The sequence below is a fragment of the Anas acuta genome, chromosome 9, assembly GCF_963932015.1.
Source record: "Anas acuta chromosome 9, bAnaAcu1.1, whole genome shotgun sequence".
Classification (NCBI taxonomy): Eukaryota; Metazoa; Chordata; class Aves; order Anseriformes; family Anatidae; genus Anas; species Anas acuta.
In genome coordinates this window covers 12515401-12794159 of record NC_088987.1, presented here as the reverse complement: position 1 = coordinate 12794159, position 278759 = coordinate 12515401, and the positions used below count along the sequence as shown (strand labels likewise).

The window sequence follows — 278759 nt, the reverse complement described above, 5'->3', positions numbered from 1 at the left end:
AAAAGAAATCACTAAAATATTTCTCAGTCTTGTATTTGTAAGATACTGAATCGTTGGCTGTAGACTGTCTAGTTTTGAGACTGCTGTATGTGAAAGATTTTTTTCCAGGTTTGCCAGTATTACTGTTAGGTTTGGCATTGTGAGCCAGGGTGGATTAATCCTGGATGTCCTCTGGGCGAGTGCAGGGAGCACAAAGGCACCTGGTAGGAGCATCTCCCATCTGTCACATCTCCTCTGCGACCAAGCCCCGTCCCTGCAGCATACATGCCATTGTCTGACTGCTGTGGCTGGTAAAAAATCCGAGGCACTCGATATGTAACCATATGATCATCTTATGTTTGTCGTACATGGACTCTAGGCAGGTGTTTAGCTGATGTTTAACTGGTCATTTTAAGGATCTTAAATAGGTAGGTTTGAGTTGCTGGCGTTCCTGGACTAGGGCTCTTGCTTTGTCATCACGAAGCTCCTGACTCCCCACCCTGCTGGAGCAGGCAATCTGACTCATGCTTTGTCTGCTCAGATTGCAATCTTGGTGTTGCAGCTGGGACAAAGTGACAAATAGATAGGAAACTTCACATAAGACCTGGTTAGTATATGCTAAGGTGATTAAGCTTATTGGTATGCAGTTCTAGAGCACAAGTTCGTGGCGTGTAGGGTTCAGCATCAGCTCCTCCACTTTTATACTTTTTTCTCTCTTAGTTTTTCTTCCCTTGTATTATGCAGAGCTTTCCATGAAGGGTAAATTTAGTTTGTACTTGGACTTTTGCATAATCAGTTTTGTTTTGCAGGTGGTATGCTGTCTAAAAGCAGTTATTTTATTGCACCTGAATATATATTTTAAATCTTGTAATTTATTATTGGAACAGTCTGCACTTAAATAAGAGTAACTAAACTAAATTCTTTCAGCCAATTGCCGACCCCACCCCTGGAATAAAACACAAACCTAACATTTGCTTCCCTAAATAATAATTGTCCAACACTTCACAAATACCTTAATGCATAAAGAAATATTAAACAGTGGGATTATTTTGCTGTTCTAACGTTACATTTCTTGACTTAGTCTAAGGGAAAGACCGCCTCCTGTGGTGCTTGCACTAGCATTTTAGAGAAAATGTGGAACCTGCTAGGTGCTGTTGACTAAACCTTTCAGTCACTTCCAGATAGCAGAGTTGTGGCTGTTCCTCTGCCCACAAGGCAGCTGCTTTCCTTCTGGCCTATACACTGTCACTCTGGGTAGGCTTTTATTTCTGCAAATGTATATGAAGTGGAACGTTCTCTGATTAACTGAGGAAATTCTACATCATCTACCATCACTGGTGCCTAACTATGAGAAGCATGAAACCCTTGTGGCTTAGTTACACCAGTGAATCAGTACAGTTTTGAGATTCCAGTTTAGAGGGACAAAAGCAGTATTAATTACCAGCTTGTTCAGTCCAATCTGTTTTACTGCAGGAAGTTATTTGTTGCTTTGTAGTGTTTGTGCACCAGTTTTGCTTGTAATTGTAGCAGCTCACTGAGCAGAGGCGAGGTGGAAGTTCCATGGCTTTTTGCAGCAAGCACTGTGGGTTGTAATAAGAGGAAGAATGATTTTAGGTTAACTTGTAATGAGAGCAGGCAGTGATTGAAAGAGTGCTGGTCTCCTGAAGATGTGCACAATGTATTTGTACAGCATCGAGTTTGTTTAACTCCTGTGACTTGTTAAGGAAAGTCAAGTCATGATGGTAATTTGTTGTGACTTAACAGAAGTATGTACGGGGCAGTGTTTAATAACCATGTTTATACTTTGAACATGCCTGCGTGTCATAACAGTGTACTTTTGGCTAGTATATAGGAAAGGCTCAAAGACATTCTCAGTGTTTGTTTTCTGCGGCCAGACAGAACAGATTGTTTTTAGAAGATTCAAAGCATTGACTTCTCTTTCTTATTTCAGAAAAAAATCCCAGAAGTGGGATGAAATGAACATCATAGCTACGTACCACCCAGCAGGCAAAGACTATGGCTTGATGAAAATAGATGAACCTAGTACTCCGTATCACAGGTAGGTTTGCTGAATTGCTGTCCTAAATAATAGCAGGTGACAGTTCTGCTGCAGAACTGCGTTATGGATGATTGTCTGACAGACTGTGCAGTCCTACTGGATATATACAATGGATGTGCATTTACAGAGCTTCTAAATAACGGGTTATAGCTATCAAGATGTACTGCCAAAGTAAATTTTTGGGGTGTCTATATGTATCAGGTTTTAGTCTTTCAATGGAGTTAGTAAGTCTGGCTTGTATTGACATTTTTCGTTAACATCTGTGTGCTAGAATAACAGCTTTCCAAATTTAAATTAAGTATTGATATAAATGACAATTTATGAAGTACTACAGGAGTCTTTTAATTGAGCATTGCAATGTCTTGAATATTTTATGAATGAATTTTTAAGCAGCAAATTATTGATAAAGGCTGCTTTTCTTCTTTGCCTTCCAAGCATGGTAGGAGATGACGATGAAGATGCAGTGAGTGATTCAGAATCAAACGAGCCCTTAAAAGCAGATGTGTTGAGTAAAAAGTAAGTATTTTAATAGAGAACTGACTAAATATCACTTCGCTTTTCCTAGAGTGGTTTGCTTTTTGGAAAGGCATCACTGTGTATTCTAGATGCTGAATTTTTGCTATTTTCAGAGTAGTTTTCTGCATTGATTGTTCCACTGGTACTTAACATTTCTTGGATCTTGGTAGTATACATAAATCATATTCATTATTTTGCTATATTTGTACGTGTGTTATAGAATTTCATGTATTTCATATAGTGAAAATCTTAATGCTCAGAATCTTGTATTGTATGCTTTATGTAGACTGGCAGCTGCAGCTGAAGGTAGGGGACCTAAGATTATAGCAAGGCTAGAGGAAAGCAGTGAGGAGGAGGATGAGGATGAAGAATTAACACCTGAAGAACGAGGTAGGCATAAGTTGGTGGTTTCTATACATATACATACACATAAGTAGTTTCATTTTTTCAGTACTTTATCTTCCCAAGTATTTCTTACTATCTGACCAAGCCTTTGTCATTTGAAAATGGAGATACAAAGTCTTTGAAGGGAAAGTAAAAGATCAGAAATGAACAGATCAGTTGTTCAGTCAGGACTGTTTGGTTTGGGATCTACATATACAGAGGAGTTTGCTGGTACTGGCAGCCCACTTGTACAGAAGCTTAATTCCTCTTACGAAACCTAGACTTCTCAAATGAGCAGCTCTTCCATTTTGGGGGTAGGTAAGTACTTAATTTGAACGTATTTCAGGTAGATATAACAATTTAATGAGAACTGCTGTGATTAAGACTCTACTACTTGCTTGCAATAATACAGCTGTTTATTTCTCAAAGTAGTTGGTAGATGGGTCCAGACAGAAATCTACAATTATTCAGAAGAAAATTACCTCATGGATCTTCAACAGAGATGTTACTTTACATTAGCTTGGGATAGAACATTTTGAGGAAACAGACATTCAGTAATACTTCTGAAGTTTCAGGATTGTGTTAGAAAAGTAGTGTTGGGGCTGCCAATAAACCAAGTTTAACTATGAGACCTGCTTTGGAAATGTTGGGTGTATGAAGCAAAGATAAGTTTCAAGCCACAGGGAAAGATGAAAATGCTTTCTTCAACATGTGGTAAACATCTCTCTTATAACTAGCCTTTGGTAGCTGGCCAGTAGTCAAGTTGAACATCTGTAGAAGTTCGTCTACTGTCCCACTAGTACATCCTGGCTTGTCCATAAGTCTGCTTAGAAACCAGAGTTGTGAAACTGTGGAAAACTTACATTACTGGATGTTTCTCTTCATTCAGACTTCATTTTACTTGCGGACAGGTTCTTTGAAAAGCCCTTCAGCCATTCCAGTTCATTAATTACTACCCTTTTCATAAGTCAGACTTGTTTAAAAAAAAAAACAAGGATTGTTTGGTCATAAAAACGATGTACTGTCGTGGTAGGAATTAACCTGACCTAGGAAGTGGTTGGTGCTCATGCCTCTCTGGAGAGGAAGTAAGTGATTTTATTTATTTATTTTAAAATATCAAATCTTTGCACTTTTTGTCCACAGAAAAAAAGAAGCAGTTTGAAATGAAGAGAAAAATGCATTACAATGAAGGACGAAACATCAAACTGGCAAGACAGCTCATCGCAAAAGAACTACCTGCTGAAGATGATGAAGAGATGTGTGATGCTGCAGATGTAGAAACGATGAATACAGAAGCTACTGAACATGGTGAGGTGCTGCTTAATCAAAAGCTGTATTTAACTTGTGATCCTTTCAGCTGTTGGGGTGAATATGCTCAAGTGTGAGAATAGAGAGGGCATGGTATCGATGTAATGCTCAACGTGCAGTACTGTGTGCTGTTGTGATAGGTAGATTTGCGGTGTGGTAACAAAGCAATCATCACTGTTTATTAAACACATGGGCTTCTGTTAGAGCACAACAGAAAAACAAACACCTCTGCTTCAGGCCAATAGTATCTCCACAGCATGCCTGACTCTTGGTAGTGAAGTTGCCAGCATCTTTTTTTGTAGGGGAGTTTTCCTGTGCAGGACATTTAAAGCTGTGGCCACAAGGGAGAGCCTGGCCCTATGTTGTGGCATGCTTCCCATTCCACTCCCAAACCATCCTGTAGTCAGCAGTAGGCAGCTAGCTTGAAGGCTTCTTCCCTGTAGTGCATCTAACAAACTTCCGCCTGTCTCTTGGTAACTTAAAACTGTGCTGTTAGGAGTTCAGTATCACTTGTCCTTAGGCATTAATGTTCAGTCTTATAGTATGGGATGAGAACCTCAGCCTCCCCTTTTAACACAGCTGCTTAAAGAAAGTCTAGGACTCCTAGCTGGGAGCTGTTTCGGGAGCTTGCTGCAGAGCCGTCTCTTGATAGCAATCTCTTAGAACTACAGAGGGTGACACCTTCTCTGCCATCTTTAGCTCCTCTCTGGGACTATGTAACAAAGTCTTTGATTTTTATGTATTCACCAGGCCTTCTGGTGAATAACTACAGCTGTTCAGTACCTACCTCTGTGTGGAACAGCACATTGAACAAGTTTCTGGCATTAAAAAAAATAGCCATCTCTTGCTAATGAGACTAGTGGTGATGAATCTAAGTCTGTAAGCCTCCTTCATCTGTTGCTTGGCAAAACTAGAGACATTAAAACAGCCTGCAGACTTGGGAAGATGCTGCATGGGTTTAAATTGGTTCACATTTGCTTTGCACAACCACATGAACTAAACTCTTCTAAATATAGTTTAAATTCCACTACATAAAAAGGTGATTTGCCGAGTTGCATTTAAAAAAAAAAAAAAAAGTTTTGTGGATTGCACTTTTGTCTTCCATTATTTCTTATGGAAGGGCTAATGCCTTCATACTTGCTTTGAGAGGGTCACTTGTTACATGTCTGAGACCCATTAATGGCCTGGATTTCTACAGTAACTTGTCGTACGCCTTATAATGGCTATTTACTAGAACTTCACTCCCCAGGGGAAAGGAGGGCTCCAATAGGCAACATTAGGACCTTTCTCCATGGCTTGAAGCTGCCATCTCTCTGCACTCTGCTGTAAGACAGAGGCAACTCCGCTCCCCAGCTGCATTCTCCAGTGGACTGAAGCACACCTTTGCAGCATTTTTCCATCTTTATTGTTGAAGTCCATTCCACCTTGCCTCATAACCAACTTCTGAACCACAACTGGTAATTATCTATTTCAGACTGCTCATGGCCAATAGGTTCCATAAATGTAACTGTTTGGCAGGTTATCAGTCCATTAACTAACTGGTTCACCTCTGCCATGGCTTATAGAAATACTTTCCATTAACTCGATGTGGTTCTCAGTTCTTCACTTCTGTTTTTGTATTATTCTGCTTAACAAGCCCTGGCATTTCAGTATCTCCTAATCTCTACATCAGCTATCCCAGTTTGTGTTCTCTGTACTTGATCAGTTCTTCTGAGGTTCAATACTGGTCTCACTCTTGTAGCGGCTAGTGAATTGAATGATAGCATGCAGGATTGGTCAAAGGACAAGGATATCTGGTCAAAGCTGTCAGTAAGCAACTGTCTTCTGTCACTGCCCATGTTTTAAGCAATTTCTACGTTGAGATGATAAGTGTTCAGTAATGCAGCTGTGTTAATGCCAAAGTTTTATTGGAATAACATTTTGGAGATGACATCTTGTGGTTACTCTCTCACCTTTATTCAGGGGCACAAAAGAATCTCATAAATGTGAATTATAGATTTTTGAGCTACAGAACATTTCTGGAGTAGCTAGTTCTAAAACTTGCTGCTTGGATTCATTTCTAATCTGTGCTTTTGGTTGTGCTAGGCAATTGGATATTTAAACAGTATTTTAATTTGTTCGTTTCCTTCAAGGAAGTGGATCAAAACGCTAATAATTTTGTTTCTAAAATTTCCTCCTTAGAACTTTAAGTGTGTTAGGATGCTCTTGGATCTTTCTGAAGCTGTGTGGAAAGTCTGTAATTCATCTGGATAGCTTTCAAAGAGCTCTTCAACTTCAAATCATTGTATTTTAAAGTGCTTTCGTAGCAGAGAAGGAGAGTTTTCTTCAGTGCATTGGGTGATGCAGGCAATGACTCCGGCTTATTTTGTCTTCAGTCTGTGAAACTAACAGCTCTGTGTTTAAGTGCAGAGGAAATATCTTTTACTGCATGTTGTATTAGCTACATTTTTATAATTTCTTCAAATTGACTTAAATTCTTCTGAAGTTAGAGATCATCTAGTGATGTAGCTGCCACTCACCTTATGTCTGATAGTGTAAATCCATGTAAGTGAGAGCTGCTATGCAGTGTCTGTTTATTCCAGTGGAGCAGCATGACTTCCATAGCACTGATGATCGCTTCAGGTGCAGATGTGGCATGCGGTATCTCGCAGTGGTCTGTTGTGACGCCAGGGCTCCTCTGGCTCCTTGTTTTTTCTGGGGGCAATGTGAAACCCTCTTGTCAGTTGGAAGCTTTTGGTCCATGAAGATCCCTTCGAGGTTCTTTGCTTCTCTTATCCAATGCTTCTTTCTACCCTCTAATCCCACCTGTTTTGTTTTTCAATAAAGCTAGCAGTGTTCTCCTGATCTCTGCAAACTCTCCTTTTTGTTATGTCTGGGCTGAAGAAGGGGCTAAGGATTTGAGACAAGTTTTTTTAAGAAGGCTTCTGTCACTTACCACTGAGTCCACTAATGTAAGTTGCGCTTCTTGGTTACAGAATGAGATTTCTTGCTGATTGAAATGAAGATGACCAGTCCAGTCAGTAATGGTGAGAACTATTTGTGTATTTCTGCCCCTGTTTTCATCCTGGGCTACCAAGTATTTTATATGGATGGGTTGTTCCTTCCTTGCCTTATTCCTGTACCTTATTCCCATGCATGTGGGTTACACCAGTCAAGCCTTTGGGAGGAAAAGGAAGTTGAAGTTGTAGCAGTCTGCATTAAGGTTGATTCAGCATTTCAGCTCCCCTGGAATTTCTCTGGCTATTCCCTTTTTATGACTCCATGAACAATGCAATAGGCTTGTGCAACATAATGACCTTTGCTCCTCTCTGCAAACACCTTTCCTTTACAAATTCTATTTGAAATCACTGAAGGAAAAGTTCTTCATTTAAGTTGATTTAAGCATAATGATTGACATGCAGGCCTGTCTTCTGCTACACAGAAGTATCTTTCCTCAGGAGAGACAAGGGTGTGATCTGTAGTAATTCACCTGACAGGCAGTAAAACTATTGTTCTCTGCTTGTGGCTCATTTAGCATTATTGCAGCCATGATAAACTTACTCAGGTACTGCTGATCAGCTTAGCTGTCAGCTGACTGGGTGTGCTCTTTTGGACTTTGATTGATACAGAATACATTGTGTTTTCTTAACCATGGTGAGCAGCGCCCTGAAGATGACTTACCTGGAAAGACTGGGGTCATGCCTAAATTGTTCCTGCTTGTTGGGACCGAGTATAACTCCTGCACAAGCCTAACTGGCTTGCTTTAAGCTTATCGTGTGGACGTGGCCTTCTCTGATCTTTGCGTTATGCAGCTGAGTTTTCAAGCATATAGATGTGTGTGTGTGTGTAATTATATGCACATATTCACATAGACACGTGTATAAATAGCCTTTGTCAGTGGGTTTTTTCATGTGAAGTAACTGATGAGAAGGAACCTCTTCTCTGATTTATTACTGTTCTTTAGTTCAAAACCGTTAGTTGAAGACTTGGTGAACAACTCATCAGGCTGTGCTACTTCCTTTATTAGCTTATTTTGTTTTTAGAGTGTCTCATCTGGAATTGAAATTTGACCAGAATAGCGCTATGCTAAGTGGCATTTCAGGAACCTCATTTGTTCTGCAAATTGCTCTCTTAAGTCTTGGGTTAAATACTCCTGATTCCAGGATTGTCAAGAATTCAGTGCATGATGTGCTGAATGGCTTTGGCTCTCTCTTCAAAACATGAGGGTGAAATAATTATTTTGGAGGCTTCAGCACTCTGAAACTAAAAGCATACAGGCTGCTAAGATGGGTTGCAAACACTGCCTTTGGGGAAGCAAAGATGATTTTAGGAGTATATTTGTGTGGTGTTTTGTTTTTTGTTGTTTTATATATTCAATGAGTGTTACCTGTAGTTACCTATTTTTGTAATCTTTCTTTGCAGCACATGCTACTCAAGACCAGCTGGAAGGTAGAACACGCAGCATAGAAGAAATCTGTCCAGAACTGTAACTGCTTGTCAAAGACACAAATATAAACACTGCTTCATGATTTTTGCTATTAAGGCTCTTAAATATTTGAGAAGCATATCAGTTACAATGTTGTATTGCCAAGAATGTTAATTTTAGACTTGTCCATTAGGCAGAAAAAAAATCTGTCTAATTGATTTATTCTTGTGCCTAGTATTTCATGGAGAATACTGCTTTATTATCTGTTCAACCAGAATGGCATTCCCTGTATGTATAATGCTGATTATCTTGCGTAATGTACTGTTACTCTTCATGCTTCGAAACACAGACACTATCTCTGTTTTTTCACTATTTATTTGACAGTGCTCTAGGTGTGGTATCCCTTATGGAAGGGTTTGGGATTCAAGAGCTAAATGGTACAGCATATATCAGACTGACACGCAAGCTATTTATCAGATGTATTAAGCAGTATAAAAAGGGATTATAGAAGTTTTAGAACTTTTTAAAAACAATTTTGACCTCCTAATCTAGATTTCAGTGTATTATTACCCGTACTTCCTCAATCTCTAGAAGAGCTATATTTTTCAGACCAGTATTTGGAATCAGTTATTTGCTTCTGACTAAGGCAGTGCTAACATCTGGTGGAGGGAGTGTTTTACACTGGAAGCGTGCTAACTTGAACTTTGAATTTAACTCATTTTCTCTTCCACTGGATGTTTTTTTTTTTTTTTTTTTGGAGCTCTCTTGGTTTATCTCGAGAACATGAAAGTTCCCTCTGACTTTTCTCTTAAAGCCACATCAGCTGTTATTCTTACGGCTCTTGCTTCAAGCTTTTGATCCTTTCCGGTTGCGCGATGAGTTGTGCTACTAGCACCTGAAGAAAAACACCCATCCATAAGGAAAATCCACATCAGGACTTGAAGATGGGCTGAGTTTAGGCTCTGTCTGTTCTTTATGTGAAGGTAACTGCTGGTGATCTGCTTGTTTGGGGTTTGTAACCTGCATACTGAAAACCACTGGTCTAAATCTTTCTGCATCCAAGTCAGTTACTTACAGCAGCTGCTTTTGCAAAATGAAAGCTGTTTGGGAGATTAGAAGGGAAACTGCCTAATTCAGATGGGTTGTTTATGATGTGGTTGTGTAGCCCTTGTAAGGAGGGTTCTGAGCCTCCACACGCTGTAACCAACTCCCCGCTCGGTGGCATCTGCCTGGGGAATGTTCCGCTGTCCAGAATAGTGCCCGGGTTTTCTTACACCAACCAAGTACACACTGCAGCTTCAGCTTGACTATGGAATCCAGTGTATATCTTAATTTGGGTCTGAATTTGGTATGTTGCAAAAATCCATAATTCTATGGATCTATTTTAAAACGTCTTTGTCCACTGTGTGTGTGAGGTTTGAATAAAGCCATGGGAGTTATTTTACAGTTACCGGCATCCGGTGTGAGCTTTCATGAAACCCAGAGGGGGAGTAAAGCAGGTTTATACAGGATTATATGTGATATATTATATATATATATATATGATATATTTTATATATAACACTGGGGGCTCGGTGCCGGTACGTGGCTGCTGCTGATGTGTGGTGAAGGCCCCGGGCCGCCCGCCATGGCAGCCTCCCGCCGCCGCCGTGACCGACAGGCGGCCCGGCCTATCGCAGCGCGGGGGCGGGCCCCTTCCCCGCCTAAAAGCACCGCCATTGGGCTTTCGGGTCGCCGTGGCAACGCGGTTGGCCAATGGGTGAGCGGCTTACGGCGGTCTCCCCGTTGGCTTGCCCGGCTGTTACTCTTTTACTGCCCGACGCGGAAGCGATCCCTGAGCCGCCCGGCGGTTGGCTGCCTCCTGCGAGAGGCATCCTTATTGGCCAGCCTCCCTGTTAGACCCTCCCCTCTCGCTTTGCGATTGGCCAGTCCTTCCCCCTCCTTTCCCCTTGGCCCGGCCACCACCCCCCCTCCCTCCTCCTCTCCAGCTAAGCCCCGCCCACCCTCCCACCCCATTGGCCCACCCCCCCGTTCCCTACCCCCTATTGGCCCGCGGGGCCGTCAGTCGCGGCGGGGCGCGGGAGGAGGGCAGAGGGGCGCTCGGTGTCGGCGTCCCCTCAGCAGCCGCCGGGCCCCGCCCGGCCTCGCCCCGCGCCCGCTGCCCGGTGCCGGCAGCATGAGGGTGGCCGTGGACTTCGAGGAGTGCCTCAAGGACTCGCCGCGCTTCAGGTGCCGGGGCTGGGGGGGGCCCTCAGGGGGTGCCGGGGCCTCGGGGAGGGCCCGGGGGAAGGCGCCGGCGGCTCCTGAGGCGGCGGGCCCGGGGCTCGGGGCTCGGGGCTGACCCCCCCCCCCCCCCAAGGCCCCTCATAGCTTCCAAGGCGCCGTTCCAGGCTCCGAGGGCTAGGGAGTGGTTCCAGGCGTGCAGCCTGGTTGTAGCGAGGGTCGCACACAGGATGCAGAGCGAGGCTTTGATGGGGCTGTGTTACCGGAGGGAGCAGCGCCCTTGTGCTGTATCCCCCGGCTCACAGCAAGGCAGAGCCGCGGCTGCCTCCTGACCTCGCCGAGCAGGTGGGTGTAGTCGCGTCCGTCCCATCGGTGTACCTGTTGGAGCGGTTAAATGAACCTGTCAGGAGGCGCGCACTGCGTGGAAGTGTCATAGTTTGCTTACACGGTGCTTACAGCCACGGAGAGGACAAGGAGGAAGTAGATGAATCAGAGTTTCTGAGTCACCAAATCCCTTTTTTCACAGGGAACAACTTAAACCTTTCAAAACACGGCTACGTACGGCTTCACAGACATGGCTTTCCTGCTTGTCTGCCTCTCACGAAGGTCACGTCAATCACTTCTTGGTCTTGACGTGAAATCGGGAATACGCTGAATCCAAGAAGGGGTTGTTAGTTGATGTACAAAGCGGGTGAAGGTAGCATGATAGAGTTGCTGATACAACGATAGATAATGGCCACAGAGATTCCATCAGACGAGCGGTGTGTTATTTCGTAGTAAGGTATCTTTTTTCCCAGCAGATAAAGAAATCTTTGGATTAGAAAACCTGAGGCAAGGGCGGCCTTCTTGCGTCTCTGTGCTTGTGAACTTAGGTCAGATCAGATTGGCTCACGTCTGGAAACCTGACATTTAGGAGCTTATTTCTGAAAGGGCAATGGGAACAGCTGTGAATTTGAGCCCAGTTTTGTAAACTTGCAATCATGTTTTGCTGTGTGTGATTTTTTTTCCCTAATTGTGCTCTTCCTTTGAAGCTTTGAAAATAATCTCTCAGCAGTCATGTGGTTCGTGACTCCCGTTCTTGAAGCGTGGACAAACCGACGAGCTAGCGAGGAAGTGCGTCCGCAGTTCTCCTGCGGTGTGTTGCTGTCATCCCTCGAATGAAGAAGTTGCTTAGGGAGGGGCCTCGGAGCAGTCCCTGGGTAGCAAAAACGGAGTTGTGCTGACAAGTTCTTTTTGTGTAATCAGGAATTCCTGGAGTGTCTTTTAATATCCAGATAGCGTTGTGAAATAATACTTTCTCCTTATCTTTAAACACTGTGCATTTCAGTTTCAGAGGTTATTGGAACAGGCTTTTTTTTTTTTTTTCTTCTTGTAACTGAAGAATCATTTCTTGTAATAGATGAAGTATGCGCTGTAGCAGCCCCTTTGATCACTTTAAAGATATATCGTTAGAAAGGACAGGTACGTTTAAGTGATGTGGAAACGTACCTGCTGTGACAGTGATCTTGATAAATAACAGAACAAAATTCTGTTGCTTGTGATGTGAGCAATTAATTGGAAGAACTCTCTAGGGGAAAAAAAATGCTTTAGCCTGTTGCAATCTTTAAAATTCATCCGTAAAAAGTTGGTGTTCTTGATTGCTTATTTGTCCTTATCTGCCACTGTTGCTGGATATTTTTTTTTTTTTTTTTTGCATTCAGAGAGAGTTCATTTCCTGAGACCCCAGCTGCAGAGCAGATGATGGGGGAGAGTCAGAGGAAAGCATATAAATGCAGCTGCAAATCGACATTCTTAGTGAAAGCATATAAGGGGTGGTTTGAGTAGAATTGGTGGCTGTGGTATGCCTTTCTCGAGGAGACCTGTCCGAGGAGTCCTCCCTGTAGATGTAGCTCCAGCTCTGTGTGGTGTGGGGGGCCTGCAGCACCAGGGCAGTGGCCTTGTCGCTGGTGTTCCCTGATACACGGGTGCTTTTGCCTTTGTTTTGTCTGACTTGGGCTTGGGTGTTAGAGCAAGCTGTGGCTGTTGTAATGCTTGTTGTCTGGTCTTTTGTTTTGGAGAAAAACGTTATGGACAGTCTGTTAAATTGGGATTTTTCAAAACTCAAGCTTTTAGGAATAGTTACAGACTTCAGGTAGTTCAGCTCTGGTGCAGGGTGCAGTCTGCGGGGCAGTCAGTCTGGTGAAGGATTTACCGCTCTGCACTCACTGTTATATTTAAGTATGCATCTCCAAAAGCAATAAGCAGTCCTTCATGACAGCTGTAGCAAATACGCGAGCATTTAAATACTCTGCAGAAACAGGAAGGGGAAATGGGATGCAGACCTCGTGGCAGGAGTGTCAGTGTGCTCCGCAACCTCGGGGCTGCCCGGGCCAGGGGGTCCTGCTGGGACGGGCCTCGCTGGGAGCAGAGCATGGGGTGGGGAAGTGCTGGAGGGAGCTGTCTGCTCCTGCTGTTAAAATAAATAAAGACTGGCTTTTACCTTCTGTCAGCGTTTGTTGCAATTTATTTGCTTTTAGGAAGGATTGAATCCCTTTGTGTGCACATAGAGCAGGAAGAATAGGACATAGATTAGAACATCTCTTTCCTTCTCTAGCATGAAGGACGTGATTAACTTCAATCTTTTTGGTATATCTTATGTCAGTAAGTGTGCCATGCTGCAATAAGCTCTTTTAAAATCTTTTCTAAGGCTTATTTTTCTGTAAATCTGTTCCTTGAACTGTTGTTTTTAGGCAGTTGTGTTGATCTGGTGGGAGGAGTAATCTAATACCTAGTAGTTCTTTTTGGTACGGATTCATAATGATCGAAAGATCTCATCTCTGAACTTGGCAGCATTCAGTTGTGCGTTAATCACTGAACACCTCCACTGAGAGCCTGGCTTGCTGCGTGCCCTGTGTCAGAAGGCCTATTGAGGATGGCTGTCTGAGCGGGTCACTGATGCCACTTTGGGTTTCCTACATTTCTGATCTTCTCTCCAGTTCAGTGCTGTGAAACCCAAGGTGAGTCAATAGGCATCTGTCCCGCAGGTAACAGGCAGAGTTCTGTCACGTGGGGATGCGGTTAGGGCAGGGAAGTGGCTGCTTTCACCTGTCCGGAATAGCTCTTGTTGAGCTGTCAGAGCCCAGCAAACGTACCTAACCTGTCTGCTAAGTACTTCTGGAGGAGAATGCAGAAATGGGAATGTGGGTGATCCTTTAGGACCCCACAAACAGTGCCACCATGCTCCAGCCCCTGGCCACTGTGCCACAAGCGCACAGCCAGGATGCTCTTGGTCTGTGTCTTCATGGCGAGGCTGCTCACGAGGGTCAGTTCAGTTGTGGCCAAGGGGTTAGGAGGTGCACGGCCAAGGAGGTTGGCTCGTTCTTGCTCAGACTCGCGTAGCTTATCCAGGGGAGACTTTCAAAGAAACCTTAGGTCTGGGCTTTCTGCCCTTGGAGTTCAGGAGTGGAAAGTGAGTTTGTAACTTACTGGCAAGGCAGCGTGGAAAATAGCGCAGAAGAAGCGAGTAGGATATAGTAAGTGAAAATAGAAGGCTGCCCAACTTTGTTTGTAAGTTTGCAGTCACCTGTTTTACACTTCTGCTGTTGTGTTAAGCTTATCTGCAGTGTATGGCTGCAGAACAGCCCACTTCCGAGCTGCAGGCTGGTGATGTGCAGGGCACTGGTGAGTTACATGTGTGCATCTTCGTCCATGCCACTAAGAGTTGGTTGGAGGCACTTAAGTAGTGCTTCCACGTTTCTGATTGTTCGCTTTTCTGGCAATGGCAGCAGATGTGCTGTTCTCCTCAGCCTCTAGTCAACAGTGCATTTATTTCTCAAGTCTGACTACATCTTTCGAACTTATATAAAGTAAATAATTTATCTAAAGAAAGACTTATTGCAGGATAGGATCTGGTGTTAGAGCATTTCTTCTATGGTAGTCCTACTGGAGTAGTGAGTTCTCATCAAACATACTTCTCAAATACATTTCATCCAAATCTCACAGTAAATTTGCAGAGGTTTTAAAAGATTTCATAAGAAGTTGTTGCAATCCTTCCTAGCAGAGACCAGGGAAAAATGTGTCGAAATCAGACTGTCCTGATTAGGTTAGTACATTTAGTGTGTTTTTGTTTTCTTTAGAAAAATAAAATGGTTGTTTTGTATTACAAATGTTAGCTTTGTAATAGTAATTCCATCTTTTTTTTTATTTTTTTTTCTTGCATTGCAATTAATGTTAAGGTTTTCCCATGTGTTTTTATTTAACAGCCCAAATTGCTGACAAGAACTTCAGACATTCCCTTCCTTAGTTTTGGTCCCAAGTTTTTATCTGGGAATGTTTTTTTGGAAGGGGAAAAAAAGAGCCAGGAAGGGAGCTCACAGGAGAAGTGGTAGCAATGCGCGAGGTGCAGCGCTGGTGCTGGGCTGGCGGCACAGCAGGGTCAATTGCTGAAGAACTGATGTTAATTAGGCCTATGCAACTGGTCTTTAATGAATACTTGCCAAATTAGAGGGAATGCTTATCTATGTGTGAGTATCATAACTGTAATTATCAGAGCTCTTACAGTCACTCAGGTTGTTAATATAGGAGAGGTTACGCTCTTTACCTGGAGCGTCTCATTTACGTTGCCCAAACACATCTCATGTAATTTAATTAAGAACTGAAGTTATGGAAATGATAGCTTGATGTTTTTCGAAGGGGGTTGGAGGGGAATATCAATGTTGAAATCTCTGGAAAGCAGGGTTAAATGTAACATTCGTTAGGAAGGTGGCAACTAGAAAATAGCAATCCTGTCTATCTCGGGCTGGGTGAGCTTTGGATAGCTTTGTTCTTCCCTATGTTTCTGTTAAAATGTTGGCCACTAAATGCCCAGCATGCCAGCTGAGCTGTTAGCAGTGTCCTGGGATTGATAGATTTTAGCTGTTCACGCTTAGCCTCTTAACAATCTTCATGCTCGAGTGTGTTACTTAGACAGCATTTCTCCTGTCTGTCCTACACGCAGAGAACAGTATGACTGAGGTTATTGGTCAGTGTTTCCTATGGGGAATCATTCTGAAGTCTTAAAAGCAAACTGCATCCTGATAACCTGCTTTGGGTGAAAAAGGAAAGGAAAATATCCAGCTCTCACTGCCTACAGAAATAAAACTGAAGTTACAGAGCCAAAGTAACCCCTTTGCTGGGACCTGCTGCAGACCTTGCTGCTCACATCAATTAGTTCGGCATCTCAGGGGGATGCAATTGCAGAAGCGTCGTGAGGAAGTGCAAAAATAAAAAGAAGTGGTTACTTAATATAATGCTTTACATTTGCATGGGCAGGAAGTAGAATAAACTCTAATTTACTATTTTTGTTTTTGTTTGTGTGTTCATAACTCAATTTAAAAGCACCAACAGAAGTTGAAACTTTGTAAATGCCTAAGCGATCTCTGAGCAAATAGCTGCTGTTTGCTGCAGAGGTAGAGGTCCCCAGGACTTCAGGTAACACTGGTGGCTTCTGTTTATTTGGTGAAACAAGTAACAGCAGATGTAGCTGTCTGCAGTGGGAGAGCTTTAGGAGGAAATAAAGGTTAGCATGTGGGCTGTGACATTTGTAATATCTCTAGGAGTTTTCCATACCTATCTGTGACAGTATCAATCCTTTTTTTTTGTTGTTGCCACTCTTTGTGGCTAAAGGATGAGATCAGGAACGTGACAAATTGTACATACTGTCACTGTCGTAACCTGCACACTTGTAAGCATACAACATAGCAGATTAAAACATTGCCTGGCCGTAGGATCGCTTCAGGAGGAGTACTTGCATATTCAGTGGAGGAGTTTCCCTGAACACTTTAAGTAGCCAGACTTGAGACCTAGGTCAGTTGTTTTCTTCTGGTACACTGCAGATTACTCATCTACATGGGCAAAAGTTTTCTTCTATGGGACGATGTCCTGTGTACATTTCCAAATTGTTAAGACACAAGAAAATGAGAATTACTGCAGAACAGTCTCAGTGTTTTATGAAAGGTTTTGAACAGAGAAAATGCCTGTCAGATAGCCGATGGGCTAACCTGCTAACGTGGCATGTGTTTTCCTGTGAGCCAGGCTTCCTGTGTGAAGTTCGAACGTCTGGATGCTGCAGCTTACAAGCACGGTGCAGCTCAATAATCTTCAGAGTTGCTGTCATTACTGTTTTTGTTATTGTCAGTAGTAATGAGGGTTTTAGATAGTTTAATGTGGTTTTGCACAGGATGTGTAGTCTAGCACTACTTAGAGCATATGAGCAGAGCACTTGATTTTTTCGTGACTGTTCAATGTGCAGTCGGTAAGTTGCTAAAAGAGAACCTCCAGCGGCAATTCGGTACGCGTAAACACAAAGCAGAGCTAGCGAGCGGTTTGCATGATGTGATTTTGAAGTTTCTAAACCTCCAAATTTTATTTGTGTTTTAAGCTGGATGTAATACAAAGAGAAACCGGAGAAGCCATATGCAGCGAAATGTATTCCATCTGTCAAAATTAAAAAAGGCTCTGTTCAAGAGGAGTCCAGATTTCCATCTCTCCGAGTGCCAGATGTTGATTTAAGTGGGAACACATGGGTATCAAACACACTAAGCGTTTCTGTGCTTTTTAAGTATCCTAGTTTTCAATTGCTGGTGATCTTGTACCTATTTCAAACAGACTGGTGTAACCCTGTGTAGATCGTGGGGAGGATTCTGGTGCCGTGCTGTTTGGAAAGGCGCTTTGAGAACTGAGGTTGGAGTCCATTGTCTCGCTTGGGATGGGGGAAGGTGGCTTTTGGTTCTGCCTGATTTCTGGGCTGCCTCCTGGCTGTGTGTTACCCCTTCTCTCTAAGGTGAGTTGAGTATTGCAGTATTGCTGTTTTTTTAGGTACTACACTGTTCTGATATGCTTTAGGTTTAGGACTACCTACCAAACTGGGTGGATGAAGAAGAAAATAAGGGAATTGGTGGTGGAGCCGTGCTGGGCCTTGCGCTCTGTGCCAGGACTAGCACAACGAGACTCACCGGAGCTCCCGGGGGATTGTTGATGGTGTTGAAGACTCACTGAGCTCACCAGGGAATGCCAGCAGCATCGCGTCATTCCTAGACTGGTAGCATCCGTGTACATTTTGAGATCCTATCTCTACAGAGAATTCAGTAATTACTGAAACAGGCCCCTTCTGAATTTCCTTGAAGAGGAAACGTAGATTTCATCTCAGCTGCTGGGTAGTCATTGCTCCTTCTACAGGACCCCATACTCCTGTGCTCCTGCGGCTCTCCATGAAGAGCAATAGCTGTGTCCTGAGCACTGCTTGGTTTGCTTTAGCCCCCTGTGGCAGGATGAGGGGAGCTACACCCTGGGACTGCTGTGGTCGGTGCTATTGTTTGCAGGAGACTGAGGTGAGTAACTCGGGTGTGGGTACCCTTGTTTGATCAGGCAGGGCAGATGGCAAGAAGAGAGCAGAAGTACTGGCCTTGGGGTTGGGGCTGTTACTGGGACAGAAACTTGTTAAGGTGGCTGAGGAATTTCTGCAGTGTCGCTGAGGGTGCAATTTAGGGCTGAAGCCTCTAATGTGTAGTTGATACAGGCTGTGTGAGCTGCTGTTGGGCAGCGTGCCTGCAATTAGCTTTGATAGCTGAATGAAAGCCCAGTGTCTCCAACATCTCCTGATGGCTGAAAGCTGTGGGTGAAAGGTAACTGAATGTACCCAGAGTGTATTCAAGCCTTCTCTGAATAGCTTCTCTGAGGCTGGGTGTCTGCCTTACGCATCTTGCAGTTTGTTTTTTTTTTATAGTTTTTCACATACTTATTTTTTGAATCGATTGCCCAGTATCACTTGAGGGGAATGGAAAGGAAACGAGACGGGCTTTTCCACATGTGACAACAGTAAATTTGAGGAAAACGCCAACACATTGTTTATCTGTATTCTCCTACTCCTAATGCTTATGCTCTGTGATCTCAGATTGGATTCATTTGGCTTCTTCACTGCAAATGCAGAGCTAGAAAAGGTGAACAAAGATTGTTCCCTCTTACTGCAAAGTAACAACAAAACTATAACGTGCATGTAAAATGCAGCTGATGTAGCTGTGCGAGATGTAGGCACATCCATGCACCTCACAGCAAACAGAAGCTTTAAGTTCAGAACTGGTGTATTGCAACACAGCTGCAGCCTCCCGTCTGCCTGTGGAATCGGGTATTCGGATGTTGTGGAAACATTGCAAAAATATGTTATTGAAATGGACGAAAAGTAAATACTTCCTGAGGACTCTCTTCATGAAGCTGAAACTTTCCTCTGGTTTCAGTAAAGAGAATCCACCTGGTATAAGTAGCACTCCAGAGAGCTAATGCTCCTTACCTCTTCTAACACTGCAAGCTCTTGTTATAGAGGCTTTGGCCTCTTACGGTGGTTTGAGCATGCCGGTAATTCTCTGTCCGTAGCAGGTATGAGCTAGCAAGTAAGGAAACTGCAAACAGAAAGGGAAGAAATTGCCTTACTCTTCTGAAATCCAAGATAACACAAGACTCGTAGGGAGATTATAGGATATCTCTGTAAATAATGGGTTTTGTTTAACTACAGAGTCCTCTGATCTCCAGTTGCTTCTGCTTTGTAGGAGTTGTTGCGTACGGATGTTTAAATCTTGCTGTTAGCAATTCCGAGCATACTGATACTGAGAAACTTGCACCGAGGGGATCTGGTGATATTTACTTCTTCTGTTTCTCAACTGCTGCTATCCGGCCTTTATATCAGCTGTGCCTGAGGGGTGTAAGGGGTATCTTCCATGAGGGATTAATTCTTGGGTTATTCCTTTGATTATTGTTACTTGTAGCTTTGAAGGAGTCGTGTCAGCTTTTCTTCTAGTGTCTGACTGGGAACTCCAGACCGTGAGCAGTAGTTGCCCATAGTCAGGGCATCATGAGCCCTCAGCAACAAGAAGCTGAACACAGCACCCTCGGTTTCTGCCTTTTTTTTATTGTTGGCTTAGCTTCCTGAGGCTCTGGTCCTGCTTCCTTAGCTGATAGTAAAGCCCCCTAGAAGGCTTTTGACTCCTTGATGTTGGAATTACAGGTTAAAGTTGTTCAGGACAGGTATTGTGATGTGCTGCACCCTTATCTGGGTTGGCATTGAGCAATGTAATAAGCTCTCTGGCTGTGAAGCTTGCGTGGTTGCTACTGACATCGTGTCCCCATCTTGGTAGCAGGTGTCCATAGTGAGTAAAGAATCGAAGTTGGAAGATGAAGGAAATACCAAATATTAGAATCTCTGTGGAACAAAAATGTTTGTAATTTCCTACTTGGGCTTACTATCAGGCTCGCTTGAGGTTGGGAAAAAAATATTAGGCAAAGCTACTGGGAAAACTGTTGGAGATTGCTGGCAAATTACAGCACAAGTAGATGGAGAGGGAAAAGCTTGAACTTGGGGCCAGCAGGTAGTACAGGTGCCCTTAAGGCTGTTTGATAAGGTAAATGTGCTGCACTGCTGGGAGTTCAGTGGTAATCAGTTTGACTTTCAGCCGTGTGTACTGGGTGCAACAGAACTTTCCTTTTTGAAGTTTACTTTATCACGTTGGTTATCTTTTGAGCCATGTGTAATCTTGCAGTAAAGAATAAATCGAGAGAAGCATGCATCGTAAAGGGATTTGTCTGCTTTCGTTGCTTGTTGAATGGAAGACCACGTGAATTACTGAGGATCAACTAAGCTTTCTAGATGAAGGTGATGTTAAAGACCAGTACCTACAAGCAGACCTTCAGTCTAATGATTAAATGAATTCAAAGGAGAAACGCCCATCTCTCATTTCTCTCTTTTGTTTTAATAAGACAAGTCTGAGCTGGAAGGAATCGAAGAACAGTTCTAATACTGAGGACTTGGTTCTTGTTTTGTTTTTTGGCTGGGGAAACTTGAAATCTATCTGTTGCTTGCTACGAACCTGAGAACTTGTTTTATTTATTTGCCTTTTCCAAAATAAAAATCTTCAGAATCCTTTGTGTACCCTCCTTGTATCCAAAGGAATTATAGGAAATCAATTCCCATGTTTCAATCCACCAAGCTCAGAAAATTCATAGGATTTCAGAGTGGAGGTGGAGTGGATGTCGTATTTCAGATTCCAAGCCCCACTATTCAGGTTGTGAAGCTTTTCTGAGCTATCGATGAAATGCTTTGTGGTAATGACTGAAGAATTAATAATGTGAAGTGTATCCGTATGACTGAGGAAGTTCATCTCGGCATGTCTTGGAGCATTCATCATCTGTTCCTCAGCGTGGAGGGGCTCCGTGCCAGCAGGGAAAAATCTCTGTGGTGCCAAACCAGCGCCTCAATGGACTCTGTGACAGGCTGCAGCAGCATTCTTTCTTCAGAGCATCTTAATGGTTATGAGACATGGTGTAAGTCATGAAATGCTTCTTGTATGTGTGTATCCTTGCTGTTATCCACAACAGCTAGGCCCTGTTGGTCAGTGTGTGACTTTTGACTCCCCATGCATCATGTTTCTTTTTTGATCAGTGGCTTTCTGATACCATTTTACATGTACCGAATGTATTCCTTGTGAGCGTGCTGGTTAAAATAATTCAGGATACCCTTTTTATATCTAATTAGAGATGAAAGAAACCAAATTAAATACACGGTGGGTGGAGGGAGCAGTTGCCAGGCTGGAGGGTAGGTCTGCTGTTCAGAGGGACGAGGAGGAAGACAGAACTGGTAGAAACCTCATGAATTTCAACCAAGCCATGCAAAGACTGAGCAGAGGACCAGCCCCACAGAGCCGTACTGGTGGGCGAGCACCTCAGCATCCTGGGGAACAGAAACGGGCCGTCTGTCGGCAGTGAAAACCTGCCGAGTGCTGGGCTGCGCTGGCAAGAACGGAGCTGGCAAGCTGAGGGAAGAGAGAATTGCTCCTCTTAGTAGTCACAAGACTAAGCCGGGAGTACTATGACCAATTTTGGGCCCTGACGGTACAGGAAGGATATTGCAAAAATGAAACGTGCAGCCTACGGCAGCTGTACTGGATCGCGTGGTGTGAAAGGAGGGGATGAGAGCCGTGCCTTCGGCAGGCTGAGAAGGCTCCTGGAGGAGCTCATCATTGTCCTCAGTTACCTAGTGAGAGGTTATGGGGCTTAGGTGGTAGATCTAGGTGTGGGGTTTTATTTTTAGGTGCACATTGGAAGGAGATAACAGTTGAAAGTTGTAGCAGTGCAGATGATGTGCACTGGAGGTTAAGCATGGGAATGGGTTGCCCAGACAGCCTGGGCTACTTGATCCTCCATTCACATCCAAGTGGAGGGCATCAGGCCTACTGGTTATAGAGCACTTACAGCTTGTTTTGGGTGGAGCAGCAGCATCAGATATTCCCCTTCTTAGTGTCTTTTGCCATAGCTGTGTGTTACAGGCCCTTGTGACTGAGATGTGTGTTGGTCCTCTTTGTTTTGTTTGTTTTGAAGAGGGAACTTTTCAACTTGTCCATAGGGTGTTTTGAAATTCTTTTGCTTTGAAGTACCTGTTATTGTAAAACATACATGTAGTGACTTACTCCTATTCCCTTCAGTCGTTAACAATGCTGAATGCAGTCACCACGAGGAGTGGTTCATAAACACCTCCACTGCTGAGTTTGTTCAGGCTTGATAAGCGAGACTGGGAGTTGTCATCTCTGTGACCTTTTCATCTGAATCTTGGTGGACACTGCAGAGCAGGGCAGCACAGGTTGAAACCCAAGTCTGGTATCATATAGAGCTGTAACATGAGGGCTTGGTAATTCTGATAGTTTGATTTTACACGTGTCCAGAACAGTGGGATGCACAGAGAGCTTGCAGCTAGTCTCCAATGGTGTCTGTATTGGGTTTGTATTTAAAAGCTAAAATGATGGGTTGCTTTTACTTATCCAGGGATGGACCAGCTTTATCCAGCTCGGGCCCTTTCATTTGGTGAGCTGTACATATTTTTGCAACCTCAGTTTTCCTAATGTCCTTAATGTTGAAAGTGAAATGAATTGAAGAGGACAAAAGGGAGTTAATCACGGTTCCATTTACTTGTTGGTTCATGTTCAATCAGCTTTGTCTGTCCAAGGCTGAATTGTTGTGCTTTGGCAGTGGGACATGCTAAAGCTGCTTTATTTACTCTTCTGACATACAGCTGGTCTCAGGCAACTATTCCACAGTAAATAATGTACATATATTTTTTTAAAGTGTTGTAATACTTGAACGTGTTCTCAAATGCTTTGATTTATGTACTGATAATTTGTGGCTAGTATTACATGTCAACTTTATACTGTTAAACTGTGGTGAATGTTAGTTGAAAGGGTATGTCATCTGCAATGCAATCAGGCATTAAGGGGCAATTCCACAGAGCATATGTGCAGGTAGGAGATTTGTGTCTTTCCAAGGTTTGAAGACAACATTTTATCAGTAATGTTGTTGAAATTGTATAGGTGAGAATCTGCTGTTCTCACTTCACAGACCCAAATGTATGAAGGTTTTCAGAACCCAGTCTCAATAGCACTTGATTTTGTGTAATTGTTTCTGCTCTTCTGAAAGTGTACTGAGAATGTGAATCTCAAGATTCAGGCTTTCAGGTTTCCTTAATGAAAATGAAAGCAAAATGAAAACTACAGGAAAATAGTAATAGGTTATTCTCTTTATGAACTTGATACTGGGGTGTATTAATTCTACAACCGGTAATCAGTCATCTACTGCACCTTTGACTTCTCCAATTTGTTGCCTTTGTTCAGCACCTAATTTACAGTGAGTACTGATTCCAGCCTCCTCGCTCCCAGGAATGCAGCATAAAAATGCGAGGTAGAACAAGTGGATGAGACGAGTGAGTGGAAGACGCGAAGCTGGAGGTGAAGCTTGAAGAACAGCCATCTTAAAAGCACTGGCCACTGTCACCCCCTACACTGTAGGGCTAAATGGGGTGATGCAGGCCAGGCAGGCACTTGTCTGTGACCACAGGCTGCTTGGCCTTGTGGTCAGCACTGTGTAGTGGTCATATATCGACCAAGATGTTTGCACAGCATCTGGCTGGCTGTGTTTTGGGAGGGGGAGAATGGAGGAGAGGATGACAGTGGCCGAGAGAAACATTCCTGGGAGTTGTTGTTGGGGAGCATGGAGAAAATGAGAGGAGGCTCGCTTACAGAAGTTGTCCTCCGCCCCTCGGCAGCTGTTCTGGCTTCGTGTTTCACTCTGCACTGTTTGAGCATCTCGGGAAGGCACAGATGTTTGACTTTGATTCATGTACTGAGGCAGACTGCAAGGGCTGAATCCTTGCTCCTGATGCCAGAGCCTTTTGGCCGAGGTTACCCTGACGCAAACCCCAGTCCCAGCTCCCACTTCACGAAGGAGAAACATTCCTGGGACATGTCACATTTGGCACTCAGTCCTCGGTGCTGTTTTATGACCGCTTCCTGTGTTTAGGGCTGGAGATTTTGTCTTGGCCGCGGGCGTGGGTTTTGCTCAATCGTGACAATTTTCCATGAACTTTAGTTCCTGAGACAGATGTTCTAGAAAAATGTACCTTTGTATCCTGTGGCTTCATGAAGTATTAAATTGAGAGAAAAATAATAACAACATGGACATAGCAGAGCTCGGGCCAGCTGTTCTTAAGGTGTTCCCTAACGCAGTGTGAAATTAATTCTGCACAGACGGGTGCTGTCCTGTTAGCAGGTTATCAGGTTTGTGCTGCTCGCTGGTGGCCAGAGGGCACCCGGACCCATCGCCCCTACGCTCACAAGCTAGCGTTGGTTACATACTGTGTCCATGAAGGGAACTTTACTCATTCTGATATGACAGAAGCAGTGAAAGCTGCTGTTCTGGTGCAGAGAAATAGGGAGTGGGATGGGTTTGGCTGTATGTGGTGTGAGGCCTGGTGCTGGTGGCAGCCGGGCCTGCGGCCAGCCGAGCGGAGGGGCTGCGTGCTCCCTTTGCCCGTGCTGGCTGTCTCTGCTTGGCTTCACGCTGCTTTTTTGAGCTGCCCTCTTCTTTTCAGTCTTCTGAGATCCTGTCCTGGCTTTTATTCCAGTTTAGCCAATTCTCTCTTAGAGTTTCCGCCCCCTGGTGAGTACGAGTGTGATTATTGAGCAGATGTGTTGCCTTCACGCTGCCCGCTCCAGCTGCCTTTATCTCCCCTCTTAATCTTAAATCTCCCGCAACCTTTTTAGCTCATTAAGTTCCGTGGAGCTAGGACTCTTTGCTAGTTAAATACATCAAAAAAAATCTTTTATCTGATCTTCCTGCAATTCTGTAAACAAGCTCCTTAATCATGCTTTTCTTTTAATGCCAAAGAAACAAACAAAATTGTTTGTACCGTGACTATAAGCATACTAATACAATACAGCAGGCTAAATACTGAGATGTTTATCCTTTCCTTCCTTTGCACCCCCCAGATCTTTCAGAAACAAGATTTAAATCTATAGACTTTCATGTAAGTTAATCATTTATGGAAGAAAAAGAAGAAAGTGAGAGAAGTTGCCTTTGCCTGAAATCCTCTGTGGTGTGAAGTCAGAGAACAGGCAGAAGCCAAAATGTAACTGTATGGGAATGTGCTTAGATATAAAACCCAGGATGTAGCTGTGGGAATGCCTTTAGATACAGGACTGGAATGTAACTATGTATTGGTGAAACTCAGAAAGCTGGGAATGTCATGCCTTGTGTTTCAGCACTGCAGGCAACTGGCAGTGTTTTTCAGTGCTGTTCTTGTAAAAACTGCTTTTCCTGCGTTTGGGGCCTGATCCAGGCTTTTTTATTTTCTTTCCTTCTTGGCTTGAACTCATGTGAACTAGAACGGAATTAGCAAGAGGCAGTGAAGCTGTGGTTCTGTGTGCTCTCTCCTTGGTGGTAAAGCTGGCTCAAGAAATTCCTGCTCCAAATTGTAGTTCCCTGCTGGTCTCACTTTTTCCAGGAACGGGGTGGTGTGTTTTTTCTGCTGGGACTGAAACGTGAAATATCTGACCTGATTTTTCCAAAAAGCTTTGCAGAAAACTTCCTATTAATTCCTATTTCCCCTGGGGCAGGCTGCTGTTGGTGAGCAGTGTGGCTCTGCGAGCAGTTAGGCTGGAGGAGCTGAAAGACTGAGGCGCCCCGTGATGGGAGCACGGGACAGCAATATAGCTCTTCCACCAACCCTTTTGTAACGGGAAATCACAGCCTCAGTGTATAGGTTTTTGTAGTGTAGCATTTGTTGCTAGAAATGGGTCCGTTCAAATTCTCAAGGCAGTAGCCTGATGAAACTTAGGTTCATGAACTCTCTGAACAAAGTGCCTTCCTTTCTCAGTCTCCTGTTTTTTGTTTCTTTGTTTGTTTTTCATGTTGCAATAAGCAGTGAAGAGGGCATTAAAGGAAACATTCAGCCCTCTAGCCAAAGGAGTTATTCTAACAAATAAGTTTTCTGAAGGCAACTTTTACTGGCATGTAAAGTTTCACTGGCCTGAAGGACAGAATTGGTCTAGACTAGGGGCAAATGACAACTGATGGTGTATCTTCAGCTTGACTGCAGGCCACTTGACTCATGGCAAATGCTGTATTTTTTGGTAGTCTACTGTGAGGCAGTTTAGTCAGTAGCCATAGTTTTGCAGAAAGTGCGAGGAGAGGACTGTCTGAGCCAGGAGTGTCAGCAAAAAAAATTACAGTTTTACTCAGACTCTTAATTTCTTTCCTTGGTTATGGCTTCCAGACAAATAGGTTACTGGCTGTACAGTGAAAGAAAACATTTAAATGTGGCAGTCATAAAAGTATAATACTACTTCACCTCAAATCCTTGTTACTAAGCCGTCTGGTTTATCTGTATGTTTTTCTAGTAATATGATTTTTCCTTTTTTTTTTTTTTCTGTCAATTTTTTCTGTAGTTACTTTAAATCTGTGCTGATTTAAATAGCTGCAATTTAGGTGAAACTGCAGTGGCAATTAATGAGTTAAATGAATGTGTCCCTGCCCCTTCCCCTGAGTCCCAGAGTATTCTTGTATAAAGTTTTACAGGGAATCATTTTTATCCATGCAGGGCAGCTCTAGAAGAAGTAGAAGGAGATGTGACAGAACTGGAACTGAAACTTGACAAGGTAAGCTTTCTAATTCAACAGTCTGCTTTGGAAAAAATCTGACAAGGTATGTGTTCGGGTAACTCAAGGTCACAGCTGGGAGGTGGCTGTTGGAGAGGGGAAGGACCTGGGTCAACCCAGAGACCCCAGCCTGTGTAAGCAGCATGAGCCAGCGTGGCCACGGCCACAGCTGGATAGTCTGGTTGTAGAAATCCCAAGCCAATGCTTTGTGTCTGGTAGTCTGCAGGCACATTTACAGCATGATAGGGGTGTGTGTATATAAACATATATCCGTCCTTCAGTCTGGAGGACTTAACTACTGTAAATTTTTATCCTGCTTTTTGTCATGCTTCGTGCACGTATATAAAATGGACGTTCTGTGTAGCATCTTTTCAGGGCATCGCAATTCATTTGCCACTTTCTCTAACCAGTAGTACTTGGAGGCTTTTATTCTTAGCATTTTGTGTGTAGCTTGTTTTTGTTTTAAATCTCCAGAAACTCTCCTGTCTCTGTATTTTATGCAAAATGCATAAAATTATTTGTTGCTTGTGTTGTAATGTGGCAGACAGATGTCACTTGTTGACCTCCTTCACTGTGTTTTGAATGTGGACCTTTCTTTTGGCAGCTGTGAGTTGGCTGCACAGAGGCAAAGTCAGTGTCAAGTGTAATTTTAAGTGGGAAGACTTCTTCCTTATTTCTTTGTAATTAGTGTAACCATTTGCTATTTCAAAACTTTTTTTTCAAAGGGCTGAATGTGAATGTTGGTGACAGTGATGGCTAAGATATGTTGTTACTGTAGGAGTGATTAATCTGTTTTGTGAGACCTGAATATGTAAGCACTTAAAGGATATGAACATCTGTCTACGAAGTCTGTTTCCCACTGGGCTAAAAGGGTCATTTGGGGGCATAAGGGGAAGAATTCTCAAATTCCTTAAGGAGCCTTGACCCTCACCGCAGAACTTCTTGCTCAAGGCCAGTGCCAAAAATGCCGTGTTATCATGTAAAATCCATTTAATCTTTACCCTGAGACAGTGCCCTAGTATTCCTCAAAGCAAAAACACCTCAAACCCTTTTGCTCTTCTGTACTTCTGAGCTAGTATAAAAGGTACTTGTATTTAAGCAGTGTAATTGTAATATGAAGTAAATGATCTAATATAATACTTTAATCTAAAGCCAGGCTTCTCGTGTGTGAGCTGAAATAACTATGGCCCAAGGGTAATGATTTGTCTTGGATGGCAACTTCTTTTGTTTGGTTAGTCATATTATACTTGGCTGGATTGTCCTACAATTATGATTTCTGGGTTACGCTATTTGCTTTTCCCCCCGCTCTGGAAGAAAGGGCACTAAGCAATGAACCAAAAGTGAAGAAAATTATGTTGGTGTTTAAAAAACAAACAAAGAAAAACATCAACCTTTTACCAAGTCACTTTTTCTCTTCTGTTGTAGCTTGTAAAGCTTTGCATTGCAATGATTGATACTGGGAAAGCATTCTGCACAGCCAACAAGCAGTTCATGAATGGAATTCGAGACCTTGCACAATATTCCTGTAAAGATGCATTGGTTGAGGTAAGTTCTTGAGGTTAAAATTAAAGTAGAAAAGCATAACTTTAAAAGGGCAAAGCAGAACATTTGGCAAGAGAAGTAGTTGAAGTTTATACTATTACTTGTCTCTCGTTTTTCTTTGGACTATACTTTAAGATTGAGCTTTTTTTGACTGTGGTGCTCTGCATGTGTCTGTGTTTCATTTCAACTTTTAATCTGAGATGATGAGAATTTTCCAAACCCCAGAAAATCTCTTTGGATAGGAATAGTCATTTTGGGAAGAGTAGAGAAAGACAGTTTGCCGTGGTGAACAGGTTTCCTGTTTACTTTACTAAATAATGTCAGTTCTCTGCAACTGAATTCTTTGAGTTGATCGCTTACGTTTTGGATCCAGCTCTATCTTAATACACAAAAATTTAGATTTTTAAATGTACAGGGCCAACTTTGAAGTTGTAACCTCAGATTGACATCTCGTTAAGCTAATTTGGAACACCTCATATTTCCTGTGTGTTAGTTTGAAATGAAAATGTGTAATATAAAGGTGTAATTATGTGCAGATGTCTGTATATCATGCATGTTTAATGCACGTTATGTTACAGAACGTGAGTCACATGTATGTGTCTTCACACTGGTTGACTACGTAATGCCCGTGAACTTCAGTATAGCTCCTGTGTGTGCCTGAGACTGTTGTCTGGAAGTGGACTTGGTCGTAACTTGATGACCAAGTGATGACAAAATCCCTAAAACTCATCTTGGTTTTACTTATTATCATATACTCAATTATTTGATTCCAAGTAGGTTTTCTTACACTTATTGTTGGATAAGCAGTTAGCCAACTATATTAGGGATTGTTATTTTTTAACTGTTTTTAATTGGGACATTATTTCTACAGATTCATGTTGATGTTGCTAAACATATCAGCTCTGAAGCAGCAGTTCCCACAATAAATGTGTGTTCTGATTATTATGACATTTTAATCGGGTTTTGGAGTTAGTGTTTAATATTAGTGTACTACATATTTATTAATGTTTAATATTGTAAATTTATGTTTTAAAACACGCAGACTTCCCATAGCTTAGTCAACTTAATTTGTATTTTTCCTGCTTTGCTTCAGTTTGGTCCTTTATATATAGGTAGGTAGCAGTAACATTTTTTTTGTTGTTGCTTGTAGTTGTAATACATTTACTTGATGATATCCTTGTGTTCTCCTAGCGTAATGGTTTTAGTTGGAATAATCATGCTAAGGAAAATTGATTCTTAAGTTTCTTACCAAACACGGTAAACATTGCTTTTGTGCTGTGTATTTAGTAGGACTGAACTTTAACAACTTGTGTATTTTTGCCTATTTACAGACTAGCTTGACAAAGTTCTCTGACACCTTACAGGAAATGATCAATTATCACAATGTAAGTATCATTAGATGGAACAAGACCCTGATATATTGAGTTATATTTAATAGTAGAATAATAAGAGTTTTTTCTTGTTAATAGTATTTGAAAAGTTACTAATTGAGTGTTATTAAATATTCATCATTTGCTGCCTGTAAATGTTTTGTTTGTAATGCATATGGAATATTTATAAATATTCACTTCTGTGCAAATTTTTTATCTTTATTTTTTGTCTGGAATTTGTAAGCTTTGCTGAAGTCCATTGCTGTGCTTGCAGTAGGACAGATGATTATTGGTTTATTTTAATCACACTGATGGGCAGCAGTGGCAATTTATGAGCATGTTTCTTCCCTGGAATGCTGATTATCTTTCCTGTGTTTTCTGCCTTTTTTTGTTCTCTGTAATGCGCAAAACAAAGCACCTCTGATGTTTGTATAGTTTTCTTTTTGGGATATATGAGCAAGTTAAAGTGTAAAGAAAGGAGAAAATACTGGGCTTAATGCCCAATAGTGACTTGTCGCATATCAAACTTCATCAGAAAGCTCAGTTTTGCCTGGATGGAAAACTGACTTTTCCTCCTTTGACAAAAGATTCCAGTTTTGCGTTGTGAAAGTCAAAGGCGTGTGTTCTTTCTTCTGTTTTCTTCTCCCCTTGGCACCTTCTGCTTTTCTTTCCTTTTCCAGAAAATTGCTGGAAAGCAACTCAGTCATCTCCGAAGTGCTGAAGATATGCAGGGCACTTAAAAATTTGGGAGTGTGGTTTTGGTGTGTGTGTTTTTTTTGTTTGTTTATTTGTTTTTTTTTCCCCACCACTAGGAGCTTAAAGCTGTGGGTTTTTTCCCCTCATTACATTTTATGGGCCAACTTTAGGTTGATGCTAACAAAATTGTTTGAACAGCGTTTTCTAAAATGCACGTTTCGAAGGAAGGAAAACAAAGGGAAGTGGATTAATACAGTTGAGTTGGATATCTATACCTCTTAATGAAAATTGTAGAGAGGGAAGTGAGTGCACAGTGATACTTGCTGCTGGTTATACTCTTAACCATGTCTTTGCTGTAAGTATGCTCCTTCTGACGCACCTCACCTAGGCCCTACATTCTTACTGTTATTCTTGTTCTACATGATTGTGGCTTTGGCAAAGATTGTGCATATCCCAGCTCTTCCTCTGGGGCAGTTTGAGTGAAGATAGCAAAGAACAAGCCCTATTAAAAGAAAACTTTGCATATCAAAGTAGGGTTCTTCTTGTGTCCTGTCCTGCTTTTTCCCTCCACTTCCTTGCTGTGCTCAAGTGTGTTGAGTAGAACAGTGGCTTCTGTTAAAAGGCACGAGCATAAGGAGTGAGGCATGGGATGGGATTCTAAAGTAGGGCTTTGTCAGATTTACGCTGTGACCTGGCTTAGCTTTTTGTGAATCTACTTAGTTTGCCAGGACTTAATAGCTCAGTGTCAGCTCAGTTGCTGACCATGTTGGCAGGAGAGCCCCCGTGAGTGGGGGAAAGCCAGAGGAAGAAAGGAGGAGGAGCAGGCACCCTGCAGGAAAAGGAGGGAAGGGGTAGGAGATGGCCCCAGTGGGATGTGGGTTACTGTCTCTGTTCTTGTATGTGGCGTAGCTATGGAAAAGGCTGAGGACCAGACTGATGTGACATCCTCATGATGTGGCAGGGGGACAGGTGGCTTTTACAGCTAGTGGCACGTAGCAGCTTTCTCTGACTTGTTTTGTAGCATGTGAAAGGTAATGTGCTGGAAGGTGTAAAGGTAGTCAGATCATGGGCTGGGAAGCTTGTTCTGTTCCTTTGGGAAAATTGTGTGTATTTTTCTGCCTAATGTGCCCTCCCCCCTGTTACTGTAAGTAGAATTATAAGGCTCATGCTTCTGGGAGTCCAGTAATCGGTGGAGTTGCCATCTGGTTATATTCTTTCTGTATTGATCTTGATTGGTGCACTCCTCAGGCACTGGCAAGCTTAAATGTCAGCAGTGGGAGTAGTCCCAGTATGACTTCCAGCTTGTCAAGAAGTACTTGATCTATTCTAGTTATGTGTTGTGGTTTTTTTTCTGATTTATTTTTCCCCACTAAGTGAAAATACAAACAGGATCTTCAGAATGCTCCTTGTATTGCTGTTAGATAAAGGATAGTTCATGTTAGAAGGGGCCTCAGGAGGTGTCTGGTCCAACTGCTGGCCTCAAGCAAGGTCACCTCAGAGGTTGGAGCAGCTTGCTTAGTGTTTTATCCTGTTTGGTCTCAAGCTTTCAAGAATGGAGACTGGATAGAGGGTATGGTACCACTGTTAGTGGATGACTTACACTCAGTTGTATTTTTTGACCTTCATTTTTTCTAGAAAGAGGAAAAAAAACAAGCTGTTAAGGATTTTGCTGTCAGTACTTGGTATTACATGTTCCCCACCCCTCAGATTTTGTGAGTAGGGTGACAAAAACTGAGAACATGTTTAGAGAAAACACTATTGGACTTGAAACTTTGAGTTCTTTACTTGTTCTGTCAATGTTATTATTTAATGCTTAAATCTGTACCCTTTGGAAGAGATTCTGTTCAGTTGGAACAGCTGCTGCTTCCTTGTATTCTTTTACCTCTTCTTTTTTTTTTTTTTTTTAATAATGCAGAATGGGAGGTGTAGAAGAGTGGGAAATGAGGGCATCATTTCAAGTCAGCACAGTGATAGATAGGGAAAGGATTTGTCCTGTTGCCATTGACCTGTTCCATTCTGTCCTGAAATGTGAAAGACAGGTGTAAAGCTGAAGGAACGTGCATTTTCATTTGTTTACCAGGATCTCTGGGGGTGTAAGAGGAAATAATTTGTCAAACATTCAGGTGTGCTTTGGCCTTGTAAACTTCACAAATTTATCAAACTTTACAATTTGAGTAAGTTGATTTATTCCCTTCCTGTTCCCTCAGGCTCCCCAAATCTTAGGGAAGTTGCTAAGAAGCATGGCTTAGAACACTTCAAAAAAGGAGCAATCATGCTTCTTAGCAGTTCATCTGTGGGTGTTTTTCATTTACAAATTTATTATCTGAAGATGTTATTAGTTACTTGTGTATTTTTACATTTTCAGTATCAACATCAATTTTGAAGGGTTTTATATTTTGGTGTTAGATATTGATAGATTTAATAAGAGTTCTTTTCTAATTCTCCATGAAAACCCCATGTATTTGTGCTAAAACTGTGCCTCAAATTGCTTTGGTTTTGACCTATGAAGAAAAAAAACAGATCTTCCTGACATTTAAGTATTTAAATCCACTTCCTGATCTTGGGTTAAGCCTTAAGATCTGTCCAGATCTCACCATCAAGCACGTGGTTCAACGTACATGTAGCTCATAAACAGAGGCTGCCCGTCATCTTTAAAAGACAAGAACTGGATTTGAGTTATAATGTGGGTCAAAGCTGAGTTGCATTAGTGAAGCTGTACAAATAGTTTGCTGTGCCGTTGGTGCTGCACTTGAACTTGAGCCTGGGTGCCAACAGAACAGGTGACTTCACAGAAGGTGAGGTACACTCTGCTTTGACATAACTTGCTAGACTTTTTGGTGTTGCTTTGGTGACTGTGGTTCCACTCCACTTTTTTGATTTTGCACCATGCATCAGCATCTCTGCACTGTGCCAACAGTGTGTTGCTGCAAATGGGCGTGCAGCAATGCTGGTTTTGGCACACTTAACTCAAACCCATCTTTTTCCAAAGGTATTGTGAAAGATTTTTTTGCTTCACTTACTGTAGTGTTGGAAGATTGGTGCCCAATCCCTCAAAATCCAGATGCCTCTGAGAATTTAAGAAATAATTATTTTTTGGTGTAACATCAAGGTAAAATATTTTTTGCCATGGGTAACTCAATTTTCAAATTCATGCCTTCCTGTACAAACATCTGTGTGAGCTGGCGCAACATTATCAGCCTTATTTTATTGCTCTACTACTATTTCCTTTTTTCTTTTTTGCTACGTAATGAAGTTCTGCAAAGGATTTCAAAGATGTTTTTAACCCTGGATGTGACATAATGTGAAAAAGTATTCAGATTGACACACAGAATAAAATTCAGAAGCTATTGTTAGGTCAAGAGTCCTCAATCAGGTGAGAAACACATGGCTTACAAAGGGCTACAGAAAGGATTCTTAAGTACTGTCTGTGCATATCTAAAATGGAAAGTTGTGAGTGTGCCAAAATTACTGAACTACATATTAATACTTTTTCTTTCAGATCCTGTTTGACCAAACCCAAAGATCAATTAAAGCACAGCTTCAGACTTTTGTTAAAGAGTAAGTCAACTTGCACTTGTAATGGGAAAATCATAAAATTGAATTTAAAAGCATGTGACTTCAGAGAGCTGGTGAAACACTTTTCCTGAAGGCCATCAGCCATAGGTTGAGAAATGTATGTTAAAATTGGCAAAAATCATTCAAAATCAGAGGTTTCAAACCCAGCTGCAGAAATGTTGAAATCGTAACAGTTTAAGTTATTAATCTTAAATTATGTGCTATTGTCTAGCCTTAGAAAAAAAGTCATTACTAAAGCTTTTCCCCGTGAGCATGAGATGCATTTAAATTTCAGTTTTTCCTTTCCCAAAAGAGGAGGACAGGAAGGCTGCCATACTTTGTATGATTTCTGTTTGTTATGAGCATTTGTTAAAAGAATGCGAAAACAAAGAAATTAGCTCTAACAGTCACAAGCAGGGTCTGTTTAGTGTTTCTTTTAAACAATTACTTCGTGCTTTGGAATTCATTTGTCATCTATCTTTCATTTTCTTTAGAGATATTAAGAAATTCAAAGATGCAAAGAAACAGTTTGAAAAAGTTAGTGAAGAAAAGGAGAATGCTCTAGTAAAAAATGCTCAAGTTCAAAGAAATAAGCAACATGAAGTAGAGGAAGCAACCAATATTTTGACTGCAACACGGAAATGTTTTCGGCACATAGCTCTGGATTACGTTCTTCAGGTAAGTGCAGCAATAACGTTATTTCTTCAAATTTAACAATACTTACCTAAATGTGTTTTGTAAGTCTTCTGTGCTGTAGTTCCTTAAGTATTTGAATAATAATAATAAATAAAACAATAATGAACTGTAGCCTAGCAAACACAGATTCAATGGGTAATTGTGATCTAGAGTGTTGTCTATTTCTACAATTTCAGTTGTTTGCTTTGAGTTTTATTTAAATCCTATTTTATCTGGAACCTAGGACTTTGTTGTGCCATGGGTGAAGTCAAGAACATTACTGTTTTGCTTTTTAGTGTGCATCTACTGTAGAGTGTTGAGGTGTTCTTTGTCCTACTGTTTTGAAGCCCGCGAAATAATAATATTTTTGTGGACACTTCCAATTCATGTCTCATGGTTTCCCATAACTCCAGCAGAACAGGACTGTGTAACTCAGATGGCACAAGGGGTGTGAACTCCTAAATGTGTCTGGCGTTCTCATGATCATACAAACACAGAACAATCCTTTTAAAAACTGGTTTCATATTAAGCGTTATCTTGATTTGTGACAGTCCAGCTGGTTATTCAAAGCTTAGTTCATGTTCTTTAAATTGTGTATGTTGCCTGTCCATATGTATTGCCTGTGAGGAAGAATTTTCAAAGCCCCCACTAGAGAGGTCGTCCATCTGATCAGCTGGAGTGCGCACAGTGATCAGCCCTGGTTTTGTGCTTCTTGGACACCAAGGACAAAGTTCATTTCAGTGTTTGAAAAGTCAGGTGAATTATGTAGCACTTGACTGTACTAACACCCTTTCCATGAGTGCAATCGAGCATCTATTGTGCTGCAGGAAATGTTAGTGCCCAGTCCTATAAGCCCAGCTGAAGTATTGAAACAAGTAGCTTTGTTACAGCACTCTGCTCCTCACTGTTACGGGGTCCCAGCACGTGAGCTGCCTAAAGAGATTATGATTTGAGTGAGTGTGATGGGAAGAGACTGGAGCTGCTGACTTAGAGCCCCCTTTTTTCTGCTCGCATTTCAATGAAGTCGATTAGAGACGTGCATTGGAATTGTACTCAAATGGTGTGAGTTTGGCATCTCTCGCTTGAGCTAGCAGTGTGTGCTGTTCTCATTAACTGAAATGCTCCTCTCAGAGCCCAGGTCATTGTATCTCAGCTACCAAGGCCTATGCCATCAGTCTGACATTGGGCTGCTCTGCTTGGGCCCTGCTTCAGCTCACCCAGTGCTGCAGTGACAGGGAGCTGGGGTGGCTGCAGCACAGTGGGTGCCTCCTTGCCCTCTGAGGCTGCTGCTTATGTTCATGCACTTCTGTGCAGTGCTATGAGAGCAGAGCAGCGTTGGGGAGCCTGGGAGGGAGGTGAAGGAAGGGACACTCCAGTGCTTAGGAAGAGAAAAAAGTGACAGAGACCTGTCAGAGAGCTGGGGGGAAACTTGGCAGCCATTGCTGTAGGCCAGTACCTTGTATGTGCATTGTCCTGCAACTCACTTGCTTTCTGGAATTTGTATGTTCTAAAGCTGAACAGTTCCTGTGATAAAGGTGCATTTATAGCAGCGAGGATAAGTTCCAGAATCTTAGTGCAGGCGTAAAATGAATTCACCCTTAGGAATCCCTTCTACTCAAATGACTCTTCTGCTGGAAAAGTGGCTTCACAACAGCAGTCTCTTTATAGCTGTATTGACTTTAAATTGTACTTCAAAACCATTGCTTTGCTCTATTTATTTTTTTTTTTGTCCTGTAAGTTGAGGATTTGCTCTGTACGGTTTTTAATTATTTTTGCTGTAGATGGTTTTCCAAAATACTGATTGTTTAAGTATGGAAGTGCAGTCTGATTTTGATTATAGCTTCAGTAAGTTTATTTCTTCTGCTGGAATCTTTAAACTGATCTAGAGGTGTTAAATTACAAAATTGCACATTTTTTTCCTGTTCTATGGACCTTTTAAAGCAAATGTAGTAAATGCAGGATGGCAACTTGAGAGATTAGGGGACAAAGAAGAATTGGATGAACATCAAAAATAAAATGTCCCTCTTTCTATATAAAGTGAAATATTTCAAGGTTCTAGGGCAATGCTGTTGGTCAGTGACTTCAGCCAGATTAAAAGTGTAAGTATATATGAAATGCTACTTATTGTCCATGTCGCAATCTTGCTTGTTTCAGTGGCTGGGGCTATATCCAAGTTTGAGGACACTTGAGATGGTGTTAGCCCAAGGGGAAATGAGTCACAACTTCCTTACTTGTGGGGCTATAACTGTGGAATTCTAGCTTTGCAAGCTTTTATAACTTTTTTTATTAAATATAGCTGCAATATTATTAAATTAGCATGCATCTTCTGCAGCTTTGAAAGTGCTTTGTGAAATCAGATACTGAGTTATATTTGTCTGATGTTTTAAGCTTTGGTATGATTATTTGGAACGAATCTGAAGCTTACTTCTGTGGGAGGAACTTGCAAATTGAATAAAATAAGCAACTTATTTTTTTTAGATCAATGTTCTTCAGTCTAAAAGAAGATCAGAAATCTTAAAATCGGTAAGATACACTTTGATTTCTGTATTAGAATATATTTAAATACATCCAAAGTTAAACATGTGACTGCAAAGCAATATATGAAGTGAACTTGTCCTGTTGCCCATCAAACGTTACTAGTACAGTTGGCACTTTGTGGTGGTCAGCCTGGCCTTTACTATAACCTCGCTTAGATATTTAGCTGGTTTTTGGTAATCATTATGGTTCAGATATGAACACTCAACAAAAAGAGCAGTAAAAACCTAAATAAAGTGTTTAACGGTTAGAATTTTTAGCAAAGTTCAATTTTATTTATGCCTGTTATAGTCATTTCTAAACGATAAGTACTTGTAGTCTGCTCTAAGATGGTTTCAGCTCTTTCTACAAAAATGGTGTTTTTGCATAAATAGCTTAGTCAGCTAGTACGTGATATGCTTTAGTATGCTGTCTGCAAAATAGATTACCAGATAAAATGGTGCTTTTCTTTCAAAGGTCTAAAGTTGTATTTAATTTAAATGCTATATAAAGATAGCAAGAACTTCAGTTGAATTGCAGCTTTCTAGCTGCTTGCCGTTGCGCTCTGCATGTTCCCAACTTGTTTCCTTTCTCAACACTGAACATTCTTCTCAGCTGTGTTGATGGAAGTTACGGTTTTGGATCATTAATATATTCTGTAGTCCTCTCTATTGTACGTGGCCTAATTAAACAGGAGTTAACAAAAGTTTTTTGGATTACAAGAATCAGAAGTAATTTTCTGCCCTTAACTAGCTTTTATTTGTTAATCCCATAACTCATTTCTGAGATTTTTGGCATGGTTCTTAGCTGCCTTTGCCTCTCATGTTTATTTACAACACAGGAAGCTGCACAAGATATTGATGTAAAGCGGCAAGATGACAACATACCAGAAAATAACCATGGAATTTGTTTTGCTCTTTTTTGTTTGGTTTATTCATGTGGATTAGTTAAAGAACATATTTCTGTGATATCTGAAATACTTAGCTTTTTAAATATCTACTTCTTTTCTTCCAGATGTTATCATTTATGTACGCCCATTTGGCTTTTTTCCACCAAGGCTATGACCTTTTCAGCGAGCTTGGGCCCTATATGAAAGATCTTGGTGCACAGGTAAGAAATTACTTTACAGATTCATAACTAGATAAGGAAATGGAAGAAAATGTGCATATATCAGATATATTGCAGATTTATTCAATGAAAAGGAAACTAGTGTGATAAAGGCAAAGCATTAAAATACTGAAGTGGTTTGAATTAAAGTTGTTAGTTGTCCTTTTACTAAAGGTAATGCTGCATTTAGGATCTACATACCTAATCATAGCCATATGATGCCACTTGAGGTACTCTGTGGTATTTAGGGCACTGGGTTTTCTTTTATTTCAAAAAAAAAAAAAAGCGTATTTGTGCCACATCTTACATCTTTAACAAGAAAAAAATAATATTTGTTTCCTTCAATTTGTATATGTTATATACTGTGTAAATTGTTTGGTATGTAAAAATTGATGTAAGCAATTTAAAGTTAGACCATAAAACACAAGTCGTATTTTAATAACTGGTGCAAAACTGAGTTCATACTATTAAATCCTTCTTGCCCTGTTCTGTTCTCTAAGAACACGTAATTGCAACTTCTGGGTTTTCAGTGAAAGAATCATCAAAACATTGCATGTACTGTGGACAACTGCACAAAAGAGACGGTGAAAATAGTTATGCAAAATAGGTTAGGGACATAGAGTATTTAATTGAAGATGTCTGTGGTGCAGGGAGAAGGCTCAGCAGTGTCTCTTGACTTGCTTTCAGTGCAAGTGAGTGTAGCTGGAAATATTTGTACCTTTTTTTTTGCTTCAGTCTGAAGACTTGCAACAACTGCACTGATGTAACACCCTCTGTTTCCACTCCACAACCTGATCTATGAAACAAAGCCAACCCAAATTCTGAATGTCAATCCATATATGAAAGCATATAAATGACAGCAAGCAGATATATTTGCATTTATCTCAAGCAGATATGTTGTTGAATGTTTATGAAATTACATTGTTCTGGCCTGGTTTGAAACAGTTCCTAGTTCTGGCTGCATATTTCTGCCCCATTGCTGTTGTCATCTGTGCCTCTCAACCTGCTTGGGGGGTTGTGCAGTGAAGCAGATGGAGAACTGTAGAAAATTACTACTTAGACATTTGATTGTTGGAGTTACTCTTCTGATAGATTAGGACCCTAATGTGGTTACTATGGGTCTTCATAATTACAATTACTTGTATAGATGCCCGTCAGAGAAGGATATGCTTTTGTGTGTACACGCTTGTGGCAAAGTAAACGATTGCGCTGAAAAGAGGCTGCTTGAACTGGCATCTCCATCAAGAAGGGAAGAGGCTGTTTAGCCGCAGCCCCTTGTGTTTGGTGTGCTAATAGCAATTGAAAGGTTCAGGTGCATGTGACTGCTCGTAGCTGACCGTGTTCCTTCACATCCGTCTATTTAGAGTTGTCATTGTTGAACTGTAGTGTCGTGAGAGTATAGAATGTTTCCAGTATCCCTTCAGAGGAGGGGATGTGGAAAGGAGATGAGCAGTGTAGTTGGTAGTGGTTTATGCTACCAGCTAGAGATTACTTGAGTTAGGAGCACAAGGTTATTTTTTAATGGCTCATCATCCATTTGCTTCACCTGGTAAGCAGTGTTGTGTAATACTCATTTTGGTGCAGGTGTCATAGCAACCGAAGGAGCTAAATTTAGAAGAATCCAAAGCTGAATGTTTGAAATATATTGACAGTGGAGCAAAGATAGTGAGTGAAAGCCCTGAAGTCATACAACTTGTTGAATTATTTTCCTGTGGCAGACCTTAGTTTTAAGTAATGGATAGCTTTTCCTCCAGAAGCAGACTTGTAAAAAGCTCATTAAAGTTTAACTGTTGATGATTTTGCAGGTTATATTGGTTGAAGTTTCTGTCTTTGAGTTAGATAGAAGGTATGCTGGGACAGGCGTTTGTTAGATTTTTCTGAAAATGCTACGAACTGCTTTTGTTAGTGAATTTTCATTTACAGGTAAATGTTGCATATGATCCTAATTGTAAGGTTTAATTGCACATGAAATATTAAAATTAGGATGGTCTTAGATAGTACTATTGTATTTTTTTTGTGCGCTTCCAAAATATCTGGTTCACATGATGGAAAAGAATTGAGCAACTTTGTTTTCTGGATGTTTTAGTCAGGCTGGTATTGTCAATGAGATCATTGTAGGGGAATCATTAATGTCACACCAGTATAATACTCATCCCAACCCCCCTGCCATGGGCAGGGATGCTACCCACTAGATCAGGTTGCCCAGGGACTCGTCCAACCTGGCCTTGAACACCTCCAGGGATGGGGCATCCACAGCTTCTCTGGGCAGCCTGTGCCAGTGCCTCTCTGTTAACATGAACACGTGAGACTGAAAGTGCTCACATAGCCATTTGGGATAAACAAGCCAGAGACAGAAGACTGCAGGAAATTCGCAGAGCTTGGAATTGGAACCATCAGATGGCTGGGAGGTCTGGGGCTGTAATTTTCAGGCTGTCTCATACAGGAGTGTAAGAGCCAGTTAGCAGCCCCCCTCACTTGTATCATTTCAAATGAGGGAAATGCAACACTGAGGAAGATGACTGAGTTGGCAGAGGTTTTCATTTGTGGCTGTAAGAGTGGGTGGAGATGATATAATTTGTGTGTAAATGGGAGGGTCTGTTATTCATATAGTCCTGTCTGCTACATGACTGATGTAGGCTGGAAAACTGGAGTTGCACATTGTTCAGAGTCTCCTGGTTCTAGGGCTGGAGTAGAATGAGGTCTGCCTCACGCGTGGCGTACAGCTGTGGTAGGTGATGCAGTTGTGCCATTCTCCAGTAGGATGCCATGAGTGGGTATAATGGCACTTGTGCCTTGCAGACTAGGTATAGGAGCAGTTGATCTGATTCTGTAGCGTTTCATGTACAGGCAGCACTTGCTTCTCCACTTCATCATATTTCTTAGTTAAAAATCAGAGCCTGTACAAACAAACTTACAGTCTAACAGGATGTCTTATTTTTCTACTTTTTATTCTCCTTATGGTTTCAAAAAGAAAAAAATAAAAAATAAAATATTATAAACATGGATGTACATGTTTTTGGTAGCATCCCTACAAAGTCTGTGATAAGAAAGATAACTTTAATCAAATCCTCTCCGTTGTGACAGTCCGTTTGCAAAATCAGATTATTATTTCTGAAACTGGAAGCAGTTGGGTTCTATTGACAATTCCAAGCAATCCTGCTCAAATACTGCTGCTGACTTGATTGAAACCATCAATGCAAAAGCCTGGTTGGGGCAATTCGGTCCTTTTTTCTGGAGGGGGAAAAATCACTAGCATTTGTTCTTCCTAGTTTTTGCTGCTAATGCCAGCAGTGCTGCATAGGCCGGTCAGCCAGCAGGAGCAGCTAAAGCATGAGTCATTCTCTTCAGAGACTGAGCACCAATGCGGTATAGAAGTCGCATATGCTTGGCACCATGCTGTTCTTTCAAACATTCCTCCGAAGGCTTACAAGAAACGTACACCTTTCATAGAGGTTAATTCAGGATGGTAGTGCAGTGCTTTAAACGAGGCTTCAGTGGTTATTAAAGGTAAACACTTTGTGACCAGAGAAGTGATTTTTTTATTATGCAAATAAAGCAAGTCATGCAATGTCTAGACATAATGTGTTCTTTTTTTGTCAGCATTATGAAATCTACAGAGCCAAATTTCTTTTGAAATCTAAAGATCCAATTTTCTGTTTCTCTTTACAGCTGGATCAGTTGGCTGTAGATGCTGCAAAGGAGAAGAGAGATATGGAGCAAAAGCACTCCACTATTCAACAAAAGGTACTTGAGAGAATGTAAAGGGTAGACTGCACATACATTTTCCTGTCTCTCGCATCTCTCCCCAGCAGTGCATCTTTGCATCAGAACTGTGAACAGTGTTATCTTTAGTACAGATGATTAGACTTGCACATTATTAAGCATGGGGTGGGATTGCAGATCGTCATTTTTATATTGCAGAACAGGGTATTATGTTCATTTCTGACTGAAACGTAAATAGAGCAGTAGATTTATATGAGGATCCCTAAACATTTCATTAGAACTCTTGAATCCAAGATAGGATTGGAATTAGTATAGTTGTACAAGTTGCTATCTTTTCCTCCTGTATACCTGTAGAAGAGATGTATATACATGCTGCACAGTCCTACAGTCTGATGTATCACTTTCTACACGGATGGTGCCAAATGAATATAGCACTTTGTAGAGTGTGGCAGCAGTTATTGCTTAAAAAGAGGCAAAGTAAACTTTTGTAATGGCTGTCCAATGTATGGTCTTCAACTCTACACTAATATGAAAGTAATAACATTAAGTTGCTGTTTTGGACACATTTGTATGTACAATACTTCTTATTTTTTGCTTATTGAGAAAAATGTAGATAATTCACGTTGTGGGGGGAATAACTTCTATTGTTTGGATGTTTCATAAGCTCTAGATAAGTATTGATTTTGCAGGTATAATGCTAGAAGTTAAAAATATTTCCACTGAACTCTCCGGTAGTGAGCTAAAACTGCAGGTACTTTTGAAAGGGATTAGATACCAGTTTGAAGGTAATGGAATGCTTCTTACTCTCATTCAAATACATTCTGTATCTATTCAGGTGTCATACTTAAATAAATAGATAAATAAATCGAATGTAATTGAAGTCTAAGTAAATTCAGGAATGAAAACATGCTAAGATTTCAATTCAGGTATCATTAGTAGGAATCTATATGAAGGGGGAATGGGAAGGAACTCAGGTTAATGTTTGTTAAAATTTGAAATGGTTTGGGCTCAACAGGGCTAGTTCTAGGAGTGGGCAGTAGGTGGGGGGGTTGCTGTTAGAGCTCTAACAGCAGTACCTGGTGAAAGAAGTTAGTTGTGGGCAATTATGTTTAATTGGCTGTAGAAGTAATAAGTTATTACCATGAATTATGGTCATTGCTGTTGCCAATGATGTTCACTTTTTTTTCTTCAAATGCTGCTTAAGGCTGCTTTACAGGTAAACTGTTTCTAATAGTATTAATAGCTATTGAAACTTCTAAACTTTGTGAGATTTGATAAGGTGTATCTGGTGTGTGTGTGTATGTATAAAAATTCTCTTGGTTTCTTGTACAAACAGCAATCATCATGAGATCATTGATTTATTCCGTATTTTAATTGAATGACTATTTTATGCTGTTGCAAAAATATAATCAGCAGATTCAGATTGTATTGTATGTTGTCTTCTAAAGTTGTGTGTTTTGAGTACTAAATGTTGTCTCTTGTCCATGTCAGTCAAGTTACTAATGTGTTTTGTGACGATAATGCCTAGAATACAGCTAGGCTTTGGAGGGAATGCTTATTGGAAATTCCTCTCAGCGCTCCTCCAAATATATATATATTTTTATTTTGTTTGTTATTCAAACCATACTGTCTGGTTGTTTTTTGTCTCTTCCTACTTGCTTTTCCCAGCCTTGCCACCAAGTTCAGAATCTTGAACTGCTGTAGACCTTGGATCTTGTTCTTTACAACATTTTGTCATCCAGTCGGCCTGACCAGGATGGCAGCCTTGTTTTTTGTTTTCTTCTCATGCTTTTTCATGTTTCTTTCTACTGGCTGCCCCTTAAGCATATGTACCCAAATCTTCCAGTACCAAATCCTTACATGTTTTATAGCTACTGAAACTTATGCTTCTTGAGTTGAATATTCCATGAAGTATTTATGCATTTAATATACTGAAGTTTTAATCTGATGCTTCAGAATGATGCCTTTTCTTCATTGTGTGGATAAAGAGCAGTTCCTTTTCTGAAATCCATAGGTAAGTGCCCATGTGCACACACCTACCCACCCACTACCTGTGTTTGCATATATGTGCATATGCATGCAGAATAATTGCACTAATTAAATAACCCATCACACTTTTCTTTATAATCATCATCCTTTTTAATTAGACTGTTAGAGTGGCTAATGTAAAAGTCATGGAAGGGTTTGGTCACCACTATTACTTTGTTTTCTCGTTGAAGATAATTGGTGTCTGATTTCTGTTTTAACTCTTGTGCTCTATTTACTCAGCAACTGTGCAAGCTTTTTTTTAGTGTAAGAAACACTCTTTTTCTTTTCCTTGTTTTTCTGAAGCAACACAAAGTATGGATTAATCTAGAAATGTTCTTGTTATAGGAATCTTTACCTTGTGTTTCACGAGCAGTTTGATGCAGCCTGTTACTTGAGTAACGTTAAATTACGAAATAATTTTAAAAGTGCTTGTAAGCAGCATTATGGCTTTTTTGTTTTGTGATAGAGCTAATATTTTTTTCAATAAACAGGGAAATAATGCAGGAAAAACGTTTGCTTGGAACTTGAAGTAGTTTTTGTTGTATTCAAATAATTATAATTTAAAAAACAAAACCCCTGTTTCTGAAAGACTGTTCAGGAAACAGCTGTAGTAAGAATGATTCAAAAGCTTCTTACATCTGGAGTAAACAAGGTAATAGGAAACCAGATGCTACCACGGTCATAAAGCAAGCATAAACCCAAACTGCTGTTGAGAAATAATGCTGACAAATTCTTGTCACAAAAATAGACATGTGCCAGTATTTCAAGGAACTTGTATGTTCAGTGATGACCTTGACTTTTTGCACTTTGTCTTAGACTGTAAACTGTGACTTGTGTGTTGTTGTTTTGAGCTCTTCCTCAAGGCGCTTTCAACTTCAGCTTAACCAACTCCTCTTCCAGTTTGCTTATCCTATGGGATGGGAATGGAATTTAAGCTGGGCTTTGCACAGTGAATGTCTTCTGTTGTGCTACATACAGCTGGAGTAACGTTTCAGATTGTCCTTTTCTTTGGTGTTCATTCTCTACCCTTTACTGCTTTATATATTCTGCTTCTTTAAAGAAAAATAACGTCTTTGAATACAAATTTCAAGTAGAATGCTGATACGCTCCCTGCGATTCACTTATCAAATGGCTTGAGTGGCTTTTCTGACATAGAAGTATTCTTCATATTGGAAGTGAATCTGCCCCCTGAAAAGCAGGGTTTGTGATGTTTTGGTCACAAGAAAATTAGTAGAGAAAAAAAAAACCTGTAAGCTATGAAATGACTTGGTGTATGTGCTAAATTGGTAAGTTTGTACAGAAATGTTTGTTCACTGAAAGCTCTTGAGACTACTGTGACCTACAGTTTAATAGCAAATGTGGATTTTTTTCTATTGCCATCTGATTTCCTATTCCTCGTGGACATTGTTTAAAAGAAAAAAAGAAGGCATAAAAACACCCAGTATATTTCACTTGTATAATTCCCTTCTGCATTTTTCTCTTCCAGTAGTTGGCCAACCTTGAAAAATTAATCAGAACAGAAGCCATAGGTGTTGATTACTTCAAGTTGATTACTGAATGAAATGCGTAATATTTCACTACAGTATAGCTTCCATACTAATTTAATTTCTTTAGCTAATTAGGTGAAGCATACTGTAGTTCTAACTGACTCCTAATTAGCAAATAAATGATATTTAAAACTCAGCCTTTATCAGCTGTGTGTTTGCTTAAAGAATATAAAATTCTGAGTCACTTAAAGTGACTGGTTTCATTAACATGTGATTCTCTTGTGGGATACTGGAAAGATAAGGATGTATTTCTCTCTGGCCCTGATTATTTTTTGTGATTCATTAAACTTTTCCATGAGCCAAGATAAAAATAAATTAAATGTGACTGCTTTTCCCTGTTCTTTAATTATGAAATAAGAGACTGTAAGATGAGACACAGCTTATCTAGTTCCTTTTTCTGCTTTAATCCCTTTAATTGTAATGAAGTTCATTTCTATTCTTTTTTTTTCCTGACTACAACCTTCAGTGAAGCTTTATGGACGAAGCTTATAAAAGCTTTAACAATTCCTCTGCCCCCCCCCCATCTGGTAGTCTATGCATAGTTAGGAAAATATCAAACTTCTGTCTGCATACTGTTATGTCTTTATCTGCCCTGTAAAAGTGCAAATCATTCAGGAGAGCAATTAAAAATAAAAACTAAATGCACTTCATGAATTAGGCTTACTAGTTTGGACTCCTTAGACTGAGAGGGTAGCGAGATAAATGATCCAAAGGAGTTTTCCTGTTCTACTTGTAAGTGTCTTCAAAGCTTAAAAGAGCTTCACTGGAAAAGACCATTGCATTTTCTGCAGAAGTTTTCCGAACATGAAGGAAAATGTGATTACGTGGTAGTTTGGATAGAAAAGACTGAGGGAGTGTATATTGCCTTACACTAGACAAGGAATTGCAGGCAACACTGAGGCAGGAAGATGCAAATCTTTAGCAGGTTTCATTATGTTTGGGAGCTGGTAAGTTCATTTCTGATTTGGGGGTTCAAGAGAGAGTTGATACCAGCATGTAAAAGAAATCTGTGCTTTTGGAGGGAGGGGGTTCTTCTGTTCTTCTTATTTGGGGGTATAAGAGGAAAAATGAAAGGACTGTGAACAGTTTGAGAATGTTTGTGTATATTATAAGTTGTGTAATCCTATGTTAAAATTGTACTGTGACATTTGGCTTTATGATTATAATTGCCATACATTTTACTACTTAGCCTACTCAACCTTTGCTGGGCATGGTAGCTTTCTAAAAATTGTAAACCTGTTACTAGCAGTTATTTGTTACTAGATTAAAAATAAACATTACTTTTACTAGTTCTAGCTTCATATTCTTGTGGCAGATTGTGAAGAAGAAAATGTAACTAGGTGGTTGTCATCTCTGCCAGCACCTTGATTTACTTTAATTTAGGGATAACAAATAAATACAATGCTGTCCAAGTTACTTGTCTCCAGATTCCTGATCTGGCTTACTTGTCATAATGACAGCTTAAGAAAATCCTACAAGGCTGGCTGTATACAGTCCTCAGCACCAGGCTGCAGTTCATTTTAAATTTTGGCTCAATGCCCATTGCCACTTTTCTTCTACTTTATTCTTCCTTTTCTTTGAAATATCCACAAGATGATTTGCCAAAGAGGTCACACATACCTGAGCAAGAAATATTCCTTGTGTCTGATGGCTGGATTCTGGCTGCAGATCAGCAAGTTCAGTCTTAATGAAAGCAAGTCTGAATATGTGGAGGGCGGGGTGGAGTTGGAAATTGCTGGTGTCTTTTTCTTTCATCAGCTACAGAGATAAGTTTTGGAGATGTTTGTTTAAATCCCAAATCTAAAGGACAGTAAATACACTGGTAGCATTGTCTGTCTGTTGTTGGCAGTGCTTCTCCTCTGAATCTTTGACTGAGATGCTTTTATATGTATATTTTTTTCTCTGGAATGTAATGTTCTGTTGGACTTCATTGTTGGACTATCAAGTGAAGACCATGTGAAGACTTGATAGTCTTCAAATACTCAGCGAATGTGAAGAATCACAATTTCTTCTCCCCTTATTAAATTCCATTTGTGCGGAACTTGAGGGAGATACTGGAGGTTTAATATATTTGAATGCCTACTTAATGCCTGTCCAGATGGGAATGAGATGACTTGGACCTCTGAAAAAACAGAGAAATCCCACTCATAGTACTTATGCAAAGCTCAGGAAAGATACAAAGACAAGGGCTTTTAATATAGGTGATAATTACCTACAAAGTGCTCCTCTTAGAATTTCAGTAGCTGTCAGCATTTGTTACGTATTAACAATAAATGCTAGGTACTAATCAAATGATAACACTTTATATGGTCATGTTTTTTTAACCTTAACATTTCCTAGAAGCTAAATTGTGTGAAAGATGAAACTTGTTCTCTAGGGTTTAGATAAGTGTGCACCTCTTTGAAATGCAACTTCTCTGATTCAGAGACAGTCCTTGTGTTCCTTTTGTTCTCGTGTAATCTTTGAGAAAACAGTAAAATAAATAATGCAATCTTGCAATTCCTGGTCTCAAAATAAAAATTATCTCCTGCATCTGATCTCCTAAAAATACTTTTTAAAGAAGTGTTGGGGCTGAGAGTCATAGCATGACTAGTGAATGTTGCAAGCAAAAGATTATTGCTCCAGTATTGTTTTTGACGTTAATGTGGCCAATGCTTGATCTTTTTAATTGAAACTACAATCTGTTTTTTCTTGTCTTGTTCCTTTGTACTAGGATTACTCCGGTGATGATACAAAACTAGAATATAATGTAGATGCAGCCAATGGTATTGTTATGGAAGGCTATCTATTTAAGCGAGCCAGCAATGCCTTCAAGACTTGGAACAGGTAATTACTCAGAACCTCTATTTATTGGCTTTATAAGATGCTGCTTGTTAAGTTGAATTCTGGCCTGACTTATAACCTGTGCAACCCACTGATTCTAGTTCCAACAGTACCCTTGGACTGTTCAGTGAATTGATGCAGGGATGGCACTTCGTGGTTGTTTCTCTTTATTGTCTGTCCTAGTTGTTTGCAAGCCTTTTTCAGGAGCGTACTGAAGTCCTGCGTATAGAAGGCTTGCTTTATCGTGCACAGTCTGGCTTTGTGATGGTATTTTGGCTTTACTTTTGTGTTGAAACAGAGTAATTCTTATGATTGTAAACAATATGCTGTGTAAATGTATATGCTGGGAAAATAAGCGTTAGGTGACAATGTAAAATGAATTTGTATGGCTGTTGTAAGCAGGGAAATGTAGTGAAGGATTGAAGTACTGTGACTTCCTGAAAGCATGAAACCATTTTCCTTTACAATTCCTGTGCTGTGCAGTGACTTCTACTGAGTAGTTTTCATGGTCCTGTTGGGAATTCAAAATATACTGTTACTCTTGTCTCTTTAACAATGTTTGTTTTACTATTGGTTAAATATTTTCCTTACGGAACAGGATTTCTTTTGCATTTCTAATGGTGTATGCTTTTTTTCAAGGAAATGTTACATATTCTGGAGCATTTACAATGTAGTTGGGTACAGTCCTTGAATTTCAAAGTTAGTTTGTCTTGATATAGAGCTTGTCTTATACTCCACATTTTTTGCAGCAGTGTACCTGTTTTACTGTTTTCTGTGTTTCCAAGGCCAGAATCTGTATTCAGATAAGTGGTCCCTTCCAACCTTAATTCCAGTTCAATAATTCTGTGACCATCTTGGAAAAGCACCAGTCCATAGCAAGTCGGGGTTGTTTCACCTATATCCATGGACTGATGTAAGGGCTGCTGCCGTTGGTAAGGCAGTACTTACTAGCAAGCAGCACGCAGTTTCTCTGAGGAGTTTTGCTTTGGACTACCTCTAGTCTGGTCTGGTGGTATGATTGTCTGTAATGGTAATGATCCTTCTGGGTTGGTTTTGAGTGCGTTTGGAGTTCTGTGAGGCATCAAAGAATGGTGAAGGGAGAAACCTTGTAGATCTGATTGAAGAGCACTTGCCTGGTCAGAAGTAAAGTGTTAGTGTAAGCACACTTTGAGAAAACCCTGCAGTAGCAGGGCAGGAGGCAGGCCTTCACTGAATATTCGGTAGGCTCAAAGAGTCTGCAGCCTCTTGATAAGTGACTGAAGACAAAACTTTAACTTGCTTTGGGTTCTTCTGTGTATTATAAAGGCTTTGCTCTGTGGGGAGGTAACAGAAGGAAGCAGGACAGCAGTGTTGGAAGGTAGCTGAGAATTCTGTCGACATGGCTTTGTACCTGTTATTACTGTAACTGTATCGTTCTTTAAGACGATTGGGTATAGGCTTTGATTAAAACCAATTTGTCTATTGAAAATTTAATATGGGCACAAAGGAAGTCATAGTTAAATCAAGATATCCTGAAGGAAGGTCATGGTGTAAGTTCACGTGTTTCAACGTACTCAATCAAAACATTCAAACAAGCAGTCATTTCAGAGAGCCAAGGTAAACAGCTCGGTAATGACTCAGAGCCAGCCTGCTTCTCACAGACAGTTAATACTTGCTGGTGTTGTGGTTTAACCCCATCAGGCACCAAGCACCACGCAGCTGCTCACTTGCTCTTCCCAGGTAGGATGGGGGAGAAAATCAGAAACAACTGAAAACATCTGTACTGTCACTGCTATTTTCATAAAAAACCCAAATGCAGCACCACACAAGCCTCTACAAAGAAAAGTGACTGTATCCCCAACAAAGCTATGAGAGCTTGTATTTTTTTCTATTTCTCACAAGACTGACAAACTAATTTATTTCATTGTGATAGGCTAGATGGATGTGTCAGAATTAAGCAGTGGACAAGCCATCTACATCCATGGTTTAAAAAATGAATGAATCATTTTAATTTTGTACTTCTTATAATTACAAACCATTACTAATTGTGAAACTTATTACTATTATATTAAATCAAATAAGTGACCTTAATGAAGACAACTGTTATCTGAATCTAGCTTCATTTTTCACATTTTATTAAAACCAGATTTTTTTTTTAACCTATTTTTATTTCTGAATCATTTGTAATTGCTTGCTACGTTGTAGGCACTGAAGTGGTCATTGCCTCTTTCCACTGCCTGTTTCCCCTGATGGAATACTTTACTTCATAATACTGCAGCTTCACCTGTGTGGAGATAATACTGGCTGAAGTTTGACATATAGCAGAGGTTAGAGTGTACTTCCAGCCAAAGGAAGGACTGTCACTGCTTTAAGCTGTACTGTGCATGGAAACGTGCAGTGAAATACCAACGGAGGAAACATTTAGAGAATGATGTATTTTATATGACGAATTCAGAGCTGAAATCTGAGGCCCCTGATATAGACAAGATACTTGTCTAGTGTTCTAGTCAGGTAGGTAGCTTGCTTCTTCATTATATGCCCATCTTTGAGGGGAAAGTGAGGGATGTAAAATAAATCAGCTGAAACAAAACTAGAATAATTCATCTAGAAAGAAAAACAGGAGTTTCCTGATATTCTGAACCAATGCTGATGGCACTCATCTTCTTGCTAACTGCTGCTGGCAGTGCCAGTTACAATACAGTACTTTCTCTCTTCTCTCTGTTAGTATTTTGATCGTTCTAGGCCTTTCAAAATACACCTTTACAACAAAATTAGGAAAAGGTATCAAAAATCATTACATTTTTTCACCATTAGTGCATAATTGCCAGCATTAAAAACATGAGAAAAGGAAGTGGTGCAGTGAGTTTTGCCTGGCTTGGATATGTCATTATGATTTTAGATAGCGTGATGCTTCTCTGTGCATGTCTTGGTATGGGAATCCATGGACACTGTAGAGGATTTTAATGGGAAAAGTACAATTGCTGTGGAGAGAAAAGCTTGAAACCAGATAATGCAGACCTTTGAAGAAGGACAAAGCTGTTCTAATGTATCAAAACTTGTTTCCAGTCCAAATTAATTTCTTGCTAGGATGATGTAGGGTTTGTCTGTTCGTTTATTTGTTTTTCAGGCAGTTGTTAGCTTGGTTCACTTGTCCAAAGACATCAATTAATTTGGACGTTTGTGTCAAGTTTCCTAGTCTCAGGATAGTTTGATACACCACTGGGTTAAGAAACAAATGGTTTGTGGGGAGGTTACCAAGTAAACCCTGAGAGCTAATTGTCATTTGATGTTGCTTTGTATTGAAAGAGGTGGAGATTTTAGAACGCCTGTTATACTGTAAATGTAACATGTAAGTTTGTATTTCAGATGAGATGTTTTAGTGGAAAGAAAATTAAATCTTTATTAAAGTCTTTACTGCGAAGTCTCACAGCAGCTGTTATGGAGACATTTTTGGTTGTATATTTCTCTGTTGAAATGACATCTTGTATGCATTTTTTTCTGGATGTATGAGAAAATGAAATCAGTTGAATTTATTATGGAACAATAGGTTAAAAAAAATACTTTTGGTTCTTAGGAATTCGGATTAAAAAAAAGTGTGTGTGAAGAAATGTATGTGTGGGCAGAGAGCCTTTGCCAAACACTGGTGTGTTCTGCATAGTTTTTGGGTTGGTGCATTAGATGTTTTCCTTTTTAATTCTGCTGTATTTTCAGATCATGCTAATTCTTTGCTTATTTTGCTCATTTTGCATTTTTCATTCCTCTTCCTCCTTTCCCTTATGTTTTAATCCTCCCCCATTTTTTCACATGACAGGAAAAAGCCAGATCACATCAGGTACCAACCAGCTTCTTTTATACCTTCCCAATGTTTCTTTGGCACGCAAAAGCTCTAAATTAACCCTGCATTTAATTTTGATTACTTGCAATGGATGTGAAGTGGCTCAGTCTAAGAAAATAACAGAAGGATTCTGCCTGGGACACCAATACACCTGCTGCTCAATGCTTTCAAAAGAATTAGTGAGGTTGAGCTGGTTTTAGCTAAAAAGGAATTAAAGCAAAGTTTATGCACTCAAACTTCTGAGCATATGAGATCAGTGTCTTGACTTTTTGTTTCCTTTGTACATTGGTGGGATTTTTCACACCAACTGCATTGGAAATAGAAATGTAACTTTTAAATGTTGTGCATTCTTAATCGCTGCTTTATTTGCATGCTTATGGCTGTGAAGAAAATGTTTACTGATTTTTCAAAAGGAAAACGTGGTTCAATTATTATATCAAATTCAAATAAATATTTTTGTTATTACTTCTCTCAGTTCTCAGAAATTTGAAATGCTTTTTAATGAATATTTAACAAACACTTTTTTAAATTGTTAGTGTAAACGACAGAAAACGTGTCGTTTCTAAACCCAAACAACTGTATTTAAGTACTGCTATAAACTCAGTGGGGCAGTGCAAATTACTTTAAGATTTCCCAGTGTGTTTTCTTTCACCATGCTTCTCTCCTATTTTGACAGAATGTCACATTTAAGGAAACTTTAATAACTTTTAGTATTATACCATGTGTGCTGCCTAAAGATGCATGAACACCAAATCCTAGCACAGGCCATGGCTATAGTATACCCCACAGCAGCACCTCCAGTACCTGTGTTATAGCTCAAAGGTTTCCTGCCTGTTACTGCTGTGAGCTCCAAGTGCTCTGTTTCGTACAGTAAAGTTTATGAACTATTCCAAATTTAGAAAATATCAAGTTTTTGGCCCAAATGAAATTGCTGTGGTGCTGACATTTTTGGAAGGAAGGCGCCACTTCCTTTTTTTACAGAGTACAATAAAGTGTATTAGCTTTATTTTCCATTGAAGTCTACTTCAAAATTGAGAGATATAAATTATGCTGTGCTCTAAATTATTTATCATGTTCAGTAAAAAATTATTTAAAAAAAAAAAAAAAAGAAACAAAAGTCAAGAAGTGACACACGTACACCAATGCTTTTTGACTGAACTTGGCAACTTTTCTTAAACAGATTCCATTTCTCTAATGGAGGTGGGGAAAAAAGGGGCCTGGAATACTTTGAAAACTTCTAGGCTAGGCTTTAAAGATGACACAAACTTGTACAATTTGTTGTGCTTGTTTATATCTGGTATGAAAATGGAGCTGATTTTTTACTTTAGTAATTTGCTAAACGTTTGGCTTTAGAACAACTGAAGTATGACATTAATGAAGTAAATCACGCTAATCTCAGTTTCAGAGATAAGCTCCATTGCGTGTTATCTTGGGGCAGGGCTGCTTTTTTTTTTTTCTCCGTTGTAACTTAGGCACTGCTTTTCATGTTTTTATTTTTTCATGTTCTTATCTTTGGTATTAAGTTTCCATAAAATAAAAACCAAATGCCTGGTTTATTTTCCTTTTCCAGTCTGCTTTTTTTTTGTTGTTGTTGAATTACCTACTTAAATCTTGGCAATTACCTGCCTTATCTTGTATCGGAGGCTTAATTACTATATATGTTTTTTAAATAGATAGTAGAAAGGATACCTTTTAAATAGCAGTGACCAAAACTACTGTTGTTAGTCAACTGAGAATTTGTTTTTGCATAATTCTGCTCAATTATTTTAATCCAAAAAGATAACAGCTATTTTGACATAAATCCAGTATTGAAAGAAGACTCTGTTGTTACTTTTAAATGAAATATATCTGCACAACATTTTAAAAGAATACCTGTTAAAAGGTAGAATCTCATCTGTCTACTACATACTAACTTTCCTAACAAACACTAGGTTTTCTGATTTGAATCTAACTTTAGTAATTTCTTTCCCTTTGTATTTTCTTAACAATGTGCAATGTGTGTGCTTCTTTTCATGGATGGCTTGTGGTGATTGAATAATTATACGGAGCTCTCTTGTTACTAATTTTAGTGACCTGCAGCTTGATATTCACCAGTTTGTACTGCACCATATCTCGTTCTCAGCGATGTTTTGTGTACTGTTGCCACTCAAACGAATTGGCAGTGCAGGAGAAAAAGCAATTTGCAGTACAAATGGGAAGTTTGAGGTAACTGAGCCATTATGTTATGGTAAACAAAGGCTCATGTTCTAAGCTTGAGCAAAATAAATATGCGCCAATCTCGCCACAGGACTGAATTGCTTTTTGCATTCCTGTATTTTTTGTCAGTTCAAAACCAGTGACTGATGAGCTTCTATTTTGCACATCCCCAGAAAAGCTAGAAGGGGATGGTTGTATTTGCTTTTTTAAACCTTTCTGTGCTCTGATTAAAAGCAGTTGTTCTGGGTCTGAGATGGTCAGAAGTTTTCCCAAAAAATGAATGGTTTTTCTGTTCTCTTTCAATTGCATCCTATCTGAACAGGAGTTTGACAAGGGATGATACAGTTCAGAGGATTTTTTCCTCAAGTGTTATCTTTTGGATTTTATAAGATGCCTTAATGTTTTTAATAGTTTCCTATAAACCAAAGGCTTAACTTAAGATCCTACTTAAAAGGTACCATTGTTGTTTTATGTTTATATGCATTTTTTTATCTAAAATTTTAAGAAATGCCAGACAGAGAGAAACTTGCATGGAATAGTAACAGTGTAGTTTTTTTCTAATGCCTTGGTAAGTTATTTCTTCTACTGAAAATATTTAAGGAGTGAGTAGTTTGCAAAGTTTCTTATTTAAACTATCTGAATTTCTATTATCAAAACACTTAAAATTGTAGCTTGCTGCTAAAATACAGAAGTAAATGTTCTTTGAAATGAAGGTGTTGTGTACGATAGCTTTACTAATGTTGCCGTAACACGAATGTAATTGTTTAGGACTTGAATTATTTGAATCCTTGCTTCCTGTTCTGTTTTGTCTCTGCTCTCCTTCTTTCATTAGTCTCATGAAATACTTGTCAAAACTGAGTGGTGTTACTTCTGTGAATTCTTTTTTTTTCTTACAGTCTCTAAGTAGACTGTATGCTAGCATATTTCAGTCAATTAAGTGTGAAACCAGTTACATATTGTTTGGATGTCTTTTTATTCTAATAGGCGCTGGTTCTCAATACAAAATAACCAACTTGTGTACCAGAAGAAATTTAAGGTATGTATCAAAATTTGTCTCTAGATAGTTTGGTGTGGGTGACGGTATTTCTGACATGCGGAAGCTAAAACAGAGTGCTAGCAAGGATGACCTGTATGGTCTTGAACAACCTACTTCATTTTCAAAATTAATTTATTTCTTTGTAAAATGAGATTAACACCTGGATTTACAGATTTTCAGACTCTTGCACAGGGATTTGTAATCATATATTTCATTTAATGCATTTTTGTTACCTTGTTACAGAGAAGACTTAACCAAGAGATTTGGAAGTTGTTGGTCCCAAAAGGCTTGTACACACTTGCTTGCAGACTAAATGCTCCGTGCTGTTCTCTGGGCTGTTCTGTTCGAGTCCTTAAGGACTTGCTCTCTCCAGTTACCGGTCTTTTATATCCAATTTTGTGCTTGGAGAGAGAGGAAAATAAAAAGACATAACTGTTTTGTAACACATACTTTTATGGATGCTATGTACGTGCATCTAATACTAAACACATCAGGCAATTCAGCAGTTGATATCTGTCTGCCTTTTTGCCAGTGGCAAAGTACAATTGTTACCACTGCTGTTGTATACAGCAGCAAGAGCAGCTCTGCCCAAGCCTAAAACCAGCTTTTTCAATCAACCTTTGGGCCCATGTCCCTTTGATTTACTGTTCTAGAATCAATTTGTTGCCACAAGGCTGTAACTGTCCTTGATGTTTTTTTTTTTTTTTTTTTAAAAAAAAAAAAAACAACTAACAGAGAACTGGGTGAAGAAGAAAAGCAAAAAACCTTATGGTGATTCAGTGTTACCAGATCAGGTTCAGAGCCAGTTATCTGATGATCTCAGATCAGGAAATGAGATCTTTGTTTTTGTGGTTGACAAGGAAGCAAATGGTTGAATTTGTGTTAGCACGTTTTAGGCAGTTTGTGTTTATAATTTCCAATTACATTTTGATATGTTTTTATATTACAAAAGGAACCTTTAAAATGCCATTAGCTTAGAATAGATGTCTTCTGATTTGAATCAAACTTTCAAAACCACTGCATCCCAGCTTCTGTATTTGTACCTGGTACTGAGAACAGCTTCTTTTGGCGTAACCTTTCTGATTTCTTTCTAAGTTATGCCCTGAGAAGAGAAAAAATTACCTTTGAGCTCCTTTGAATGTTGTTGTTTAAGGTGTTGATTATTTGATAATTAGATTGCAGATCAAAAGGCATCATCTGAACTTTCACAAAATATAACCAAGCATGAGAATTGAAGTAAATATTTATTGACAAGTATGTCTAATACCATTTATTTAAAAAAAAAATCTATGGGAAAAAAATCTGTAAAGCAAGAAAGTAAAATGAAACGAGAAGTAATTTGAGAGTATTAGCAACTGTTTTGTTTATCTGTGATGCCTTTATTTTCTTTTTTTTCTCTTAGGATAATCCCACAGTAGTTGTTGAAGACTTGCGGCTTTGTACGGTTAAACACTGTGAAGACATAGAAAGACGTTTCTGTTTTGAGGTGGTTTCTCCAACAAAGTAAGGAGAAGTGGTGGAGCACTTGTTTACTTAAAAAATAAATAAATGAAATTACACTTGGTTGCTGTGAAACACAAGATGAATATGTCTCTTGGGACAAACAGGGAAAATATCTGAACAATTCTGTTCTCTGAAACTTTGGCTAAGAGTAACTGGTGCTGTGAGAAGTATTCCTAGTATTTAGTTTACTTTTGGTATTAAAATAAACATGTGTTCTTGTGTGTTATGTATAAATGGCTTGTGGTCATGGAGCTCTTGTGGCTAAGTGGTAGAAAATGTGTAGTTCTGCTCCACACAAGTAGTGTGGCTGGTAGTGTAGACAATAGTTCAGCTTCTCTAAACTTCTAATCAAGATAATGAAAAACAAACACAGAATGAGTTGTTGAGTCAGCAACATTAAATTACATTTCAGAATGCACTAAATGAAACTACCAAATACAAATATTTTGGGGTTCTGGCAACATGGTGCATTAGTTGTATTTTGGGTAAGTATGGCAGTTCCTGCTGCAGTCAGGGCAAGATTTTTTTTTTTTTCATTAACAGTTTGAGTGTGGTCATATTTAAGTTTTTGATGCTGAGTCAAACTTATTTTAGGTTCTGGTGTATCTATACTTCCCAATCCTTATTTTTCTCCTCTTAGTAGAGAGCTGTCCTAATGTTTGCATCCTTGCCTGTGGTTCATTAATATGTATTTTGCTCCTGCTTGCCTCTTGTTTTTCAGCCCATAAGTGTTGGAACAGCTGTACACTTCATGATTTGTTTCCTTTGGCTGTTAGTGTCAAAAGTAGTTCTTAGAGAGTTTCAAAATCATTTCATTTTGGTGAATGAACTGTGTTTTCCAGGGCTGATAGCTGCATCTTGTGTAGGCAGTCATGGAGGTAAATTGTATGTGAGGATATAAACATGAAAAATTTGGAATTAATAAAAAAGGGAACAGCAAGTTAAGCTATTCTCTGGGTTACTTGAAGAGTCATGTATTTTAGTATTACCTATAAATAGTTTTGAAACAATAAATTTGTGGCCAGCTGCATTGTTATATGAAAAGAAATGGATACTAAGCATTGCATACTAAATAGTGTACTTGTGCTGACAGCAAGAGACTTTGACGTGAGTCTGAATTATATTGAACAGTGTGTTTATTGCTGCTTGCTCAGTCTGATTCTGAGTGCATATGTGATTCTTCACAGAAGCTGCATGCTTCAGGCTGACTCAGAAAAGCTGCGGCAGGCATGGATTAAGGCTGTTCAGACCAGTATTGCTACAGCATACAGAGAGAAAGGGGATGAATCTGAGGTGAGTTTAAAGATCAAGCATTTCTTTTTGAATTTTGAGGATTAAAAATAGAGGAAATATCTTTTTTATGAGAACTGAAAAATAATCCATTTGCTGTCTCTTTCAGTGTAAATGCAATGAAACTTTGTCAGTAATTGTCTAATCTATCTTTCACTCCATCTTTCTAATGGTACTTCGGCCTGTATGTTTTGATGATTTTTTTTGTAGTGGGATCAAAATTTATAGGATTATAGGATGCTGTTATACTTAGTTCTATATTTCTTCAAAAAAGGTTAAGAATTTCTTTTCAATTCTGTGGCTTTCTTTGGCTTTAAATGCAGAAGCTTCTCTACGATTCTAGCGCACAGTCAGGATCAGCATTTGTAGGATCTTTTTCTTAAATTTTGTCTTTTATTTTGTTTCTTGTTTAGAAACAGGAAAAGAAACCATCCCCTTCTACTGGAAGCTTAGAAACTGGCAGCGAGACAAAAGAGAAATTGTTAAAGGGAGAAAGTGCTCTACAGCGAGTTCAGTGTATTCCTGGTAATGCTGCCTGCTGTGACTGTGGTTTGGCAGATCCTCGCTGGGCCAGTATCAACCTAGGAATCACGCTTTGTATTGAGTGCTCTGGGATACACAGGTTGGTTGGCTCTTCAGAAGTATATCTGACTTACACATTGACTTAATGTGTTGTTGGCCTCTTAAAGTATGTATTAAATGAAGATTAGAAACCCTTTTTGTAAACAGAGTGAGGGTAACTGGTTTTATTTGCATAAACCAATGGTAAAGCTATCCGAGGTGAGACATTGCATGCAGTTACTAGTTTGTTTTTTTTCCTCTTTAGGAGCCTAGGAGTCCACTTCTCAAAAGTAAGATCTTTAACACTGGATTCATGGGAACCTGAACTGCTAAAGGTATGATAATTTTTTGAAATGACAGTTTCTACTTAGATTGTTGTTCTACAGCCACGACATCAGAATGTTCAGTGTAGGAAAAACTTGCATTTGTAACCAGTGTATGTCTTGTACTTTTGAGTAGAAAATATTTATAGTGGTGTGTGTTTTGTTTGTTTGTTTTTATTGATACATTCTTATGCAGCCTGCAGTATTAGTAGTCATTTTTGATACAAACTTGCAAGCCAGAAAGCCTTATGCTACTTTCAGGTTCACAAATACCCTTTGAATAGTAGTTTAGTTCATACTGGGAGGTGGGAGGAGGGAAGCAAACCAAACCAAACCAAAATACACCCCACATCTTTTCCTGTTCATTTAAATAAAAGCTGAATATTTTACCTGCTATCAGAAGCAAGAAATCTCTTTGTTGCCATCAGAAAGTCAGTTTTCATGGACTGAGCTCACCTAAAAGTAGTATCTGCAGAATGCTTTGTCTTTGATCATATAGATGTAACTGTTCGTGGTTCAGCAAAAATGTACATTAGACCAGTTGGAACAGAACTGAGGAAATTGTGTCTTGCCAAATAAGGATTGGGATAAGAATAACAGCAAAGCTGGTGGAAAAGAATGTCTTTGTTGATGAGGCCTGCAAATGTCATTCTAATTGCAGAAAAAAGGATTCTTCAATGACAGATACATTTTCGTAATCCCCTCTGTCGCGTTAAAGGGGTGTAGCTGATTAACCGTTACGGGCCCGGTTGGATTCAGAGTACTGAACCAGTCGGACATTCACCAAAACTGGGGGTCCGTTCGGACATTCACCAAAAATGTAATAACCACCTGGGGGTCCGTTCAGACATTCACCAAAAACGTATTAACCACCTGGGGGTCCGTTCAGACATTCACCAACAATGCATTAACCGTCTGGGGGTCTGGTTAGATTCAGAACACTGAACTATCACGGATAACCACCCTCACCCTAGTTGCATTAATGAGAGCTATCACAATGCAATCAAGTATGGTTTATTACAGCAACAGATAATCAGGTTCTTTTGGATTGCCGGTGATAGTGACTATCTGCAAAAGCAAGCTAGTATGCATGAAATACACAGGTGTTACAGGGGTTCTAGGTGCGGGTTCTAGGTGCGGGTTCTAGGTGCGGGTTCTAGGTGCGGGTTCTAGGTGTGGGTTCTAGGTGTGGGTTCTAGGTGTGGGTTCTAGGTGTGGGTTCTAGGTGTGGGTTCTAGGTGTGGGTTCTAGGTGTGGGTTCTAGGGGTTCTAGGTGTTCCAGGTGCGCAGCCTAGAAATAAACGCGTTAAAAGGATCAAAGACTCTATAGAGATTTATAAGCAAATATTCAGATCTCACCCAAAGGCGTCCCAATGGGGGGGGGAAGAGAGGCTCAGCCCGTCGACTGATCCCAGGAGTCAGGAGGTCCTAAGGATGTTGTATGTCCTTGGGATGGTATCTCCCCTGATGATGGTATCTTCCCTAACATCCCCTCTCTCTTGGGCCACTTTATATTATTTTCTGTCTTTTAGGTGGAGCTTGAGTGGCTCTAGTCAAGCATATCTTAGTTATGATTGGTGTAAAGTTTTCCCGTTTCCGTTTAAAGTAATAGGCTCCGAGAAATTCAGAGCGCATGCTCAGTGAGGGGTGGTCGCACCTTGGAGGCGGGTAGCTTTTGGGATGGAGGTGTGTTTTGGTATTATAATGATATTATAATGAGCAAAAAGTACACTAGGGTACAGCATTTGTCAAAACGTGACAGGTCTTTGGCTTAGGGTGGCAAAAAGTGCAGCTTTGTGCACAAGAACAATCGAGGTCCCACCTGATTACAGGGCCTAGCCGTGGTGTCTCCACTCCACTCCACACTCCGTGGTGTTCCTTAGAGCTAGCACACCAAGTTTCCCCAGCGCGATAGCATCTAAGGTTGGGAGCCTAGGGAATGCTCAGATAATGCAGTTATGCCCTACCCTGAAAGCCTCTTCAAAGCTGTACCTTTTCCTTAAAAACGTGAATGTTAGTTTTATTTTCCTAGTTACTTCAGGCATTTACACCACACCCTCTCAGATGGGAATAGTACTTTACAATAATAACTGTATTTTTGTTATCTTATTCTGAATTTGCTCCCTTTATTCACTGATTGTTTCATTGTCATGAAATAAACCCATGCTTATTTTTGGAAGTGGACTTAGAAAACTCAGTGAAAACACAGCTCAGTGAGTTGGGAAAATAGGCTGAGTGAGGTAAAAACAACTTAATAAGTAGATAAAGCCTTTTGTAACTGTTTGAATTTATTTTGCTTCATAGCTTATGTGTGAATTGGGAAATGATGTCATAAATAGAATATATGAAGCAAAGTTGGAGAAAGTGGGAGTGAAGAAGCCACAACCTGGAAGCCAAAGGTAGTAATATACCTAGATTTCATTTGTTCATTATAGTCATAAATGGCATTAAATTGAATGATTTGCATCATTATTTAATATAAATGCAAATGATTTTTTTCTTCTTAGTACCTGATCTCTTATTTCTTCTTTTGTACCACTGCCTTTCTGGGATATACACCTTCTGTGGCTTTCAAATGCTGCATGATTATCTTTTGGGTCAATGCATTCCTCTAGTGATTAAAGGTTTTTGCTTGTATAAGCTAGCAGTCTGTTCTCACATTGTGTTTGTGTTACCTGCTTCTGCCTCTTCCCATTCCAGTTTTATGATTCACCTGTCTGCTTCTCTAAAAGGGGCCTGCCTTTCTCCTCACGTGTTTTTGAGTCCACCTGACCTAGGGTTGGGTTAAGTTAAAGTTATCTTAATTTCCATTCTAGCTTCAGCTCTCCAGGCTCTGTAGATTTTGGTTGGTACCATTCTTCTCTTGGTTTACCTTGTATATCCCACTGCTTGTTTCACTTGCTGCTATCTATACTTCATTCTTAAGTTTGACTTTTGCTCCCTGATCCCCAGTATGCTCTTTTCTTTATTCCTACATTGCACACAAGCTCTATTTTACAACAACCTTCTAATGACTATACACTTGTCCGCTGTTTCTGTTTGATGTTAATTTGTTTGAAGGTAGTTTCCTAACGTTTTGTTCTATTTTAAAGGATAAGTCTTTTAAAACATTTTTATTAGCTTTCTAGTTCTGTGCTGCTTGCTGTCAAACAGTTTCATGCTATAGAAAGCCATGATTTATAAAGTGCTAGCAATTTGGAGACAATGATAGCATTAATACTGTAGGAGATTTGCTAGCTGATACTTCTAGTGGTAACTGTTTTTCAGTGATTTCAGAAATAGTACTTTTATAAGTGCTTTCTTCATTGTGTCAGAATTGGTATGTGCCGTATGATGATAACCTTAGGTTTCAAGGAAAAATATCTCAGCATTCATTATGGTAGTTCATTTGGTGGTTGTACCTACCTGGGGCTTTCATTACTGTTCTCTTATGCAGTCTTGATGTTCCTTTAACAAATGTTTTTACTGAAGAATTTAAATATATGCTATATTCATTAGTTATTAAGGGATTAGTACTAATAGATAACATGTGGTGAATAATGTTTTTCTTCCACGTACTGCTTTCTAGAGTCTCTGCCTGAAAGAAAATGGACCTATATGAATATAACACTTTATTTTAACATTTAATTCTTAACTTTTCATAAGCTGCTTTTGTTTAAGGCTTATGCAAAATTTAATTAAGAATCCAAAAGAATCCAATATAAGAAATGGATGTTCTTATAACATAGGAAAATAATAAAATATGAGCTTACTAACTCCTAACATTTTGTATATGACAGGCAGGAGAAAGAGGCGTACATCAAAGCAAAATATGTGGAAAGAAAGTTTGTAGAAAAGCAGCCTGTAGCAGCTGTATCTCCACTTGAGTCTGGAACAAAAGTTTTGCCTCCAAGTCAGGAAGAGAAAAGGCACAGTGCCCCTGAAAAATCTCTTTTGGCAGGGGAACAAGGTGTGGCATCCCCCAAAGGTATTTACACACTTCTCTCCTTAGCTATGTTATGCATGATATCTTAAAAGTAATTCTTTGTATTTTCTGCCTCATGCAGAGAAATCAAATCCTTCTTTTAATGGGTCATATCCTAGTTCAGAAGTACAGGGAAGAAAATCGTTGAGCAATGTGTACTTCTGAGATGGGAAGTGGAGTGTGTGGAGTGGGGGTTCTTACCATTCAGAAACATATTAACCACTTTCTTTCCTCCGTATTTCCATCCTTAATTTTTCCAATAACGTTCTTTCCTGCCCTATCCCTTCCTTACTGCCTGCTTTGTGCTTTGCTAACTTGCATGTCCCAGCGGTTGCTGTAATTAGCGACGAGGCGAGGCGGGAGTCTCTGTTCTGTCCTGATGAACTAGATTCACTCTTCTCCTACTTTGATACCTCTTCAAAACTACGTAGTAGTAAGTACTACAGCTATGGCATGTTCAGTATTTGCACTAGTGACCCATTGTGTGTTGTGGCCATCTCCCTGCTTTTAATCCATTGTCTCCAGGCTACTGCATTGCTTTGTGTTTTCATGAAATAATTTAAGCTTTTTTACTTATCCTGATCTTCTAACTTTCTAATAATCTTTCACACTATTGTTACAAATGTTATGGTTGAAGTATGTGACTTCAGATTTTTTTTTTTTAATAATGAATAATTACTGGTCATTGGGAGGGGAAAATAATAAAGACGAATTCAGGACCAAGTATAAGAGCTTGCTTTATTGTCATGTCTGTGAAACGTAGGTAAGTTACGGTCTGCATAGTAATTCCCATTTTTCCCCCAAACAGTAAGAAGCAGTGACAGTGGGATCCAGCAGAGTGCTGATGACAGCAGAGAACACCTTGCCTCTACTATATCAGCTAACAGTTTGTATGAACCAGGTACTCTAGGCTTCATACTTTAAGATGAAGATTTAATCTTTTTTTTGCTAGCATGTTCATGTCAAAATGATATGTACTTGATGATAATGTTCACCTCTCTTCTGTTCTGGTGTTCTGAAACATTTTAACAAGGGTAGTAATTGCCCGAGTGACCTTTTTTCTCCTCCAGACTTGGTACGGAGAATGTCATAGAATCCTCCTAAATAAGTTCAGAGAACTTTTTTAGTCAGATGGTATTGAGCCCAAACTTAATTTTTTAGTGGATGAAGCAGTGCTTCATTTTACTATAGAAGTGCCTCCAGGGAAATTTATAATAATTTCATAAATGGTTAAATATCTGGAGAAAGAATTCCTGTTAAGTCACAGACAATAAACATTGCATGTTACTTGAATGTCTTGCTTAATTTTTCAGTCTCCTATTTACATTGAACTGACCATGCCCTTAAACATTACTCCTCTTTACTCAAACTATAGAGTGATAAAATTATGTACTATTATTATTGTCCTGGCCTGACGGATATATGGACTATGGCTTATCAAAATATCCAAAACAATTACAAAGCAAGCTTATTCTAGTACATCACAGCGCTCTGAGGTACATTTTAAATGCAATAGTTCACAGCTGTGGTTTGTAGGCAAGCAGCATGGGGCTTAGATCCTCTGACTCTGATCCTCTGTAGAAACACTTATGCTGTAACTCATGAAAGCTTATATGTAAAAATGTTTTTACTTCCCACACTCCACTCTGTATTACTCTTTTCAAGATGAAAGATTATGCTGTAGTCCAAAGGACTATAGCCCCAGCATATAACTGGTATGTGACAATAGTGTCTTTTAATGAAAATTTTTAGAACAGGATTAGCCTCATTATATATTCAGGCATATCAAACTGTTGCAGAAAGATATATTTGTATGACTACATCTCAGCAGGCAATTATCTGTATTCATATCTTCCAGTATGGAACAAGATGCTTTTCTTGGCTAATACCATTTCTTAGAAATGACATGGAATAGGTAGATTGAAGGATATTCACACACACCAGTAACATGGAGGGAAGGTTTCCCGGGCAGTAATAATTCTGTGAAGTGTCCATGCTTGAATGCTGGCACAAGCTAAAGGTGTATGTGGTGACTTCTGGCAAAGTGCAGAGCGTTTCGCAAAGTCAGAGCTACCTTATGCCAGAGAAGTTATGTCTTTGGTCACAATTCTAGGAGGTACCTTACAGAAGCAGGAATTACAGGTAAGCAATGTATATATTTCTTTTTCCTTTCAGAAGGAGACAAGCAAGAGTCTTCTGTGTTCTTTGACTCCAAACAGCTTAGTCCAGGGTTGCAGCTTTATCAAGCTGCTTTTGAGAAGAATCTTCCTGATATGGCAGAAGCATTAGCCCACGGAGCTGAAGTAAACTGGGTCAATATAGAAGAAAACAAAGCAACACCACTCATTCAGGCAGTGCGAGGGGTATGTGGTATACAGCATCCTGACTGATGTGGGAGGGGGGGAGGGGAGTAATAAGGATATTTGTGTCACTGCTTCTTCTAAACTGCTTGCTTTGCTCTTGAATGATAATGTCATGCTGAAATTGTCTTTACAAAGTTATCTCAAAGTTGTTTCTGAACTATTGTTGCTTGCTAGTGCTATATGTGTAGTGTTTAGCACATGCTAGCAGCGTTTAAACTTGATATGGAGGCAATCTTTTTCGTTCCCTTTACTGCATGACTGAGAAGTGAGATGTCAGGACAGGTTTGGCTCTGATTCTCGAGATCTGGTGTTAACTTGTTTGTTTTGCTCTTATTCCACAGGGCTCATTGGTTACTTGTGAATTCTTACTACAGAATGGTGCCAATGTGAACATCAGGGACACAAAAGGAAGAGGACCCCTGCACCATGCCACAGTTCTAGGACACACTGGGTAACTCACTGTTCCAGAATCTGTAAAGGGCTATTTCTACTAACACAAAGCTGCTTCACTTCTCAATATATTCAGGCATTTTAATATATTTCAGATGATAGAGTTTCTTCTTAAAATTTTGTAACGAGAAAATAACATTTTTGTATGTCTCATCTGCTAGCAAAGCACATGACTATAAACACGTCAGTCCATTTTGAAAAATGTTCATTTAGTAAAGTTTTGGAATAACATAGACATCTGGTGAAGGCTCATGAGATGTTTCTCGTTCTGTTGAGAAGTATGGTAAGAGTAAGAGAAATAGGGGTGAGTGAGGCAAGGCGTTTGTTTCACATGACCTGTGTGTTGCTCAGAAAGTATTTCAACTCAAAATGTATCACATCACATCCTGAATTTTGCAATCATGGCTTTTAACTGAAACTCTGTGCCAGCTCAGCTCAAATGAGGACATCATCTGTTGTGTGGTGCCTGTGCTTTTTGCATGCATGAATCCTGAAAAAGTGCAAGTTCACAGCTTGAGAGAGTTTGAGGTGTAAGGTTAGTCAGCATGCCATGTTTATATAGGTGAAGAAATGTGTGTACACATGCATATATATTATATATGCACATATATAGATGAAAAACAGCAGAGAAAAATCAGATCAGTTTCTACGGGGTAAAACAGGCACCTGTGTCTGAGGATTCTTTACTGTATTGATTTATTCTGATCAGTATTTCTCTTCTGTTGTAGTAAAAAGAATGAAATTTTTTGGTTCTGTGACCTAATTTGATAAAGGCAGAGGCTTACCTTCTAAAGGGTTCAGCTCCTTTCTATAATAGCATGATTTGACAGTTCAGTTATTCCTCTTTGGAAAGATAGCTAAAGGCTTTGTACTTCTGTGTTAACATCTTAATTACTGTAGATGAATAGTGCCATTTTGAAATGTTCAAGAGACTTTTGGTAAATTAAGTCAAATACATTGCATCCAGCTTTATTTGCTTTTTTCTATTATTGTTGTGGAAATTGTTCTTAAATTATTTTTCTAAACAGACAGGTGTGTTTATTCCTAAAACGAGGAGCAAACCAGCATGCCACTGATGAAGATGGGAAAGATCCATTGAGTATAGCTGTAGAAGCTGCAAATGCAGATATTGTAACATTGTAAGTTGTATGTTTTTTTGTTGTTTTTTTTTTACTAAGTGTCTTAAGTTTTCATATCATTTCGAGTTAAAAAATGTAGGAAGTGTCAAAATTCCTTTATGTAAAAACGTAAAATGTAGGAAGAGCAACAGAAAATTCAGAGTGCAGTATCCATAAATGGCCTCGCTGTTGAAGTTCATGAATGGGACTTTACTTGCAGTTGTCTTCATTGCTTTAAAGGTGACATTCTTCTTTTTGTTTCTGAAATCACAGGTTGCGTTTAGCAAGGATGAATGAAGAAATGCGTGAATCAGAAGGACTCTATGGACAGCCAGGTCAATACTCTACTAATAACCATACTGAGATGCAGTATAAAAAGTGTATTCAGGAATTTATCAGTTTACAACTAGATCCTTAGGGTCTGAAGAGAATTTAAGATAGCTTCATACACTAATAGTTTTTATAAGCGTTAGACACACATTAAAGCTTCATTATGGTGCGGTTTTGTCAGATTATATAGGGGACCTGAAAGGACAGTGTTTAAAGTACATAATTATGGTAATTTGTTAGTACAACCATTACCAATCTGTTTTGCTGTTGTATGGTTTTCTCCTACTGACATTCCACTAAAACTCATGTAATGTTAGGATTTACCTGACAGTTAGAGCAGCCTGTTAAGCCAGGTTGCTCAGAGACACTTGAGGAGTTCATGTTATTACAGGATACCATTCTTCTTCTTGTGGAATGGACCTGTTTTTATTATTTTTTTTAGGGAAAAAAAATCCTTCTACACTGTACAAACATGTATCAAATATTGCAAAATAACTCCAGACAAATAGGAAAGCATTATTTCCTCCATTTTTATTTAAAAATATTTTATGTTAAGATATTTAACAGAACAGTTATTCTTAAGTACGTATTTTTGTATGCATAATATCTTACTGTTTGATTTTTAAAAACAAACATAAAGCACCTGGCAGGCATTTGAGGCAACCAGTACAAGAAAATAAGGTTGTTTAATGAATCTGTGCAACTTATTCTCAGGCAGTCAGTCTCTATTTATACTATGTTCTGGCGTGATATTTATGTAAGCCATTTCCTCTATTATGTTTACCTAAGAACCTTATCTAATCTCATGCAAAGATCAATAATGAAGGCACAGTTGATTGTCAGGTTAGTCAAGGTAGGCACAAAAACATTGTCTGCTGGGCAGTAGTGAAAGAAAGACCTTACTTTTAAGGTTGAGTGAGTACTCTTGGCTCGCTCTTATGGAGCATTTGTGTGTTTGTCATTAATTCATAATGACTGTGTGCTTATACCTTTTACCAGTTTGGGGCTGGAATATACTCAAGGGGCAATGTTGAGTCTCCTGTCAGTATCCCAGATTAGTGCTATCACATGAACCAAATGTATGTATTTCACAAAGTTTCTCCTGAAGAGTAGATGTTCTGCAAATTTATCTCTAAACAAAACCAGGAAAGTCAAGTTAAAACCATGAAAGTACTAAAGACACTCAGACATTCACAAGCTCTCTCTGGAGGAGCAGAAAGTAATTTAGAGATGAATACTCAATTGTGAGCTTAATGAGAAAGAGTTCTCCACTCTAAATGTAGCAGGTTACGTACGTGGAGAGGGGAACCTATTACCTGTTTGGTCATGTTGAATGTGAGGCTGTTTTTTGATATAATGCATACTACTTTACTGACAGCCTGAAGGTAACAAGTATTGAATTATTTTTGAATCTTCTAGTTCTCATTTGAAGAGGTAAAAATAAAACTTTCAGTTCAAAATAGTGAAATGGATTTATTTTAAGGGAATTAGGTATTTTGATTCAAAAGCTATGTGCTAAATCATAAATGAATATTCTAGATTGCTTAATTGACATGTCAAAAATTGAAAATTATTATGAAGTAGAAAATGTTTCTATAGTTTGTACAAAAAGCCAAAGCTGATTCCTAAATATTACAAGGCTTACGGTCTAATTCATAAATTCAGGCACTACGTACATAAAAATATGAATGTTTGTTCAAACTGAAGATGGGGTGGAGACTATTCCCTGTTATTACTGTTTAAAAGATTTTTAGATTCTTCAGTTAGGCAGATAAAAAGCAGGTGAGCCTTTTATTGAAAATATCTTGACCTTTTTACCAGTCTGTATTACAGTAGAATCTAGGGACTGCGGCTGATGCATTCTGATCTAGATATTTTGCAGACAATTTCCAGCCACTGTAAATGGGCAAGACTGACAGTGGAAAGTAGAGCCACCGCAAGGGGTAGAGCTTACCTAAAATCAAAGAGAAGGTATTGTTAGAATACCTACTGAAACTCAGACCACAAGCTGTACAGCACAGTGTCCCAGCCAAATGATCCTGCTGTATCTTTGAATACAGCAATCTTACTTGCTGAGGTCTCTTTAAAAGTTGAAGTAAATATTTGAGTGTTTTAGATGTTAATGTCGCTAGCCTGCTAGAAGGATTGTGTAAATGTGTAAGTGTAAGCACAAAGCCCCTCTGCTGTTAGAATAGAACAGTTAGTTGGAAAGGACCTTCAAAGAGCATTTAGTCCAGCTGTTAGGATGTATAAATACCCTTACTTGGTCATAGACAAGGCAGGTTTTTTCACTGCATAGATGTGTTAAAATACCTGCATTACCCTTATTGTAGAACTCCTCTTTTCCAAAATTATGATTCTAGAAAAAAATGAGGATTTTTAAGACAATTGTGTGTTTGTTGGGAGATATGTGAGGGTAAGTATCGATGTAAGAATGTCATCACAGTGAAGCTAACTGCATATTGCTCAGCTTTAGTAATGCAGTTGATAATTACTAATGTAGCTAATAGCGTCAACATCTCTGATTTAAATATACCTGCCTGGTTTGAGCTACTTAGGGAATGTATATATTGCTTTGCAAAGTACAGTTGGTCTTCCAAAATATTCTTAGAATGGGAACTAGCTGAAACTAGCTTGTTCCACAAAATGGTCGTTGCTGGTGGTAGAAGCCATATGCACCATTGTGCTGTTTCTTGTATAATACTTGAGTGCTCATCTTCTGGTGCTACAATATGTCTGCTAACTATTTGATATTAGTACTGCTACTTTTCTCTTCCTATTTTTTCTTGAATGTATGATGTGTGCCTTTTAATTTATTCTGGTGTTAAACGGTAAAGCAGTGTTATAGTATTTTTGTATATAAAATCTGCACTTTAGGGAAAACATTACTTGGAAAGGGAATTTCCAGAATTAAGTTTTAAAGTAAGATTTTAAAATAATTATAAGGTTTACAGTATTAAATATTTTAATGCAGCATAAAGGGGCACTTTATTTTAATCTATTTTTGTATGTAATATTTTTGTTATGTAATAGCCAAAAACAGAGCCACAATGTACCTTGCAAAAGTAGCTTTTGTTTTTTTTTTCTTTCAATTTTATTTGAAAGAATACAGCAACTTGAACTACAGTACTAGTTCGTGAATGGGACCCATTTCTGTAATAAAAACATAGTTGCTTTGCTTGCATCACACAAGCTTGATTCTCATTTGTTCTCTTCGAACCTGTTCTTTTGATGGATGTTACAAACTCTTCTTTCATTCAGTGCTTATCTTTCAGTGCAAGCAGTTACCAGAAACTTAATGATAAAATGTGTTGTATGCCTGTTTGATCTCTAGAACATACTTGAAACTAAACCTGAAAACAAAAGGGAATTCTAGTAGACCTAAGTTTTCCTAGTAGAGTAGTGTTGAATTCATTTGTCCTTTAAAGTCTGGGCAGAACTGTGGTTACACTTTAATATAAACCCATGTGCAGTGTTAAGCATTTGTGGAAAGTCAGTTGTCATTTCTGAAACTGTTTTCAAATGAATGCAATCTCATCTCCAACAATGGAAAAGGATAATGGTTCTAATATTGGAAATGTACATTAAAAAAATGGAAAACCCAAACAGTGTAACTCTTCACTGTAGTACAGTCTATAAGATAAAATCCCTTTTAAGTCTTCCCTTTTGAAACTAGTGGTGAAACGATGCTTTTTTTTCTTCCATAATCCTGTTGGGGGTCGGGTGGGGGAATATACATGACGGTAGAGATTTTGGGATGATTCTTCTGTCATATTATTAATCAAGGTATCAGCAGGGAGCAGTAATGCTGGGAACTTATCCCATGCGGTCATCCATGTTGGGAAGACAGCAGCACAATTTGGATGGCTGAACATTTCCTGACTGGACCAAATTTTAATTCCCTTTGAAGTCAATATGGTATGGTTAATGTGTTAAAATGAAGGTTAATTCAAGGCCCAAAATGCTGCAGCAGATTAAAGAAATGTGAAAATCTCCATTTTAAGATGGTAGAAGAATGACTTGGCCATGACTTAAGAAGTATTCTGTCTGGATTGTGGTTTTCCTGTGTAGATAGAGGAGGGGATGGAGACAGAGCAGATAAAAATTGCTGCCTTCTCTCATTTTGGAATATTTGCTCTAGTGGTCAGGTTGATTTTAGACACAAAGGGTAAAGATAAGCAGCAAACAAAAAGATTTTAAAGAAAATATCATTACTTTTATAAACCTAGAAGAGAGATGTCCGATAATGCATCAAAAATTTATACTTGTGAAAGTAATAGACCAAAAATGTTTATGAACAATAATTTCCCTGGTTACTTAGGATTGCTTTTTTTATATACTCTTTGTTTGCTAATTGTTTCTTTCATGGAGAGTTTTTTCTGGCTGTTTGACTTCTGACCTCTGTTTCCAAGTAAACCTTTTTTTATGCCATAATTCTAATTTACTGATGAGTCTTGGTTAGCACGTCCTTTCCAAAACCAAGTATTTTTTCTCTGATAGCTAATAAACATTTTTATTTTTATGTTGCTTAAAAACGCTTGCACTTTTCCTTTCTAACTCTGAACTTTCCTCTGTGTGGCTGCCTTTGAGGTACTATTTCAGGTATAGTTTGGCTTTGTTTAATTTGCTTCTACAGAATGTGCATGTGATTAAACAGTCCCAGTTCACATCAGCATCATTCCATCTGTGTAAGAAGTCTTTACACATTAATATAGATGTTACTACAGTAAATGGTAGCATGGTAAGGTGTTTGTGCAATGATGGTTGATGTTAGTTAACACAAGTGTTTAAAACTGTTTCCCCTTTTTCTTCCTTCTAGGAGATGAAATTTATCAGGACATTTTTCGTGACTTTTCTCAAATGGCATCAAATAATCCAGAGAAGCTAAACCGTTTCCAGCAGTCAGATTCCCAGAAGCCTTAAGTGTCAAGAAGGAAAAGAACCTGCTCCTTCTAGTGCAAGTCGTCTTCAACAGAATGAATTATGTGCATTTTGTTAGATAGTTTGGATAAAACAACCACTCTAATGTAGCTGTAGATCATGGTAGCTGGGGAAATGTGTAGGAGTTTTATGTTCCACAGTACATATACCTCAGCAGCTGAAGAAAACGTTTTAAAGTTAAAGGAATACCTGCTAGCTTGGTGTAGAAATAGGACCAGTTAGCAAGTATGAAGTTCATCTGCAGCTCGTACTTAGCAGAGCATAGCTGTATGTATTGCAGACTCTGAGTGGCAGGATGACCGGATCCGCTTTGCTAATTAGTATCCTATACTGTCATCGGTCTCACTGCTGCCATAAAGATGTGCCTCTGACAAGAAGGTCTAGGTTGCATTTTCTTGGACTGTTTGGAAGGGAAATCAGGTAATGACTTACAGAATTGTCCTTCTGTTTGTGGGCCTGTAACTTTTCTTGTTCCTACCCTGACTCTGGTTAGAGGTAGGCTGTTAATAACAAGATGTGGGAACTTCTCTTTTGCAAACTCTTTTGCAGCAGAAGTTTTAACACCAGGCTGGCTTTTATACTAGTGGCTGCAGGTCAGTCACGATCAGTATATATCCTGGAGGACCAAATTCTAAGAGTTAGTCAATTTTCTTCTGCACCCCTCTTCTCCCCTGAGCCCCTTCTAAAATGAAGATCGCTGTGAAGGAAGTAACTTTTAAATGAGCACTTGGAACCTTTAATGAAAGAAATAAATGTAATCCTGCTGGACACGATATGGGGTTTGTCAGTATTTTGACACCAAAACTTGAAATTTGAGACGTCCAAGTAAAAATGGAAAGCCAAAGGAGTCTGTGTAGAACAGTCACATGACAGCTGTTTGTCACCTTTTCTCTTTGCTGTTCTCACTACTAGCCCTAAGCTGCATATATAAAAATGCATATGTAGTACAGCTACCCTAAATTTAGGTCAATCAATTCTTTATAGCACAGCATGGTATAACATAATCTACAAAGGTGTGGATGTATGTGTGTCTAAACTAAGGCTTGCAGAAGAAAACCTAGGAATTATACTGCACATTTTTGCCAAGTAACAACTGAGAATATTTTCCAGCTGTATTGAGGGCAACAACGCAAGTTGCTTTTTTTTGATGAGCTCCACCTGCTGATGTGCATGCACAAATGGTGTCTGTAGATATATGCTTGTATATCAGGTTATGTGCTACTAAAATAATCACCAGAAGCCACAAACCAGCAGATGCAATTCTTCATATTGTATCTGTCTACCCTATGGACAATTTAAGGAGAACTTTTAAGTTACATACCATCAGTGTGAGTTTTTTATAATCCTATTAGCCATGGCAGTATGCTAACCTTCTGTTTAAGTGCATTTAGGAACTGGCTTTTCTCCAGGCTGGCTTGTATAAGCAAAATTGGGTAAAGAATTTCTGTAAATTGTGGTAAAAACTGAACTTTCTGGCATGTTAATTTTTTAAACAATGTATTTTAAATATTTATCATTTTGCAGCAAATGTATAGTAGTGCATTTAATCTGGACAATTCTTGATGTGAAGTTAATAGCATCTTAGTGTCCAACAGGTCTTTCCAAGAAAAAGAATCTTTAAAAAAGTTTTGTTTAATCTGTATTCTAATTATGCTAGGAAAAGCAGACTCTGCCCGTTTGAAGGGTGTGTTTAATTGAATAATAAGCAACTTACTAGAAATTACTGCTTACAGATGATTTCATAAGTTTCTTTTAAATAATTGTCTATGAAATGACAATATACTTTGTAATCTGTAGTGTTTAACAGCAATGGACATTTATTTAGTAGATTTTAGAGAAAGTAAAATTCCCCGTGTACAGATGGGACAATGTAAGATATGGCTATGTATAGTATATACTGTAGACATAGGGTTTTTCAGAAGATTGGTATCCTTTGCCATCTACATGACGGTTGGTGTACAATGTGAATGTTTGGTAATGTACAGCTCCCGAAAGCTTAGTGGCATAATCGCTGTCCTACTCCACGTTGCTGGGAAAACATCTGAGACGCTTTACCAATCTCCACTGGTGTTTTCTTTCCTACTTAAAAAAAAAAAAAATCTGACAAATTTTGCAGGACAATTTTCTACCAACAAAAAGTATTTTCCCTGTAGCTCTGCTGATTCATCTACTGCTTTCCAGCTCTCGTCTGATACTCTGCAGTATCAGGCTGTTTATGCTAAAGGACTAGTAATGTACCCAATCCACAAATTGTATGACTTTTCAGGAGATTTGGAGTTTCAGTGGTTCAGGGAGCAGGTGTATCAATTCTGATCCTGGAACCTTGTTTCCTGATCCTTTTAGGTACACTATGATATCCAGGATAAAATGCATTTTTCAGGCCAGGTGCAATACGTGTCTGGAGATCCGGCTCATCAGCAAAAATGAATATGCCATTAAGTTCCTCGACATGTATCGAGGGTTTAGTCCTGTTAGACACTGGCAGGCTCAGTGCTCCAGGGTCTCTGTACCTTACAGGATTCAGCCCTTGGTAAAACAAAGTATGACTGACTCCAGTGCTATGGAGATCTGGATTTCCTTGAGTTCTGATTCAAGTGCTGATGTTCTGCACAATAATTTTAGGAAACTTCCATTTCTTTATTGCAGTATGAAGCTGAGTGTAACTTGAGTAGCAGACTGTAAGACTCTGGTATGTGTTAACACCTTGTACCCTGTACCAGATAATGGAAAGCTTCAATTCCAAGTCATGTTTCTCTATATATGAAATACGTCATCAGTAATCAGCGGTGTACAAAGCAGTAGATTCCAAAAACACTTTAAAATCGGATTTCATGTGGATTTTTAGTAATTTACTATACGATCCATTAAAAGATTTAAGTATTCCTCCTAGACAGAGTTGGATCACGTTCCAAAAGTCTCTTGGAAAGACAAATATGTAAGATCTGAACACATATTCTAATGCATATTAATTTCAGAGGTATAACTTACGTTGCGTGTTAAGATGGTATCTGTGGTATCTCCATAGGGATCTGTATTGTTTTGACTGTTCAAAAGGTTTCATGTTTTGTTAATGCTGGTACGATGTATGTAAAACTTCTAAATTATTATACTGAATAGTGCTACTGAATTATATTAGACATTGAAATTCCCGTAAGTTTGGGTGAACACAGTAAATGGTCAAAGTTTCCTTATCAATCAGGACTTTACCTAAAAAGTCGCTGAAATTTCTTGCCATCTTTCCCCTGATTTCAGAGGCTTTGGATTGTACCCTTCACGATTCATGTTGTCGCTGTGTTAAATGATTGTGTTAACATTGTGTTTTTTGTTTTGTTTTTCCATTTCCTATGGTTTTATATTTTACCAGTTTATATACTGAGCTGAAATAGTTTTAGTAAATGCACCCCCATCTTCCTACTGCTGTCAGCAATTCCCCATACAAAGGAAGCTTCTCCTGTTTTGCAGTATGCCATCCGTACACATCTGAGTTACTGGAATTCTGCTTGGTAGAGCAGAAACTTCAAGTCACTAAGGAAAAAAGCGAGAACTAGAATAAGTACGGGAGTGATTATATTTCTAAGGCTTTGATGCTCATCTGCAGCCACCTATTTTAAAATAGGGTTGGTAACTCTGCATCTTCATCACAAAAACCTCCCATGGCGCAGTGATTACAAAAGGACTGGTTGATAGAGTTACAAATAATTGCAAGTACCCAGGAAGTAATGCTTTCCTGCTGTCACAATGACCGAGCTGATTCTTTAATACATTAAAAGCCAGTATTGCAAGCTGCCCTCTCCCAAGTCCCAGGGTGAGATGTAAGTTAGTGTTTGTGTTTATTATTCCTGCTTGTACCTTCCTCCAGCCTGCTGTGCTGCCACAGACACCTTACAGCAGGGCCAAGCCCAGAAGGGCAGTGCTGGGGCCAGGCTCAGTGTGCTACTTTGGGGCATCCCTTGGTTCTGCAAAGTATTTCCTTCCACGGGAAGCGAAAGAAGATGATAGAGGAGGAGGAGGAGGACATCCCCCTCGCCTTCCTGTGAAGATTCCAAGTGCTGTTTTCCTAGATATCACCGAGAAATCACTATTCCTGCGCCTGCTCTGTGTGAACCGAGCTCTAATTTCCGTATCCCCGTCCTTTAAGCACCCAGCAGCCACACACCCCTTGGCCGTGCCCCCGCTCCGTGCCGTGAGGCGGGGCGGGGCCGCGCCTCAGCATGGCGGCGGGCGGCGGGTAGGGACGGAGCGGGGCCGCCATGGCCGTGGGGCGGGCGGGCTGGGCCCGCTCTCAGCCCTGCGCCCTGGCGCTGGCGGCCGCCCTGGCCGTGTGCGCCTTCTACTACCTGGGCGGCGGCGGGGAGACTTTCTCCACCGCCACCCGGCGGCTCCGAGCCACACCGGCCAGCCCGGCTCGGCGCGGCCGAGCCCTGCACCTCCTGGTGCTGTTCACCAAGGCGGAGCGCGGCCCCTCGCTGCGGGACAAGGCCCGCGCCGCGCTGCGCTCCCTGCTGCGCCACGGCCGCCTGGGCCGCGGGGACGCGCTGCGCCTCCACCTCGTCACCGACCGCAACAGCAGGGACATCGCCGAGGGGCTGCTGCGGGACGAGCTCGGCCGCGCCGCCTTCCCGCACCAGGTGAGGCGGCCCCGGGGGCTGTGCGGGGTGGGGGGAGCCTCGGGGAAGGTGCACGGAGCCCCCCCCCCCCCGAAGGCAGCCGGTGCGAAGCTGGCTCAGGTCAAAGAGGGATCTGGTAACTGAAGGGGGCACCGAGCTGTGAGGCGCCAAGTAGGGACCCTCCTGTCCTGAGATGCTTCTGTTCAGAATTAGAAGTCTTCTAATTCTGCCATAGCTTTTGGTTTCTCGTTTTTCAGATGTTTCATGTTGGCCAAACTCCACCAGAGCAGCCTGAGGTGTAACCTGCACGTTGTTCACACACAGCACTTGTTGGCAAATAATCCCATCTCTCTTCTTAACCCGTTGTACTAGCGCTAGCGCTGCCGTGCCACCCGTAGCAGATACACCGCGCCGTGCCGAGCCGTCCCCAGCTGTCTGGATGTGGCAGGTAACAGCTTTGGAAACCTTACCCTGCTGCAGCCCTGAGGACTGGCATTGTGCACGGTGCTGTGGCCTGCAGTGCCCCGTGGCGGTGCCAGCAGACAGCTGTGGGGCTGCCGTTCTGCCCGAGCTGGAGTTGAGCTGGCATTAGGTGTGCAGCACAGCAGCTTGCTTCAGGTCTGTGGCATCGTGTCCCTCAGAGAGGTTCAGCTGCTGGGCCGTGACGGTACGTGGATCCCTCATGGACACCCCTGTGGGCGTGCAGCTGCCTTACTGCCCTCTGCTCGTGTCTGAAGCCAAATTCCTCTGCGGGCAGCCTGTCCAGCACTGCTGCTCCGGGAGGGTACGGGCACGGGGGGCTTACCAGTTAGTGTTGTGTGAGGTGGGAGCGTTCTGTAGGGTGAGCCTCTGCGTGCATCAGGTGGCTGAGGACTTGCACCGAACCATGGCTCAGCTCTGGGACAGAGCCGGTCTGTCTTGGGTGGGATCAAGCAGCGTTGTCCGGTGAGTTCAGGTGACATCTCACCAGGGTCTGCTACAGCAGGAGCTCCTTCCCTTTCCTGGAAGGCGTGATGCCTCCTGGAGATGTTTGGTTTGGTTAGTTGGCCTGGGGCTGGCAGCAGACTTCACATCTCTGCAGTTACCTCGTTTTTAGGCAGACAGGCGCTAATACACAGGCTTCTGTACTAGTTCTTAGTCTTACACACTTGCCCATAATATTGTGACATTTCTGGTGTGCTTGACAGGTGACAGTGCCTCTTTTTTCTTGCTGGAGCCTCTTCCATTCCTCATTGTTAGCAGAAGACATCAGCATAACCTGGACCTTTTGTGCTGCTAAAGTTTTGAGGAAGGTTCACCTTCAGCCTGTTCCTCTGGTTGCTTCAGCAGTCACCAGTCTCTGTCCTGAGACCTCTCCTCCTGGCTTCTGTTGGCATTCCCAGAACGCTCTCCTCATTCTTACCCTGTTCTCCTGGAGCAGGCCCAGAGCTGAGGCTTGACAAAGTGCTCGGGAGGCCACTGGAGCTGCTGAGGCAGGATCGATGAACCCTGAACTTTACTTTTTGTTCATGAGAGGATTTAAGCTCTGTTTTTGGAGCTGTCCTTGCCCTCCCCTCCCAGCAGAGCTGGGATCAGGCACAACCTCTGCTAGAGCGGAGCCCAGGCACCACAAAATCTGGATCCCGATCCTTGGGGCAGGCAGCGGGCCAGCTCTCATCTCCCCCTCCGCATGTGTGCAGGCTCAGGTACTTCCAAAGCCTTCTGGAGAACGCAGCAGCCAGCTGCAGCCTCGCAGGCAGCGTGCAGGTGGTGAGCAGCAGTGCTTCGGGGTGGGCAGACCCAAGCTGCGGGACAGTCATCGCAGTGGTGTCACCAGCCCTGTGTGTCTGAGCCCATGGACACCTCCCAGAAGTGCAGCTGGGCTGGGAGCGCAGCGTGCGGGCAGCAGATGGAGCTGGTGCTCCGCGCTGCGCCGCCTGCATGGGGCTGCGGGACGTGGATGCAGCAGGGAGCAGCCTGCCCCGGCTTTTTGGCAGGGCCTGGCTATCTATTTGAGACAGCATGGCTTTAGAGACAGCGCTGGCTCAAGTGCTGCCTTTCAGGAAGCCTGAGGGTGATTTCTACAAGTCGGTGCTCCTCACCCGGGCAGGTCAGCCCGACTTTTACATCTCAGTCCCCTTCTGTGTGATGTAGTTACCCGCCTGCCCCAGGGAGGTGCTTTGGGAACCGCACCGGGGTCGCGGGTGAAGGCTGAGCTCTCCTTGTCCTCTGCAGGGCTGCTGTGCCCCTGCACCTACAGGATCTGTGCAGAGGCACCTGGCACGAGACGGAGGGACAGTCAGAGAGAAAGTGTGGTGGCTTTTTAGTGAGCCAATTGAAAGGGTCTGTTCTCAGCGTGAGATGTGTTTGTGAAAGCAAGTTGCACAGGAAACCCGTGGAACTTACTTTTCTTAATGTCCTCAGCAAACTTGGTCAGATTTAGCCACGGGGATTTACTGAAAGCTGCTACGCAAATAAATAACCAAGTACAAAATTAGCAGCAGATAAACAAGCTGTGCTACAGTCAGTGCTGGAGAGAGGAGAAGCCTCCGCAGTACTGGTGAGGACAGCAGTCCTGTGGTTGCAGGAGGATTTGTCGTGTCAGGAGCTGGCGTTGCAGAAGTGCTTACCCAAAGGATGGGCAGCAGAAACACATTTTCCTCTGTTTACTTTGGAAGGCGAGGGAGGACAGATGATACCGTGTCTGGAGTTTCAGGAGTGTTTTTCCCCTGATTTTTGTCCACCAGTGCTTGGCACCCCTCTGCTCATTTCAGAACTGACTGGAGTTGGTTTGAATTCTCTTTTTTTTTTTTTTCCCTGCTCTGCTGTTCATCATCTCCAGACTTGGGAGGTGATTTAAGCCTGGGCACTTCTCAGAGGGAGACCTGCTCCCACCAGTGCCATGGCAGAGCAGGGATCTCCCAGGGGGAGGCTCCCTGGGTTGATTCTCTGGGCTGGGGCTTGGCTCTGTGTGCCTGGGCAGCAGCGTTCAGCTGTGTTTCAGCACCCAGCAGCAGTGCTGCAAATCTCCTCGCTGCAATTGTGTGATCCTGTGCTAACAGTGAGGGCAGAGCTGGCCATGCACAGCCCCTGGGGCACAGCATCCTCCTGCGCTTCGGGGAGCTGGGCTGAGATGCTGCTGGTAACCGAGTTTCTCCTTCTCCAGCGTCTCGGGGAAGTTCTGCGCACGCCGTGTTGTCCAAACAGGAGCGTGGCCAGCGATGAGCTCTCGCAGCACACTTCCCTGGTACGTGCTGTCCTGTGCTCTTCCTGCCTTCCTCCCGAGGCTGCGTGGCGTGAGGCCAGCTGCAGGACACGCAGCTCGCAGCGTGGTCGCGCTGCTGTGAAGTCGCAGGGCCGAGCCTCCAGCTCTCAGACCGTGCCCTCGGCCTGGAGCGGGTGTGTGGGCGCTTCCCCAGGAGGAAATCAAAACGCTGCTGCTTCAACTCTGCCCCAGCAACGCGCCACTGGGGGCTTGGTGCTGTGCCCGGTGGCTTCAGGGCTTCTGCCAGCACCCAGGCTGGACGTGGACGCACCTCGCTGTGCTCAGTGCTGCTGGGCCCACCGACAGCTCCCCAGCTCCTGCAAGCTCTGCTCTGACACGAGAGCTGTGATCTGGGGAACAATTTCAGCAAGAAGGTATGGGAGGAAAAAGCTCCAGGCTGCTTTTTGTCACTGCCTCCATGTCTGTGCCTGCTTCCCTGGGTGTCAGAGCATCCCCTTGCGCATCCCACAGAGAGCCCGGCTGCAGCACCAGCTCAGGCTCTAGTGAGCTTCTCTTCTGAGGCACTTGACTTGGCTTTGGGTTTAAAAAGAAAAGCTAATGCTCTAACCTACATGTTTAAGTGTATAGTGCAGCTTTCCTAGCTTTTAAGCAGATAAAATTCTAGTAGGGAAAGGGAGTGAGAGCACCGAGTAGTTTAGTTTGGAAGGGCCCGGTGGGGATCCCGGGGCTGAATGCTCTGCCGAAGGCAGGGCCAGCTGCGGGCGCTATCTCAGCATCCTCAAACCAGGCTTCCCTTCCCAAAATTGAAGTACTGCTGCTAAGTTGTGTCCTGGCCAGCACTCGGTTCCTGCTGGGTTTTTCCTGCTTTCTGTTGCCTGAAGAAGGCAGCATGACTTCGAGTCTCGAGCTCGGAGTTGCTGAACTCCCTAATCTGCACCAGGGCCATGTCCCCCGTGCCTGGTAATTACGCCGAAAATCCCTCCGGTTCTCTGGCGTGAGTCAGTGACCCATGTCCTCGTGTGCGTGTAACGAGCAGCAGCCTGCGTGTTCCTGCTCATCAGACTCGGCGTGCAGTTAGGTGTACGCCTGCACAATTCCAGTAGCTGACAGTTTGTTTGCAGTTGCTCCTGGTTTTGGAGCAGATGGGGCTTCATCGCTTAGCTCTTGGGTCACTCCTGAGCACAGGTGCAGTGTGTGGGCTGTGAGTGTTGATTTGGTCATCGGTAACCAGCGTGGAAGGGCTTTGCTTCATTTTAAAAGTTTGTTTCTCTGTGTTCTGTCAAGGGTAAGCACACGAAAGGGGCTGTGTGGGGTGGTGTGAGTGGTCTGTCTTCCCCTGGGGCCCATTTCTGCCCCGTGGCAGTGCGTGGGCAGCACTGGGAAGCTCCAGCACAAGCAGGCTCACCTCCAGCTAAGGAAGATGCTCGGCTCTCTGGTAACTGCTGATGTCTGGATTTTCGTCAGCTTGCTGTGGCCTGCTCGCCCTTTCCTCCCCCAGCCCCGGTGGGGGCACGCTGCGGAGCTTGCTTCAGTGCTGGGCTGAGGCTCAGGAAATCCGGGCTCAGCTCCTGGCCCCGGCCCAGCCTGCCTTTGTGGCAGGGAGCAAGGCTTGGTCTTCAGGGTAAATGACGTGGTCTGGCTCGCCTCAGAGCTGCAGGATGCCAGAGCGTGGAGTGAGCTGACACCTCCCGTGATCGCCTCCGTATGGGAGCCCAGAACCGTGGTCACATTTAGGCAGCATCAACAGCTGGGACCAGAGGCTGCGGGAGAACATCCCCTGGACAGACTTGGTTGTGTGCATGGATTCGAGTCCCTCGGTGCCTGCCTCCCATTTCCAGAATGGCCATAAAAATCCTTCCTTCTGGTCCCCGCACACGTAGCTGCCTCTTGGGGCGGGGAGGCGAGCAGTGTCCAGCACAGGCAGACCCCATTGTGCAGCCAGGATCCCAGCAGCAATACTTGGGGCTCACAGCCTCTCACGCCTGTGCTGGTGCAGCCTGAGTGAAGGCTGCTAACGAGGGGAGAGAGTGGCTGGATGTCGTGGCTGAGCGGGTGTCTCTGGTGTCTCTCCTAGATAATAACCCACGATGTGAACGAGCTGACCGAAAAGCTGTTTCCGATAGTCGAAGCCATGCAGAAGCACTTCAGTGCTGGAACAGGGACCTACTACAGCGACTCCATCTTCTTCTTGTCAGTCGCGATGCATCGGATCATGCCCCCAGGTAAGCCTCCGCTGAGCTGCAGCCACGGGCTTGCTTTTTCTTCAGCCTGTAGGTAGTGGTTGGTGCTACGAGAAACGCAACGCGAGCTCATGGACCCAGGCACCATGAGGAAAGGCAGCTGCTGCACAGCGGGCTGCTGCTTCCCTCGCTCCCTGAGATGTGGGAGGAGGCAGAACTGGAGCTGGTCTGGCCATATGTATTTATCATGTGTGGTTTTCCAACCTCCCTTCCCCTCGGTGTGTCAGCAGAGAGGTGCCACGTGTTGGCGGCGCAGTGACTGCGCTAGCAGGTGTCAGCAGTGCGGTGACCGAGCGCACCTTCCTCTCCTGGGGCTTTGCTGAGCTCCTGGAAGGCTTGGCTGCGTAGCAGCCACCGATCACTTAACTTTATTGTCTTCGCTCTGCTGTTAGTGAGGGAACAACAATAAATCTGCGAGGAAACAAGGCAGCTGGCAAAGGGAGCTCGGCTCGGTCCATGCCATGCTTTCCTTCCCCGCCTGTGCGCGGGTATTTCTGCTGGGACCTACGTGCTCTGTAGCCTTGGATCACTCAGCGTCCCTCTCGTTTTGTAGGTCAGGCTTGTTTTTCTTACGCTGAGGTCGGGGCTGGGAGAAAGGTCAGAGGCTTTCCCGTAAGGCTGATGGCCCGGGATCACGTTGCTGTTGGTGTGTAGTCCCTTACAGGCAAAGCACCGAACACCATGTGTCAGCCCAGCACAGGCTGAGCCCAGGCTCCCCTGGGATGCAGTGGGATCGGGGGCAGGGGCCCCCTCTGCCCCACACACAGCAGGAGGTGCAGCACATACAGCCCCTTCTGCCTGTCAGAGCAGGGCTCATCCTTGTGCCTGGGCCTGTGTGCATTCGCTGAGGGTCCTCTGGGCCGCCTCGGGGCAGGGTCTTCTCCAAGAGAGGGCAATTTGGGAAGGCCTCTGCAAGAGAGTTAAAAACAGTGGGGCCTGCTCGGGGCCCTGGTATGTCCTGGAGCCACTGTGGTTTCATAAACCCTGTTTGCTTGCCAGACAAGAAGGAAGTGGAGCAGACGCTGCTTTCCTTCCTGTGTTCCCAGGCCATCCTTTTGGGGAGGGTCACTGCGCCAAGCCCGCATTCGAGAGGCACTGGCAGAGGTTTGGGGCAGCCCTGCTGCGAAGCCCACAGCCCTCTGGCCTTGTGCTGGGCTGGGGGAGAGGGGCAGGCGGGGGGCACGGGCTGCTGGGCTCCTGGGCTCTGAGCTGCCTCCCTGCTGCTCCCTGCTGTTAAAGCAGCTGCTGTGGCTGCTCCAAGAAGCAGACGGATGCCCTTCTCCCCCGGAGACCCGGAAAGCCTCTTGAGCATCCGTGTCCCACATCTTTAGGATCTAGAAGCTGCTTCTCAAACGCCTGGTGAGCGCTTGCTGAAGGCAGCAGATCACACCTGGCTGCCTTACCAAGTCCCTGGCCGACCTGGCCCTGCAGAGCCGGGACGCCCACCACTACTTCCCTCACACAGAGGGCAGCTCCAGCCCCTTGCCTCATGCTCTGCGGCAGGGCTGCCGGCTGTCCTGTGCCCCCGGCCCTCTCTGTGTTGGCTGCATTACCCTGCAGGCTCCTGAAGCCGGGCGTGCGGTGTCAGCCCGCTCCTGCTGCCGTGTGCTGGTGACAGAGCTCTTCCCTTGGCATGCTCAGCTGGCTCCCACGGCTTCCTCTGCGGCCGGAGCGGCAGCGTGTGCTGGCGGCTGCCCAGGCATAACATCGCCTGCAATCCTGCTGCCACAAAGCTCAGGCACGGCCCTTCTCTTGTCGGGCTGCGAGCTAAGTGCTGGCTCGGCAGCCACGTGTCAGGCAGGCACCGCGTTCCTGCAGCCCTGCAGCCTGCCCAGCAGTTGCCTCCTCAGTGCTCTCCAGGAAAAGAGAGGTGCCTTGCTTTCCCTGAGAGGCTTGCCTGTCTGCTGCATGGGAAAGTCCTGCAGAGGGAGTGAGGTGAACATCAGAAAATCGTTATTTACCTTAATAAGCACACTTTTGTTGGATAGACACAGGGGCAGAAGAGGTATGCGTCCTACTGGAGCCTGCAGAGGCAGCGGGGCCATCGCTCAGAGCCCGGTGAGCTGCAGGGATAGGAGCGATGGAGGAGCCTGGGGCTGGGGACCACGGCCAGAGCTGGTGTGCTGCCAGGAGGAGGAGAAGGACTGAGATGGGAGATGTGCTGGGGAGCAGAGCCCTGGGGGGTGTACGAGCAGGCCTGTTAGGCAGGGAGGACCCTTCCCTGCTGTGCTCCTGCCCGGTTTGGGGGAGCTGATCAGATCCATGTGTGTAAGCATCCGGTGGGGGCAGCAGGGAGCCCAAAGGCAATCTTTTCTCCATGGTGCCCCGTGACAAGATGGGGCAGCAGGGACAAACTGAAACGTGGGAAATTCCACTTAAATCTAAGAAAAAACAATTTTCCAATAGTGAAGCGCTGGGATAGGCCCAGGGAGCTGCCGAGTCTCCATCCTCAGAGGGCCTGGAGCCAAAGAGGGTGATGTCTGAGCAGCAGCTCTGGGTGTCCCTGCTGTGGGCAGGGGTAGGACTGCACAAGCTGCAGCGATCCCCTCCAGCCTCAGCAGTTCTGTTACTCGGGGGCTCTTAAGTGAACGTGCTGCACTTAGCTCTTCGTTGAACTTCGCTAGTTTTTTGTCTGGCGATGTCTGCATTGTGAGTGCTTTGAAGTATGTTGAATACAAATGACGGTATTAATGCTAATTTTCGTGTCCTGATACCTCTACTGTAGCTTTGCTGTGTGCTAAAGATATCCGTATTGTACAGCCTTCCAGCAAGAAGCTGATCACACCTTCTGAAATGTCTTCTCAGTTCATCAACCTGTGAGTAGTGTTGTCTCTTGAAAAGCTTGCTCGCTCTCTGGCAGTCTGATGAGGGCTTGCAATGGTCTGTTTGGTGCGCAGGATGTTTAAAGAGGCATTTTACAGTTTCACGAGTTTAGGTTTTGTTTCAGAAGCTGCTAGTAAAGCTGATTTATATTTCCCTTGCAAGGGAGGTCAGATGTACTGCGCCGGGTGCCTGCAGCGCTAGTGATTTATGGGTCTGGCAAGGCTCGCGGGCCCCTTCCCTGCCTTCCAGCTGCACATTGAGGACCTGACGAGGAGCAGCAGGCTCGTACGTTGCGGGCTGGCAAGAACCAGGCTGCTGAAGCAAGGACATGGTATGCTCTTTGACCAAGGACAGCTGCTTTGCTGCTCCGTGATACTGGTTCTGCTCCAGCTGCGTTTGGTGCTTGCTTCTTGGTCCCCGCTGTAGCTCAGCCACCCCGGCTGTGAGCTGCGTGAAGGTCAGGGCTTCTGCTGGGGGACTTGTGCTTTTACCCACCTGTTTAAGTACAAAAGGAGCTTTCTGTGTGGGGAGAGGCAGGGCTACACACTCTGCTGCCCTCCTGAAATCTTGTGAGTGGTGTAGGAACGGTGCTGTGCTCCTGTCCGCTCCCCTGGCCCTGCCTCTGTTTCTCTGAGAAGCCGCTCTCCATGGCCTGGAAGAAGCTGCTGCTTTACTAAGGGTGGAGAAGAAATGTTTGAAGCTTCATTTTCATGCTGCATTAGCATTTTTCCTGGTGCCTCTCTGTGCCATTTCACCTGCCAGGAACACTGCGTCTTTGCAGGCGTGTCTGGCTCCATAGCTTTAGCACCATTTTTTTGTGGGAGCTGGATTTAATTGCAAGCTTGAACATGCTCCAGCAGAAATGAAGGCCATGATTTGAATATTAAATTCTCTCTTATGTTTGTTTCCATTTGTATCAGTCTGTCTCTAGTCTTTTCCAGTGCTAGCACCCTTTGTGTTAAAGTTCCCTAGCTTTAGGATCCCCTCTTTATCATTTTCAAAGTGCCCTGGCGTTCCTGTATGACCACGAGTTAGTGATCTGTTTGAAGCCTTAGGGCTGTGGTGATGCACTGACTTTGCAGATTGATGGCTCTCAAAAACTGAGCAGCAGTTTTTTGTAAGGGTTTTAGTGGAACATCTGCATGACTGCGTGCGTATTGCAAGGAAAATAAATGGTTTTTTGCCACTCAGCTGTTGGGTTTTTCACTGCCGCATGGGATCTTTGCCCGCAGAACTTTGTATCTAAAACCTACAGCTGCCAAGCTATAATACAACAGCTCAGCTGCTGTAAATCATGTAACTCTCTTGCCTTAAATGTCTGACAGCAGTGGAGTTAACCTGATTTAAGCCAGCTGGGGAGCTGGTATGCGGCGTGCAGCAGTGCAGACGGCGTAACTCCCGGCTGGGCCTCAGCCGCCTCAATCCTGGCTCAGGGCGGTGCGGCTGGGCCCGGGGAGCTGGGGGAGGCTTGGTGCCTTCCAGTGGTTTTGCAAGGGAGAAATGATGGGAAAGTCACACGGAGAGGACGAGCAGGGTTCAGGGGTTCAGGCTTAGGAGGGGTTGCCAAGATGAGGATGATGCCGGAATTAAATGATCCTGGGATCCGTGGGGATTCAGGCCTGGGAGGAGTGCTGTGTCTGGGTGAGAAGGAAAAAGGGCAGCGGCTGGGGCCTCTTACTGTACTTCCAGTACGCATCCTGCTGGTTGGCTTTAATCCCCCTCATCTCTTGTCATTTCAGCGTTGTAGCACAGGACCCAGCAAGCATTTGCAATCCCCAGCAGGGACACATGAAGCAGTAACGCCCGGGAGGCATGGCTGCAACGTGCAGGTGGTGGCAAGGTCGTGGCCTCAGAGCTCACCAGGCAGCCTGCCCAGGCCTAAATTTGGGGCAGAGGAAGGCTAGGGCCCTCAGGAGCTGGGGCAGGGCCCCTGGGGAGCTGAGGGCTCCTCAGAAGGTGCTCCCCGGGCAGGGGGCTTGGGCTGAGGGCAGACAGGGGCAGGGCCCCCCCAGGCTTTGGAAAGGGGCTCGGGGTAGGGCGAGGGCTGAGGGCACCAGGGGCTGCAGTCAGACGGGCTGACAAACAGAGGTCTGGGCTGTCAGAAAGATTGTTCTGGGAAAGCTTACTGCTCTTGCAAGTCCTGGTCTAATTACGGAGAAATCTTTTGACAGCCCACAACTTCCTTTGGCAGCGCCTTCGTTAGGAGCTCTGGGCATTGTCTCTGCATTAACCCCAAGCGTGGCCCTGGTGAGCCTCAGGCCAAGCTCCCCCGTCCCTGGCCCTTGTAAGGAAGTTTTCAGCGACAATTAGTTGAGCAACCCGCAGTTTAGCAGCCCTTTGTAGCTCAGCTCAAGCGGAAGATCTAGGCTTGGTGTCCCTCCTAATCCTAACCCCAGGGCTCGGCCTTGGTGAGCCCCAGAGCAGACCCCAGCCCCTGGCGCCAGGCTGGAAGCTCTGGGGGCGAGCTGATGGAGCAGCCTGCAGCTTCCCTGCTCAGCCCCCCTGCAACTCGTGGCCTGGCTGTGTGTGAGACAGAGCTGCTCTGCCTTCCATTTCTCTGTCCCACTGCAGCCCCACCGCAGTTTTATGTGTCGGGTGAGATCAGCCCGTGTGTAAGTGCTGTGTGGCTGGGGGAGAATGTCTGGGGAGAGCAGTGAGAGCCCAGGCAGCACGTACGCGTTGTGATTTTTGTGGGCACAGCCTGCTGCTTCTCCCTGGTGTTGAATTCCCTCTGCCTGCTCAGCTCTTTCATGGTGTAACCCACGAGCCTTCCTCCCTGCTGCCCCCAGTGAGAAATAAGCTTTCCTTCATGAATGATCACGTAGGGCCTGCTGCTCGGGACTGCTGTCTCGTGGCCTGGCTATAGCAATTTGCTGTGGTGGTTTTTTTTAGGCACAGGTACCTGGCAGCGTGCCTCCTTGACAAGATGCAGCATTTCTCCGTGGAAGAACTGGCATTAGCACTGCAGTCAGTGTGTCCCTGTACAGGTTTCCCGTGGGGTGTTGGTTTCATCGAAGGCTTTCTCCAGGGAGCTGCAAGCACTCCACAGCTTCGCTGGGATGCCCAAGTAACAAATGGGAACTGCGGGCAGCAGCTGCTCTGGGAGCCAGGAGGGTGATGCAGTGGTGGGAGCTGCTGGGCTTGTTTGCCTGCCCTGGTTTTGCTGAGTGCTGCATGATGGCCGTGTTGGGCAGGAGGGGAAGGAGCACAGGGAAAGTACCTGGGGAACAGGACAGGATGGAAAAGCAAAGCCCAGGTAACGTTTGTCTGAGGCTGGCAGAGATTCTCAGTGGAGCAGCTTCCTGGCTGTCTCTGCTGGCTGGACCAGAGGTGCTGGGCCTTGTTATCTGCAGGGGAATCTCTGAGACCTGGCTGGGAGGTAACGTGTCATGTGGAGTCAGGGTATGTAGCAGAGCTTGACTGACGATGGCATGTGACAAAGTGGAGGCAGCAGCAGGGTTTGCTAGCTGTATGAACAGCTGGCGGCCTTCCTGAGGGGCTTAGCATCATCTCTGTGTAAGTGTCCTCCTCCCCACACCTGCAGGCTGAGGGGAGGCTCTCAGAGTTTCTCTCCCTCTGAGCAGCCCAGCGTGAAGGCAGCAGCTCTGACCAAGGATGAGAGGTGAGCACAGGGCAGAAAGGGCCCCTGGGCTTCACAATTCCTGTAGTGCAGGAGCTTAGCCCTGGAGCATGGTCCTGACACCCTGAAGCGCTGACTCATTAATCCTGCTGCTGCTCTGGGTGGGCAGGGGCAGGGAGGTGGTTCTGCTTCTCCAAAGCCGATGGGATGCAGCTGAGCAGAACTGCAGCTGGGATTTCTGCAGGAAGAGCAGTGCCACACAGGGTGGGTCCTCGTTTGCACTAATGAGGCTCTGCGTCCTCACGGGGCAGGGGAGGGAGGAGTGCAGAGCAGGGTGGGATGTGAACGCGCTGTTTGATTCAGTTAACAGGATCTCTTACAGGCACATATATATATAATCAGGCTTGGAGATCTCCAGGAAAGCAGCTCAACAGGATAGTTCCTTCCTGCTTGTGCCCAGCCTCCTTACTGCTTTGATGTCTGCTGCATCCTAGGGATGACCCGTGTGAACGTGGAAGGTCCCAAATGCAGATGTCAGGTGTGGGAGCCATGGCAGGGCTGTCTTGCTGCCAGCCAGGGAGGGGCAAGCATAGTTCAACTCACTCTGCTTTCAATACTTTGAAAGCATGGCTCCAAGAAGGGGATGAGAGTGAATCCCCCATTTCATTCATTCCAGCATTAGGAATCTGGGTATGAGGCTGGCTGTGTTGGCAAACTCTTGAGAGAAAATACATGGTGAGAAATCCTTGACATAATTGAAGCTGGGGGGGTGATACACCTGACTGAATCATTAAAATCACTGGTTGCAGTGCTTACTTAAGAAACATGATGGATAAGAGAAGTAGGAGCTGGGCGGTGCTCCACAGAGAGGACACAACCAGGTGCTTGCTGGCTGCCAATTCAGGAGCTCGATTTCCAGGGGCTTTGGGTGAGCTTGTGCATCAAAGGCTCAGGAGGAAACTAAGAGCAGTGGGAGAGGTGGGTCAGTTTTCATACGGCTAAATGATGGAGAACTGCTAGGGGAGAACAAAGCGGTCATTATGCACCTCCTAAATTTAGGGCACACAACGTAGCGTGTTGGAAAGAGCTGGGAGGGGCTCAGAGAAGAGCAGCGCCTTCTGCACAGGACAGCCCCGACGGATGGGGACCCTCCGTCTGCAGATGAGCATGACCCATGAGGGGGTCATGGTTGGGTCCACAAAGCCACGAGCTGCAGGAGGCAGGCTTGTACAAGAGCCAGCGGGCATCACAGTTAGCAGGAGGCAGATGTAAAGCAAGCAGAATTGGGAGCAGAGGTGGTCATTCACCCTGCTGTAGCGATCTGTGGAGCTCCTTGCAGCAGAGCTAAAATTTATCCAGCCATACGGAGGGGCTGGCATGGAAGAAAACCACTGAAGGCTGTTGTACAGCAGATAACCATCGCCTGCATACCTCGGGGGGACCTGAAGGCAGTTGGTGCAGGTGAGCAAGCAGCACGGTGTGGGGGGAAGTGGCCCCCAGCAGAGAGCAGCACCAGCAGATTTGCAGCGGGTGCCCAGACAGCGGTGAGAGTTAGAGGCCTGGGACACGCTGGGATCAAACTGGAAGATCAGTGCTCTCCCTGGCCTCAAACCCTGGCTCTGGTAACTTCTCCAGCTCGTTATCTACGGTCGGACTGGTTATGAAGCACAGACCAGATTGCAGCGATGTTTGTCCAAAAGCCTGTTAATGACAAAGCCACAAACCGCCTGGGAATCGGCACAGCTTGGAACAGGCTCCAGCTGCTGGCTCCGGCTCGATTGAGGGGATGATCTCCCACGAAACTGCTATCGGTCCTGTGAGCGCTCTGGGAGTCCCAGCCTGGACACAGCAGCCTTTGTGAGCCCCGGCTTGCGCCGTTCCCACAGAGCCGAGCTGCAGGCAGGGCAAAGGGCAGGGTGGAGACACGCTGCACCGAGCTGTGCTGCATCGTCTGGCCCAGCTTCTGCAGGGAAAGACATCTTGGTGCCTTCGAATGCGTTTTGGTGCCCAGAGGAACAACACGAAGCTGGCCTGGCCTGGCAAGGCTTCACCCAACCATCCTCTGATGTGGGGGCCGGGAGAAAGCACTAAGCTGAAGCATCAGGAAATAAATAGCCTGTTAGCTGGAACAGCATCTTCACAAGTCATTGTCTTCTGTTAATGCGAGCCTGTGAAAGCAGGCGTGCAGCATCCTGGGAGTGTTACATATTGCCCTTGTAAAGCAGAGCCATACGTGCGTGTCTGGGGGTTTGCCTCTGCAGCTGCACTGCAGGGTTGCCCAGGCCTGTGTACACCTCTGTGTGCCCCTGGGATGCCAGGTGAGTCCCTGCAGATGATGGATCCTTGGTAAAGCACCTGCTGGCAGCGAGTTACGGTGCATTAATCCTGTCCTACATGCTGAACGGGCATCAGAGGTCTGTCCCGTGGGTCCTGGCAGAGGGGAGCACAACCTCCTCCTCTTCCTTGCCAGCTGCACAGCAGTGCCTTGTACGCAGCCCAGCTACCTGCATCATTCAGTGAGTGCTCCGCGTTAATAAACGAGCGATTCCAGAGTGCAGCAGTCCTGACCTTTTGCTGCTGGCTGAGCATTGCCATCTTCACTGAGCCGCAGCGTGTCGGGGGCACGTGGAGATGCAGCAGGTTTGGAGAGCGCCTGCGTCCCAGATGCTGCAGGCCTGATCGTGCTCTCGGAGCGGGGATGTCGTGAAGAGGCACAGAAAATGTGGGGCTGCGGTGGAGCCATGGGAGACGGCTCCAGAGCCCCGTGCTCTCAAACCGCAGTTCCCAGGAGATGTTGCAGTAGCAGGAGGGTTTATTTTCTGGCAAAGCGTTCCCATTTGTACAGGGATGGAGGGAGTGTTGATTGTTTCTGGTGTGCTCTCATGCCCTCCCTCCCTGCTTCACGTCTCGGCTGTGTGAGCAGAGCCAGATTCCTTCCCCAGCCGACTCCTGAGCCGAACTCGCTGGTGGCGAGCTAGCACGGAGAAGAGACTGAAGTAAGGGTTTGACAAGCAATAGGACAGCGGTGCCAGCCATTGTTCCTCGTTGGGGTAATCCCGTTGTGCTTTGTGCCTTGTTTTCATGCTGCTCTGGGGGAGCAGGCAGCAGAAAGCCTCTCCACACACCCAGATAAGTGCCGGAGGCTGCAGCGTGGTAGGAAGGTCCCCACCTGGAGAAGTGAAATGCTCACCCAGCTGCCTGCACAATGTGTCCCTGTGGCCAGGAGCCCATCTGCTCTGAGTTTCACGGGGCGTTTGGCACTGCTGGAGCTGCCCAGCTGTGATGGTGGTGCGGTGGTGGGAGAGGCGGCTTGGGGCCACCCCCAGGGAGCTGCGGCACCGCGGCGGCCCCGTTCCCTGCAGCACCATCCCGCTTGGTCCAGCGTGACCCACAGCCCCCCGGGGGCGTCGCTCCTCATTATTTCCATTGGCTGCCCCTCGCCTTAATATCGGCATCAGTTATTTGGGCTGTCCTAGATCTGTCAGCCCGGGGCAGGCACACGGGGTGATTCCGCCTCCCGCAGAGCACCCGGGTCTCGTCCCTGCCTGTCGGGGCAGTGGGCTCGGTAGGCACCCGCCTGGCGGGGCTGGGTGATGGGAGCCTTCTCCTGGTTGTCCTGAGGGAGGGGAGACCCTTCTCCATCCCTAGCCAGCCCCCCTCTGCCAATACATAGGGGAAGCAGCGTGGGAGCTGCTGGATTTCAGCCCGTGCTAAAACCCCAGCCCTGCTTCCAGCTCAGCCGGGGTGGTGGGAGCTGGTGGCTGGGCCGTGGCTTGTTAGAGTTCAGCAAGAAGAACCAAGGACAAAATCTGCCTACAGCTGTGCAGCTCCTTCCCCCACCGTCAAGATGAGAGATGATTTACCTTGCTGCATTTATTTTCTTGTATCTCTTTTCGGTTTCCTTTTCTGTCTCACCCGCTCATTACTTTACAGCTTTCCATCCACGCTGCTTTGTGTCTTATGGCAACCTGGAATTAAACCTTATTTTGTCTGATTATAAGGTGTCCTGCTGCTCCAACTCCGGCATCCAAAAAGTGTCTTCACACTCCTCCTCCGGTGACACCGTATATTAAATACACAGCGAGCGGTGCCTGGAGCCTCACCCTGAAAGCTGCTGAGCGCTCAGCGTTGTCTGCTGTGGGGTCGCTTAAGATCTGGGGGATGTGCGAGTTATCCTGGGCCAGGAGCCAGCCGGGGACACGGGAGCAAGGACAGAAACACTGCCCTGCACCAGGCAAGTGGTCCATGGTGCAGCTTATGGAGAAAGACAAGAAAGTGCTAGGAGGGGGCTTCCCCCTTATCCCAAAACGTGCTGGCAATGGGCTCTGTGGCGCGTGTCACATCGGCACTGCCCTGGCCTCGTTGCCTTCCTGCGGCCATGGCACGGGCAGCGGTGATTAGTGCCGGGAGCGGAGGGGAAAACGAGGCCTGGAGAGGGGAGCGCACAACAAAACAGGAAGCCGCTCAGAGCTCCGTGACAGCAAAGGGAAAGCTGCCGGGAGCAGCCAGGAGCGTGGGGGCGAGCAAAACAAAGGAAGCCTCTAACAAAGGGCAGGCAGAAGAGCGGAGCGTGGTCGTGGCAGCGGGCCGGCCGCGGCTGAGCCATCTCCGCCTGGCACCGCGGCCGCCCTCGTGCCCTGCCGCAGCTGCAGCGGGAGGCTCTCGGGGAAGCCGAGCCCATGCCCAACCTTGGCAGCGGCTGTGGGAGCCGTGTTTTTCTTGGCCGCACACCTCGCAGCCAGCAGGCAGAGGATCCTCCTTTCACAGCCAGCACCAGCGGCTGTGCGGAGCTGCGCGGTGCAGGCGAGGTCAGAGCCACGCGGGTCTCTGGGCGCTGAGCAGCCTCAGGAGGCTGTCTGGGGGCTCACAGCTCCTCTTCCCGGGGGAGGTGAGGATCCCCTTCGTGATGTGGGCGCTGTGCCGGCTCCAGGAGCAGGCTGTGGGGGTGCAGGCAGCAGTGCTGGCTGGGTGTGTGAGGGTGGTGAGCCTGTCACCATCGGGCCCCTGGCTGTGCCATCGCCGCACAGACACGCAGGTGGGGATCGTCCCGCTGGGAGCCTGGCCAGTGAATCACTGAAGATCAGCATCCACCGTCTGGTGAAGCAGGGAGCTTGTCTGTGAGCAGGTGGGGTTATGAATAATAAAACTCAAGCCCAAACAAATTTCTCAGGGAAAACAGGCTCTGCGGGGATCCAGAGCTGCTCCGGCACACGGCGGTGATGGAGCACGGAGAGCGTTTGCCTCTGGGAGGAGCAGGACCCCGTCCAAGATGTGTCAGAGGGGTGTCTCTGTGTCAGCTCAGCGGCCCGGAGTGGTTAGGTCCTTACAAACAAGTTAGTTGAAACAGGTGGAGAGAGTTGTATAAGGTGGTGGGAGCAGAGCCAAACCCCAACCATCTCCCATGAGAAGCAGACATCTACTTAAGGGCCATGTGTGAGATCCTGGTGCTGCATGGCTGCGGCATGGCCGTGGCTGTGCCCCTCCTGCCCTCCCTGCTTCCCCCAGCACATCTCCACAGGACAGAGGTGAGGGAGACCACAGCAGTGGCTGTAGCAGAGCGCTGCTGGGAGGCTCTCAGCTTGCAGGGCCTGGGTCACAGCAGCTTTACGCCGAGCAGCAGCACCCCTGGAACTCCCTTGTCCTCCTGGAAAGGCCTGGACAGTGCAGCAGCTCTGCTGCCAGACCTGCTGCAGGCAGGGATTTTGCTCCGATGAGGGAGCTGAGCTTGTGCAGAGAGCCCATCCATCAGCTGGAGAGCTGCTGCAGGACTCTTCAATCTTCTTGCATCTTCTAGTCTAGCGCTATTCAAAGCACTGCTCAATTAACAGCAATTAAGCCCACGGCATCTACTGGACAGCTTCAGGGCTCTGCGTTGTGACAGCAGCTCTCCTTCCCGTCAGTTGTTACCTGCCACAAGTCGTTATTACTGTCACTCGTTTCCCCTCCCTGCAGAGCCACATAGTGGAGGTGTGCCGCTGACCCAGGTCTGGCTCGCTTTGCCTGCAGGAGGAGGGTTTGGAGCCAGGGGGCTGCTGCTGTTCCCAGAGCAGCCGAGGGAATCGGGCCCCCGGGCTTTTCTGCGTGGCACCTACCCCAGGCTCCTCTTCCTGCCTCTCCTCTTGGCGTCCTGACCTTCCATCCATCCCCTTTTCTGTAGTTTTAAATCCAGGTAAAGCTTAGACTGCGGCAAAGCAGTCCTAGCTAAGGGCAGGCTCGGGGCTGTGCAGCTCCAGGTGCCCGCAGGCTGCTCTGAGCAGTGACTGCAGGGCAGGAGGGGCTGGGGCAGCACTGCAGGGCTCCTGGCAGGGCTGGTAGCCCAGGGGGGTGTTTGCCCCTGGGTGCAGCGTGTGGCTGGGCTGACAAAGCTAAGGAGCATCCTCAGAGCTCCAGCTGGGTTGGCCAAAGCACCTCCTCCTCCTGCACACCCCTTCTCGCAGAGCGCTTGGCTCTTAGGGGGTGCGTTGGGTCAGACTCATTCCAGAAGCTGCCTCCTGCCAGAGGTGCTCTGGGCAGTGCTCTGGGCAGCTGAGCAACACGCCGTGCCCCTGGGCGGGCACGCACCCCAAGGGCCTGTCCTGCCTGCAGAGCTCTGCTGGGTGCTGGAGGAGGACTTGGGATACCAGGACACGTGGGAGTGACCTCCTGCATCCTGAGCAAGGCTCAGAAAGGGGGAGTGCCTGCACAAGAGGGTCCGTGCCAGCATCTCTCCCGAGTCCTGCTTCGGCACAAGGATGGTTCCCCCTCTCCTGACAGCCAGGAGGTGTCCTGGGTGCTGCTGCTGGCTTTCAAATCTGCGTAGCAGAGAGCAGGAGCTCCCGGCAGGACCAGGCATTCCTGAAGCCCTTCGTCCACCTCTGGAGGGAGGATTTGAGCTGGAAGGTTCGAGTCAGCGTGGCAAAGTCAGGCTTCGAGCCCTGAGCAGCATCGGCGCTGTGGTGAGGATGTGTCCCAGTCTGCAGGGCCGCAGCTTGGGGGGAGGCTGAGCAAGCCTCGAGCAGCGCCAAGCCCGGGCTGCAGCCCTGCTGGGGTTGCTGTTACGAGGCTGCAGTAAAAAATTACAAGCTTTAAGTGGGGCCAGCCTGTGTCATAAAACTGTCACTGCTAATGGAGATCTTCTCTGCTTCGAGTGGCTTAACTCCTCTTTATGTGCAGTGGCTGGGAGAGCCAGAGTTGAGTGGAGCAGAGGGTAAAATATATCACAGCAAAGTTAGAAAACGCGCTTTCCGAGCAAAATACTGTCAGGATTTCTGCACGCTTCCAGCTGGGCCCCTCCAAGCAGTTTGTGCCAGAAAGCGAAGAAGAGCATGTGATCCGTCCACCCCCACGCAGCAGTCAGGGCAAAGTGCTCGGCGAGAGGACAAAACACGAGGATAAATCAGAAATATTAGCGCCTGGCCCCCTGCCAGCCGCGGACAGCGATGGCAGAGAAATCGCCCCGGCCGTGGGTCCGGCCCTGCCAGCTGCAGCTGGAAAAGCAGCGCTCAGCACCAGGACCTGTGCTCGGTTCTGTCCCACTGCTGTCGTTAATGCTTGCTTCAAAAAAATACAAATAAAAAGAGGGAGAAGTACTTCGTGCTCTCTGGGTCTGGCTGGGTAGTGTTTCCCTGGGGGTGCTGGTGCCAGGGCGGGCAGGGCTGGGAAAACGGGGGAGAGGGGGAGTGGGAGCTGCCCCCCCAGCTCCGCTTCCATCCGCAGTTGTGATTAATTGCAGTTAGTGCTCATCTGTAATTGCAGAGAACAATCAGATGACGTGCCTTGCGGTTGATTTAATTGAAACCTGATGAGCCAGCTGAAGGCTGCTGCGCCGGGCTGAGCTGTGCTGGAGCGGTCCCCGGCTGCTGCCCAGAGCAGGACAGGGACCCCAGGCCTCTCCCCAGCTCTGCAGCACCTCTAACACTTCGGGCTCCCCTCCCTGGTGCCGCCTGAGCTTGTTTTGGGGCTGTGCCTCCTCGCATTGCACTGGGGGATGACTTTCTCCTTTGGGATGTCTGCCTGCTGGCTGTCCTCAAGGGCAGCAGCGTCAGGGATCTGGGGTTTTGTGCTGCTCGCGAGGTTCAGGCTTAGCTTCGGAAGAGCTTTAATGGGAACTTAGGTTTGGGTGTTTGGGACACACATCTCATTCCCCAATTCAGAAATTCTCTGCCCAGCCTATTCAGCTGCCTGAATTGTGCTAGCAATTTCCGAGGCCGTTAGGAAGGCTGAGGGAAATTGCTTTCAGGTCAAGACCCACTTTAGCCTGTAGTGAATTACTCGGCCTGGCTTTTAAATCTTTGCAAACAGAGGATTAGGGTGGTGGTAAATACCAGGTGGGCCTGGGGACTGCCGTTCTGCAGGCAGCCTGCCCCTGCAGCAGGCAGAGAGTGATGAACGGTAAGAAAATAAATTGGGATACAGCTGGGCTGGTAGCTCAGGTGCTGCGTCTGGGTGATTTATCTTCCTGCTCGGGTACTTCACTGACTAAGCAGTATATTTCTTGCCGAACATCACGGGGCTTTTTGCTTCTTAACCGAGGACAGCGTGTTAGATATGGCCAAGTGCTGAGAGCCCGGGATTAAGGCAGGATTTGCAAAAAGTTGGGAGCCGCTGCACAGCCCAGTGGCTGGTGGAAACAAACACCCAGTGCTGGATGCACCTGGAAGGGAACGGTCTGGTTCCTGTGCTGGCACATCGCTGTGTCTGCCTGCTCGTCATCGTCTCTGGGCCTCCAGTCCCAGCAGTTGCTCTGGAGGCTGACACAGGTTGATGCTGTCTTTTTAATCCAGTTAGCGCTGAGCAGCCCGGCCAACGTGCTCTTGGCTTTCGTAGCACAGAAATAGCTGTGGCCTTACCTGACGCGGTGGCCGTGGGACAGCTCAAGGTGCTGTGCACACCTCGCGGCCCCCAGGCAGCGCTGAGCTTGGCTGGCCAGGGTACTTCACTGACTAAGTGGGGTCCCGTTTCTCACAGCACACAGGTGATGGGGAAGCCCGTGTCAGGCCCCGGGCAGCTCATGAGCCTGTGCAGGTGTTGTGAGGTGCTGTGTGCCTTCCTGAATCACTGACGGTGTTGGCAGTGGGATTTGGTCTCGTACCTCCAGGCAGGGCTGGCTGCGTGGGCTGGAGGTGGGGAGCACTTGGTGAGGTTGTAGAGCTTCTCGAAGCACGGAGGGTGAGGTGAGCGCAGAGGCACCTCCAGAAAGGGAGGAAATACCCAAATACCCGCTGGGAGCCTGCGTTGAAGCTGCTTCTTGCTTTTTTCAGTTGTGTGCAAAACCATTTTTCTGGAAGAAAGGAGGGGGTTGATAGAAACAGAACGCTACCAGAAGTGGTTTCATAACTCAGTCATACCTAAAATACAAACCGGTGCGCGCTGCCGTGATGGGTGAAGGTTGGCAGCTTTGGATGGAGGCAGCAGCGGGGCTGCTTTTGCCCTGAATCAGCTGAGTCTTGCCCCCTGGGCTGACCCCACCAGGCCCACGGTGGGTGTAACTCCTCGCCTTGCTGTTGGTAATCGCTGGTGAAGATTTTGTCGTGCCTTACTCATTTTTCCTCCTCGTGCTTCCAGAAATAACGCAGATCATCCAGGTAGACCTGGACCTGAAGTACAAGGCCAACATCCGAGACCTGTTTGAGGAGTTCGACAGCTTCAAGGAAGGAGCCGTCATCGGCATCGCGAGGGAGATGCAGCCGGTGTACAGGTACGGCCGCGTGCCCAGGGCACGACGTGGGGAGGAGGGGATGGGCAGCGAGCGGCCTTCGTATTTTCTCTTCAGCTCAGATCAGCCGTCGGAACAAAGTCTGGGGAGAAACAGCCTTCCTGCTGTAATCCCTGCAGGGGAATTTAATCTGAGACTTGTAGGCCAGTCTGAACACGGTGTACAGCACCGCTGTGGTTTCCTTGTTCTCACAGACAGTCACAAGGCTGTCAGAGCCAAGTTCCTGATAACGAGTGCCTAATCCATAAATAGATGCACAAAATACCTGTTGGAGGTGTGTTTGCCCAGCTGTTCCTGTTCAGGTGCTCTGACTGGAGTTTGGCATGTCAGCTTGCGTGCTGGGGTTCGGAGGTTTGGGCTGTGAATAATGCTGCTCTGCCCCAGCAGAGGTGACACCTCCTGTGCTAGGTGGACCCGGGATGAGTCTGTTTTCGGCTGCACTTGGGCATTGTGTTAGCCTGATGGGGGTCAGCGTGCAGCCAGGTGGCTGGCACTGCCTGGGGCCTGGCTCTGAGCAGTGTGGTTGCCTTGCATCCCTCTGTCTACCTTCCCTCTTTGCTCTCCACCCATGTTTTCCACAAAATACCCAAGCTAGCATCCAGGGAATCCCACTGGCATGCGGTACAAGCAGAGCAGTCCGCCTGCTCTACCATTACTTGCAGTGAGTGTGAGAAATCTTTTGGGAAGTGCCAAAGATGACCAGCACATTGGAGAGACGGGCATCCCATCACATCGACCACAGATGGTGCAGCTGTGGGTCCTTCAGTATCTGACCCCTGGCTTGTCTTGGCAGTCAAGTAACGAGTAGGTGCTGCTTCCAGCTGCAGTGCACCTTGTATTGAAGAGGTGTTCACTCAGAGAAGCCTGAGGGGGACCTCTCATGATGACCTAGGCTTGCAAGCATGCAGAGAGAATCACAGAACAGCTTGGGATGGAAGGGGCCTTAAAGATCATCTGGTCCCACCCCCCTGTCATGGGCAGGGATGCCTGTAGTCCCGTGGTGCGCTGTGCAGATGTTTTGGTCTCTCCCAGAGCTGATGGAGGCTTTGGGACTTTGTCTCTCCCAGAAAAGACCTTCAGGTCCTGCAAGCAGCAGCCAGGCCAGGCTCAGCTGTTGGCAGCGTTCCCGGTGTGGGAGCTGGGCGCTGCTGTCCCCTCCGTTGTGTGCAGCCCTGGAGCTGTGGATTCGTTCCAGCTGTGCTTGAGGGTTTACTTCGTGCTCCCTGTGCCGGCTGAGAAACGTGCACCAGGCAAAATCCCCACTGGGTGATCCGGAGGGGGTTCTGTTCACACACACAGACATTGAGCAGCCTCAGCGGGAGGTGAAGGGCTCTGCTCTGACCGATGCCCGCACGGACCCGCAGGCTCCTGGCTGCTGGTGCTGTGCTGTGCTGTGCTGCAGGACCAGCCCCGGTGCTGCACCCAGGGGATCCCAGCTGGGGGGAGCCGGCTGCTGCGTGTCCCGTGGGCCGGTCACAGCTCTGCCAGGGCTCGCAGAGTGAGGGGCGAAGGCGCTGTGGCACGTGGGGTGTGAGGTGCAGGGGTAATGGGGTTGGCACTAATTGCACGTCGCTGTGCCGTCCTGCTGGGGTCCGTAACTCAGCTCTGCCGTCAGCCGGAGCACACGTGTCTTGAGGAAAAGTCAGCCCCAGCTTTCTGCCCTAAAAGCTGCTGGTAGCACGCAGCCCCAGCCTGGGGCCTCTCCTCAACCCCATCTGCTGCCGCTTGCTTTGTTCCCCGGGTCGCCACATGCAACGCAGCCGGACTGAGCTAGAGGAGGGGTGGGTTGGAGACGTTTTCAGGCATCGCAGGAGATTCTAGCCCTGAGGGATGGGACGGCTGGGAATTGGTTCGTGTTTGAGCAGGTGCTGTGCTGAGTGGGATCAGATATCAGCTCGGGGTGGTACTTAAGTACACTGATTGAATTTAACATGTATCCTGCCGAGGATGAACCTCCGTTTTTGTTTTAATCCAGGGTGAATCAGATCATGAACTCAGGATGCCTTAATGACTTTCCAGCTGAGCCGAGTTTGAGTGTCTGAGATAGCCTGGCCAGATTTGCTAATCCTAATGGAAATGTTCTCAGGGAAAGATAAAAAAGCTTAAGAGCTCTCTGCCTTTTCTTTCCCTACTGGAAGCCTTAAGGAGATCAATAACTGAACCTGCAAAGACAGGGCCAGCAACGCTCTTAAGCAAAGGCTGAGCTTGGAGCCAGTGTGCCTTAGCAGAGGGCAGGGTGTGCTGTGTGTGCCTGCTGCGGGACGGCCTCCTGCAGGAATCCAGAGGGTGGGACGAGGCTGGACACACAGAGCAGTGCTCCAGGAGGGGACTGCTGGCCAAGCAGCCATGCAGGCACTTCTCCAGGAGCCGGGGGGCTGCCCGCAAGCTGCTGGAGGCCAGGAGCGGAGAGCATCACGGCGCTGACCTGTGGAGCAGGGGGCGAAGCTGGTGTCTGGTGCAGAAGCTCAGGCATCCTCGAGGAGCAGGGCCATGACAGGAACATGAGGGACACTGGGTTTTCACCGTGCACAGGGATTGCTGACACAGCAGTGGGATTGCTGCTGGCTAATTATAGCTCCTCGTTAGCGGAGGTGGCTCAGAAGGCGCAGTGGCACACGGGGCACTGGCACGGAGCACGTGGAGGTGTCCGGGGCCAGTGCTCCCATGGCAGCTACCTGCTTTGCCAGCCCCAGTGTGGCCGTGATCCCTTCTGGCCATGTTTCGCAGCCGCACCTCATCCCCACCCTCTGCCTCATGTTTCGGTCGGGCTGTGCCGTGCTCTCCCCGGTCGGCAGTGCCCAGGGCACCCCCGTGGTGCTGCTCCTCGCTCTAGAAATGCGACCGACAGCCAGCAAGGGTCACGCCGCGGGCAGGAGCAGAGGTAGTGAATCATGCTGAGCAGAGAAAAGGGATTTGGACATTTCCCATGTTCTTTATATTAAACATATGAGAAAACAGATTGTCAGCGGAAAGGGATGGAGCTTGCCAAGTTACATCATTTTCTGCACCCTCCACCAAGGTCTCAGCGACATTTCGATGATATAAGGTTGTTCCCAAACACGAGTTTGGGTTTTTTCAAAGTGATTTATGGATGGAGCTGAAGTTTGCGTGGCTTCTCCCAGGACTGTGGCTTTAGAGCAAATTGCACAGCACTGTTATTAGGGTATGAGTTTTGTCCTGGTGTCTCCAGTCTGAGAGCCTTGCTCGGTTCTGGTGTCCCGTGTGGTTATTAATCACTGCTGATCGTTTCCTAGAAGCCAAATGAGAGCGTACTCACGAGAGCGTTTCTGGTTGCTCATGCTGCAGAAATCAACCCTGTGCCTGGCTGGGAAAAGCCATCTCCGGGGTCCTCCTGGCTCACGGGCTTGGAAACGAGTGGGGCTGCGGAGGCTGAGGTGTCTCCTCTGAAAGGCAACACCACACCCAGAGCACGGAGCGCTCCTGTATCCGCTTTGGGTGTCCTGGCAGGACTTTGGTGCCCAGAATGGTAAATCCAGCCCCAGCTAATTACATCCAATTGTTAGAGCTTAAATAGCAGAGAGAGAGAAGCGCTACAGCTGAGCACCGTGCTGGGGCTCGGTCGGATTGTGAGCTTAAGCCTGCCTTGCCCAGCAGGCCAGCTCCCTTCTGCTAGCCACACAGCCTGTGGCAGTTCAGTGAGCAGGGTGAAGGAAGCATTTCTCTGCCTGCACTCAGCCCCAGGTGCTATTCCTCCACCTTTCTGCCCGGGCACAGCTCAGCTTTGCAGCATTTCCGTGCACAGCCAGAGCTGGGATGGTGGCCGGCTGCCTGGAGGCGGTCTGCAGAAAAGGGCACGCCAGGGGTACCGAGTGGGGCCGCGGGGTGCTCGGCTAAAGGAGGAAATCTCCGGCACGGCAGGGGCAAGGCAGGGCTGAAAAATGTTGTACAATTATCCGACCCGAGGCAGACCCTGCCCCGTGGCCTCCTGCTGCAGGTGGGGGGCTCGAGGCAGCCCAGCAGTAACGGGGCCTCGAGTGCTGCGCCTCGGGCTGAGCCCGCTGGCGGGCGGCTTTGATGTGCCGGCTCAGTCCTGGCTGTGTTGTGCTGCCCTTGTTGTGCTGTTTTGCTCTCCACGTGAAAACAAGCTCCTGCCGTCCCTCGTCACCGGCCGCCCTGTGTGGGGCGAGCTGTCCAAACGCGCCGCCTGCCCCCCGCAGGGCTCCCTTCTCAAAGGGCTTCCAGGCAAAAACACGAGCTGGCAAAGCGCGAGTGTGTTTGTTAAAAAAAATAATAATCTTTGCTATTTTTATATTTCTAGCAAGTTAAATGTGTTCTAGGCGTGAAGCGGAGGTGTCAGCTCGAGCCATGCGATTTGCCACGCGCGCAGGTTGGGAGCACCCGCTGGGAAGGTGGCTGGGGGGGGGGGGAGTGCTGCTGGGCAATGGGGGGGGGGTCTCAATTCCCTCCTGCCTTCCCCTCCCCACGTGGCCCAGCTTTCCATGACACCAGCTCTGCCCCAGGGAATTTATCCCAGTGTTGCTCCTCCGCTGTGCTCAAAACATCTCCGGCGAGGCGCTGGGGTTGGATTTGCAGCCCCAGGCGGTGCCGGTGCCCTGCAGCTGCTCCCAGCACAGGAGCTGTGCTCCGTGTGGCACTCGTGCCCGGGTTGTCCCCCGTGGGGCTGGGACACGGCTGCACTTGGAGCACTGGGGGCTTGGAAGCAGCAGCATGGGGCACACCGTCTGAAAGGTGAGGGCAAAGCAAGGAGCCCGGAGCTTTCCTGAGCTGCTGCTCGCTCACAGCACTGTGGGCTGGCAGGGACACGGGCAGGGCAAGCCTTCACTGACAGCAAAATGCCCGTGTGCCTTCTGCCCCGGGCTGCACGGTGGTGGGAAGACGGATGGAGATCCATCAGGTCGCCGTGTTAGATGCTCAGTCTTGATGCCCGCTGCCTATTTGGCCCAGCAGAGGATGCCAACGTGTGCATGCAGGTATTTTTTGTAAGCAATACACCATCTCTGGGAGGCAGGGCTGTTCCCCCCAGCTGCCGGGCTGCAGGCTGTGCTCTCCAGGCAGGGGCTGGGACTGCAGGACGCTCGGCTGCCGCGGCGGCGCTCTGGGCATGCAGACACTTACGGGAAATGGGGTAGCAGGAGAACAGGAGATAGGAAACGTCCCAGAGCCTGTCGGCGTATCCGGAAGGTAGGGGGAAACCTCCAGACAGCAAAACAGGATGGCACTGGAGTGTTTCCATGCGCTTGACTCATGCTGAAACAATGCCCGGGTGCTGTTTGTCTTGGATAAAACGTGTTGCTGTGAGCAAAAAGATCCCCCGGCCCTCCGCAATGAAACACTGGGCTTCAGTTGCTGCAGAGGCAGAGCTTCATCCTGCAAGGGGCTGGGTACCCGCAGCTGCCCCCTGCTCCCAAGGGAGCTGAGGACACTCGGTGCTGTGCTCTAGGCTCTTGCACACCCGCGGGCTTTCGGATGGTTCCTGCTCCCGCTCAGGATGCGGCCGGCGCCTCTGCCCAGCACCAACGTCTGTCTGCTCGTGTGCCTGCCTGCGTGGGAGCCAGGCCACGGCCGAGACCAGGACCTCGTGCTTCTGTGTCAATGGTTTTGATGGAAAGATTAAAATCTGCATCTGAAGTTTGTCTGGTTCAAAAGGCTTCCCATGCAAGGATGTGCATCTGCGGAGTCGTGATCTTAATTAAAAACCCTGCTGTCCCCTGCAGTATTTCAGCTGCTGAGGCGTGCTGGCAGTGTCCTGCTCACCAGCCTGCAAAGGGCAGGTGGCGATGTGCTGTACCAATATTTATGTTGTGCTGGGGCTCCCGTGCCAGATCCTGAACCAATTCAGCAGACCAGCCCCTCCTGTGCTCTGTCAGCAGCCCTGCTAACGGGCACGTGCTGCACGTGCTGCAGGTGCAGCCTGCCGCAGGCTCTCAGGGGGGCAGGCAAAGTGTCCCCAGGGCGTGCAGCAGATCTGGGAGCGGCCCAACAGGACACACGGGACCAGGGGGCTCTCCATGGATGGCTTGGCACAACTCTGACCCCTCTGGAAGAGGGGATGGGGCACGATCAGGCGTGAGCTGCAGGCTTGGGGTGCGCCCACGTGCACACAGGCACGGCATGGGTCTCTGCCAGCACACAGCCAGGGTGTTTGGGGGAGCAGGGTGCCACAGCCCGGCCCTGCCAGCACTGCGTGTCCCCGGGCACGGCAGCTGGGTGCTGGCAGCTGCCCAAGGGAGAAACTCGCAGTGTCCAAGCAGCCCCTCAGCTGAGAGGAGCGGGGAGACGCCACGGCACTCCCAGAAATGTTCCGAACGCTCTCAGAAGTGTTCAGGTTACAGGAGGCTTAAACCTGAGGTTCCTGGTGAGAGATCACCCCGATGGCGGGTGAGCTGCAGCAGGTTGGTGGCACTGGTGACACGGCTGCCCTCAGCAGCTTCACGCTGGGGATGGCACCCCAGGGCTGGATGGGTTCAGCACCACTGCTCGAGGGGGACCTGGAAGCCTCCCCGGCAGCCCTCAGCTTGTGCTGGCTGCAGGGGTTGCAAAGCACGGCACAGAGACACTCTGAGATCTTGCTGCAGGTGTGTGTGCCCTCGGCAGGGATTGTCCCCACCTAACCCTGCTCTTCTGGACCTCCAAATCCTCCGCAGGCACAGGGCAGCTGGCACAGGGCAGCTGCTGGCTCCTCTCAGCACCCTGACAGTGGGTCTGGGGAGCGCTGGGGTTGACCTCTGGTGCTGGATGTCCCTGGGGGCCTGGAGCTGCCAGTGTCACAGCAGACACACACGAGACCCCCCCCTTAGCATTGTGGGGTGAGATCCTCACTGCTGGCCCTGATGAATTATTATTTTATTACCCAAGGAGCTAATAAAAGCCTGAGGCATCTTGGAAATCCACGGCGCTGGAAATTAGGAAAGTTTATGGTGCAGGAAAGGCTATCTGCATCAAAGGGCTTGCAAAGGATCCACACTTAGATCCTTTTATGGCTGCCAGGCTGTTTGTCTTTGCTCCTGCCTCAAGCCTAGGAAGAGCTCGAGCAGGGCATGTTTTTGTAGAAGGGAAGAGGACGAGAAGCTTCATCCTTGGCTGTGGCCAAGCAGGAGCTGCTGGAGGTGCGGTGTGAGCTCAGTCCCACTGGTTTTTCTTTGTGCTCCTCTGCCTGTGCTCGCTCCTGCCATGGCCAGACCTCGCTCCCCTTCCTCCCCGGCCCCTTCTGCCGCTGGAGGGGTGAGGAAACCCTGCTGCTTCTACCTGCAAACCGGCTGGGCCTATGGGGCTGGGGACAGCCACAGATCCCCTGGCATCGTGGGCCTCTTCTACAGGCAGGGTGCCCCGATTTGGAGGCTCTGCTCCTCTCCAAGTGTTTTTGCGTGGGAGAGCAGGGAGCTCTGTCCTTCTCAGTGCCCTCTTGGAGAAGACAGGAGATCTTTGCCTTTCTTTTCCAGGGGCACTGGTGGTTGGTGGCAGCCTGCGCACAGCCCTGGGAGCCAGAGCCAAGCCGAACCCTTTGCACTTCGGATTTTACACCATGTTGAGGCTTTGAATTGATTTGTAGCAGGTGCTGCTGCTTGATGCGAGGGTGAAACGATTCTAGGAAGTCTTTGGCAATTGCTACCAAGAAAAAGCCAAAATTACGGAACAAGCAGAACCTGAAAGGAATTGGCAGCAGAATTGATTTGGGGAATTTAGCGTTCCTTCCTGCTGTCTGAAATCCCAGAAGGTAGAGGTTTTCGGTGCTTACATCTGTGCACATCACTAATGTGTAAGCCCCGTTGCACTCTCTCCTATCACCAACCAAAGCTGAAACGTCATTTAGAGCAATGAATAAACCTGCCAGCATCTAATAACCACGGACAGGCAGCGAGTAGGATTAAAGCTATTAATAATATTAGTCGTATTCCTGTGCCTTCTGAGATTCTGGGTGTTAAAATGAGGTTTTTTTTGAACAGCCACAACGTGTGTGTACCTCAGGGTAAGGCTCAGGACTGCTGGTGCTGCTTCCTCCACCCCAAAGCTGCTGTGAGCCCTCCGGCCCCATCCCACCAGGCTGCAGCTCCCGTCCCCGGGCAGTAGCACCGCAGGGGCATGGGAGGCGACAGGAACGGCGTGGGGAGTGCCCTCATTAATCACCCGGTGATGAGCTGCGTTCTCAGGGAGTTTGCTAATTAGCCACTGCAGTGAGTCTGGTTTGGGACTGTTATGTCCACGCAGAAATAGAATCATCCAGAATGGATTTCCTGCCCCAAAACCAGGCCTTTCACAGGTTTGGCATGCAGACGGCCTTCTCGTAGGGGCTGTCGCCTCACAGACATCATTTGTGCCTTACGTGGGAGATTTATTAGGGAATTACCAAAGCCTCTCCGAGCACTCAATCTGTCAATTCACAGGGATTTCCAGACGAGGTGTGGCGGCGGCGGGGCGTGTGGGCTGGATGCAGGGGCTGGAGGCACCTGCTTTGCCCCGGGGTGATGTTTTTAGCTCTGGAGCAGGCAGTACCCCAGCACTGCGGCTCTGGCACACCCCTGGACGAGCCGTGCTCCCCAGCAGGGCGAAGCTGGGATTTCCTGGCTTACACAAGCTGCTCAGCTTGAGCTAAGGCGCTCCGGCCCGGGCTGGTACTGAACCTGTCCCCTCAGCTCCTTAAAGGGTTTAGAATTTGCACGTGGGAAATAAGCAATCAGCGACAAGGGCCACTTTGTTCCAGCCTCCTTGGGCAGCAGGGAAAGTCCTGGCTGAGGTCTGGCAGCGCCCTGGCAGGGAAGGGGAGCCCCAGGGTGTCACCGGCTGGGTGTGCTGACCCTGCCAGCAGTGTTTCCCTGCCCCTTTAGCTGTGATTTCCAGCAGTTTTGCCATGGCCCAGCTTTGGAGCTGCCCATCAGGGCTGGTGAGCGCAGGCAGGGGGGCTGCTGGCTGCGCGGGAGGAGGCCGGGCCGGAGGAGCGCGTGCTTGGCCAGCAGGGGAAGTCCTGGTGGAAGTGTTTTTTTATCTGGGCTGCCTGGGCCCGGCGTTTGAATGCTTGGAAGTGCTGTTCTCCAGATGTTTCCTAGCACACGCAGGCTCTGTTTATAAACAGCGCCTCAAAGCAGAGCCCCTCGGCTCGCTGCAGCTGCTGGCCCGGGGGGCAGCGGGGCTGCAGGCGGGTGCTGGCAGCCCCGGCCCCAAACTCTTACGGTGTCAGGGGCCCGGGGTCACCGCTGGGAAGGAATTTTCCCCTCCCTTCGAGAGGGGCCACGGTCAGCCCGGTGGTTAACAAAAGCCTGAAATGCCTTCTCTTCCTTTCTCCTCCCCTCCTCCCAGCGAGCAGTTTCCTGCTGCTTTTCATCCCGGTGGCAGCCGGGGGCTCGGCGCTGCCTTCCTGCCCTTGCTGGAGGTCCCTCGCTGCCGGGGGTGCGGGCACCGAGCCCTCCCCAGCGCCAAGGCCAGCGGTGCTGCGGAGAGGAGGGCACGGGGAGCCTCGGTGCCGCAGCTTTGTGCTTGCTGGTGGCTTCAGCCCTGCCTTGACTGAGCTGGGGGCTGCCCCCAGAGCAGCCCAGGGGACCCTGCGTGAGCCTCCTGCAAGCCCTTTCCCTTCCCTTTTTCCCCTTCCCTCCCCTCCATGCTGCCGGGGCAGTGCCCAGCCCCAGCCTTTTTTGCAGGTATCTCCCTGCCACGTGGGCCGTGTGATTCACCCAGCTCTGCCTTTCCTGTGTTTTGGGGGAACTGTGTGTTTTACGCAGCTTGTCCCATTGTTGCGGAGCACCTGCTAATGCCATTTTTTCCAGATCCGCCAAGATGAGCCCACGTGTGCTTTCCCCATTGACCAGCACCTGCAGCTTCGTTTCCCGCAGAGAACATCGCATCGTACAGGGTGCGGCCAAAAACTGGGCGCTGGGCAGCCCGGTTAGAGAGGAAAAGCAGCAGGGGACGGGGTGTAGCTGCCAGCAGCACCCGCTGGGGACCGCAGGAGGCACCCCCTTTCAAGATTTGGCAGCCCCCTCCCTGGGTCCTGGCAGTCTGTTCATCAAACCTCTGGGATTTTGCCCCCATGTTTTGCCAAAGCTTGAGCTGGGTGATTTCAGACAGGAGGGAGCAGAGCGGGGTGTGGGCTGGGATAGCTCTTTGGCTGGTCGCAGTGTTCCTCCTGGCCCTGTCTCCTCCTCCGAAGAGGACACTCCTGGAGGCACCTTTCAGCCGTGTTCTTCTCTATTGCCGTCCCTGGAGGAGGAGAGGACGGAAAGCCACCATTAGAAGGATGAAAGCTGAGCCCTGCCCAAACACCTTTCCCTCAGTTGGCCTCAGCCCAGCGCTGGGGCAGGTTCCCGAGCCGTCGGCGCCTCGCTGTGCTCATCGCATCCTGCGGCTCTGCCCTGGCCCCGCATCCCGGGGGACAACCTGTCCTCCCCAGCCCCATCCCCGGCCCCATCCTGCCAGGAGGAAGCGCTGGAACAATCCTGCTCCTTTCTCACCTCATCTCCCTGCAGCCAGCAGTGCTGCTGCCTGGCTCAGCCCTCTCGCAGCAGCCCGCCGGGGAGCGGCGTTGCTCAGAGCCTGAGTCAGTGGCCAGGGCCCCGCTGTCCTGCTGTAAAGACACCTCCCTCTGGGGCTCTGCTCCCAGCCAGCGTGTACCAACCAGCCCGCGTCCAGCAGCTCCTCAGGCTGGTGAGTGCGAGGCTGAATCTCAGCTCTGCGCACTGAGCTTCCCCCTAGTGCCACGCTGGGAGTGCTTTGCTTCCTTTCCCGTGAGCATCCTCAGATCGTCTCTGCAGTGGCCTGGTGTCTGTGCCCAGGACAGAACCGCTCCTTGCACGGGCAGAGCCCTTTTCTCTCCTCTCCCTGCTTTAGATGCAAGGAGCGTTGCTGCCTGTGCTCCCCAACGAGGCAGCGAGCCTGCAGCAAGTGCCCTGCTCCCCCTTCCCCAGGAGGCGTGGAGGCAGCTGTTCAAAAGCTGGGTCCTTCCTTCCAGGGGAAATTGGCGCGTGGAAAAACCCTTTCTGCCCTGAACCAGCCAAAAGGGAATGCTGTAAAGACCATAAAAAAAAAGTGAGAAAATTCAGTTTTGAATCTGAAGCATTTAAATGGAGAACAGCACGGGAGTGCTGGTGCTCTGCAGTTCCGATTCTCCTGCCTTTATTGCTCAGGAAATATAAAACGTGCTCCCGGCTGTCAGTATTAGTGGATCCACATTTTCTGCTGGGATAATTCATCCGCTGGCTGCGAAGTCCCAGCCCTGGCCTTGGCTGGTCGCACAGCCCTGCACTGAGCCTGCGCAAGGCAAGGCCCCTCAAGGCGCAGGGCATCCCAAGGAGGCCAGAAGGGTGCTGCAGTTGTGGGTGCTCTGCACGAGCCTTAGCACTGCTCCAGCTACCCCATGTTAAGAGCTGAACGCAGCTGCCTTCACCAAACGTTTGGATTTACATTTTCCTAGGGGGGGAGTACCCATCATGACTCCTCAGCTCTTCCAGGGGCTGATTTCCCTGCATCTTCTTACATCTGAATTAGTTCAGCTCCCAAGCACGGGAGCCTTTATCACCTTTGGGTGCGAAATCCAAGCCGTGCTCGGACAAATTCCTCTTTTCTGTGTGGCTGTGCTGAGACTTCAGTCAGCGCCTGGCAAATTCGGAGAGGAATCGGGCAGGCTTAATTTATTCTCTCTAACAGCAGCAGCGTTTCTCTCTGACAACTTCACAGCAAGGTGCAAAAACGTGCTGTAGCTCTGCCTGAAGGGTTCGGGCTGGGAGGAGAGAGTGGGGCTGCCCCCCCCCCTTGTCAGACTGCGGGGCTGGGGGGTGCGGGCTCCCCAATGGCTGCCCCTGCCGTACAAGCTCTGCCAGCTCCCGGCTGCCCCAGCTTGCAGGGGATGCAGCTCGGGGGCAGAAGACCCCATCCCAATTCGTGGGGGTTGGTTCAGCCCCAGCAGAAGCTGCTTGGGTAATGGCAGGGTACGAGTTCGGTTCCTGCAAGTGGGAACAGCTCGTGTGCACGGCGGGGTGTGCTCGCTGCCCCGGGGCTGTGCAAGGAGCCAGAGCCGTTTTTGTGCTGCTTGCTTAGGTAGTCTAATTTTTTCCCAATTGAATCACTCTCTTGAGTTAATTTCGTGTGTTCCTAAACTTGCAACACTGTTCTCCTTGGCAGCTGGAAATGAGCTAGGGAGGATCACGCCTGCCAGAGCTGCTGCATCTGAGCCTTCCCAGGGCTGCAGATGCTGAAGGCAGTGCTTATTTAACTAATGAGATCTTGCTATCGGGTGTCTTAAACAAAAAAAAAAAAAAAGAAGAAGAAATATTTCTGCTACTTGGAGGGATTTATTTCAAGCCTTTTTGCACAGCCTCAAAACGAGGCCAAGTTTTGATGCGGCGCTTCCCTGTAATCACCTCACAGCGACGATGCCGCGTGCGCTGCTACCCTGATCCCATTAAATGCAGGGTGTGGGGTAAACAGTGGGATGTTTGGTGTGTCTGAGCAGGTGAGCGGTGTTTGGGCATCCCACCGGGGGTCACCCTGTGGGCTCTGAGCCCAGCTCCCACCCTCCCAAACCCCAGCTCTGGAGGGGCTCGTGCAGCAGTCCCCGAGGTGTTCCTGGTGCGGTCGAAGCCATCTCGCCCATCTCCAGCTGGGTTTGGCGGCCCCATACCCACGGCGGCTGGGCTGAGCTGGCCCAGGCCCGCTCGGTGTTTGCCATCGCGGAGCTTTTGTGCGAGCGGGGCCACGCTATCGCTGCCGGCGCTGGCCGGGCTCAGCATTGTGTCCTGTCTGCCGCCAACAATGTCCCCGCAGGAAGGGCAGGAGCCGGGCTGGGCCGGCCGCGGCGCTGCGCCTCTGCTGCCTTCACAGCGGGGCAGGACGGGCTGCGGGCTGCACAACGGGGTGCTGCTCGGAGGGTCTCCGTGCAAACCGTGCTCGCTTGGGCCCCGGAGAGCGTTTTTGGCAGGAAGGAGAAGGGGTTGAGCTGGTTCTGCAGGGAGCTCCCGTCCCGCGGTTGCTGCCGGAGGGTTGGTTTTAGTGGCTGCTCGCTGCGGGAAGGGCGGGGAGCGGTTCCTGCGCCGTGCACGGGGCGCTGGTGGGGGAGCAGGGCCAAAACTGCGGTCATGGCGAGAGACAGCGAGCACCAGGGCACGGCTCGGCCTTTCCCTTTCTCTGTCATCTCCCTCAGCTCGTGCAGCAGGGCTCGGCTTGGTCTTGAGCTCCTCTGGTAACGGGTGACAAGGATAGGGACAGCTGAACTTCAGTATAGAGGCCCAGATATTCAGAAGATGCACAGTGTGCCTATCCAGGAGACCCCAAAACCCCTTGATGTCTGGTTCGCCTCTGTTCCTGACCTTCCCCTCCACTGCTTCCACCCCCGATGGGTGCTGAGGGACCAGGGGCCGTGCTGACTGTGAAGCACATGGAGGTCCCCAGGCAGGACGCGGGGCTGAATGGGAGCCACGGGCCCTGAATCCACGTGGCACGGGGCAGAGGTCCTGGCTGTGGGGGTCTGCAGAGCTGACCCCAGTCAGGGGGCTCCGAGGGGGACAGGTCCTGAGGAGTGCAGTGAATCGCAGGTGTGGTGTGGTTCAGGGCAGCTCTCTTTTTATCCTGCTCAGCCCACTGGTGCTCTGGAGAGAAGTAAAACACGCTGATAGAATTCACAGCAGTGCCCAGCCGTGTCCTGCAGCCAGACCTGACCTACTTTGTAGGGCTCCCTCGGACACCCTGCGTGCCAGCTCCTGCTCCCAGCTTGGGGCAGCGCAGCGGGGACGCGGCGCCGAGCAGCCGAGGGGTGCACGTGGTCGGCTGACCTTAGGGCGAGGGATGTGATTCCCTCTCCCTGCACAGCCATGTGAGCAGTCACAGGGTCCTGCGCCCAGCTCACTCGCCCGAGGATGCCGAGGAACACAAAGGAGGCTTTAGGAGAGGGCAAGGAGAGTGGCCTGAGGTCTGGGCGATATCCTGTGCGGGGAGGCAGAGGGCAGCCCGTGAGGGACGGGGCTGCTCCGGGGGCCGGATGCCTCCAGCCACCAGAAGACAGCACTGAGAGCTTGAGGGGGGTCTTTTGTCCTTTTGAAGCTGTTCTTGTACCTGGCAGGCATATGTGGAGGGGAATTCAGGTCTCAGCACAAGGTTTCAGTCTTTTGCACTCTCAGAGGTGCTCTGAGCATTCACAGGCTGCATCCAATTCTCATTTCCAGGCCTGCCCCGAGTGCTGGTGGCCGCTCTGTGTGCTCGCTCACCCCCTGTTCTCGCCTCTGCTCTCTCCCCAGGCACACCTTCTGGCAGTACCGCCGCGAGAACCCCAAAACCAGGGTGGGGGAGCCCCCTCCTGACGGGCTGCCCGGCTTCAACAGCGGCGTCCTGCTCCTCAACCTGGAGGCCATGAGGCGCTCCAAGCTCTACAACCAGCTGCTGGAGCCTGCCATGGTGCAGAAGCTCACCGAGAAGTACCGCTTCAAGGGCCACCTCGGGGACCAGGATTTCTTCACCATGGTGGGGATGGAGCACCCAGAGCTCTTCCACGTGCTCGACTGCACCTGGAACCGGCAGCTCTGCACGTGGTGGAAGGACCACGGCTACAGCGACGTCTTTGACCAGTACTTTCGGTGCGATGGTGAGGTCAAAATTTACCACGGGAACTGCAACACCCCGATCCCCGAAGACTAGGGCAGCGATTCCTCCGGGAGCAGCTCTGACTGCAGCAGTGCCAGAAAGCTGCACAGAGCTGCAGTGACTGCACCAGTCCTTCCATAAGGGTGGCCAGCCCTGATCTGTTACATCCCAGGGAGATCCCTGATCCCTGGGGATCCCAAGAGGGTTCAGTTTCCCACTACCTGTAGTCTCACCCCTCCAGGAGTTAGAGCAGGACGTTTATAGTGGAGATGTCTGGGCTCAGCTCCTGGCTCTCCCATGGTTCAACTTAGGTCTCGGGGCACGTCCACAGTGCTGTCTGTGCCACAGCCACCAGGTGTAGGGGCAGCTGAGGGGCTGGCTCCATGGGTGCTGTGCAGCATCGTGCTGCCTGACAGCGAGATTTCAGAGCCAGGTGGTTGGGTTTTGTTTTGGCATTCCTTGGTGGCCCATTTTGCACCTCATGCAGAGCATCAGTCTGGTCCGTCTCGAGAGCAGACACTGTCCTCAGGTCATCTTCCTTTTGAGCATTCCACAAAAGCAAGAGGGTTTCAAGGACTGAAAAGCTGCTTTAAATTTGGGTTACTTGTGAACAAAAATTGAATGCTAGATGAGCTTTAAAGCCTTCCTCTGGTTCTCCTTAGCAATAAAAGCTTTACTGCGATATCTTGTCTTAAAAGCATTCAGCGAGCGTGTACAAATTGGTTCATTTTTCTAGCTTTGCCTTTAACCTTTTGTACTGTAATAAAGCTGCAAACGCAAAACCCACTTGGCTGTTTTTCTGCAGCACGACTGAAGTCCTGTGCCATGGGAGGTTTTGTGTTCTGTTACGGTGATTGATAGGTGGCTGATACATACCTGATGGGCAGGTGGAAGCGGTGCCCTGCATGGCTTCGCACTGCACCTAATGAGACGCCTGCCCCCAGCGAGCGGTGTGATAAATCCTGCCCTGATCCCTTCGCTGTGCTTATCGCAGCGTGTGCACACCACAGGGGTGGCGACCAGCAGAGACAGGTGATAGTGGCCGGGCGATGCTGTTGCACCAGCAGCCACGTGTGTGAGCAACCCTTTTCCAGGCTGAAACCCGTTGGTCCCTGGCTGCTGCATCTCCCAAACCATCCGGGAAGGCAGCGCTGAGATGAGCTCCAGAACCAGCAGAGGCTGTTAGATCACCGGGATGGCTTCACCACGGAAGAGCTGTGGTGCAGAGAGGTTGGACTCCTTGGGGCTTTTCAGAAAAACTTGGCAAGCCCCTGGGCAGAGAAATAGTTTCCCCGGGGGAGGAAGAGGAGGCAGAGGAAGGACACTTCTCCCCTCCCAGCTACCTGGAAGAGGCTGTAGCTGGTTTACGACTGGGGAGATGTGTTGGGGCATTGCTGGCTGCTGCAGCTCGCAGCCCCCATGCTGGGGCATATTAAAAAAGCTCATCACTCCCCGTAGCTGGAGCTTGTCCGGGAGGAGCTGGGGCCTGCCTGTGCTGCAAATCGCCAGGCTCCAGGCTGCAGCGCCCCGCTCCCAAATACATCCTCTGTCTGCAGCTCGGTGGGAGGTTGCTGTAGGAGGGGATGGCACAAACACAACAACCCACTTCCAGAGCTGCTTTTTTTTTATAAACTGAGCTGGCGTGTGTCCGTGTGTGTGTGTGTGTGTGTGCATCTGTGTGACATGCACGTGTGAGAGAGAGTTGGGGACTTAATTACAGCTTAACCTAGTAACGGCAGGCACAGCATGTGGCAGGAGCTCCCTGGCTTCCCTCACCTCTGCCTGTGAATGAACCAGCGCTGCCCAGCAGTGTGGAGGAGGCTCCCCTCCCTCTGACCCATACAAGGGCCCCGTGCTGCCTCTCTGCCGCCGTCCCACGCTGACAGCACAGCTGGGTTTTGGGGAGTCTCCGTGGCCCTTCCTCCACGTGGTGCTCCAGGAGAGGTGCCCAGGCACTGCTCTGAGCTTGGTGCATTGCAGAGGTGCGGGGACGGGGGTGACAAGGAGCCACCCAGGGCAGGGGTTTCCCCTGCCCCTGGCATTTCCAAGCCTTGCATGAGGTTGGGGCAGCCCCAGAGGCCACCAACCCAGGTGACACACACCCCTCACCCGTTCCCTGCAGTGACACGGGGCTTTCTGGGGCTCTCTGGGCGGAACAGAGAGAGGGCAGGGCTTCCTGGCGTGGTGTCACAGCCCCGTGGTTGGCATCACCACTCTGTCACCGTGCTGGCACCTCCCATTGACCCTGCAATTACCTTGAGCAGCTGCCCAGGAACACCCCTTTGGGCACTGCCACCGTGGGGAAGACTCAGCCGGGGCACGGCGGTGGCACTGGTGACACACGGGGCTCCTGTGGGAGCCATTTCCACCCGGGGCAGGAAGGGAGAGCCGAAGCCCCGGTGCTGTCAGGCTGACGTGACTGGGGACACGGCGGGTCCCGGCGCCTGGCCTCGGCTGCACGTGCCCGGGGCCCTCTCCCTCAACCCCAGCCCCACACGGTCCCTCGGGATGTGACGCGGAGCCACTCACTGCTGCACATAGCCCTGCACGGCTCCGCTGGTGGCTCTGCTGAACAAGCTGAGGAATGGCCAAGATGAGCAGCGAGACACCCTGTGGCTGGGCACGGCCCCAGGGATCATCCCTGGCGTCACCCCGTGTCGTGCTGTGTCACCCCATGTCACGTTGTGTCACCCCATGTCACCCCAGGGAGGATGCTAGTGCCTCATCCGATGGAAAAATAAAACCCCTGGGGGTTCTGTTCCTGCAAAGGGGGAGCTTCAGACCTGGCAGTCCAGCTTTTTGTAGATCAGGCTGGGAAGCGGCTCCGTTTCTTGTCTTGCCGGACTTGGCATCGTTCAGCATTCACGAGGAGCTGCGTGTAAAGCAAACAGCATCGCCTGATCCCTGCTCGGCTTGGCTTTCAGGTCCGCGTTCGAGCTGCATGGGATTTTTGCTCACCTCTCCTGCGTTGCGTAATGCTGTCAGTGTTTATTCTCTTACTCATTTGTACTTCTTTCCCATTTGAAATGATCAATTGTTGGTATAAACTCACCTAGGGAGCAATTACTCTAAGCCTAACCCAAACAGGCGCTGGGGGTGATCCATTAAGCAACGCAGCCGCCCTCCCCTGCTCGCTGCTCCCAGAGGACACGCTATTTACTTTGCAGCTCTCTGCTATTCATACCGAGCGCACTTCGGTCAGTGTGCCAAGAACAACACAAAACATAACAACAGGCTTAAGCGCTGGGATGCAGTTTCTGACTCTGCAAAACAAAAAAGCCACCCTATTATTTTTCCCTCCTAAGAAGTGCCCGCTGCAGCAGAGCGGGGGGGGCTCCCTGACCACCTCGCTGTCCTCGGGAAGGCAGCGGGTAGCATTACAGCTGCCCTCAGGGAAAGCAGAAAGGGAAAAAAGAGGATGTTTGGAGCAGGGAGGCTGGGACATGGGCAGTTTTTCCTTTCAGCACAGATTTTTAGTAGGCTTCACTGCTTTGTGAGCTTTTCCTCAAACGCTTTGCAGAGCCACAGAGGGGCACCTGGTTTGGGAGCGCTGCAGCCAGGTTTTGGTAGCTCCGTCTCTTCCTGTCTTGAGCTTCTGTGGCTTAATTACTGATTGCTGAGAAATTGCTGCCTGGTCCTGTAATTCTTTCAGGATGTCGGGGTTCACTCTGTGAAATTCGGGGACTTCTTTATTTGCCAACCAGCTGCTAATGGGGGGAGCAAATTATGTTGTGGAGATATTTCAGGGGAATTAGCTGCATTGTGCCTAAGATTTCAAAGTTAATTTCGGCAATTTGCCTGTTGGGGAGCAAAAAAAGAAAAGCTGAAACAAAGCAGAGTTTAGAGCTGACAGAATCTACCATGGTCTGGTGGTTTGTACCTGAGGACAGAGATGCTCGGCAATCCCATAGCAGCAATTTGTCACCCTGCTGGTGACAGTCCTAAAGCGGCTCAAGCCACGGGCTGCACACTCACAGGGGCACTGCATGAAGTTTCTCCCTTTATTTCCTACAGACCACTTGCTGTAAGTGCATTTTGCAGATATTGAAAGGCTCGGGGCCTTTGTTGTAACTTACCCCCTCCTCGGATAAATGGATCCTTTCAGGGACAGATCCTTTTAGGACAGTCTCTGTCTAGGGAACAAAACACCTGCAGATGGCCTGTGGCACATGCAGTTCTAGGCACCACATCAGAAGGAAGGGTTCTTTATTTCTTCCTGCATGCTTTTTACTTTAAAACTCATCTCTTTTCTATGCTGGAGGACTTCTCGGGCTACCTGGGGACCACAGCAAAGACAAACCCCTCCAGGAAGACCCGCCGTGCTCAGGAGAGGGAAGTTTCATTCGGGGCACTTAAAAACACCGGCAGCAGCAGGGAAAAATACAGGGCATGTGAGGTTGAGCCTCTGGAGGGGGGTGCAGAGAGCCGGCCAGGTGAAGGATGCTCAGCTGATCTGAGTCCCTGTGGGCCTGCAGGAAAACCAGTCAGACGTTATCTCAATCTGCCATGTTCAGACAGTCACCAGGACCAAAACAAGTCCTGCCGCTGGGCAGCATCTCTGCTCAGTGGTTTGGGAAGCGGTTGGTGCTGTACGGGCTGCAGTGCTCCTCCCGAGCAGGAACTGATGGAGGAGAAAATACCAGATGGCGAAACAGCCACTGGGGCTGGCACTCCGTGCCCACGCTGACCCACCCGTGCTTCATGTTTTCAAAGCAGCAGACACTGCAGAAGTAGGAAATGCAAGAAGTCAGCAGTGTTAAACCAAATGCAATGAAATATGCTATCATGAGTCATTTACTTGTAAACCTCAAAAAAATTTCAGCAGATGCTGCTGAATTTCTTCCGCCAGTCATCACTGTGGTGAAGTTTTTCCAGCAGAGAACAAGGGTGATATAAAATGTGAATAGCATTTGATCGACTTCTCCCCTCAAGAGCTATATGTAGTAAGATGCATTATTGGATAAGAATGGGGGAAACATTTAAATAACACTGGGCTGAGGAGGGAGTGCCAAGGCAGTCATACGCTTGTCATAAAAACTGAGCACCGGATTGCTAATGAATAAATGTGACAGCTAAATCTGGGCAGGAGCACAGCCAGGCTGGGTGCAGCATCACGCACAGATCCTGACAACTGCTCTGTGGTCTCAGGCATGAGGGTGCAGGTCTGCAGCCCCTCCTGCCCGAGGGTCTCTGCAGCCCGTGCCCGCTGAGCCCCTGCAAAGGGCCCGTGTCATCCTGCTGGGGAAGGAGCAGCTCTGGGAAGCGAAGCTCCCCCCGTCCCCAAAGCCACATCTGGGGCAGGATGGGGAGCTCGAGCCGCCACTGAGCTCCCAAAGTCAGCAGGGCAGGAATGCTGCGGGCAGATGTGAATTACATGTAATGGCCTCGGCTGCATTTATCCTGCTCGAAATAGCTTTGCTTTTTGCGGATCAGTTGTTTGGAAACCATAATTGATACCCTCTGCGTCCTTTATAGCTGCTTGTAAAATACGGCCCCGTGGTGATGCAAGAGCAGGCGTGAGCCTGGCCAGAGGTGAATCCGGCCCAGCACAGCGCCGGGCTGACGGCCAGCCGGGGTCTGTCTGTCCGGCCCCTGCCCGGGGAGCCGTTTGTCCAACACCGCCCGCTTGGCAGCTGTGGGCACTGGGCAGGCACCGGGCAGGGGCACTGCACCTCGTATGGTTGGTCCAGCTGCCCAGTGAAGTTCAAAACAGCAAAAGCTGTGCTAATTCCTCGAAATCCCAGGTGTGGGGGCGTGGGGCAGGCCCTCGCTGCCAGCAGCAGCCCGAGAGGCGGTGCGGTTAGCTGCTGTGGCGCAGGGATAGCCGGGAGCCCGACTCGTTTGCTTCCTTCTAATTTCTCCCCCAGAGACCAGATGTCGCAGTCTCTCATGTACAGAAGATCAAACCGTGTTATTTCGAGCCACGCCTGCTAAAAGCCGCGTGGTGGCTGTGGAGGAGCTGCGGAGCCGTGCCGCGAAGCTGAGGCGGGGCTGAGAGGCTCGGCCTGGGCGGCAGGCTGGCACCAGCGGCACGTGGCCTGCCGGTTACACCGAAACGATAACTTTGGCTATGATAACAGGCTGCCAGTGATAACACAGTGATTCCTGAAGTTTGTAGCACAGTAGTGGAGCCAGCAGGGTGCCGGGTACTTGCACAGGACCACGGGCACCTCCATTGCCCACCACAGGCCGCGGCCCGGCCCCACACACCAGGGCAGGTCTCGGGCCGGGAGCCATGAGGAGGGAGCCATGAGGAGAGCCCCGCAGGTGGCAAAGCACGAGGCTGGCTGGCCTGTCAGGGCTCGCCCCGGCATCGCCGTGTGCTCAGAGCTGAAAAAACGAAATCTCCCCTGTAATCCCGAATTCTTTTGATGATGAGAAAAGGCAATTGAGAAGTTTTGTTGCACAACCTCCAAGATCAAATGGAAAGTTATTTAGAATGCTCTTTGTTGTGTTACGTGGCGTACAGGCTCAGCAATTAGCTGGAAGCAAATATTCCTCCTCATTTTCCTGGAGTGTGTGGTAGAACAGTGTCTCACAAGTTTAACATCGCCATTATCATGTGCAAACATTGTCAAAGCTCAAACCATTTGCCTGTAGTTTGCTTTTATATTTTCAAACGTTCCCAAAGCAGCCTCGTTGCTGCCTGGGCAATAACCAGACGATGGTTTGTTCTCTTCAGACTGCCATAACAAACAACCGCTGGAAATACTCTGATGCTTCTACAGCTGGGAGTATCAATCAGAGAGAATGCCTGTTTTACACAAATCTGTAATAGATTTTTGTTTGTTTGTTTCAGCTGAAAGGAGGCCCAGTGTAGAGTGTGCCTTACAGAGAGCCCTGGTCCCTCCCACCCCTTGTCTCCCACTTCCCTCCCAGCTGCAGCGCTGGCTGCATCACACCTCCTGCTGCAAAATCTGCTTTGCCTCTGATACACTTGTGCGATAACAGGGATCTGGGGGCAGATATTTGTCCTTTCTGTAACTCCTAGGGACATAAACAGCATGTTGTGACCAACCGAGCACACTGAGCTTGCAACGCTCCTTGCCCGGCTTGTCTGCAACCTGAAATCTTCCAGCGAACTGGGATTTGTATGCATGGGGGCACGCCGCGCGGTCTGTGCTTGATGGGGAAGGAATACGTTCAGATAGACCAATAGTCTCTGGTCACACACGTTTGATGGTGGAAATAAAGATTGCAGAGAGCTGTATGAACAATGATAAATGCTTCTCACAGAAAGGGCAGCTAATCCCAGAGGCTTCAGCTATTTTTCCTCGTTCAGAACGCTGCTAGGTGGAAATACCTGCCCGCACTTCTGTCGTTAATGCCTGAGAGCTTGAGAGCGAACTAAAAACCCGGTGCTGGCTGCATTGACTCCAGTAAACAACTTCAGCCCCTAAGAAACACTTCCCGTGGGTTTTGCTTGGGGTCTTTGGGTATAAATCAGAGCAAAATCAATCACCTGGGGCAGCCCATGTGCAGGGTCAATGCCTGGGACTCACGAGGCAGACCCATGGTGAGGTCACGGCCCCTGCAGACGTGTGCCACCATCCAGGAGCAGGAGCCACCAGTGAGGAGGGACAGGGGACACGAGGAGCATCTCAGCTGGTGGCAGGGCACCGTCACCAGCTCAGGGCACAAGCTGGGTGACCAGAGACTGCTCCTGCTCTGCGGGTGGCCTTGGGTCCCACAATAGCGCATCTGCTCGGAGGACCTGCCGGCACTTCAGTGTTTGCAGGGCTGTGCCCTGCTGTGAGAACACTGTCCTTGTTAAGCAGCAGCACCATATGGCTCCTTATTGATTAGATAATCATCTTTAAGCCCCAAACTTGGGTGTTTTGAGGTCTGAGCAGCTTCTGCTGCAACACAGGGCCTTGTGGAGATGTCTGGTCACAGACACCTCGCTCTGTAGCCCTCACACAGGGAGGAGTTGCACACCTGGCCTCTAGTGTACCAAGAAAAATCATGTCTCCATCCCGATTTCGGGGGCACCAGGCTATTTAGGGCAACCCTGAGCAATTCTGCAGTGCTCTGAGAGCCCCACGTCACTGGGATGTGAAGGATGGGGGCAGATTTGGTGCTGCGTGCTGCCTGGCCAGGGGAAAGTCCCAAACATTTGGCTGTTCCTCCTTTCCAGGTCGTGCTGTAGCCAGGTCCTGTTCTGCGCAGTGCATGCTGCATTAGGAGAACATCAGCTGTATTTGCTGCATGGATTTATGTTCACAGCCTGTGAACCTATGGCTCCAGAGGGAAAAATGATAGCATGAAAGATAATACCTGCTGGCAGCTTTTGCACCAGCCAGAAGGAGGCACGAATTATCTCCAGTAGTTATCAGTCATGCTTATAATGCAGAGCTCCTTTCAAGATGTGGTGGGACACGGGATTTTTACACATTAAATGTTAAAAGGCAGTGTCAGCTTTCACAGTAATTTAAGGCTGGTGTTTGTTCCTGCCTTATTCTGGCTTCCTAAGTACACCAAGGGACATCTTTCATCTTTTTGGGAGGCTTATCACTATTAGACATCATAAGCAAAAAGCTTTAAGCAGGCTCACCAGTGCTCATAGACTGGCTTCATTCAAAATGCAGGGCATTGCTTCTGCCCCTGCTGCGGGACAGTTGGCCAAGGGGGAGCCAGCTGCGTGCAGGGGCTGTGTGCAGGTCTTGCACAACGCCACCGCCCGATTCCCAGACGTGCTCTGCTCCTGCATGGGGGAGAGGAACCACCGAAACTGGGCCACGGGCCAGTCTGCGCCCTGGTGCTTGTGGGGAGCAGTTTTCAGTGCTTCGCAGCTGGGTTTCAAAACATGCAGCCTCCTGTCCTGCCGGCCCCTCGCACTCCTCCCCTCTATCAGGAGCTGTGGCTGAGGGCAGGCAGCAATGTCCCAGCCAGCCACCACCTCTGCCAGGCTGCCCAGGAGCCGGCGGTGCCAAGGGGGCCGTGATGGAGATGTCAGGGACCACGAGGCTTGCAGCAGTGTGAGGAGCCTCAGATTTGGTGGCAGCAGCATGGGGATGCCCTGCCAGCAGCCGGCCCCTTCAGCATCCCAGCCTGGCACCATGGGGGAGCTCTGCGAGGAGCCACTGCATCCCCAGGCAGGAACAGCCCATGACAGAGAAGCCTCCACACCAGCCTGGATTGCAGGACCCACCTTTAGCCAGAGGCTCAGGTGCTGTGCTTGGCCCCTTGCAGTCTGGAGCACGCGTTCCCTTCCCTCTGCGGGTCTCTAATCATGCTCCTGACAGTCACCCTCTTATCCACTCTTCTATTTCTGGCACGCATGTCAAAGATGACAGGATATTAATCAGCCAGGCGTTCTTTATTGCTTCTTGTCAGCAGCGAGCTCTCTTCTAGAAAGGTGTCTCACCCCAGCTTTGTGTAGGAGAGGCTCCATCAAAGCCGGGCAAGTGATGAGGCTGCCAGGACCAGGACTTGTTGCCCCAGGCTGATGCAGCAGGGGCTCGGGAGGCAGAGGCTGGCACCTGAACCCAGGTCCCTGCCTGGGGCAGCAATGCTGCGGGACCCACGGAGTGCCTGGGCTTCAGGCACATCCACCCCAGCCCTCGTCCCAGCTGCTCCCACTGCCAAGTGCCTTACGCAAGCTTCTTACCTCAGAGCGATCACAAGCCGGACTGATACGGGTAACACTAATCGCATGCATGCCAAGATCCCTTTCCCATAAAACCGTGCTAATTGACACTGATTGCGTTTCCCCGCTCCAAGTCCTTTATCCATGAAATCTGGCAGTGGCTGTCCCGTCCCATGGCACAGGACGGGTGCCAGCAGGGGCTGCATGGACCTGGGACATCCTGTTTACTCCGGCCAGGCGATGGCAGGTCACCAGCACCAGCACCGGGGGAAGTCCCCGGCACCTGGGGACGCTCATTAGGTGGCTCCTCACCCGGCTCCTTTACGCCCTGCCATGTGTCAGAGCTGCTGATTTAAAAATCTGAGCTCGGTAGCTATTGTTTGACATCTTCCTGCAGCCCTTGGAGGGTGGGAAGTGTTTTAGAGCGATTATGTTTTATAACACGCTGTATTGTTTGGCTCTTGCCCTCCAAATGCTGAACAGAAATATTTATCAAGTACCATGACTTCTTACATGACTTCTCACCCTCTGCCTCTCAGGGCCGGGCAGAGGTTTCTCCTCGTGCTCGCTGCTTCTTCCATCAGTTGTGTGGGCTCCAGAGGTACTTGCAGTGTGCTATAAACCTAAGGTCTTTATCTTGCTCTGTATTTCCTCAGCTGCCTCGTGCCACGTGTAGCAGGCGAGCCCCCCATGGACAGGAGCCACCCCAGGCACGGACTTGGATGAGCGCAGCTGCAGTCCTGCAAGCACCCGCCCAGGCTGTGCCTTTGGATCCACACAACATCAACACGATGTGCTGCTCCCCGCGGGGCCCTGGGCTGTGGCCAGGGCGGCCAGCATCCCTCCTCACCCCGGGGAGCGTGGCTGTGACCCACAGGGCGTCACACAGGACACGCGTTTGGCTTCCAGCAGCAACGAGAAAATGCGAAGAATGCCGGAGCCGTCACCCCGCTGCAGGGAGCAGGCCTTATAACTCGCACATCTCCACTCTGATGCGCCTGATTAAAGGCACCGGCCTTTAATCCAGGCACCAGTGATGACAGCTTTATCCAGCTGGTGTTAGGGAAGGCTCCTCGCCACCACGGCGCCCCTCGGGGCAGGGCGCAGGGCTCTGCTCGCGTGGCTCCTGCCGGGCGAGCAGCATCTCCGGGGATGAACCTCCCCAGGAGCCCCCGAGCAGCCACCACCAGAGCGGGCAGACCAAGGCGAGATGCACACAGCAGTTAATTTCTTCTCTACAAATTACCAAATTGCAGGCTCGCTTTTTAATTGCACACCCTTTGAGGGAGGCTGTGGCGTGGCTGGGGCGTGTTTCAGCCTATGGTCACTGGAGAGCCGAAATATCTTGGCTGATCTGGGAGGCTGGGGGATGGCGAGCTCCCCAGCCAGGTTCACGCACAGGTTCATGGCTCTCTCCACACCCCAAAAGCCCACACCAGCCCCTCCACCTCCACGGGCAGAGCCCGGGCCAGAAGCAGAAGGGATGGGATGGGTCAGACTTGCTCCCTGTCCCCTCCCGAGGCAGTGCCAGCAGTGTGCTACATCTGCTGCCATCACACCAGGCTTGTGCAGGGACTGACTCAGTGGTAAGAAGGGGGAAGGAAATAAGGAAATAGGAAGGTGCTCAGGGGAAGGGCAGCATCCCAGAGCACAGGGCGCTGCTTCCTGGCCACAGCCCCATGCCCTAGAAACTGCAGTGACAAAGGCCAGTAGGTGTGAGCGGCACCAAATGGCTCACAGGGGTGTGATGGAGGGCTGATCTGGCGGTTCTCACACAGCTGCACACCAGCAGCTGCCCTGGGCAGCACTAACCCATAACACAGCACAGCTGTGTGCTGCCCTCACTGTTTTGTTTTTTTATTGGCCATCCACGGGCTTTGCTCACCCCAGCTGGTACTGGCCAGGCTATTTAGGTGATGCAGGTAGCACAGGGTGGTCCTTTGTCTAGGTGCTGTGCCTTTTCTTCATCACCTCATGCTGCAATTGTTGGCTGGGACCTGGTCTTGGCCACCCCCAGGTTCATGTGGCACCCGTCCCCCTGGAACGTGGGAGCTGTGTTCCTGGGAGAGGCTCAGGTAATGGGGCTCAGGGAGTCAGCAGCCTCCTGGGCTGGCCAGGGACAAGACTCCTGTTCTAGGGAAGTGCTCAAGAGCTGGGGTGGCAGTGGGACCCCCAGTCAGCCTTTGATCCATTTGGCTGTGGGGAAATCTGCTAGAGGTTTTGATGCAGCTTTTGGTGAATGTCTTTGAGGTGCTGTTTAGCCTCTCTGCCCAGTGATGGAGGGCTCGTGTCCCCACCCTGTGTGTCTGTGCTCTACAAGTGTGCCTGCAGCACCTCCCTCCACACCATTCCCGTTGGGGGCTTGTCTTGTTAGCAAGGCAGCTCTCTGCTGGACGCCCCCCTCCTTCATCTTTTGGTGCTGTGGTGGAAGTGGTACCCAGAGAAGTGGCTGTGGGGGGTCTCCAAAACTGAAGTGGCTCATTCCAGTGTTTGTGACAGTCCTGCAGAGAACAGGAGGTTAGACCAGAGTCCTTCAGAAATTCTTTGCAACCTGTATTACTGTTCTCCAGCACAGGTTTATTGGTGCTCTGACCTTTATAGTGTAGGACAGCCCAGTTTCGAGGACTCAGAGGCTTTTATCAGCTATGTCCCCTGCGTCACATCCTTAGCCATTGCTTCCCTGTACCAAATCTGCCCTCCTTTGCATCACCTGTGCCCTCAGGCCCCAACCTGTCCTTGTGCTCTGAGTGTTTGAAGGTGCTGAGGCCATCCCGTGGGTGACTCAGGTGACCGGCATTAGCAGCGTGTGCTCTGTGCTGTTTATGGCACTGTCAACCTGTGTCATCTGTTTGTCCTACGAGGGAAGATTTTTCTAGTCACTTAGTTAATTGGTTAAAACATTAAATTATGCAACACTAGGAACTGATCCCTAGGAGCTGCTCAGAACAGCCAAATGGCATCTCTAATTCTCTCTTGCGCTCCAGATTTGGTCAGAGCATCTGTTTGCAGGCAGTGTCCTTGCTCAGGATGTCAGGTGACATTAAAAACCTTGAGAAAAGGAGATTACAAGGCATCAGCCTGCTTGTCAGGCAGGACTGTAGCGTTTAAAAAAAAAAAAAAGCCTAGGAACAGCAGCTGTCTCACAAACCTCTCTCAAGGAACATGCTGCCTGGCAGGGCATAATGTGCCTGGGCACCACCTTGCAGCTTGGTGGCTTGGATGTTTGGCTGTGGGGGGAAACCAGTGGCACCTGGGCACCCTTACCCTGTCTTGCCCTGAGCTGCAGCCCCAGGGCCTCTCCAAAAGTCACTGACAATCACTCGAAAACTACAGGTGGTTGAAGGAGCAAGTTCCCTGTGGGTGCAAGCACTGCTGGCTGCTCCCACCAGTTCCTGGCTGAGCCTCTCTGTGCCATGGGAGCGTTGGGGGGTGTGAGTGACTTGATCACTGGCTGCCCCTTGTTTGCTCAGCACCTGGGGAGCTCTGGGGAAGGAGCAGGATGTCTGGCTAAGTCTGCTGATGTACCAGGTTCTTTCCAGCCCCCAGTGGTTACGGGACTGTGCTGGGTGTGGGGCAGGTGGAGGCAGGACGGTGCGTGGAGCTCTGCAGCAAGCACAGAGCTCGGTCTCTGTGCAAGGCACTTTGCTCACATTCTTGGGGATGCCTCTCAAACTCTGTTCTTAGCTCAAAAGCTTTCCAAGCAGATTGGATCAGGAGAGGGCTGTTGGAGGGGTCACAGCCCACGCAGCACGGGGGCCTCTGGCAATCAGTCCTCAGATGAGAAAACCCCTCGTGAGCACTCCTGCAGTACAGTTTGTCTCCTCCCTGTCAGCTCCAGTGCTCGGTGGAATAAACTACACAAGGATGGCCCCAATCTCGATGTAACGTGATAAATTATGTAATGCCATGTCACAATTATGTATTTATGAAAGAGAAGTAGGCCAGGGAGCTGCCAGAGGAGGCTCCAGCTCTCGGGGTGAGCAACACCCACGGCCCTGCTGCTGACTGAGCTGTGATTGCTTCGGGTCACCTCTGTGCATCCCTGATGCCCAAGTTCACTGCAGAGTTTTCAGGAGTGTTGAAGGCTCATATTTTCCTTAGGGGCAGTGGGAAAGCTAGCAAAGGGAGCTGGCTGGTGGTTTCTGTGGGCAGAGTTGGCTGCTGGGCAGGAACGCTGGCTCACGGGGGCAAATGAAGCCATAGCATGGGCTGGTTCAGGTGCAGATCTGCACGGCTCAGCTCCAGCAAGGCTTTTTGAGACATTGGTTTTAGGAAAGTCATTTAGCGGGGCCCCATACTGGGCCAGTTCAAGCTTTCTGGATCCTCCAGCCCCTGCATCTGCACAGCCTCCATCTGCAGAGTCTTTAACAATGCTCGGAGCACTTGTGTCCCACCGCTCTCGCTGTGCCAGCAGAGTAAATGCATCATGATTTCTGCAGAGACCGTCAGCAGCGTGCAGAAGAGGAGCAGAGGCTGAACCAAATTGGCTGGTTTGGGCAATTCAGAGCCTGCAGGAGTAGCCGGGGAAGCCTGCGTTTCATCTCTGCTGCTTCCCCGAACGGAAATGGAAATAACAGGAGGGGGAGGAAGGGGAGGTGAAAAGAAAGCGAGAGACAGAAGGAGAGGGTGAGAGAGCTGGTACAACACGAACAGCGTTGTCAGAGCAAGCTGAAGCTTTTAGAGCAAAACAATGCTTGGCAGCAGTGCAGAAGTAGAAATGGCTGTAGATTTACTGTTCCATTGCAGAGTAAATGATTCAAATATTTTTCTTTTTTTTTTTTTCCTTTCCTACTCTAAGGGCAAGGACTGAGCTCTGTGGCTGGCAGGGAGGCTGTGGTGCTGCAGGTAGCAGCAGGTGCTGGGGACCCCGCAGGCAGCACCGTCCCACACTGCTGCAGGATGGGCTCTGGGGCAAGCACTGCGGGAAGTGCATTGCACAAAACCGAGGCACCTGGGGCTGAAACCAGTACCTGCACTGGGAGAAACTGAGGAACTGGTTTTCTCTTTCCCAGCAGCACTGTGTTGTGCATACATGCATGGAGCTGGAGAGCAGGGCTGAGCGTGGTGTTTGCACACATCATGTACCCACCCACAGCCCTCTGCACAGCTGGGAAGGAGGAAATCCTGCTGAAGCCCACCAGGCATTGAGGGGAATTGCCCAGACCCCAGCAGACAGGACCTGTTCCCATCCCACAGGCACACCAGGCTGCTACACGTGAGCGCTTGTGATGCTGGTGGAAGAGGTGCTGTGCTGGGTCAAGTCCTGAGAGCATTTATTCAGGGTGGAAGAGCCTGAGCAGTGCTAAGTGCTACTCCTTTTCCATCTCCTCCAAAAGCTATCAAAGTCCTCCAGGTAAAGCAGGGAAGTCAGGACATGGCAGCTCTAATGTAAAAGTGCAGCAGGAGGAGAGAGCTGCTTTAAAAAGCGAACTTTGCAAGGTCGTCTCTGGGCAACACATAGGAGCAGCAGAGGTCTTGAGCACTTTTCTTCAGTTCAGCTTGAAAAGGCTGCTTCTTGCCCTTCCTTTATGGGGAAGAAAGCATATGATGACAGGTCCCTGGAGCTTTTATTTTGAAGCTGAATGCTTAGAGTTGAGTGCATGAAGACAGCAAAAGCATTTTCCTTCAGGCAATACAAATCAAATAAATGGAGACACAGCACTGCAATTCTGTGCAACACAGAATGCACTTGTGTCTCAGCATCCTAAATGCGTCAGTCATGGGAGGCGCTTGGGGCGGGTGCTGTCAGAGTCCTTCTGCCCCAAATGTTTCCTGCGTGCTTGGGCTGGGGTTTCTGTTGTGGTGTAACTTCGTGCTGTGGTTCCTACAGCGGGGATTTTGTGCCTCCTTAAAGAGGAGGGAGGGAAGCTGGTAGTAGTGGTTAGTTATACTGTACAGAGCAAACTGCAGAGAGGGTGAATTGACTCACTGCTCTATCTGTAAAGCTGAGAGGTGTTCCTGTGTGCCTTTTATTGCCTTTGTGGGAGGGGAATGGCACTGGGACACCCTCCCACCCTAGTGCCATCACACCCGAGCCCGTGAGTTGTGCTGTCCTGGTGGGCTGGCTTGCAGGCTGCCCCCAACACTGGAGGAGTGGGGGGCTGTGGGAGCCCCCCCCAGGAGCCCAGCAAGTGGCTTTTTGGACCATCAGTGCCAATAACTTGAGCTTGCCATGCTAACGTCTGCTGAATGAGTGATCCTGAGTGCAGACTGAATTGTGAGCAACACTAAAGGCAAAAAAAAAAAAAGCCAGCGGATTTTTGCAACAGCTACAGAGCTCTTATCCTCTCATTAATGGGGTTTTACAGCTGTTATGTAAGTGAGCTATCTCCCTGGAAATAAAATGTTTTCCTTACAAACAGCACTCGAAGTGTTGCAGGCTATTTAACAGGGGAGGCTTGTTTCTAATTAAAGCCATAGTTCCCTTTGCTGGTGTGGTTTGTGCCTGGACCACCTGCTGCAGACTGGGGTGGGCCAGTGGGTGCCATGGTCCTGGGTGCAGGGACAGGAGCTCAGCCCCGTCTGACCCTGGTGCTGCGAGCAGAGGGGTGCGTGGTGCTGGCTCGCCCTGCTGCCTTCCCCAGCCCTCCGGCCAGGAGCTGGCGCTTTGTTTACCCACATCACAAACAGTGCAGGGAAGAGGCTTTTATTTAAAGCCACTGGAAATGAGAGGGTGATGAAGCAAGGCTCAGTGGTGTTGGCATAATACCAGAAGAAAAAAAAGACCTTAATCTCACCGTGATGAGCCTGCTACATCTCCCCATCTGATTTACAGGGCCAGTGCAGGCTGTGAAACAACCAGCAGTGCTTCTCATCACCTTGACCAGCTCTTCCACAGCACCTGGAGCTCCTACCAGTGCTGTGAATCAGCTCCTGGCCCAGCTGGTTTTGCTGGAAGCACCTGACCCCTGCCCAGCCCCATGCAGGGCAAGGATGTGACTGTCCCACTGGTGGCTGTGACAGTGCCACTGTGCCTGGTGCTGACTCCAGGTGCAAAGCAAGGAGCAGCTTGGTCCAGGATGGTGCTGAGCTCCCTGTGCAGCCTCTGGCCAGGTCCTACGAGCCCACCTTAGTGCCTTGGGAGTGGGTGCCATGGGTTTTTTGAACCACTCGCTTCCATAATGCATCTCCCTCGAGCTGGGTTGGACCAAGGCCAGGCAAGCTCTTATCTTCCTCACCACTGAAAGCTGTGCAGGCTCATGCCTGCTGCTGTCTGAGGGACTGCTCTCTGTTTCAAAAGAAATCAAGCCAGCTTTGTTTCCAAGTCTTTATTAATCATGTTTTCCAACTCTTTGAGCAGAGATCTCTGCTTGGCCATTTGGGCTGGAGCATGCAGGGACCCTGGCTGGGCTGAGCCTGGGTGCAGCCTGGCTCTTCGGGCTCCCGGTCCCTCTGCAGAAGTCCCTGTGGGGCTGAAGATATCCCATGTATGTGAGCTCGCCAAGCTGTTGCAGAGGGCCTGGGGTCCCTCCAACAGGATAGGAATCCCCATGCCCTGTCCTATAGCAGGATACCTTGATATACCTTGATCCTTCTGGTCTTGTTGAGATGCAGCTTGGCTCCCTGTTCAGCCCTGTGCTGGAGAGGCCAGGTGTCACAGAGAAGGGTCCTGCCCTGGTGGTGAAGAGTTAACGATGGTTGACATCCCGTTGTGCTGTCATTTGTCAGCCCAGACACATGGAGCCAGTGGAGAAAAACAGGCAGGGTAATTTCCTGATTTAAATGAATTTCAGAGACCACCACAGGAAGGAACCTGGGATGTGTCCAAAGGATAACCAGGCCGTGGAAAAACACCAGGCAGGGGAAGGGGATGGGGGAACTGGGACTTGAATTCTCCTGTGTCATTGCAGAGGTAGTGCCACCATGGCATTTTCCAGTTACATGTCCAGTTTAAGCAATTTAGGACACTCGCAATGTCAGACTGCTGAATTGCTATTTCTAAGGGGATAAGTGAGCCCTCCCCAGCTGGCATTTCATTTTATTTACTGAATTGCTTATTGTACCTGTATCCTGAGTATAAATCAGTAGAGCTCTTTGCTGCTGCCTTTCATGTCCTTAAATGAGATGCTGTATTTAGGCCAGGCCTGGTTCGAATGCTCTGCGTTCCCACAGCAGCCCCAGCGACCAGTCTGCCCAGTTTGTCCTCCTGATCTCAGCAAAGCCCGGGGGCATCTCCCAGCTTCCCAGCAGGGCTCTGCTCAGTGCTGAGCCTGGCAGGAGCACACATCCGGGGAGGCAGCGCCCTGTGCAGGAGATGGTCCATGCTAACAGCAATCCCCAGTGCCTCTGCAGCACTGCGAGGAGGTGTCAGGAAGGGGCTGTGCATGGGGTTTTCTCAGGGAGCTCTGAGAAAGCCTCATGCTCTGCAGCCAGGGCAGGGCCTTGCAGCGAACACTGGGCTCTGCTGTGGGTCAGGCAAGTCTCCCTGGGAGCCAGCTCTGCTTTCCGTAGGGCTGTTGTTTAAGATGCAGCAAACTGGGGTAATTCCTTCTGAAAATGTGTCCCTTGGAGGCTAGAAAGTCAAGGTATCACCTCTGGCTCAGAAAGTCTCAGCACCACGAATCCTCCATGGCTGTTAGCATGTGCTAGGATATTCTGTTAAACCAGCCTCCTGCTTGCTCCTTTCTTTGGGGCCACAGCTGGGGCTGAGATGCTGGGTGAGATGGCATCCTGAGCAAGATGCCAGCAAAGCAGCTGCTCCCATCTGCGTATTCATTTCCTTAAGTCATTTGCTCTTTCTCCCAGCAGATTCCCAGGGTCCCAAGCCAAGGAGGCTCCCCAGGGTGCTGAGAGCCTCACAAAGAGGTAAGGACACGGTGCCTCACCTATCAGCAGGTGTCCTGTCACCCTTGTTAGTGGAGACCAAGTGGTGACCCTGCCACAAATTTGGTGACAGAGCAGGGTGAGAGAGAAATGGCAGCTAGGGGGTGAAGATATTCCTCCAAAATGGGAGTGGGTCTGAACCTAGAAAGGGGAAATGAAGCCAAACCAGGGCATGGAGACGAGAGGGCTGGGGTTAGCAATGTGCTACCCTGTTCCCTGGGGCTTCAGGGATATTAGTTAAAAAGAAGTGTCAGAGCATTGAGCAGAGAAATGTGAAGGCATGTCCCATTTGGTTTCACCCCAGGGACCAGGACTTGCCCAACAGCAAAGCTCTCAGTCATTAAATTCAGTTGAACAGGAAGGTTTTTTGCAAGAGCTCAGCACCAGCACAGACTGGATTGCAGAGGATGTATCTGCAGAGAACACAGGCTGAAGGAAAAGTGCTAATTGACCAGTACTGAGTGGATTTATCATCCTGTTCGAGATGCAGCAGTTAATAGAATAAAAGCCTTGTAGACAGTATGGAGCTTATTATTTCAAGCTATCATCAACCTTAATTTAAAATTCTCATTCCAAGAATGCCTGAGTGAACACTTGTGCTACATTAAAAGCTGAGTAAGCCTGGCTTTTTTATAAATTCTCTCGCTGTTTCCCTGTCTCTCATGATGTAATTGTATGGTGATTACTTAAATAGCTTCATAATCAATTGCTTTTTTAGGGCTTGAAATTCGTACCAAGCTTAGCACCGTGGTAAAGGATTCCATTTGCTGGCCAGGGCTTGGGTTTTGTTTAAAGAAGTGGTGAAGCGGATGTGGGGATCCTTCAGCACGAAGGCACGGCAGCTGTGGGGAGCTGTGTGCCTCATGCCTGCTGTGCCAAGGCCCTGGGGCCTCCGGGGTGTGACCATGGAGCTGTGCTTTTTGGGACAAGGCCTGCAGCTGTGCCCATCTGTGGGGTCCCACTGAGGTGGTACAGAGGCAGGCGAGCACCCCTGGGCTCCCGGCCCTGTTGTAGGACTCTCAGAGCGGCCTCTGGCAGTGTGAGGGCCCGGCTGGGCCTGCGGGCGTTCCTGCTGCGTGTGGTGCGAGCCCGCACTTGTGAAGCGTGGAAACGGGCATCTGCAGGCGCTCACACACCGTCCGTATGCATGAGTTCGCTTTTCATGTTAGCGTCACGCTGCAGTCTCTGTGCTTCTGCCCAAGTCCTGCTTTCATATGGAGGATTCCACCTTTCATGTGGAAATCCTCCTGCCCCTCCAAGTGTGTGTTTGCCCCTGGCGGGGTTCCTGGGTCTGGAGCGTTTCTCAGAGGTCTGGGCCTTTAGCTGGAGGAAGCCAGCATCCTCTGCTGACCTGGGGAGCCTGAAGTGGCTGCCTGAACACTGGGAACTCTGTGCTGATCCACATCAAAGTGCTTGGCTGCCTTTCCCCCTCAGCTTATGGCTTCACACAGAGATAAAACCCGTGAGAGACCCGAGAGCAGATTCCCATGGCTGTTGCAGGGCTAACAGCAGTGATCCATCGCCTGCTGGGGGCTGCTCCCTGCCATCCCTGCCACTGCTGGGACTCCTCCTGTGCCTGTTCGAGAGGGGGAGCAGAGGCCAGGAGTGGAAAAGGTGCAGGACTGGCAGCACCACCACACACGGCATGGGATATGGGAGCCCTTGTGCTTGGCTAGAAGGGTGCCGAAACGGAATTGTGTGGGTGCATAGTTGCTTGGTTGGATGGGATCTTCCTTCTGCTGAAGTAAAACATTAATTTGCTTTGTTGCCTTTGCAACACCTGTGTGCTTCAGGTGGTGTATATCCCAGCAAAGTTAAATAGCTAGCTCAAGTGCCTGCAAGGCTGCTGCTGTAGGAATAAATATTTGTAGTAGTAACAGGGAATCTGAGAGCCAGCCCTGCTCCAAGGTGGGCAGCGAGCTCTGGGAAGGGACAGGTTGGTCGTGCCCTTCAGGGTTTGTTTGGAAAGGCTGTGCCAGTGGCACTGGCTGGGCTAAAGCAGCCTGGGGAGGGCAAGTATCCTGTGCCCAGGGTCCTCCTCCGTTACAGTTACCCCCAGGGCAAATACATGGCATGAACCAGAGAGCTCGGTTTGTTCCCACACTGCAAACGATCACGTTGGAGCACAACAAATGGGAAGGGAGACAGGCAGCAAGGCTCTTCTCATGGCTCCTCAGAGACGAGAAGGGCAGATACCTGCAATAACTTGCAATGTTGAGCTTAAGGGCAGCTTCAGTGCCTTGAAAGTGAATGAAGTAATTTGCGGTACCCAGTGCCTGCAAATACAGTTCTGTGCAACCAGAAGGGAAGAGTCATTAATGACACTGAGAAACCACTTGAGGAAAATCTGTGTGGATTGATCTGCTGTTGTAAACAAGATCTATTCTGCTGTCCCTTAGCAAGAGGACATATTTGTGACAGACTCCCACTTAGTGTGTATTAAAGATCCCACTGAAACCTCAAGATTTATTTATGACAACACTCCTGGGGCACCAACTGAGCTCTGTGCAATTTCATTCAGGCTTTTTCAGTGGGTAGAGCTCGAATTAAGCGTGCAACTGCCCACAGAAAGCCATTAGTTTTATTGCTCTCCTGATGAAACGGCGCAGAAGCCCTGGCAGAGGTGCAGAGGGCTGCATATCAAATCCACCAGCGTCTAGACAGAAAATAAATATGGTGCTGGGGGAGACGTGGCGGGGCGAGCCTCCACAGTGTGGTTGTGGTCGGGGGGTGGCTGAAACCTTGGAGGCCCAGAGGAGGCTGCATCGTGGGGACTTCCCTCCGGCCTGGCTGTGGCACCACGGGGGCTTAGAGCAATTTAAATGTTTACCTGCCTTAAGCTTTTAAGTCCTCTTTGATGGTCTCAAGCAGTCATCTGCTGAGGAGCTTAGGGTGTTATAAGTAACCTTATGTCCATCGGGGAGGCTTGAGGTGTGGTGTCCTGGAGTGTTTAAAGGGATTTGTGCTGGGCAGCACCACAGGAGGGAAGGCTGGTGCAAGTCTTCCCTACTGGGACACCCCTGGCACAGCACTACTGCACCTTGTGATGGCCGGAGTGCCTGTGGGGTGCGTGGAGGAGCCCAGGAAGAGACAGAGACCACCAGGAGCGAGGGTGCTCCTGGAGGTGCGGGTGCAGAGGTGTCTACATCCACCCTGGCTGTGGCAGGGATGCATGCCAGCCCTGTCTGGCCCTGTGCTGCCCGTGGCTGTGGCAGTGACCACGTTAGTGCTGGGGCCCCAGTGCCAGGCAGTGGTTAAGCAGCTGCTGGGAAGCATCCAGAGCCAGGGCTGAGCTCTCTGACCAGCCAGGCTTGTATGCAGCGAGGTCTGTGTGCATTGATCGCCCGTGCTGGAAGCAAGCAGGTCTCCGCAGTGAGTTTCACAGAAAGCAGCCTGCTTCGCAGTGAGCAGTTAACCAAGCAGCCCAGACAGCAGCACCCCTGGCTCAGCTGCAGAGCCAGGAAGGCTTGCAGGGGGGCTTCACGGCTCGCTGGCAGTAATGAGCACAGCTGAGAAGTTCACAGCCTGCTCCTGAGGCTGATGATGGCTGGGAAAGGCACAGCTCCTCCCCAGGGTGTGCTGCTGCCCAGTGACTTTGTGCTTCACTGCAAGGGGGGTGTTTTGCCCACCAGTACTCCTGCAGCCCTGGCCACTGGACAGGGACATCTGCTCCGAGTGCAGACAGCACCTTTCTTGGGGATCTTTTAGCTCTCAAATTTGGTTTCATTAATAGGCTTGGCAAAATGCCGTGGTCCTTGTGAGGGTTTTCTGGGGCTCACAAAAGCACAGTAGCATTGCAATGCAGCAGGATGGGGAGAAGCAGGATCATGACCTCCTCTTTCTGCAGTCCTCCCTGCTCCCCTGTGATGGTGTGGATGCAGCCAGGAGGTGAGCATGTCCCCAGCACCACTCTCTGATCTCGCTGGGGACCTCCAATCCAGTGCAGTGAGCTCCCCACTCCACTGCTGCCTGATTGCCTTCGCTGCCGCATGTCTGCCAGACCACGCTGAGGCTGCCTTGGCTCTAATAGCACCTCTCTGCCCTCCGGCACTAATTAAACACCCTGGGAAGAAGCCCTCCCTGTAATTAGAGGCAGCCACCTGCACTGGATTCCCTTGCCTCCCTGCAGGAGAGAGAGCCATGGCTGGAGTCAGCTCTGGAGCAGCAGCAGCAGCACATCCCTGGCTGTGGTGCAGAGAGCTGGCTCTGAAATCCCACTTGGGATGGCAAAGGCGCCAGTGTATTAATGGGCTTGGCTCCATCTTTAGCCCTTGGGCTATGTGTTATTAGCATTTCTTTTTAAGAGTAGGGCTGCATTTTAAAGGAAATCTAATTTTACATCGTCTGAGCATCTTGGACAGAAGTAGAAAGGCCCCGGACGGCGGCGGTGCACCAGCTGCTGGCAGGGCTATTTTGGTTAGTAGGGAGGCAGAGCTGGAGGCTGGGGCTGAGCAGCTATTTTGGTGCAGAGGGGCTGGGGCTGCGTGGTGGGGATGGAGGCAGTGGTCCTGGTTTCTGCAGCCGCAGGGAGCAGGGGGCATATATTCTATTGGAGAGGATCTGTTCACTGCTCATCCCTGTGCATCACACCCTGCCTGTGCCTTTGGTCAGGCTTGTGTCCTGTCCTGGCCATTTTCTTTTTGCTGGTGGGGACACCAGCCCTCCCCAAACCTGTCCCATGGGGATGGGAGCCCTGTGTGATGGAGGGGAGCCACCCTGGCTGGTTGGTAATTAATTGTAATAATAGGAGCAGTGGACCAGAGAGCTAAAGAGCACTTTTAAGGCTCCCGGCCACTTCTGGTGCTGCTTGGGTGCACGTCTCCCTGCTGCCACGTGCCGGCCTGCACGCACCTTCGTGCCCGGGTGTCTGGGACCCTGGAGGCAGCCTGCAAGGGCTGGAGGCATGGAGCAGAGCAAGGAACGGAGGTGAAAGTGTCGTGTGCCTGCCCGAGGGAGGTGGCCGTGATACCAGAGGGGTGACCCTCGCCTCAGGAGTGAGCAGAGCAGGGGAGGAGTGCCATAAAGCATGCTGGGGGCCTGTGCTACCATGGGGGACATGGCCACAGCTGTCTGTGGGTCAAGGTCCCTTTTCTTGCCCCAGTGAGGCTGGGACTGGTGCTGTGGTGCTGGGAGGCCAGTGTTTCACACAGCTACTGCTGCTTTTCATGTGATGCCCAGCACGAGACCCGAGTGCCTGGTGCACAGCCCCTCGCCTGGCCAGCAGCTGCAGGTGGGGAGCTGCTCTTGCCGGCCCAGATTTCCTGGCTGCTTGGCAGGATCAGAAGACTCCTGGCAAAGTCACAGAGGAGAAATCCCATCAGTGTGCTGGAAGTCAAAAACATTAATTAAACCCGCGGTATCACTGATAGTTATCTCAGGGGAGGGGCAGCGGGTGAGAAAAGGCTCTGGGGAAGGAAACCTGGTGGAAGAGCTGCTGGGAGGAGGATTTGCTTCCTCACCCTTAAAACCTGGGCTGGTTATTTCCCTGTCCCTACTCACTGAAACACATCCAAACCCTGTGCTGTGCCCTGTGAGCACAATTGGTGCTGGAGCAGCAGAACCAGGGTGCTCGTGTGGCACGAAGTGGCAGGGGTAGGCGGTGTGAGCACTCCTCCCCACTCACAGTGACTGGGCTTCCTCCGTCTGCATTGCAATGAAGTGAAGTTTTGCTGCCTAAATGTCCCTGGAAGTTGATACATAAGGGATTTATCAACATTAAAGGTATTTGCATACCCCTCATGAGGAAGGAAATTACTGCGCAGGGATCAGGTAGGGACAGACTTTGAGTGTTGGTGAAGGCTATGAAGGTTTCCAGTGAGGTGCTGGCCATTTATCAGAGCTGTCGTTGTGCCCAGAGCTGCCAGGGAGCAGCAAGATGGGGCTTGCTGCCAGGGTTAATGTTTTAAATACTCACCCGAGCTGTCCCTTTTAGCACTGGCTTCATCCTGGATCCACACTCCTCTGGACAGCTCTGCTCCTGTCCGTGCCCTGCTGTGGGATGAAGCGGTGAAAATCGTGGTGTGTTCCACACGGGTCTGCGCCAAGCCACATCTGCTGCCCTGCATCTCTCCCAGGCCTCGCCAGGGACCAGCTGCCATGGTGGGGGATGGACCTATATCTGGTTCAGGACCCACCGTCCAGTTTTTGCCAAAATGCTCGCCAGCACCACGGTGTTGCAAAGAGGAACAGAGTGCCTGGGTGCCCCACGTCCCTGTGGCAGCCCTGCCACCCATGAGGTGAGCCAGCCCAGCACACCCAGACGAGCAGGGTGAGGATGTGGGGGCTGCACCCCACAGGGAATAAACCCCAGGCTTGGGCACCCCTCGGCACCCAGCTGGGGGAGAAGACACGTGTTTTTGGGGGGACAGGGAAGGTGCTTCTCCCCCCTGCCCTGCATGGCACTGCCGAACGTGGCTGGGAGCTGGGGGACACTGAGAGGCTGTGCCCACCCCGGTGCAGGGCTGCAGGAGGATGTCCTGCCTCGTCCCACAGCACCCCTACATGACTCTGTGTGCCTGGGACACCACTGCTAGGGTCCCGGCTGCTGGTGACAGCCAGTTACCCAGGGCAGAAATTCCTCGTGGGCACGCTGTGGATCGAGCAATTTTCTGCACAATTACTCCAGTTTATTCAGGGTGATAAACCAGTATTAGAGGAGGAGGAGATAGGGCATGGGAAAGATGTATCTTCTTTCTGAACTTATTTCCTGACATGTAACAGAGCCTGGACAGTTTCTAATGGGGCTGGAACAAGAGGGGGACCTGCAGCACAGGGAACAGATCAGACCAGGAGTGAAATTCCTGCACTTGTTGCACAGGAGATGCACGTTGTCATTTCAGACTTGTCACGTTTAGCACGTTTCTCTCTCCCTGTTTGCTTCATAAAGTAGCGGGTGGGGGAAAAAGCCCCCTGCAAAGGAAAAGGTGGTGGTGCAGGACTGTCCCTGCTGAGGAGGAGGGCAGGGGCGATGAGCCCCTGCTGGGGATGGCTGTACATGTATCTCACGCTCTGTATCTCATGCTCTTCCTAGGGGAGAAGCCACCTGCCTGATTAAACAGCAGCAGCAAGCTTTGCATCGCCAGCGACGCCTGAGCACGGCGTGAACTTCAGTGACACTTAGAAGAGGAAACGTGCTGCCTTCTGGGTCTCTCCGCTAATATTTGGAAGCCTGACAGCTGTGTCCCGAGCCCAGGCGGTACAAGGTATAATTAGAGAAGCTGCTTGAATGCTGTTGTTATAGAAGTGATGTTAAAATAATGGTGTGGAAGGGAAAGCTGGGGCTGTGTGTTTCTGGGGTGTGCGTGCTGCACCGGGCACTGTGCCCAGTGTGCTGCAACGATACATTTGAGGCAGCCTCTGCTGGGGAAAATTAGCATCTTTGTGCTGTATACAAGGTACACACTGTTCTTTGGATGCAAGTTTGGAGTCGCATTTAAAACCATCCAATGGAACATTTTCCAATTTTTATTTATCAACAAGTCTGTGCGTATTCCTGGAGAATGAAATATTTATCTGTAGACACACACTTGCAGAATGTGAGAGTGCTGATGTATTATTTATTGACGCTTCCCTCCCGTAGCTTATAAATAACTCATGAAGCCTGGTTTCAAGTCCAGCCCATGTCTGGCTACCTACAGCAGCTCTCACTGCCACCACACACCAGGTCTGGATATCTGCCCCACGCAGAGCATCCTCAGCACCCAGAGCCCTGCCGAGGAGAGGGGTGGCACTGGCCTTGCTGTGGGACACCTGAGCGCAACCCCCTGCATGCAGCTCTTTGCAGCATGGTTTGTGGGGGTGGCAGTTCCCTGCCTGTAGGAGAAGGGGCCGAGGAGCCGAAGGGGAAGCGTTGGGTCCTGGGTGCACGGAGCGTGGGGGCTTTGCTGCGCTGTAATCTAAATGCAGATGTCAGACAGCGAGAGCTGCTGTGTAAATAACATCCCCCGTGATATGAGATACATCACTTGTAATGAAGCTATGAAAGCTGCAACCGAGCAAGACGTGCTGTCTGGGAAGGGAGGCATCAGATAAAGTGGCAACTCAATTAACAGCAGCAGGCTGGGGCGGGCGAGCCGCGCCGCAGGGCTGGAGTGCATTGCAAAAGCCAGGCTGCTCGTGGGTAGCTGGCACCCTGCACCCTCCTGGCCTCCAGGAGGCCCCAGGGGTGGAGAAGTGGGGAGGAGGAAAGACCCCGAGCCTGCCTGGGGCTCGGTGGGTGTAGGCTGGGCACTCATGGGGCCAGGGCTTTGTGCTGGTTGGGGACCCTGCTTTTGGAAGACACTTTGGGGAAACACCAGCTGGGTGTTAGACACAGCTTATAGCATGGCACGTTTGACTCTTCCAGTCATATAAATATATAGTTATATGTATACTGTGTATGTAGCCCTTCTGTTGGGCTGGAATCACACTTTTTCCAGTGTTCAGGGTGGCCTCAGATAAAACAGTCACCAGGGACGCACTGCAGACAGACCGGCGCTGAGCGAGCCTCTGCTGGCTGCGGCAGGGCTGATGGTTACAGAGCTTGGGCTGCTCCTGCTGAGGCGCAGGCGTCAGTTTGGTGGCTGGTGCTGCCAGGTGGAGGAACACGGGGGAAGCTCCCCCTCGGCAAGGACGGGCATGGGTGGGGAGCTCATGCATAGGGACCACAGCAGCAGTAATGCAGTGCACGGCCCTGGCTCTATGGGGTGGTGTGAGTCAGAGCAGGGAAGGGATTACTCAAGGCCTAAAAGACATAGAAAGCACAGCATTAATATCTAAGAATTACGTTAAATGGCTTGATAAGTGAGTTATCCTCCCCACGTTACCTGCTGACAGCAGCAGCATCCGTGCCTCCCCTGCAGAGAGATGCTGACTGGAGCACCTTGCTCCATCCAGAAACACTCCTGAGTGGTGTCTGAACAGGCCAGGACTCTGTTCATGGACAAATTGCCTGGGAAATGAGGTGCAGCCCCGTGTAGCACCTCGCTGATGCTGGGCCGGGGCAGTTCTGGGGAGGGCCCTGCATGGATGTGCAGCACAGCATGTCTCAGCTGGGGGTGCGCTCCTTGGTTTGGCGCGGCACGCACCAGTGGTTCTTTGGGGGCTCGCTGGCTCGTGACGGCTTCATTTGGAAGCCAGGCTTCCTTGTGTGCTTTTAGCAAAGTTCACACCGTTCAGGTTTCTGGGCCAGGCACAGTCTTTGATTCTGCATCGCACTCAGCAGCTCTGCGAGGATGTAGCCCGTGGTTAAGTAAGGCGAGAGACTGAAAGTGGTTCAATTTTGCAACAACAGCTGAGAACAAAGTACAGATTTTGCCATTTAAAACTGGGACAAAACTGGGCTGGAAGGTTTTTTGTGGGTTATTTTTTTCCCCATTTTTCTTTTTAACACCTAATTGCCTTTTCTGAGCTGAATAAAACACAGTGTCCCTGACTGCTGACCCATGCCAGAACATTCCTATTCACATCCAAGTGGCAAATCCAGGACAGGGCAGCAGCAGCCTGTGCCCACCAGGAACCCCCTGATGTGCCCAGGCAGCACATGGCCAGGTGTTCATCTTCAAGGGGGCACTCATCTTCCTCTGAGCCCTGCTAGGGTTTTCTTCTTATCTTTCTCTACATCTCAGGTCTGTGCCTGGGGCAGACAGTGGTCTCACCAAGGCAAGCAGTAAATCCTAATTGAGCACGGGCTGTCACAGGGGCCAGGAACTTGTGCTCTCTTCTACCCCAGGCTGACATGCAGAGCATCCATACACCATGTGAGGAGTAGCTATGGGTTAAACAGCTCCAGTCCTAGAATCATTCAGGTTGGGAAAGACCCCTAAGATTACCTAGTTCAGCCTTTAACCTAGTACTAAAGCCCATCACCACTGTACCATGCTACTAAGTTCTACATCTATCGGTTTCTTAAAGAAACCCATAGGGATGGTGACTCAGCCACTTCCCTGGGCAGCCTATTGCAATGCCACACAACCCTTTCAGTAAATACATTTCTCCAGAAATCAACCTAAACCTCCCCTGGTGCAACTTGAGGCCATTTCTCCTTGTTTCATCACTTGGTGCTTGGGAGAAGAGCCTGATCCCTAACTCGCTATAGCCTCCTTTAAGGCAATTGCATAGGATGTTAAAGTCTCCCCTGAGTCTCCTTTTGCTCTAGGCTGAACAACCCCAGTTCCCTCAGCTGCTCCTTGTAAGACCTGTTTCCTAGACCCCTCACCAATTCATCATCACTGCAACTGTTCTTGTGGCAACTTGGAGAACTGAGCTCTCCAGTGCTCTCCTTGCTTCGTGCATCTCTTGCCTCACCCCTGGGCCCAGAGCCCATCGCCACAGAGGTGCTGGCTCCTCCCTGGTTGCTGTACCCCATCCAGGCCCCAGGCCGCATCCTCCACAGGACTGCAGGTGGCTTTTATGAGTCAAAGGCTGTGAAGGAGGCTGTGAAATGAGGATGGGTCACCAGTGTCCCCACTGTCCTCCTGGCAACCTGTAGGTGCTGCCCTGGGTACGTGTTGTGTGACAGCAGCCTCCATTTATGCCCTTAGCCTAGCACTTAATAATCAGACCTCAAAGCCCTCAGCACATTGCCCCAGTAGGGAAATCATTGCTTGCTGTTCCTTTGTGCAGCCCTGTCCCGCTTGCTTGTGTCCCATTGGTAAGGTGAGCGTGACCACCACCATCCCTGCCTCCACGGCTGCCCCCTTTGTGGGCAGCACACGGTCCATATAGCAGGCTGAATTTTATATCTCCCCGAAGCCTTTGCTTGCAAACACGCAGGGCAGAAGACACTGCAAGCCTCGTTGTGCAATTTTCAGTTGCAAGATGAAGAAAACAAGTTCTTCTTTTTACCAATTGCCACACTGTTCTGCCAAGCCATTGCCCTGCCTCTGCGCTTGGGTTTCAGTTAGCAGCATTCCTCGGGCAGGGAGAGCACGGCCTCGCTGCTGGTCACGGTGTTAGCGGCGGTGGTGAGGGGTTGCCTCAGTGCCCTAACGGCTGGAAGCAGCTGTGCCTGTCTCCCCTGATGCTGTTCCCTCTGGCTCTTGTGCTCTAGGGGCTGTGGGGTCCCTGTGGGGTCCTTGGGGTGTCCCACAGCCGGCAGCGGGCTCTGCTCAGACCCCTCCGTGCTTCCTTCGTTTGTGTTTGCTGGAGCTGTCTGGGGGAAGCAGCGCCTTGTTGTGTCTTCGGCTCAGCGGCTATTGACAGCAGGAGAATGCCATTGTGGGGGAGGACAATGAAATGTGAAATGCCTAAAATTCCTTGTCTGTGATGGGGTGCCCGCAGTGTGGAGGTGAGCATGGGCTGGTGGCTGCTGCAGGAGCAGCTCCTGCGTTGCTCGGGGAACCCAAATGAGCAGCAGGGTGATCTTAACTTGGTTTGAGGCAGGTATCAGAGGACTTTTTTTCCACTGTCCCCCCCAGTTGCTGATGCTGGAGCCGAGGTGTTGGGCAGAGCAGGAGGAAACCCAGTGCCAGAGCAAGGGGCAGGGGAGCAGCGTGTCCCTGCGTAGCTGGCAGGGGAGGCGGGCGGCTACATTTGCATCTTGCTCTATTGTTTCAGAATTATCATCAGGGAGATTGAAGATGTAATTATGATAATTAAGCGAAATCGCAATCTTCATACAGGAGTTAGTGAATTATTTCTATCAACTTACCATCCTAATTCCCTTAACCCTTTGCTGCCCGGAGGAGGAGGCCTGGGCTGCCCACGCTGCGTGCAGGCAGCTCTCACCTTCCTCAGCAGTGCTGGCTGGAGCAGCAGAAGCGGCAGCTCTTCCTCGGCACGAAACTAGGGTGTGAGATACAGCACGTGTGGTGCTGCCAGGCACAGGGAGCCAGAGAAAGCAGGGAAAGCAGAGAAAGCTGGATGAATGTGCATCCTGCCTGCAGGGCTGGGGGAGGCAGGGGCTGTGCCAGGGCAGGATTTGGGCAGCAGGAGGGCTCGCGGATCCCTCCTGGCCCCTGCAGCCTGGAGGGAGCCGGAGCTAAGCTCCAATGGGGCCTGAAAAGGGGCTGGGACCGTGGCCTGCTCTGCTCCCCCCATAGCCAGTGCTCCAGGTGAGCACAGTGCCTCCTGTCCCCTGCGGCTGAGGTGTCCCTGCCACCATGATGCTGGGAGCTGGGGTGAGCCCAGAGCTCAGCGCTGTGGGACTCGAGCCCTGCTCTGAGCACAGCACAGATGATTGCTGTCCCCCGGCAGCAGCAGCTTTGGCACCATGGCTCCCCAGGAGCGCTGTCAGCTGCAATTAATGTCACCGTGGAGCTTGCTCACAGATCCCAGCGGACTGCCTGCAACTCCACGGTGCCAGGGGAAGAGCCACAACTCCCGTCCTCGCGTCCCCTGGGGCAGCAGGCAGCCTGCACCAGAGCGGGGACGTGACGCAGAGCGTGTCACCCCTCTGGGCGGGGAGGTGGCAGGGCTGGCAGCAGGGCACAGGCCACAGAGAGCCCCATTTTGGAGCACGGAGCACGGGAGGAGCTGCACAACCCCATTGCTGGGGGCAGCTCCCCAGGGTAGAGCTGGCACCCGTCACGCAGAGGTGAGGACACGTTGGGGTATGGGGACAGGACCAGGGGCACAGCACAATGTGCCAGCACAGGGACAGGGCTGTGAGATGGAGCTGAAAGGCTGAGCAACCAGAGCATCTCCCAGGTCAGGAAAAGCATTTTGCAGCCTTTCTCCTGCCCTCAGCAGCAGCACTGAGCACCGTCCAGCTCGTGACCAGGACCGGATCCTGGCGGGTGCTGAGCAGCCGCAGCCCAGAGCCTCACAGCCCCTTGCAGGGGCTCAGCAGCAGGCTGAGGGCAGGATGGGCCCCGTGCCCTTCCTTATGTAACCGTCTTCCTGGTGTTTTTGCAGCACACAGAGCTCCCACCGGCGAGGGGGATGTCATGTTTTTCCGAGCACATAACTCGGATCTCCTGCCGGCTTGCAGCAACACCCAGCCCACCCCCCACCACTCGCCCACCTCGCGGGGCACGAACCAAGCTGCGGCCCCTTTCTGTCCCCCTGCGAGCCCGAGGTGTCACCTTCGGATGAACTGACCCGGCCTGGACCTCAGCCCCATGCTGTCCCTGCCCTTGCATTCCTGTCCCCAAACATCATCCCCCCGGTGGGGCAGCGGGGCGGTGAGGGGCAGCACGCCCACAGCACGCAGGCTCAGCATCAGCCAGGGGCTGGGGCTGCCTTGGGAATGCAGGGCTTCATCCTGGCTGCAGGAGAAGCATCAGGAGAGGCAGGTTTTTCCCCATTGACAGCTGGGTTTGGGTTTTTTTCCCCACTAAGTAAGTAATGGTTGGTTTGCTCTGATGGTTGGGAATTAGGCAATGGGGCAGTGCTGGTGGCTTGGGGATGAGCGAGAGCGCTGGGGCAGGTCGGATGCTGTGCTCCAGCACAGCGCCGTGCAGGAAATCCTGCCTCCTTCCCGCTGCTCCTGGGGGCTCGAGGTGTGAGCTGAGGGTGGCTCGCAGCTGGAGCTGGGCTCTGTGCAGGGTGCTGGCCGTGTGCTGCAGAAGACATTAGGTTTTCACCGCTGGCCTGGGGACGTGCGGCCGGACATTGCACCTGGGAGCCCAAAGCAGCCCCGCCGGCAGCAATTCCTGCAGCACAGCCACTGGCCAGGCACACGGGCTGCTTCCTGCACAGGCGTGACATTGACCCGAAAGGCACCAGCGCTGAGCCTGAAGCAGCACCAGAGTCTGTGCTAAAAGTCACTTCGCCACCTGGCTCGCACCACCCGGCCGCTGGCTAGTTTTTCTGGTTGTAAATGATATTTTTTCCTGTCGAGGTTAAGGAAGGCCTAGGGACTGGAGAAGGGCATGCTAAGGGCAGAGAAAAGCAAGAGGCTGCACGTGGGATCCTACAAACTCTTGCACGTTTGTGCAGCTCTCCTCAGCTCCTTCCCTACGTGCAGGAGCAAGACACCAGCAAACAGAGTCCACAAGTGGCACTGGCAACAAGTGCTCTTTTTCCCCTAATCTCTTGGTGCTCTGCCTGGAAGAATGGCGTGCTCTGATCAGCCATAACATGTTTGGCCAAGCTCAGGCCACTGGTGAAGGTGACTTGCCAAGGCACCAGCCCAGCGTGCCATCTCCTAGCCGGCAGCTACCCTGTGTCACACACACCACACCTTCCCAGCGTGCCCGTCCAGCAGGACCACGGCCTTTCCTGCTGTTGTACCTGTGTGGGTGCTGGCTGGCCAGCTCATCACGCTGTCTGTGAAGCCAGGGTTGTGCGGAGCTCGGTGCTAAACCCCCTCGGGCTGCCCAACAGGCAGGGCACAGCTCGCCATCCCCTGGCTGCTGTGCCTGTGGGCAAGGGGGTGATTTATGCCAGCAAGGCTGGACTGGTAGTTTGGCAAACCTCTATTCCAACACTGGACTTCTCCCCACACAGCCCAAACGTACCAGCAGAGCATTTAGGCTGCTTTTTCTCTCCTTTGCAGGGCTGTCCTTGGGAAATGGGTGCTGGGACGGGGTGGCTGGCTCCCGGGGAGCAGAGCCGCCGAGGCTGCCGTGCTTTCTTGCAGCCCACACGCTGCAGCTGCGTCAGGGGCTGATTCACCCTCGCCAGCTGCGGAGCCGAGCTAGCGCTGACGGAGGGAGACAGATCCGTGGGGGAACGTGAGGCTCTGCCGTGAGCGGGGAGCGGCCTCGGCAGGGGCTGCGTGTCCCGTGGAGCCCTTCCCAAAGCCTGTGCCGGGAGCGCGGGCGTTCTCCCAGGGCTGCCTCCTGCCAGCAGGCTCTGCAGCCCGGCAAGACGCTGCTTGTCTCAAAGGGAAACCATCAGCAGCTCAGGGCTTCTCCTGGACCTAGTACAGAGAGGGTCTCGCTCCTCACCTGAGGGAGATGCTCCTTCAGGCTTGCTGTGCAGAAAATCTAATGACCTTTTTCTTCTTCTCACATGCACTTGTTGGGATTTGCAGGCCCGTGCTTGCTGCTAGGGGAGGGCAGGGCAGCTGAGCGCACACGGATAGCCTCGCACGCTAGCTCTGTGTGAGCTTTTTCAATGGTTCCAGTGCGAAAATGTCACAAAGGGATTTGAACTCTGCATTTGCAGCTAATGAGCTGTGCTGGCCTCTTCCTCCCAAGGAAACTGCACGGTAGCCCAGCTAATGGCTCTGAGGGGAAATGCTCCAGGCCCTGCTTGCAGCTCTCGCTGCTCGGGGAATTCTGCTTGTGGCGATGGCATGCGATAAAATCGCTTCCTTACTTCTGCAGACACGATGGCTCTCCTGGAGAAGGGAAAGGCATTGACTGAGCTAATGCCATTAACCGCCTCTAAGCACACACAGAGGATGTAAAAGCAAACACCGCCGGGTCACTCAGCGGCTGGCGTGAGCTCGGAACAGCCCGTGACACTCCGGGCTTGCCCGGCTCTGCTCACACCGCCACACTTGAGTGAGCTGCTCCCTGCACCCCGCGACACACGGGCTGTGGTCACGCACCACTTCCAGCACCCTGAAGGTCCCCCCCTGAAGGGCGAGCAGCTCGGAGCAGGGGAAAAGGCTGCAGGACTTTCCCTGCTGTGTTTCACCCTCACCACCTCCAAAAGGTGCTTGGCCCTCTCCCCGGGATCCCCTTCATGTGCGGGCAGCCCCGCCGTGCCTCCCTCCTTACGCTGACTCACAGCGAGGCGATTGTACAAGCTCCTCGCTGGTGCGGCAGCAGATTTTGCAATGTTTTAATGAGGTATTTACAGCTTCGGCGGCTGGCTCCTTGCACAAGGAGTCCGGGCTGGCCCCGGCAGCTGATGGTCTCAGGAGTGGCTGGGCCATGGGGTGACATTCCTGCACCTTGCCTGATTGCAGCACCGGGGAAAACACGGAGACATCAGAAGTGCCAGATTAATTATCTCTTAATTGATACCTCCACTTGGGGACAAATGAAACCGGAACATCCCTACTGCCCCGGGAGCCTGCCACTTGCAAACAGATTTAGAGCTAAAAATACCACGGCAGTCCTGTGGCTAATCAACTTCACTGCTTACCCAGCTGAGGTTATGAAATTGGCTCGGGCTGGCAGTGTGAGCAGCAAGGATCCAGCGGTGGCTGCGTGCTGCAGCACCCAGCTGCAAGCCTCACAGCAGCCCCAGAGTGCATGGCGAGGCAAGAAGCAGCTTACCCAAGCACCATCATCCCATGCAGCAGTCCCATCCCACTCCCACCTACCGGAGCACCCAGCATCATCCCGGCCCTGCTGCAGTGGTGAGCCCAGCAGGGCACAGCCCAGGTGCTGCGGCTGAAGGCAGCTCTGGTGATTATAATAATTAGCAGTGATAGAAGAGCTACGATCCAGCAGCAGACACGAGGCCTCGTGCACGTTCCTGTCCCTGTTGGTAGGGGCAATCCCATCCCCGTGTCTCAGAAAAGACCTTAAGCACCCCGTACAACGTGTCTCGAGGGAGCTAACCCCCCCCACTCCTTCCAGGAACGCAAACAAATGAGGACAAATCACCACAGCGACCCCGGTTCTTTTAAATTATCGTCATCTTTATTTTCTTCACGTATGTGCAAACAGAGGAGATCGCGATGGTGGTGTTCTTAAAAATAACCCAATGTATTTGCATACATTTCCCTATGTACAGGTGAACAGCCACAAGTAGAGTTTTCTTTTGCACAGCAAAAGATCTAGAGCGTTGAGACCGGGGATAGGACCGGGGCCCAAAAAAAAAGAGGGTCTAAATTAAAAATAATAATAATAAAAAAAAAATTCACAACAGTGCAAACCTCTCGGACACGACAGCACGATGGAGTGACTTTAATGTAGAAAACGGCGCCCCCCCGCCCCCCCCTCCCCTCGGATGTGAGATTTCTGACTGTAAACAAGGCGCAACACCTCCCTCCTCCCTCCCTCCCTCCCCGGGGAAAGCTATTCCAGGAATTTGGCAGATCTTCAAGGGCTGAGCCGGAGGTAAACAGCCCGCAGCCACCTCCCGTCCTCGGGCCGCGGCAGCCCCCGGCCCCCGGTCTCGGGACGCGGCGGCGCCGCGGGGACCCGGTGCGCTCCCGGAGGGGCCGGGGGAGCTCGGAGGGACCCGGTGCGCTCCCGGAGGGGCCGGGGGGACCCGGAGGGGACCCGGAGGGGCCATGCACAACCGAGTGGGGGCCACGCGGTGCCGCCAGAGGGGTCCCGGTGCTCCCCAGTGAAACCACGGGCTCCGGGATGGGGGGGGACACCGTGCGCTGACTGCGGAGGGGACCCGGTGCTCCCGGGGGGGGCTCGGGGGCACGCCGGTGTTCCGAGGGCGGCCCGGCGGAGCCCCGCACTCCCGGCAGGGGCCGTTCGCTGCCGGGGGGGGCCGCCGGTGCCCCGGGCCGAGCCGTGCGCCCCCGGCGCCGCCGTGCGCTCAGCCGGTCTCCGGGTCGCCGGGGGGCGGCTGCTCGGCGCCGTTGCAGGCCGGGGCGGCGCCGTCGGGGCCGTTGCTCTCCAGGGAGGACTCGCTGCCCGTGCTCTCCCCGGAGAGCAGCCGCCGGACGCGGAGGTCGGCGCGCAGCGAGCGCAGGTCGTTGCCCAGGCTGAGCTCGCCCAGGTCGCGCAGGAGCTGGCCCAGCTCCGGAGCCTCGCCGCGGCCGGCGCCAGAGCGCAGCAGCTCGCCCTCGGGCTCGCCCAGCGCCTCCAGGATGTCCTCGCAGTCCTCGCAGTGCATGGCCCGCTCCTCCTGCTCCTCGCCCAGCAGGTCCTCGGTGATGGAGCCCAGCTTGGGCGCGCTGCGGCTCCGCTCCACCGGCGGCTTGTAGCAGCACTGCCCGTTGAGCAGCTTGCGCAGCGGCACCAGGGGGATGCTCTGCTCGCCCACCAGCTGCTGCTGCTGGTGCCGCGCGTCGTCCCGCTTCTTCAGGCGCCGGAACTCGGCCAGCGCTGTGGCCGAGGTCTGGTAGAGCAGCAGGGCCATGGCCTTCGCCTTCTCGGGCTTGGAGACCAGCACGGCGTGGCAGCGCAGCATCACCGCCTTGTGCTTCAGCTCGTGGCGGTAGATCCAGGCGAAGACGCGGGGCAGGCGCGGGTCGGCCACGCAGTAGGTGACGCGGTGCAGCAGGTAGAGGTGGCCGGGCCGCCGCAGCCCCTTGTCCTCGGCGTGGGCCATGCGGATGCCCTGCGCGCTGATGGTCAGCTTCATCTTGGTGCCCTGCCGGCCGGCCTCGCTCTTGCTCCAGATCTTGCAGACGGCCAGGTCGGTGCAGCCCTCGCCCTTGGACTGGATGGTGGTGGCGTTGCCCAGGTAGAGCACGGTGTACGTGGGATCCTCGCTGGTCACGCGGAATTTCCGCCGCTTGGAGCGGAACATGCTGCCCACGCGGTGCAGGGCGCTCTCGGGGCACGCTCGAGCCAGCGAGGTGAGCGCCGAGTAGTGCACGCTCACCGCGTAGCCCTTGGCCTTGCCCTGCCGCCTCGCCTCGCCGGCGCCCAGCTCCACCTTGCTCCGCTTCCAGGGCAGCATCGCCCCAGCCCAGCCTCGGCTACACGCCGCGCCGACGGCTCGGGCCGAGGGGGCTCATGCCACGGCGGGGGCGGCCGGGCTGCCCGCCCGCCTCACATCCTCGCGGGGCCGCGGCCGGAGATATAGGGCGGCTGCCGGCGCTCCGCGGGCGCGGAGAGGGGAGGCCCCGCGCACCGAGGGCGGAGCGCCCGCTGCCCGCGGCCCGCGGAGCCGCCGCCGCCGCCGCCGCTCCGCTGCGCTCTGCGCCGCCGCTGCTGCTCTGCGGCCCCGGCCCCGGCCCCGGCACCGCCACCGCCACCGAGGGGCGGGCAGGGGGCGGTGTCAGCCCCGCCGCGCCGCCCCGCAGCGCCCCGGCCCCGCCGCCGTGCGCCCCCGCCGGGCGCCGCGCACCGGGCACCGCGCACCGGGCACCGGGGGGCTGCGGTGGGGGGAGACCGGCAGGTGCTGTGCAGCCCCCCCCGGTGCAGCAGGGAGAGCAGAAGCTTCCTGCAGCTTTTTGGTGGGGATGCTCGGGCACGGTCCCCTAAATGAGAGCTTCAGAAAAGGCGGCCCCCGGCTGCTCGCCGCAGCTTCCCGCAGCGCTGTCCTGCCCTCTGCGGAGCGCGTCCCGAGCTGCTTTGTCGGGGTGTCCAGAAGCGCTGGGCAGAACGGGAGCGAGTACTTATTAATGCGGTAAAACAGGCAAAAGTGCGCTTAAATCGTCTGACAAATCGTTTACAGAGTTTGGATCAATTAGAGCTAATTGGCGGTATTATTATTGCATCGTGCCACCTAGCAGCCTGCCCGGGAACTGCAGGGAACCGCGGCGGCCGGGGCCCATAGCTCGGAGCCCAGCTGCCCGCCTGCTTCCCCTCGAAACCAGCCCCGCACCGCGGGCAGCGCTGCAGACGCGGTCCCCAGGGGCCCAGCCCGGGCTGTCGGCAGGGACCCATGACCGCATCTGTTTCCAGAGGCGCTGCTGGGTGTGTGTCTGCAACACACGGCGTTTCCTGTCTCTGGTGGGTCTAGCGCAGCACTTTTGCAGGTTTAGAAAGTCTGTCGCTGGTTCTGGGAAGGGCAGGCTTCGTTTTCTGTCCTGGGTGTAAAGCCCTGCACCCTCTGAGATGCTGCTCTGGGCTCAGCACACGTACACGGGGTGCAGGTTTCAGCGTCATCCATCACGGAGCCCGACGGGTGCTGCAGCCGGGGAGCAGCACCCAGTGCAGCTGCCTGTGGGCCAGCCGAAAGTGCAGCTGCAGGGAAGGCGCCTTGTGGTTTAAACCCTGCCTCAGGATGGAAATTGTCTCAGCTCGGCTCCTAACTGTACTTTCTCACCGTTTGGAGTGCCAGACCATTGCAGCCTTCCATGCTTCGTTAGTGGGCCTGATTAGCATCAGGACCGTCTCTGTCTGCTTCAGTTCGGGGCCGACCCCTTGTAGCCCTGAGCTGGGGTCTGTGCTGCGGTGTTTCCAGCCCAAGGCTGGGTGGTGCTGCTGCTGGGTGTCTGCACGAAGTCTGGCAGCACAGAGAGGCTCAGTTATGTCTGAGACACCAGCCCTAAGCGTGTGGATGCTCCCGTGGATGTCTGTGTTTCATTGCCAGGAGGGGAACCTGAGGTACAGCACTACAGCGGCCAGCCCTGCAGGGCCGGGACAAGCACAAGGCTCCCTGCGAGGACAGCAGGACCTGAGCTCTGCAGGGCATGCACTCCAGGGGCTTATCTACACAGCCCCATAGCCCGGGGGGAGCCAAGCAGCCTGCTCTCTACGTTACACACCAGCAGCTACCGAGCATCACCTGCCTCTGTGTGCCCGCCCGGAGAGCTTTTCCACGGCGTGGGAAAGTCTGGCAGATACAATCTCTCCCCAGCAGCCCAGCCTTCCCCGCTCACAGCCTGAGCTGCGGCGCTGTGCCTGGCCCTTGGCAGCACTGCCCCTTCCTGCCCTGCTCCACCCTCGTCCTCCTCGCTCTGCGGGATGAGGCCCAGAGCTGCACCCCACTGCCTGCTACGGGCTTGGGGTGTGCTGCTCATCGCCCCTGCTGGGACGTGTGCTGCCTGCCCTGCTGGTGCTTCCCGGATGGGTGACACCCTGCGGGGAGCAGCCCCAGCACCAGGGGGGTTTTTGTGCCCTGCAGCTGGAGCTGGCAGAGGTCTGCATGGCTGGGGAGGGCAGTGGGTGCTGCTTGTGCCCGAGCAGCCTGCTGATGGGGGAAAGTGGATGTGAGGAGGCCGAAATAATTCATGGGGTTGTATTGATTTTGTCAGCATGTGAACACACCCTAGATAGCAGCAGATCTCATCTTGCTGCAGCAGACAAAGTGACACAGTCAAAGCGAAACGCTTCAAACCGGCATTTCAGTATTTTCCAAAACAAAGCGTTTTCGAGGCTCTGTAACTGTGATAAGCGGCAGAGCTTCAACCCTTTGTTCCCAAGTGGGACAAAGGAAGCGTTGAAATGTCAGGATTTCCCATGAAAATGAAAGCCTGAGCAGAGCCCAGGCCCCGCAGGGCAGGACAAGTGCCGTGTCCCCTGCCGCAGTGCTGCTCCTCCAGCTCTCACCTGCTGCGTGGAGATAGGCTGGGCTGGGGGTGGCGTGAGGCACACCCCAGCTCTCAAGGAAAAGGGTCATTAATGGCCTTTAATTAACACCTCCTGCCACCCTGCGTGGGTGCCAAAGGGCATCAGCACCCCATCCTGACGGGCCAGGGCTTGGAAGGAGCGATGCCAGGAGGGCGTGAGGAGCACGGGGTGCCTACGCGGTGACAGCCCCAGGTCCCTTGGCGCACTGAGGGCTGCTGCTGGCACAGCTCAGGGTGCCGCAGCCCCGGGGCCGGGGATGTGCCTCTGGGCAGGGCAGCTGAGGCCGCGGCGGTCGCGGCACACCTCTGCCACCGCAGTTGTTTTTCAGACACCGAGGGCGGGCACACCCCGCTTCCTGCACAGGCGGCCCCGTGCTTCCTGTGCCCGCTGCTATAATTAGAGGGCAGCGGGGGGCAGAGCCCCCGGGAGGTGCTCACAGACCGTGCCAAGCATCTGACCTCCTGCTGTGCCAGCAGCCAAGGGGCAGAGGTGGCGTCAGGGCAGTGTCCTCTGCCCGATGTCCCAGTGCCACGAGGGCTGCCCCTGTCCGTGTGGATGGGACCGGGGAGCCACGGGGCAGCGGGGCTGAGCCCAGGTCGAGCCAGTGCCTGGGAAGCTGGAGAAATCCCCTGCCTGCTCTGATGCACGTGGCCCTGCCTGATTAACCTTCCCCCACCCCGACAGGCAGGAAGGTGATTTTATCTTCGTGTGGCTGGTGGAATAAGCGGAGTCTGAAAAACTTGCTGGAGGGCACCAGCAGGGTTGATGCCTCCCCAGCGCTCAGCCTGCTCCTGAAGAGGAGTGAGCTCACTCCCACAAGACCAGGCTCCCCCTTTTCCTGGTGGTCCCAGGTGCAGGATGGTTTCAGCCCGCCCTGTGGCATGTCGTGGTGGCCCTTCTGCCAGGTCCAGGGCTCCTCTGGCACCTCTGTCCCACCCGTGAGGACAGCCTGGTGCTGCTGCTGGCTCTGCGTGCCAGTTTGTCCCCTCCCAGGCCAGCCCTGTCCCAGCTGCTCTCCAGACCCTGGGTGAATACATGGTGCCCTCCTGCCCGCCAGGAGCCCTGTGGTTTCTTCAGGCCCATCTCCCTGCCGTGCGGACACGTGTCTGACTGCAGCTGCAAACAAGGGGATTCAGGCAGATAAAATGCTGCACAGAGAACTGTCCGTGTGTCCTTTCAGGGGTGCCTTGGGGGGCAGGGGGTGGTTCTTAGTGTATCTGCTTGTCAGGCTTGAGCCGGTAATACCGCTGAATCAAGCATTGTGAAACCGCATGAATAATGAATAGCCATCACATGAATATTTCAGAGACACAGTCCTGAGATCTCCCAGTGCTGCCTTAAAGGAAAATGGAGGAAAAGTTGTCCAGAAAGAACAATGTTTCCTTTAGGCAAAATGCACTGGCACTGCTGGCTTTTGAAAATGAGCTGCTGCTACTAAATAATTCTCGGGATTTGCATGAAAAACTGGAGCAATGGTTTCGCTCCAAGGCAGAAGAAGTTGGGAGGGAAGCCAGCCTTTTTGGTACTAGCAGATGATTACCCCGCAGTGGAAGGGGAGCAGACTTTGCCTTTGTCTATCCAGGATTTTTTGTGAGCAGTCCCAGCAGCTGTGGCCGCCCTCCAGCCAGCCAGGCGCTCTGGTAACATGGAGCAGAGGAGCCTGGTGGTGCAGCCAAGCGGGGCTGTGCTGCTGGAGGTTTTGTGCCCATCTCCTCTGTGCTGTCCTGAGCTCTCAGCCCCTAATGTATGTGCATGGGTACCCAGGCCACCTCTATGCAGCTCCTGTGTTTTCTCCTAGAAGACTTTTACTCCTTGGTAAATGTCATCTAGGAGAAGCAGGTTGCCAGGTGAGGTACAACCAGAAGAAACCCATCTTGCTCAGGTAGACACAGCACAGCGATGGGTGGGCTGGGGAACGCTGCAGTTAAAAATAGGGAATTAAGGACGTAGGTGAGACTTGGCTGTCTCTGTCACTTGGTCACCCAGTCTGTGTCTCCCTCAGCACTGCTGTGTGCAGGGCCCCTTGCTGATGCACCCTGCTGAAGGCCTGAGATGGGTTTGTGGAAGGAGGCTGGATGAAAGCCCGGGAGGTGCTGAGCAGCGGGTCGTTGGCTCAGTCCTCCGCTGATGGTCCCCTGATGGCCCCCTGAGGCACCAGGACCACCGAGTGCCCTCCGTGTGGAGGTTTTGGGGGAAAAAACGAGGGGAAAGAGGCAGCTGAGCGGGCTGCAGGCATCCCACCGAGCCCTTCTTTCTTTGCACACAGGGACAGCCGGCGGGGCAGGACAGCGAGCGACGGCCGCGGGGCCGGGCAGGGCACACAGAGGGGACAACGGGGACGCAGGATGGGGACAAGGGGGGGACCCAGGACGGCCACGGGGCCACCGGGCGGAACCTTCCCTCCCCGGAACGGCGCAGCGGGGCCGCGGCGGAGCGGCGGCTGCGGGGAGCTCCGGTTGCCGGGGCGGCCGGTTCCGGGCGGGCCGCATGGGGAGGAAGCGGGGAGCGGGGCTCGGCCGCTGCCTGCAGCGGGGCGCGGGGCAACGCGGGGCCGCCTCATGGGTAGGGCGGCGGGGATGGGGCCGGGGATGGGGCCGGGGGTGTACAGGGCGGGTCGGTGCGGGCTAACGGTGCCCTCTTGTCCCGTCCCGGCAGCGGCACGCCAGCGAGGTGGGCGACGAGGCTGGCCCCGAGCAGCGGTCGGCGGTGGAGCAGAGCCCGCTGGAGGAGTTCCTGGCCACGGCCGAGCTGGCCGGCACCCGCTTCGTGGCCGGTGAGGGGCTGGAAAGGGCCTTGGGGGGGGTGTGGGGCTGTGGGGATGGGGCAGGGGGGCTGGGGTAATGGGGGCAGGCAGCAGGGGTGCTGCCAGGCACATCGGGCTCTGTGTGACCGCCTCTGTCTGTCTGTCCATCCCTCAGAGCGGCTGAACATCCAGTTTGTGTCTGCGCAGAGCCGCACCGGGCTGCTCACGGCGCAGGAGGCCCAGCACGTCCAGCAGCTGCACGAGGAGAACCGGCGGTTCCTGCGCATCCCGAGGAGGTGGGTGATGCTGGGCTGGGGGCTCGCTGAGGTGGTGGCTCCCGTGTGGGCTCTGTCAGCCTGGGGACGCTGCTTTGTCACCCCCTGTGTTTTGGGGGGTGCCGTGACCTGGCCTTCCACCCAGCAAACCTTTCAGACCTTTTATGCGCGGTAGAAAGAGAGATGAATCCTCTGTTTTCAACGCCCTGCAAATCTCAGTTGGGGAGACCAGCTGTGTGAGATATGCTGTGTGTAGGGTAATGTCCATTTCACTCTAGCTGGCGGGGTTTAAAGGGACCAAGGAAATGAGAAGTACTTAAAGCAGCAGCAAATAGTTGCCTGTACGTGTGACCTACAACCACGTCACTGTAACTGAGCGTGTGGTACCTGTGTTCTTTGTAGATGCTTGCTATAATAATATAACTGGTATAACCACTAAAACTTTTGACCATCTGCTCCAAAATGCATTTGTTGCAGGCCATATTGGGATAGGACAACCAGTGCAGAAGACTTGAAACAAGCTGAGAGGGAAAGCTTTCTTGAATGGAGGCGACAGCTTGCCCAGTGAGTATGCACTTGCGTGTGTGTGGTGTATGGCTGTTCAGATTTGGACCCTTCCCCAGGAAGAGATGGGTTGTACTTATCCTTGTTAGACATCTAAAATTAATCTCTTCTCAGTGGCTCCTTGTACTTCTTCTAGAAGGTTGGACATCCCAGTCACAGTACAGACACACCTTTGTGGTGAGCTGCACGTAGTTCTACTGTGCGTGCACATTCTTGTACTGCTTACGGCCCAAATTCTTGCAGTGCTTACCCATAGCTGCTGTTACTCAATCTCCAAACTGTGTTATCTGCTTTATTAAAAGTACTGCATTCAGCCTTGCCCCTGTGATTCCCTAACGTTCACGACGGAGTGTGTTGTGCTCTTGACTTTGGAGTGATGAATGTGTCATCTAAGAGCAGCAGTGCTGCCCTGAGAGTGGTGCTGCCAGCTCTGTCTACAGCAGATTGTGCTGGTCCTGTGCTGCCTCCGCTGGCCTGGGGAGTTAGGTTGTATCACACAGCCTGCTTTGCTCTGTGCAAAGTCGCTCGGGCTCTGCTAATAGTGAGTTAAAGATTGTATAGAGCTATGTCAAGTATTGTCCTGAAATGCATTATTTTCTCAAGGTGATACTTGGTTGCATAATAACTGCTGGCATTTGGGATAACTTCCCAGGTTCGTTACTGCAGCTCTGAAATTTCACAGAAAGTCTTTTGATGAGTTTTTGTCCTTTTCATTATTTACTGTTTCCCTGTTGGTACAGTCAGGAGCCATTGTGTTCCTATTGAATCAGTGCCACTGACATGACTTTACCTGGGTGCCTCATCTATTTGCAAAACTAGCAGAAACAGTACCCGCATTTGAGTCTGATTTTGATAGCTCTCTCTGTAACTAAAGTCTCATGGGCCTAAGGAAGAGCCAATGGTGTGCTTTTTGCCTGATGTGCACCAAATATGATGTCTTTACTCTGTTTTACCATAGCCTTGAGGAAGAAAAAAAGTTAATTCTAACCCCATTTGAACGGAACTTGGAGTTTTGGCGTCAACTTTGGAGAGTCATTGAAAGAAGGTAAAAAAAAAAAATAAATAAATTACTGCCTGCTTTTTAAAAGTAACGTTTAATGATTTTCCTGAACTGAAGTTTTTGAGCCACATATCAAGTTTCTGAGCACTGGAAAAGCAATTACAGTAAGTAATGTTATGTTATCAGCATTGAAGTGATTTTGTTTTGAAGTGATCAAAAGGTGACGTCAGGAAGAGCAGCTGATAGTGCACGCTAGCTCTCAGCGTGGCAATTCTGCAGACAGTTCACTGTGAGTCTCCAGTGATTCTTCAGATGCTGCTGCTCTTGGCTTCTTCCAGTAACTCTGTGTGGGAGGCATCTTCTAAGAACATTTCTTTGAGCTCTTATGCCAAGATTAACCCTTGCCCCTCTCTTTTAACCGCACAGTTGTATCCTGACTTCCAGGGGCAGGAGAGAAGGGAGAAAAACGAAGTAGCATTTGGAAAGAAAGAGCCTCTTGGTCTTTGGCTTCTCGTCATGCAGAGAAATTGCAGCAGTGCACAAAAGGCAGCAGCCTGTCATATCACAGAAATAGCTTTGTTTGCTCTGCAGAGCTGTAATACAATAGGGGTGCTTTTTCCTAAGTTAATCTGACTGGGGCATTTAATTTCACTAGTAATTAAGTTTGAGAATCTCTTCTGATTTTCTTAAAATTGAAAAATACTTCATCAGTGAGGTCATGGTGAGCTGATCCTTTCACAGAAGTGTCTTTGTGCTGGGTGCTACCAGGGCTTTGAGTTTGTGAGGGCTGGGTCAGGAGCATCTGCTACAGCATATCATGATGTGCCCTATGAGTGTGTGTTTTGAGACTGGAAAGTGTTATTAATGTTTTTTGGCTCTTCTTGCAGCTCTTTATTTCAGGTAGGGTGAGTATACTGTCTTAGAACCCAATGGGAAAGTCACCCAGTCCCTTCTGTTGCCAGTTAGATTTGATTCATTGTCAGCCTTTTCTCATCACTGTTTCAAGCTAGTTCCCAGCAGTGTCATTCAATGACTTTTCTGTATCCTATCGCAGTACATGGTGTCATTTGTCTTTCAAATTGATCTCTGAATTTCTGTAAATGTGCAATACTTTGTACCCATGTGACTTATATAATGACTTCCTTGGGGTTTCTTATTTATTTATTTTTAAGTAATTGTCTTGTGAGACTTTAAATCCCTCCATTCAACCTGTAGTGTTCTGAAGTTGTCTGGAGCTAACAGAAATCAACAAATAGAATCATCAAACACATTAAATCAGCATCTTCTAACCAGTATTTTAAGTCATGTAACTGGAGAAGTTCTAGTGGAAGATGATGTAGTTATATTTTCCCACCCTTTTGAAAGAAGAGACATGAATGCTCATATCTGAAGCCATTGCGTTTAATTTGCACATAGAACTGATGAGACTTTGTCATGTATGTGGTGGCAGCCTGATGGCTGGATTTCTTAAAAGCAGACTTACAAGGCCTTTCTTACGTGGAGGAACAACATGTTTTATTGAAGTGTAAGACTTCTTCCACTGTTGTACTCTTTGCTTCACAAAAAGCATAGAAAAGAAATTTTGAAGATACCTGACAGCAAATGCTCAGTATCTTCAGGTCATTTGTTGGAGACTTTGTACATCTTCCCCCATGCAAAGGGGATAACAGTGTTCTGGAATATCTTATTGTGTAGGAAAACCACCTCTTCTTCCTCTGTAGCACATTGCTGCAGTTTGGGTCTGAGAACAGATAGAGACAAAGCTATGTAACATTCTAAGTGACAGAATACTTGTAATCTTGTTCTTGCCCGCTGAACATTTCCAAAGGTTAGATGGCAAACCATGTATACCTGCTTTCCCTTTGCTTACTGTGCAGGAGAATTAGCCGAGCAAGACAAGCAGAAGTATTGCACAGCAATGCTGCCTTGTGGCATGAATGTGGCTCTCTTAGGGCATGTGGAATGCTAAGACACTTTGTTAATTCAGTAAAGGTACATAATAAGATAATATAATTAAAACAGGTAAAATTCATTTAAAAAATGAAAGTGAGTAAAGTGTTCTTGCTTTTTTTGTGGCAGTGTCAGGAGGAGTATTTCATGGGGCTTCTTTTTATTTTTTGCAGCGACATTGTAGTCCAGATTGTGGATGCTCGAAACCCCCTTCTGTTTAGATGTCAAGATCTGGTAAGTAAACTACCTTCTTGACTATTTTCATTTTTATTTCTGATAGTTTATTCATGTGATTTATTTTCTTTCAATACATTAAGCCACGTATGCTGAAGCTGTTCAGCTGTTGTGTTTAACTGGATACCTTACTATTCAAGAATTCTGGCATTACGTTATTTTTCTTAAGTGCTTTTTGATATTTCACGCAAAACATAGTTGATTTAGAGACAGTTCTGCTGGTGTTATATTGCAGATATATTTCTGCTCCTGACTGTGCTCTGGAAGTGTCCACACTTAACCATCCGTTTTTATTCCATCATGCAGTGCAGTCAATGCATTCATCATTGCATTGCGTCAATGCAATATGAAATTACTCAAACGGTCGATCTTAGGAGTTTTTGCTGTGAGGTGCTGGTTAATGTCTTGCCATCAAGCTAAGCAGATAAGACATTTGCATGCATGGCCAGAAACAACCTGTATTGCAGTGGTTGTGTGCTCCCATTTGTGCCTGTGGTGTCTGCTCAACACCAGATCTATCTAGCCCAAGGGCCAGTAAGCTTAGCTACGCTCGCATGGAGCTGGATGTGACAACTTGCCTTGCTGCTTTTATATAGCCTTGTGGGAGGAGTCCAGACCAGAGTTAGAACTACATTTTTTCTCTTATTTTCTTCAGGAAAGTTATGTCAAGGAAGTCAGCAGTGACAAGGAGAACATGATCCTGATAAACAAAGCGGATTTGCTGAGTGAAGAGCAGCGGGCTGCCTGGGCACAGTTCTTTGAGAAAGAGGGTGTAAAAGTGGTGTTCTGGTCAGCTTTGGCAGAGTGCAAACGGCTATCTGGAGAAGAAAAGGTACTGTAAATGACCAGTTCGAACTGGGTGTGTGCTGGTTGCCTCTGGTAATTTGTTTTGCAGTTAAGCTTGTGATATACCTGAACTACTTTCTAGGAAAGAAAGGCAGAGGCTTTGTCTCATGGAAGGATTTCTCTACAGACCCTATTGGCTATAAATTGGCTATAAAACAGCATTTTAATAACTGATTCAGAGACAAAAATGAGGAAATTAAAATGGTGAATGAAGTGGTACACCTTTCTGTTGCTGTTCATAGAGCTTGCAATTTCAAAGTTAATGAAATGGTAAAGAATATTGAAGTAGAATGTGAATTTGTTCCTTGAACTTACTGATGAATAGCTACAGAAACAGTCCTTGTATATCTGTCTGTAAACAATACCTCAGTGAGTTGGAATCCTTTCCAAGAGGGATGCTGTGAGGTATGTGGTTATCTATACAGAGGATTTTTCTCTCCTGCTGAGTGGTGGTGTTTCTTTGAGAACCTAAAGTAACTGAGAAACCTTTCTTGCACAGTGGAACAAAATGTGTTGCTGCCTCAAGTTATATGTTATCAATAAATTCCACTTTCAGGGTTTGCTAGGTTCTTCTGGTAGAGCCATTGCCACTCAGCTATGGAATATCCATTATCTCCTTTCAAAAATATGTAGCCTGTTCAGCTGGTTCACAGTTCTTGGATAAAATGTTTTTCCAGATTGATATAAAATGTGTTGGTTCTCTTGTCTTTTTTTTTTTTTTTTTTTGAAAAATAAAAAAGGTCAAAAATACTGCCCTTATGAAAAGGTCTTTATGTTTAAATGTGAACTGCTTGCAGGGAAGAAATGTAATGGTTTAGACTGAAAATGAGACAGCTAGAAATTATTGTTATATTTAGATATGAGACAGAACATTTTTGTGTTCTGGACATTTGGAATTGTTTTCATTCCTATTACTAGGAACATTTGACAAATTAAAAAAAAAATATTTGCTGGGCTCTGCTGCTGCTATGTGTAAGGAAGTGAGCGTGTGCATGCTGACAATTGTGGTCCTGGAGAGAGAAACCTGTAATACTTTCACAGTGAAGCTAACAATACAATCAGGAATATTTTTTTCAGTCTCCTAAAATGGGTTATTTTTTTTTCCAAATCCTCGTTAAGATCCCTAAAAAAAAAAAAAACATGAGACATTAGGACTGGATTGTCAGTCCTTGGGATCTGGATAATGAAAAAATATGCGATTGCACTGCAGTAGGTACAGTAAAGTACAAGACTTAGAACCACCTTTAAATTTCACCTATGAAATACTGTTCACACAGGAACTGGGTACTGAAGATGTAGCAGAGGACCTGAGTGATTCTGAGGAGGAAAGCTCCAGTCAAGAAGAAGATGACACAGTAGACAATAGTGCAGAAAGCACATCCGCAGGCAGTGCTTTGCAATACCAAGTTCTGGTTAGTGATGACAGTAGTGACGAATATGAAGACTGTGAAGATGATGAAGAGGATGCCTGGCAAACCTGTTCTGAAGATGAAGGTGGGGGCAAAGTAAATGGTATTGCCCCAAAGAGAGTAGAAAGAACTGATGGTACTGCAGTGCAACATGCCGTGCAGGAGCAGAAAAGGAACATCAAAAACTTCAGCCATCTAGTACAGAGGAATGAACTGCTGGAGATCTTCAAAACCATGCACAATGGACCAAGGGTGAAAGATGGGGAAGTAAATGTTGGACTGGTGAGTTGGACCTTGTGCTTAAAATGGAACTTGCTAAATCTAAGTTTTAATTCCATATACCTTCCATGGGCAATGTTCATCCTGTAACCTGGCTTTGTGTAAGGATAAAAAAACTAGCAAGCGCAAGTTACTAAGGGTTTTGTGGAAAGATTAATTCTACAGTGTATTCTTTGCTGCTGACCTGATTTTTCAATACTATTTATTAAAGTGCTTTTGTCAGAGCTCTGCTGGTATTCTGGAATGACCCTGCCTAATATCATTGTTACCATTCTACTTTGTTATCTAGGTGGGTTACCCTAACGTAGGCAAAAGTTCGACCATCAACACAATCCTTGGAGATAAGAAGGTGTCAGTGTCTGCTACACCAGGACGTACGAAACACTTTCAGGTATTGTTGACAAAGAGCTTTGCTTTATTTATTTTGTTCCCTGGTAGAAGAGAACTTCCTTGTGAAATAGTTGCAGCTGTGTGGACTCTGAGAACTGTCTGCCAACCTGAACTCTGCCCACCAGCATTTAAGTTGGAGAGAGCGGGCTCGGTGTATATCATTTTGAAACTTGAGTCCTTGCTTCCAAACTCTTGTTATGGTTTGAGGATCTTTCAAGAGAGCTGCTGTGCAGTGGAATATATTTTCTGTCTTAATTTTATTTAGGTAGCTTGGCCCTTCTTTTTTCAACTCTGGCCTTGAGGAGAGAACCTTTGAAAACTAAGTGCTCCTCTGAGTAGCTTAAGGTCATGCTTCAAACCAACCTTCTTGTTCTCAGTCATTGCTATGAATAAGTCTAGTTATGCTTGATGCTGATCAAGTTCATAATTTTGGGTTGGCAGCTCCAGCACTACAGTGAACGTTGTGATGTTTGTACTTCTGCAGTCTCCTGCCTATTTCAAAAGGTCCAACACCTTAAAGGTTTCTGGAGTGCTTCTCCTCTGACAGGCAGTGACGCAACAGACTGGAGAGCTGAAGATCTTGCTGCCCCCATCTGGACACCTTATTTATGATCCCTGGAAGTCTTGCTGTCTTTGACATGGGATTTTTTTAATTCACCGGCTGGGGCCAGCGGGGCAGATATCTGTTAGTAAAATTTCTGCTTATTCTCATTTGCATCTCAGTTTCATCAATGCATTTGATCTCTTGTTTCTTTTCCCTCCATGGACACTGCCTCGCCTTGGTGAACTCAATTTGTTATTTCTTGTGTAGACCCTGTATGTGGAGCCTGGCCTGTGCCTCTGTGACTGCCCTGGTCTGGTGATGCCATCTTTCATCTCCACCAAAGCAGAGATGATTTGTTCTGGAATTCTGCCTATAGACCAGATGAGGGACCACGTCCCCCCCATTTCTTTAATATCCTTTGCATGGGATTTGTGAGGGTGGCTGCAAGTGTTGGATATGGAATATGGGATGTAGCATGTTCCAGCCCTGCTAGGTGTTTGTGTGGTCATGCATTGAGAGCATATTGGATAAAACAGCCCTGCTGGGTTTGTTGTTCCCTGCCTCATTTTTGGTTTATCCTGTTAGCAGACTTGCATTGTTTTTTGACAAAAAAAAAATATTTTTTTTTGCGTTGTGACAAAGTCCATAACCATTTCTAACATGCACTTGGAGTGACATGGGCAAGATAAATCGTATAGCCAAAAAGCACAAGGTGGTTTCCTTCACTAGGTTACGTTTGCCAGCATATCCCAAGAAACATTTTGGAAGCAACCTATGGAATAAGTATCATAAGGCCAAGGGAAGATGAGGATCCAGATCGAAAGCCAACAGCTGAAGAGCTGCTAACAGCATACGGATGTAAGTGATGATACCTTTAAAACCTTTACTTTGTGCCTGTTCCTGAATGTGGCGGCAGGAGAACAGCTGTAGTGTTTTTATTGAGGAGGTTCATGAAATGACCTGCCGGTCTGTGTAGTATGCTGCGGTATCCTTGAAGCTACCAGTTGTTCTGTGGCACTCTCATCCTTATTGATACCTCCCATCAACTGTGGCTTGAATTAAGCTGTGAAGAATGCAGTGAAGGTTTATCTTCCTTGTCTGATTCTTTGATGCAGTTTATCTTTGGTTTTAAAAAGAAATTAAAAAAAAAAAACACAGATTTTCTGGTGGTAGGGAGATGTCAGCTCACATAATTCCTTTTAGGTTAGGATGCTTCTGCATTTCTTCTGCAGTCAGCGAAATTCTCCTTTACTTCATGCTTTCCCCAACAGAAACCTCTTTCTGAGGGAGTGTGTTGTGTTTGTTTGTTTATCTGTTTTTGTTTTTGTTTTTCGAGGAAGAATACAAACGTGCAGTTAGGCAGACAAGAAGGATGTGTTAGTTCTCTCGTACTGACATGGAATGTACTTCTGATTTGTCTTCCAGATATGAGAGGCTTTATGACAGCCCATGGACAGCCAGACCAGCCAAGATCAGCTAGATACGTGTTAAAAGACTACGTCAATGTAAGTTCTTTCTGCATCTGTGTTTTCCTTCCTGATAAGAAGTGAACTGAAGGTTTCACTCCAGCATGAAGAATAACAATAAAGTGAATTCTCTTTCTTTGGATAAAATCGCTGTACATTAAAATACTCCTTAAATCACACTATTTTAATGTTTTAAATAAATGGAATCATGATCTCTTTAAAAGAGGGAGCAGGTATTCTGGAAATGAAACCATTTTGTTTAGTTGGGTCAATATTTGGCACAAAGGACTGCAGTTCTGAGTGTTGTAGTACTGCATGCTTCTACAGCACCTCTCAGCAACATATCACTGAGTATTTCTTAATAGGATATTCCAGTACTCCTCTGAGAGTTTCGTACTGCATTGCTTAAAGCTGAATGTTGCAGCTGAGAGTGATGCTTTCAAGTGGGACAGTGCTTTAACTTAAAAGTTGAACCAGGGGTTTCCCTGGAAAGAGAGACCAGGTGTACTGATAGTCTGCCAGTGTGAGGCCCTGAACTTCTGGGGGCCCTTCTTAGCTCTGGAGTTGTTCTTTTTCCTCTCTGACTTCTTGATAACAACTCAACACCACTGTTTTCACAGGGGAAGCTGTTATATTGCCATCCACCTCCTGGCATTGACCCAAACGATTTTCAGCACCAGCATAAAAGATGCCCAGACAGCAGAACCGTCCAGGCCAGCAGACAGGCAAAGCCTGAGAAGAATACCAAAGTAAAACAAATTGAAAATGTGGTGGACAAAACATTTTTCCACCAGGTAATTCTGGGGGAAATTTCAAAGGAATTTTTTACAGCGGCACTGGTGTGTCATAATTACTGGAAAAAATAGCTTTGAGGGTGGAGGGCTGCTGGGTTAAGTTAATGGTGTTAGAAGCTATGAGATCCACACCTAATTTCTACCCAAGAGCTCTGTGTTCTTTTTATTATCTCATAAGTCACTGGGAATGTCTTAGGTGACTGAAAGATAAGCTAATAAGGAGCACATAAGTTGATTTTAAAGTGTCAGCAGGGTGACCCTTGTCATTATGAGCCTAACATCAATCTTGAGCAAACAGGAGAATGACTGGGAAGAAAGACAAAGGAAAGAGGTGGTATGATACAGCAACCAACCAGGAGTGTGTTTTTGGACTAACAGGTCCTTCAAACTAACTTTTCTTTCTTGAGATCATGTATTTAGAGGGAGATGTAATAACCATCTTTAAGACAAGTTTAGTACTGTGAGGTTATTTTGATTCAGAACTTAGAAAGAAAGAATAGAACATAGAAACTGATTTGAAATCGAGTTGAGAAGTCTTGAAGTGGAAAATGAGAATTTCTCTGAACGTACATGCTTCTTGTTAGGTCCCACAGGGATCTGTTCTGCACCTACACTACTGAAAAAAAATATTAATGACTTGTAGTGAAATGTCAAATGCATGACTGATGAAGTCTGCACACCTGACAGAGATCAGAATGGAGTGTTTAGCAGTGAAGTAAATGTGTCACAGCGTGATCCATTCAGCTTGAGTAGCTGGGTATGAACAGTATTTGTTTCAGCACAGCTAAAGATAGTCATGCATTTTGAAACCAAGAATTCAGACCCTTTTCAGAAACAGCAAGCTGTTTCAGAAAGCTATGACCTGAAAAGAATTTTTGGGATTACCAGACTCTTCCTCTGGCTGCCCAAAGTGCTGGCACGTCTGGCTGTGAGCCCCAGCAGTGCTACCCACGCTCCAGACTCCAGCAAGTTATTTTAGGTTCTGGCTTTCACAGACGCCAGATTTGTTTGCAGAGACAATGTGTTGTGTGCAAAGCAGAGACTGTGAGAATCAGTCCTAGCGCCACAGCTAATGTCTGTCGAAGTTCAGTGTCTTGTAAACACTCTGCCTCTGCTTGCAGCGGTGAGCACTGAGGGCCTGGCTCAGTGAGGCATGGCTGCAGGCAGAACTGGGAACTACTGGCAGACTTTACTCAGCTGCACAGCTTGACCTTTCCTGCAGCTCTGGAGCTGGGGCCTGAGCAGGTCTTGTAGAGTTTGAACTTGCCTGTGTCTGGTTTTATTAACATATCACAGTTCCTTGTGATTAAATATCTTCTCATCTGGTCACTATGTCTTCCTTTCCAGGAGAATGTTCGTGCCCTGATGAAAGGAGCCCGGGCTACAATGGGCTACCGGCCTGGCAGTGGCCTCGTGTCTGTGCCTACAGCTAATTCTGGGAATGTGGTGGGAAAGCCCTGGAAAAAACATGGGAACAGGAATAAGAAGGAGAAAGTTCGCAGGCTCACTAAGCATCTAGAGGCTTAGCTGTGCCACTACTATCTGGCTTTCCCAAGGCAGGGTCTGCATTGTCCTGCAGGCATGAACTGAGTGGGCATCACTGGCTCACCTGCAAGCTCTGTGCTCTGGTTGGCCTTGATAAGAATGGGCTCTGATACTCAGAGCTCATCCTTTCTGAGAATAAAAGAGACCTGGCCATTCGTGTTATCTGGAAGTCAGCCCGGACATTTGACTGCTGCTGAGAAGTCCTTTCAGTGGTAGAAGATAGGTGCAGAAGTGCTTTTTCCTTCCACAAAGGATGTATTTTATAACTCTTGGGATCAAAGCTAGCCCTGTAAAACTTGACTAAAATCTTTAAACAGTTGAATCTTAATGAGTGATGTTTATTACACTGTGAGACACTATTGTTCATCCTCCGTTTTTGTAAGCTTATTTGTTGATTTGACAGAATACTTCAGTGTGTTGAAAAATTTCTTTAAAAGAACCCTTTTTGCCTTCTTCCTTTTCTGCTCAGTGAGCCCTGTTCTGTGAAATCCTACACTGAAACCACTTCCTATCTCCCAGCCTAAGGCAGAGCAGAGCACGGAATGCCATGCGAGGAAAATGCTGCTTTTGTGTCCTTCACACTGAGCTGGTATCAGTTGTGTTCTGTGTGACTTCCCACTGGTATTTTAAAACATCAGTTCCACATGGCTGGCAAAAAAAAAAAAAAAAGGTGCTTATTTGTCCTAAAACACGTTTAGGATTTTACTTCACATGTTGTCATGTTCTGTCTTGCTGTTCTGCTATACATGGGTCTCATCTCAGAAATGTTGTAACAGGTCTTAGTGCACACATTAGCATTTGATCCTAAAAAAACTGCTTACTTGGGGTCAGATGTGCGATTTACTTCTTGGTTGCCCTGCTGAGAAAACGTTTGTGTACGTGGTCAGTGCTTTTCGTTTCTAGTCCAGCATGGGAAGTAATGATAGGACTGGGAACACAAAGTCAGTTTCTGTTTTGCTTTTAGGTGGTGAAGCGCAGTGACAGATGTGGACGCGGGTCTCTGATACTAAAAAGAGAATGCTGTCCTGTAATTTTGTACTTTCCAGGCCTTAAGTGTGGATGGAAATATGAAAACAATTGCTGAGGAGAGCCACAGCAGATGTGGGGCATGCAAGCAACTGCTGTGGCCTTTGGGACCCTTTGTTGCTTGTCCTGTACAATTTTGCTGCGCTGTGCATACAGAGGGTCCCCTGACAGCAGCTTCTGTTTCCCCCTGAGTCACCTTGGCTCCTCTTTTCCCTTGAGTCCCTGCTCTGAAGTTTTTAATGGAATCATTGGACGGGAAGATATTTCACTGCCACATGTAGAAGTCAAGCATAATTACACGGAACAAATACGGTCAGTGGTATTTTGAGTCAATGTCCCATAAAGGAAACTGGCTTCTCAGAAGAGGCTATTTTGTCTGGCTGGCCTGGAGAAGATGCTTTTTGCCTTTGTTTCCTGAAGAGAATGTGCCTCAGCCAAACCGGTCACTTACCAGACTTCCCCACCCTCCTCACGGGGATGTTTTGTGTTTTTGTTCCTACCACTATGCTAGGGACCTCATTGCTCAGAAACACCTCTTTTTGTTTTGTCTGAAGCTATTACTCATCAGAATACCTGCCAAACTGAATTTGGGGTACCCTCTATGTTTTTTTTTTATTTTTTTTCCTTTCAAAGCATTTTGAATTCTTAGTTGATGTTGCATCCACCAGAACTGGAGATTGGACCAGATGATCTTTCAAAGTCCCTTCCAATCCCTAGCATTCTGTGATTCTGTGAATTTTCGGTATCATTCTCATCCTTTTCCTGCCACGTGGGTAGGGTTAGGTCTCTTGTGAGCCTCCTTGGTGGGCAGGCCCTTCCAAAGCCTGCTGCTTTGGACAATTCTGCTTGTTGCTCACAGAAACCCTTGGCCATGAGACTTGCTGAACCCCTGTGCTGTTTCCATGAGTGAATGGAGGACAGTGTAAATACAACTGAGTAAGTAATGTTTGCTCAAGTTCATTACGTGCAGACTGCTGCTTGTGCTGAAGGGCTATTGCCTCTATAGAAGAAGGACCATTTAAAAAAAAAAAAAAAGAGTTCTGGGCCCAAAAGCCTATTAATATTTATGCTGCTATTGAACAGTGGGCAAACTAAATAATAGGCAAGGACCGTGGTTAAATTAATGCCTTAATGCTTTCCTGTGGTGGTTTGGTCTGCTGCTGAACCGCATCCGCCCTGCCCTACCCTTGGTGGGGAATGCCAGGCTGGCCGTGTTGACAGCTCAGCACAGCAGCCACCAGCAGCTGTGAGGCGTGAGGCAATGCAGAGGCTGCTCTGCTGTCATGAGCCTGCACAAAGGAGACATTGTGCTTCCCTGCAGCCACCTGCTGAGCGAGCCCTTCTCCGCTTCTCTTTCTGCAGGAGTCGAGTTGCTTTCTGTGGGAGTCAAGTTTCCATCTCTGAGTGCTGCTTTCTTAGGGCACCTTGTGCATGTAGAGGGAGCGTGTGGGCTGTGACCAGCTCCAGGCTGTTTGCTGGGGTCTGCAGCACCTTCAGCCTCCCCGAGAGACTTTGCTCTGCAGCATGAGCAACTCATTTTCCTGGCCAATATTAACTGTGGCACTGATACCCGGAGAGATGATTTGTTGACCTGACTGGGGAGCGCGGCTGCATGTCCTGGGGCTCCGGCTGCTGGCTACCCTCCTGCTGCAGCTCCCCAACTGGCCAGGTTTGGGGTATGAAGACCTTACAGTACACAGTGGGGGATGCGTAAGCTGTACTTCCAGCTTTATGGAGCTAGCACTGCACAAAAAAATGATCCTCCAGCACCCTGTGGAGCTGCCACCCTGCGTGCCACACCGTGTGGCTGATCAGGCCAGAGGCCAGGGTTTCTGTGGCTGTTTCCTGAGGGCTCAGCACTGGGATGTGGGAGATGACAGCTTTGGCCCCAGGAGGACCCTGGTGAGGGGCTGTCCTGCTCTCAGCTTTGCAGTCCTGCCCTGGGCTTGCCCGAGGGAAGAACACAGCACCTCAGTGTCAGTGCTGGCAGCTCTGCCTGCTGGGGAAGGGCTGCCCGCACAGGTGAGCTGGCCCCAGGCTGAGATGGTCCTATGGTCACTGGCGCTGCCTGCTCCAAAAATACTTCTGATTTCTCCGGAGGAGGCTGAAATCCCCCTTTCCTGCCGTTAGGGGACGGCCTTGCCCAGCTGGAGGAAAAACAGCCCTGGGGACAGTCCCAGCACAGTGTGCTTGCTCCTTTGCCAGGTAGGGGCTCCTGCAAAGCTGGTCTGGGGGCTCCACACGTCCCTGTGAGGAGCAGCCTTGTGCTGTCACCCTGCTGCGTGATGGCTCAAGTGAGCCAGTGAAGAGAAGAGGGAAGCTGGAAGCCCCTGCAGAGCAGCCCTTAGCTGTGTGCCACCCGGTTGTCCTGGCAGCCTCAGGGGACAGGAGCCTGCCTGCAGGAGTGGCAGCAGCACCAGGCCCATGGGCTCTGGGTTGGGCCAAGGACATCCTTGCCTGGGCTCTGGGGACAGCTCTCTGTGTCCCCAGCACAGATTGTGCTCAGGAAATGCTGCTGTGCAGCTCCCAGGCAAAACGGATTCTCCCTCTGTTGAAACACTCCAAGTTTCCCTCAGCCAGCACTTTCTGGGCTCCTCAGCCCTTCTGTCATGTTGCAGGTTGGGGAGGGAGTGCATGAGCAAAACAGAAACCCGAAGTTGTTCTGCTTTGAGCTCTGCATTGCTCCCGAGAAATGGCAGGTTCTAGTTTCAGATGCAGCTGGTTCCCCTTTCTGGGGGGAGGTGGCTCAGTCCCGCAGTGCCCTCCTCACGTGTGGCCGGCTCCTTCCCTTCCCAGCAGGGCTTCAGAGATGTGGCTGTGCCCTGCAGCTGGCCCAGCCCTGCTCCTCAGCCCTGCTCCTCAGCCTCTCCCACTCAGCAGCAGCTTGGGGCTGTGCTGGGGCACCTTCAGCCAGCCCGCAGCCCCTCCGAGATGGCAAACTTCTCTCCCTGGGGTGACTTCGTGCCTTAAAGCCTGTGTGGTGCAGAGCAGAGGAAGCTGCAGAAATGGGGAAACCCCCAGAAGGATGGGGAGGAAGCAGCCAGTTCGCCTGCACAGCACTGGACACGTGCAAGTGCCTCGGGCCATGCGTGTGCTGGTGAGGCCGCAGCTGCAGTGTGTGGGATCCCTGGGGCCCCGCAGCCCACGCTGACGTAGCTGTGACACATCAAGCACTGCTTTGTCCCCAGCCTTGGATTTGAAATCCACGGGCTGTGCCCTGCTGTGCCAGGCGGGGAGGCGGTGGGCACGCTGGTGCTGGGCCTGAGCTCTCTGTGTCGGAGCCGCAGGGGGATCCTGGCTGGGGACGTGGGGACCTGCGTGGCTGCTGCTCTGCTCCTCTGTGTCACATCGCTCTGCTGTCCCCAGGTGTAGGGCACAGCTGGGGCCTGTCTCAGGCAAGGGGAAACTGCTATCAGGGTGAGGACGGGGCCCCAGGGTGGGCAGACCCTGCCCGGTCTGCCTGCAGCGGCAGGAGACTTGCAGAGCTCGTGCTGATAAGGGGACTTTGCATTCACATTTCCAAAGGCCCACGCTGAATTGCTGAGTGGCAAGGCTTAGAAATCCAGACGCTAGACAATGGAGAGGCTGGAACCATGAAGGAAAGGAAATTCTTCTGCTGTATTGCCTTTCCTATGGCGATAAGATAACACCAAGTGAAACAGGAGCCCGTGTGGCAGGCTGTGGGGTGGGCACCGCAGCTGATCCCTGGAGGATATCTGTGTAGGACAGGGCCTCCAGAGCAGGCAGCGGTGCCCGTGGTCGGTTTTGGAGCAGGAGGTGACTTAGGCTGCCCCACTCCTGCCCCACCACACAGGCCCAGCCATGTCCTTGGGTTGTGCACAGCTGCAGAGGGGCTGTAAGGGACAGGACTGCACACAGAGCAGGGAGCAGGGCCATCCACAGCACCCAGAGGTGTGTAGGCTGTGAGATGGGGAGCAAGGACACGGGGTTGTGTGGTGTATGAACGAGAAGTGACCAGAAAGGCAAGAACCGTGGAGTGGGAGCCTCTCTCAAAAAGGGGATGTGATGGGGCTGGTGCTGTCAGGGCAGCAGGGGAAAGGCGAGGACGAGTGCCAGTGCCGTGCCTCAGAGTGCAGGGACACAGAGGTCTGATATGAAACCGGCCAGAGGAACACTCAGAGATGGCCCAAATTAGCTGCGGAAATCATTGTGGGATATTTTGGGCAGCGAAACTTGGATGAGTGATGAGGGGAGCTCAAGGAGACAGGCCAGGGCTGCCACCTCTGCTCGGGAAGTCCCCAGGCTGCAGCCGCCGGGACGGGAGGGTGGGTGGCAGGAGGTCACCGTGCTGCTGGCTCTGCTTTGTCCACACGGATCCTGCTCCAGCCACTGCTTGGCCCAGGCTCGCCAGGATGAGGTGGATCCCCGACCTGCCCCATTGCCTGCTTTTGTGTCCCATTGTTATAAAACAGGTGGCAGGGCCAGGTCACCTCTCGTGGGTGGTCCCGGGGGCTGCGGGCCATGTCCGCAGGCAGCACTGCCCCACGGGACCTGACAGTGCTCGGGCAAGAAGTGGCTCTTCTTCATGCACAGCCCGTCCCCTGAACTGCTTCTTACCAAGCTGGTAAGGAGGATTACGGCCGTCACCAGGTGTTCTGTAGGCAAAGTGATGGAGATGAGCCACAAGGAGGGATTTCAGCTGTGCTGTCAGTACAGGGAGGTTCATGAGGAGCTGGTGGCTGGGTGGCTGTGATGCTTGCAGCACCTGGCGTTCTGCCCCTTCGTCCTTCCTTGGGACCCAGGACACAGCAGCAGAGCAGAAAAGGGCACAAAGCACATGACAGCAGGTAGGTATTGCATGGCAGTGCGGTGTGGCTGGTTTGCTGTCACCTGTGACCCTTTCTACAAGCTCCCTGGAGCCCTCAGTGACTGCTTCTCCTTCCAGACCTGCTTCAGCTGGGATACTTGAGGGATTCCAGCACCTCTGATGGGGATGAGCCCCAACAGCTGTGGTCACTCAGGAGGGAGAGGAGCTCTCCCTGCCTGCTGAGGCTGTGCTGATCCCAGCCTACCCCAAGCACTACTGCCAGGCTGGCCATGCAACATCCACAGTGGCATGAGTGCCTGAAGGATGTGTTTGTTTGCAGGCAGCCAGCCCAGTCTTTGTGCTGTTAGTGCTCTGGGGCAGGTGGACATCCCGTGTGGGACATCACCAGGGGCTTGTGCTGGCTGTCTGGGAGCATAGCCACCACAGCTGCCTTTCAGGTCTTCTGCCTCTATCTGGACCTGCTCGAGAGGCTCTTTGCTCCCTCCTTGTTACTCCTCACAGCAGCAGTGCTGGTGGTGGAGAGGCACCAGGAGCAGCCCCTGTTCCCTGCAGGGATGGGCTGTGATGGGCCCACAGGCTGCTCTCGGGCTGCCTGGGGCTGGGACCAGCACCCACCTGGGCCCCGTGGGTGCTTTGGGGCCTGGGCACTCCCTGGGGCTGGGCAGAGCATCCCAGGACAGCCGCTTGGTCCCCTGGGCCACCGCGGAGGAGAAGCCTTTGGTGTGCTCTGGGGCTGCCCCGTGCCGAGCTGCAGCATTGTTGGGCAGGATCTGAGCAGCCATTGTGCAGGGAGAAACAAGCCCTTCCTATCGTGTCAAAGGCTCGCGGGGTGGCCCTGCTTCCAGCTGCCGGCCAGTGCGGCCCTGCCAGGGCCCGCCGATAACAATCTCCTCTTGCAACAGGGGTCGAGTCCTCGCTCCGGCGGGTGATGTCACCTTATCAGCGCTCGGGGCTGGCGATAAAGGGATCAATGCAACCTCAGCCGCCTCCCCGCCACAGCGCCGGGCTGCAGACACAATGTGCGGGGCCCTGTGTGCTCCTTCCCCAGCGGGAGGGTCGTGCAGCATGGCCCCGCACAGCGCCGGGGCTGGGAACAATAGTGGCCGTGGTGGGCGATTCCTGAAAATCATGTGCTCACCCCAGCCACGGCAGAGGCAATTTGTCAAAGTCCCATTTTTCTCTCCCTGATAAGATAGGGCTCATGGAGTACAATAATGCCTTCCTGAGATACAATTGTGGCTCTTCTAGCCGGCACATGCAGAGGGGAGGCTAATTTTGGCCTCACTGGGCTAGCGGAGGGTGAGGGGGGCTCTGCACGGGGGCTAGGATAGCCCTGGCCTGGGGAGGGCAGGGTCATGCTGCCAGCCACACCGCTGCAGGTGACCCATCTTGGTCCTTGGCAAGCTCTGCCCCTGTGGCTTTGGGAGCGCTTTGCTCCTGCCCTGCTTCATTTCCCCACCTGCCAAGGCTCAGTCACACTGTCCCCACCGAGCACAGTACTGGGGGCACAGTGTGCAGGGACACTGATGTCCCCAGCCTCCCTGATGGGCCTCCTGAAAGGCATCACAGCCACAGGAGAGCCAGCATGAGTCACTTTGTGGTCATGCAGCAGGTGCATGCTGCATGGGGATGCAGAGCTGCATGGGGATGTGGTGCTGCATGGGGATGCAGTCCCTCCTGCCCCATGTAGGTGTCTGGTGCCTGCAGCCATGCCCTCGTCCCCGCCGTCCTAGCCACATACCACAGGCAGGTCCCTCTGCAGGCAATCTCAAAGAAAGCGCAATAAATGGCACCACTGGCAAAATCAGGCCTTACAAAATCCCAGCCTGCTGGGGAGCTGTGCCTTTTAAATAACAACACAGAGGGTGCTGCAAGGAATCGGAGTGCGATATTTGTGGGTGTTGGTTCTGCCCTGCTCCTGGAGGGAGCTCCCAGAACCCATGAGCCCAGCGGCACATCCCTCTGGCACAGCTGACGTTTCCATTTTGGGGTATTGCTAGGGATGCATTTTCTGCACAGCTTGAAATCTGAGCATAATACTATCTTCATGAACCATATTCACTGGTCTGATAATGTGACCCCACAAAAGGTCAATGGAAAAGTTAATATAATTTATTGGCTGATTTAAAAAAATCTAATCATCTGTTTTTCCTTTTTCCTGCCCACCCCCCACCCGCACCCAGCGCCCTGCTGACATTTTCCAGCTATTCCCAAAACAATGGTGAGGGTGGGAATGCTCTGAGCAGGCACAGCTTTGGAGAGGGCTTTTCCTGAGGGGCTGCTGCTGCATCTTTCTGCTCCTGCTCTGGGAGGAGTGCAGGAGACGCTCCGGGCAAGCGAGGTGCAGATGAGGACACTGGCACGGGCAGGTCCAGGGCTACACCAGGGTGCCAACACCATCCTTGCCACAGGCACAGCCACTGGGTGAGGCCTCCATCGGCACGTGGCATGCTGCCTCTCGGGAGGAGGAGGATGCAGTGTGGCATGTAGGTGGGTGAGCACCTTTGCACATGTGTGTGAGCAGTGGGAAGCGCTGTCACGCAAGCACTATGTTTGCACATTCCTCCCTTGGAGTTTCCCAGCCACCACGAGCATGCTGCCACTCGCTCGCCCAGCGCAGGGGGTTGAAAGCCACAGGGAGCAGCTGTTTCAGCCCTTCGCTATTCACAGCCACTTGTCTCCTCCTGCCCTGGAGCCTGCGCTGTCTGCAGAGCCCTGGGAGGTGTCTGAAGCAATCCAGCAGCCAGGTGGCTGTTAGGGCATGACCTGTCCTGAGGAGGCAGGTGAGCTTGCTTCATTAGGGTGGAGCTGCAAAAGTAATTAGTCACTTCTTATGCTAATACCTTACAGATTCACAAGAAAGGACCCCAGAGGGCAAAGGATGGTGGAAAGGATCCAGCAGCTTCTTGTTCAGTGTGATGAGCAGCTGCTTGGAAGTGGAGGCTCTGGAGCTGCTGCCCCGCTGAGCCCTGGGAGGGAGAGCACATGGGAGGCTCTCTTCTGGTGGGGGTCTGGAGAAGGAGAGTCCAGAGCACTGGTGTGGGGCTGCTGGGCGCTGTCCTGGGATGGGGATGGAAATCCCTAACTCCTGACAGCAGGCGACTGCCCTCGCTGGCTTCTTGGCAGCCCCCCAGGTCTGGTTGTTACTGAGGAAAGCCCAGAGTAATACAGTGAGCCTGAGCAGGGGGTGAGGAGTGGGCAGGTAACTTTTATTGTACAATTTCAGGAAAGCACAGTGAGCCTCAGACATGATCTGTTTTCTGTGAGGCTGGTTTGTGCGTGTCAGTGTGTGGGGCTGACTGCAGCCCCAGGCTCCCCCAGTGCAGCTCTGCTTCAGCAGCCACCGGGCAGGGTGCTCCTGGGGCGCTGCTGCCCCTGAGCAAATCCAGCCTCCCTGACCAGGGCAGATGGGGCTCACACACAGGGAAGGCAAGGGTTTGCCTCCCAGACCAACCAGGAGGTGCTCCAACACCTCAGGCTCTGGCTCCCTGCACAGTTGTTGCTTGGAGCGGGCACGGCTTTCCTCCTGGTAGCACGGGGCAGAGGAGGCCTCCCAGCCTCGAGCTTTGCTGTAACAGCAAGGGCTGCCAGCTGCAAAGCAGTTTCCTGAGAAATGCTGGGAGAACAAGGCTGCATAAGTCATGTCAAGGCAGAATGGCCCAGGCAGGAGAGAGCCCCAGGAGGGCAGATGGGTATGGGCAGAGCAGCTGTGGCCATCCCATCGCCTCCTTGCTGTGCCAAGCCCTCTCCCTGCCCTGTCTTTAGCAGAGCTTAATTTAAGGTTGGATGGAGAATTTAGTCTGCATAAAGCCACAAAAAATGTTAGCAGTTTGTGTCCATTTGTAATTTCGGCTTAATTACTGCCAGTGAGAGAACATTGCCTTCTTGCCAGAGGCTTGCTTTCATCCTTACTTAGACACCGCGTATTTACCGTCTGGCAAAACTGTGGAAACACCACGAGTGTCCTGCAGAGAGGCTGCTGCTTTGTTGCATAGTTAAGCGCCTCAAATCTTCCTGCCTTGTGCCTTCAGAATCTTTTCAGAAATTTTTGGGGAATGCAGGCACAAAGAAACCAGTCTGTCTGTCTGGCGTGGCTCAAGAGAGTCACTTGGTGCTGAAGCTGTGGCTTCGGCCCGTGCTTACCGACCTGCAGCACACCCTCCTTGGGCCAGGGCCCAAGCCCTGCGGTGCCTCCATGGCCCAGTTTTTGGGCCCGCGGATTTCCTCTTGACAGCGTGGCTTGCCCACAGAGCTGCTGGTGGTGGGGAGAGCTCGTCCCCATGTGTCATGGATCCATGGGCACCCACGGCAAAGACACGGCATCGGTGTGCCCTGTGCGGGCACAGGCAGTGGTGAGGGGATGAAGGTGTCTGTCTCTGAAGTGGGGGGAGCAGGGAAGGCAGTGGAAACAGCACGCCTGTTAATGGGTCTGATTATGTTTAATAGGTCTGATTACGGATGCCCCTTGGAGCACCCCAGAAAGCTGATACCTATGCCTTCACCAGCAAGCAGCGTGGCACAGCAGGACCAGGCCTGTAGAGCAGAGGAGGGGCCACAGGTGTGTTCCAGAGGGTTTTACGTCTTGGACAGGCCCTAGCGTGGCTCCGGAGGCTGAGCTGCTTTAGCACTTGCACCACATCGGGCAGGATCCTGGAGAGCAGCTTCAGGCTTAGCTCACCCAAAGGGAACCCGATTCGTATGCTCCACGGCTACTTTGATGTGAAGCAAAGCACGGTGCTAATTGGGCTGATCACACAACTTGCTTCTTGTCCCTGGTCCAAACCAGCGCACTGGTGCACATGGACCCCTCAGGACTTGGTGGTCTCAGACCTGCTAAAAGAAAAATTCTCTGTCAGTGGTGTTGAAGTGAGGTGGGGCCTGGAAACTGTTCCACCTAAAAGGGAAATTAGGAAATCCATGCATCTGCAGTAATTCGACATAACCAAGAGGCAGAGAAATCCCCCCAGGAGCTGATGGGGTGGGAGCACTTTGGCAAGGATCAGCTTTCCTCTAGCCTGCTTCCTCCCCTCTGCTCCTTCCAGCTTTGGGGCTGCACGGGAGAATGTAGGAGCGATGGTAAGGAAGTGAGGACTCGGCTTCTGTCGGTGCAAGATCAGCTCTCAGCAGCAAGTGTCACAAGGCACAGAGTGAGGGCTTGGACGGGAAGAAACCCTCTGCTGCTGTGGGAGGTCACGGGCAGCCACAGCCAGGCTGGAGGTGACCCTCATACAGCTGTGTTTCTCCCTGGGGCTGCAGGAAGGCCCTGAAATGCCACTTTGCACAAATGCACAAAGGAGGGCTGCGGTGCTGTGAAGTCCTGTCCACAGGAGGCTTCAGGAGGGAGTAGTAGAAGATGACAATATGGTGTAGGAATGCTATCATAACAACCGCGAGTTGTGTGTACGGTGAGGGTGCTGTTTCAGGTTATATTTATATGGTAACTTTGCCAGGATTATGAAACTGGGCGCCATTGCTCATGGATAGTGTGGCAATCATTTCTCTTGGACCACACTGTTAAAATCGCATTCTGGGTCCAGCCACAGCGGCGGTCAGGAGATGCCTCTTAATTTGCCAGAAGAGGGATATTCTTGGTTTAAGCTCTGTGTTAAAACTCTGGATAAGCCATGGATACAAAACTTCCCCTGCTCTGCCCCCATTACAGTTGCTGTTAGCATAGCACTAGAAGGGGGATTTGTGCTTGATTCCCCAATGGGCAGGAATGGGAGCTGACCCCTTGCCCTTGATTTCGGCTCACTCCATCTTCTCAGCACGTGCCTACCCCTGTCTCATGTCCTCTCTGAGCAGCTCCTATCAGAGGTGGACAGGGGTGCAGGGACCTTCATCCTGACCCAGGGCAGCAGCAAGGGCTTCTGCTTCTCCGCGGCTGATGTCAAAGAACAGGCGGTGAAAGCAAGCGGTGCATGCACTGTCAGATATTTCCTCAAAGCAGTCATCAAATCCATTTTTTTTTTTTTTTCTAGCTCAGTAGGGGAATTTTGCTATGACAAATATGTCTTGGAAACTGGGAATGCAAACAGCACTGGTTCAAAGACATTTTTCCAGTGCTGCAAAGCTAAAGCTGCTCATCACAGCATAGCTCTAACTGGGCTGAGTGGTAACAAGGATTGCATTCTTGCTTCATGCTAAGGGTATAAAAGCAAGGCACTAATTTGGAGATCTTGAAGAATGTGTCAGTGGTATTTCAGTAATCTAATGCTCTGTAGCCTGTGAAGGCTGCACAGTAACTGAAAGGAAATATATCTTTGTTTTTATTCACTTGGCTTTATTCCTAATTCACTCTTTGATGCCATCAGCCTCGGATAATACATTTTCAGAGATATGCTTGAAATTAAGGAAATGAGTCTGATTAAGTCCTTCAAACGTACTTTGAGGGAGAAATGTACAACAATAGAGGTATTAAAGGCCCCATTTTCAAGCAATTCTAATATGAAATCAAAACATCGTGCTGCTAGATAGTGAGGTCCATTAGCGGTGTGTGTGCATTCTTCAGCTGTAAAGCATATCTGCTTTTCCAGTTGCGAAAGCTGCTCAAGAGCTTGAATTTTTCCTCTGTGCCGGGTGGGCAGAGGCAGGTTCATTTTGCAGTCGCTTCGCTTACAGCCAAATAATAAGTGCAAGAGTGCTTGCCCTTTGCTAAATGTACCCTCTTAGATAAAAGCGATGGTTTCTCAAGAGTCCTGCCTTTGAGGTTGGCCTACATTTTACCTATTTACTTGTTTGCTTTGGTATGTCTGTGCTGGCTTGGGTTTCCCTGTCGTGGGTGGAGTTTCCCTGCATTTACTGGAATACTTCTTAGTGAAGTCAGTAGCTGTAGCAGGACCTGCCAGGTCCCCTGGGCAATTTTTCCACGTGGCTGGGATACCTGCTACCAAACTGAACCTTCCTTCACAGGAGAAAATGCTGCAGCCTCTGCTTTGCTGCTGCTCTCACCAATGCTGCCACGGTGCCCTAAGATTTCTGGATGGGACAAGCCCTGTGCAAACCCTCGGGACAGCGGCATCCTCACTGGAGACACCTGGGTGTGCTCAGCACAGCAGCCCACGGCACTGCATGGTGCAGTCGTGGAAGCAAGAAAAGCTCTCACTGCCCACTTCCCTTGAGCTACAATGCAGGTCAAGCAAAGTCTGACTGTCCTGCTAGCTGAAAGACTTCTGCGTTAAAGACAGAGACAGGAAAAAAAAACAGGGACAAGTACCAAGAAAGCCAGTGACGTGCCCAGTAGCTGCAGAGAGGTTCATTTAAGGCTGTGGCAGGAACCTCTGGGGAGGGAATCGTCTTGGAAGTGCCTGAGCAGTGAGTTGGAAACAGGCACAGCCTCCCTGCTGCTTTCCATGGCAGGCCTGGGGATAGCAAGAGGAATGGGAGAGCACGATACTATTTGTTCTGTGTGCTATAAAAAGTGACTATTTAAGATCTTGTTCTAATAAATGGAGCGATGAATTCCCCTTTCACTGTGACTGCTGCTGAAGACATGTGACTTATTAGATATGCTGCTGTTGTAATGGAAATTACTAGCAAGACTATTTAATCCGAGAAGAGCTGAATGTCTGGAGAAAGGGGAAAAAGGATAGGGTGACACGAGAGAAAAGAAAGGCCTCAGCTGTGACAATCTTGGGCACTCTGCACTATTTGCTCTTTAAGCTGTTTCTCAAGATCTTCTGGCAGAGAAGTGATAATAAATTGTTTAACAACTCAGACTTGCCAATTTAGTTTAAGGAGATTTAAAAGGAGGCTTTTAAAGACTTGTGCCTCTCGACTGCTGATGACTCATCTTGTTGAACAGTAAAACCATAACTGCAGATTGCCAGCCCCCATTTCACGGGACACTCTGTACACCTGGCCGTGCCTTCGGGAGCTGAGGCACTTGGCTGGGGTCTGATGTTCCCGTGCAGGTGCCAGATGTGCGTAGGAGCGCGGCCGCGGTGCTGCTGCCAGCCCGCTGACCTGGGGATCCTCGGCCAGCAGCGAGCCCCAGCCTGCCAGCAGCTGAGGTCAGGAAAAGCAAACAAAGGTAGGAAAGGTAGGAAGAGGCTTTCCTTGCCAGGAAAGTTCCATGGGAGGCCCTGCGGTTGTCCCCAGGGAGGACTGGGTGGCACGGGGCTAGCAGAGGGGTGTTTGCAGCCTCGGTGGCCAGCTGCACGCCCGTGCACTTGGGAGAAACCTTCCCAGAACCTACTCGGAGCTAAGGCACATATTTATACAGCCCTACCAGAAAAGGCAGGGTGGAACACGCTAACATATACACATTAAGGAGAGTGAATAAATAAACAGTAGGTTTTGATTTATTTTCTCTGCTACTTGGATATCTTAGTTTTGGCACAGGATGGATTTTGTACACCAATGTGATCTCCAGTTAGTCTTTTGTGTTTGCTGATTTAGAAATCATGCACAAAGGAGAAAAAAACTCACAAATGTTCTTAAAGCAAAATGCTTTTTATGCTCTGTGCTGCAGAAGCACATAAACCTAGCTGGCCCCTGGCAGCTAGGCGCTGTACAGCAGGTAACGCTGACATCTCTGCCCTCAAGAATCCGCAGTTTAAGATGAGAGATAACAGGAGATAAATTCAGACTGGGGAAACGTATAAAATACGATCAGTCAGCCTGAGGAAGGGCACTCACTGAGCACCATATATCTTCTTGGCATCATTCAGCACATCCACTCAGGGACACCATGCACCTGCTGCGTGGGGATCCGGCTGGGAAGGGAGTGATCGAGATGTTGCATGTGGCAACTCTTCTAGTTGCAGGACTTGTAAGGGAGCCAGTGAAACAGTTTTGTTGGGTGCTGCACCCAGTTCAGATCCACCAGAAAACATGTCTGGGTAGAATATATGTGCCTATGAAATCCAAATAGTCATGGGAAAGCTTTTAAGAAAGGCTGCTGGACTTGATTTAAGCAGGCTGACAGAGCTGCTTCTGTCCTCCAGCCTCGGGCTGCTATTGTGTTCCCACATTTTTGAGCGAAGTCTCGAGGAATTATGCTGGCTGTAAATGGACATAAAGTTTCTAAAAGCTGTGACAGCACTGCAGTGTGTGCTCTGGATCGGTTCCTTGTGTTAGCAAGTCTCACAAAGGTGAACTGAGCAGAGAAAAACTGTTATTTCTACTGTGTGTGTTTTTTTTTTTTTTTTTTTTTTTTTTCCTCTTTTTTTCTACCAAGTTGAAGACCTGATGCTTTAAAAGAACTGAACACAGTGATCTCTTGGTAAGCCATAACTTAATTTGTCCTGTGACCTGTCTCTTTCCTAGAAAAAATGTAGCTAGCAGTGCTGCTGGAGAGCTGAGCTTGCCAGGCATCTGCAGTGCTCCAAACCAGAGTAATGCCAAGGGAGCTGGAGAGCAGCTGAAACAGCTTGAGGAGATGGGTGGAGGGAACAGGCCAACCACAAAATTAATCTTTGAATTAATAAAAGCCTGCATGGTTTGAGGTTTGTGAAGCAATAAACAAGTTCAAATTTGCCAGAGACTGAAAAAGAAAAGCAATTAGGTGTAAGGGAAACCTTCTAATGTGGATCAAGATAATATGCTGGAATACGCATTGGGTTGAAAAAAAATGATGAGACGTTTACCTTTAATTGAAAATGACTACAGGAATTTTGATGAACATGTTAAAGTATGTATCAGAGCAAATCTTTTTACTCTTATTACTAATAGGGAATGACGGAATAAGAGCTTCTGTTTAATAGCAGTAATAACTTCATAATATTTTTCCTTTGAGTCATATGGTAGGCTCTTTCACCAGCCAGTACTTAGTCTAAAAAGTATCTTAGACTTTTCCTCATCACAGCCTCATTTCTGGGTATGTATAGATGAATGTCTGCTACTCCATTTGTGTGTGCTGCCTCTGGTTTTCTCTCAATATCCCAGCAGAAGAGCACCCATTTTGGTGCTCCTGCCTTCATGTGACTGTTTTGGCAGTGCTGCCTCTTGCCCCATGCCCTCCCTGCAGCCTCCGTAGCACCACTGCTCACTGCACGCCCCGGGAAGGAGGGCAGCTTCATCCTGCTCTGCCAAGCCAACGTGAGGAGAGGACTGGTTTTGCGTGAGATGCGATGGGAGCTGTGTAACAGTGTTTGGGTAAGCTACAAAGGCAATGCAAACAGCTGTGAGTGCACACACAGAGGACACAACAGCCAGCTTAGGGAGATGCTGTGCTGCGCATCGCTCTCTGGAAGTGACCACAGTTTGGTCTGTTTGCAATGTGCTGAGTGACGACTTCCACCAGGCACCACGTGTTTAGGAACTCAGCGCTATAAAAATGCCAAATTTGCAAGGCTAAAAGCAGTTATGAATAAGGGAGAGTCTGAGGAAATGCTTCAATGCAATCCAAATGGAAACTGGGGGAGTTCTTCACAAATGTGTTATTAGATGACTCAGACCCTCACCGTTTCAATGTCACAAAAGGAGACTTTCTGGTTTTAAAATAAAACAAAACATCCTGCTTAAAAGGGGAGGTGTAGGCAATAATAATGAATTAAATATAGTTGAAAATTCGGAAAGCTGATAGCACTGGGTAGATCAATGATCTGGAAAGAGGGGTAATTAATTAGGGGAATTCGGTGAAAATATAGATGGCCAATATGATTGATCCCCACCCAGTGGTGAGAAAAGCTGAAATTATTCAATAAGCTTTTCTGTTCTTCATTTGGAAAATGAACAGAATGGTGTCCCCATATCTAACAGCAGTATTTTTCTCTTCCAGGCTGTATGAAGAACTGGTTAATAACCATCCATAAAACCAGAGCTGGAAAACTTGCACATGGAAGTATTTTTAAAATTGCCCAACAAGGTCATCAAACCTTTAATACTGATTTCTCAGCAAATACCATGTCACTGAATTTCCAGAGATTCAGGGGAAATAACTGTTGAGTCATTATCCCGAAACAGTAACTGCCATGTCCTAGGTAAGTGCTAACCAAAACTTGGCTAATCTAACCCCAATCCTTGGCAAAAGCAATAAGGAGGTTGATGAAGTACGCGGCCAACGCAGAATTAAACTGCAACATTTTCTGTGAATGCGTTGACTCCAGAAATAATGTTTTTAACTTTTCTTGGTGAGAAGTGCTGAATGTAGGAAGATGATCATTCTGACTTGAGTCAAACCAGTTCAGTATTACAGCTAATTTTGGGCGGCTGCCGAAACAGGCTCTTTTGTTTCTCCCATTCTTTTCCTCTTGTTCCCTTAAATAGTGGTCATGCGCCTCTAGCTCTCAGCCAACTCAACTCTCTCAGCCAACAGAAAACCATCCCTTTTCCACATTTTATTGGCAGGTTTCTTGTTGGCTCACCTTGCTGGGCTGACTCATGTGGGGGCTGTGTGAGAAGCACCTTGAGTGTGCCACCGCGGTGATGCGATGGGCTCAGGTCATTTACCCTATGGAACCTGCTCTGGCTGCACGCTGTAAGATGCAATGCTGACCGATCCCCTTGGTCTGCAAGGAAGGAGAACTGCTGGAAAAAAAAGTGTACTGTGTGAAAATATAGATCCTCGTATGGCTTACAGACCCCTCAGTGAGTATGGTGCTCCTCAGAAACTGATGCACCTGGAAAATGAACCCGGAGGTGCACTTAGTGAACACACCGGTGTTTATAGATGAGCTGGAAGCATTTAGAAATGGTTCTGGTACAGCGCTTGGAACGATGCACACGTTGGTGGGGCAGTAATCAAGAGCAGGTCAGCTCAGCCCCACAGCTGGCTGGGTGTATCTGAGCAGTACACACATCTGACGGAGCTAAACACCGGCTTCTAGGAACCCAGAACAGAGCACACGAGCTCCAGTCGAGCGTGTCACAGCGAGCAGTGACACGGAAAAGGGCTGCCTGCGAGGAGAGACACGCTGCTCGGGCACCGCTACGCTGGCAGATAAGCCTATCGTGAGGTGGCTGCAGGCGCTGCTGGCAGCAGCAGGGTAGGATGGGTTATTACAGGCAGGCGTGTGTCTGGAGGCACGTGTGGAAGCAGAGAGATACCAGCACTTCACACTCCTCTTGGGGTCTGGCCAGCAGGACCTGGGCGACCTGCGGCTGGTTTCCCAAAGCGCTGTCCCCTGGACGTGCTGCCGGGCCCCCCTGCAGGTGGTGTCTGTGGGCTTTCCCAGGGCTCTCCCCACAGATGACCGCCTCCGACGGGGCGATTTTCCATCAGCCATTTCCCTCCTCTCCCTCAGCGCTCTCCAACAGCCTTGCGGCCACACGTGCCTTTAGGGATGGATATTTGGCAAGTGGCAGTGTGGTTTTAGATGCTATCAGCCTAGCAGCTGGAGGCAAGAACGTGCCGGGCCTGCAGGACCACACAGCTCCCTGCAGCCTGACAGCGAGGCCCACGGGAGCTGGGATCGCCTTCGCCCGGCTCTGCCAGCCCGTGCTGGGAACGGCACCGGCACTGCTGTGGGCATGGCAGTGCCCGGGGGACGTGGTTCGGTGGGTGGTGGTGGTGGCAGGGGTTGTGGGATGGGATGGTCTTGGAGGTCTGTTCCCACCTCAGTGATGCTGTGACCCCCCCATCCCAACATTAATGGCTCTGCGAGCAACCCAGTCCAACATTAATGATTCTGTGACCCGCCCTGGGCCAATTTAATGATGCTGTGAGCCCCTTCAGCCCAACCTTTGTGATGCTGTGAACCCCCCAGCCCAATCTTAATGGTTCTGTGCCCCCCCCCCCCCCCAACATTAATGGCTTTGTGAGCCCCCCAGTCCAACAGTAATGGTTTTGTGACCTCCCCGGCCCCATTTCAGTGATGCTGTGCCCCCCCAACCCAACTTAATGATGCTGTAACCCCCCCAGCCCAACAGTAATGGCTTTGTGACCCCCCTGGGCCAATTTAATGACGCTGTGAGGCCCTTCAGCCCAACCTTCGTGATGCTGTGAACCCCCCCCAAGCCCAAACTTCTTGGTTCTGTGAAACCCCAGCCCAACATTGATGGCTCTGTGAGTCCCCCAGTCCAACATTAATGGTTTTGTGACCCCCCCCAGCCCCACCTCAGTGATGCTGTGACCCCCCCATCCCAACCTTATTGGTTCTGTGACCCCCCCAGCCCAACATTCATGGCTCTGCGAGCCCCCCAGTCCAACATTAATGATTCTGTGACCCGCCCCGGGCCAATTTAATGATGCTGTGACCCCCCCCGCCCAACCTTATTGGTTCTGTGACCCCCCAGCCCAATTTAATGATGCTATGAGCCCCCTCAGCCCAACAGTAATGACTCTGTGACCCCCCCAGTCCAATATTAACGATGCTGTGACCCCCCCAGCCCAACTTCCGTGATGCTGTGCCCCCCCCAGCCCAACATTAATGGCTTTGTGAACCCCCCAGTCCAATATTAACAATGCTGTGACTCCCCCAGCCCAACCTGCTTGGTTCTGTGCCCCCCCCAGCCCATCATTAATGGTTCTGTGGCCCCCAAAGCCCAACATTAATGGTTCTGTGCCCCCCCCAGCCCCATTTCAGTGATGCTGTGACCCCCTCAGCCCAACATTAATGGCTCTGTGAGCAACCCAGTCCAACATTAATGATTCTGTGACCCGCCCCGGGCCAATTTAATGATGCTGTGACCCCCCCCAGCCCAACCTTAATGGTTCCATAACTCCCCAGCCCAATTTAATGATGCTATGAGCCCCCCCAGCCCAACATTAATGGCTCTGTGACCCCCCCAATCCAATACTAACGATTCTGTGACCCCCCCAGCCCAACCTCCATGATACTGTGACTCCCCCAGCCCAACCTTCTTGGTTCTGTGCCCCCCCCAGCCCATCATTAATGGCTCTATGAGCCCCCCAGTCTAACAGTTAATGTTTCTGTGCCCCCCCCAGCCCCATTTCAGTGATGCTGTGCCCCCCCCAGCCCACCATTAATGTTTCTGTGCCCCCCATCCCCACCTTGCTGCTCCTGTGCCCCCCCCAGCCCCAGACGCCCCCCAGTGGAACCGAGCCCTGCCCCCCCCCCCGATCCCCCCCCAGCCCTAGCCCCGCCCCCTCCCTAAGCCCCGCCCCCTCCCCTCTCCCTCTCCCTCCCTCCCTCCCCCTCCCCTCGGAGGCCTCCCCCTCCCCTCCCTCCCCTCCCCTCCCTTCCGGCGGGCGACACCGGCGGCTCGGGGTCGCGTCACTTCCGGCCCCCCCCGTCCCGTCCCGCTCAGCGCGTGCAGCCGGCTGGCGGCGGGGCCCGCTCGCGCCTCACGAGGCAGCCGCGGGCGGGGCGGGGAGCGCCGGGCCCGGACCCGGACCCGGTCCCGGTCCCGGTCCCGGTCCCGGTCCCGCGGGGGGCCGCCGGCATGGGGCTGAGCTGAGGCGGCGCCGGTGAGTGCTGGGGGGAGGCGGGCGGGAGGGAGGGCGCCGGAACCGGCACGGGGCCCGCTGGAGAGCCCGGCCCCGGGGGGAGCGCGGAGGGCCCGGCGCTGAGTCAGGCCCCGCCGGGCACCCGGCATCATCCCCCCCCCCCCCCCCCCCCCCCCCCCTCCGTGAGGCGTCTCCCGCGTTTGTGCGTTTTGAAGCCCCGCAGGCGGCTCTGGGGCGCTCAAGGTGACGAGGAGGAAGCTCCACGCCTGCAGCGTGGCTCGCGAGCTGTGCCCGCAGGTGCTGCGGGTGCTGCTGTGCTCCCCGAGGCAGCCTCCGGCAGCACGAGGTGGCTGGCATCTGAAAGCGTTGACGGGTTGTCCGTGGGTCCGGCTGTGCTGCTGTCCATCTTCCCTTAATCTCTCCTTATTGGGAATTTTCTTCCAGTTCTGGGATTTTTCAGAACACATTCTTTGCTGTAAATGCTGCCCAGAACTGTAAGCGGTTTTCCCAGCTGGTGCGATTAAGATTAAGTTTCATTGAGCCTATTTATCCCTCTGACTGTGTTTTTTGCTTTAATTGTAGGTGACTCAGCCATTGTATGAGATTTGTCCACACACTGGCTCTTCAGACAGGTTAGCTACATCTTTCTGCCGTCGGTCTCATCATATTTGGAAGAATTGCTGCTCTTTTCTTCTATTAACATAAACCTGTCTTCCCTAAGGTATTGTGTTATCTATTGCAGAACACTGAATTTCTGAACCTCTGGAGAAGCAGCTTCTTTGGCGTTATTTAAATGCAGTGTATGGAACAAACCAGGCCACTAAACTCAGTGTCCACGTATCGGTGTCATAGGTGACAGCAGCAGACCTTGACTGCGTGTACACTGAGGAAATGTTTGTTTGTCGTGGTACGTGGCACGGCGGCAGGGCTCCATGCAGCTGGTTTTGTACGCTGCTTTTTCTCTCAGTGAACTGTGGACGCAGCATTACAGTCTTTGGTGAACACAAGCCATGTAAACCTAGAAACAGGGATTGATTGGAAAATTTATTAATATTGGTCTAACTCATGAGTTCCAAGAAACGTGCTGATAAGATGGTTTAGTGGAATACCAGTGTTGTGTATTAGCAGCAGTGTAGTCACCTATGGGGAAGAACACGAGAACAGCAGCTTCTGACAGCTTGGGATGTTCCAGAGGGAGCGCCTAGGTCAGCTAGGGAAAGCCGATGTGATCGGAATTACTTGGCTTCTGCAGTGCTTCAGAAAAAGGGTGAGGGACATGTTGTGGTGCTGATGTGAGGGACAGAGAAGTGGTTCAGAAGGCCAAGTGCAATGTGGTACAGCTCAGGGCACGCTGCAGGCCTTTCCCCAGGTTCTTGTTCAAGCTGGTACTGCGACTGAAAATGAATCTCTTGCCTTGGCAGTTTTTTGTACCTCTACGCTCTGCCACCCGAAGTGTTCTGTGCAGCCCAAGCACAAAGCAGGAAGACTTACCTTGCCACAGATAACTTGCAGCAAGTCATGTCTCCAAGATCAGTCTCTGAAGGAGCAGCGTGTGTTTTTTTCAAGCTTTTTCAGAGCAAGTACTGACGTAACATACCATTAACCTGCAGTGAGGTGGTGATACTGACCTGGTGAGGATGGGGAGGTAGCCATCATCTGCTAGTTCTTAGTGGCTGGAGTTCCAGCTTCTGCTGTTTGATGTTGTGCTGCAAGTCAGTGTCGAACTTTCCAGTTACACTTTCTTTTGCTCAGCTTCCATATCTCTAATCTTTATCTCATCTCTAATTCTCAGTTAAACCCTTCTATTTAGCGTGTAATTTGCTGCTGCGTGTTTTTCCTTTTTGATATGGCTCCCTTTCTGTCTAGGTTAGCGTCTGCTGAAGTAAAAAGCAGTTTCTAGGCTAGACTGTTGGAGTGGTATGTTTTTATTGTACTCCTGTGCCTTGCTATTACTAGTTACGCCTTTTGACTCGATGTTGCTTGGATTCCTAAAGTGCTCCAATTTCCATGGTAACTGACTGTCTCCGTCTTTTAGAGAAACTCTGTCCAACTTCACGAGCGTATAGGGTATTACATTTGGATTTAGCCCGATGAGCTGTGCTCATCCCTTTCTAGGCTTGTATCTGCTCAGCTTTCATCTCCTTCAGAACCTCTTGCTGAGCTTCTGGCTGCCTGTCTCCCTTCTGCCTACCTCTCCAGTTATACCCGCTCCGTCTGAGATCCCACAAAGCTGTGAGATGTTCACTTCGGTTTCAGCTAAAGCTGACCCTCCATGCCACAAGAAGGAAAAAGAAACTCCATGAAAGAGGTCCAGTGAGCCTGCAGACTGTCTCTGGCAGAGCTGCTGGACAGCAGCTGCTGGCTTCCTGAAAGCCTTCTGGTAGTGGTGCTGTTCAGGGTTCTCTGCTTGGTGTTTTCAGTAGCACCCTCCAGACTGAGTTTATTATGCTCTCACCCTATACTTTTTTTTGTTAATTGACTTCTAGAATAACTGTTTTTTTTGTTTTCTTCTTTTTTTTTTTTTTTTTTTATTCAGCCCTTCTCCAGAGAGGGCTGGATGTCTGGGGCAGGCACTAATCCATCTCTAACTAGAAGATGAAGTGAGGAGTCTGAGCAGGGCCCCGCCAGGATCAGCATGGGGGAAGTTGCATCATGGTGGCTGAGTAAGATTGAGAAACTTCATATTTCAGGCCTCCTCATGGCCAGCACGCCATGTGACAGGCATGATGCATCAGGCAAACAGTTTTGCTGAGGTCCTAATGAATCCTTTAAAAAAAAAAAAAAAAATGTATTGATGAATTTTTCAGAAGAATTTTTCTCGTTTGCCTCAAGGAGGTGGTGTCTCCGCTGTCTTTTGTGTGGAGTATGAGGTAGCCAACAGAACCTAGACTTAGAGTGGCATAGATCCAAGTTCTATTTATTCTAGGGGCATTCTGTGGAAAAACTTTTTTTATTGTTAAAGCCAGGTCAAAGTGGGTTGCCCATGTCACAGAGGCAATCTGTACTAGAACAGGGGATTGATGTGGAAAAACCAGGTATTCATTAAGCATATTAACTGTTGGACCCTTGTTCCTTTTTTTTTTTTTTTCCTGGAAACCTTCAGATACTGTTTGCTTTATTTCTGTAAATGCCAGCAGTAGATTACTTTGACTTAGCTTGTCTAAAGTTGGTTGTAGGCATCTGTCCTTCTGGCGTGCAGAATTTCTGAGTTGAGAGGTGTACTTAAGTGTCCTTATCAGAGTTTGGAGAGAACTGTTTAACACTTTCCTCGTTAAATGTCTGTCTGGTATGAGCCTGCCAGTAGCTGGTGTGGAAGGAAGAGATTGCATTCCTTTAAGAATGTTGTGAAAGAAAGTCCTTTAAGTAATTCTTATAAAACTTTAACTTCTGGGAACTAGAGAAATTGAGTTCCTCAGATTTCATTTCCTCAATTTTCAAACAGTGTCAGTGTAAAGTGCAAGTAAATGCTTCTTCAGCATAGTTAGACTCATCTTTTGAATTACTTAGAAATTTGCACTGGGGAATCGAGTGAGTGTGCACTTTTTTGGCTGGAGACGACAGTAGTGTGGCATATAGTATGGGCAAGTCTGCCGTGGACCTGTAGGCATGGTGGTGTGCCAATTAATACATTTTGGGTTCTTTCCGTGGGGAAGGAAACCCAGCGATCTGACTGCTGCTTGAATCTGGCCATGTTTATCATGGTAGAGTTAGTACAAAAGAAATCTTAATTCAAAAATCAAATTGCCTAAGTAGATGTTTTAAAAAATATTTGAAATAGCAGTAAGGCTGAAGTGTTTCCCTTTCACTGTTATACAATGAGCTAAATATAGTTTTCATTCATAAAAAAGCTATTTCCTTTGTTAAGTAATCTGCTTAGCAGAGAACAAATGTTCAGTTTGTAGTAAACTGTAGTTGTATTATAGCCTCAAGTCTGACACCTTTATTCCTGAGTGAAATAACACTGCAAACTTCAATCTTTGGTAGCTGAAAGGCAGCCTTAAATAACAAAGGATAGGTGTTTCACTCTTCCTGCTTGGGATTTATGAACGAAGGATGTCTACACAAAAATTTGAAGTGCTGTGTGTTGTAGCTCTCTTTCTTATTTACACAAGGAAATTTAACCTTCAGCACCTTCTGCGTGGAGCCCTGTGCATGGGCTTGGCAGTGTGTCCGTGGCTGGGCAGTCCAGCTGCTCACTCTGAAGTGGTGCAGTGTCAGCGTGTTCATAATCCTGTCTGTTTTACCAGAAATAGCTGCACTTGGGATTCATCTTCTTTGCATGGATCATGTATTTTGTCTTTAAATGAACTGAGTTCTTTTTGTGGTTCTGATTTATTAGAGTCGTGGCATTGCATTAGTCATCTTACAGCAGCTCTTTGGAAGAGCACCAGGTACTGGAAACTGTAGCAAGTCCAATCCTTCTTTAGTTGGATTGGGATTTTGTGTAGTATTTCCTACCTACAGACAGTCCTCCAAACCAAAAATACCCGATTCTGTTTCTTTTTTGGCCTTTATCAAAGTTCTGTAATGTGTTTCCAGTTTAGAAGGTACATACAACAACAAAAATGGCAACTCCTATAGATTTTAGTGTACCTAAAGGATGTAAAAATGAAAGGTGATAAATGACAACGGTATGAAATCAGAGCTCGTGATCCTTATAAAGGGTAGAAGACAACAGCAAAATGGAAGGAGTTTTGAGAAATTGAAAAAGTAGTAAGACTGACTTTTAGCTTTTTCTGACTTTGAATGCAAGAAAAATTGTATGTAGAAAGAGAAAGTAAGTTGCACTGTAAAGAACATTTAGGATTTGATCATAAGAATCAGTGGGGACATACTGGAAAGGCCAAAATGCAAACGGAGTAGCGACTAGCAAGAGGCATAGAAGCCGGCAATGTTCTTGTAAAAGTACATTTTTAGTAGGAGGAAGATTGGAAAAATGTGATCTTGATTAAGTGGAGAACTTAGAGATGTGCAGAAGATGCAAACATTTAAGGTGCTCATTGCCTAATTTGCTTGTCCTCTTTAACATAGGTTCACACAGGTGGATAATCTTATTAATACTTGTATGAATACTTGTGATTTTGCACTGGAGAGTAATTCTCTTAAATGGTTCTACATCAGCTGACCATGATAAGCTTTACTGTAAAATTCTTAAAATGACTCAAAAAAGCTCAATAAATGGTAAAAGATTACCTAGAAGTACTCACAAGTACTAAAAATCTGGCAAAGGACGAGTCTTCAGAGACTTAGAATGGAAGAGAGCTGAAGAAGAGGAGCTGGAAGTCTGAGAGTTCACTTGGTCTCAACTAATGGAAAAAAACTGGGATAAATAAGCAAACATGTTTTCAAGTTCTTGGAAGATAAGTAGAAGAATAGCAGCATGGACTTATTTGTGGGAGAATAATTACATCAAGGGCTAGTATCTTTTTATTTCAGAGCAGAAGGCTTTGTGGGTAGAAGCATTGCCAGTCTTGATTTATTATTTTTTTTTGACAAAGATTTTCCACATCTTAATGGCCTCGTAAGTAAATGGAGGCATGATCTGGAGGAAAGTAGTTTAGGGAAAGTGTAAAATTGGGTAGGTGATTCTATTCACAGAACAGTAATTAATGATTCAGTGTTGAAATAGGGTTACGTTGAAGGGTTCTGTCCTGGATACAGTTGCCTTTAATGAAAGCATCAGTCAACTGGCTGATTAAGCGCGCTTATTAAATTCTGAGGGACTGTGTGTTGGAAGATGTGATGAGAGTTCAAAATTACCTGAAAAATGGGATGAAATTCAATAGGGACAAATGCAGACTACTGCATTTAGGCAGGAATTATCAGCTGTGCAAATGCAGAGTGAGGAATAACTGGTTAGATACTAGAAAAAGGACCTGGGGGTGTACTGGATCACAAGTTGAACATGAGTCAGTGTCACACTGCTTTCAGAAAAGGCAGATATCGTGCTGGGATGTTTAAACATGAGTATTGTCAGTGAGATGTAAAGCTGAAATCCCTCAGCTTTGTTTACTGTTGGTATAGCCTCGGTGTGCACACAGGATCTGTTTCAGGTGCCAAAATTCAAGAATTTGGAGCACTTGGAAAGAGTTCAGAGAAGAGAAATGCAAATGATCAGAGTTTGAGGAAACAACTTCGTAAAGATGGAAGAAAATCAGTTATTTTGCAGGAGATGAGGAGGCTAAGGGGGATGTAACAGAATTAAAGTATTTTAAATTTATAAGAAGGAAATGCTGTTTTCTGAGGCTGTTATGGACAGGTTGAAATGAGATTACATTTGCTCGGGGAAAGCACAGATTGTGCTTTTAGCTTTTCTACAGGAAAATAGTACTTTGAGAAGTCTATTATTTATTATTTGTGGCCATTAAGAACAAGCTAGTATGTGTTGGGAAAGGCAGGTGTAGTTGGGTTGGGTTGGGGAATAGACCAGGCTCTCTACGGCTGTACTTTTTACCCCACTTTAAAGGATTCCAATTTTAGTGTGTGTTGAGACTAGGAGATGAAAATGCAGAGGATGCTTTTTGTCCATCACACAACATGTATGCTTTTGTGGTCATACAAAGTGAGTTTAGACCTTGCAGATGTTTTGATGGCTGGACCACGCTGCTCAGATCAGTGGAAAGATGCTGTGCTTCATGTCACTACGTGCAAATGGAGTAGGTGCCCTCGTGCTGGCGGGAGGTTCTCTGTGGTAGAAGCTCTACAGCATAGGAGTGTGTGTCTGTCACTTCAGTGCAGTGGAGCTTTGAGAAATTTTCAGTTATTCTGGAAGTCTCAGTAGCTTCAAATTACTGCTTTAGACTGAAATTGTAGTCCTAGTGCCTAACCGTGACTAGGAAGGTCCAGCTTTGTCTTTGGAGATCTTTGAAGGACACGTACTTCAGTACATACACCAGTAGAGGAAGCCTCAGTGAGGACAGATAACTTTCAAAGCAGGAAGTCCAATTGCCAGCAGAGCAATCCGAAGTATTGTTATTCTCATGCACTCTTAGAATTGCTTTAGACTGCTTGTAGTAGAGTTTACGTCAAAACAAAGGATCCAACTAGTCCTCTTTTGGTGACTTATTCTTAAGATAACTGGAATGTATGGAAAAGTGAATTTAATCCTGTGCATTTTGGTATACTACCGTGCCTCCACATCAGTAAATACAATTACAGTCACATCATATCTCCAGCCTTTAGATCTGCCAGAGTGATTGGTGTTAAGAGCAGCAAGAGTTTATATTCTGGAGGACAAATTTAATGCAGTAATAGACACCAGGAGCGGAAAGTTCAATGATGTAGTTGAGGGTTGGCCTCCAATAATTGAGGTTGTATAGTATATTGCAGTTAGATTGCATTACTTATCTCTAGTACTGCTTGTCGTTTAGGAAGGAAGAAAACGTGTAAATGGTGACTGAAATGCTGACATCAATAGTGCTCCAGATGTGATCTGTTCAAGGAGGATTTCTACTTTTAGGTAATTATGCAGGTTAAAAGTTAAATATTAATGGAAAGATGGCCCAAAGCTATTGCTTAGTGGAAGCAGCAGTTGTGAAGACCTTTACTGCCTGTCAGAATCAGTGCTGGGAAGACTGCAGCAATCTAAGGGAGATCAAGTGTCAGATTTTGCAGTCTGTTTCCATTTACAGGAGATGTCTCCCACTGCTGAGGTTGTAGAAATTATTCCCAAGAGGTACACGAGTACCATTTAGACTGAGTTATTTAAGGGCAGCGATGAAATGTATTGTAGTAGGCTTTTGTGAGTTCATTTAATTTCACTGATTGTAGAAGTCCTTCTCGGAGGGATAACCGTTCACTAAATAACTAAAGCTCTTCTGGGTTTGTAGGACTCTCTTTGAATGACTGGGACATAGTAGCTAGATGGACGTGGGCCAAAGTTTACATTACAGGCATGGCAGAGTTGAGTTTAATGTTACAGTCCCGCGCTTCTGTTCTCTTCTTGCCTTTGTCAAACTTAAAGTCTGTGGACAGAGAGCATAACTCATCACCCTCTGTTTTCTCGTCTTACCTCATATGGTACTTCTGTGAGTAAATCAATCATTTTCAGGAACTAAGCTGTCAGGTTATATACGTTCTTGAGCATGAGAAAATACTCTTCTGTAGCTGTTTAGTCTCTGAATGAAACTGGTTTGCAGATTTTTCTGTTAAGTATTATTTTGGTTATTCAAACAAGGTAAGCTGTCCTGCTTGACATCTTAAAAGGTTGTGTCAAAGAACATAATTCAACTTTAATTTTTTAGATTGTTATACTTACAGTTTTAGCAATGTTGTGCATAGTATTTCTATTGATTGGTGCGTTTGCACACGAGGAGAGCTCTATCCATTGAAGCATTTCTGATCTAACTAAAGTGAATGTGGTACAAGATTAAGGCTTTATATCAGTTCAGTATGACTTGAAAATAAAAATGCACTTTCAGTAAACTTTAAAAACCCAGGTTTAGTTGCTTAAGTTTAACCTATTTGCATGGAAATACTTTCACTTCATTAAGGAAAAATCAGAAGGGAGTATAATTTGTTGTAATTTTTGTGAATTTGGAAGACACTGCACTTAGCCACGTAACCTGAACCTCAGGAACCTTAAATTGTATATCATGAACTTAGAAAAGTATGAAGAAAAACTTTGTCTCATTCAGAAGAAAAGTATGAAGAAAAACTTTGTCTCATTCAGAAGGCTCAGTGGAGAGAACAGCAAGAGGTACTCAATTGTACTTAGGATTAGAAAGAAAATAAAAGCACTGAAGCAGTTTGCTTGCTTATAATGAATGTGACTGGTTCTCTGAATATCCTGTAGTCATACCTATGCCACCTAGATGTGCTTCTGGAGAAACAAAGTTTAAATGTCTAAACTTTTAAGGGAAGGTTCATCTGATGTAATTAGGTTTCGCTTGGTCGTCTCCTTGAAATTTGATTCCAATGTTCTGATGTTACCCTCAAAAAATTTTCCAAGAATTCAGAGGAAGAGGGGGGAAAAAAAAAGTCATTGCCTCCTTTTACTGAGCATCCATACTACAAAAGCAAATACATCCCAGGGAAGTAGATACTCTGCACTGCACAATAAGGCGGCAGCCACCAGGAAAGGCTTGGCTCTTGGCACAGCCCCTGAGGGGAAATGCTTCCTTGAAAGGACCCATTGTTGCTGCATCTGGGTCTTCAGACTCCCAATTCTCTGCTGGAATGCTTGCGGTTCTCCTGGTGCTGGGATGGGGCATCTTTGCCATCTCTGTTATCTAACCGTGGTAGTCTTGGTTGTTTAATGAAATACATGTAGGAGGTCTGAGTCAAATTCATTCCGTGTGGAAAAGGAGGGCATTCTTGAAAGGGGCTTCAGTGCTCGGCTATTGAAGGCTAATATTGGGTGTAACGGCACCGTGCCTTACCCAAGATGTTTGAAACAGTTTATCTTTCCCTTCCAAGAATAAAGAAAATGTTTTGTTGTCCCTTTGTCAGAGTTCCTGAATTCTGACCCAAATGTCTAGTGTTCTCCATTCCAAAATAGGAAAGAAACGATAAGTATCTAAAATAAATGTATGCTTTATTGGATTCCTTGACTGTGGTGCAGACCTTCTTTCCTGTATGGCAGCCAGGTCAGGGATCCAGAAATTTAAAATAAAAGAACGGGCTATTCTTGTGTGCTTGAGAGTGGGAACATGCATTGGGGAATGTTGGCTTTTGGTGCTTAATTTCTCAGATGAAAATTTTCATAAATGTAAGTAGCGGCTGCTTGAAGTAAGATAAATGAGATTCCAGGAAGATTAAGTGATGAAGCGCTTGACTAGCTGTCCTTGATATGACCGACTGTTTTCCTAAATCCTCTCCTAATGTGTCTTCAACTTTTGCATATGCTATTGCAGTAGCAGAAAATTTTTAATTGATCTGATTAAAAGCATCTGAAGGATTTGACGACCAGTTAGAAAGTTTTCAGTCTAGTATCGGCTGTAGTACTTTGTTATCATGATGTATTACAATATGAGTTCATTGTTAGATATAGGATTATCTTTACTTAATGTAGTATGGATTTTACTGTAAACATTGCAATTGCTATTACAGCCTGCAGAAAGTATACTTTACAAAGAATACACTCTACAAATGTAAATACAATTTTGGTTTGGTGATTGTTGGATACAATGGTCTTCCTTAAGCCTAAACACAGAAACAAAAGCCTGTATTATAACAGAAAGCCCAAGATGGGAAGTGATAAAATAGGTATTGAGTGGAGGGCTTTGTTAAAATTTAGCTCGTGTACTTGTAAAATTTCCATGTATTCATGAAACTATTATGTCATTCTTATTGTTAGAACTGGGTTAGTTGACTAAAGTGTTAAGCTTTGTTTGTAGTACAAATTATAACCTTAGCTCCCTTCAAAATACAGCTGGAGGATTTTTGATCTTCTATAGTCCTTTCAGCCTGTATGTTGTATCCAAACGTTTATGGTATGTTATGTGGTTAATTTTATAATTAGGGGCACAGCCACAAGCTACAGGAGAACTGTAAATGGCAACAGCTTCCCTTCGTGTAAGGTGTTTCTCACATTGAAGGTGCCCTTCGAGGAGAGTATCTCTTGTTTTTGTAATTTGGGTTGCAAACTAGCAATAAACATTAATGTTAAACTTGTTAGTCTTTTAGTATTATTTTAAGTTAACACAGTTAAGGTCGTAATAGTGTATGTTGAAGTAAAATGCGGTAAGCTTTGTTTTCTACGGTCATAAAAAAAAATATCCCTAGGATTTAGGCTAAGTTGTGCAACAGGTATGAAGCGTGTGATTTGTTTCAGTTTGGAAATGATCTCTGAGTGACGTGGCTTTGTGTTCCAGGGGCAGGCAAAGACAAGACTTTGTGCGTGCACGGTGTCGTGCTTGCCAGGTGGTGCAAGAAGTCTTCAGCCTGCTGCTGCAGCTCAGATGTGGATCCCTCCTAGCCAGGGGTGTCGCATGATCCCGTCTGTCACAGGTGTGCCTCTGGTCACAGAAATGAGGTGGAAGAAGTCACTGTTGAGGGGGCCATAGCAGCGAACGTGAGAGGTGCAGAAATGCCTAGTGCGGGCACGGATGTGTTTGGAAGTTCCTTAGAAACTGAGAAGCTGTAAGCTGGAGCTGTGGAAGCTTTCCTTTGAGGAGATGCCTTGGCCGATGAGTGAAGGACAGATAAAATCCTGGTGACACGCTGTTTAGAGACAAAATGTCTTAATGTGGATTTTAGCAGGACATTCCTGTAGCCTTTGAGCATTTGTAATTCCAAGTCTGTTTAAAAACAGTCCTTCGCTCATTTTCAGGTTGCAGATTCTGCCAATGTTTTCAAAAGCAGCCAGCGGAGAAATTTTGGTAAGGACGACGTTATTTTCGCATATACTAAAATAAGACCTTTTATGTGAAAGAGGACGACTAGAATGTAAATATGGGACTGTTTTCCAAGACACCGTGGGCTGAAACTTTGGTTTTGGCTCTTGAAGGCTTGAAATGTTCTATTCTACTTTGTTTTTTTTTCAGTGATTTATTTTAGTATGCAATGGGTTATGTGATACAGTTTCGGAAGAGTGTGCTCCTAAATCATTTGTCTTTTTTCTCTTTTTTACAACTTAACCTTGTTTGCTCGTCCATTTATTTATTGGTACAGCACATTTTGAATGAACTCAGGGCTTCAGACTCAGCTCAGGTATTGTTTGTGGCACTCACTGGCAATTTGCAAGGGCAGGAGCTGTGGACTTGAGTAGTAATAGCTGATAAGACTTTTCCTACTATTTTTATGGCCCCATTTATAAGCGTGCTTTTTCTAGATTGTGAGCTTTTAAACTGTACCTAGAACTTCTTTCCTGTCTGCTGATAGCAGTTCTGACATCAGGTTAAATTTGTGCAGAATTTTTTTTCCTAGACATTCCTGATCTCTCTAGAATAATTTTGAAGGAACGTTTTAATTGTTTTCTATTGCTAGTGGTTGGATAAGAGAGATGCATATAAGCATCCTACGAGATTCAAATTATGAAGTAAACTCATTCAGAGCAACTTTTGGCATTAGGCTTGAGGTACACATGGAGAGCAGTCTTCGAAAGCACCATCACCTTGGATGTGCCAAGTGTGCCCATGCAGCACCTGATCCACATCTGAAAAGCTGACTTCTGTGGAAGGTCAGTGCTTTTCTTCTGGTAATCACTTCGTAAAAAGTACTGCCATTCTCTTCTGCTAATGGACAGCCACGACCCAGGCTGCATTCTCATCTTTCCAGAGCAATGGAACATATTTGATATCTAATGTGTTCTCAGATAATCACCTCTTCCTGGCCAGTTGTAGTTTGAGTATTTCTTCAATTTTGCATTTCACTGCTGCCTGTGTGGCAGAGATTGAACATCAGCTGGTGTTTTGTATGTGTAAAGCAGTTGCTTACAACTCGTAGGTTCATTGTATGGCATGCTGAAAGCCTTTACCATAATGCATGGAAAACTGTACTCAGTTTGGTAACTGCTCTAGATGTGTGGGGATTGCATGCTCCTGGAACAAGAATAAAACCTGGTAATAAACGTTGCCTTTGTAAGGTCTGCTACCTCGGTAGGTTGATTCCTTCTCGAGATAAAGGATTGGGAGCACGTCTGTAAACAGGAGAAATGTTTGATTTCTGAGTGACTGAAATAATGTTTGGCTTTCTATTTTCAGAACAAAACAAGGATTTTCTGTGTTTTGACAGCTAGTCAGGGTACAGCTGAATAAGATGTCTGCTATGCAACAGGCAGTATTTATGGTTAAGGAGGACTGCTCATGGTATTTATTTTTTTTTAATTTAGATATTTGAAAGACCTCTGATGAAATCAGGTCATTTAGAAACTTAATTTTCAACTCCAGAGCTGTGAAGTTCCTCTTAATGGAGGATATATTTGGTGTTAGTAAATTCTGGAAAGGAATCTTTAGTGTCTCAGTAATCCCTGAAGATACCAGAACGGATCCTTTTTGGACCCAAAGCCAGATGGGTTGCTTATTAAGACACTAAATTAGGTTTCAGAAACACGATTTGTTTTTGAGCTATATTTTATGATCTTTTTCTCGATGAGCCAATTGATTTTCTTGGTCTGAATTCTTTCCTGTAGAAATTTAGGTGTTTATTTAGTGACAGTGATTATGTAGGGAGCTGAGGAAGATCAACTTGTATTAATCTCTGCCCATACTTGTTTTTAAAATTCAGCCTGTTTCATGCCCGTCTCTAGCTTTTCCTGTCTGTTTTGCAATATCTCTGGATTTGCCCTTCATCATCTTACCAAAGCAGTGTTGCTTGATCGTTGTACAGAAAAGTAAATTTCTGCAGTGGTGGGGCAGTGACTGAGTTACCTGTTCTAGCTCTGCACAACTTGATGTCCAAAGCTCTTTTAGTTTAATCTATGCGACCACATCGGTATGCCCTGTGACAAAACCTAAAACCTTTAGAATGAAAAATGTGTGGTTTTTCAACTGCCTTCTTTATCACTGATTTGCAGCTTAAAATGAATTTTGTTGTCTTTCCTCATGACAGCTGTAAATACAAGGAAGGGTTTGGTCAGAAACATATGCTTTGAGCTATGCAGATAATATCAGGGCTCATGCATAGACCTGAAACTGTCTCTAGGATCCTTGGGAAGCATTTGTGGCTTGAATAGAATGAGCTGTACCGGCAGGCTGATGCCTGGAAGCACAGCCTCCATCCGAGCCCAATTACAGTATTGCAATTGTTCGTGCACAGCAGAGGAAAAAAAAAAAAAGCACATTCCAAGTGCCAAATTTTCTTTGATATGTTAATCTTTTGATAACAGTTTGAAAGGCCCTTGGAGACTTTTTTTTAGATTTTAGACAAAATAGTTCATTTGTCAGGACTTCCCTTGTAGATAGGGTCTGAGTTATTAAGAGCGGCCTCACAACTCATGATGACAAAAGCAAGTGCAGAGGACGGCTGCTAGACTGCTTGGGGGTAAGAGAAACTTTGAGTTATCTCAGGGTTTTTACAGATAGCTGAAAACAATAAAATAGGGAATATTTAAGATACAAATTTGTACATTCAGTTAATTGTGTATTTTAAATAGACAAATGTTTACACAGTATAATATATAAACTTATTTTTTATGCATATACATACATGGATTTTATGTCTTGAGCTGTCAAAAAATTATTTTCATCTATGCAACTTACTTTAAATTATCCAGTAACTGCAGGAGGAATCAAGTTTCTGTTTTTGTAACTATAGTCTTTCCAGCCCTTGACATTTTTCTTTTGCCATTATGATTTTTCCAGTTGAAATGAAAAACTGGAAGAATCAACTGATGGCAGTGATGTATACTGAAGCTGAATTAGTTTAAGGATTACAGACTTGGGACAAACGTTGGGGAGAATACAGAGAAAATGTCTTGAATCAAACTTGGAAGATAAGATTTGAACTGCAGTATTTTGCTAATTTTGCCACCTGTTAGCTGACCTCAGCTAAGCTAGTAGTCCTCAGAAATTAGGACTTGCAGAATCTTCAGGTTTCTTGATTGAGACTTACCGCAGTTCTTAACATTTTTTCCATTTGCTATGCATTTATTTTGCACCTTTTTACACTTGCTACAAACTGCCTATAAATATTTTGGTAAAACTTCTTAGCATCCTGGTTGTTTAGTCATGGTAGATCAACACATAGTTATCAGTGCAGTAGTTCAGGAAAAGATGCAATGTTTTCTTTGCTCTTTGGGGATACATGTGGTTTTAGAGCTCTGCATACTGCTGTAATTTCTCCAGTGATCTATTTGTAATCTACTTTAGCTCTGAAGTATGTGATGTTTTAATAAAGTTGCAGATTTACTGCTTAAGCCTGTGATTCAAGCTTGTTCTCTTAAAATTATTTATAATTTAGTCAGCGTTCAGCTGCTCTCTGTGCCATTTGTTAACGTTATACCTATATTATCTGTTCTTCTAAAAGTGAGTGATTTCATTCTTGTAGCCTGTGGCAAAACAGTGTATCCACGACAGGCTTTTTTGATACTTCCTACTTTTCTGACTGATACAATAGCTCAATGACTGAAAATTACCCAAGCTTATGCTCAGTGGAGCAATGGTAACTTTCACTGTTTGCATTGTTTTTTGGCTCCTTTAAAAATGAATATTGCCTTTATGTTGCTATTCCTCGTTTGTTAAATGGGGAGAGGGTTTCTCTAGTGTTTGCTCTAGGGAGTTGGATCAGAGGCACTTGGTATTTGAATACTGCTGAGTCCACGCTGCTTCTTGTGAGTTGAGTTCATCCTCGCTTTGAGTACTAGCAAGCTGGCATACTCTCTTGTAAGATGAGAAGTCCAGGGCTTACATTTAATTCTTTAATTAATAATTATTTAATGTATTGAAATGTTTAATTTCCCATAGGAGGAAGTGAAGATCGAATGCAGATCCCTGCAGTGGCAGGGTGAGATGCTGCTGCTGCTTTCTTCAGTCCGATGCAGCAGCCTGAGCTCTGACTCCAGGGAAGGCAACCCTGGGGTGGTGGTGGTCACCTCTAGTTTTTGGGAGATTAGGGAGAAGCAAACCCAGGGTAGTTAGCAATTTAACCCCTGATGCTGAGCATGGCTTGATGATGTGCTGGAAGGGATAAGATCAGAGAAGAAAGTGTACTGTTCTTCATTGCTGAGCAGTCATGATTTTCAGGGTCTACCAGCTAAGAAAAGACTTGTAATGATTTCTAAGGTTAGAGATCTGTGTTTCGCTTTAGCATGGAAAACTTGGGGCAGTATGTGAGCTATCAGATTGCATGTATTAGTTGAACGTTGCACAGAAGGTGAGTTTGTATAAAACAATGCAGGTAGAGCTAATGACGTGAGTCAAAAATAGCCTTTCCTAATGATCCTTGTGTATTGTCTGTGTGATTCTACCCAGCTGTTCAAAGAACTCATTAAAACACAGGAATTGCTGCTGTCAGTCTAAGTGCTGAGATTTCCCCTTGTGCTTCTTTGGGCTCACAGCCTGACGCTCCTTTCTCGTTGTGGGATGGCCCTGAACTCCAGCAGTCCTCTTTGTGCCCGCGGTGCTGCCTGTCCTGATGCATTGGCCGGAGGGAAGGCGCTCTGTTTAAGTTTATTGGTCTGCAAGCTGTTAGCGTTTATTTTGCTTTCCTGTATCGAGCATGGTTGTAGCTAGGTCTGTTTATCGAGGCTCGGGCTGAGCCTGCAGGCACGGGTTTGATGTTGCAGTGTGTAACGGGGAATACCTGTCTGTGTAGGAGCATGCTGCTTCAAGTTTGATAGATGTAGTAATTCTCCATGGCACTGTGAAGTCTGTTACAAGCATTGTTGGGTAAATACATGACTTTTTCTGGATATGTGACTTTTTTTTTTTCATGAAGTATGTGATTTGTGTAGTGCACATAAAAATTTTGACTTACTAATTCAAAAAATGTTCTCATAAGGTTTGTAGCAATCCTGTATAGGTTTAAGACAGACTTCATTAACTGACTTCTGTAAATATTTTTCCCCAGATGATAAAACTTCTTAGTGAATAAAAGTAGCAGTTTAGCCCAAAATGTGTTTTAGAACTTGTGTGACATACATAGTAGTTGAGGAAGTATCAGTAATGCATATCTTTTGTCTCAATTTCCAAATTAATTTGCAAGGAGAAAGATAGTCCAGAAAGGACAGAAGGAGAAAGATAGTTCAGTATTGGACAGTAGTAGAAAATTTTCAGCTTAATGATGGAAGTGCAAGCTGGTCTTTCTATCAAAGGGGACAGTTGTTACCAAATCAGCCTCCTGTGATACAGGAAAAATAAAAAGCTTCACCAAACAAACTGAAGTGCTGAGTTTCTCACTTGTAAAAGAGCCCCGTGTTGTGGTCCAGCTTTCAGCTTTGTGTGTGTGTTTGTTCCACTAGAGCTTTAGTCAGAGGTGGGAGCGGATTACAGAGATCTGAATTTGGGCAGCAAACCATTGTTGGATTCCTCCTTCATTTGTTGGCTTAGAAAGATGGCAGCAGGTCTCAAATTATGCAAGGATGTGATGATGGTGGATGTGGGAGTGGATTGTAAGGACTTCTTGAGGTTGGTGTTGCTGAAGTGAACTGCCTCAGTCCAGGGGCTGGCTTTGAGAGGAGTGAAAATGTCAAGGACTTAATGATAGCAAGGAACCTGGTAATAGTTGTGTTTTTATCATAATGCTACTTAATGTTAAGTATCTGAACAGTTGTCTCCAAGCTTTCAATGGGCAGCTGAGATGAAGCTAAGCAGATGGCTTTCACCTTGTTTTTTTATTTGGGGATCACCTTTTGCCTGAAAAATGACAATTACAATAACCTTGATACCTGCTGTGCTGTGAAAATGCATCCTTAATGCTTGAGGAGTATTTATGTGCTATGGTAAAAAGGGCTGTATCTAGAGAAATTAATATGTGTGCAGTAAATTAAATTAGTGTTATAGTGTTGATGCCAAGAATCATGCTTAACCTATCCATACTTTGGCAGGTAAGTACTGGCTACTCAATGTCTTTAACTATGGTAGGTGGTCCTGTGGAAATGAGGTACGGGCTCATGGATTATAAATCATATGTAGTTAATGGGGAACAGGGTGCCTGAATAAAAATTAGGTGCAGTTTTAATTTCTGAAATTTATCTTCTGGACTTAGCAACTTTAATTTTCTTTGTGATGCTGAAAGTTCTGGTGAGCCTTGTAGTATGTGGTAGCCTTTTGTCTGTAGTCAGACCCTGTTGGAGCAGGGATCTGTTTGCAATAGGTTCATCACATAGACATCTTGATATTCTCTCTTGCTTTTCTGTGTTCATGAAATGTGTGTTTATACTCTGTCCTCAAAGCACCTGTCAAGATTTGCAATTGTAAGGAATTTACTTTAAGAAGCAAATTTATAAAGTACAGAATCACAGAGTGGTTTGGGTTGGAAGGGACTTTAAAGATCATCTAGTTCCAACTCCCCTGCTATGGGCAGGGCACCTTCCTCTAGATCAGGTTGCTCAAAACAATAGTAAAAGAACTGGAAAACAGGCAAAAGACTAATTAACCATTAAGCATGTCTTGATTTAGAGATATTATGCTGGGAACATAAAGACCATGTGATCTTTCTAGCATTGTCCTTATTTTCTGCCTTTTTTTTTTTTTAAACACATACCAGTTTTCTGCTTCAATGAGAAATGCACATCTTAGTACTACAACACCTTTCCTTGAGGATAGCCTGGCTTCTGAAAGCATCTGATTTGAACCTATGACAGCATAGAATGAAAGGAGTGTGTAATCTTCACCTATTTTTAAGCTTTTGTAACACGTTTAGTTTACATTTCCATTGTGAAGCTTGTAGAATGTATGGAAAAAACCCTTAGTTTGTTGTATGTAGAATGTAGTAAGGTAAATCAGTACAAGCACTTTTCTCTCTTTCAAAGCCAGCCATTTCTGCAATATTTCGCTTATCTTCATCCTGTGTTAAATCTTAATATTTTACTGGAGCTCTTTGGGTCATTACTTCAATGCAAATTCAAGATCTATATTCATATGTTGTCAGTGTGTTTTATGTGTATGTACTTCAAGGAAAAAAAAAAACTTCTAATCTTAATACTTAGGCATAGAATCAGTAATGTTGCTTCAATTTTTAATTATTTTGTTTTTAAAGGTCTTCCATATCTCCAGTTGCGAAGTTCCATATCATACTAAAGATGGAGAAAGAAGAAAAGAAATTTGTCAATAAAGCAGAGGAGGATGAGATGGTAATTATTTCTGTACTCTATTTTTATATAGTGAATGAAACACATTTTTATGATTTTGTCTAGATGGGGCATATTCCATCAGGAAGCATAAAGAGTCAGTTTAAAACAACAGTTTTGTACTTGTAATCTTTTCAGGCATTATGAAATCTAGTCTCAGGATAAGGAATGTTTTTGCTGAAAGCCTTTGCAAAGGTGCTGGCTTGGCTGTGCTTAGGTCAGCAATACAACAGATAACAGATACTGGTGTTTAGCAATTTTTAAAGGAAAATGGAGGTGGAACAAGGTATTTTTTTCTCCAAACCCTGGAGCTTTTTTCTTGTTGTTTAAAACAAATTAATTATCCGTAATCTAGTTCTGCTTACTCTTGCATATTCATGTTTATTCAGGTGAGACCCCACTCCCTAAAACACAGAGAGCAGTTTTATGGGTATTTGGTAGCATTTAAACTTTGCTTCCTGATGGAGCAAAGGTATTTCTTATTGTTCTTCCTGAAAGATGCAGCAATTGGATTTGACAAATATAGCACCAGCTGAACTTTGAATTTCTAGTCCTTTTTACAGACAGCAGAAAATACTTGGGCTATATAGGGATTTCTGTTTTTAAAAAGATGAATTCCTGCAAGTTGAATTCCATGTTCTTTCTTCATGTACACTCCTAGAAAAAGTTGTTCATTACAGCACCTTTCAGACGGAGTAGGTAAAGGCACCTGACATCAGAAAGTCAAATTGCACTGCTTATGGCTTGATCATTAAAATAAATACTTTTTGGAGGGAATAACTTCTGTTTTGTCCCAAAAGAAGCATTAATCTCTCCCTTTATCTTTCACCTCCATGTTTTTAATGGTAAGAATTTAATATTGCCTCTGGTGTTTTGGGGATATCAGGGAATAATGGGTTTGGTCTCTTTTTTTTTTTGTAAGCTGAGAAGGCTACGAGGCAAACATGTTGAAAAGCCTTTTCTTAGTAAACATAATATTGTTTAATGAAAATTCTCAAAAGTATGCGAAAAGTTGGTGTTAATATGAACAATGCAGGTGGGGACTCAATGGGAACTTCAGTGCCATTTTGCAGCAGGAAATATAATCTAGTGATGTAATGCGAAACTCAGGAATGCAGCACGGCATCTAGTAAGCCACTGAATTATGTTCTGTTCCCAGCTGTCATCAGGTTAAGTTGGTACATGCCTTTGACCAAGGCACACTTAATACTCTGTGGGTTTTTTAATAGGAGAAGAGGCTTTTTCCAGCTGGTGCAAGGTACATAACCTTGGATAGTGCTGCTTGTGGTCTCTTAATGTTTCACAATAGCATTTCTTGTTAAATAGCAGACAAAATGATCCAGTTCCTTTACTACGAAGTAATATTTTACAAATGTACAAGTTTACAATTTTTACATAGCTTTTTAGAAAGTATTATGGAAATCTGTTCGCACCAGTAATCCAAAACTGTATGTTAGCTAATCAGATGCTAATCTGCTAAAACCTACACTTGAGAAAAACCAAATGTGCTTGCTTTTTTTTTTTTTCTTAAATGCTTAACTTGCTTGTGCAGTGTGCTGGCCATGGCCAAAAACATGATCATTCTCTGAGACTTAGGGTGAGTTGTGTTACAGGCTAAGTCTTTGTGGAGCAGTCCAGAAAGGAGACGGGTCCTATAATGAAGTGTTTTAAACAGTGTGTATGTTCTCCATTTGCAAGGCTTTTACTGATTTTTGTATTTCTGACTGAGCCAACCAGTCCTTTTTGTTACCTCCCCATCATGTAGTATGTTTTAAAAAATCTTCTCCAGAAAAGGAAAAAAAAGTTTTAAAATCTGGTTCCCTTTAATATTGCATTTTATGAAAAATTAATGTTGGCTTCCCAAGCTGGAGCAATCAAGATTGAGTCATGTGCACGCACACATTGGCTGAGGTTGGAAGCGACCTCTGGAGATAATCTAGTCTGACCTCCTGCTCAGGCAGGGTCACCTGGAGTGTGCTGCACAGGATCATGCGCAACTGGCTTTTGAACATCTCCAGGGATAGGGACTTCATGACCTCTCTGTGCAGCCTCTGCTAGCTCTCTGTCATCCTTACAATAAATAAGTTTTTCCTTGTATTCAGATGGAACTTGCTGCGTCTGTGCCTGTTGCCTCTTATCCTGTTGATATGCACCACTGAGAAGGTCCTGCCCCCGTCCTCCTGACACTCTCCCTTTGGTTACTTGTATACATTGATGAGGTCCCCTATCTTCTCTGCTCCAGGCTCATTGCTTGTTATTTGTTTCTGTTTCTGTACAGGAGATCTATGGTTATGAGCTATGTCGATGGAAGTTGGTGCTAGTTACTGTAGGAGTGATCTGTTCTGGTGGCTTTCTTCTCCTCCTCCTCTACTGGATGCCTGAGTGGCGTGTGAAAGCAACGTGCAGAAGGACGACGCTTAAAGACTGTGAAGTGGTTCTGCTGAGAACAACCGTAAGCCTATAGATAAGGGGGTGTGCTTCTGCAAGTTGGGAGTTGTTTCATGTCTCTTGCTGCGTGCTAAATTGTACAGATTCTTGGCTGCCAGGTAGATGTGATTTTACTTTATAGTTTTTTGATAGGATTTTGTTTTTATTATGTTTTATAGAAATGCAGAACTGTGCTCCTTGGTACTATATATAGCCTTGCTGCACATGTGGGAAGACTAACAGCTGTTTGCAGAGAACATGGTGAAAATAAAGTCTCTTGATTTTGAGTTCTAAGAATTAAATGAATGGATACCATTTTCATCAAAAGTTACAGAGCAGCTACCTTGTTCATATAACCTGATACACGTTTTTCAGGTTATTTCCTGTCTTGGTCAGCAACGTTACTTTTGCCAAATTAAGGTAAAAGTACAGGTCCATGTGTAGTATGATTTCAGATTATATTTTTCCTCCGGTATTGCTGTGTGCAGTCCCCTGTTGTTATAATCTTCGTATATATCCTTAGTTCTTTTAAGTTGCAGGGTGGATGAAGCTACGTGCATAGAAATCTCGTAGTCCCATCTACTACAGAACAAATATAATATTTCTTCAAGAGCTGAAAATGTCAAAATTCAAGTACTAAGATTCATGACTTTAAAAAACAAAACAAAACCCACCACCACCACCACAAAAAAACAAACAAACAAACAAAAAAACAAACACAAAACCTTCAACCCTTTCAGCGCAGAAAACATTCTTTCAGAATTGTGGAAAGAGATGTATTCTTAAGTCATCTAATATTAATTTGAAGATAACTTCTTTAGTTCTGTATAGACTCTGTCACCTGTTGACTTGTTTTGCTTGACTTTACTACAGCTACTGCAGTAATGTGGTGTTGAAATTCTGTTTTGATCAACCTTTTTTCATTTTTTTTCTCCTTAAGGATGAATTCAAGATATGGTTTTGTGCAAAAGTTCGTGTTATGCCTTCCTTGGGAGCCAATCCTTTACAGAATCCGGACTCTATTGTACACAAGGTTTCAAATGGCCATGCTGTTCATTTTTGTGAATCTGCTGCAGAAGAGAATAAAAACGATTTGAAAAAATACTTGCCTGTAAGTAGACCTTCAGTACTGTAGTTGCTAACTTTCAAAGGATGTGTGAATAGTATCTTGAGTTGGCATACACAACACAGTACAGTATGTGAGTTACTTCATTTATCTAAGAGGCTAACTGACTCCTTAGGTGGAGCAGAGATCTTTTCCTCAGTAACTGTTGTTACTGGACCTTGTGGAATTTTTGAAAGATTGTTTTGAAAGAAAAATTTTCAGTTTTCAGTGTAGGTTTTCAGAATTCAGTTTCTATCATTGTCCAAAATAAAGTCAAATCAGAAGAGAAGTGCTAAGTGGTGCCGGTTTGATATTCATGTCTGTTGCCCTTGCAGATTCGTTATTTCACGCATCACAGTGTGAAGTATTTCTGGAATGATTCAGTTCAAAGTTTTGATATTGTACGGTAAGAATATTTTTTTCTTCTGTATTTTACTTCAAACTGCATTTTTGGTAATATAACTTGCCTAAAAACGTGAAAAATAATATATTCTGACTAGCTGTTTCAGCTTATTGAGTCTTGGAACCACTCTGAGAGGGGAGAGATTTTCCAAGAGTCACGCTGTGTTTAGCTTAATTTACCTTTATTGAGCATGACTTACATAGGGTGACATGCTTCATGCCACTGCAGGCTTCTTGCCTGTTCTAGGTGTGTATGAGAATCTGAGCACCTGATTTTAGGCAGCAGTTCTCCTCTTATAAACTTGTAAAAACTTCCCTTTTGATGGAATATGTTGTTTGTTGAGTTGCTGCTGAGCTAGGCCCAGGAGGAGTATCTAGGAAGAGGGGAATTCATTTGCATACCTTGTTGCTCACCTTTGTGTAGGTCTGTGCAGCTACATTTAGTCCAGCTGAGCTGAAACTGATCGCTCTTTAGTAATGGTATCAGGTCTTTTGCATTGATAGAAATGCCTCTTAGTGGCTAAACCAGCTGTGCTCGCTGAATGCAAAGTGCTGTAATTTCTCTTAGCCAGCAGCACTGTTGCATGGCATCAGGGATGAAGAAGAAAATTCTGTTTCCTGGTGGTCCTGCTGAGGCCTTTCTATAGTGCTAACGAGTTAAATGAATGCAGGCTTCTACACTTCTGACAATCACTTCTTACAAGTAGAAGTCTAGATGAGAAATGTAGCATCTCCTTTTCGACTTAAATCGTTGATTGCTGCACTGAGCCATCATGTAGAAAAGCACTGCATACAGAAAAAAGACCAGTGACTGAAGAAAAAGTAACCAAAACTTCATAAGAAGAAACCTACTCTGTCAGTGTTTCTTCTGGTTTCCAAAAAAGCCTGTACAAATAATTCAGAAAGTTATCAGCAATGACAACAATTACAAGAAATGATCATAATACAGGCAGTTATGAAATTGAGAACTCCTCTGGGAGGGTGGAAATGTCTCACTTCGTGTGTTAATAATTAAAAGCTTTGTATACATTTTTCATGTTAGGCCTCTCACGAATTACAGCGGTGCAGGTAGTGATGCTTGTCATTTTACATTATGGGATCCTGTTTATATACCTGTAGTGTTGCTAAATTTAAACTGTTCAAAAAGAATATTTCCCATAGATGAGATTATAAAGATCAAACTGAAACTACACTTTTTGCTGAGAGTGGGTACAGGGGAAATTTTTACAACCCCACAAGTTTAGTAATAAGTGTTTGTTCCTTAGCATGAAAGCAGTGACTTGAAATATGGTATTTGCTCACTGTTTAACTGTGCCTTTTGATGTCCTTGTGATAACTCAACCAAGTTGTAAGCCTCTGAAAAATCTCAGATATGTCTGTGAAGTTCTGTGAGCATTCATTCAATCACATTCTTGCTAAAATGCCAAGTTCTCACTTGTGTGATGTGTTAGTAACCATTCAGCCTGACCACGGGTTTAGTCAGGTAGTGTAGCTGAGCTGGAAGCCAGTATTTAGCAGCAGGACAATGAAGAAAGGAAAGAGCCTCATATGAGACACCTGAGACTTGCAGAGTACTAGGTCACTTCTGTACAGGGTCATGAGTGAGTTTGGTGTAACTTCTCTCAGAAGTGAATTAGGTATGATCGTGTGGTGAAGTTCTAGATATCACCTGGGAATTGATAACTGAACTTTTGAATATAATTTTTCTGAGAAGTCTTTCAGAAGTGCATTCAGACCAGATGCTTTCACTGCAATACTTTTTGTAAGCTACTCTTCAGGTTCTTATGTAAAAACAGAAATCAGTTTGATTTCTGTTTTTACACATGACCTGATAGAGAATCAGTTTGTAAAGAGATGGGGCTTTAGACAGAGGGCTTTGTAATAAAATCCTAGTGCAAGCAATACAGTTACAGTTGGGATCTGAGCACAATACCATATAATGAAGATAAGTTTACTCTGTGCAGTTAATTATGGAGGTATCCAGAAGACAGAACGGTTTGATCACATAATTAAAGTCTTATCACTATACAGAAGGGAAGCAAATTAAGATTTCTTAGGGAACTAATTCAGTTATGAGAGCTTGAGTTTTGTATCATTGTTCTTTTCATAGCAATGTTAAGGTCCCTGTTTTAAACACAGGAAATGCAAGTGTAATTGTTCTTAAACTAAATCAGACCTGGCCACATAGCCAAAGAGGATGCAGCTTTGACCCTGTATGACTGTTTTGTTTTAGCTAAAGTCAAATGAATCCCTTGGTGATTTGATGAGTATTTTATGTAATAAAGTATGTGCCCAAAGGGGTTTATTTAATGCCTTGGGAATTCAGTTCTGTAACACTTAGGTGGAGATGCCAATTTCTCTCACTGCAGACTGAGAATTGAAATACTTTCCTTTTCTGGGCAAAACCGGGAGAAAAGAGCTTCTGAGGAAAAACTCCAGGAGAAAATAGAGTAGAAGGCAGTTCCGGGTCTAAATAGTGAAAGGGAGAGTGGAAGATAATGCCTATGCTGAGAACTGCAGCTAGGGACTGAGATAACACCCTGCTAAAAGCTTTGTCGTAGCCTGAACGTTGCACGTGCCGATATGCACATTGCATATAAAGCACTTCATTTTAGGGGCCCTTCCTAAACCCATTTCCCACTTTTCAGGAAAAAGAAAAATTGTTTGGGACAGAATGGGGCAAAAGGCACAGTTATGAGAAGACAAATATGTATTGATATAAAAAATATTTAAAATCCTTAACCTTGAAATATTTTAGGGAAACCTGGTAAACCTGTAGCCAGATTTACACACAAAGAATTTTAAGAGAATGTGAAGATGTTACCAGAAGCTGCCAGAAACATGATCCAAGTCTTTGCAGTAGTGAGGGTATTTAGCTCCTCTCCCCATGTTCTAGAGAATGGAAATAATTTGTATTATCTATGCACAATATATTTTTTCTTCACTGGGACATCTCAATCCTATTTAGTAGGTAACTTAATGGTTATGCAATATAAAAAAACAAACAAACCCTTGTGCTGAGTAGTGCTGTTTTTTCATGTGTGTGAAAGCCATTTGGAAGGCAATGATATTTTCCTGTGCATCCAAAGCATATCTGCTAGATAATATATCTGGACATTGGATTTGATATGTCCTTAATGAGTTTGTTAATTACAGCAATCTCATAACTGTGAACATGATATTGGTTCAGGTACACTTTCTTATCTGCAGGTCTTCTATCTAAATCATAGCATTTCCTCTTGCACCATATAGGAGTCGTATGAAGATGAGTCTTCCAGTGCTGAGAAGCACTTGAAATGTAGACTGTATTTTACCTATTCACGGATAAAATTTTGATAGCAAGATGCTGCAGAATTGCTTCAGTATAGGGTTACCAGATAAATTGATTGATACTGTTTCTGAAATACTTCTAGTACTTGTTAGAAGTAAATGAAGTAGATAATTTAAAGAAACTGTAATACCCATTGGTTTCATATATTTTATATAACTAGTTCACGTATTCTTTTTACGGGCTTTTGAATACTACTTAGGCTAGCATTTTAGTTAGTTTTTGACATGTAACTCTGTTATAACTGAAATGAAAGTATGACTATCCTAAGGTGTAAGACATATCGGTAAGAGAAATGCTTCTAACATCTCGCTGGTATCTATAGGTGCGTGACAAAAATAGCTAGAAAAGCATTAATCCTTAGACTGTCTTTGTTCTTTTTTAATACAATGTAGCTCTTGGCAAGGGCCCAGCACTCTCTTGTTGCTGTACACTTAATTTTAAATATCAGGTTTCTGAAATAACTCATTGACTTTTTCTACTACTTAGAGGACTAGATGAATCTACGTTCTGTTCTTCAATTCATAATGAACACAGCAGAGGGCTGACAAAAGGGATGCACGAGTACAGGTAATGTTACACTATCAGAGGGAAAGAGTTGTTTTCATTCAATTACCTCTGCTCCAAATGTTAACATCATTAGAAGGCAACTGAGAATGGTCAGTGTTTACAGACAGTCCCTTAAACTTCCTTCAAAGAAGGCTGTCAGAAGATGTAGGGAATTCGACTTTTTTCCTATGTGTATGCTAGGTAAAAACCAGTCTGAGACCATTCTGGATTACTTCTGGGTTTTGTTGCTTTCCTTGTTCTTTTTCCAAATGAGACTTTCTCAGAGTTTTAAATACGGAAGCATCTGCTTGATCCTTCCGCTTTCTATTGATTTGTGGCTTTTCCTACAAGTCCTTAAGAATACACTTCTACGTGATGAAGCCTTTCATGTCATTAAACCAACTCAGATCCTATCAGAATCAGTTTCTTGCTTCCCCCTTTCATGATTTGCATTTCATCATGTTAAGGATAAAATTAAGACACAGAACCATGAGAACAGTATCTGACTTTAGGCTAAAGGTTAACATTTGTTTGAGCTTTAGCTAGAACCCCAGACTGGCTTTCAGAATGACATATTCATTAAGATTGGACCTGTGCATAGTTTATAGAGAAATCTCATTGTGAAAGAAAAATGAAGGTACAGTTTCAATTGAAATGAATATTACTTTCATATTTGAAATGTGTAATATCTCACTGGATAAACCTTTTATGATGAATGCCTTTTGAAATGATAAATGTGGTAAAAAGGGCCATGGGTTAAATGATACTTTATACTTTCTCATTCTGATTGAATTATTTAAAAAGGAATAAGGTCTTTAAAATTTTAAGTCTCTTTTGATACTTCTTTAATGCAGGAAAGCGTTCTATGGAGTAAATGAAATTGCTGTGAAAGTGCCTTACATTTTTAAGCTTCTGATTAAGGAGGTAAGATCTTATATTTACAAAAAAAAAAAGTATATAATGCAAAGCCAAATGATACAGACTTTTTTTTTCCTCAAGGGCTCCAAACTTAAGAGGCCTTTGCTGCAAGCTCTTCAGAGTACACGATGTACTGCCTTACTAAGGACATTAAAGAAGTGTCAGAATTATTTGAGAGAAATAATTTGATAAGAAAATATTATTTTCTTATTGATCATTTCATACTTAAAACCACTAACTGTGTTCTGCCCTATCAGCCTGGAGATCATGCATTACAATTTAATCATTGAATCAAGCGTGTTGTTTTTTTTTTTTGCATATACTCTTGTTTGTTTCATTTTCCTTGTATTAAATGGATTTGAGTAACTGGCATGTTATTCACGTGGTAATACATGTAAGTTAGAACATTTTGAACAAAAACTCTCAAACCTGAGCTAATGGGTAAGAATATATTTACTAATAAAAAGTAAATATCTGATGCATTGTAAGTTACAATTAAAATAATCTAGAAGTTATCTATAATTTCGCTTTGTGTAGGGGAGGGTGCATGCAATCTTAAAAGTATGTGTTCATGTGCTGTTTTAATGAGAATTGTACTTCTGAAGGGTTGAGGAATCAGTGAAACAGAGGGAACAGTTTGGCAAAACAGACAAATATCAGGTGTAAAAGGACTGAAAGTTTTCTGTCTTCTGTTGAGGAGGATTTTAACTCTTCTGACTAAGAAAGCATGTGACCTTTTGGTGTAACTTTATTGTTCTGTCGTTCTTCCAGGTTCTCAACCCTTTTTACATTTTTCAGTTGTTCAGTGTGATATTGTGGATCACTGATGAATATCACTACTATGCATTAGCAATTGTGATTATGTCTGTAATATCCATTGTTAGCTCGCTCTACACCATTAGAAAGGTAAGTTCAAATAAAACATGCATCATTTCAGCTTTTATTTATCAGGCTATTTTCATATGAAATTGGTGACAAATTTTAAGAATTTTTCAGAAGTATATGGGTAGAATCTTGTTAGGGATTTTTTGTGTTTGATCTGGAAGAATTTGGACCCGTGGTACTCTTGAGTCCCTTTTCTGCTGACTTGCCTTGCTGTTGAATTGGCAGGTTGGCCTGCCTCCTTTTCAGATAACGGAAACATTGCCTCACTTAAGTAAAACTCAGATGCAAATCTATATAGCAAGTAGAATTTGATTGTATTGCTTCCATCTTGCATAGTTTCCTTCGATTTGAGAAGTCTGATGTAATTGAGCACCAGCCAAACTTGTAGATGAAGTTACTAATCATCTAAGTTCATACAAATACTGCAGTTCTTGCTTATGTATGTTTAGGAGCAAATTTTTTAATAATATTTTGTGACAGTGTGTATTTTTTTTTTTTTTTTTTGCAGAATGCTGTTGAAAGTAGGAACCTGTACAGGCTGATGCACTTGTACCTTATTTGCCCATACTTTCATAGACAATTTTAAAAAATAGTTTAAAGGAATATTTTGTTCTAAAAGTATTAGTAAAGAATCTCCTAATTTTTGCTTGTAAGGATATAATGTGCATTTAGAAGAAGAGAAGCTGTGCTTCAAAATAATGACATCTTTTCTTCCCCTTGTAGCAATATGTTATGTTACATGACATGGTAGCAGCTCACAGCATTGTCAGGGTTTCTGTCTGCAGAGGAAATCAAGGTAAATTTCACAGGTATTTGGACTGTTGAGTTTAAATTACCCATTGCGTGTGAGTGTTACCGCTTCTTTTCTTTGATCAGCTTGAAATGTTTGCATTTCTTAGCAAAACTGCATGAGAAAAGGAGATCTTGTGAAGTGGAATTGAGATAGGGTAGTCATCTGTTTAGTGTTATTCTTCTGGATGGTATTTTTAGAGACTATTGGGTTTGCTCTAGATGAGGCACTTTTCCTGTTTCTCATACCTGCCATTCCAGGTATGTGGTTATCATTGTAACTTCTTTTTTGGTCTAAAGATTGTGCATGCTGTGGGTTTCCATTACATTTTAATGACACAGCAGAGGCTTCAAATTAATTTCTGGACTTCTGCTCATTTGGATGCTGCAGTAGCCAAAGATGGTTAGGCTGTGATGTGAGATTCCATTTTGTAAGGCATGCCTTTGTATTGGACTTCGGTCTCTACAATGAACTTTATCGCTAATATTTTTTATGATCTTGACTACTTTCTTTTCTTACGGTAAACTATACTTATCTACTTTAGGGTTTAATCTGTGATAGAACTGGTTTTATCAGTGGCTATTGTTTCACCTTTTCAAAGACTTTTCATAGTGCAATTAATAAAGTGGAATAGAATCTTAAATATCACCACCTGGATCTTATCTGCAAGCATCTGTTGGGTTCTGTAGCTGGTGGCTATTTTCAGGTAAAATTGTTTGTGTTCTGATGCTTAGAAATAGAAGAAATCCTTTCCACCGATCTTGTGCCTGGAGATATCATGTTGATTCCATCTAATGGGACAATTATGCCATGTGATGCAGTACTTCTCAGTGGTACTTGCATTGTAAATGAAAGCATGTTAACAGGTAAAGTCAATTTGGTACACTTTTGTGTGGCTAAAAACACTTTCATATCCATGCATGCTTAGCTTCCAGCATTCTCTAGTAGAAGTGCTTATTTTGCTTCAAATGTGTATGTGCTTGCAATTAGTTATGCTCATAAGTACTTACGTACTTATGCTTATCTGCAACAGCTGCCTGGTAGAGCTTGGCAACTCCAAAAATGAGTGATGGTTTCTTGTTGAAAAAGCTTTCTTTTTAATGGTATGTCTTCCTGCCTCTTGACTTGGTGTTCTCAGTGCAGATTGAATTGTGCAGCGTTTTTTCAGAATTCTTAGCACAAACTTTTCAACCGCTGTCAAGAATGATGGTAGTGAGTAGGCTTTTCTGCACTGTTTATAAAAACAAAATAATTATCTCAAGTTGTTGCATGTATATTCTGAGACCAGAAACCTGATGTCATTGCAGAACAGCTTGAATGAATAGAATGGCCTTTTTGTTATTCCTAGGATAATCTGTCCAAACTGGCAGCATTTAGAAAATTGTACTTCAGAGATTGTGTATTTTATCACATTCATTTCTTTTAATGTATTTGAGCCTCTTCCTGCTGCTAGCAACAGATAAAATTGTTGCCCTGGTTTGAATATACTCAGTCACTAAAGGAGCTCGGAATAATTTCCATCAGCTTCTAGTTTTTCTTACTGAAGATGGGGTGATGCATTGCAGTAGAAGGAAGCTTGTCCTGTTTTCTCTGAGCTGTCTTTTGCACTTGTCTGATTTGAAGTAAGAGTTGGGTAAGGAACTTGATGAGCTGAGGTTAATAGGTAAAGGATTGTCTGATAGTTTGCTGTAAGGAAGAAGACTTCTTCTCTAAGTCTGTATCTGTGCTGAAGTGAAATTGCATTGTTCTAATTGAAGTTGTGAAGGAAAAAGTGCCTATCCTTATTTTACTTTGCTTAGAGACTCCTTTTCCATTTAAGGTGAAAGTGTTCCTGTCACGAAGATTAACCTGCCAAATCCTTCGGAATACCCCAAAACAATGGGAGATGAAATATACAGTCCAGAAGTGCATAAGCGACATACTTTGTTTTGTGGAACCAATGTAATTCAAACCCGTTTTTATACTGGAGAATTAGTCAAAGCTCTAGTAGTGAGAACAGGTATAGACTTTTAAGTTTACCACTTGTTAACCTAATACTCAGTTTTCTAGGTGTATGTCAACTGATACTTCAGTGTATTGTGTTGAACGTTGCTGCGCATGGATAAATAACCCAATTAATGTGATAAATGTCTGTTAGAACAGTAACAGAGCTAGATAATGGTATGGGGAGTATCAGGTGGCAAATAAGGATGTGAATCAGTCTTCAGCATTAATTTTAGACCCAGCTTTGTGTGTTTTCAAGCCCCATAGATGTGTATTTTATTTTAATGGGTTGGTTGAACTGTGTGTGCCTCTTTTCAAAGGCTTATCATACTATTGGATTGGCTTTATGGTGGACTCCACTTGTTTTAATGGAGTCATTGACAACACAAAATGCTGTTCTTGGTCCATGGTTTTGTCAAAGTACATAACATTGGCCTAAAATCTGCTCTGTCTAGCCCTTGTTACAGAAGTGTTTACTCATCCTAATATTTTTAAAGGTTTAGCTTCAGATAAATATATATATATTTTTTAATTTAAAAACAACTATGCAGACTACAGAGGTTAGGGATTCTGTTTTACAAAGATAGTATTCAGAAAAACATCATGAAATAGGATAATAGTAAACTATAAACCACTTGAATGTTTACTGCCCCTGTAGAGGAAGAGTTGTGCATGTCCTTGTCACAGGAGAGAAGCACATGTATGACAAACGTGTACATTTTTGAAGCACCTTTATTATAGTGTTGCAAAATATGCTACTGTATGTTGAAAAAGTCTCAGTGAAATGAGTAGCTTAAGGGATTTTTTGAAGGTTTTAATATCTTTGAATAGTTTTTATTTCTTGTTTATACTTCTGATAATTCATTCATTTTTGTTTCTAGGCTTTAGTACTGCTAAAGGACAGCTTGTTCGTTCCATACTATATCCAAAGCCAACTGACTTTAAACTCTACAGAGATGCCTACTTGTTTCTCCTCTCTTTGGTAGTGGTGGCAGGCATTGGGTTTCTTTACACCATTGTCAATAGCATCTTAAAGAAGGTATGTTTTCATTTCACTATACTCTTGTCCAGAACCACCTTATTTTAGAAAACCATTGATTGTGATTTCCATCACACTTCAGATGATTAGAAACAATTAGATCTTAAGTGAAAGTATCTTTGCTTTATTTTCTGTCAATGGAACAAATAAAGCAAGCTTACTGAGAAAAAGATTCAGAAGAAAAGCAGAATTTTGGATATATTATGATGAAATATGGGTTTGTTACCCACCTGATCTTTTCTTCCTTTTTGGACATGAGATTGCCATCTGACTCATAATCAGTTGGAAGAAATCATGTACAGCAAATCTAAAGTATACGATGATGAAGTCTCAAGAAACTGATAATTGATTAGTTGATAACTTCTTTTTTTTTTTTTTCTTTTAAGTTCTTGCATTACTCATTTGCTGTTTTAAAGTTTTGCAGGGAAAAGAGTGGAAACTTGAAGTTATGGATTGTGTGTATTTTAGGACTGGCTTATCATGGTTGATACTGAGTGGGTGAAGATATGCTTGGTTTCTGGGCACTCCAGAACCCACTATGCTAGTGAAAGCACCGCGCAGATTTTGCTTTTGGTAACGATGTTGTAGCACTTCATTGAGACAGTGATGCTCTCGAGTATTGAGTTCTTCATTAAATTTGACCTGTATTGCAGGTTCCAGCTCATACCATCATCATCGAGTCTCTTGACATAATCACTATCACGGTGCCTCCAGCACTCCCTGCTGCCATGACTGCTGGCATTGTTTATGCACAAAGACGGTTGAAAAAAATTGGTATCTTCTGCATCAGCCCACAAAGGATAAATATTTGTGGCCAACTGAATCTCGTGTGCTTTGATAAGGTTGGGTGAACTTTGTAACTTTGTGTTGCTACCTGAAAAGACAATGTGTAATAAAAGGGATTTCATATACGCTAGTAACTACAGGGAAACACATTACTTCTGTGTAAGTTAGGTTACTATTATTATTTTAACTTTCAGGTATTAAATGTTTAGCATCAGCTAAATTACTTAATTTACAGTATGCTCTAAAAAGTTTTTATAATATACAGTTTGTGTTTTATTTCAAGACTGCTAAGTCCTGACTTACTGGCAACCCAAAATTGTGAGTGATGTGGGTTTTAAGAGCTTTTATTTTGCACACAGGCTTCTTGATGTCTGAACTGTGAGGCCAGTCTTGTTTCTCATTTACATTTGTTTCAATGAAAAGCCAAACCAGAGTATTATTAATATTACTTAACAGAGACATGATTGAAAGACAGTAATGCCACCATCCAGAATCCATTTGATCTTCTTCATAGAGATTTTTATCTGAAATCTTAAATATCCAATCATAATTTATTATTTCCCTTGTAAATATTTTTGTAATAGTGTTGTAAATATACTCCAGTTAATGTTTTAACTATGTAAGAGAGTAGTAATAAGGGTTAAGTATGTGTCTTCTGCTGCCCTCACCCCCCAAATACAGAGATGTTGAGTTACTGAGTGTGGATTTTACAGATCTGTTTCTTGTGTCCTGCTCCTAAGGAGAGGCACGATTGCTTTGAATGTTTTTTTAAGGTATTTAACAAAGCTGGAACTTATCTGCCTAACTTTTTTGCTAGTAGTTATTTATCTTCTTGATTTTTAAGTGAAAATGAAATAAAACGTATTGTTCAGGTGTAATATGTCTCATTAATTGTAAATTTTTGCTCTGCCAAAGGATAACTTTGTTCTGAAAGCTCTTTTTTTTCTTGCCACTCCCCTTGTTTTGTTTTTAGACTGGCACGCTTACTGAGGATGGCTTGGATCTTTGGGGAATTCAACGGGTAGAAAATGCTCGGTAAGGAGAAAAGAGCTGATAGCAAATTTGATATGTAGTTGTGCTCTAACAGCCTCAGCAGAATAGAATTGAATATTCAGTGTGATCAAATGTTTGTGTTTCTGCAGTGACCTATAGGAATGCAACTGAAAATAAGATTTAGATGTACTGAAAGTTGTAACTCTCACAAAGGTGAGGCAGAATTTAATTGGTTAAAATCTGAGATCCTCTTAATTTCATACTGAAGAAATCATGCAGTTAAAATACGTTTCCTTAATCATGCCCTTCTAACTCTTGACTTTTTGGGCTCCTGAAACAAATTGGCTTAGCTAATTGAATTGCATATGAAGTGGTAAGAGGCCTTTGTACAAGGAAATCAAACTACAGTGTGAATTAACAGAATTTTTGAATGAAAGTTTTGACTATTTCTGAAGATTCCAGCCCAAAGTCTTTATCTGTTTTCTGTGATGTGTAAAAATAGAAGTGAAGAGACTTGTACAGTCAATTCTTGTCTGTTAATCTAAACAAATCTTTTGAATTGGCTCATACTAAATAATTAGAGTGCTAAGTATATTATAACTTCATTGTTTCAGTTTCCTTTTGCCGGAAGAGAGGGCTTGCAGTGAAAGCTTGCTGAAGTCTGAGTTCGTTGCTTGCATGGCAACTTGTCATTCACTTACAAAAATTGAAGGGGTACTTTCTGGGGACCCACTTGATCTGAAGATGTTTGAAGCAATAGGATGGGTAAGTGTCTCTCTTCTCCAAGAGAAGTAGCATGAAGTCCAGCAATCTGGTGTTTCCTGCACTTTCAAATACGAGATATGCCATTATGTGACCTCAAAAGCCATAACTTTGAAACGGTAGGCTTTTGACAATGCCTGTATGTCAATGTGAAAAGGAAGTTTTAATATGTAAGTGTTGCTAAATCTTATGCTGTGCAACAATTCATAGAAACGAGAGCCTCCGAACAGCTGATTTTACTCCTTTCTGATGCACGGCAAGATTTTACTGTATATAATAAAAATGTAAAATAACTAACTGGATCTTAACTTAACTGCTGAATTAGAACGCTTAATGCTCATGGTAAATCTTGTTTAGAATGATTATTGCGCCTTGGGCTGATTTCCAAGGCTGTTGTTTTCCTGAAAATTACATTATGAGAAAATCAATGTTAATTAATGTATTTAAAATAATCAACTAATTTGTACAGATTTTAGAAGAAGCAACAGAAGAGGAAACAGCCCTTCATAATCGAATTATGCCAACAGTGGTTCGACCTTCAAAACAACTTTTTCCAGAATCCAAGCAAGCAACTGATCAAGAAATGGTATAAAAATTCAAAGCAATGTGTTAAATTAAACTAATCATTCATATTTAATGAATACCTTTTATTTTATGGTATGGTTCTGGATGATATAACTCAAACATTATCAGAACTGGGATTTTTTTTGATGGCAAAGATAGAGAAAACATATTTAATGTGCTATTGAAGATAGTGCATCAGTATATGGCACTTTCAAGATGAGCAGACTGGTTGCCAGCATTGTTACCCTTATAGGCTGGTTATAAGGTTATGCTGGTTATGCTTTCTGAGTCTAGGCATTTTATTAGTAGTATCATTACCAAATTCTTACTGTGCTAAAGAAGTGCTTAGGTGTGCTTACCCTTGCATCTTCAGTTAGAACGATGTTTTGTTAATGTCACTGCAAGGTATAGAATTTTGCCACTCTTGTACTTTTTAGAGATCGATGTTGTAAATGCTAAATTAAATAAAATCTACTTAGCAGATTTTTTTTATAAACAGGGAGTTAGAGTGAGTGATTATATGCAGATTAAGACAGAGTAAGGTAGCAGGAGGGTATAGCAGGTTGGTTGTTCTGTGAGTCTTCTCCTGCAGTGGATAGAAGCTTTTCTTGTTCAGAACTCAGCGTACGTGCACAGCTGTCATTAATGTGCAGTAACTGACAAATTATGAACATTCTTAAATCTTACTACATGATTTTTCTGTGGTATAAACCGTGGCCTCATTCTGAAATATCCTGGTACTTTTATAATTTAGTGTTGTGGTTTAACCCAAGCAAGGAGTTACGTACCACACAGCTGCTTGCTTGCTCTCCCCCAGGCGGGATGGGGGAAAGAATCAGCAAGGTAAAAGTGTGGGAACTCGTAGGTTGAGATAAAGGCAGTTCTGGGTAAAGCAAAAGCTGCGTGTACAAGCAAAGCAAAATAAGGAATTTGTTGCTACTTCTCATCGGCAGGCAGGTGTGCAGCCGCTTCCAGGAAAGCAGGGCTCATCACATGTAATAGGTTCTTGGGAAGACGTGCCATCACTCCAAATGTCCCCCTTTTCCTCCTTAACTTTAGCTTTTATTGCTGAACATGATGCCACGTGGTATGGGGCATCCCTTTGGTCAGGCTGTGCCTCCTCCAGCTTCTTGCATACTCCCCCAGCGTCCTGGCTGGCAGGGCAGCACTGGAAAGTCCTTGGCTCTGTGTAAACAGTGTTCTGCAACAACTAAAAACATTGCTGTGTTACCACTGTTTTCATCAAAAATTCCAAACGTGGCATCATGCAAGTTTTTACAAAGATAACTTTATCTCAGCCAAAACCATGACATTTGCATAGGCTAAGCAGACACAGGTTGGACTGTGAAAGGTCTTTTGCAATTTCCGATCAACAAATCAAATTCTGATATGTCTCATTTAATATAAAAGGCACTAAATGAATGCAGTATATTCATATTCAGCTTTTATGAAATCCATTACAGAAGCAGTTCAACTATATTGAGAATGCTGTATGGATTCATTTACTGGTTTATGTTCAAATATTTTGTATCTGGAAAAATACTTCAAAATATTTACAATAAATATTTTTCTCTTTTTTTTTTAGGAATTGTTTGAGCTTTCAGTAAGTATGTTTTTCAGTTAAGCATCTACCTCTTTTCTTATTTTTTTTCAGCATTTACGTACGTAACCTTTTTCTGCTTCTGTCCCATATTACACAGACCGGTTATGAGATTGGAATTGTGCGCCAGTTTCCATTTTCTTCAGTTCTGCAACGTATGTGTGTGATAGCAAAAACTCTCGGGGAGAAGAGAATGGATGCTTATATGAAAGGTGCCCCTGAAGTGATTGCCAGCTTGTGTAAGCCAGAAACGGGTAAGGGACGAGCTAATGTTTTTTTTCCTGTGTAGCTCAGTTGTAAAGTGACTAATTTTAATAACTCTAAACTCAACCTTCCTTTTTAAGTTCCTGTTGACTTTGAGAGTGTCCTGGAAGAATACACTAAGCAGGGCTTTCGAGTTATTGCTCTTGCTCACAGAAAATTGGAGTCTAAGCTTACATGGCACAAAGTTCAGACTATTAATAGGTAAGAGTGATTTCACTTTTTATTCTTTAGCTAAGTAAGACTTTAAAAGCTGCATGCTTTGTATTAATCACATAAAGTTTACTTTAGTTTAAACCAATTACTACTCTTCTTTAGCTGGCTTCTGTGTTGACATGTAGTTCTGTGTATTCATTATTTGTTCTCTGGACAGTACCTAGGAATTTAAGACAAGGAGTTAGAATCTAGAGTAGCAGTGGAATACGTGAGACCTATAAATACACTGAGTTTCATGTAAAATAAAATTAAGCTGCTTTACTTAGTGTATATTAATCTTTCTAGCTTTGGCAGTGGAATTTGTTTCTATGTTAAGGTTCAGCTAATTTGGAAAAGAAATTAGACGTGCATCCTAAACATTCTAAAATTTGGTTGTGAATGCTGTTTCAGAGCACTTTTTTCCAGGACTATCCTTTCTTTTTGAGAATGTAACTTCTAGAATGAGTTCTCATTGAAAAAACATACAGTTATGTTTGAGTAGAAACACAACTTTTATTTTAAAGTTAATCAAAGGAAATAAGTATAAATGAATGAGAATGACGGTCTCTCCTGGGTCACTTTATAGAAAGTGAATTCTTCACACTTCATATTAAAATAAACATTTCTCTTTAATTTGATAACCAGAAATAGGTTCTTCAGGCTATGTTGAATAAGTGTTAATTCTTCCAATGTTCTTTTCCTTGCCTCCTTTTATACAGAGATGCTATTGAAACCAACATGGATTTTATGGGGTTAATCATAATGCAAAACAAACTAAAGAAAGAAACCCCTGCTGTACTTGAAGATTTGCATAAAGCCAACATTCGCACTGTCATGGTTACAGGTTAGCATGTAAACAAATGTTCATATTCCAAAGATAAAAATTAGTCTTTTTTGGTCTGACTTACTTTAATTGTGATGTTTGAAGTAAAATTTTAGTGTCGGTAGACTGGGATTATACTGTCTGTATGCCAGAATTAAGTTTGGAAACTATTGTGAAACTATTCAGACCTTTCATTGTGGTTGAAAGATGCTTAGGCAAGTCAGAGGCCTGAAATCAGTAAAAGGGGTTAATTCCAGTTCTTTGTAGAATTCACAAGTTACTTCATATTGAATTGAAGGGCGAAAAATCTCTGGAGGTCTTTGTACTAGGGGAAACTTTAAGTCTAATCTCATAACTAGCTTTGAACAGGAGATGGAACTTCATAACCTCCTGAGGTTTTGTCGCTACCATTTTGAGTTATGATAAGTCACTCTGGATTATTTTTTTTGTACAAATAGCTTCTTATCCTGCTTGTGGGCTGTGTTTATCTGTGCTAGGTTTTCTATGAGATATGAGCATTGGCTTTTTCTATATCACAAACAGTACAACCTTGGAACAAACTTATGGGTAGCAACAGGACTGTTTATTTTGCATGACCTGTAACAGTGTTTAAAAGGGGGTGATGCTAGTGCAGGTGAGGAATTTAACAGATAAACCATGACTTCTGTACCTGTAGACTTGTTTGGCCCTAGGGTGTTACTGGTACATTCAGCAGTTGTCCTCCTCCTGGCTTGAAACAGACTTTGTTAGCTTTTCCTTTTGTGTTGAATATCACTGTGTGTTGTTGATCCTTCTTTAACTCAAGCCTTTTACAATGCAATCATTTCACAGGGGATAACATGTTAACTGCTATCTCTGTGGCCAGAGACTGTGGAATGATTCTACCTCAGGATAAGGTCATTATTGCTGAAGCACTACCTCCAAAGGATGGGCAGGCTGCCAGAATCAACTGGCATTATGCAGATACCCTCTCAAGATGCACTAGTTCATCACCAGCCATAAACTCAGAGGTAATTTGAGCATTGTTACACCCTTAAGACTATAAACAGTTTTGCTGTTCAGTTTTTTCCCTTTTTAGTATTCCCTTAACTAGGAAATCTGCCATTAAGTAGTAATTCAAAAATGATGTACTATTTAACTTAGTTTTTTAAGTATCAAGGAGTAGTAAAAAAAAGCTTGAGGAGCTAGTTCTTCAACTTCAATGAGAGATTTGATGTTGTAGCTGTGCAGAAGGTTTTTTTTCCACATTTCAATCCACTAAGACTGCTTTTGCTACATGTAGCGGAAATATTATACCATGTATTCTTGTTAGTAAATAAATGCTGTAGTTGTATGAGGTTTTCTTTCAATACAACTCTTAGAAGCATGCACTAGTGTGGTATATTGAGGAATAATCCTGTGTGTATTGTCTTGAAATTACAAAGTACCTATGTAAATGCACTACAGCTAGAAATTTAAACTACTTTTGATAGGATATTCCAGTTAAATTGGTCCATGAAAGCCTTGAGGATCTTCAGATGACCAAATACCATTTTGCAATGAATGGCAAGTCATTTGCAGTGATTTTAGAGCATTTTCAGGACCTGGTACCCAAGGTGAGCATTTTACTTGAATCTGACCACTTTTGATGGTGAACAGACTGTCCTGCTAAGCACTAAGAAATTTTTGTCTTCCAGCTTGTGTTACGTGGGACTGTGTTTGCTCGCATGGCACCTGATCAGAAAACTCAGTTGGTGGAAGCTTTACAAAATGTAGAGTAAGTATTTCTTCGAGTATAGAAAGGGATGGTGGGTTGACAAGGCGTTTGATGTGATGAGGAAGAAAAATCAATGTATGCCGATAACTGATATACTGAATGCAAGACTGGGCTAAGATCACTTCCCAGGGTTGGTAAATAAGCCTATTAGCTGACCTAGAATGAGAGTACCACCATCTACTGGTTAGCTGTGGATATCAAAGTTGTGCAAGGTTCAGACTTTTCATGAAACTCTAATTGTCGAATAACTAAACTAACTAGAATATTTATCTATCTGATTGCTTGGCTTAGTGAACAAATTGATCAAACTTCTGTGTATTAAAGAAGTACTAATGGGATGATTTCCATTCACTTACTGTCAACATACTGTCAGTCAGCATCAAGGCTCAAACTGTTAACCTAGAGACTTTTACTCCTGTTACGACTACTTTTCTTTATGATTTTTCAGAAGCTTTTATTTTATTTTATTTTTATTTTTTGACACTTACAGGATTATTTTTTTTAAAATAAAGTCTGTCCTGCTTACAGTGAAGATGCTATACACCTTGGAATGATAGAGGGCTGATAGCCAGGTTAATCAAATGAAAAATGGTTGAGTCACATTACTTTTCTGTCTGCTTCCTTATATTTATAATAGGAACATTAATTGCTCTTAGCACCAAGAATTATTTATTTTTGCACAAACCCAGGGCATGTCAAATAATACAGAAGTATTTGGTGAAATGAGTTAAGTGTACTATGATTTGGGAATAGTCCAGAATCCTAACATCTGTTTGTTCTTTATAGTTACTATGTGGGCATGTGTGGAGATGGTGCAAATGACTGTGGTGTAAGTATTTCTGTTTTGCGTACAGAACTGCTCAATTAAGTTTTACAGCTGAAAGCATGTTCTAAAACGTTCTCTATTTCAATACTAATTGGCAGGCGCTAAAGAGAGCACATGGTGGTATATCTTTGTCTGAACTTGAGGCTTCTGTGGCATCACCATTCACTTCCAGGACACCTAATATTTCCTGTGTGCCAAAGCTAATCAGGTAATGCCACGTTCTATGAGCTTAAACATGTCCCTGTAACTCATTCTATTTGCCTTGTCTTATTATATGTTTGATGTTCCAGGAGGTCCTTTTGAAGTAAAGGAAAAGCAGTACATTTTAAGTAAATGTTTCTTTACTGAAGGTACTTTGAGTAATAAGAACTTGTAAAAGTATGATTTAGCATTTTGTTTTAAATCATTTAGTCCACAGAAAGCTCATTTCTTAAAGCACGAGAGAAGGCTCTACGTGTTAGTACTTAATTTGATGTCTTAGTGACTATAGTTTCCACAAAGGCTGTGTGTAATTGCAAGCAGTAAAATTCTTCCTATGTCTTTGCTTCTCAGCACCATATTAAGGAGAAAACAAATTTTCTAGGTAGAGTTCGACCAACTCTTGATCCTAGAATTGGAAGGTAGATAATAATTTTACATAGAAGTCCAGCAGAGAAGAATCTAATTTAATCTATGTGGAACTAATGAAGTAATGGATATACAGAAACATTTCTGAAGTCAGTAGTTGTGACTGCATGGTCATTTAATACATGTAGTAAACTTGTGTTACACAGAAGCATTTGCAGGCAGACCTTCATTTTAAAACCTCTGTTAGAAAGCCATGTAAAGGCAGAGAACATTGCAGGATGGTGGTGGCTAAGTTCAGTGGGCGTGCTTCTGATTCTGTATCTGAAATTGTACCATTCTGAACCCTGTTTTTCTGTCTGAGCGCTTGTCTTCAGCCTAGTGTTACTCACAAGGCTTGAGGATACATTTAATTGCAGTTAATGTTTTGCTAAGTGGAGTGTAACATCTTGCACAGAAAGCTTTCAACTTACCTGATCACATTTGTTTTGACAGGGAAGGTCGTGCTGCTTTAATAACTTCCTTCTGTGTATTTAAATTCATGGCATTGTACAGCATTATCCAGTACATCAGTGTTACTCTGCTATATTCTGTAAGTATTTAATTGTAGTTAAGCACAGTGTCAATGTAATTCAGATTTGAAAGTTGATAAATATTTAAGAAATAGTTGCAATAGTTGCAAATTTCTTTGCGAATATGCAACATTCACCTTTAATCCAAAGACAGTTTTTAGAATGTAATGTTAGTTACAGCATTGTTTGCTTTTTTATGCTAACTGTTGGAAAAACGCATTGATACATTTTAAAAAGGCAATAATTAATGCCTGTGAATAGAGAGTCTCTACCGTTGGAGTCCAAATAAGCATAAAAGTAAAAAAAAAAAAAAAAAAAAAAAAAAAATCAGTTACTTAAAAATGGTCAACATTTTAAAATATTCTAGCTTTATTTCAGAATGATATGATCCCTCTAAGTAGGGATTGAAATAGAGCAGCTATAGGTATAGTGTTAGGAGGGAGAAAAAGTAAGAAGTATTTCCTTTTAATGTGATTGGACTCTCAGTATAGCATATGTGAGCTGTTTAATTGGATCACAAAATACAAATGGACCTTTTGAGGTGGAAGTTTCGCCTGCTGTGTGACTCCATACGGAAATTACGTTATTTAGAGAACTGTATACCTAAGCTAATATTTCATGGGTTTATAAGATTCAGTAATGTAAGTTTGAATTGAAACAACTTTCAATTACAAAAAGCTTGTGCACTTTGAAACTGAAATTTTCATACATTTGTGATCTATCAGTTGTAGAGTACTCAAGATTTGCAGATAAAGGAATCCAGTTTGGCAGGAAGCTGCCTGATGTATAGAGTAAAATATAAGCAATTGATGCAATAGAGTTTCTCTGTAAGATACTTTTTGGTGTGAAGAAATTACCAATGTTTCAGTTGTGATTTCTGTCTAGATCCTGAGCAATTTGGGAGATTTCCAGTTTCTCTTCATCGATTTGGCAATCATTTTGGTGGTTGTCTTCACTAGTAAGTATTGTGCTGAACTACCCCTGCTGGCTTCAATGAAGCAATTTTTACGTGGTCAGATTCTCTTCAACATCCTACTGTTCACTGGAATAAGCACTGGGTTGTGTACAGTTAAGGTGTTACAGCTATTACAGTATCTGCATTTAAAAACAAACTAAACACTAAACCTCTGTATCAGATCATATTCAGCTGATGTTTGTGAAATGCCCTCATGCAAAAAGCAGGTCATGGGCATGAGCTTCGAAAAGTAGCTCTTCACAGTACAGGAAGTCACAAATCTGTCCTGATGTGAGGAAACTGTTTTTGGAATCCAAACAGTAATTGTTCCAACATGATCTTTCTCAAATGTTTTGACTTCTCGCATTTTTAGTTGAACTTCTGTCCAGAAAATGTTACACTTGTGAACTATTAACTGGTGAATTCCACATATGATCCCAGCACTCAGCCCATCAACTAACAGCAGAACTCTGTTTTTCAAGTTTAGTAGAAATTGCTGTGTTGAAGCAATGGGAGGCCAAAATTAAGGAAGCTAGCTATAAGCTCTTGTGCCAAACAAATGGGAAGTTCACCCTAGAATTTTATAACTGACATATCTGGAGTTTGGCCAGACACACTAATTCCTTAAGTCTCATGGTTTATATTGTTGTCCTGTGCTGCAAGGAGTAACTTATATAAGGCACTATGGCATTACTCTAAGGATGTATAATCTTTTTCAGGTGTAAAGCTCTAGAGGTTATGAATGAGTCATCTTAATTCCACAGAATGTGAACAGGCTAACTGTTGAAAACCATTATGATGCAATATGTATTTTTTTCTTTCATTTTACAGTGAGTCTGAACCCTGCTTGGAAGGAGCTTGTCGCACGAAGGCCTCCATCAGGTCTTATCTCAGGTCCACTTCTGTGTTCCGTTTTGTCTCAGATCATCATCTGTCTTGCTTTCCAAATCTTTGGATTCTTTTGGGTCAAACAGCAGCCCTGGTATGAACCTTGGACACCAGACTCCGAGTAAGTGTTTCAGTGACTCTGTATGTGATATAGTAATGATCAGAAAAGGATCATCAGTAATGCTTTCTTTATCTACTTAATTTGGATTTTGTAAATTAAACTTCTGTATGGCAACTTCTTAGTCTACTGATTTTTATTTTTATTTTTTTGTTAAAAGCATACGAATATATAGGAGCTATCCAATGACTGAGATGCAGAACTGAGTCAGAGCCAGATTGCAGGGTCTGAAGACTCTTCATCTTTGGGACAGTAAAGATGGAAATTTTAAGTTCATAGTTCAGACCTACTTCAACTTTATAATATAAAAGTTTTGTTTTCCTGTTAAAAGTTCCAGTAAATCAAATTCATATTTCTGAAAATAAAGAGGTGTTTTCATTTTAATATTTTTTTCTAGTTTACAGTATTTTCTTACCTGTCTTCAGAGTCTATCCACAGTGACAGTCCCTATACAGTTCATGTAGGGAACTTACAAGCTGGAAGCATAAAAGAACTTGAAGCACAGAATTCACAAAAATTATTTCCCTGCCATAATCTTGAGTTCAATTCTTATTACGTGTAGTAGGTGTTCAAGGATATGCTTTTTTAACTACTGCAGTAATTTGTTCTGCCATTTCTTTTATTAATGACTATAATTCAGCCTTGTTTGCCTTTTCTCCTTAACGCAGTGTGAAATGTTTGTGTTGTAGTGCATGTAATACATTGGATGCCACAAACTCCAGCTCTGCACATGATGGGAATGAAACTGAAGATGAACATAACATTAAAAATTATGAAAACACAACTTTGTTTTTTATATCCAGCTTTCAGTACCTCATAGTGGCAATTGTCTTTTCTAAAGGAAAGCCCTTTAGACAACCATGCTACAAAAATTGTAAGTCCTTTCTTATTATATACAGCTATATAAGATGTTATCTTATTATATACGGTCAAGTAAAACTCCAAGTGAATTACTTTGCGCTTACACATCCATGGCTTGCTTACAGTTCTGATGTGCTGCTTCAGCAAGAATAGGGTTCCTAGAAGAACATACTACAATTGTCCTCTGGTAATCACAGACAGAAATAAGGAAGTATCAAACAATGGCGTAATAGTTATTTTGTTTGTATAAGACAAGAATATCTATGTCTTTAAAGTTAATTATGTATAATATACTTTTAAAGAGAATGCAGCTGGGAAATCCTGTAAACACAGGCAGGGCCATGGCACTTTCTGAAGTTTTCTCGTTGACTCATGGCATTTCTGGCAGGTTGATATAACTAAACTCTTTGCTTTTTGTAATAATCTAATGGTAAGTTGTTTGGCCTGTATGTTTGCGGTATTTGCTTGCTAATGTTTTTATAATTCTGTTGAAAATATATCTGGTATATTTTAATAATTAGCTGACTAATCTTCAGAATCTTGAACTTGTCACTGTTTTGAGCTTAACTGTAACAAACTGGGAAAAACTGCTCAGTAGAAAGTTGTGTGCTTAGTTGTGGTCTATTAACAAATATTTTTGTTTGCCTGTGACTTAATGCATAACTAGAGACAAAGATATAAGCCTGTGTATGTATTTATATATATATGCATACGTATATAAATACGTAAATATGTGTGTATGTATGTGTGTGTATATATATTCCAGCAATAAGGAGAGGATAAAGTACTTTGGGAGAGGGATGGAGTTACATAGCTGAAAGCTTGCTGTGCATTTTCTCTGAAATCACTCTGGCTTTGTGGTCTTAACCTGTTTCAAAAGAAAATCAAACAAAACCAAATAAATAAAAAAAAAAAAAATCCCAGCTCTTGCAAGTAGATACTTTGCTCTTTTTTTGTTCTGTCTCTGACTATTAGTATAGCTTGTGTTGTGGGAAAAAAAGCACCTTCATGAGGTTTAGATGCTGATACTTAGAGGGCAAACCTATGATATATGTAAGACCTGTCAAACTCTGACTGTGGGGTGGTCTGAATAAAATCTTTTTTTTTTTATTTACAGTTCTGTTTGTTACTTCTGTGATTGTTCTTTATGTATTCATATTTTTCATCATGTTGCATCCCGTTGAATCTATTGACGCGTTTCTTGAGGTAAGATTCAGCAGATATGCGGGTATCCGTACTTCTTGGGATAACTGGCTGGCTGCCTCTTGAGCAAACCTGACCCTTTAGAGTTTTAATTTCCAATCTGTGCGGGAGGGGAGGTAATTTACTCAAAATCAGTATGTAGAGAGACAACTGAAATGCTTAAATAAGCGTCCCTCTTTTTTGATAAAACTTCACATTGAATTTCCAATTGGATGAGTGATTAAAGGCATTAAAATGTTCTCAGGGAGACAAGAAGAATGAAAAGCAATATAACCTAATGGACTTGCATTAAGTATTAATGTTTTAATACATCTGAGTTTATGTGCAAATGTACTTATATATTTGCATGGGCATATGATTCCATAACTTGGAGTCAGTTTGGAATAAGTTTTTAAATGTTTTTGGTGTTAACCTCTGGCAACTTCTTTCACAGCTCGTGTGTGTGCCATATGATTGGCGCCTAAAAATTCTCTTAATTGTTGTCATCAATGCAGCTGTATCTGTGTTGACAGAGGTAAGAAATTCAAATGGGAAAAAAAAATACTGATCTATTAAGTGTTTTTCTTAGGGGCTTGGCTTGTTTTTGTTTAGAAGATTTCTCTTCACAGAACACCAGTGGAAGTGGACCACTGTTTTCTTTCTAGGTTTACATTTCTAAAAACATCCTTCCAGGCTGGGTTTAAGGTGTCAGTGTTTTCCATGTTACAGGCATAACTTTAAAACCCTTTTTAGTCACAAGGAAAAAAAAATTATTTCAAGTAGTTCATAGGAGAATACTCTCCTTATTTATTTGCTGTGTTAAATCAAGTCAGAATAACATATTACTATATAAAATCATTATGGGAGCATATCTTCATTCAATTGGATCATAAACATAGCTTAATGTTCAGAATAATGCAGGTCTGTCTGTATAACTTGTCAATCTAATCTGGTCTAAGTGCAGAAGTTTGTGCAGATTTGCATTTTTCAGCCCCGATCTTGTCCAAAGTCAGTCATTCAGGATATTTTAACCTCTTCTGTTGTGATTCAAGAGTTAATGTGGGCAGAAACATTCCCTGCCTTTTGTCCAGGTACACCGATGTTATTTCCGAGAATCTATGTTAAAAGAGACATATCTTCTAGGAAGTCTGGATGCAAAGCTAGTCATTTACTCCTGTGGTTAGTTCTTCCTGATAAAATGATGCCTTACTTCCAACCTGAATACATTTGGTTTTTGGTTGCAGCCATTAGTTATTATTTTTCTTCTGCAAGATGAAAAAGCCTTTTGACATTATCTAGTACTTACTACAAGTGTACATTTTTACTGTATAATATTATCTGCACCTTCTCGTCACTGTTTCTATTACTATGTGAGAGATTGCTATCAAGGTAACCAGCATAATGGTTGCTTGGATCATACTACTTTGGCCTTTGAAGATTACTACAGCATTAATATTTTTTCCAGTTGACCAAGTTTTCCCTTCTGTTCACAACATTAAAAGTAACATCAACCAAAGTTTTGAGGATACTTTAATAAAAGTGATCAAGGCTTTGAGATCAAAATGTGTTCCAAGTATAATGCGCAATGTATGCTATTACATTCTTCCTGATAGGAACATGTATTTCATCACTTTCATGTAAGTGATAACCTGTCTCTTCCAAAAGATGTGACAGTAGATACTAAATTATTCGGCCTTTGCCTTGCTGTTCACAAATTTATCTTTCTTTAATCATCCTGTGCCTTTCTAAGATTGTTCTGTAGTTACTTTAACCCTGTCTGTGATGGAGCCTTCCCTTACGTGCCCTTTCATGCCTCCGTTTTTTTGGTGCTACTAAACTCTTAGTTTTCTTCTTTACCTCCCTTTTTGTTTGATGAATTTTGTGTATATTGCTCTCTGCAAATTATATAGAGAGTTATTGTGAAGCTGCAGAGTCATGGCTTTTTGGTTTTTTTTTGATAAATTTTAAACCTCCTAGACTGACTTTTTTTCCCTTCCCTGTTCCCCTTCCCTTTTTAGTAGAAAGTTTGATCTAACACAGTGTGTTCCTCCACATATTAGCACTTGTCTCTTGTGCTTCTCCTCTGGCTTAAATGTTCATAAGGTTCTGCTCCTGGGCCTTGTTGGTAGCCGCATCCATCTGTAAACTTTGGAGTTCCTAGTATGCATGATCTAAGCAATATATTTCCTGTAAAGCATTGCTTTCACAAAGTATTTCAAACTCCAGACTCTCTTCTTCCTCTGCAAGTTTTAACTGGTATCTTACAACGTTTTAGTTGCTTTCATTAGCAAAACTGGTGGGATAATTTGTCACGTTTCTTTTATGTGGAATTTCCTATTTATCTTGTTGCCCATACTTTAGTACTGGAGTACAATCGTATAATTTGGTTTCTGTGATTTTAATTGTTTGGGACACACTGCATTTGACTTAAGCCTGTTTCTTCCACTTTCACTGCTTAGTTCTTTGTTTAGTCAAAGAGAGGGGACTCAGCAGCTCCTCTCAGTTTAGTGTCATTGGAAAATTCGCTTAGTATTCAAGTCCTGTCTAGTGATCCTCAAATCCCACACCTAGTTTTACAGTGCATACTTCGCCTTTCATAATTTCAGCCTTCTTATGTCCCACCTTTTGAACTGTATTTGTCCACCTCTAAGTGTACTACTCTGGGCTTCCTGAAGCTTTTTCATGTGGTGCCAAGTCATTAGCTTCAGTGTGTCATGTAGAAAATGCAGTCTCTTTCATTCCTTTGCGTCCAGCATAGCTCACTGTCCTCCTGGCCTTGTGTCCCTGCCTGCATTTTCTTCTTAGACTTTTCACTACAGAGCTATTGAGTGGAACAGTCTACATTCTAAGTATTAAGGAAAAGCTGCTCTTGGCATCTTGTTATTTCTTTTAACAATGGACTCTGTAGGTGTATCACCTATACTTGGTTCTGCTCAGACTAATTCCTTGATAATCACAGAATCACAGAATTTCTAGGTTGGAAGAGACCTCAAGATCATTGAGTCCAACCTCAACTGCCCCTCAAGTGCCTCATAATGATGAGATACGGGGAACGATTCTATTTACCTTTTTTTTGTCAGGCTTCCCAATTTGATGCTTTTGTCCCTGCTTGTGTGTAGTTTTTTTAGTTGTTTCTACAGCAGGAGTTATTTCCATATGTGGTTGTTCCAAACCTATTTACTGAAATGCTGTGTGAAGCTTTTGCTCCTCCCATGTGGATGCCAGACTAGATTTGCAGTGTATGCACATTGTTTCTACCAGGCATTAAAGCCCATTATAAAAGTCTAGTCCATCAGCTCACTTCTTCAACGGCAGAAGTTAGTCAGATGTCAAACACAGATTCTGTTTGAAGATCAGAGAGTCATAGACTCAAGGCCTTGGAAGACGCAGGTTCATACCTGTATGGCTACATTTGTTCAAGGCTCTGAAGTGCACCCACACAGTCATATGAAAATAACCGGACGTACAGAGCGTGCTGTTTGACTTCCACCCTCTTTTCCAAAATCCAGAACAGCTCCTACTGGTGAAACCGCTAGAGCCACCAGAATTCCTACTGATGGCTCAGCTTTGCCACATGGAAAGCTTTTCTGTGAAAGCCAAGGGTTTAAGACAGACAAAGCGCAGCTATAGGATGAAGTATGCTGTGATGTTCAAGATGGTTTGAGGGGAAATGGCTTTAAGGACTGAAGTCTGTGGTGCTTCGTGTTTTTTTTTAGAGCACTGAAGCACATTAACAACGTGAATTAATGAATTTTACTTGTATTGGTGGATGTAGTTTTGGTCATTACTGCTATTGTTTTTAAAGTATGTGTTCATATTCTTATATCTCATGTCAGCACTTGAAAATGTTTATCACTTAAGTACTGACAAATAACGTAAGCTCTGTTTTGCCTGGCACTGAATTAGTCTATCCTTAACACGCTATTTCAGGTTTTATTTGTAATGTGCACACTAACAACCAATGATCATAAATTTTTTTAATTCTTCCTACTCACTGCAATGTCTCACAGACTGTCCTCCTTGATATGATCCTTTGGAAGGTTGTGTTCAATCGAGACAAACAAGGAGAATATCGCCTCACCATACCCCAGCCGCCTCAGGTTGGAGACTAGTATTTTGCTGTCATCATTTGAGTGCATGCACATTAATTCAGTTTTATCTTTTTAAAATCTATGTGTCTGTTGTTTTATCTGAAGCTGAAGGTTGTTTAGATTTCTCTAACTTGGATATTAAAAGGGAAGGCTTCTGGTTTTGTATTTCTCTTTTTGACAGACTTTAGCTCTGTTTTCCGAGAATTGAGAAGCAAACCCAGAGGATTGCCTTTAAGACTGTCCTCACTTTATTATCAGTTTGCATGTTAGCAAGTTTTGTTTGCATTGTCACAGATCAGCATGATAGGGCTGGAAATATCTTGATTTGCATGGAAGCAGAACTGCTGACTCTGGGTCTAACTCAGTTCTTTATTCAATTAATTTGATTTAATATCTTAGAACACTGTGAGAGCAGTAATTTACGGTAGGTAAAAATGAAACAAAAAAGGTGGGTAGGTTAGAGTACTTTATTACTACCCCAGATAGTTTAGATAGTTTAGGAGGATCCAGGTCTTAGCTTCTGCTTTTCAGGTAACCATGAATTTTAGATGAGTCTGCCCCTCTGTCATTAATCCGTGAAGGAAATCTATGTGAATCATGTGTAAACTAGCTTTTTCTTTTTTAAGCCTCTGACTTACTGCTCTTAGCTGGTTGTATGTGTTCTTGCTAAATATTACATTGGTTTATTCTGTAGCACTAAATTTTATTAAATGAATTCACTTCAGGAGTGTGTTTGCCTTTTTGAGGCTGTTGAAGAACAAGTTGTGTGCTCACTGAAGAATGAAAGTTATGCTTAAGACTCTAGTTTGGTTTAGTTCACCGATTTATTGATCCATATTCAGAGCATGAAGAAGACCTTAGAGAACGTCTCTCCATTAAAATGTCAGCTGTACAGACTGCAGGCGCTGTCTGGGATGTGAGAGGAGTCCACTCCTGAGAATAAGGACTAGTGTTTTTCTCCAGCTAGTTAAATTACGTGTATTAAGGACCAAGAGAATACTGAAGTTCTGTAATTTGTCCCTTTTAATAAGGATTTTACCTGCCTATGGGACTTCCCTATTACTGAATACACTGTCAGGTCTTACTGTATCAGCAAGGTACGTTCTGCCTCTTGTGGCTGGCTGGACGCCTTCAACTAAGAAGAGTTTTGAAATTGAGCATTTGACTAAATTTTCTAGACTAGGCTGATACTCTTCAATAGTACCATCATTTAATGGTGGTTATTTTACCTGTATTTATTAAAACTATTTTAAAATATGCATGAAAGCTGTTGGTGACATTAGATGTTGCTATAATACAGAATACTTGTATTTTCTTAATGTTTTTAAAATGTCATTAGTACTGTATTATAGAAGAGATGACCCAACAGAAGAGCTTCTTTACTATATTTTCTACATCCCATGTGACAATGGCACAGTAACTTAGAAGCTAAAATACTAGATTTTTTTCTAGTTGGTTACTGTTGAATTGTTTTTTTCTATGATAATCTAACTTTAAAATATGTTCACTTCTGCAGGAGGCAGTGGATCGCTGTGGAGTGTGTTTCCTTTCTTCCCTGTTTGGTTGCAGAAAGAAGGCGCCAAAAGCCAAGTATATGCATCTAGCTCAGGAACTGATGGTTGATCCAGAATGGCCACCAAAACCCAGAACAACAACGGAAGCTAAAGTACCATCCCAAGAAAATGGTTCATATCAAATCATCACTTTAACGTAACAGTGGATCTTGGTGGCATGTATCTTTGTAGTATTGAGAAGAATGTAATTTTAAAGCTTTATTTGAAAACGCTGTATACTAAATGTCAAGTTCTAATGCAGATTTTTCCAACTGTTACATCTCTCTGAATACAAAGTTCAGAGCCAGACATCTTACGAATATACATTTTAAAAATGTAGGTTACTATAGGCAGAAAAAAAAAAGATTGTGTTTCCTTCCACCTTTCAAATCTCATTATTCTTAAACAAGATGCATCTGAAGATTTAAACTGCGGGGCAGTTAAAAGGTTCACTTTATTTGCCTGGAGTATCTTAACCATGGTTCTAACTTGCTTACCGGGGCACGTGTTAATATAAGGTCTATAATGTAATGGTTTCATGATAGTACTAGAGGCACATAATAACCAAAACTTTGTCATACATTTTGTTTTGGTTTGTTTTCTCTTTAATATTCACTGCTGAAAGACTTCGTGCCTCAGAACGGTTCTAAAGTTTTGGTGTGTGTACCTCTAAATTTGTCCGTACTAGTAAGGAGTGTTTCCAGGTATAATGTTTGGATTTTAGTACTTCAGTCTGCCACAGCAGGAACTGGAAATGCTGCAGAAGCAATACGCCCCATCCTTAAGAAGAAAGCACATTGCTTTCAAGTGGGTTCTTAGCTGCTTTTCTAGCTAAACCTGAGGAAGGGCTTCAGTGAACTTCAGAGGAGGAGGCATTTGGCTACACTCTTAAAATTGTTGGAGAAGGAAGGCTGGAGAATCTAACACTTCATTCTGTATCACGTTTTATTACATTTAGCTATGCATTTCTCCACAGACCTTGCTTTTGCCAGCAGAAGGGCTGGTTTATCACTTTGTGGACCATGTTTTATTTGTAAATCTTAAGGTAGTTTTCCTATATTCCTTAAAGGAGTAAGGCCAGAGTTACTGCTGCGGGTGAGGTGGGTGGGAGGAATATTTCCACATGCCCGTGCTTGGGATTCGTGCATGTTGAGAACATCTGCATTTCAAAGAGTCTGCTAGTGTCTTAAGTACTATATGTAGCTGTACAAAACAAAACTAAGAAACAATAGATGAGCTAAAGTCTGTCTTGCTGCAGAGCTATAAGGCTTATGTGGACATTATTTTCAAAAAAAAAAAAAAAGAAAAAAACACACAGACACAAAATTATATCACTAAGAATGCTGCTTAAGCACTTTGGATAGCGATACATTATTTTGCCATTAGGTGGTGTTAAAACACAAGACCACTAGAAAAATAGGTCTGCAGCGATGTAGAACAAGGCATTGTCTTTACATGCAAAGTTCTTAAGTCTTTTTCCATTTCCTTTTTTTTTTTTTTTTTCCCAAAACCACAAATTACGTATCTCCAAACCATCCTCAACTTACTAAACTTTCAGAAAAATCTTCTTTGGTGTCTTTGGGAAGATGATAAAAATACTGACTTCTGATCAGTCTGTTCTGACCAGATAAAACTGACTGGTTCAGTCTTCAGTAACATTTGGGAAGGGATCTCAGATCCAGATGAGTCATGATACTTTAGAGACACTTTAAGGAAAGAAATTGGGTCCTTGAGAGCACTCGTGTAAAGAGTGGAAGGAGGGCCCTGAGCTCCCTGACTGGCTGGGATTAATTTGAATTGTGTGTATTTGGATTATGTATTTATGTATTTTTTTTAAATTCCCGTGGAAATAATTCCTTTCCAGAATTGTTCTCATAAGTGGAATTTTTCAGGTCAAGCCTAATTTCCATGTGCTTTTCTGTAAGACAGAATAGGCAGCATCTCCCACTGCTCATGTTATGGTTTCTGCAGTGTCGAACATGCTGTGCCAGTGGGGAATTTAAAGTGGTGCTACATGGTTTGGAAGACTTCTTTTCTGGAACTTGGGGGTTTAAGTTATTAGCACTTGCTGCTCATAAATAGTGTGCTTATGTGCTATCCTCCAGTCCAGCTGCTGACTCTTCCTGAATTTTTGTTGTTGTTTGTTTTCTTGGGGGTGGAATAGGAAGAAAGGGGAAGTGCTTTTCTTAGCATTCATTCAGCAGAGCGATGTACAAGCCTTGTTAGCCTGGCTTCTCAGGGTTATTAACTTCGGACAGCATTGGTAGCTTTTAAGGGGTCTGAGATCGTGGACTTGGATAAATTTGTTAATCATGAACTTGAGTCAGCTGGCCGATTTTTGTCAGTGTTGATTTTATGAAATATTTGTAGCATGGAATAATTGATGAAGAATTCTTGGCTGCGTAAGTAGTATTCAAATTTAAAGAAAAATAATACTTTAATTGAAAACTCTTGTGAAGCTATGCATCTTGGACCTGGGAGCTGTGACTTATCCTTAAATGCATAAGGTGTTTTTTTTTTTTTCCATTTCATTTCATTGATCATTATAGCTTGGTTGTTCCAACAGAAAGTGAAAGAAAAAAACTTTCCCTCTAATATGCTTTTGCTTAATGTCTTCTTTGAACTGCTAATTTCTCTCAGCTCATTTGGTTTTTGCAGCTAATCTTTAAATCATTCTAATTCATTAGACTTATCTACAGGGTGAAGAGGGAACAGCTTATTAATACTTAAGGTGGGCTTGTCTTCAGAGAACATGTTAGGGCACTCATTTTAAAACCAAAATTGCCAAGTGTCTCCACTTGTTTGAGTGGTTAATAGGTCATGAACTTATTAAACTTGAAAATTTTGCAAATGGGAGTTAGCTTCCTCAAGGTTTGCATTCAGAATTCGTAAAAAGTTCTTGAGGTTGCATGCTTGAGCTGTTACCTATTTGCTTCTGACGTTTAGTCAAGCATTATAAATCAGCTTTTCCAAGGGTTTTTCTTCTTGTTGTAAGTTCAGCCACAAAATGAGCTTTTGCATCTTCTGCAATTTCTGGGATTGATGCCTTCCTGCCCAAGAGCTGAGTTTGGCCACCTATAATTTTTCTCATTTTGAGCAATTTAGTTTTTCTGGTTTTCAGAAATGCAACAAACTAGATCTGAACTAGCATATTCAGTTTCTGCTTTGAAGTAAGATGAAATTCATATTGTAGTGAAAAATCTCTTCACGTGTTCATCTTGGATGTCTGAATTCAGGTGAACAGACCAATTTAGTGAGCTCCACTAGATACTTGGTAGACATTTTTCTTCCTGCTGTATATTTTGGCCTTATGTTGAGGAGTTTGATTTATTAAATTATTTGTGTATGCAGACTTCAATCTGTACGTATTTTACTTTGGTGTATTAGGATTTGTAAATATTTTTTTAAAAAAGTAAATATTATTTATGCACATACCTAAAGGACTGGTCTACCCAGCAAAGCAATTGCTAAATAATAAATGTTACTTTTTAGAAGTAAATTGCAAGATCATTAAATTGTATATCCCTCAGGGTTATTTTTAATTTTTTTTTTCTGCTCCCTTCAGATTTAACTAGCAGTAACTAGTTTCATGTAATATAGAACTAAATCTACTGTAAAAAGAAAATGCTGCAAATAATGCTTGAATAGAAATGGCTAAAACACCCACAGAACTGACTGGCCATATTCATCGTAACTTTAAATTTGGAAGTTTTACTGTTGCACTTTTTAGAAGTTGTTGGATTTTTAATTCTATTTATTTTTTCTGTCTTCATGAAGGTTGTGCTGAACAGTCATCCCAAATTGGGTAAAAAAAAAAAAAAAAAAGAAATCCTGTACTGTATCTGTGTATACAGTATAATACTTAGCAGATGTGGAGTCCTTTTTTATGCTGCAAATTTTTAATGCTTATGTTGGTCATCACAAATTGCGAGAGCTAAAGTTCTGTAGGATTTCTCCCGTGAAATTCTGAATTGTAAACTTAGGTTTTTGTATGTCTAAGGGAAAGCTGTGGGTTTTTGACAATTTTTAAGAGTCTTGAATATGTTGATTTTATACAGTAAAGCTTCAGGTTTTTAAAGCTATTTTCAACAGACTGCATCATCTTTGATAATTATGTGAACGAGAAACTACTCAGTTTGTCGTGAATTTCTGAAGCCGAACACAGATAAAAAGATTCACTGTTACAGTGCTCTCTAGAAGCTCAGCTTTGTTTTTATTTTTAAATCTGAACTGATACAACATCTTTGTATTTAAACTATGTATTGCTGCTCTAGAATGGTACCCTGTTGTCAAGAAGCATACATAAAGAACTGTACAATAGAATTGTAAATACCATTGTAAATCATTTTTGTGACGGAAGCTCTTTGAAAATAAAATTAAAATGAAAAGATATTTTAACTCTTTTCATTAGTTTCATGAAATTGTTTTTAATTACTCTTACACAATAAGATCTACTCCAGAGCTTGCTGAAGAACATCAGCTTACTCCCGCTGATGTCATTGTGTTGCTCAGTGCCTCTATTTTTGAAGATGGGGGTGGCGATGTATGTATGCCATGTGTTAGTGGTGCATGTGGGAGCACTGCTCTTCTGCCATACAGTAATAGCAGCCTTAACTTCACCTGCTGCCTTACAAAAGAAATTTTAAAGCCAGACCTTTTACACGTTAGAGACTTGTTCCTACCTTCTGCCATCCGGATAGTCTTTCTGTTCTTTGATACCTGGGAAGCATTATCTTGCAAAGACACTTAAGTGAATGATCCTGGGTGTGAGCAGTCACTGTTGTCACAGTCATCTTCACAAAAATGCACAGAAATAAAGACGTCTTTTCCATTTTGCAGCTTACCTTTGTTTAAGCACTCATTATTTTCAACATTATTTTCAACTTGAAGACAAGGTGTTTGAAATGCCTGGTTAACAAATCACTTAATTACAAAACCTGAATCTTCCAATTTAAAGCTAAGATTTTGGTAACTTAAAACTTTTCTCTCTTCAGAGTCCTTCAGACTTTAGGTTTTGTTGGTCTGTGACTGCAGAAGAATTGAGGGAAAAACAGAAATCAAGAGGGTCAACCCTGGACTACCTGGCCAGAGCATTCAGTAAAAAACTTGATTCCTTCCTCAAATTGTTTTGATTCCAATCCTGCATGAAGGGGAAAGAGCAGCCTTGTGAAGGTACATATCAATTGCACTTTCTAGTTTAAAATTAATGTGTCCACTCCTATGACATCTGTCTGCGTAGCACACTGCTACACATTTGGAATTTCTTACCAGCCATAGTTCATGCTGAAATACAGATTTCTGACTCTTAACCAGATCTGCGTTGTGCTAGTTGAGGTAGGTACTCTACTCTCACTGCCGAAGAAGCTACAGGCTTGTTGTGCTGTTGCATTTGTTGAGATTTCAGATTTTCTCCTGTTTTGTAGTGGTCTCAAACTCTAATTTAGGAGTTGCGTACAACACAACCTATGGGAACTAGCTGCTCCCACAGCTGAGCATAGGCAAAATCTGCTCTGAAGCTTGTAATGTTCTTTGGCTGTTCATGGTAGTTACACAAATATGAGTGAAGTGCTGTTATCTAGAGGATGCGTTTTGCTGTTTTACTTCCCATTTAAAGTGCAGAATCATGGTGAAGCCCAACTGCCTGCTATGCTTCTGAGAAGTTCCTCTGAAAAGCAGGTAAGTTTCTAAGGTGCAAAGGTTCAAAACCATTCTTACAAGCCTTCACATTCATCTGAACATGAAAAAGGAAATTAGACATCATCTTACATTTCTAAATTATTACGCGTGGTGGCAATTACTTGGTGAGGTGAGATTCCAAGAATGTCTTGAAGATTTTTTGATGTGGAAAAGTACTTTGGAAGTGTGAAATCTTCAGTTTTTTTTTTTTGTTGTTTTGTTTTCCTGACTTACTGCATCATTTGAAGAGGTCTAGAAAGCCCAGTGAGAGCTAGCTTTGCAGCACCGTGCTGCCAGCAGTTGATATCACTGGGTGCCCTGTCCTCTCCTTCCCTGGGAAGGGATGCTGATTTTACCAGTCTTCAGTTCCCTGAATCTAACAAAAAAAAAAAAAAAAAGCAACAGGAAGTATTATTATTGAGGCAGCAGCTGTTTTTGATCCATGGCTGTATGCTCTTGTCAGCAGTTCAGACACAGGAGCTCAGCTATCCCACCTGACTTTATTTTTCTTTAAGCGATCAGCTTTGTACATGTCTCTCAGGTTCATCCATGACCCTAGAAAAGGGTATGCTGGGATGGAGGCCTCCTCTCTCCCGGTGTTCCCAGTGCTGAAGACTGACACAGTTTCAGCAATTCCAGTTATATCTACAGCAGTCCCAGTTGCTGCTTCTCCCGCAGATCAGCCATTTCCTTGACTTTCAGGTTTCTGATGCATTTGAACTTGCAGATTTCACTAAGTGGGGGCAGTTCTAAAGTAATTCTAAACTGTGAAGGATTTCTGTTTGACTTGGTCTTTGAAATATTATCATTACAGCTACAATGTTTAAATGATTGCTTTCCTGTTCCTTGTTTGTTTGGGAATATGTGCAGCTTTCAGACTGCGGGGTATGTTTCATGCAGATCTACCTTTACTGGTGCAGCTTCCTAGCTAGCATCATAACAATTTGTTCCTCTCACTTCGTTTCATTATTTCTAATACTTCTGATAACTTAGTGTTGTGGTAGGTTGTAGAGATGAGACTTGTTCATTGTTAGAGGCTCATTGCTGTCCTTTAATGGATGAGCTCTTGGGTGTTTTTTCAGGCTACATCAAAAATAGTCTGCTGCTGCTTGTGTGTTCTTGAGCTTTTCCAAGAAGTGATCTCGTACAAATGCTGAAAAATGGTCTAGCAGAATTGTGTGGCGTTACTTAAAATATCACAGGAGCTGCAGGATGCCCTTTTTACCTCCATTATCTATTTTTGCAGGCTAAACTTTATTTTTAAATTTTAGATAACCTACAAGAAAAATATTGTTGGTGTGGGACCTTCTGATCTTTTAAGATTTTCTGTGTATAAAAGCGTAGTGCTTTTCTGTTCAAATAAATACACGCCTTTGGATTACTTAAGCGGTTCCATTTTGATTTTCATACACTTTAATTATACTTGACTAGTACAAATATTAATGGAGAGTACTTGATTTACAATAGGGCTTTGTCTCTACTCTCCATGTAAGCTGAGCGCCTTAGAAATATTTGCAGTCAGCAGCAATAGATTTCTGAAGTTTGTTCTCAAGCCAAGAGAAATTTCATATGTATTTCCACGTTTCATGGTATCTTCACACAGTTTTGTCTGCTAAGTTATTAACTACCTGTGATCAAATCCTGACGCTCTCTTATCTCTTGTAACAGCTAATGTTTCTGGTGCTTCAGCAAGGATGTTGATGTTTCATTTGTCAGTGATGATCAAGCTTTTCTTCCAGCTGGATGCATCTGTTTGTCCTGAGAAATGTGACTGCTCTTTCAAAAACGCAATTCATTGCTCTGGCCCTCACATAAAAGACCTGGAATCATTAAATCTGCCTTGCAACGTGACAGAAATTCACATAACAAACACTAATGTAACACACTTGCAGGATGTTTTTTCTAGGATGGTAGCGCTGCAGCATCTCATCTTATCTTCAAACAACATCACTCTCATCTCACCAGTGGCTTTTAAAGGCTTGAGAGGGCTGAAAGCCCTCAGACTCGTAGATAACAAGCTGGTTGAACTTCCTCCGGAAGTGTTTGATGACACGGTACACCTTCGGCAATTGATCATTAAAAATAACAGGCTGAAATCCATCAAAGAGAATCTGTTTGACAGACTAGCCAGTTTGGAGGAGCTTTTCCTGAACAAAAACCAACTAACAGCACTTCCTAGTGGCGTGCTGAAGAACCTTGCCAAACTCAAAGTACTGAACTTGTCAAGAAACTTTTTGGCAGTACTGCCTAGAAATATATTTAGTGCATTAACCAGGCTTGAGAAGCTGATACTGTATTTTAACAGGCTCTCTTCAATAGAGTCTGGTTTGTTTGACAGCCTGAGGGAACTGCTGGAGCTCTTCCTGCATTCCAATAACATCCAGTCCATCGCCCCTGATGCATTTCATCGGCTTCAGAAGCTTAGGAGACTAACACTCTCCAGAAACAACCTCGAGGTTTTGCCTCCTGGGCTCTTTCTGCACTTGCATAACCTGTCTAAATTGACCTTGTACAGGAACCCACTGAAGTCTCTTCCAGAAGTATTGTTTGGAGAGATGAGGAATCTTGGTAGCCTGTGGCTGTATCACACACAGCTCTCAACGATACCAGATTTCGTGTTCAGTAACTTGACAAACTTAGAGCTTCTCGTGCTGAGTTTTAATCCAGAGCTCTGTGTTCTCCCTAGGAATGCATTCAGTGGTCTGAAAGAACTGCGGGGCCTTTCTCTGCATACAAATAATATTTCCAGTCTGCCAGAGGGTATCTTCCTGGGCCTCCAGAAGCTGCAGAACGTTTCCCTTTTTGATTCCAGGCTTGAATTTCTTCCGAGAAACCTCTTTCATAATCTCAAGCACCTTCAGAAAGTTTACCTCAATAGCACCAAGCTGCGGTCTCTTCCTGGAGATTTCTTTCTCACCTTACCTGAGCTGCAAGAAGTACTCCTTGATGGCAACCCTTGGAGATGTGACTGCCAGATTCGTGGCTTCCGAGAGTGGCTCCAGAAAAGCAAGGAGATAGTGAAAGAAGTGCAATCTCTAGTGTGCGACAGCCCGCTCTCCCTAAGGAACATCTCTCTGGTGGCTCTAACAGATCAGCACCTGCAGTGCCCGCCAGCCACAGCCACCGCATACCAGACATTCAGGTCAGCTTACTCCCAGACCGTGACTTCTCTTGTGACAGAGCACTTGAAATCATCCTGGAAGACAACCCCAACAGCAGTGTCCAACATGGATACCAGCACACCCACGTCAATTCCTCTTACAACTCCAGGTTTTACCTATTCGCAGGCTCCAGGTGTTGAACAGTTAGGCTTTCATGCCTCAGATGTTCCAGCCCGAACTTCTCCCAGCACCGTAGTAGAAACCAACAGTGTCAGAGGAACAGATTTAACCACTCTTGCCTGGTGGGATGAGTTGCCAGCCCGCAAGAGTGTTGAGCCACTTATTAATAGCAGGGTTGTCTATTGTCGGCTATTCTTCTGCCTTCACAGTTTGGTTTTAGCACTCCAGACTGTCATCATTGTGCTCATTCTTTGTGTGGTGGGCAAAATCAGGCAACTCTTCCACTCCAGAAAGATTCCTGCTCAGCCTGTAGTTCTGATACGTTTTCTAAAAAGATAGAGGGTACCAGCCATAGAGAGGGTTAGGAGCATTGCTCTGTTCAATTTGAGCATTCGGGCGGTTCACATTTGGTTCAGATATGGATTACAAATCTTTACAGCAAGAACCATAAATGCTGTGTCTGTAAAACATAATTAAAACGTGCTTTTATATACCTTACGGTGTTTGCCAAAACAGATTGTGATCCCTGTATGTTGCCACAGCACTTGGTGTACAAACTCAGAGGGAGAGCTGGCAGAAAAGCCGTGGTCACCTCTGTGTGGAGCTCAGGCCTTTGGTCAACGTGCTGCTGGCTTCCTGCAGCCCTGCTCCTGCCACGCACCCCTGCTTGCTGCTCTGCTCGTGCTGCTCCGATGGGAGAGGCGTTTCTGAGTGGCTGGCTTGCGGGAACAAGTTTCCATTTGGAAGAAAAAAATGGGATCAGCGTAGGGAGGCTTCCGTGGGAGCACTGCTGTAACTTGTTTAAAGGTTGCCTGTAGGACTCCAAATGCTGTTTCGCCTCTTACTGCCTGTAGTGGTTTCTCTTTCCTGAGAAAACAAATGGTATTTTGGGGACTACGTGCTGGAAAATAGCTTTCAAAAAGGGCAGGGGGAGGGAATGGAGGCGAGGGGGGAGCATGGTATGTCCTTGTTTTTGCTTTCTATTCTCAGCCCCTTTCCAGCATGTAGGAGGCAGAAGGTGATGTGTGTTACCATTCACAGCTGATAGCGTTTTCCTCTTTCTTAGTCAGAGGAAGCTAAGAAAGATGTTGGTCTAGAAGTATAACCTTGGTGAATTCTGCTGTTGGTTGGTTTTGAAACTTTGTACCATCACTACAAATCTGAATTTTAAGTAAATGCCTTCGTCCTTAAATTCTGACCAGAGGCTTGAAAACGCCTGTCTGACTTCAGCAGGCAGTAGCTGTGGCTTTGTCTCTCTGCAGAGAGTCAGAAGCGAGCTGTGCTTCGTCAGAGGCACCCGGCGTGCAGGCGTGAGAAAGGCGTGCTCAGTCCCAGGGCTCCTTACACCTTCCTGGGACGCAGCCTTGTGCTCTGACTTCCAGCCCTTTCAAGTGTTTGATGTACAAAGGCAGCCACTAGACAACAGTGTGGGTTTTGGTCTTCTACTGAATTCCTGATGAATATCTCGAATGATATGAATATTCTAGGTTGTAAGTAGACTGGTAGCTGTCGGGTGGCGTGTGCTTCTTTGGTGGCTCTTAGGTTTAACTATAGGTTTTTATCTTAATTACATTACTTAGCTTGATCTTAAAAGCTCTGCCCTTGTGCTCAGAACCTAGGACTGGATTAAAGAGCCCCTGGACGTGGCTCCCTGCATTCTCAGGTATGAAACCCTGTTATCTAGGAGTCCTTTTGTAGCCTTGCTGATTTTTGAACTAGAGGCCTTTCCTGGGGTGTTAAATAGCAGTTGTCTTGCTTGCGAGGTCTAAAATTTAGCAGGCCGGGCAGTAGTTAAAGACATCTCTAAAGGAGGAGAAATGTGACTTAGTGCAGCCGGTGTGAAGCAGACGGGTAAGATTCATGAACAGAAGCCCCAGAATATTTTACTGCAATGTATTTAAATGGGAAGCACAAAAACAACATGAAAGCTTTGGGTGGCGGTTCTGGCTCATTGCATGTTAGCACTTAAAAAGAGGCAATTAGTACAAATTTAGGTTCCTCTCGGACAACTGTAATGACCACTTAGCGTTCTGCCAGCTCCAGGGCTGTCATATGGGTGCCACGCAAGCATCTGCTTTCAGCAGGCAGGAGATAAGTGTAATCTGGGCTAGCGAGGAAATTGTACAAGCTGTGCTGGTCACCGCTTTCCTTGGCACGGTGCTGAAGGAATGGGCTCACGGCATAAGGCACTTGGATGCACACTGGTTTGTAAGAAAAAGCGACAGTTTAATTGCTGTGTTGACATACAGCAGGCTCTCTGCATGTCCAATCTGTCCTGCGTGGGCAGGGTGCACAAGAGCAGCAGGTAAGGAGCAGCTCCCAGCTTTTTTGAGTCTTCACTTGGCTGCCCCAGCCCCAAAATGAGGCCAGCTCAGTCTCCTTTGGCTCACTTGCTGCGATCGCTCAGCTCTGGCACGTGGGGGCTTTGGCATGTTGCTGTGTACAGTCAGGCACTAAGAGGAGGATGATTTGTCTTTGCATGCTGTCATCGGGCTTTCCCCACTCTTGAGCCAGACAGGGGAAGTGAAGTCAGCAGACAACAAAAGGCTGGAGCAATACAACCTTGGGGTGTTTCACCAAGCCTTCCTTTCCCCCCTGTGACAGGGATGTCATGTTTTGTCCTGCTTCTGATTCACTGCTTGTTGCCCAGCATAGCTCAGCCCGTCCTGGAAATCTCCTCTGGCCTGGAAAATCCAAGGAAATCCTTATTTATGTCCCGTATCCGTCTAGCCTGGCGAAGGGACTCTCCTCCAGGTCAGCGTGACTGCGGGTGCGGCAGGAGGGCAGGCAGCTGCGAGGGCTCCTTGAGGGAAAAAATCACGAGGCAGGGCTTCCCTGAGCCTGCAGCTCCTGAGAGGGGGGACCAAAAGCTGGAAGAGGTTTTTGGGACCCGATCTTCTCGCAGGCTGAGCACAGGTGGGGCCAGGCATGCCTGCACACCGCAGTGAGCCCCACGCCCCTGGCTGCGGTACAGGCAGGGGATGCAGAGCCATGGTTTACAGCTGTGTGTTAACCAGGCCTCCTCGTTCAGGAATCGCCTTGGGGTCTGAATCCTCACAGGCGTGCTTGGAGTACGTCAAGTGGGGCTGGTCCAAGGTTTTCTGTAACTCACTGTGAGGCTTTTTTTTCCAGTGGCTGCGGCTCCTGCTCTCTCCACGCCGCAGCAGCAGAGCGGTGCAACATGCCTGCAGCGCGATGTCACTGCAGGTGCTGGTGTCTGCTCATCGGGGCCGAGCCTGCTGCATCCCCTCCTAGCAGCCCCAGGGCCTAGAGCCCAGTCACTGTTGCCTTTCCTCTCCCTGTAACCTGCCTGGTCCCTGGCTGCTGTGTGCCACCCCGTGTCCCCTGGTGCCTCTGCCCTTCCCGTTTCGCTTCTGCCTCGTGAGCTCAGCCTGCTCGAGGGCTCTCCTCGCTGCTCACAGGAGGTGAGTGAGCTCAAGTGCCCTACTCGCTGCAGCTTGCTTGGGCAAGCACCCTGGTACAGGTTGTTCCCTTGGTGCATCCTCTCCCGTGCCAGCACACAGCCGCATGATCGGGGGCTGTGCTCACATCCCGCTCCTCCCTGTCCCGAGGGCAAGGAGAAGCTGGGTAGTGGCAAACATGCTCAGAGGCATTGGCTGCAAAGACACCCAGCAGCGCTCCCGCATTCAAGAATTCACACAAAAGCCAGCTGAGAGGCAGGAGCGCTGGGATCCTCTGGCTGACGTTAGAGAATTGGCTGTGTCCCTCCTCCAGGCCTTGGACCAGCGCATCTCGCCTGGGGGAGCTGATTCAGCAGCTGGGCGAGGGGAGCGCAGCGTTGCCTAGGGATTACAGAATCGCCGGGGAGGAGATGGGACCGAGGCTGTAAGCGCCAGTGTTTACAAACTCCTGAAGTGATTTGGAGGCCTGAAGCTCCACCGCAGAGGCGTATGAGCCCTGGGGGCAAACTGTCTGGTTGAGTTCGCAGCCCCTTGCTGGGTGTTCCCAGGCCCCTGCGCCCTCACCCAGCTGGGTGCCAGCTCTGTGGGGTGGGGGTCTCACAGCTGCACCAGGGGACATCCTGCCACCAGGCTCGGCCCCCCAGGAGCAATTGTTACTGTCCTCCTTCTCTGTGCCATGCCAGATGTCAGCTGTGCCTTTGTTTCTCTCTGAGACCCCCGGGGCAGGGAGCTGGGGCTTGCTGGGGCCTTCCCATGGCGGTGGGAGAGCTGGGGGGGCTGTAGGAGTGCCTGGGGCTCTGGCCTGGCCTCCCCCAGCTCCCAGCACCCGCGCCGCCATCGGACGAGCTCTTTCCGCTTCGGATTATCGCTCCTCCAGGCGGCTTTGGCTGCAGGCCCCGCATTCCTTCCAGCCTAGCGCTGCCCTGGGCCGGGGCCAAGCCCTGCGTGCCGCTATCGCGGGGAGGAACCGGCCCCAGCGCTGCTGCGGTCCTGCCGGCCGGGCGAGCCCTGCTGGGGCTCATGTTTGTAAACGCTCACCTCGAGGGGTTTGCTGGCTCTCAGGCTGCTGCCTGGGTGGAAACAGCAAGCCTGAGGCCCACCTCGCTGCCCACCCAGACGGAGGGATGTTGCTGGGTACCCCCTCTGCAGCCCTGCCCCTGAGCACCCTGAAGGCAGGGTACGTGCCTGTCCCTTGAGGCGGCTGCAGTGGGATGTCCCGTACCATGAGCAGCACTGCGTGCCTCAGCCAGGCACCCAAAAATGTCCTGGGGCTGGATCCCTGGTCCTGTGGAGGAACTCTCTCGTTTGGGCTCTTAAAAGGGGTTTGTGTGTGTGCTGGGGAAGGGGCTGCTGGAGCCTTCCCGCTTGGGGAGGGCTCAGCGCAGTTTCTGAGGACCCAGTGCACTTCACCCCTCGGCCACGCTCCAGCCTACGTGAGCTGCAGCACGGCCAGGGCTGCCTGTCCTCCCGTGCTCTGGGCTGGAGCACGGCAGGGACCCTTCCCCTGGCCCACAGCCCAGCACTCAGCCCTCCTCCTCCTCCTCCTCTGCTTCACAGAGCAGGCCCTGGCCCCGTGCCCTCAGCCAGCCTCTCTGCGAGCACTCGGGGAGGAGGAGGGGGCTCCTCTGAGCACCACGGGTGGTTTGCAGGAGTACAAAATACCTGGGGGGGGTCCCAGCCTCGTGCTGTAGAGGGCGGGGGGGTCCAGGGATGCCCGACACAGGTTCCTGCTGGTCCCAGGGCTGCTCAGCAGGGAACCCCAGGAGCACATCCCTGCATCCCTCTGCTGCATGGGGGGACCCCAGGGCTGGGGGGGGACATGGCAATGGGGCCGGCCATGGGGTGGGGATGTGGCTGCCGGGCTGCACAGCAGTGCTGTGTGGGTGAGCACGCTCAGCTGTTTGGCAGATGAGTAATGCTCCTTTCTGGCCAAGCCCACAAGCTGCTAATTTTAGCGATTGCTTGATTTTTTCCAATCTGTCTCGAGTCCCTTGGTGATTCAGAGCCGCCCGGTTTTGTTGCGCCCGCAGCCCCGGCCGTGTGAATGTGCTGGGAGTGAGCCAGCACGGATGCAGCCGGGACTGTCCCGCTGTCCGGCTGCGAGGCACAAACCTACCCAGCTGTGGGTGATGCTGCTCTGCTGGGGCTTTGGGGTACTGGGAGAAAGGGGCTGCTTAGGGTGAGCTCCCCTTCCCTGCCCGCATCCCCTCCTCTCCTTGTGCATAGCCTGGGGCTGCCTGGTGAGGCTGGATTCTCTCCATGCCATCATTCCTCTAGGGCTGCCCCAGGACTGGCCCTCCCGGCCCCTTTCCTGTCTATGCATTGACAGTTTTGGTCTGTTCCATGCCGCAGCTCTCACGGTGCCGTATCCATCCCCATCCCCATCGCTGCTGGGGCCGTGCTGCTGGAAGGAGCTGAGTCCGACATTCCTCTGTCGGCCTGGGTTCGGAGCGGTGGTTTTCCAGCAGCGCTGGGTTTTGGTTTCTGTGTTGTTTTGCTGAAAAGCCGGGTGCCTCGGGGGTGAGTCAGAGCAGGCAGCAGCCCAGCAGCGCTGGCGTTGGTGGCGGGCAGACAGAGCCGGCCGATAAGGGTGCGATAGGGCCGGGCGAGCCCAGCTCCGTGCCAGGGCTGCAGGGCCGGGGCAGCTCCCAAGCCCGCTGCCTGACCTCCAGCTGCATCACTCGGAAGGAAACGGGGAGTTTAGTTTGGGAACCGCGGTGCTGGGAAAATCTGCTGTGTCAATAGCACGTACCTAAGTACTCGTGGGCGGTGTTTTCAAAAAGCCCCTTCTCTGTGCCCAAATCCCCAAGTTTTGCCCCGGGAGCAGGCAGATGAGCACCAGGGGATGCTGTGAGGGTAGTGCCATTCTGGGTGCTCACTGCCTGGCAGGGGGGGACCCGCGGCCACCGTGTCCCACAGCCGCCGGGCCCCCCACACTCGGCTCCCTTGGGGCACCCATTGGATCTGACACGTCTCCGCGGCGGCTGCCTCCAGCTGCTGTCCCACTCCCCACCCTCTTCCCACGATCCCTGCCTGAGTGTGGCAAGAAACTCCCTTCTGCAGCCCTGCAGTTTGTCGTGTTTGCCTTGTTCTTGTTCCCACCGTGAGCAGGGTCCCTGTCCCTGTCCCCTGCATGCTGGCAGCACAGCACCCTGCTGCGTGGGATGGGAGCAGCCTTAACTCCCGGCCTTTGGGGCCAGCACCGCCTGGTTCCCATCTCGGGCAGCTCGTTAGGGCCGGCTGGGGCTTGAGCAGGGCCTGCTGGAAATGTGGGTGGGCTAAAACAGGATTAGAGGCTGTAGGGAAGGCCAGCTGCCCCGTGGTTAGCACGGGGCTGCTGCTGGCTTGGAAAAAGGGGCCACGCACATCGGTTTTCCCTCACTGTCGGCTCCCAAACCTCCGCTCCTGGCTGCTGCTGGACTGGGCCTAGGGGTCTGACAGGGACAGGTGGGCACGGGGCAGCTGGGGACAATGGTGGGGACCCTGTGGAGCCCTGTGGGCTGGGGGGGCATGGGGAGGGCTGGCAGTGGGCAACCCAAAAGAAGGCAGGGAGTTTGGGCCCTGCTCCCCAGCCCCTGAGTGCTGGGCTCCATCCCCCTGCGCTGGGGCTGCTGAGGAAGGAGAGCGGCATGGGGCAGTGCCCGCAGGCACCCTGTGGGTTTGCTTCTCCTGTTGGGCAGTGGATGAGAGCTACAACCCCGGGTGGATGTGACCTCATGGATGGATGATGCTGGGGCACCTCGGGAGCTGCAGGGAGCCCAGCAGCACGGCCCAACCCTTTCTGCTGTGTGCTGCTGCGGGGTGGCCCCAGCATGGCCGTGGGTCCTGAAGCTCACGGGGGCCATAGCAAATGAAGAAAGCACTGTGCAGGCACCGAGGTGATGCCGTGGAGGAGCCCTGGTGACCGTGTGACAGCGAGGGGCAGGATGGTGCCCTGGGGGCCTGGTCTCACCTGCCTCCATGGGTCACAGCCCCCAGCCATGTCCTGGGGGCTCCTCAGAGCCGAGCTGTACCCCGGGCACCGGCTGCCGTGCGCGGCGTGTTCCTGGGGCCGGCTGCTGCTCTTCAGGCGTGAGTGAGTGAGATCGTGAGTGAGAAACCAGCATCTCCGTCTTCGAGACAGTTGCTTTGTTTGCTGAGGAAACACGAGTTGGAAACGGCTCCGCTGCAGCGATTTCCGTAACCCCGCCGCTGCCCCTGTGCTGATTCATTGATTTGGACGGGTTATATACTGGGAGGGGAAGCGTGAACCACACTCGGCTCTCCTGCCAGCACGGAGCTGTGCTCATTCGGCGCTCGCGGCTGCAGGACACTCGGGTAAGTCTCCTCTCTGCTGCTGGCCCTGACAGCATCACCATGAGCCCGCGGACCCCCGGGGCAGCTCTGAGGGGTGGGAGTGTGGCAGAGCAATGTGCATGCTGAGCACCTTTGGATTAGATGGAGACATTTGTCTTGTGAGGGGTTCTCCAACAAACTGAGTCTGCTTAGGCATTGTGGGAGCTGATATAGTTACAGAGGCAAAGTATGTTAAATAATAACCTGTAAAGAACATGGAGCGGGGGCAGGATCAAAATTTAGGGGCCCTGCGGTTAGAGCCACCTGGATGCTGAGGGGCTAGATATTCATCTCCTCGGTCTGGAAGTTTTTGTCCCTAAAAAGAGAAAGGGAGATAAATTGTTTACAGCTGTCTTTCCTGAACCGTGCTCCAGCTTGGATGCTCTGTACACTCGCTTAACAGGGAGTGACATGAGCAGGGCTTTTGATGTGCAAAGCGCTTGGTGGAGTTTATGAAGGGCTTGCCATAAACAAAACTGTTCTGGGATGCATATTGTTTCCATATGTGAGACACAAGCTGTGCTGGCTTTCCGAGGGCTCCTCCCTCCCCTGCAGCATCAGGCGCTTCCCTGGCGCTTTGCGCTCCCAGACCTGCCTGGCCAAGCCCTGCTCCATGCCTGGGGGAGCAATGGGTTTCCTCCTGCCTTGTGCCACCGGGAGCTGCCAGCCGGGCACCAGGCTGCTGCCCTACTCCACGCAGAGCTCCCAGGTCGGGGAATGTGCCCCTGGAGCATTGAGAGATGATGGCTGTGCTCAGGGACCTGCCCACGGCAGGGGTTTGGAGTTGGATGATCCTTAAGGTCCCTTCCAACCCATCCCAGCTGAGGCTGGTACCCGCTGGCTGGGGGCTCCCCGCTGCTCGGGGCTGTGCTGCTGGGACCAGCTCACCGTGCTCACTGCAAAACAGGAAACCACACTCCTGCTGCTGGGAGAGCGGGCGCGGGGGACGCCAGGGATGCCACTAATAGCTGTGGTGTGGCAGCGCGGCGCCGCAGCCCTGGCTCTGCCCTGCCTGTCCCCAGCCGTGCTGGGAGGCGTGCGGCCAGCCCCGCTTCGCAGGGGGAGGCAGCACCCGTCCCTGGCAGGGCTGGGAAAGCGCTGTGCTGAGCCTCCTCTGTTTTTGCCGCAGGCCCCATGGAGCAGGGAGGCTGGCGGCTGCTGCTGCTGCTGCTGGTGGGCTTCCAGCTCGCCCGCGGGCAGTGCCCGGAGCAGTGCCAGTGCATCCGCACCGCCCAGGTGGAGTGCTCCGGTGCCGGCATCACTGCCGTCCCCAGCCCCATCCCTGCCAACGCCATGACCCTGCAGATCATCAACACGCGCATCACTGAGCTGGGCGAGGCGTCCTTCGGCAACGCCTCCCTGCTGATCGGGCTGCGCATCGAGAAGAACGACCTGTCGCGCGTCAGCCCCGGGGCCTTCCGGCACCTGCCCGACCTGCGCTACCTCAGCCTGGCCAGTAACAAGCTGCAGGAGCTCCCGGTGCAGGTCTTCCAGCCCCTGGGCAAGCTGGAATCGCTGCTGCTCTCCAGCAACCAGCTGCTGCGCGTGGAGCCCTCGCACTTTGCCCACCTGAGCAACCTGAAGGAGCTGCAGCTGCACGGGAACAACCTGCACGAGCTGACGGAGGGGGTGTTCGACCAGCTCGCCAGCCTCACCAAGCTCAACCTGGCCCGGAACAACATCGACCGCCTGCCCCCCCAAGCCTTCGAGCGGCTGCCGCGGCTGCAGGTGCTGCGGCTCTACGAGAACCGGCTCCGGCAGATCCCGGCGGGCGCCTTCGATGGGCTGCCCGAGCTGCAGGAGCTGGGGCTGCACCAGAACCAGCTGGAGACGCTGTCCCCGGAGCTCTTCGTGCACAACGGGAACCTTCAGAAGCTCTACCTCTCCAACAACCTCCTCACCGCCCTGCCTGGTGGCATCTTCCTGCCCCTGCGCGCCCTCTCCAAAATCACCCTGCATGTCAACCGCCTGCGCGACATCTCCCCGGCGGCCTTCGGCCCCATGCCCAACCTGAGGGAGCTGTGGCTCTACGAGAATGAGCTCGCCACCCTCCCCGCCGCCGTCTTCAGCAACCTCACCCAGCTGCAGCTCCTGGTCCTGAGCAAGAACCAGCTCCGCACGCTGGCCCCGGGGGCTTTCCGGGGCCTGGGCGAGCTCCTGGAGCTGTCGCTGCACTCCAACGCCCTGCGCCGCCTGGACGCCGAGGCGCTGGGAGGGATGCCCAAGCTGCAGAACATCTCCCTGCAGAACAACCGTCTGCAGACGCTGCCCCGGGGCCTCTTCGCCGCCACCCCGGGGCTGCGGCACCTCCAGCTACACGCCAACGCCCTGGAGAACCTCCCCGCCGGCATCTTCTCCCCGCTGGCCGCCCTGCGGGAGGTGAAGCTGCACAACAACTCGTGGCGCTGCGACCAGGGCATCCTGCCCCTGCGCGCCTGGCTGGAGGCCAACCCCCAGAAGGTGGGTGAGACCCCCCCGCTCTGCGCCCAGCCGCCCCCCCTGCGGGGAGCACCCATTGCCCAGCTGCGGCAGGACCAGCTCCCGGCCACCCCACCTGGCCCCACCGCCGGCACCCCGCTCCCTGCCCTCCCCTCCAAGGGGACATCGCCGGGGGGCACCGAGGCGAGTTCCTCCACGGAGCCACTGCTGGTTACCCCCAGGCCCCAGGAGGAGGAGGAGGAGGAAGAGGAGGAGGAAGGAGGGGGGCGCTGGGGGCTGACCCGCCTGCAGAGCGGGGTGGTGGTGGCCGTCATCGTGCTGGTGTGCGTGGCCCTGCTCTGCGCTCTGGTGGCGCTGGTGGCTTACAGCTGTAGGAAGAAGAGCCACGTCGTGCTGATGAGGATGAAGGCGCCCAATGAAGCCTGAGCCCCCGGCAGACCCTGGGGGGAGCGGTGCTGGGGGGGTGTCCCCTCCCCGCGGGGACAAGGGACCTGAGAGCTGGACGGGCCAGCATCGCCCCGCGTGCCTGTCCCCCTCTGCTGCTCTGCTTTGCCGTGTCCCTGCCCTGCAGCAGGGTGTCACCCACTGGTGTCCCCGTGGCTGCGCTGTCCCCAGCCCCTCCTGCCTCCTGCGCAGCCTCTGTGCTCGTTCCCTTCCTGAGGGCCAGGAGCCAGGGCGCTGGGGACCACGCTACAACCAGGGGCTGCCCGGAGCAGAGCAGGGAGCCGCAGCCTGGCCATGGAACACGGGGACCTCTCCTCCTTCACCTCACATCATCCCCTGGAGCAACGCCTACTGCTTGCCCCACACTGCCTGTTGTCCCCTTGTCCCCTCACGCCTGCAGCCTCTGCCTGTGCCGGGGCACACGGGCACGAAGCCAGCACCCAGGGCTGGGAGCTGGGCGCACGCCTTCACCCCGAGGAAGGCAGCGTGTGTTTGTAGCTCAAAGGGCCCGGGCGGCCTCCGCTTGGCCCCCAGCCCAGCGGGCTCCGTGCCTCCACGGCGGCACAGCCGGGTGACTTGGCCGCGTCCACGCTGCCTGCCCTGCCTGCAGGCAGCACAGCAAGAGCAGCGCCCTGCCCTGCCCTGCCCTGCCCTGCCTCGGGCGGCCTCTCGGACCCGCATGCTTGTGCTTCCCCTGCCTGCAGCGCTGCGGGGCTGCCTGCGTGTCCTGAGCACTGCAGCCCCCAGCCCTCCTGCGTCCCTGCCTGGCAAAGCTGCAGCCTCTCCTCTCCCTGCTCCCACCCCGTGGTGCCCCTGCTCTGTGCCCGGCCCTGCCGGCAGCCTGAGTGGTGCCAGAGCATGGGGCATGGGGCAGCACGTGTGGCACCGGGCTGCACGGGAATGGTGCTACAGGACAAGGGTCGCAGTGGGTGTGAACCCCGTTGTGTGGGCTGCCCACGGAGCTCTGTGAGGCAGTGGTGGCACAGGCAGACCTGTGCTTGTGCATGTGATGGGATGCTTCTTCGGGCTGGGACCTGCACGATGGCTAGAAACGTGGGACTGTGCCTTGGGGCTGTTTGGTACTGCTCTGTGATCTCCCATTAAAGCACGGTTGTCCACCTCCAGTGCCAAGAGTTCTTTGTTTGCTCCTCTGCGGCGAGTGGCATCCTTGGAATAACCCAGCAGGGACAGGAGCTTTGCTTTGCTGCCTCTCCAAAGTGATTTCTTCATGGTGAGGCTGCTGGGGGTGGGAGAGGGCCAGAGGTTGTGGCTGCAAAGCCCAGGTTGGCCTGGGGTATGGGAGGGCTTGGCTGTCCGACGGCAGCAGGATGGCTTTTGGAGAGCAAGCTGAGACCTCAACGAGTTCCCTGATGGAGCCGGAGCTGCTGACGGCCTCCTGTGCAGCCCTGTCCTCACAGCAGGGCTCTGAGGGTTTGTGCTGAGCTTCTCCATACATCACCAGCTGAGTGCACGTAAGTGTCCCTCCTCCTTCCCCAGGGGTCCCTCCACGTCCTGGGTGTGATCCCAGCCCATTCCAACCCTTGCCCTTGCAGGGCATCCCTCATGGGGTTGTGCACTGCTCCTCCAGGCAAGCTGCCTCTCTTGGGGAGCTCAGCTGGTCCACGGGTCCCTCTGGCCACCCCAGCACTGCCTGGATGCACCGGCTGGAGGTTAGAGGAGGCTCCTGGGGGCTGCAGCAAGCTGACACGCTCAGCTTGGTGTGGGACCAGTGCCACCGATGGCAGCAGGGCCTTGGCACAGCCATGGGGCACGTCCAGGGCCACGGCCCCACTTCCCTGCCAGGACACACTCGTGGCCACCAGCCCGTGCCCTGCGTGCGTTCACCTCCTGTCCCCTGGGCCGGGCTGTTTTTTGAAGCGCTCCAAGGACACGGGTTGTTGTTGCCGATAAGCAGAAAGGGGCAGCTCCGCCCCAGCAGGAACGCTCTGTCAGCTGCCTCCACATCCGCCCCACAAAACATCTTCCCTTTTCGGCGGGGCTCGCTCCTCGCTGTGGGCTCGGCAGTCCCCATGGTGGTGGTCCCCACGATGCTGCTCACGGTAAGTGGCAAGGCTCAGGGGGTTTGGGACGGGTTTGTTGGGGGCCTGGGGTGGGTGGGAAGTGCTGGAAACAAGTCAGGTGGCGAGAAGGAGAGGCCATGCCCGACGGTGCTCCAGGGCACGGCTCTAAGTCCAACACACCCCCTGGCACAGGATGTCCCCGGTGGGTGTCACAGCAGGACGGGCACTGTCCCCTGTCACCGGGCAGCAGCAGCACGCGTCCCAGGCACGGGGGAGCTGGTGGTGGTCTGGGTGTTTCTGCTCAGCCCCTACTTGTCCACGAACCCCCCCTCCTTTAGCAGAAGCTCTGGCTCTGAAACGTTCCTGCCAGAAGGACGTTTTCAATGGGCAATTATAAAATAACAACCGGTTGTATAAAAATACAACCAGTAAAATATAAACCCACAACCTGCAGAGCCCCCTTGGTGCGTGGCTGAGCGCAGGTGAGCCTGGTTGATGCTGGTTTCAGCAGCTGATGCTGGTTTCCTCCTCCAGCGCAGGGTGATGGTCTACGTGGTGCTGGGGCTGGGGTCCCTGCTGGTGGGGGGGCTGCCCCCTCCCTGCCCCCCGCCCTGCCAGTGCTACGACACCTCCAAGGTCTTCTGCTCGGAGGAGAGGATGAGGGAGATCCCGGCGGGCCTGCCGGGGAACGCCACCCAGCTCTTCTTCGTGGAGACGGCCCTGAGCAGCATCGGGAGCAGGGCGCTGGGCTCCAGCACCACGCTCACCAAGCTGGTCTTCCTCAACAACCACATCGAGGAGCTGGAGGCGGGCGCCTTTTGGGGGCTTCCCAGCCTGGCCGAGCTGGAGATCTCGGGCAACCCGCTGCCGGCCGTCAGCCCGGGGCTGCTGGCGGGGCTGCCCAGCCTCACCACGCTCTCCCTGAGCTCCAACGCCATCCACTCCCTGCAGCCGGGGCTTTTCGCCTCCGCCTGCCACCTGCAGGACCTGCGCCTGCGGGGGAACAAGATTGATGAGCTGCCCCCTGCCATCTTCCACCCGCTCCGCCGCCTGCAGGCCCTGGACCTCTCGCAGAACGTGCTGACCGAGCTGCCTGACGGGCTGCTGGCCCCACTGGCTGCCCTCCGCATCCTGAAGCTGAGCGACAACATGCTGGCACAGCTCCCACCCGGTGCTTTCGGGACACTTTCCCGGCTGGGTGAGCTCCACCTCGATGGCAACCAGCTGGCCGAGCTGCCCGCTGGGGCCTTCGCGGGGCTGGGTGCGCTGCGGCGGCTGCAGCTGCAGCACAACGCCCTGGGCAGCCTGCGCCCCGACACCTTCGCCGGCCTCTCCAACCTCACCTTCCTCAGCCTGGAGGGCAACCAGCTGGCCTCCCTGCCCGCCACCCTCTTCCAGGGCACCCCGGGCCTCCTGCACCTCTCGCTGGCCCGCAACCAGCTGCAGGCGCTGCCCTCGGGCGTCTTTGCCAACCTCTCGGTGGCGCAGAGCCTGGTGCTCTCGCACAACGCCCTGGCTCGCCTCCCCGCCGAGGCTTTCCAGGGGTTGGTGGAGCTGACAACGCTGCAGCTCGGCCACAACAACCTCTCCAGCCTGCCGCCGGGGCTGCTGGACGGGCTGCCCAGCCTGGCCACGCTGGGGCTGGAGCACAACCGCCTGCCCCGCCTGCCCGCGGGCTTCTTCGATGCCAACGAGGAGCTGGTGCGCGTGGGGCTGGAGGACAACCCCTGGGCGTGCGACTGCCGCCTCGCCTACCTCCTGGGCTGGCTCCAGGTCTTTTCTGACCCCCTCCTCCACGTGCAAGCTTTCTGCGCCACCCCGGCCACCCTCAAGGGCCAGCCCCTGCTGGAGGTGACCCACAGGCAGCTGGCGTGTGCCAAAGATGAGGGCCGGGACGCGGTGCCCGGGGAGGATGCACCAGGGCAGTGCACCTACAGCAACCCCGAGGGCACCCTTCAAGTGTCCTGCAATGCCACGAGCTGCCAGCAGCTCAGCCTTCGCCTTCCTCCTCCTCCTCCCGGCCTTGCAGCGGGGCCAGGGACTGAGTACCGGGGTGCCTGGGTGCTGCGCTCCCCCTGCGGCACGCTGCAGGTCAGCGTCCTCGTCATGGCGCAGGGCCCGGAGGTGACCACCCCACCCGGGCTCCCTGCTACACCCTAGGACTCGGGCATGTGCTGTTGCTCCTCGTGGTCATCCTGCTGGTGCAGCGGCCACACCGAAACCAGCCTGAGAAACGATGCCCCGTGTCCTGCATTGATGTCCCTGCCATGGTCACCGTCACCGTGCTCTGTGCTGGACTCGTGGTGCCCCTTCACCCAGCCGTGCGTTCCTGTGTGTTTCAAATATTATTAAAGTGTATGTATCATTCCTGTGCAGCCTGTTCCCGAGGTGCAGAGGGGGAAGACGCCGTCTGTCTTGCATGGGAAGGGGGCTGTGATCCCGCAGGGCTGTGGCTGGAGGCCCTGGGCCAGGCTGTGAGGGGTGCAGGTCCCTGGGGTGCTGCTCGCTGGGTGCTGCCCTCAGGGCTCGGCACCTCGCGGAGATGGGTGCCTAAGGGAAGCATCCTGCCCTGCCCTAACGGAGTAAGTGTGTGTGTGTGTGTGTGACTGTGAGTGTGTGTGTGTGACTTTGCGTGTGTGTGCACACGCGTGGGTGCGCGCCCAGCCAGCTGAACCCTTCTCCCCGACGGCGCTGCAGCCGGGGCTGTGCTGCGCGGTGCTGCTGCTCCATCTGGTGGCCGGCGGGGCTGGGGGTGTCCCGGGCCGGGGAGAGCCGGGGGGGCCCTGCCAGAGCCCGGCCGCCCTCCCCCGAGCCGTCCTGCCCGGCCTGCCCGCAGCCACGGGGCGCCTGGGGTGCCCCTCGGGGGCGCGCTGCTTTGCTGCCTCTCCCCTCCAACTCAGCTCCACCGCTGCCAGCTCCTTCCCCACCACTACCCAGAGGGAGAGGAGGCACCAGAGGGGAGTTTTGTGTTCTCCCAGCTTGCCCCATCAGCACAGTGTGCTCAGCAGGGTCCCCGGCTAGTGCCCAGCAGAGGTGAGCCCCACGGCCAGCTGCCAGGACGGGGCTGTGTGTCTGTCCAGCAGGGCCACAGAAGTCATCACCATTATCAGCTTGAGCAAGCGGCTTCACAGCAGCACCTTTCAGCCATGTAAGCCTCTTCTTGAAAAAGGAAAAACAGGCTGGCCTGAAGATCTTCGGGCTTCCCTGGATGTGAGCAGCCGCGTGGTGCCAGCAGATAACACCTGGGAGCGCCTGCGTCCTCTCCTGGGGCGCGTGGGACTGCTCCCCATGGCTCTGTGCTGTGTGCTTATCTCCTCCAGCAGCCCTGCAAAGCCAAGCCCCGCGCCTGGGCTGTGGATAAAGCTCCCCAGGTGATGGGACTCCTCGTCCCCTGCCTGGCACAGCACGGTGCGGCGCTCCAGCGGCTGGACGCGTTCCCAAGCGCTCAGGCAAGTCGGTGGTGCGAAATGCTTCAAAGTGTGCCAGGAGGGTGGTTCTGGGGAGCTGCTGGTCTGTGTCCTTGCTGCTGGGGAGAGGGACAGGCAGGGACATCACAGCCAGGGTGTGCAGGGTGAGCCCCCCATGGGGGCTCCCTTTCTGTCCAAACCCAACAGCTTGCAGCCTCCTGGCTTTGCTGACCTCTCGACACTTTTCAGAAAATGTCTAGGTCTTTTCAAAGCAAACTTAGCCTCCTGGCTGTAGCTTTTGCCGTGGTTAGTTTTGATGGATGCCTGAGAAGCAGCCCATGGCTCTTTCTTTTATTTGCTGCTGGTGGATGTGAGCCAGTGAGCTCAGCTCCGAGCTGCCGGTCAGGGCCCTAAATGCTGGGTTTTAAACAGGAAATCTGCGGACATCTCCAAGTCTTTTAGTGAGCCTGGTCCTAAACTTGGTTGCTGCTTACAAGCCAACCATTTCTATCTGACAAAGCTGCATAACTAATGCCAAAATATAATGTGATTAGCAGGGGTCCTGAAAGGGAGGCATTTAAAGTAACATTTTAGGTAACCCTTCGGAACTGAGAGAAGCACCAAGAGGGAGCCCACCCAGCACAGTGTGCTCCATGGAGCTGTCTGAGCTGGGTGGCCAGAGCAAATCCAGGGATTTGCAGCGAGGCAGGGGGAGGAGGAAGGCAGAGGGTGCACCAGGCTTCATTGCTTCAGGGCTCTGCTCCTGGGGACCTGGGGCAGCCCTCCCGTGAGCTTCGTGCCATCGTGACAGGTGAGGGAGGATGTGTCCTGCTTCATGGAGAGGGACTGGAGCTTCACAGCTGTGCTGGGGCTTGGCTCCTTTTTTAAAGGTACAGAAATGAGAGATTTTCCAAAGTTACATTCTGTGGGGATGCCAGCTGCTCCACAGGCTTTTTTTTTTTTTTTTTTTTTGGCAAATGCTGTGTAAACAAGGTCATCGGGTCTGCTGGCTGCTGGGACCGTGTCTCATCTCAGGTTTGCTGCCAGCAAGCAGGTTGCTGGTTGGTGCTGGTGATGTGTGAGCGAGCTGTGGCCCTGCTGAGTCCTGGCCCTGCTGGGCACTAAGGGGCAGCACTATGGGGCAGCTTTAAGGGGCAGCACTATGGGGCAGCAGCTTCATCAGGACACATCTGAGCCCACAGCCCAAACAGGAATAGGATGGTTCTGAGAGCTGTGGATGCAGGTCTTATTGTTCTTCAAATCTGACTTCTGAAACCCTTTTTCAGGACGATGTACCAGCATTTCCTTTTCATTTTCTTCCTCTTCTTCCACCCCCATAAATGCCAAGACCAAACCCCGAGTGCAGATCCGTATGAAATGCCCAAGGACTACCAGGAGGTCTACAGAGGGACAAAAAACGATGTCAAAGAGATCCCCAAGATCGCAAAGCCCTTCATTTCTGAGATGGTCTTTGTGCAAACCAGCGTTACTGCTGTAAGGAAAGGTGCCTTCAGGTACATGCCCAGCCTGACCAAGATTTTGTTTATTGGCAATAAGATCAAGGCGGTTGAACCTGGAGCCTTTGATGGTTTGGAGAAACTGAGGGATTTGGAGATCTCTGGTGCCTCACTAGAAGAATTGGCCACGGGCACTTTCCAGAACCTCCCAAGCTTGCAGAGACTGGAGCTGAGGGACAGCCACATCAGCCACATCCCCAAAGGGCTCTTTGAAGGGCTGGAGCACCTGGGGGAGCTCTCCCTGCACATCAACGCCATCTCGTCTCTTCCAGAAGGTATCTTTGATTCCCTTGCCAATCTAACTTTCTTGGACCTGGCTAGGAACAAGATCACGGCTCTGCCTGGAGATGTCTTCAGCAAACTCCCCCACCTGCAAGTCCTGCGGCTGTACGAGAACGAGTTGCAGGACCTCCCGGAGGGGCTGCTGGATGCCCAGCAGGGGCTGCTGGAGCTCAGCCTCCAGAGGAACAGGCTCAGGACGCTGCCACCCACACTTCTGAGGAGCCTGGCCCACCTGGAGAAACTCCTCTTGGACAACAACCTCATCGGGGTTCTCCCACCCCAGGGCTTTTTTGGATTAAACAAGCTGAAGCTGCTGACTCTGGGTTCAAATAACATTACGGAGCTCCCCTGCTGCCTTTTTGACAGCATGCCACACCTGTGGGAGCTGGACTTGGGCAGGAACAGCTTGGTCACACTTCCAGATGGCATCTTTGTCAACCTCACGTCTCTGGGCAAACTCATCTTGTCCCACAACCAGCTGTCAGCCCTGCCGAGAGGAGTCTTCACGGGGCTCAGCAAGCTCTCGGACCTCCAGCTGGACACAAACCAGCTCTCTGCTCTTGATGACAAGGTCTTTGCTCCTCTCCCAAATCTGAAAACCCTCAACCTTCGAAAGAACCAGCTAAAGAGTGTCCCCCGAGGACTCCTGGACCCGCTGAAGAGGCTGAGCTCAGTGTATCTGAGCGGGAACCCGTGGAGGTGTGACTGCAACCTCTGTTACCTGCACGGCTGGATCCAGGAGAACAGCGAGAAGGTAAAATTGTCCGCCCAAGTGTCATGCAAGACTCCACCCCACCTGGCAGGGCAGGCGGTGGCATCCCTGAGGGACGACCAGTTAATTTGTCCAGCCACTTTGCCTCCTTCAGTTTCCTTCTCCCCATCTCTGCCATTCACCTCCGCATCATCACAAAGGACATCAGCCTTGCTGTCACCCGGAGCCTCGCCCACTGCAGCACAGACCCCGCTGCCATCGGTGACCTTTCCTGTCACGGCACTGCCAGCCATGCCATTACCTACGGCCACCTCCTCCATGTTGCCAACCGTACCAGCTGAGGCCTTCCGCACTGCTCCATCACCAGCCGTGATGTCTAAAGCCTCCATCATCACCCCGTCAATAGCTGTGACATGGGAAGCCTCTGTCACCACCCCATCACCCACTGTGCTTCCTGAGACCTCCATCAACACCCTGTCACCAACCATGTTACCCAAAACCTCCATCAAGACCTCATCACCAGCTGGGATGCCTGAGGCCTCCATCACCACCCGATCACCAACTGTGCTACCCAAAACGTCCAGCAGTGCCCCACCAACAACTGTGCTACCCAGGACCTCCATCATGACCCCATCACCAGCCGGGCTGCCTGAGGCCTCCATCACCACTCCAGCACCAACTGTGTTTCCTAAGACCTCCATCACTGTCCCATCATCAGCTGTGCTACCCAAGACCTCCATCCCCACCCCATCACCAGCTGTGCCACAGGAGGCCTCCAGCCTCTGCTCAACTCCAGCAGCTCTTGCCCTACAGCCTCCCGAGGCCAGTAGCCCAGATCTTGCTCTGTCCACTCTGGCTCCTGCCACCCCTCCAATGCCAACCACCCCATGGGCAGCTCCCACCAGACAAGTGCCTCCGGCTCTTCTGGCACCCACGGCGAGGCCAGCACCTCCTGTACCCACCCTGCAAGGCCACACGAGCCCCCAGCCATCCTCCTCACCCACATCCCCTGGTGGGCACCACCCCAGCACCTTCTCCCTGTGGCCCAGCCCGCGGCACTGCCGCATCTCCCTCGCCCTGGGGCTGGCTGTGCTGGCGCTGCAGGTGGGGGCCACGCTGATGGGGGTGAAGCTCATACTCCTCCTCCACCACGCCACCCGTGACCATGGTCCCCCCGTGCCACCGGTGAGGCTGGTGAGCCTCCGAGTGATGGCCACCGTGCGCCCACACTGGGCTGTGGAGAGGTATCAGCGGGGTGCCGTCCCCCAGGGGTGGGTGTCGCAGGACCCGGGTGGTTTTGGGGTGCCCCCCAGGTGGCTCCCGGAGATGCTGTGAGCCTGGGGAGCCTGCACCACGCCGCTGCTGGATGGGACCTTCTGCCGTGCGACACTAGGTGGCATCCCGACACAGGCGGTGGCTTCCACAGCCTGCCCACGGCCACGCGGGGCCACGGGGGGCAGAAGGGCGAGCAGTGGCTGTGGGCCACCACACCGAGGTGTGGAGGCACCGTGCCCAGCCCCGGCTGCCTCCCAGCCCCCAGGACGTGCCGGCACCGCTACGGCCACCGCAACGCTCCTGCCTCCTGTCCCCTCTGTCTCGGCTTCCTTTCTGCTGATATTAAAGCCTTCCCTGTGGCTCTGCCACGCTCTGAAGGCTGGCCAGAGGAGTGTTTTCACCCCAGGGCTGCCCTCGCTGTCACCTCCAGCGGGGATTTTCTGCCTCCTGTGCGCGGTCCCCAGGCGGTGCCGGCGGTCAGAGACCGGGGTGGGAGCAGGTCGCACGCTGCGACCCGGTGACAAAACAGAGATGCAATTTCTAAATCTTGCATCCCCAGAACCTCTGTAGGATGCTGCCTGCCCTGTCCCCTGGAAATGTGACATCTGAGTGCAGCCAGACACTTTGCTCACATGGAGAGGCTGCCTCTGAACCCGTCCCTGATGTGGGCCATTCACCAGCGTGTTGCTCCATGTAACGAGCCTTCCCCTCGCAGACCTGGCCTGGGGGCTGGCTGTGACCTCCTGTCGGGCACAGAAACACCTTTCCTGCCACTGCCACCAGCACAAGCCCAAGGAGCCGGACCCTGTGGGCTTGGAAGGCAGCAGGCAGCAAGGAACGGACACTTCTCACCAACACAGTGCAAGAGCGAAGGAGGGGGACTGGTGCTTTGCATTAGGGTACGTGCAAGTGGCTGCACACTGGGGACCTGCACACACACCTCTGCTAAGCCTGTGCAGTGTCACGGGCTGCTCTGCACGGTCCCGATGACGGCTGTGAAATAGGGGAGGTGAGCGGGGGCAGCACATCTGCACGGGCTGCGGCGAGCGGCCCCAGAGCCTGGCACTGCGGGTAATGAAACGCAGGTGAGGGGAAGGGAGTGTTTTTCCTGGCAGCCCATATGGGCTCGGCTTCGTGCTTGATTTAGAGGGTTTGAAAGTGGGGCCGGCTGCCGGGGAGCAGACCCCGAGCACCTCCTGTGGGACTGGGGGGGGGGGCTCCTTTGGTTTGGTGGGTATTTAATGGCCCGGTGCAGTCTAAACAGGGAAGTACTTGGGGGCGAGATTAGCACAACATAATCACATCTTAAAAGGTCTTCAGAGACATAAGGCACGTCTGCTCTCCTATTAATTACTCGTTATTAATAAAGCCGGGGTCAGGCTGGACGTGTTTGCTCCAGGCACACCGGTTCCCTCTCTGCAGAGCAGAGCTGTCCTCTGCGTCCGTGGGTCCAGCAGGGTCACAGCCCTGCCGAGCTGCACACCCCATGGCCAGCATCCCTGCAGCTCCCCGGCCACGTAACGCCCCGCCAGGGCCCTGCCTTCCTTCCTGGAACACCTCCGAGTGCTGTAAAATACAGCCAGGGCTTCCCAGCGGGGGAATTTCCTGCTGTGATTGATTTCCAATTTGCAAGGAAAATACAGGGCTGGCCCCACCGGCTCGCAGGCAGCAGGCAGCTCCCGGTAGCTCCCGGCCAGGCTGTGACAATGACAGGGCTGTGGCAGTGCCCAGCCCTGGGGGCACCGTGCCCAGCGCGTCCTGCAGGGCTTGTGGCTGCTGGGCTGCACCTCGCTGCGGGGGAAGGAGAGGCTTCCCCTGACACGTCCCCTGCTGCAGGTAGCCCAGGCATCCCACAGTGGGACAGCCACTGCACCGGGCAGCTCCCAATGATTTTTTCATCAATTAATTATTATTATTTATTTTTTTTCTGAACCCAGAAAACATTTTAGCACAATGCAGCAGCACAGTGCGGCAGCACCGCCCTTTGCTCTCCTCCTGCTTTCTGTTCTCTTTGCACTTGATTCCTCTGGTTCTCCGACTGGAAAAAAAGTGCTGAGCATCCCCATGCAGCATCTGCAGGCTGCTGGCAGGCCTGTAAACCTCTTCCTCGTTGCTGCGACTGCCCAAGCTCCTTGCTAACCTCAGGCAATGAGCAGTTTGAAGCAGAGACTGGACACCCTGCATGCCCCTGAGCAGCATTGGACCCACAGGTCCCCAGCATGGCCTGGGGGCCCCACAGCCATCGCTGGCCCCATTCCTGCTCCGTGCAGAGGAGATGTGGGCCCCGCAGTCTCCTTATCCCATCACTGCGGGTGCAGTGCCCTGCCCCTGCCACCTGCCTCGGTCCCCGTGGTGGAAACATGGGGACCCCAGGGGGCAGGAAGGGGCCCCTGGTGTGACAGCCCTTTCTTGTGGCTGGCAGGAAGGGGGCAACAAACACCTGCACGGGGGGAATTTCAAAATAACCCCAGTCCCCGTGGGCAAGTCCCACTGCTGCTGGTGCAGGGAGCCTGCCCCTGCGGTGGCCGCGGCTCCCTCACCACGTGCCCACCCCGTGCGCCCACCCAGCACGTGCAGTGTCCCCAGCACGGGCTCCTTGGCCTCGCACCCCTGCCAGAGCCTGAGCTGCCCTCCGAGCTGCTGGGGCAGCGAGGGGATGCCCAAGCACTGGGACCAGCCCACGCTCCGTGCAGGGTTTGGGCATGAGAGCGGGAGCGAGGCAAACCGGCCGGCACATCCTCCCTTGGGGCAGTGGGAGAGCCGGAGGGGCGGAAGCTGCCTATTTGTTTAAGGTGCAAACAAGTTATGTTAATCTGCTGCCTGTTTGTATTTCTTTAGAGCGCCCGTGTGAGAGGGGAGCGGAGATGGAGTCTCCCCTTTGTGCGGGGGCACGGCCGTGCCGTTTGAAGTGGAGGTGAGAAAACACAGAGGGGCAGATGGAACCTGCTTTTGGAGTGAAAGATTTTTTTCGGCTATTTATGATAATTAGTGGGAAACGCTCCTCAAGCGTTTCAGATGATTCTGTAATGAAGTTGGGCCGAATGTTCCCGCTTTGTTCCCGGGGAACCATTAAAAATCCCCCTTCTTTGGCCGCCTTAATGCAATGCTGAAAAGGCACAATGGCATAAAAGTCGCCCTGGGCAGGGCGGAACGCCTCCTTCCCCCGCGAGGGAGAGCCCTTTAGAGCCCGGATTTTCTGGGTTATAAACCCCAGCGCTCGCAGTGTTCATGCGAAAGCTGCGGGCCATGCGGCCGGGCACCTCTGCATCGCTAATGCCATGGGGTGTGTGTGAGCCGGGGGGACAAAGGCTGAGACAAACCAACAGGGATGAGAAGGAGCAGGCACAGAGAGGGATGCCATCGCTCGGTGTGTTTAGGAAAGCTGCCCCTGACTGGGGCTGGGGTTTTGCTGCGAGGGGCAGGGGACTGGCACCTGCAAGGTGGGGTCCAGCCCCCAGGAGAGAGCCCTGAGGTGTTGGTGGCCAGGGCCAGACCCTGTCCTGGGCATCCTGCTGGGGCCACCAGGCCCCCGGTCACCTAAATGAGGCAGGAGGCATCCAGTGCAACCCCGGGGTGCTCAGTGCCAGGGAGCAAGGCCCGGCCAGGTCTCACCGTGCTTTTATCTCCTCCAGCATGAGCGATGTCAGGAGGAGGCACCTGCCTGAGCTCCCACATCCCTGGGGACGATGCGCAAGGATAATGCGAGCCGTCCTGCTGAAGTGATGACAGAAAGGGAACGTGCCAGGAGCTTTTAGCATAATGGTCAGGGCTGAACGCGACGGTGGGGGTTTAAGTGTCCCATCAATATTCCCTTCTCACTGGCAGCCACGCTGCTGGGGCTGGAGCAGCTCCCTGCCAGCCGCCCCCGTCTCCCCGCGCCGCCCGCCCCGGCCCTAATCAAGTTCTCCTCTCAGCCTGTGTCCCGTGGGGCCCTCGCTGCCTTCAATGAGGGGAAATTTGCAGACAAATTTCTGCCAGCAGGACGCTGGAGCTCTCCTGCGTGGTGGGATAAAGATCCCTGCGGCCTCTGCACGGCCCTGCCGAGGGAGTGTGTCCGGGCAGCCTGGGGCCGGTCACTGGGGGGTGTGGGAATAGGGCCGCAGGCTCTTTGAGCGGGGCCATTCTTTACCTCCAGATAATGCACGGCCTGCGGCGGCACCGCGACACAATGAGCCCATCTGTGAATAGGCTGGAGCTGTTACCTCCGGGTTCCCTTACGGCAGGGCCTGGAGTGCCACTTGGGTTATGATGCCTTCGCCAATACCTGTGTGCCTCCTCGAGGTCTTTTTGGGGGAAATATCTCTAGATACACGGTGCATTTCCTCTGGGGACTGGGGTGTACGTACTGGGGTGCTTGCTGGCCCTGGGGATGGAGCGTTTGGCTGGTGCAGGTTTGCAGGTGAGGGTGACAAGAGAGGCACGGTGTGGCTGGTCTTGGCAGCGGGGCACAAGGAATGGTGTTCATTGCACCAAGCCCCACGCTGAGCCAAATCGCTGTCTTTGCAGAGCTCACCATGCAAAACTGGCCAGCTTGGTGCCCGAAGGAACCAGCCTTGAGCCCGTGGCTCCCTGACCAGCACCTTGTGGCCAGGCACAGGCACACAGCAGCGCTGCCCAGTTTGCTTTTTGCTGGCGACGGTGACACCACTGGGACCCACCATGCCCGCCAGCCCTGCCAGCACACCATCGCCTCTGCCCCCCACCCCGCCCTTTATTATTTTTCCTCATTTATAAATCCATTTTTGCATTTTTTCCTCCCGGCCATCCGTCGATTCCTCTCCAACCAGCCACTTCAGCAGCCCAGGTAGGCGCGGCGACGTGCTCCCGACCTTTCCCAGCGCGGTCCCCAGGGGCCGGCAGCACGAGGCGGGCGCACAAAGGCACCGCGGCGGCCGCGGCGCTGACCCTGCCGTGCCACAGCTACCTGCTGCTCCGCCACAATGGCCCCGCGGCCCCAGCCGGCCTGCCGGGGCGATGAAAAAGGGCCCGAGATAATAATGAGGCTGGCTACCACTGCTCTCTTCAGAGAGCCGAGTCAACTCCTCGGGAAGAAAGGAAAAAGGAAAAAAAAAAAAAAAAAGGAAAAAAAAAAAGAACCCCCACTCTTGGATAATAAAGAAGTAACAAATGAAGAATGAAAGCCTATAGAAGGCGTCTTAACCCAGCGAAGAAAAAAAATGTCAACATCTGTGGAGCTGTCTGCAAAAACAGACCGAACCCCTAATGAATACCCTCTAGAAAAGGCATTCAGTCGAGGAAAGGCAAAAGGCTACATTTTTCTATGGAGGTATAAAGATTTTGATGAATCTGCCCTTTCCCTTTCCAGTGCAGTTGAACCAAGCGCTAATGTTCATCTTCAGCTGCATTAAAGGATCCGGAGGGGGGCGGAGGGGGAAGAGTCTTGATCTGAAAGCTTACGAGGAGGGTGGATTTAGGGAGCCTGGATAGATGTCTGAGCACTAAGGCAAGGAAGAAAAGCAACAGGCATTAGAGAAAACACTGTTTAACAAGAGTTTCTTTAGTCAGCCCATTTGAGCAGAGATTGGTGCGCCATAAACGTAATCCTCTTAGTGCTGACTTAAACGTGTTTGTACAAAACAGGGAAATATAATATGAATGTAATAGTCACGTTTACTAAAATGCTTAATAAAAAGACAAAAGTTCTTTATTTTGATCTTCGGCTCTGGTGCAGGGTGGGGGCACAGCAGATGTTTCCTCAGAAGGCTGCTTGGGGAAAAAAAAAGCCATGCAGAGTGCGGCTGTGCAGCGGCTGCGCTGTGCCACGCTGTGCTGGGCTGTGTCTTGCTGTGCCATGCCGTGCTGTGCCGTGCCATGCTGTGCTGTGCTGTGTCTTGCTGTGCCTTGCCATGCCATTCGGTGCCGTGCCCTGCCGTGCTGTGCCATGCCATGCCATGCAGTACCATGCCATGCCTTGCCGTGCCATGCTGTGCCATGCAGGACCGTGGCTCCTGCAGCAGGCTGGGTGCTGACGGGTCATCCCTTTCATCACCAGCCCCAGCCCCAGCCGTGGTGGCTCTGAACCTGCAGACACCCAAGGAGCAGCAGGTGCTGTGCCTCATGTGGGAAGGTGCAGGCAATTTTCCTGATTGCCCCCTGAGGCTTTGCCATGACGCTCTGTGCAGCACTCGAGGATGTTCCCCAGCTGGGAATGTTGCACCTCCTCCCAAGGGCAGGGCTGAGCTCGAGCTGTTGTGCAGGGACCACGACAGCCACCCTGGGTGCTGCCGTCAGCATCCCAGCCTTCGTGCTACTGGCAGGCTCAATTTAAGGACAGTCGACTCACTTTTGAGCAAAATGTTGTGGCTTTTCCCCACAAATTAGAACAGAAGCGATGCAGTTTCAGCTGGAAATGTTTGCTGTGCTGTTGCACAACCACTGTTGTTGCTCTGAGCACAGCCTGCCCAGCCAAATGAGTACAGATGCCCTCGCGCTGCTGCAGCGCTGCAGTCAGGCTCGTGCTGTCTGAGGCTCCTGCCGTGGGAGCTCTCCACCCTGCGTGCCACCTCCGACGTGACTCAGTTGCTGGAACAACTCGTGTCAGCTGTCTCCCCATAAGGCTGCCTGTTGGGACCGCAGGGGAAATGTTTGCCAGAGCTGCCTGGACATTTCCCAGCAGAGTAAGGCTCCTTTCAGAAAGCTGTTCCTCTGAAGGCAAAGGCCGAAGGTAACAGCTTCATTTCTGCAGAATAATCATGGAAAATGCTAAACTGAAAGGTAGAGCTGGGTTTGACTTAATTTCTATGCTTTTGATTTATGTTGATACTCGACAGCTGTAGTGGCTGATATAAATACGTTCGATATTTATCACCTGCCCTGATGATACCTTACATTGTGAAATACTGGCAACACAGGGACACAATCCGTTCAGCTTTCCAGATCTGGTAGTTAAACGTTTCTATCCCACAGCACAGCTACCTCGCAGACCTTTCTCTGCTCTGGGACAAGGAGCAGTGGTACAGCACCGGGTGCCTCACGTGCTAGGGCTGAAAAGGGCATTTCCAAAACCGTCCGAGGTCAGCCCGACCCCAGCTCATACTGGCAGCCCGGTGGGTGCGTTTCATTGCTCACTGCTTGTTCCTTGCACCATGTATGGGCTAAAACAACATCTTTTCCTCCATCTTCTCACCCCAAGAGGGCAGCCGGCTGTGTTTCCTGCACACTGGGATGAGTAAGGCCGCACGATGCCACCTCCGAGAGGCGGATGGGTGCTATGGGGACAGTTTGCTTGGCGGAAAGTGTCAGTGCAAACTAGGTAAAACTGTGTTTTCTAACAAAAAATAAAATAAAATAAAATAAAAATCCACTCTAATAGGAAAAGAAATGCCCCAGTCATTTTGGAAGCACATCAGATGTTTTCTGGTACAGCCCACAACGTGTGCAGCGAGGACGAGGCATTTTCCGTGGAGAGCAGATATTTTCCACAGCAACAACATTTTTTTGGTTGTTGTTTAAAAACCAGACCAAAACAACAACAGCCCACAAGCTGCCTCCCAGTTAGGCAGAAGGAGAAAAGCTTTGGGAGCAGATATTTCCTGCCTGCCCGCGGGGCCTTTGGAGACCAGCTGGGGGGGCATGCTGTAACACCAGGGCCATGCAGCTCCCTTGTGGGTCTCTGTGTGAAAAGGTGAAAAAAGGTGCTAAAAAGACCACCAAAAATAGTGCATTTGTGGTGGCAAGAAGAAAGGAAATGGGTTAATTGTCTGGGTTGCTGTCAGGTCTCCTGGAGGCTGCTTTCCCAGCAGGGTGGAGCAGAGGGCAGATGCTGGCAGCCTCGTGCTCATGCACCCAACTGGCCAAAAAGTCCCCCAGCCCTGCGGGTACCGCCGGCATCTCCTGGGTGCCTCCTTCTGCTTGTTCTGTGCCTGTTTTTTTCTCTCTCCATTGTCCTCAGAGTGACAGCAGAGCCTCCAAGCCCCCCGTGTTCCCTCCCGGCACACCTGGATCCCCAGCCCCGTGCGCGAAGGGTGCCTTTCTGCACGGCAGCATCGCTGTTGTAACGGGAACGGCGCGCTTTACAGCCCCATAAACCCCACATCCTTCTGTGCAGCCTGCTCTTACGTGATGCTAATGCTTACAAGATGTGCAGCGCTGCGGGACGGCCCCGGTACCCCACGCCACAGCAACCAGCTCGCGTTGTACACAGCTCTGCGCCTGCAGCCCTTGCTAATGAGTCCCAGGGACAAGCCACCCGCTATCGGCAGCCCCGCTGCGGCTGCTCCCTGTCCCTGCTCGCGTGCCTGCTCTCCATGCACCATGCCAAGTGCCTGCTGGGGGGGCTGAACTGGTGTGCCCTGCGTGTCCCGGTGTGTCCTGGTGTGTCCCGGTGTGTCCCAGTGCGTCCCAGCTCGTCAGGGTGCGCGGGCACCGTGGGGCCACGGCATTGTCTGGCACGGCGTTGTGATCACGCAGCGCGGCTAACGTGATTTACATCCCATATTCGACCTCTGGCGACTTCAAAGCTCCGGCGAGCAGGGGATTAAGCAGAGGGGCTGGGGCTGGGGGGCCGGGGGGAGCGTTCACCTTTGAGCTCCCCGCGTCCCCTCCCCACCGCGCCCGGGACAATCACCTCCCTTTGTGCTCCCGGGGAAAGCCGGGGTGCAAACACAGGGACCTTGTCAATATTGGTTTTTGAGAAGACTTTTTTCTATTCTCCCACGTCTGGAGTTTTTGTACCAAATCCCCCTCGGGCTGCCCAGCCTTCCCCTGGGAAATCGGGATCCCAGGGGTCCCCGCTAACACCAGCCATTGATTGAAATTTCACACCCACCTGTTTGCACACAAGATTTAATTTGGCTGATTCTTCATGCCCTTTTCCTGCTTAATCATCAACCTATTGACCTTAATATTAAAAGGGGCTAAGGACAAGGGAGAAAGAGAGAGAGAGACTGTGCTTCTGCAAGGGAACAAAAGCTTCCGGAGGCTAAATCAGCCCTGAGCCCTCTCGGTGTGCAGGAGGAGCCGGACACGGGGTGCACCACATGAGGCATCGCTGCGGCACTCCTCTTCCTCACCGCCCACGAGCTTGGGCTGGGATGGAGTTGGCAGCAAATCTGCACGTCCTCGGCTGGGTGTGAGGCTGCCAGCAGGGAAGGGCTGACCCAGCCGTGGGGCTGAGTCCTGAGACAGCATCCCTGGGGGCCCAGCCGCTCTCATGCTCCGCTCTGTCTCCGGTCCTGGAGCACCCGGGTGGGGAAGGGGAGATGGGAGCAGGAGGGAAGGCTCTGGGAGAAGACAGCTTTTAATCAGCCCCGGGGGAGAGAAGACAGCCTTTAACCAGCCACGTGGATGGGAGGGTGGGAGGGTGGGACCCTCCATCCCCGCTGCTTTGCTGGCTGGATGTACAGAACCCCCTCAGGCAGCGCGTTGTGGGTAGAGCTTCAGGAGGTCTCCACACTTGCAGCTGTAATTTGCCTGCTGGAAAATGAAAAAAGAAAAAAGGAAAAGGAGGTTTTTTTTTGTTTCTTTTTTTTTTTTTTTCCCCTGCCTGTCTTAACCGAGGTGAAACCCGAGCCGTGTGGGAGCCTGCAAGCGTGCGTGGCCGTGCACACACGTGTGCGGCGAGCAGCCCGCTTCCTGCGCCCCGGCCGTGCCGTGCCGCAGCGGCACGCCTGTGCGTGCGCATGTGTGCTCCCCCCCGGCGGGACTGTTTTGGTCTGCAGAGTGCGGTCGTGTTTATTTAATATCTGACGTCCCTTCTGTCTTCAGCGCTGACATTAATTGCCAGACAATGAGCAATGGAGCCCAGATGTTCCCCGGCGGTGGCCTCCCTCCCCTCGCCAGCGCTGCGCGGGTGATAAAAAGCCAAGGGGGAGCCGTGTTTTGAAGGCTGCTGCTGCAGCGCTGCTGGTGAGAGGCAGCCGGGGGCTCTGGCACGCAGGGAGGTGGCTCGGCCCCCCCAGATGGGGCTGCCCAGGCGGTCGAGGCTCCCTCGGAGCCACCCCATGCTGCAGCCCAGAGCGGTGCATGGGCATCGGGGCCCGGGGCTGTGCCAAGTGCTGGCGCTGTGGCTCAGGCTCGCCACTGAGCTCATGATTTTCTTGCCCGGGGGGTGAGCCCCAGTGGAGGAGAGGCAGGCTGCCAGCTCCTCCCCAGCACCCACCTGCCTTGGCTGTTGCAGAAGGCTGGGGCCGGCCGCCGTGCGGCTAGCACGCTCCCCGGGGAGCACGGCGAGCCTCGCTTGCCAGCGAGAGATTAGCACGGCCGTCTGTCATTTCATAAATATCCCTCCTCACGAAACACGAGGTCGTTTTTCAGCAGGCATGGCCTTATCAGAGAGCCGCAGTGCTGCTGGGGCCCCCGGCATCCAGCTGCGGCCGAGCGCCGTGCCGTGGCTGCGCACACGTGGGGGGCTCCGGCTGCATTTGGGGTTTGCCCTTTGGGCACGGGGCCAGGGGCTGGATCGGTGAAAAATGCAGGGTTTGTGAGGGTTGGGGTGGGCAGGCGGAGGCAGTGTCCCCTCCCTGTCCCCCGCTGTCCATTTGACATGCCACACAGGAAGGTGATGCTGTGGTTTGTGGGGAGGCAGCCCAATTTCCTGCTCTGCCACGGGCTTAATATGCACCCAGCGCTAATCGTTAGCTGTTATTATTTAATTGGGAATGAATTATTAGAAAAAAATGGCACTGGAGAGGGGATAGAGTTATTCTGAGAGGTAGTGCCTGCCGTGGTGGCATCGCTTCCTACGGGGACGTGCGTGACCGGGAGCACAAGCAGCAAACCAGCCTGACCAGCGAATAACCCCTCGCAAGGTTTCCATATTGCCTCTTTAAACAGGAAGGGAACACGATACAAACGCTATGCGAATTATGATCTGAAAAGTTTTCCTGGCAGGTTGTCACATGAGTTGTTAGCGTCAGTCCTTGACATGAGCACTCAGAGCCTTTCTGTACGGCGGCTTTAATCCCCTCTCCCCCCCGGCGGGGCTGCCTGCCGGAGCTCTGCTCCCCCTCTTTGGGGTCAGCCCTTTCCTCAGGTACCTCCCAGGTGGGATTTCACACCAGCACCTGCATTTTGAGCACATCTCGAGGAGCCCACCAGCAGGGAGCTGTGCCACCCGCTGCGGTGCTCCCCGTTCCATGCACCCCCCCCGGCCCAGCAGCACCGGGACATCCCCGCCGAGCACGGGTGTCCCCACCCGTGCCCCCCTCCTCCTGTGCTGCTGCGGGTTTCGCCGGAGCCCAGCTGCGCTCTGGCCGGGGAACATCCGCTGTGGAAACCTGGGAGGAGCTGACAATCCCCAAAGATTGGCTGCACACACGGCCAAGCAAGCGCTGCTGGCTCCCGGCCTAATTCGTTGCAAATGTGCCTCAATGTGGTTCCAATCTGGAGCTGCCTCTCCCCACGCCGCCCCCTGGGGCTCAGCGGGGGCCGGGGAAGCATCCGAGGGGGGGCAGAGCCGGGAGCGACCCCGCTGCTGTCCTGGGCACGGGGCACGGCCCGCACGGCTCCGCGCATCGCCATCCATCGCGCCCCGGTTTCCATCTGGGTGATTTGTGGGGAGAGCAGCGGGCGGGTGGCCAGGAGCTGCCAGCATCCTTATTTAGCCCTCACGGGGCCTCCCCAGCTGTGAGCGGGATTGGGGCCGCCTGCTCCCAACCCCTGGTGGGCACGCACCCGCTCAGCACCCTCCTGCTGCCTGGGGCAGGGCGGTGCGTGGCCCCGCTGCACAATGTCCCCACGTCCCCCCACTGCCTCCCTCAGAGCCGTCCCCCTGTGCCCACCCTGCCCCTGAGCTCTCTTGCCTGTAGGGACGGGGCTCAGCGCCCCAAAACCGAGCTCAGGACCAGCGACCTCCCTGCCGAAACCCCGGTGAACTGTGCCAAAGCCTTTCCAGGCGGCTCTCCCCTCGTCCCATGCACGCAGCTGGGTTTAATGACTCAGAGTCATAAATGATAACACAAACAGCACAGGCTAATTTCAGGTCCTCCATCTGAG

General features: G+C 47.8%; 10 protein-coding genes and 3 long non-coding RNA genes across 23 annotated transcripts in view; 12 read left to right on the top strand and 1 right to left on the bottom strand.

Moving 5' to 3' along the window:
• PPP1R2 (protein phosphatase 1 regulatory inhibitor subunit 2) overlaps positions 1–10101 on the top strand; it is a 12438-nt gene extending 2337 nt beyond the window's left edge. The window contains exons 2-8 of one of the 3 annotated variants that reach the window (XR_011099575.1): positions 1931–2038; positions 2474–2554; positions 2841–2944; positions 4082–4246; positions 5496–5703; positions 7222–7272; positions 8648–10101. Coding sequence is in view for 2 of the 3 variants with exons in the window: in XM_068692777.1 (XP_068548878.1) it covers positions 1931–2038; positions 2474–2554; positions 2841–2944; positions 4082–4246; positions 8648–8715 (526 nt within the window). In the remaining variant the exon portion in view is untranslated. The remainder of the gene's footprint in view (positions 1–1930; positions 2039–2473; positions 2555–2840; positions 2945–4081; positions 4247–5495; positions 5704–7221; positions 7273–8647) is intronic. The other 2 variants (XM_068692778.1, XM_068692777.1) reach the window with 2 other exon arrangements.
• Positions 10102–10697: 596 nt separating this feature from the next.
• Positions 10698–75642, top strand: ACAP2 (ArfGAP with coiled-coil, ankyrin repeat and PH domains 2). Of its 4 annotated transcripts, XM_068692695.1 has the most exons (25): positions 10698–10880; positions 26800–26857; positions 28283–28402; positions 29731–29784; positions 33965–34023; positions 34515–34698; positions 37174–37218; positions 38224–38319; positions 41986–42060; positions 48328–48440; positions 52228–52248; positions 55432–55483; positions 56886–56986; positions 58174–58279; positions 58690–58898; positions 59103–59172; positions 61465–61559; positions 62940–63127; positions 63453–63557; positions 63933–64025; positions 65300–65487; positions 65829–65938; positions 66966–67076; positions 67329–67390; positions 72205–75642. In XM_068692695.1, the coding sequence occupies exons 1-25, from the start codon at positions 10828–10830 to the stop codon at positions 72306–72308; spliced, it is 2472 nt and encodes an 823-aa protein (XP_068548796.1). In that variant the 5' UTR covers positions 10698–10827; the 3' UTR covers positions 72309–75642. The 4 variants fall into 4 exon arrangements, with proteins under 4 accessions (XP_068548796.1, XP_068548798.1, XP_068548799.1 ...); XM_068692697.1 differs by lacking the exon at positions 52228–52248; XM_068692698.1 differs by lacking the exon at positions 63453–63557.
• Positions 75643–76506: 864 nt separating this feature from the next.
• Positions 76507–113799, top strand: XXYLT1 (xyloside xylosyltransferase 1). Of its 2 annotated transcripts, none has more exons than XM_068692700.1 (4): positions 76507–76954; positions 82213–82360; positions 98325–98457; positions 112671–113799. In XM_068692700.1, exons 1-4 carry the CDS (start codon positions 76577–76579, stop codon positions 113065–113067), a joined length of 1056 nt encoding a protein of 351 aa, XP_068548801.1. In that variant the 5' UTR covers positions 76507–76576; the 3' UTR covers positions 113068–113799. The 2 variants fall into 2 exon arrangements, with proteins under 2 accessions (XP_068548801.1, XP_068548802.1); XM_068692701.1 differs by lacking the exon at positions 76507–76954 and adding an exon at positions 80031–80159.
• Positions 82367–93015, top strand: LOC137861374 (uncharacterized). The gene is made up of 2 exons (XR_011099563.1): positions 82367–85194; positions 85364–93015. It is a non-coding gene; the product is annotated as an uncharacterized lncRNA (long non-coding RNA).
• Positions 113800–124482: 10683 nt separating the features above from the next.
• LOC137860935 (uncharacterized) lies at positions 124483–141233 on the top strand. Of its 2 annotated transcripts, XR_011099262.1 has the most exons (4): positions 124483–124677; positions 131351–131407; positions 138456–138627; positions 139005–141233. It is a non-coding gene; the product is annotated as an uncharacterized lncRNA (long non-coding RNA). The 2 variants fall into 2 exon arrangements; XR_011099261.1 differs by lacking the exon at positions 131351–131407 and having other exon boundaries at positions 124488–124677.
• Positions 141234–148600: 7367 nt separating this feature from the next.
• Positions 148601–150131, bottom strand: FAM43A (family with sequence similarity 43 member A). The gene has a single exon (XM_068691797.1). It carries the CDS (start codon positions 149837–149839, stop codon positions 148748–148750), a length of 1092 nt encoding a protein of 363 aa, XP_068547898.1. The 5' UTR covers positions 149840–150131; the 3' UTR covers positions 148601–148747.
• Positions 150132–154829: 4698 nt separating this feature from the next.
• On the top strand, positions 154830–166878 carry LSG1 (large 60S subunit nuclear export GTPase 1). Its single transcript, XM_068691796.1, has 14 exons — positions 154830–154962; positions 155056–155173; positions 155319–155439; positions 155896–155982; positions 156941–157027; positions 159106–159166; positions 159822–159998; positions 161290–161703; positions 161990–162091; positions 162902–163045; positions 163369–163492; positions 164060–164139; positions 164721–164894; positions 166242–166878. The coding sequence occupies exons 1-14, from the start codon at positions 154888–154890 to the stop codon at positions 166419–166421; spliced, it is 1944 nt and encodes a 647-aa protein (XP_068547897.1). The 5' UTR covers positions 154830–154887; the 3' UTR covers positions 166422–166878.
• A 9098-nt stretch (positions 166879–175976) lies between these two features.
• Positions 175977–184312, top strand: LOC137861273 (uncharacterized). Its single transcript, XR_011099507.1, has 4 exons — positions 175977–176812; positions 179167–182352; positions 182978–183179; positions 183547–184312. It is a non-coding gene; the product is annotated as an uncharacterized lncRNA (long non-coding RNA).
• Positions 184313–186358: 2046 nt separating this feature from the next.
• On the top strand, positions 186359–242385 carry ATP13A3 (ATPase 13A3). 4 transcript variants are annotated; one of them, XM_068692751.1, is made up of 34 exons: positions 186359–186568; positions 187130–187179; positions 205127–205220; positions 207496–207669; positions 208585–208755; positions 209085–209155; positions 212969–213049; positions 213883–213952; positions 214718–214852; positions 215555–215627; positions 216356–216487; positions 217441–217620; positions 218486–218643; positions 219297–219485; positions 220403–220464; positions 221037–221187; positions 221654–221770; positions 223334–223351; positions 223449–223602; positions 223693–223813; positions 224524–224648; positions 225459–225637; positions 226100–226222; positions 226304–226383; positions 227170–227212; positions 227308–227417; positions 228269–228365; positions 229231–229303; positions 230132–230309; positions 230996–231180; positions 232285–232373; positions 232804–232884; positions 236360–236449; positions 237957–242385. In XM_068692751.1, the coding sequence occupies exons 3-34, from the start codon at positions 205170–205172 to the stop codon at positions 238152–238154; spliced, it is 3759 nt and encodes a 1252-aa protein (XP_068548852.1). In that variant the 5' UTR covers positions 186359–186568; positions 187130–187179; positions 205127–205169; the 3' UTR covers positions 238155–242385. The 4 variants fall into 4 exon arrangements, with proteins under 4 accessions (XP_068548852.1, XP_068548853.1, XP_068548856.1 ...); XM_068692752.1 differs by having other exon boundaries at positions 187130–187268; XM_068692755.1 differs by lacking the exon at positions 236360–236449.
• A 143-nt stretch (positions 242386–242528) lies between these two features.
• GP5 (glycoprotein V platelet) lies at positions 242529–247718 on the top strand. Its single transcript, XM_068692762.1, has 2 exons — positions 242529–243165; positions 245338–247718. Exons 1-2 carry the CDS (start codon positions 243138–243140, stop codon positions 247287–247289), a joined length of 1980 nt encoding a protein of 659 aa, XP_068548863.1. The 5' UTR covers positions 242529–243137; the 3' UTR covers positions 247290–247718.
• A 6696-nt stretch (positions 247719–254414) lies between these two features.
• On the top strand, positions 254415–257867 carry LRRC15 (leucine rich repeat containing 15). Its single transcript, XM_068692763.1, has 2 exons — positions 254415–254689; positions 255837–257867. Exon 2 carries the CDS (start codon positions 255842–255844, stop codon positions 257570–257572), a length of 1731 nt encoding a protein of 576 aa, XP_068548864.1. The 5' UTR covers positions 254415–254689; positions 255837–255841; the 3' UTR covers positions 257573–257867.
• Positions 257868–259299: 1432 nt separating this feature from the next.
• CPN2 (carboxypeptidase N subunit 2) lies at positions 259300–261978 on the top strand. Its single transcript, XM_068692761.1, has 2 exons — positions 259300–259650; positions 260146–261978. The coding sequence occupies exons 1-2, from the start codon at positions 259354–259356 to the stop codon at positions 261769–261771; spliced, it is 1923 nt and encodes a 640-aa protein (XP_068548862.1). The 5' UTR covers positions 259300–259353; the 3' UTR covers positions 261772–261978.
• Positions 261979–264161: 2183 nt separating this feature from the next.
• LOC137861391 (platelet glycoprotein V-like) lies at positions 264162–272490 on the top strand. Its single transcript, XM_068692760.1, has 2 exons — positions 264162–267703; positions 268742–272490. Exon 1 carries the CDS (start codon positions 264309–264311, stop codon positions 266862–266864), a length of 2556 nt encoding a protein of 851 aa, XP_068548861.1. The 5' UTR covers positions 264162–264308; the 3' UTR covers positions 266865–267703; positions 268742–272490.
• The last annotated feature ends 6269 nt before the right edge of the window (positions 272491–278759 follow it).

Coding starts and splice junctions, on each gene's coding strand:
- ACAP2 (XM_068692695.1), top strand. CDS start 10,828: ATGAGGGTGGCCGTGGACTTCGAGGAGTGCCTCAAGGACTCGCCGCGC. Junction 61,560..62,939: donor CCACAACCTGGAAGCCAAAG/GTAGTAATATAC, acceptor TGTATATGACAG/GCAGGAGAAAGAGGCGTACA. Junction 67,391..72,204: donor AGGACTCTATGGACAGCCAG/GTCAATACTCTA, acceptor TCTTCCTTCTAG/GAGATGAAATTTATCAGGAC.
- XXYLT1 (XM_068692700.1), top strand. CDS start 76,577: ATGGCCGTGGGGCGGGCGGGCTGGGCCCGCTCTCAGCCCTGCGCCCTG. Junction 76,955..82,212: donor GCGCCGCCTTCCCGCACCAG/GTGAGGCGGCCC, acceptor TGTCTCTCCTAG/ATAATAACCCACGATGTGAA. Junction 82,361..98,324: donor GCATCGGATCATGCCCCCAG/GTAAGCCTCCGC, acceptor TCGTGCTTCCAG/AAATAACGCAGATCATCCAG.
- FAM43A (XM_068691797.1), bottom strand. CDS start 149,839: ATGCTGCCCTGGAAGCGGAGCAAGGTGGAGCTGGGCGCCGGCGAGGCG.
- LSG1 (XM_068691796.1), top strand. CDS start 154,888: ATGGGGAGGAAGCGGGGAGCGGGGCTCGGCCGCTGCCTGCAGCGGGGC. Junction 162,092..162,901: donor GACGTACGAAACACTTTCAG/GTATTGTTGACA, acceptor TTTCTTGTGTAG/ACCCTGTATGTGGAGCCTGG. Junction 163,046..163,368: donor ACGTCCCCCCCATTTCTTTA/ATATCCTTTGCA, acceptor TCACTAGGTTAC/GTTTGCCAGCATATCCCAAG.
- ATP13A3 (XM_068692751.1), top strand. CDS start 205,170: ATGGAGAAAGAAGAAAAGAAATTTGTCAATAAAGCAGAGGAGGATGAG. Junction 213,050..213,882: donor AAAGGGATGCACGAGTACAG/GTAATGTTACAC, acceptor TCTTTAATGCAG/GAAAGCGTTCTATGGAGTAA. Junction 228,366..229,230: donor GTGTTACTCTGCTATATTCT/GTAAGTATTTAA, acceptor ATTTCTGTCTAG/ATCCTGAGCAATTTGGGAGA.
- GP5 (XM_068692762.1), top strand. CDS start 243,138: ATGAAGGGGAAAGAGCAGCCTTGTGAAG. Junction 243,166..245,337: donor GAAAGAGCAGCCTTGTGAAG/GTACATATCAAT, acceptor CTCTTGTAACAG/CTAATGTTTCTGGTGCTTCA.
- LRRC15 (XM_068692763.1), top strand. CDS start 255,842: ATGGAGCAGGGAGGCTGGCGGCTGCTGCTGCTGCTGCTGGTGGGCTTC.
- CPN2 (XM_068692761.1), top strand. CDS start 259,354: ATGGGGCACGTCCAGGGCCACGGCCCCACTTCCCTGCCAGGACACACT. Junction 259,651..260,145: donor TCCCCACGATGCTGCTCACG/GTAAGTGGCAAG, acceptor TTCCTCCTCCAG/CGCAGGGTGATGGTCTACGT.
- LOC137861391 (XM_068692760.1), top strand. CDS start 264,309: ATGTACCAGCATTTCCTTTTCATTTTCTTCCTCTTCTTCCACCCCCAT.